This window comes from Pongo abelii, chromosome 15, assembly GCF_028885655.2.
Source record: "Pongo abelii isolate AG06213 chromosome 15, NHGRI_mPonAbe1-v2.0_pri, whole genome shotgun sequence".
Lineage (NCBI taxonomy): Eukaryota > Metazoa > Chordata > Mammalia > Primates > Hominidae > Pongo > Pongo abelii.
Window position 1 is genome coordinate 41270547 of NC_072000.2, and position 288358 is coordinate 41558904.

General features: G+C 37.6%; 1 protein-coding gene, 1 long non-coding RNA gene and 1 other non-coding gene across 3 annotated transcripts; 2 read left to right on the forward strand and 1 right to left on the reverse strand.

The window, feature by feature from the left end:
- The first annotated feature begins 5356 nt into the window (after nucleotides 1-5356).
- TTC6 (tetratricopeptide repeat domain 6) lies at nucleotides 5357-232652 on the forward strand. The gene is made up of 32 exons (XM_054530057.2): nucleotides 5357-5555; nucleotides 16163-17116; nucleotides 74330-74440; nucleotides 76939-77145; nucleotides 91421-91539; nucleotides 96028-96222; nucleotides 109317-109458; nucleotides 121785-121889; nucleotides 132677-132766; nucleotides 134416-134490; nucleotides 135533-135912; nucleotides 145972-146434; nucleotides 146747-146876; nucleotides 148094-148266; nucleotides 150141-150277; nucleotides 178112-178281; nucleotides 181340-181460; nucleotides 182887-183037; nucleotides 191968-192050; nucleotides 192992-193068; nucleotides 193484-193644; nucleotides 195294-195428; nucleotides 196987-197136; nucleotides 197953-198093; nucleotides 199428-199541; nucleotides 203015-203134; nucleotides 208289-208362; nucleotides 214365-214575; nucleotides 216820-216972; nucleotides 217820-217990; nucleotides 231378-231603; nucleotides 232086-232652. The coding sequence occupies exons 2-32, from the start codon at nucleotides 16178-16180 to the stop codon at nucleotides 232220-232222; spliced, it is 5661 nt and encodes a 1886-aa protein (XP_054386032.2). The 5' UTR covers nucleotides 5357-5555; nucleotides 16163-16177; the 3' UTR covers nucleotides 232223-232652.
- On the reverse strand, nucleotides 218429-218535 carry LOC112128979 (U6 spliceosomal RNA). The gene has a single exon (XR_002911409.1). It is a non-coding gene; the product is annotated as a U6 spliceosomal RNA (small nuclear RNA).
- Nucleotides 232653-258585: 25933 nt separating the features above from the next.
- Nucleotides 258586-274994, forward strand: LOC129049755 (uncharacterized). Its single transcript, XR_008513062.2, has 4 exons — nucleotides 258586-258830; nucleotides 259865-259963; nucleotides 264721-264824; nucleotides 274931-274994. It is a non-coding gene; the product is annotated as an uncharacterized LOC129049755 (long non-coding RNA).
- Nucleotides 274995-288358: the final 13364 nt, after the last annotated feature.

A 288358-nucleotide genomic window follows, 5' to 3' on the forward strand; every position in this document is an offset into this window, starting at 1 on the left:
TTCAAATGGATAGTTTTATTCACAGGTTTTTTTTTTTTCTGTCTGCTCAGTGCTTGCTATTTTTATCCTGCCTTAAGAACCCCCGAGGTCATGCCCCAGTGCCAGACTTCCAAGGTGCTCCAAAGAAGAGTGGTAGCTGACTTCCCAGGGGTCCATTCCTGAACTCCATAAGCTTAGATGTTAGAACCCCGTTGGAGTTTGGGATCTGGAGGGAAGCTTGGCAGATGTTAATTAGGTTACCATCGGGAAGGTGGGGTGAGCAGGTGCTTGAAGAAGTCTGGATGTAATCAATGCCAGGGAGGACCCTAAGGCAATGGAAGGTGTCTCAATATGTTCATTTCTGTGGATCAATGGCAGTACAGGCAACTTTTGGTAGGGGACTCTGTGAGTTGTTCTCTGTTATACTCTCCAGCTCCCCCCTTTGCCTACTTCTCTTTAGGCCACATTACTTAGTCTTCCTTGCCTTTGGACTTACAAATGGGTTTGACCAACGGACGACAATGGTGCAGGACTGAAGGGCAGGAGGGTAGAGTGTTAGGAGTACTTAGGCTTCCTGCTTTCTCCCTGCATCACTGTGGTTTTGTCCTTTACTTCCCCTTTCTGTCTCTACAATCCCATCAGCAGCTCCTCCTCCACAGCTTCAGCTCTCACCAGTCTCTGTTAACACCTCCTTTTCCCCTGTTGCCCCTTCAGATCAAAAGTGTCAATACCTTCCTAATATTGCTAGACCTTGAGTGACTCATTTTCTCTTGTTAGTTCCCTTTAATCCCACCTTCAATTTTTTTTCCCCCAGGAAAACCCTTTCCTGTGTGCTATCTGTTTTCTGTGGGGCCCTGACTGATGAGGAGAGGAACAAGGATTCATGGAAGTGAGGTATGATGTCTTCATTTCTTTCCAGTTCATCCTCATCCTGTAAGTCATCAAAAGGCTCTACTCCTTCCCTGTCACCATCTTGGAGTACAGCCATGAAGGCTCCAGGATTTCTGTGGTGGCTGGTTTCTACAGGAAAGGCTGCCTATGGGTCTAGCAGGAAAGCACACGCTGAGTTTATTTGCATTACATTTGCCATTTTAATTTGTTGATTTGCATTTGACATAATTGTTAAAGTAACTGATGCTAAAATAAAATATTGATAGTATCAAGTTTTTTTGACTTAGGCTACAAAGCACATACAACAGTCTTGCATATCTACCTTTAGAAAAGGAATGGCTCTGACCTCAAACTCAGCAAAATCTCTAGTGTATTACCATAGCTGGAGAACATATAAGCAAAGCCCTTTGGAGGTGTAAAGTGTAAATGGAATGCTAAACTGAGCTTCGCGATAAATTAAGGACTGAGACTTTTGCTAGTGGTGAGTTGTGTTAATAGAAGCAAACACTAAACTAGGTCCAGTGACCGAGGGGCTCATGGGAAATGTCCTTGTGTGTTCCCCAAGGCCTCAGCATCTTTGGTTCCTCATCTCTAGAACATTAAGTCTAGAGCTCAGTCCTTTTCAGGTCTGTGTCTGGCAACAACTCAGTCTTGACTAGCGCTAAACCAGTGACATTATTTAGGTGTGAACATCAATGAGAATTCTATGTGCCAACATTGTGCTAGATACTAAAGCTACTAAATTGAAGACAAGATTCTGCCTTCCAAAGATTAAAACAACGTTTCAATATTATTATTTGAAAATTTTGCATACTTCTATGTAGGAAAAGTTCATAAAAGTAGAATTTCTGGGTTAAAATACATGCAAGTATTTAGTCTTTTTTTTTTTTTCTTTTTCTTTTTTTGAGACAGGGTCCTGCTCTGTTTCCCAGGCTGGAGTGCAGTGGTGCAATCATAGCTCACTGCAGCCTTGGACTCCGGGGCTCCAACATTGCTCCCACCTCAGCCCCAAGGTAGCTAGGACTACAGGTGCATGCCACCATGCCCAGCTAATTATTAAAATTTTCTTGTAAAGGTGGAGTCTTGCTATGTTGCTCAGAATGGTATATTTAAGACTTTTGAGACATTTTGCTATATGATATCTAGCAGGATGCCCTCAGAAATCTATGAGTAATCCTGTTTCCTCAATCCCATGGACATACTCTTACTAACTTTGTAATTTGATTGATGAAAATTGCATAACATTGTTTTAATTTGTATTTATGAGATTAGTTGAGTTGAATATCTTTATATCTCTATTGGCCACAATATTTCTTCTTTTTGGAACTGCCATTCACACCTTCATTAGCCAATTGAAAATCTGGAGTGTCTACTTCTCGTCTACAGAATATTGATCCCATGTCTGCTATAAGTGTTGTGAAATTTTTACCAGGTTTTTATTTGCATTTTAATTTTATTTTAAAATGCAGAATGCACATGTTTCAACAATCAGTATTTTTATTTATAGTTTCTGCCTTTTATGGTTTAGCACTTACGAGTTTTTGTTGTTGTTGTTGTTGTTGTTGTTGTTGTTTGAGACAGGATCTCGCTGTGGCACCGAGGCTGGAGTTCGGTGATAAGATCCTGGCTTACTGCAGCCTCGACTTCCTGGGCCTAAGCAATCCTCCTACCTCAGCCTCCTGAGTAGCTGAGACTATAGTTTCATGCCACCACACCTGGCTAATTTTTTTGCCAGGTGAGACAGAGTTTCACTATATTGCTTAGGCTGGTCTTGAACTCCTGGGCTCAAGTGATTCTACTGCCTTGGCCTTCCAAAGTGCTGGAATTATAGGTGTGAGCCACCAGTGCTTACAAGCCTTATCTACACAAAATCAAAATCTTTCATCCAGTTGGAACTTGTTTTGTGCACAATATGAAGTGAAGACATGATTTTAATATTTTATTTCCCAAGTATATAAACCTTTAGGTGGGCCGTAATTGTGGGGAGCCTCAAATTCTCTTTGGAGAACTGTGTTCGGACTTTGTTCTGTGGTGATACATCAAAGGTGTGGGAGCTGGAAACTCACACTGGCCCTGCTTTCACTCATACTGTAGTGAACTACAGGGGGCTTCAAAGCTGGATGGCAAGAGGACTGGTGGGTGGTGGTTGGAAAGTGGCAAAAGCTAGAGGAAATCATAGTGTTTCAATGACTACTTGAATGATTTTATGCTGCTCTTTTGAGTCTAATTCCCCTCTCTTTAAGATGGTACTTGAAGTATTAACATTTCCATATGAAGGCAGTATAATATCAACAAGTTTGAAATACCTTTAAATCAATAACTAACTCCTCCTCCTCCCACTTTTTCTGTCTCCCACTCTCACCTTTTTAAAATGAAACTAGATCTGCCAGGCACAGTGGCTTATGCATGTAACCCAGACATTTTGGGAGGCAGAGGTGAGAGGATTCCTTGAGCCCAAAAGCTCAAGCCTGGACAGCATAGAGACCCCTGTCTCTAAAATATATATACATATATATAATTAGCTGGGCATGCTGGTACACTCCTCTAGTTCCAGCTACTTGGGAGACTGAGGCGGGAGGATTGCTTGAGCCTGGGAAGTCAAGGCTGTAGTGAGCCATGTTTGCCCCACTGCCCACCAGCCTGGGTGACAGAGTGAGAGCCTGTCTCAATCAATCAATCAATCAATCAATCAATCAATCAATAAACTAGACCTAGAACAGAGGTTCCTAGCACAGGATTACTAGCTAGGGGACCTCAGGTGAATTCCTTAATCTCTTTGTACAATCTCTTATCTGTACAATGAAGATGATAATACTGCCTAGCTCATGGATTGTATTATCCTATGATATGGATACCTGAGTCCTTAGTTACTGTTTTTTGATTACATAAAGTATTAATGAACAATATTTATTTGTCATTTAAATTGTTTCCTGACTATATGATAGACACATTTCAAGGTTACATTAATTTGAAATATTTTTTCAGTTTAGGAACATGGCATGTATATTATTTTTGTGCAGCATTCGGGATGGTACCATGAACAATTAGTCACTTCACAAGCACTTTGGCTATTTGCTTATTATTTTAATTAGCAGGGAAAAGTAATTTACTCCTGGCCTGAAGGGGCTACTCCTACACTTAGAGTAAAGCTGCCCATACAGAGTGCTCACAGGGCTGTGAGAGGTGATGTAAATGCAGTAAAATTGCAGGGTTGGCAGATCTTTTTCTGCAGAATGCTTCTCATTTTGAGAGCATTCAGCAACCATTTTTGAACACATTGTATTAGGGAGTGAAATAACAGACCTTAGAGGTTGGATTATGATCTCCATTTTACAGATGAGCATGCAGAAACCCAGAGAGGGGAAGCAACTGGCCCACATGGTAAAGCTTTGTGTCCCAGGCTGGATTTGTCTGTTTCTAGAGCAGGAGCTACCTTCTGGGAGGTCTGAGGATGCCTGAGTGCATGTGTCCAAAGCAAGGCTGTTCAGAGGCCCCGCTCTAGGGAACTGTACAGCACAAGACTTTTATCTTGAACTTCTGAGAAACATGTTGCCCTCTTCCAGCACAGATCTCATGGAGGATCTCTAGAGCATTTATTTCTTATTTTGACTATTCATGGCAACAAACTCCTGTACATTTTATCTGCCATTCTCTCCACCTCATTTTTTAGTTGCCTGAATTTGGAGAGAGAGGGGTTGGTATAGAGGAATATAAAATAAACATGTGTGGGCCTGCTAAGTGTACTGAGCAAAGCACATTCATCTACACTATATTATCTAATTGGTTTTACTTTTTCTTTTTGAGCTTTTAAAAAATGGTGAGATATTACACAAGAAAATGAACACAACAGAAAACAATGGTTTATCACAAAGAGAAAATCTGAGAAGCCATCACCAAGGTTAAAAAGTAGAATGTTGCTAGCATCCCGACTGCCGTAGTACTGCCTGCCCACTCACCATCACCGTCCCACTCCCAAGATGGCTACTCTCTGGACTTTTACGGTTATTACTTTCTTGTGTTTATTTGTAATATACCAGCTGAGTCTACATCCATAAGCACCACAGTTTTTGAACTTTGTGTGATGAAATCATGCAATATGTACCCCTCGGTGTCTGGCTTCTTCGCTCAACATTATGTTTGTGAGACATTCATCTGTGTTGCTCCCCAGAGCTGAAGTTTTAAGTCTCGGGGTCCAGCATTATTCTTTTAAAGGTAGAAAGAGCAAGAGTGTTAAGGAAGCAATTGGTTAAGCTCCGCAAAAGCTGCCAATCCAGGCGGCTTCAGTCCAAGAGGCTCTTCGGGAGCAGCGTCTTTTTAGAGCCGGGAGAAGTGAGGCCTGGGTTTGGGGTCCAAGTCCGAGGCTGCCCCGGAGCCGGTCCCACAAGGCAGGTGCACTTGAGCTGGGCTCCACGGTGCTGGGGGCTCCTACAGGGCAGAGGCGCGGAGAGGCGGGGCGGGGGAGGGCGCGCGGCTCGTTGCTGGGCGACCGAGCGCGTCCTTTCTTCGGTGGAGCCAGTCGAGCCCACCCGGCCCCTAAGCACCGGAAAGGCCTGCTGGGCACTGGCCGAGCGGCGGGGCCAAGCTCACTGCCACCTGAATTGGAGCGGAGGCGCCATCGAGGCCGGGTGAGAGGAGAACGCGGCCTGGGGCGCGGTGACTTCGTGTGGGCGCTTTGTGAAGGAGAGGTGCGTTGTTTGAGCGGAGCAGTTGTCCCCTCTGTTCCGCCTCGCTAATCCACTGTGGCAGGTTCACCCCGGCAGAAAACAGGGTAGAAGAAGGGGCTGGGGCACTGGGGATGGAGTTTGGGCTGCCTTTCGTGGGAGAACGAGCAGGGGTTGAAGAGGAGCTGGGAGGATTGAGAACCTGGTGGAAGGGAGAGGTAGGTGCACGACGCCAGACCGGGCTGTGGGGACAGGAGAAAAAGAGGCTAGGAAGGAGAAAGAGGGGGATTCAAAGAGACTTCAGGAGGTGAAAGGTCACAGTGGAGGGACTTTAATTTCCATCTACCTGACCTCTGCTGTCCCTTTACAGGGCAGCTTGTTTTGAGTAAACTTTAACCACCATTAGGTGGTTGCTCCCACTAGGGTCAATGTGTGTAGTTTCAGAATAGAGACCAGTTTCCTGAGTTTGGCTCCAACTCCTTGGTGGACGGTGAGACACTGTGGGCTTAATGCAAGGATTGTTGGCATTGAAGCCCACGACCCACAATGGAACTATTGCAAACTACTGCTGCAGAAATTTAAAGGAGATCAATAGTTTTCTTTTTAACATGCAAATCTAAAAGTTGAACAAATTGTTTTTTCATATCTACAACTTTATAGAGGCATAATTTATATTCAGTAAGCTGCACAAATGAACAGTTGTGCAATGTACAAGGTACAGGCATACAATTTGATGAGTTTTTACAGATGCATACACCTTTGAAACATTTCCTGCAATCAATATAACCAAACCTTTTCATTCTTCTGCCCTCTTTGCTCTTCATCCCTGCTTTTAGCCCACACCCTGTAACCAATCACGAATCTGCTGTGTGACACTATAGAAGAGGTTGCATTTTCTAGAATTTTATACACAAGAAAACATACAGTATATGCCCTTTTGCGTCTGGCTTCCTTTACTTGGCATAATGATTTGCCATGACCTTTGCCTTGATTACTGTAGCTTACTATAGTAGGTTTTGAAATTGGATAGTGCAAGTCCTCCAGCCTTTTCTTTTTAAAAATCACATTGGTGATTTTAAGTCATTTGAATTTATGTATACATTTTAGATTCAGCTTGTAATTTCTATTTAAAAACCTGCTGTATTTTTTATTGGGATTGCATTGACTCTATAGATCTATTTGGGAGAATCGTGATTTTAAGAATATTGAGTCTTCTAATCTATGGACCTGGTATGTCTCCATTTATGTAGATCTTTAATTTCTGCAAATAAGGTTTTGTAATTTTCAGTGTAGAGATTTTGGACATTTTTTGTTAGATTAATTCCTAAATTTTATGTTTTCTGGAGGCACCAGTGTAAGTGGAATTTTAAAAATATTTTCCAGTTGTTTGCTGCTACTATATAAACATGGAACTGATTCTGTATGTTGTTAACTGTGTATTGTGCAACCTTGATACTTTCACTCTTAGTACATACAGATTTTTGTAGATTCCTCAGGATTTTTATCCTAAAAATTATGTCATCTGCAAATAGGGACGCTTTAACCTTTTCCTTTTCAATCTTTATTACTTTTATTTCTTTATCTTGCCATATTGCAATGGCTAAGACCTTCAGTATGATGTTGGATATGCATGAAAAGAGTGAGACATTTTTTCCTTGCTTCCAACTTTAGGGGGAAAGCATAAATATAATGTTAGCTGTAAATTTTTTGAAGATTCTCTTAATCAGATTGAGGATGTTCCCTATGATTCATAGTTTGCCTAGAGCTACTAATTTATTTTTATCCTGAATGGTTGTTGAATTATGTCAAATGTTTTTTTCTACCAAAATAATCATATTATTTTCATGTACTCTGTTAATATAGTGAATTATATTGATTTTCAAATAAATATAATAAAATCAAGATACTTAAATCAATTTTTCAACCCTTAGATAAACTCTATTTGGTCAAAATGTATTATCCTTTTCAAAAATATATTTTTGGATTTGATTTGCTAATATTTTGTTAATGATTTTTGCATGTATGCTCATAAGGAATATTAGTATGTGATTTTCTTTCTTTAAAAAATGCCTTTGTCAGGTTTAGTATTATGGTTATATAGGTATCATAAAGTAAATTTTCCTTCCTCCTCTATTTGCTGAAAGAAATTTATGTAAGATGGGTGTTATTTCTTTCTTGAATACTTGAGAGAACCATCCAGGGCTGGAATTGTCTTTGTGGTAAGATTTTTTGATAACAGATAAAATTTTTTAAAAATATAGAACTATTCAGATTTCCTGTTTCTTATGTTAATTTTGGTAAGTTGTAATTTTCAGAATTGCCCATTTCATCTAAATTGTTAGATGTTGTTGGTATAGTGTTGTTTATCACATTTTTAAAATTGTCCTTTAGTATCTTTAGATTCTGTAGTGAAATCCTCTCTTTCATTCCTGATATTGGTGATTTTCATTCTCTTAAACAGTCTAGCCAGATGGGTTTTTAAATTTTGTTGAGATTTTAAAAGAACCAACTCTTGACTTAGTTAATTTTCTCAATTCTTTTTCTGTTTTCCATGTGATTGATTTATATCTTTATATTTATTATTTCCTTCCATTAGTTTAAGTATGCATTATTCTTCTTTTCCTAGATTCTTAATATGGAACTTTAGGTTATTGATTTTAGACTTTTCTTCTTTTTGATTTCATCATTTAGGGTATAAGTTTCCTTCTAAACACTGCTTCAGCTACACCCCACACATTCTGATATGTTGTGTTTTCATTATTATTCAGTCTAAAATATTTTTAAGGTTTAATAATATATTTTGTTTTTCATTTCCTTACCTATTGGCTTTTTAGTTGCACCTCTTTGTATTACTTTAAAAATGGTTTCTCCAGTAATTACAATATACATTCTTAACATTTCAAAGTCTAGTTAGAGTTAATATTGAACTAGTTCACATAAAATGCAGAAACTGTACAACCATACAGTTCCTTTACCCATGCCTATCCCAGTCTTTTTGGTTCTTGTTGTCATATGTACTGCACCTACTTACATAAATATCCCGCAACACAATATTATAATTTTCATACATTATTTTTAAACTTCAGAGAAAAAAATAGCTTCATGCACTTACTCAGACATTTGACATTTCTCATCTTCATTCATTTTTAAAGATTTAAATTTCCTTCTGGTATCATTTCTCTTCTGCCTGAAGACCATTCTTTAGCATTTCTTATAATTCCTATTGGCTGGTGAGTAATTCTCTTAGGTTTTTTTTTTAATCTGAATATGTCTTTATTTTGTTTACCTTTTGAAAAAGAATATGCATGCTAGGTATAGAATACTTGGTTGGCAGTTTAAATTAATCAATTAACTTAATTATTTATTGAGACAGAGTCTTGCTGTGTTGCCCAGGCTGGAGTGCAGTGTCACAGTCTTGGCTCATTGCAGCCTCTGCCTCCTGGGTTCAAGAAGTTCTCTTGCTTCAGACTCCCAAGTAACTGGGATTACAGCTGCCCAGCACCATGCCCAGCTAACTTTAGTATTTTTAGTAGAGATGGAGTTTCACCATGTTGGCCAGGCTGGTCTCAAACTCCTGACCTCAAGATATCTGCCTGCCTTGGCCTCCCAAAGTGCTGGGATTACAGGCATGAGCCACTGCACCTGCTCTGGGTTGACAGTTAAAAAAAATCTTTTAGCATGTTACAAATCCTGTTTCCCTGTCTTCTGTTCTTAGGGGTGTCTGATGAGAAGTCCATGGTCTTTGAATTATTGTTTCCCTGTCAATAAAGTGTTGTTTCTCTCTGTCTGCTTTTGAATTTTGTCTTTGTCTTTGTTTTTCATTGCCTTACATATGATTTTCTTTACACTTATTCTGCTTGAGATTCACTGAGCTTCTTGAATTTATAAATTTGTCTTTCTTCAAATTTAGGAAGTTCTCAAACATAATTATTTTTTATTTTTTGAGACAGATTCTCTCTGTCACTCAGGCTGCTGGAGTGCAGTGGAGCAATCATTCTCCTTTTTCCTTGGGATACTAATTATCTGAATGTTAGTGCTTTTTGGTATTATCCTTACAGGGATATCAGGCTTTCTTTTTTCTCCTTTCTTATAATGGATAATTTCTATGCATTTATCTTTAAACTCAGTTACTCTTTTCTCTGACATCTCCATTTTCCTAATCAAATTTTTTGAAAATATATTTTCAGGTATAAAATTTCTATTTTTATTTTTTTAATTTCTCTGCCAAGATTTTCTTTTTATTAATCTCTAGCATATTTTCCTTTACTTCATTGAGAATAGTTATAAGAGTTGCTTTAATGTCCTTTTCTAATAATCTGAACATCTGAGTCATTTCTGGACTGGGATCTGTTCAATTTTCTTTTTCTTTTTATTAATCTCTAGCATATTTTCCTTTACTTGATTGAGCATAGTTATAAGAGTTGCTTTAATGTCCTTTTCTAATAATCTCAACACCTGAGTCATTTCTGGACTGGGATCTGTTTATTATATTTACCTCTGAGAATGAGTCAATTTTCCCAAGTCTTTTCATGCCAAGTATTTTTGGACTATATCCTGGACATTGTGAATGTTTTGTTATGTAGAGTCTAGATTCTGTCATATCCTTTCTGAAGAATATTGTTGTTTTCCATTTAGCAGGCATTTCACCAGTCAGTTAAACTCACTGTAAGACCTGTCTTACTCTGTGGTTCAGTTCAGCTCTTTAAGCCTTTGCTGTGCTACTTTGAGTTTGTCCCACATATACGTGAATCAAAGGTCAGTCGGAGACATGTGGGGTTTAGATAGAATTTGGGGATTATCTTCTCTGGGTCTCTTCCTTCTGGAATTTCTCACTTCTCAGTGATGTTTGTTGTCTGGGCTCCTTTCCCTGATTCTTCTGGCTAGAATGATGAAGAGCTTCCTATCAATGTTTTTGACACTTGCACTATGCCATTTCTGCAGTTATGGACTGTGTTTGAAGAAAAACCACAATAAACCTGGAAACTTCTCTCCAGACCAGTTTACACAAATGTTGACTTTCCTCCACAATCTTCCTGCTTTTGTTTACTCCGAAGAATTCTTAGGTCAATAAAAAAATATTTTCTCCAGACTTTATATGCTGTTGTGAGGAATTGCTCTGTAAAGATGCATCTGTGAATTAGCCAGGCGTGGTGGCGGGTCCCTGTAGTCCCAGCTACTCAGGAGGCTGAGGCAGGAGAGTGGCGTGAACCTGGGAGACGGAGCTTGTGGTGAGCCAAGATCGTGCCACTGCACTCCAGCCTGGGCGACAGAGTGATACTCTGCCTCAACACTGCACTCCAGCCTGGGCAACAGAGTGGTACTCCGTCTCAAAAAAAAAAAAAAAAAAAAAAAAAAAATGCATCTATGGCTCTCCAACAAATTGCTTTTGAAACTGACAGCAGGCAATATTTTAACATGTCAAAAGTACAATGACCATTAAACACACACACACATCATTTTTTTTATTTATTCTTTAAAAAATTTATTTTTATTTAAGACAGAGTCTTTGTCACCCAGGCTGGAGTGCAGTGGCACAATGATGGCTCACTGCAGTCTTGACCTCCTGGGCTCAAGCAATCCTTCTACCTCAGCCTCCTGTCTAGCTGGAACCAGAGGCATGTGCCACCATGCCTGGTTAATTTTTTACTTTTTGTAGAGACAGGGTCTCCCTATGTTGCCTTCATTGGTCTTGAACTCCTGGGCTCAAGTGATTCTCCCTTCTTGGCCTCCCAAAGCGCTGGGATTACAAGATGAGCCACTGCACCTGGCCACATTTTATTTTTAAATTTTGGCTTTTTAAGCAATTAAAGGGAGTCCAAGAAGGGAAGAGAGAAACTGGGGAGAAGAAAAAGGCAGGGGAGTATTTTGTTGTTTCATTAGCTGTTATGTATTTATATATGTATGTGTTTTTGAATGTAAGTGTATATTCACAAGGGATATAGGCATATTCTAGGTGACTGTTATAAAGGGCTGAGTTTTTATAGTTATTGAAATTTCTGTGAGCTTTTGAATAGCTCAGAGGGAAACCTCTTCTGAGCCTGAAAAATAGCTTTTTCTCTATTTTCTATATCCTTTTAAATGAGCACATGTAAGTGGTTTTTACTATTATTGATATTAACAGGATTAAAGGCAGCAAAAGAAGTATAGAAAGTGCAGAAAAATAGAAAAAAAAGACTTTTCCCATTCTCTTAGCAAAATTATTAATATGTTTATATATTTCTTTTGAGGCTTTTTTTTTGTAAATGACAATGAGGGCACAAACAGATCTCATTTCTCCCACTGATATTTCAAAAGCAAATATTGTTTTCAGAATATTTTTGTTTTCCTTGCAAGGCTGAAGATTTTACTAAATGAGATAGATTGTCCTTGGGTTAAGAAGTTTCTTTTGGAACTTTAGCACTGTGCATTGGAAATTGACATTGGCCTGAAGTTTAGGAAGTATGACAGTTGAGATGATATTTGATTATGGACTTAGGAAAACCCAAATCTTGTTCTTAATAGGTTATCCTTCTCAGTGTGGTCCCCTGACTACATATAGGAAGAGGTCAAGGTCAGGTGATCCATATTACTTTCTGGGCCCATTCCTAATGTAATACTCTGATGAGCTAGGCCTAACATATGCAGACTGCTTTCCCTTTTTGAGGTGGGTTTGTGTAGCTTGGAACCAAGTCATGTGGTAATCTGCTCCACTTATTTCGACTTTAGTTACAGTCTAGAGCAAAGTTTTGGATTTTCCGTTCCAATAGGAGAAATAGACACAACTGCAAGAACCAGAGAGCAACCTGCAATGGTCTAGAGAATTCAAGTGTGCAGCCCTGCCTGAGTCTTTAGCCATTTTTGGCTGGAGAACTTTCTTCTGATGGCTGACCTGATCTTGTGAGAGAGAAGAAAAGGCTGACTCTTGACCCTTCTGACTAATTCACTGCTCAGGCCTTGAACCTCCTGGCAGAAGAGAAAGGAAAAGGCGTAGACAGATTTTAAGAGCATTCTGTCCCATTTTAAAGTGTAGGGTAAACATAATCAACCTGGTTTGTGAGCTGCCTATTTGACACATCATGTAGATGAATACTTTTTCCTTTAGAGACAACTACATTATTTTTCCCTTGGTATCTCCAAACCACAACTAGTCTCTCTTAGTAAATTGCTCCTATGAAAAAGAGAACATGCTATTTTCTCATGAGAATGAATGTTTAAAAGTCATTTTATGTATTTTGTGTTGTAGGAGTGGGTGGGGGAATAAAGGCACTTAGCTTTGATGGACTGGCCCATGAAGCACTGGTATACCACTCATCTTGAATGCACAATAGAAGTTCCTGTTGAATTTAGAAGTTCTATTTCCTGTTGGTTTAATTTTAGATAGAAAGAGCAACTTTCCTGTTAAGAACTCATGGGAATGTACTGAGAAGTGTTAAACAATGAACACTTGTTAAACTTCAATAGCAAACCAAAGGCCTAGGAGAAGTGGGAAAGCAGGAACTAAGAAATAAAAGGGAAGTGCAAGTGGGAGAGTCAAGTCAGATTCTCATCAGGTACTAATGTACTTCTGGTTTGTGCTCTGTTCCAGTTACTACCTTTCAACCTTTTGCAGGAAGAAATGCAGATAGTGTTGATATGAACATACTGCCACTTGTGCAAACAATAACAGCCAAAATACTATGCGGGGTGGGGGGGTTATACAGCATTTTTTAAAGTAGGGAAACTTTCTTAAGGGCTTTAGAAATAATTTCTAATGTTCATATCCTATGGCCTGGAAAACTGGCAACAGATTATTTTCACTTTTTAATATGAACCCTTGGTATGGATAAAATTGAATTGTCGAAGGTCTAGTCAGTGGTGGAGCTAGGTAAAGAAAGAAAGCCTATTAATTCCCAGATATGATGAGCTCTTCGTGTAGCAGGGTCTTCAATTAAAAGCAATAAGACTATATTTGGGGGATAAACAGGAGATTTTCTTCATATTATCAAACATCATGATAAATGAATAATTACAATTGTAAAGATAATTATTTCATGAATTGATATAAGTCCAGCTAAGAAATGTAGATAAGTGATAAAAATGCAAAGTAAAATAAAAATATACTTTCCACATTTAAATTTTAAGTCCATATGGATTTATTTGGGTACGTCATGAAATACACCAAAAAATTGCACCAAATAGTTGTCCAGTTGTCTCAGCACAGTTTATTGAAAAATTCTTTTATCATCAATTTAATGCTGCCTTTATAATATAACTAATATTATATTTAATCCTTTTTCTCACTTTCTCGGTGTAGCTATTGATTTTAGCAGCAGTTTTTCAGTTCTAATTCTTATATCTGTAAGCCTTTTATTTATCTGGTTGCTCTTCATTGAGGGACAAGTGCTCCCTTGTCATTTATGTTTTCCATATTTTTTGGCTAATCCAGCCTGTTTATTATTTCAAATGAATTCAGAATTACCTTTCAAAGTTCAAAATATCATTTTCAGAGTTTTGCATTGGCATGAAACCAAATCAGTATTTTGGGAAGACCTGATATAATTAAAACACTTGGTCTTTCCATCAAGGAATGTTAACTTCCTATTTAGTTGATTCTTTCTTCAATGTCTTTCAGTAAAATTTAAAAAATTTAATCATGTAGTTTCAGTACATTTTTTTGTTAGGTTTATGCCTAGATACTTACTTTAAAAAATATTACAAATGAAATTTTACCATTATAGTAAAAAAATTGTTTTAAATAGGGACAGGGTCTCTGTTGCCCAGGCTAGAGTCCATTATGTTTTTGATAGGACCATTTTGGTATAAAGAAATTATTGGGGGATATATATATTTTAAACTCAAATCCCTTGCAGAATCCTATTAGAGTTCTAATGTCTGTGTTTTCAGTAGATAATCATATCTGGAAATAATGATGACATTCCAGAGGTGTTTCTGCCTTATTGTTTTATTTATTTTCAAAGAAACTTGACCTTGGGTATTCTCTAAAGACTTACTATTCTTCTAGTTCATTGTATTTTGTTTTACTTCCATTGTTTTACCCTGATTTCTTGAAATGCTCCTCTTGGTGTGTTCTGTGGAACACTGTCCTCTTCACTTTTCTAACTCTCTGATTGCTCTTGCCCCTCCCGCCTCACACAGGTAAGTGTGCCACAGAACCTGCCATTGGTCCCCTATTTATATTTACTGCTAGCCTGGCTTTGTGTAATGATCTTTCAAGATCTCAAAATCTACTTATGATCATAGCTAGCTGGCCCTGCTGAATAACAGAATTTTTTAAAATTGTAGTTAAAATCCACATAACAAAATTTGTCCTCTTTACCATTTTAAAGTATACAGTTCAGTGAATAACAGAAGTTTTATTATGACTAAGACTTCATTAGGCTGACTCAAAATCCCTATTTTTTGAAGGAGCTTTCATTGCTCCCATTTATTCCTAATCATTGGCCAGGAATTTTTACCTTGCTTTGTCTCTATTTTTACTCTGCTTTATTATCAAGGCCAGACTCAGGCTCCAGCTCCCAGATTCTTACTTGTCCTTCCAGCCTTTATTCTTTCTTCTACTCAATATATCAAGTTACTTTTCTGCTAAAAATTTTGAGTGGTTTCCAGTAGCTCACAGAAAAAGTACAGAGAGTGGCACTGAAGGCCTCATAATCTAGCTGCAGCCCACTCTGAGGCTTCCTGCATTCCCCTCCTACATGCTGCTGTGGCTCAGGTGACACTTTGAGGGAGTGAGCTGGGTAAAGAAGGGGACACCTGGGACCAGCTGGAGAGGGAAAGGGAAACAGCTGTCTAGCTACAAGAGCTGGGATTTAGCCCTTGCACTGACAGACCCTTCATTTTTCTTTTTTTTCAGAGAAACTGCAAATCTGAATTGGTTTATGAAAATCTTCCAATTTAAAATAGTTGGCTATGAATTAAGATTGTGGAAGTAAGCCAGACATGGTTGCTCACGCCTGTAATTCTAACACTTTGGAAGGCTGAGGTGGGAGGATGGCATGAGCCCAGGGAGTTAGAGACCAGCCTGGGCAACACAAGGAGACTGAATCTTTACAAAAAATTAAAGTATTAGCTGGATGTGGTGTACCACATTTGGTCGCAGCTACTCAGGAGGCTTAGGTGGGAGGATCGCTTGAGCCCAGGAGGCCGAGGCTGCACTAAGCCATGATCATGCCACTGCACTCCAGCCACTTGGGCAACAGAGCGGGATCTTGTCTCAAAAAAAGAAAAAAATGTTGAAATACTCTGAACTATATGGGCTGAATGATCCAGGCCTCAGGCCAAGACTGTGGCCTTTATTCTGTGGTAGCAGGGGTCCTGGGGATTTTCTAAGCTATGCTTAGTATGATGCTGCTTGCCTGTAAGTGGAACGTTACTAATTAGAGTCTAAAGAAATGTTAAAAGAAATCCAATAGGGGTTTGGGAAACCTCCATCGAAAAAAATGACTGTTTTAGAGGTTTTTCATGGTTCTTGTGAAAGGGCCAATAGGTGGATATAAAATTACATGATAATTTTACCCGCTTGTGCCTCAGGGAGCACAGTGAGGTTCTATTATGAGAAGCTTTGCTGAGCTGGAATTTTATTCCAGTTTTGTTTTATATTTATGTATATACGCACACCACATATATGATTGTTTTGGGGGCTTACTTTACAGGTCAAATTTGTCAAGATGTCCACGATCTCGAGACACTTTGGCCTGAAATACAAAGAGGAATCGTATATGTTTAAAGAGCTTGAGAAAGTTCGGCAGGAAACTAAAAAGGATTTTCTCCGATTCAAGCAGAAGTTGGCCTCCAAGCCGGCTGTAGATGAAAGCCCAGTCCACAGCCTCCATGCCCCGAGCCCGGCCCGCCCCGCGCGCGTTTCTTGCGCCGCAGCCCGGACATCGAGAGTGTACCCTCCGGCTAAAGGCCCTGCGATGTCCGCGGCCGCCCTCCTGCAGGAGGTGCTCGGAGGCGCGCCGCGTCCCTCGGGCCTGGGTGAGGCGGCGGCTCCAGGCAAGACCCAGTCGTTTCGCCCCCGGGACTTTTACCTGCGGAGCTCCGCGTTCCTACGGCACCAGGCCCTGAAAAAGCCCCCAGTCATCGCCTCGGGGTTCGGCACGGCCCGACCCGTGGTCCTGCTGCCACCGCCCGAGCCGCCCGTGAAGCGCAGAGCGCGCGGGGTCTTGGAGAGCTCGCGGCACGCGGCCCCCAGGCGGGTCCTCGACCTGCGCAGGGGGCGCGAGGAGAGCCAGGAGGTAGCTCCTCTCGCAGGGCCCTGCATGGCCAAAGAGAGGAAGGCCAGCTCCGTCTCCGCAGAGGACCGCTACATGGAGGCCAGCAGCGGGCGGAGGAAAGTGAGGATCTGCACCCACTTCGTGAGCGAGAGCGGGGCCCGCGAGGCGCGGGAAGCGGCGGGGTTAGGAGCCCAGGGAGAACAAGAGAGCTGGCCGCCCAGCGACGCGCGGGAGGCCGCCTGGCAGGCGCTGCTCCCCGCCCGCGTGATCCCCACGTCCATCGAAGAGATCATTGCCTCGCTGCAGTCCGAGGCCCAGCTGGCCTCCGACCAGACCATCAAAGAGCTCATACGGAGCGTCCTTGGCCAGAACTACGACATTAGAATGGAAGTAAGTGAACCAAAACAAGAGTAACATTTGTCCCAAATGCAATGTGGGGTACATTACATATGTAAGAGTACTTTATTATGGATAATATTTCAGTGCATAGGGTGTCATGTATTATAACACAAAAACACTGGGGTGTTATTCAACTTCTTTGCATTTTGTTTGAATTTTCCATTTGAATTTTTGAATTTTCTGACTTATCCTCTTTTCAAAGTGAAGGAAACTGAGCGATGATCCCAAAAACTGGTTCAGAGAACATTAGCTGAAGACTTCAGTAATAACGTCACTAGAAGCCTTCCCCTTCAAAAGTTTCGTGATTATTTAGTAATAAAAGAACAGGCATTTTATGTGAAAAACTCTTTTTTCTGTTACAGTTTAGTATTATTAGTAGTAAATTACAGTAAAAGTGCATTTATATTCTAAGAAGATCAGCATATTACTATTTATAAGAATTCTGTATTTTCAGTGAAAGTCATTCTCTTGAAACATTTTTAAAAACTTTATTTTCTATGTCTTCCCAATCATAGAGATTTGTAAGTGCTTCTTGTGTGCCAGACTCTATGGGACACACTTTACATGCATTTTTGTCCCCATGACAACCCTATCAGGTCAATAGATACTAATAAAAGTCCTGTCTGACGTGGAGGCCTTCTAGCTTTAGTGAAGTTAAAAAAGATTGGCACAGTGTTCTGGAGCTAATGCATGGCAGAGCTGGGATTCCACCCCAGGCAGTCTCATCTGAGACACTGAGCTGAAACCATGCCCAGGACAGCCCATTGATTCACTATGACTTGTCCCTGGCAGGAAGCTAAGCTAGATAGGGTCATATTTAAGTTTAAGATATTTTGTCCATTTTACAGACTTTGCTGTGGCAGGGACATTGACAGCAAAAGCAGTCACAAGGGAACTTGAGCCCCAAACCCAAAGAAAGAAAGAAAGAAAGAATATGAGACACAGTCTTTTTTGAGAATGACAGAAGCAAGAAGATTCTATTACTGTTCTTGGCTGCAGCTACAAATATCTTATTAGTACACAGAATACTGCTACTGCATTATGTCTTTAAAATTGTTTCAGCCCCAGAATACACTCTTGGCTGTGATTTAAGGAATGTGACCATAAAGGGAAGCAAAAACAGGTATGGACAAGAGTCTCTGGTGTTGCCTTTGCCCTAATATTTGTGGGCAGAGTATGACAAATGTTCTTAGTTGAGACTCACACCTCCCCATTGTTACTGAACAAGATCAGGGTGTCTGCTCAGGCCATTTCAAAATGGGTATTTCTAGTTAGATTTTCTGTGAATCTAATAAGAAAAGAAATCAGGGATGCCCAATGAAGAGCCTTAGCAAAGAGAAGAAAGGCCTCGGTGCCCCTGCTTCTGACGTAGGCTCCATGCTCTACGACATAGTTAAGGTACTTGACACAAAAGGATGGGATTAGAAACTGGTCCAGAGGTCCTTACAGTTGAGGAAAGTTATACCTCAGAGCAGGGTCCCATAAGAAAGACTGTATTTTGACAGGCTCAAATGGACTTAGGGATATATGAAGAGAGACTATTAAATTAATGATGCACATTGCAGTGATTTGGCTCTTCTACCAGAAGTGTTAATTCCTCTTGTGTATTCTTTTTTTTTTTTGATGGAGTCTTGCTCTGTCGCTCAGGCTGGAGTGCAGTGGCGTGGTCTCCGCTCACTGCAACCTCCACCTCCCGGGTTCATTCTCCTGCCTCAGCCCCCTGAGTAGCTGGGACTACAGGCGCCCACCACCTTGCCTGGCTAATTTTTTGTATTTTTAGTAGAGACAGGGTTTCACCATGTTAGCCAGGATGGTCTCGATCTCCTGACCTCGTGATCCGCCCGCCTCGGCCTCCCAAAGTGCTGGGATTACAGTCACTGCGCCCAGCCCCTCTTGTGTATTCTTTTTATGGCATTTCTCCTACATATTGTTTTATGTAGGAGAGAGGCATGGATCATGGAGCATTAGAATCAAGTGTATCTTGGACAAGTATCAGGTGTCTCAGTCCCATCCCTGCCTCTCATTATCTTGATTTTTTTGAGTTCAGCCTGGATTTTGTTCTTGGCTTTTAAAATTTTGACACCCCCACCCCACAGCAATTCCAGAAGACAGAGCTTGCATTTCTTAAAGTAAAAGTGGCTTCAGAAGTTTTATTAGGGTGAAAAACGTACAATGGGGAATTTGTTGAAATGGCACTGGGTGGTAGGTGAGAGATAGCAATAAGAATGCAAGTATAGGCTGGGCGCGGTGGCTCACGCTTGTAATCCCAGCACTTTGGGAGGCTGAGGCGGGTGGATCACCTGAGGTCAGGAGTTCGAGACCAGCCTGGCCAACATGGTGAAACCCTATCTCTACTAAAACTACAAAAATTAGCCGGGCGTGGTGGCAGGCGCCTGTAATCCCTGCTACTTGGGAGGCTGAGGCAGGAAAATCGCTTGAACCTGGGAGGCGGAGGTTGCACTGAGCCGAGATCGCACCATAGCACTCCAGCCTGGGGCACAAGAGCGAGACTTCGTCTTAAAAAAAAAAAAAAAAAAAAAAAAAAAAGAATGTAAGTATGCAAGTATAAAAGCAGTGTCCAAATTATGATTTTAAAAATTCTTAAGAAGATTCGAATAAGGATGTTTGTTTTAAACGTTTGGGGCTTATGTAAATGATGTTCTTTCTAGGAAAAACAAGGAACATGATTCTTCCCTTTAGAAGTCATAACTTGCAGCCACATAGCAATCCCTAGAGGGAAGCTGAGAGGTAAGATGATCTCAGCAGGCTGGACTGTCTTTTTTGAGAGCTTGGGAAAGGACATTCCACATGCAGCACTTGGAGGTCCATAGTTACGTGGGCCTGGAGTTGCAAAGAATATGAAGGGTTAAACTTAGCTGTCAAATGTCAGCCATCTAAACCAGGATTTCTCAACATTGGCACTATTGACATTTTGGGCCACTTAATTTTTCATCGAAGGTGGCTGTCCTGTGAATTGTAGGATGTTTCAAGGCATCCGTGGCTTCTATACATTAGATACTAGTAGCACCTCCCGAGTCATAACAATAAAAAATGTCTCTAGATGTTGCCAGATGAGCCCTTGAGGCGGGGGCAAAATTATGCCACCCTCTTTTATCCAATTGAGAACCACTGACCTAAACAGTATGCATATACCATGGCAGGAGAAGTAGAAATGTTACGAATGTTTGTTTTGCTAAGACATTCAATAGTATCAGTCACAAAAATACATTCTAATTACATGTGGCTGGGGTTCACAGACCACTTTCCAGATGTTAATTGAGGATGAAGTATCCAGGTGGTCCTAGCTTCTGTCATGCGTAGTTGTTTTTGATATATAGCTCAAAAGGAAAACGGCTTAACATGACCTAGATAAGAGAAAATTCATAGTCCAAGGTCTCCCATAAGCAAATAACATACAGTCTACAAAAATGTTATGTCATAAAACTTATGTTTGCCTCGGGGAAGATGAAATAGATATCCTTTTTCTCTATTCTTCCTGCTAAGTAAAACTAACTGTAAACCCTGAACATTATATATAAAACAAATATCAGAAGACCCCAAAACGTGAACAGCAGAAGACAGCTCATCTAGGGACTTTGGGACACAAGGAATGAACTGGTGGTGAATTCTCTGACTTTTCTTTTTGCCTAATTTCTCCCAGACTTGTAGCTAAATAAGCTGGTAACATACATAGAAATGCCAATGGTTACAGCTAGAAAAATCTGCAACAAAATCCTGCTCTTTAGCCAAAGGATCGGGAAAGGGGCAGCCTAGCAAGACAAAATATTTTTAGACAATAACTGTGTTACTCCAGCTAAATACTGCAGAAAAACCTGTGGCCCCACTCCCACCCCACCACTCAAGGCTGAATGGGGAGCCTGTGTTTCTGATATAATTTGGGTATTTGTCCACACTCAAATCTCATGTCGAATTGTAATCCTCAGTGCTGCAGGTGGGGCCTGGTGGGAAGTGTTTGGGTCATGGTGGGATCCCTCATGGCTTGGTGCTCTCTTTGCAATAGTGGGAGAGTTCTTGCAAGATCTGGCCATTTAAAAATGTGTGGCCCCTTCCCCCAACTCTCTCTTGCTCCTGCTTTCATCATGTGAAGTGCCTGCTCCCACTTTACCTTCCACCATGATTTTTAGCTTCCTGAGGCCTCCCCAGAAGGTGATGCCAGAGCTGTGCATCCCGTACAGCCTGTAGAACCATGAGCCAATTAAACCTCTTTTCTTTATAAATTACCCAGTCTCTGGTATTTCTTTTTTTTAAAATTGTATTAAATCTTTTATTTTTATTATTATACTTTAAGTTCTGGGATACATGTACAGGTTTGTTACATAGGTATACAAGTGCCATGGTGCCACCATGGTATACACTTGTATGGTATACAAGTGCCATAGGTATACAAGTGCCATGGTGCCATCATCTGCATTAGGTATTTCTTCTAATGCTATCCCTCCCCTAGCCCCTCACCCCCTGACAGGCCCCAGTGTGTGATGTTCCCCTCCCTGTGTCCATGTGTTCTCATTGTTCAACTCCCACTTATGAGTGAGAACATGTGGTGTTTGGTTTTCTGTTCCTGTGTTAGTTTGCTGAGAATGATGGTTTCCAGCTTCATCCATGTCCCTGCAAAGGACATGAACTCATCCTTTTTTTATGGCTGCATAGTATTCCATGGTGTATATGTGCCACATTTTCTTTATCCAGTCTATCACTGATGGGCATTTGGGTTGGTTCCAAGTCTTTGCTATTGTGAATAGTGCTGCAATAAACATATGTGTGCATGTGTCTTTATAGTAGAAGGATTTTGGGTATATACCCAGTAATGGGATCACTGGGTCAAATGGTATTTCTGATTCTAGATCCTTGAGGAATTGCCACACTGTCTTCCACGGTGGTTGAATTAATTTACACGCCCACCAGCAGTGCAAAAGCGTTTGCATTTCTCCACATCCTCTCCAGCATCTGTTGATTCCTGACTTTTTTTTGTTTTGAGATGGAGTTTTGCTCTTGTTGCCCAAGCTGGAGTGCAATGGCATGATCTCAGCTCACAGCAACCTCCACCTCCTGGGTTTAAGCAATTCTCTTGCCTCAGCCTCCTGAGTAGCTAGAATTGCAGGCATGTCCCACCACGCCTGGCTAACTTTGTATTTTTAGTAGAGACGGGATTTTACCATGTTGGTCAGGCTAGTCTCGAACTCCTGAACTCAGGTGATCCGCCCACCTTGGTCTCCTAAAGTGCTGGGATGAAAGGCATGAGCCACTGTGCCTGGCCTGTTTCCTGACTTTTTAATGATTGCCTTTCTAACTGGCATGAGATGGTATCTCATTGTGGTTTTGATTTGTATTTCTCTAATGACCAGTGATGATGAGCTTTTTTCCATATGTTGGCCACATAAATATGTTCTTTTGAGAAGTGTCTGTTCATATCCTTCACCCACTTTTTGATGGGGTTGTTTTTTTCATGTAAATTTATTTAAGTTCCTTGTAGATTCTGGATATTAGCCCTTTGTGAGATGGATAGATTGCAAAAATTTTCTCCCATTCTGTAGGTTGCCTGTTCATTCTGATGATAGTTTTGCTGTGCAGAAGCTCTTTAGTTTAATTAGATTCCAGCTGTCAATTTTGGCATTTGTTGCCATGGCTTTTGCTGTTTCAATCATGAAGTCTTTGCCCATGCCTATGTCCTGAATGGTATTGCCTAGATTTTCTTCTAGGGTTTTTATAGTTTTAGGTTTTATGTTTAAGTCTTTAATCCATCTTGAGTTAATTTTTGTATAAGGTGCAAGGAAGGGGTCCAGTTTCAGTTTTCTGCGTATGGCTAGCCAGTTTTCCCAACACCATTTATTAAATAGGGAATCCTTTCCCACTGCTTGTTTTTGTCAGGTTTGTCAAAGGTCAGATGGTTGTAGATGTGTGGTGTTACTTCTGAGGCCTCTGTTCTGTTCCATTGGTCCATATATCTTTTTGGTACTAGTACCATGCTGTTTTCATTATAGTAGCCATGTAGTATAGTTTGAAGTCAGGTAGCATGATGCCTCCAGCTTTATTCTTTTTGCTTAGGATTGTCTTGGCTATACGGGCTCTTTTTTTGGTTCCATATGAAATTTAAAGTAGTTTTTTCTAGTTCTTTGAAGAAAGTCAATGGTAGTTTGGTGGGGATAGCATTGAATCTATAAATTACTTTGGGCAGTATGGCCATTTTCACGATATTGATTCTTCCTATCCATGAGCATGGACTATTTTTCCATTTGTTTGTGTCCTCTCTTATTTACTTGAGTGGTGGTTTGTAGTTCTCCTTGAAGAGGTCCTTTACATCCCTTGTAAGTTGTATTCCTAGGTATTTTTTTCTCTTTGTAGCATTTGTGAATGGGAGTTCATTCATGATTTGGTTCTCTGTTTGTCTATTATTGGTGTATAGGAATGCTTGTCATTTTTGCACATTGATTTTGTATCCTGAGACTTTGCTGAAATTGCTTATCAACTTAAGGAGATTTTGGGCTGAGAGGATGGGGTTTTCTAAGTATACAATCATGTCATTTGCAAACAGAGACAATTTGACTTCCTCACTTCCTATTTGAATACCCTTTATTTCTTTCTCTTGCCTGATTGCTCTAGACAGAACTTCCAATACTATATTGAATAGGAAGGGTGAGAAAGGGCATCCTTGTGTTTTGCTGGTTTTCAAAGGGAATGCTTCCAGCTTTTGCCCCATTCTGTATGATATTGGCTGTGGGCTTGTCATAAATAGCTCTTATTATTTTGAGATACATTCCATCACTACCTAGTTTATAGAGCATTTTTTAGCATGAAGGACTGTTGAATTTTATTGAAGGCCTTTCTGCATGTATTGAGATAATCATGTGTTTTTTGTCATTGGTTCTGTTTATGTGATGGATTATGTTTATTGATTTGAGTATGTTGAACCAGCCTTGCATCCCAGGGATGAAGCCGACTCGATTGTGGTGGATAAGCTTTTTGATGTGCTGCTGGACTCAGTTTGTTAATCTTTTCAAAAAACTAGTTCCTGGATTCATTGATTTTTTTGGAAGGGTTTTTCGTGTCTCTGCCTCCTTCAGTTCTGATCTCATCTTAGTTATTTCTTGTCTTCTGCTAGCTTTTAAATTTGTTTGTCCTTGCTTCTCTAGTTCTTTTAACCGTCATGTTAGGGTATAGATTTTAGATCTTTCCTGCTTTCTCCTGTGGACATTTAGTGCTATAAATTTCCCTGTAAACACTGCTTTAGCTGTGTCCCAGAGATCCTAGTATGTTGTGTCTTTGTTCTCATTAGTTTTGAAGAACTTATTTATTTCTGCCTTCATTTTGTTATTTACCCAGTAGTCATTCAGGAGCAGGTTGTTGAGTTTCCATGTAGTTGTGCAGTTTTGAGTGAGTTTCTTAATCCTGAGTTCTAATTTGATTGCAGTGTTGTTTGAGAGACTGTTTGTTATGATTTCCATTCTTTTGCATATGCTGAGGAATGCTTTACTTCCAATTATGTGGTCAATTTTAGAATAAGTGCGATGTGGTGCTAAGAAGAATGTATATAGGTTTGATTTGGGGTGGAGAGTTCTGTAGATGTCTATTGGGTTTGCTTGGTCCAGAGCTGAGTTCAAGTCCTGAATATCCTTGGTAATTTTTTATCTTGTTGATGTGTCTAATATGGACAGTGGGGTGTTAAATTCTCCCACTGTTATTGTGTGGGTGTTTAAGTCTTTTTGTAGGTCTCTAAGAACTTGCTTTATGAATCTGGGTGCTCTTGTATTGGGTGCATATATATTTAGAATAGTTAGCTCTTCTTGTTGCATTGATCCCTTTACCATTATGTAATGCCCTTCTTTGTCTTTTTTGATCTTTGTTGGTTTAAAGTCTGTTTTATCAGAGACTAGGATTGCAACCCCTGTTGTTGTTGTTTCTTTTTTTTTTTTTTTGCTTTCATTTGCTTGGTATATATTCCTCCATCCCTTTATTTTGAGCTTATATATGTCTTTGCACATGAGATGGGTTTTCTGAATACAGCATACTGATGGGTCTTGATTTTTTATCCACTTTGCCAGTCTGTGTCTTTTAATTGGGGCATTTAGCCCATTTACATTTAAGGTTAATATTGTTGTGTGTGAATTTGATCCTGTCATTGTGATGCTAGCTGGTTATTTTTCCCATTAGTTGATGCAGTTTCTTCATAGTGTTGATGGTCTTTACAATTTGGTATGTTTTTGCAGTGGCTGGTACTGGCTTTTCCTTTCCATATTTAGTGCTTCCTTCAGGAGCTCTAGTAAGGCAGGCCTGGTGGTGACAAAATCTCTCAGCATTTGCTTGTCTGTAAAGGATTTTATTTCTCCTTCACTTATGAAGCTTAGTTTGGCTGCATATGAAATTCTGGGTTGAAAATTCTTTCCTTTAAGAATGTTGAATATTGGTCCCCACTCTTTTCTGGCTTGTGGGGTTTCTGCCCAGAGATCTGCTGTTAGACTGATGGGCTTCCCTTTGTGGGTAACCCAACCTTTCTGTCTGGCTGCCCTTAACATTTTTTCCTTCATTTCAACCTTGATAAACGTGATGATTATGTGTGTTGGTGTTGCTCTTCTCAAGGAATATCTTTGTGGTGTTCTCTGTATTTTATGAATTTGAATGTTGGCCTGTCTTACTAGGTTGGGGAATTTCTCCTGGATAATATCCTGCATAGTGTTTTCCAACTTAGTTCCATTCTCTCTGTTACTTTCAGGTACACCAATCAAACATAGGTTTGGTCTTTTCACATAGTCCCATATTTCTTGGAGGCTTTGTTCATTCCTTTTCATTATTTTTTCTCTAATCTTGTCTTCACACTTTATTTCAGTAAGTTGATCTTCAATCTCTGATATCGTTTCTTCCACTTGATCAATTTGGGTATTGATACTTGTGTATGCTTCACATAGTTCTCGTGCTGTGTTTTTCAGCTTCATCAGGTCATTTGTGTTTTTCTCTGAACTGGTTATTCTAGTTTCTAACCTTTTTTCAAGGTTCTTAGCTTTCTTACTTTGGGTTAGAACATGTTCCTTTAGCTTGGAGGAGTTTGTTATTACCTACTTTCTGAAGCCTACTTCTGCCAGTTGGTCAAACTCATTCTCCGTCCAGTTTTGTTCCCTTGATGGCAAGGAGTTGTGATCCTTTGGAGAAGAAGCATCCTGGTTTTTGGAATTTCAGCCTTTTGCACTGTTTTTTCCTCATCTTCTTGGATTTATCTACCTTTGGTCTTTGACATTGGTGACCTTCGCATGGGGTTTTTGTGTGGACATCCTTTTGGTTGATGTTGATGCTATTTTTTTTCTGTTTGTTAATTTTCCTTCAAACAGTGAAGCCTCCCTGCTGCAGGTCTGCTGGAGTTTGCTGGAGATCCACTCCAGACCCAGTTTGCCTGGGTATCACCAGTGGAGGCTGCAGAACAGCAGATTGCTGCCTGTTCTTTCCTCTGGCAGCTTTGTCTCAGAGGTGCACCTGCCAAATGCCAGCTGGAGCTCTCCTGTTTGAAGTGTCTGTTTACCCCTGCTGGGAGGTGTCGCTCAGTCAGGAGGCACGGGGCCCACTTGAGGAGGCTGTCTGTCCCTTAGCAGAGCTCTTGTGTTGTACTGGGAGATCTGCTGCTCTCTTCAGAGCCAGCAGGAAGGAAGGTTTAAGTCTGCTCAAGCTGCGCCCACAGCCGCCCCTTCCACCAGGTGCTCTGTCCCAGAGAGATGGGAGTTTTATCTATAAGCCCTGACTGGGGCTGCTGTCTTTTCTTCAGGGATGCCCTGCCCAGAGAGGAGGAATCTAGAGAGGCAGTCTGGCTACAGCCAAGCTGCAGTGGGCTCTGCCCAGTTTGAACTTCCAGGTGGCTTTGTTTACACTGTGAGGGGAAAACCTCCTACTCAATCAGTGCCTCAGTAAGGGCGGACAACCCCCCACTCCTCACCCCCACCAACCTTGAGTGTCCCAGGTTGACTTCAGACTGCTGTGCTGGCAGCGAGAATTTTAAGCCGGTGGATCTTAGCTCGCTGGGCTCTGTAGGGGTGAGATCCACTGAGCAAGACCACTTGGCTCCCTGGCTTTAGCCCTTTTCTAGGGGAGTGAACTGTTCTGTCTTGCTGGTGTTCCAGCTGCCACTGGGGTATGAAATAAAAACTCCTGAAGCTAGCTTGATGTCTGCCCAAATGGCCACCCGGTTTTGTGTGTGAAACCCAGGGCCCTGGTGGTGTAGGCACCAGAGGGAATCTCCTGGTCTGCAGGTTGCAAAGACCATGGGAAAAACGTAGTATCTGGGCTGTAGCGCAACGTTCTTCATGGTGCAGTCCCTCATGCCTTCCCTTGACTAGGGGAGGGAGTTTTCCAACCCCTTGCACTTCCCAGGTGAGGTGATGTCCCACCCAGCTTTGGCTGACCCTTTGTGGGCTGCACCCACTGTCTAACCAGTCCCAATGAGATGAGCTGTGTACCTCAGTTGGAAATACAGAAATCACCTGCCTACTGCATTGATCTTGCTGGGAGCTGCAGACGATAGCTGTTCCTATTCAGCCATCTTGCCAGAAGGTATTTCTTTATAGCAACACAAGAACAGCCTTATACAATTTCCAATATCAATGGGCTGTAACAAGTTCCCCCTACCCCTTCCCAGTGGGATGGAGACAGTGGAGTGTCTAAACTTCCAACATTGTCCAGAAGTAAAGAGTCCACCCTCTCCCTCTACCCTCTGGTGTCAATGGAGGCCATATGGAGAACAGTAATGAGACACTCCTATTCTTTCCAGCTAGGATGGGATCAGCAGAGGCCTAGTGGGGAGCCAAAACTCCTAGTCCCACCATGCAGTAACAAGGAGGCCCCCATCCCTGGTGCCAGTAGAGGCTGAGTGGGAACCTAGATTTCTATGTCCACTTGGTAGTAACAGGGGAAGTGCCTCCCTGCACTGCCTCTTTTAGAGCAGTGTCAGAGAAAGCCAGCTAAAACAGAAAGTCTAAGTAATATCCAGACTCTCATAATATCCAAAATGTCCAGGTTTTAATAGAAAATCACTTATTATGCCAACATCCAGAAACATCTCAATTTGAAAGAAAAAAAAGACAATTAATAGATGCCAAAGTCAAGATGACAGAGATGTTGGAATTATCTAACAAAGATTTTAAAGCAGTTCCTCCACCAAAACACCTCAGTGAGCAATTATGAATGTACTTGAAACAAATGGAAAAGTAGAAATTCTTATCAGAAAAGTAGAAAGTCTCAGTAAAGAAACAAAAAAATCAAAGAAGAACCAAAGGAAATTTTTAGTACTGGAAAATACAATAACTGAAAACTCAACAAATGGGTTCATTAGCTGATTGGAGAAGACAGAGAAAAGAATCAGTGAACTTGGAGAACAATACAATATACTTGAGCTGAAAACAGAGACAGTAGACTGAGGGAAAAAAAATGACAGAGCCTTACAGACCTGTGGGACTAAAACAAAAGATATAACTTGGTGTCATCATAGTCCTGGAAGAAGGGGAAAAAGAGGACAGGACTGAAAAAGTACAAAAAGAAATAATGGCTAGAAACTTCCCAAATGTGGCAAGAGACATAAACCTACATATATTCAAGAAGATGCTGAGTGAACTCCAAACCAAAGAAATCCACGCTAAAACCCATAATAGTAACACTTCTGAAAACTAAAGTCAAAGAAACAAAAATTTAAAACAGTGAGAAACAATATGTTAACCAATATGAAAGAATAATTTGACAGTAGATTTCTCATTGTAAACTATTATAGTCAGAAGGAATTGACACAGCATTTTGAAATGCTGAAAGAAAAGAACTACCAGAATTCTATTTCCAGTGAAATAATTTCCTAAGAATGAAGGGGAAATCAACACATTCTCAGATGAAGTAAAGTAGGATTTTTTTTTCCAGCAGTTCTACCCTAGAAGGATGACTAAAGGAAGTTCTCTAAACAGAAAAGATTAGAAAATAGAATTCTTGGAACACTAGGAAAAAAGAACATAATAAATAAAACTATGGCTACATACAATAGACTTTCCTTCTGCTCTTGAGTTTTCTAGATTGTGTTTGATGAGTGATGCTAGAATTGTAACACTGTCTGATGTGGTTCTAAATGTAGGTAGAGGAAATATTTAAGACAATTACAGATAGAGGAGTTAAAGTGGATATAAAGGGAGGTAAGGTTTTCGTGTATCACTCTAATTGGAACAATTTCCGTTCTAGGAGACCATGCTACTGGTACTGGTATCATGTACTATCTAGAGAAATGACTAAAAAAGGTATACAAAGCGATTCACTCAAAAAACAGTATAGACACATCAAAATAGAATTCTAAAAAATATTGTTACCCATAGGAAGGCAGGTAAAAACAGAAAGAACAAAAAGAAAACGAAAAAATAAAGTGGCAGACTTAAACTTAAATCCTAAGATATCAGTAACTGTAAATGGTCTAAATGTACCAACTGAAAGGCAGAGATTGGCAGGTGGTTTAAAAATATGACTCGATATATTGTCTACAAGAAATGTTTTTCCAATATGATGATATTGGCAGGTTGAAAGTAAAGTATGAAAAATATATATTATGCATATATTAGTTGGGAGGAACCAGGAGTGGCTATATCAATACCAGATAAGGTAGACTTCAGAGCAAAGAAAACTACTAGAGACGGCCGGGTGCAGTGGCTCATGCCTGTAATCCCAGCACTTTGGGAGGCCGAGGCGGATAGATCATCTGAAGTCAGGAGTTTGAGACCAACGTGATCAACATGGTGAAACCGTGTCTCTACCAAAAATACAAAAATTAGCCAGGTGTGGTGGTGCATGCCTGTAATCCCAGCTACTCGGGAGACTGAGATAGGAGAATTGCTTTAACCCAGGAGGTGGAGGTTGCAGTGAGCCGAGATTGCGCCATTGCACTCTAGCCCCTGGCAACAAGAGCAAAATTCCGTTTCAAAAAAGAAGAAAATTACCAGAGACAAAGAGGACTTTATAATATTGTAAAAGGATCAACACACCAGGAAGACAAATCACAGTTTTAGGCATGTATTTACCAAATAACAGAGCTACAAAATATGTGAAGTAAAAACTGGAAGGAGAGATAGACAAATTGAAAATTATAGTTAAAAACGTGTAACACCCTTCTTTCAGCAGTTGGTAGAAAAACTAGACAGAAGATCTCTAAGGATATAGAAGAACTGAAGGACCCTATCAGCCACTAGGCTCTAATCTACATTTTTAGAATACTTTACCCAACAACAGGAGAATACACATTTTTGTCAACTGCCCGCAGATCATATACTAAGATGGACCATATCTTGGGCCATAAAATGAACCTTAATACATCTAAAAGAATTGAAACTATATAGACTGTATTCTCTGACCCTATGGAGTCAAACTAGAAATTGATAACAAAACGATGATAGGAAAATCCTCAAACACTTGGAAACTAAACAATACAATTCTGAATAATCCATGGGTCAAAGAGGAAGTCTCGGGGAAATAAAAAAAACATTGAGCTGCATTTAAAAAAAAAACCATGTCAAAATTTGTATACCACAGCCATAGTAGTGATGAGGGGAAAATTAATAGCACTAAATGTATACATTAGGAAAGAGAAAAAGCATCAGATCAATTATCTAACTTTCCACCTAATGTTATAATGGCTGGTTTACTGAAATAAGTAACATGGTATCCACTTGAAAGAAAATTACATTTAAAGCCATTTGATCCAAGCAAATTTTATTATAGTTACAGAAAAACAGATTTCTAAAATTTAATGAAAAGGCAGAGGAAGTAGAATGGTTGAAATAATTTTGAAAAAGAAGAAAAAAGTGGGAGGTATCAGTTTACTTTATTGCAAGCTTTATTATTTAGGTATAGTAATCAAGACCATGTGATATTGGGGTGGAGGGGAGAGAGAGTGGAATAGAGAACACAGAAGTGGAGCCACACAGATATGCCCAATTGATTTGACAAAGTGCAGAAGCAGTTAACTTCATTTCAACAAATGGTTCTGGAAGTAGTAGACATCTACAGGCAAAACAACAACAACAAACAAAACAAACGAAACCAAAAAAAAAAGAACAAAAAACAAAAACAAAACCATAAGAAAAAAAACCCACCTCAATCTGTGTCATGGACTTAAATGTAAAACAATGAAACTTTCAGACAACAACATAGAAGAAAATCTTCTAAATCTCAGGCTAAGAGTCCTTAGACTTGACCCTAAATGTCTGTTCCAAAGGACAAATTGAGACATTGGACTTTACCCAAATTAAATTTTTTTGTTCTACAAAAGACCCTGTTAAGAGGATGAAATGACAAGCTGTGGACTGGGAGGAAATATTTGCAAACCACACATTCAGTAAAGGACTGGTATCTTGAATTTATAAAGAACGCTCAAAACTCTACAGTAAAAAATCCAATTAGAAAATGGACACCACTGTGGTGGGTCATGCCTGTAGTCCCAGCTACTTACATGGCTGAGGCAGGAGGATCTCTTGAACCAAAGAGTTTCAGGTTACAGTGAGCTATGATCGTGCCACTGCACTCCTACCTGGGTGACAGAGTGAGACCGGGTCTTGAGGAAAAAAAAGAGAAAAAAACAGGCAAAAGACGTGAACAGATATTTCACAAAAGAGGATATACAAATGCCAAATAAGCACATGGAAAAATGTTTAAAATCATTCATCATTAGGAAAATGCAAATTAAAACCACAGTGACATGTCACTGCACAGCTACCAGAATGCCTAAAATAATAATAAAAAAAAGTGACAACACCAGATGCCAGCAAGGAGGCAGAGATGCTGGGTTACTCATACGTTGTTGGTAGGAATATAAGATGACATAGCCACTCTGGAAAACAGTTTGGGAGTTTCTTAAAAAAGTAAGCATGCTACTACTATGTGATCTAACAATTGCACTCCTGGGCATTTATTGCCCAGAATAGAAAATTTATGCTTGCACAAAAATCTGAGACAAATGTTCCTAGCGGCTTTTTTCATAATAACCCCTAACTGTCAACAACCCAGATGTCCTTCAAGGGGTAAATGGATATATAACTTAGGAAGAAAAGGAAATGAAGTATTGATACCTGCAACAACTTGGATGAATCTGCAGATAATTATGCTGAAGCAATAAAAGCCAGTCTCCAAAAGTTAGATACTTTATGATTACATTTATATAATGTTCTTCCTTTTCTTTTTTTATTTTTATTTTTTTGAGATGGATTCTTGCTCTGCCGCCCAGGCTGGAATGCAGTGGTGTGGTTCTGGCTCATTGCAACCTCTGCCTCCTGGGTTCACGAGGTTTTCCTGCCTCAGCCTCCCGAGTATCTGGGACTACAGGCACCCACCACCATGCCTGGCTAATTTTTATGTTTTTAGTAGAGACGGGATTTCGCCATGTTGGCTAGGCTGGTCTTGAACGCCTGACCTCAGGTGATCTACCCGCCTTGGCCTCCCAAAGTGCTGGGATTACAGGCGTGAGCCACTGCCCCCAGCCTATATAATATTCTTGAAATGACAAAATTACAGGAATAGAGAACAAGTTTGTGGTTGCTGGGAGTTAAGGGTGGGTGGGGGTGGGAGGGAAGTGTGTGTGGCTTTAAAAAGGCATTTTGTATCTTGACTGTATCACTGTTGATATCCTGGTTGTGATATTGTATTATAGTTTTGCACAATGGTACCGTTGGCAAAAGCTGGTAAAGAGATCTCTCTGTATTTTTCTTACAACTGAATATGAATCTACAGTCATCTCAAAATAAAAACTTTAATTAAAGATGTTAGCAGATTCTTTATAAAAGTGTGTGCCTGTTTTTATAAGTTATAAGAAGATACGTATGAAAATAATATATTCTCTTTAAACCCCCAACTCCCCAGACTAACCAATACTTGTTGTTTATCCTTCTACACTTCTCATTTCTTAGTACAAATGTGTGTGTACATACATACGTACAAGTACGTTTTTCCTTGAAAAATAAGAACATACTATACATATTATCCTGCAACTAACTTTTTGATACATATCAAAGAACATAATTGCTATGTATAACTTATGATATATTCTTTTAAAGAGCTGCATATTGCAGAATTCATAGTATTTAAATGTTTTCTTGGCCCTTTGCTTTTCAAATTTCATCTTTTCCTATCTTAGGAACATACTTTTGCTCATTGAAGGTATAAATCAAATAACCTACCAGGATTTGGGCAGAGAAAAGCAATCTGTGTTGTTTGAATGACACCAGTACAATTGGAAGGGACTCATTTGGGCAAATCTTTTCTACTCAAAACTACAGACACTTTTATTACACTTTTCTCTTAACATTCCCTTCATGCAGTTTTTTTGTCGTCCTCACAGATGTAACAGCTTATGCTAGTACAAATGATATAATAATTAAGAAGTTTCCTTCTATTGCCAAATTAATTACAGTTTTTCTGTGTAAATGTAAAAGCTCTCACATAACATTTAGATGCTTTCAGTAAATACAAATGCTATGTATTTAATTTTTATTCATTTTTAAAACATTGAAAGTGACTGGGTGCAGTGGCTCATGCCTGTAATCCCAGCACTTTGGGAGGCCGAGGAGGGAGGATCACTGGAGCTCAGGAATTCGAGACCAGCCTGGGCAATATGGCTAAATTTGTCTCTACAAGAAGTACAAAAAACAAAAAAAATCAGCCAGGCGTGGTGGTGTGCACCTGTAATCCAAGCTACTCGGGAGGTTGAGGCGGGAGAATTGCGTAAACCCAGGAGGCGGAGGTTGCAGTGAGCCGATCTTGTGCCACTGCACTCCAACCTGGGTGACAGAGTGAGACCCTGTCTCAAAAAAAAAAAAAAAAAAAAGGAAAGAAAAATAAGATATATATATATATATAAAATCTTCGTGTTCTTTTATATAATAATATATACTAGGTCATATATATGTATATGTATATATTAGGTCTTAAGGAAAATACCTATTTCTTTAGCTGGTGTGATTGTAACAAGGATTTCGAATCAAGCTAGAAGTTGTTTCTTCAAGATAAACTTATTCTTTGTTGGATACAGGTGCAGCTTATTTTCCATGAGAGTTTTTTTTTCAAGATTAGAATATAGAGTTACTTGAAAAATGAAATGCTAATTTATTATAGAATGCATATATATTGTTTTCCATTTCTTAGTACAGATGCTACCCAGCAATGATTTTTTTTTTGCTTGTTTGCATAATTAAGTCCCTTAATTTAAACTCTAAAGGACAATGGCCAGGTGCATTTGAATTTTGGAAGTGATCAATTTCTATGCATACCAGAGTTTAAGATCTGCAGATGAGAAAAAGTGAATAATGTTTAAATGTTGTTAAAAATAATTGCTTTTTCTGGCTATTTCAGGTACAATTACTTAGATATTTAGGGTAAAAGCATCTCCTCCTAGTCCTCCACAGATTTTTTTTTAAATACATAACTCAATTTCACCTTTGATTTTGTAATGTAGAGGTTTTTTTTGTTTGTTTTGTTTTTTGAGACAGAGTTTTGCTTTCGTTGCCCAGGCTGGAGCACAATGGCACAATCTTGGCTCACTGCAACCTCAGCCTCCTGGGTTCAAGCAGTTCTCCTGCCTCAGCCTCCCAAGTAGCTGGGATTATAGGCATGTGCCACCATGCTTGGGTAATTTTTGTATTTTTTGTAGAGATGGGGTTTCGCCATGTTGCCCAGGCTGGTCTCGAACTCCTGACCTCAGGTGATCTACCTGCTTCGGCCTCCCAGAAGTGCTGGAATTACAGGCATGAACCATCACACCTAGCCAATGTAGACATTTTTAATGCTTTTACATTTTAAGGACTTGTCCAAGGCCTTAGAATCTTGCTAAGTGGGAGGTGAGGTGCGCCACAAGCTGACAAGCTGCATAGTTAAAATCCAGCACTAATTGCTGTCTTAACATTGTAGATTGTTAGTCTACTTTAAGGATAATTTTTTGTGATACCGTCAAGTCATGATTTTCATTTATTGAGTGTAAAACTAGAGGAAAGAACTTATACAATTTAAAACAGTTGCTTAACATGTAAAGTTGATATTAGAGCTTAAAATAATATAGTTATCTTGACAGCAAATTGAACCAACTAAATATCCCAGTTAGGTTACACATTGACATATTGTACATGGGAAGCTCTTTATTTTTTATTACTGAAAAGTACAGTATTTGGTTGCGACTGAAGTCAGCCATTCTGTAGCTGTAAACAGCCTGAAGCTAGGCAGCTGTATTCTTTACAGTGTTTGTTTTAAAGCAGAATAGGTAAATATGTGGGTTTTAGGGATGGGTAGATAAACAGTTTGACAGTAAAATCAAAATCTTGAGAGCTAGCCAACCACAATCATGTTTAAGCATCTCTTATCCCAAATGAAAACAGTCTAACAGACTGCACAGCACATTTTCTAGTTGTGTTGGATATGTGTTTCATTTTTGGAGGAATATTCTTTTATAAGTACCTGGTTTTCTCAGTTCATTGTTAAGGATGCTGAATCTTAGTCTCGCCACAGTGAAGAGGGATAGCCTGACAAAATTAGTTGTATTTATTATCTTTGTGAGTTTTTATGAACATAGTAGGAAAAGCTTTAAATTTTTAGTCTATCTTATTGAAACTATAAGTAATGTGTTCTTATTTAATACATTTTCTTTGACATATTTTACTTTGTTTTCTCATTATATGGAAAAAAACTTTCATAGGCCTGGTGATAAATTTCCTCATCGTGTTTCTTTACCCTCATTTTTTACTAAAATAGTGTCTAGAGCTGGAAGGTAACCTGATTCATTTTGTATTATAGATAACAAAACTGAGACCCAGTAAGGAAAGTGACTTTTGCAAGGCCATACAGTTGATTAGCATAGTTGAGACTAGAGCTATTTAGTTCTTCTGACAGCCAGTCCAGAACTGTTTTTATTCGGATTACATCAGATGTATTACATACATGCAGATGGCACTTTGCTTTCTCTGTTTTACTCCATTCCTACCTTCCTTTTTTTCCTTTACTGACTTAAGACCAAGATGCTCAGGTATCCAGAATTCTTTGTCCCTTGACTTCTCTTTCAGATCTCTGCTTTGGTGGGAGGAACATTTCACTTTCCTGTGGGTATGGTCCCATACCCTCCTCTGGTAGCTTCTGAGCCCAGCACACCTGGGCCTGAGAAGGGTCAGCAAGAACCAAGGATTTGCTCATAGTGCCCTGTGGTGTTGGTAGGAGTGGTGGGTGTGGAATGAGACTTGGGCTGAGCACCTAAGGTAGCACATTTTGTCATCAGAGTGAAAGGATACAGGTGGGACAATCCGCAGGTGGTGGTGACATTTGCAATTGGTTATATGGTCACTAGCCAGTTACATTCAGTCAAAACCCACTGATTTTGGTAAGTTAAGTTGCTGTTAATACGAGTAAAAGATAAAATCTTTACATGCTGTCTGTAACAGACTGACCTGCTTTTACTTAATCTTCTTAGCTTTATTATTTTTGAAATCTTTAAACTGTTCTCAAAGTGAATACCTGCAAGTACTTTCTCGTCTTAGCCTGATGGGCATGGGTTATATGAGTCCGTATCTCTTTTTTTGGAAGAAGAGCTACTTTGACTCTAAACAATGGGGATACTTTCTGAGAAATGTGTCATTAGGTGATTTCATCATTGTATGAACATCATAGTGTACTTACACAAACCTAGGCTAGATGGTATAGCCTACTACACACCTAGGCTGTGTGGTATAGCCTGTTGCTCCTAGACTACAAAGCATGTTACTGTCCTGAATATGCTACCCAACTGTAACATAATAGAAAGTATTTGTGCATCTAAACAGTGTAACTAATGTATCTAAACTATGTAAACATAGAAAAGTTAGAGTAAAAATGCAGTATAATCTTATGGAATCACTGTCATATATGGGGTCTGTCATTGACTGAAATGTCACTGTGTGGCACAGAAAATAACATTTGAAATCTCATTATCTGGCCAGGTGTGGTGGCTCACACCTGTAATCCCAGCACTTTGGCAGGCCGAGGCAGGGGAATCACTTGAGGTCAAGAGTTTGTGACCAGCCTGGCCAATATGGCAAAACCTTGTCTTTACTAAAAATACAAAAACTAGCTGGGTGTAGTGGCTCACTCCTGTAATTCCAGCTACTCAGGAGGCTGAGGCAGGAGAATCACTTGAACCGGGAAGGTGGAGGTTGCAGTGAGCCGAGATTGCGCCATTGCACTCCAGCCTGGGTGACACAGTAAGACTCTGTCTCAAAACAAAACCAAACAAAAAACAAAAACCCCCAAACCAAAATAAAACAAAAACAAACAAACAAAAAAGAATTCTTAATATCTGTGGTGAGTTTTAGGGTCTTGTTGAGAATTTTCAACTTGAGACAATGGGGTGTGTCTATGGCCTTACTAGGAATTCCCGAAAGCCAGGAGGAAGAGCTAATGCTTTGGATGTTATTTAAGGAGGGCTACAGGATTGCTCTGATAACATTGCCAGCTGTTAATTAGCATACTCATCATCAAATTTTTTTCAGTCTTGGTAGTAAGTAAAACTCCCTGTACCCTTTACCCTTTCCTCACCTTTTAAAGAGGAAGCCTATCTTTTTTAGACCTCACAGATAATACAATAAATAAAATTCCTGTCATTTTCTTGGCTTACTACACATTTATTAGGCATACAGGAGCAGATTATAATAAAGCCAGACCTCATCATTTCAGCCAAATTTCCCCTCAAGAACATCACTAGTCTCAAGCTCTTCATCTCTTAATCATTGGAAATAGGGTTATGAAGAAAGGAAAGATTGAGACAGCTGAGACACTTTTCATTGTTCTGATTTCATTATGCTGTCGAGACCTGCCTGGTTGTATAGTCTTTGACAATCAATTATTACTCTGGAAAGTGATTATTAAACAGTTTATGGAATTATGGCTTTTTATGCATGACTGTTCTGTTGCTCTTTAGGGTTAAGTGAAAAGGCTTATTAAATATCCATTTACAATGGAATCTTGGAAAACGTTAAATGGAATGCATAATTCATATCGGCTGTCGCTAGGACAAAGCCAAATCGGTTTAACTAAGTATCGAGTTACAATGAAAGAGGGAGTAAGAGGCAGCCCTAATAGAACTAGTTCAGAGTAGCTAATGGGTCCAGATAATCAGAAAACCCAAAGTAATATTAATAGTGGATTAGACAGGATGAAAGTTTATTTCTGTCTTGTAAAAAAAAGGTCTTATAAAAAGGTAATGCAATACCAATGTGGTGTTCCATAGGGCCAGGGATCCAGAATCCTGCCATTTGAGTGCTCCACTGACTCATCTGCATTCCCAGGGCCATTGTAGGGTCCAGCATAGCTGCATCAGTTATCACCTCTGTATTCTGGCCAGCAGGAAGGTTTTACACAAGAAATGCGTGTGTCTGAGATTGCACACCACTTCTGCTTATATTTAATCTGGCAGAATTTAGCCGCATGATAACATCCAGTTACAAAAGAGGATGAAAAATGAAATCACTATCCTTGGCAGCCATATGCCAAGATTCACATTCTATTACTATGGAAAAGGGTAGAAGAAATAATGAGGTAGTTTCTGACATGGTCTCTATGGCGATACACCTTGTGTAGAGACTCTTGTGGCTCAATGTGTTATTCACTCTTCCAGCAAAGTTTTTTTGAGCACCTGCAATATTTAGCCCTGTGCTTGGCACTGAGTATGGAAAAATTTTGTTATGTGACACAGTTTTTAGCTTTAAGGAATTAGGTAACATAACAAGGGAGCTAGCAGACAATGGAAAAGGGTGGAGAAAGCCCTGGGTTTAGAGTTAGATGACCTAGGTTGGGATCCTTGATTTGTGATTTATTTGTTTCTTAAATTATTGGTGCCTACGTTTTCTTATCTGTTCAATAGGGCTAAGAATACTTATCTTAAAATACTGTGAGAATAAAATGTTCTTAAATAAGACAATACATGTTAAATAGGCTGCATTTAAAAAGGCTCTTAGTACGTACTACTATATTGCATCCCCATAAGGTTGAACCAACTACTTTCCAACTAGTAGGGAGTACAAGTCTGTTTCCCCACATCCTCACCAGCTTTGTGCATTATGGTACTTTTCACTCTTTGCTAATTTGAAAGGCCAGTAGCTTTCCAAAACTTTTCAGCTGTGGAAAAATTTTTCAAATGAAATAGTCAGTGAAAGCTCAATATCTCAAACATTTAGTAGCATGTCAGCAGTGTCCCAATTAGAAACGGAGGACCTGGTCCTACCTGCTCAATCCAAACTCTCAACAGCACACTTACTGGTCTTTAAAACAATTATTCATTCTTGCAATGTAATTGGGTGCCTGTTATATCTGGCGCTATACCAGATGCTTGGAAATGTCAGTAAATAAATGAAATCCTTGCTTACAATCTAGAGGGAGGAGGCAGAGAGCAAACAAATCAGTAATGTCTTAGGTGGCAATAAGTAACAAAAGGAAGAATAATTTAGGACAGAGAGATAGAATAATGGGGAAGCGAGAGACATTTAAATAAGATGATCAGAAAAGGACCATAGGAGAACATGACATTTGAGCAGAAGTCTGAAGGAAGTAAGGGAATAAACCATCCAATTCATGTATGAAGGAGAACATTCCAGGCAGAGAGAGGAGACAGTGCAAGGCTCCAAGGTAGAAATGTTCTGTGATGTTTGAGAAACAACAAGGTGGGGATCTTTGAATGGGGAGTATGGTAGGAGATGATGCCACAGAGGTAGCCAAGAGCCAGATCAACTGGGGCAGTGGTTCTCAATACTATCAGACCCAGCACACTTTTCTTACTGGGTATATTTTGCCCTTTTTAATATCCTGAGCAACATTCATAAATAATTATCGTTTACCTATTCATGCAATGTAAAAATTAATATAACACCCTTTTTGTAACATACAGGAACAATGAGAGTAATACGTGGTTAAATCAATTATAAACGACTACACTGGAAGACATATGAAGTTGTTAGCTGCTTTTATCTACCCATAGTGAATCTCTTTGGGTAGGAATATAAGGAACCATAATGTGTATGAAGGACTGGAAAATGAAATAACAGTGCAATTGGCACTATATTACATTAGGATTTATGGTAGCAGACTAGGCGTACGTGTACATGATGAGAAAATGGTAAATAACCTTACATGAAGTTGGAATGTATGCCAAGACCAGTTATAGACTTTTGAAATGGAGAAAATGAGCTAGGCCTCTTAATAAATGTAATGTCAAAATAAATCTCTGTTGTGACATTGGACAAAGTGACAAAGTATCAGAAAACCAAACCAAACCAAACAAAACATCTCTCCCATCTTGAAATCTCAACACATCAGAACATATTCAGTTTCTGGTGCTTAAAAAGACCTTGGAAGACATATCTTTCAAAAGTTCATGACACTATAGGATGGACAGGAAAAAAGAAAGTAATACAAGAAGACATGAAATAGACCTCTGTGGACAATTTCAGGGTAAAACAAAAAAAACAGGCCATTCAAACTTAATAATTTCAATATGTAACCTTCCCAATATAGAGGTATTATTTTGCTAAAATATTAAACATATAGATTGGCAATAACATTTATTTTAAAAACCTCACTAATGCAATATTCCTTATTCCCAAATTTTACTTGTCTCTGCTAATTTAATTATGATTGGTTCTAAGTTTACAAAATGAACTTCATATATTCTCTGTATATATTTGTATATAACTGCTACCAATGCAGAGTGGAATAAGTGTGTTGTTTTGGTGACTAAACTATTAGCATAGTTGCTACAATTTACACAGTAGTTGCATTTCTGGAAAATACAGAATGGGTTAAATGAGGGATATATTTTGTGTTTAAAGATTCTGGCCTCATCTATTTATGAAACTTTTTTTTACCCACATGAAAGTCTTTCAGGACATGTATTTCTTTGTTTTGTAGGACTGCCCTGTGAACTGCAGGATGTCTACTATATCCTTGGCTCCTTCTTGCCCACTAAATGCCAGTAGCACTTTCTCATTCTAGCAAACAAAAATGCTGTCTCTGCCACCCGCTGGCCAGCAATTTCTAAATGTTCTCTAGGGAGTAGTACTGTCCCTTCTGAGAATCACTGATGTGTAGAGTCTTGTAGCCCATGGTAAGAAATGTGGATTTCACTCTGAGTGATGTGGGAAGACACTGGAGGGTTTTGAGCAGGGACATGACATGATCTGATCTTGTTTTAAAGGGATTATCTGACTATTGTGTGGACAATAGATTATAGGTGGAAAATGGTAAAGGAAGGAAGATATGTTAGGCACCTGTTAAAATAATCCAGGTGAGAGATGATGGTGGCTTGGGCCAACCATGGTGACAGTGGGAAGTATGTGAGAAATGGTCACATTCAGCATCTACTTTGAAAGTTGCTTATGGTTTGCATGTGTGTTGCAGGAGTGGAAAGAGAAGAAAAGTCAAGGATGACTTTATGGTTTATGGTGTGTGTAGCTAACTGGTAGAATAGTTTCCATTCTCTGAGATGGTGAAGATCAAGGGTGGGCAGCCCGATTGTGAGGTTGATTTTAGACATTAAGTTTGAGGTGCCTAATACACTTCGAAGTGGAGATATCAAATATGCAGTCAGTTATAATTCTAGGGTTCAGATGGCAGGTTAGGGTTAGAGGGATGGGAAGTCATCAGTGATCAGATGGTATTTGAATTCATGAAACTGGAAGAGATGACCCAGGGGATAAGTGTAGCTAGAAAGCAAAAGAGACCCAAGGGCTCAAGGACATGCCACTGTTAGAGGCAGAGAGAAGTGGAATTAACGAAAGAAGCTGAGGGGAGCCTGGTAGAAGAGAAAAACCAGGAGAATGTGTTTGGTGGAAACCAAGTGAAAAAATATTTCAAGAAGGATGCAATAACTGTGTCAAATACTGTCAAGTCTATTAAGATGAAGACTACAAGGTTTAACCATAGCGTTATAACTGTAATATTACAAACACACACACACACACACACACACACACATTCACACCCCTCCCCATCTTATAGATTTTATTGCTCTTGTACATGGGATGCATTTTCTATTTGCATTTTCAAATTGTTTATTACCATATTGGTTTAAATATGTTGAACTTGCGGAATTTCTTATTTAATACAGTTGGTGTTTAATGAAAGTGGTGATAATAGGAGTTCTTGTTTTATCCTTGACTTTAAACCAAAGGCTTCTAGAGTTTTACTACTGAGCATGTTGTTCACTATAGCTTTATGATAGATATTCATTATTAGGTTCACTTCCTTTCTCAGCTTGCTAAGAATGTTTATCATGAATAAGTGTTGAAATTTGTTGAGTACTTTTTCTCTTTAATCTGTTGCTGTGATTTACTAGTTAATCTGAACTATCCTTGGATTCTGGGAAAAATATTCTAGGTTAGAGTATGTTTCTATACATTGATGATTTCTATTAGAGTTTTTGCATTTGTCTTCATAGGTGAGATTGTGTATTCTTTTTTTTCTTCTACTGCCTTTGTCCACATTTGATATCAAGGTTGTACTATCTATCCTTATATGTTGGATGTCTGATTTCTTTTTCTGTTCTCCAGAAACAGTTCGTATAAGAGAGGGATTATATTTTCCTTGAAAGTTTGGTAATTTTCATCTGTAATGTTGTCTGGGCTTGCATCTTGGGTAAAGAGATTGTAAAAAATTATCTCAGTTTCTTTAATGATTACTAATTTATTCAAGATGTTAATTCCAACAATCCCCCAGCTCAGTTTTGTGACTCATGTATTTCTAGATAGTTATTCTTTTTATTCATGTTTCCCCACATTTATTATCATGAAGTTATTAATGGATTATTTCTTGTTATTCTGTGGCTTGGCCTTTTGATTTTATAGCTGTGGAGTCTGTCTCAGCATGTAGTGGGTTTGAACCTCAGTTTGTAAACAGAGATGTGCAAGAATCATGTTTATTAATCTACAGTCTGGAGATCCATACCTCCCTACCCCCCCAGGATATATAGAGTTTCTTAAGATCACATGCCATGCTGGACACCTCTGTTGAGACATCCATACTTCTATCTGATGGTCCACTTAGGTCTTCCCAACATTGTCAGTCCACACAGGTCCCTTCTAAATTGCCCCTGTTCCAATCTCCCTCTACTCTTGGGTGCACAGAAATCATTTTGCTGTTCTCAGGCTAGTCTGGGGCCTGCTAAACTCTTGTGAGATGATGTAATGCTCCACCTGCCTTGACACTCCACAGGGCTGTTTCTTCTCTGGGATCTTACTGCTTCCTGGATTCTCCATGAGAAGTCCCAGGCCTTTTTTGTTCTTCCTTCCCACAAACACATCTTCTTTTTGTTTCCTTTGAGCTTAGCCCTGGGGAGCTGGATATAAGCCCCTAGCCCAGGGACCCCACAACATTTATGTTTTCTTCACGTCCCTGCCAACTTCCTCTGGGCCAGGAATTTAATTCATTTCTAACTGCAGAGAAATGAAATGATACTTAAACTCATTTTGTTTTCTCCCAAATCACTTGTCATTTATTCTTTCTATTCCACCTGGTTCCCAGGTTTTTTGAAACCCAAAAGCCAGAAAGAGGCTCTTGTCTGTCATTTTATGCTCTGCGGTAGTGCCTTTTACCTGAGGCCATGGACCCTCAGTGGTCTGTGTGGGTAAAGGGAGAATATTGGGTGTGTGAGCTGGAGGGAAACATTGGTGGATACTTCACAACTATCTCTTTAGTCTCTTCATTTGACAGATGGGGAGATGGAGTCTCAGGGAAGTAACTCATTTGCCAAGGCAACGTATAGTTAGTGGTGAAGCAGAGACCAAATTGTAGATACCCTATTACTCCTGTATTCTTTGATGTTATATATTGTCAGTTATTTGAAACCCTATGGAGTTTAGGTCCTACAACCCCATATATATTTCAAATAGATTTTTAATTACATTGTAGCTGCTATCCTTAACAAATGAGTCATCTTTAGATACTGACTTTTCTTGATAATTAGCGATTCAGTATTTTAAGGACAAGTAAGCTTTCTTTCATGCTTAGTCTTTTGGAAGAAACACTTCCTAAAATCTGCTATACTCATTCCTCTTTGTGAAAGCAGGTGTTGCTTGTTCCTTCTTGCATTTCCATTACCTGGCACAGGTGTGCCCCGGCAGAGGCGCTAAGTTGATCTTTTTCTTGAGGACGAAGGGCACCATTTTGGATGTCGATCCTCTATGCTGTACTGTGATATAGTGATGCCCCAAGATCTCACTGGGTGAGTGAAGCGTTTGCCCCCAAACCCTGCATTCAGCTGTGTTTTGAACTCTTTTGTTTCCTTTTTTGTAATTTTTGTTTCCTCCTCCTCATTAGGCTGACAGTTGGCTCTTTTTGCAGTCAGTATTTCGGTTTGCTGTAAGTACCCCTTCTCCCACAGCTCTCATCCTAATATCTTATTCTATTCTGCCCTAGGCTTAGAAACTAGATAAATAAGCTTGGCTATATTGTTTGTAAAGTGAAAGTAAATAGCCTCCAAGGGAGGGCCTCAAAGCTTTCCTATGGGAAAGTGTGTGAGCTTCCTCTGCACTGGCCTTTGCTAACATCTCTTTTGCCTCCTCTAAAGCCTTTTTTGCTTACATCCTGCTTCTTGTCTCTGCTAGATCCGTGAGGTCAGGTCGTTGGATGACTGCACACTGGATAGGTGAAAAATAACAGCTTGTTTTTTTTTCTTATAAATTGACTCAGAGATACTGTAAAAATATTTTTGCATTTGAATAATCCATATTCTTAGCATGGCGCTATTAACTGGATCCTTTGCAAATCAGAATAAAAAATAACAGCCGTAGAACCACAGAATAGCTTTGGGCAATTTGGTTACTTACAATGCAAACTATAACGCTGACCCTGGGGGCTTTTGAACCACAGCTGTCAGTTTAAACAAAACTCCAAACCTAATTAAACATTTGTTGGATGGGATGCTAGTTTGAGAACTGGTTGGGCAGCTTTTAAAACTTAATGATGCAGTTCTTCACCAGAAAACACATAGAAGTATTAATACTTGGTACATATATGATGTAAGGCTAACTATAAGGACTTCATTTCATTACTTTTTAGAAAATGGAGAATTTCCTGAACACAGATTAATTGTAGTGTTTATGAATTTTCTTTAGTTAGTTGTTACATTGTAAAATTGAGGTGAAGCTGTTTTCCCAAACCCCTCTCTGCCCCTCCCTTCCCTGCTCCTTTTCTTTTTCTTTTTCTAATTCTTCTCTGTCAACACAATTCATACATTGTTCTTAGATTCCTGTCACTATCCATTTGAATATTTAAATAACCATAGTCAGGCTTTTTAACTTTCACTTGGCTCTTAGAAATTGAATATGTGCACTGTTTCTGTTATATATATATATATATATATATATATATATATATATATATTTTTTTTTTTTTTCATCCATGATTCATTTTTGGGTCATTAATGGAAACAACGAATTTTCCTTTCATAAATATTTATCAAGTACCTTCAAGGTGCCACATATTAGAGATATTTAATCTCCCATATGTACATTTTAATGTGTGAAAACAAAAGGAACATTTCTGCACGTAAGTTGTTTAGTGTGTCTCAAGTACAGAGGGTGCCAGGCACTGTGGTGCACACCTGTAGTCCCAGCTACTTGGGAGGCTTGAGGCAGGTGGATGCTTGAGGCCAGGAGTTTGAGGCTGCAGTGTGCTGTGATTGCTCCTGTGAGTAGCCACTGCACTTCAGCCCTGGCAACATAGCAAGACCTTGACTCTAAATATAAAAAAAAATATAGAGGGCACAAATGGGGCAAAGCCAGGGTGGGATGCAGAGTCTAGAGGGAGATGAAGCTGGAGAGGCAGGCAGTGGTCAACTTGTGGCCATGGAAGATAGTTTAGGTTTGATTCTGATGGCACTGGGCTGCCATTGGAGGGTTTGAAGCAGGTCAGTGATGTGATAACAACTAAAGTCTTCGACAGATCATTCTGGAGGCAGTGCTAACATGGACTGGTGGGCAAAGGAGTGAGGAGCCGAAGCCTTAATCCAGAAGGAAATGAAGTATGTCTGAATTCAGGCAGGGCAGTAAGGCTGGAGAGCAGGGCGTGGTTAAACAGGATGGCAAGTACTCAGGTGATGGACTCAGCGTTAGGTGGTTGAAATAACAGTAAACTATTAGGTTGAACCATATGAAATTGCTGTTTTTATAGGTAAAAAATGATCAGATCAGCAATTTTATATGGTTCACCTTAATCCATTGCACAGGTTGAGGAGGGATGGTGAACACCCGATCAGAGAATAATTTACAGTAAGACTGGCTGTGATAGAAAGAAATTGGACTACAGCTGAAAGAGGTTAAATAGGGATTTTCTTTTGAATGAATGTTTATATGAGGAGAGGAATGATCTAGCAGAGAGAGAGAGACGGAAGATGCAAGAAGAAGTAGATTTAATTTTTGTTGTTGCTGTTATTACTTTAGTGCTTTATTTTTTGTTATATTTGAACTTTTATTTTGATCAAAGTAATACATGAACATAGTTTTAAAAAATCATATAGTATGACTAGGCTTGTTAAAGCGGTTCCTTGTCAAACCTTTTCACACCTCTCATTTGTACTCCCTAAAGACAACAACTTCCCAGCCTTTTAGTTATTTCATCTTATAAATGCCTTTATATTCTAAATCATATCTTAATGTTACTAGTTTCTGATTTCCCCCCTCCATTAGAGAAGATTTGTTGATTCCTATTATGGAATATAATGATTTATTGCTTTGACTAGCACCCACCCCTACCCATGGCACATGCACTTTCCTAGCTTCCCAACATAGCTAATTATAATTGTTGATGTCTGCAATATTATATTTAGGTAGATACCACAGGTAACATTTCCTTTGTCAAGTAGCTGCTTTTTCCTCCAGTTCATGATTGCAAGGCTTATTTTTTTTCACGAAATAACTTAATTTTCTATGTGTACATCACTAAGTTATCCCTAAACTCTTTATACACGTGTAAATGTCTTCTTAAAATATTCAGACACATCAGGTAATCTCTCCTATTTTTTTTTTTTGAGACATTCCTCTTGGAGCCCTTTGATCTCCTGGTATAATCAAGATTAATGGCCCTCTGGGCTTGCTACTTAGCAGTGGCCCCAGCCTTTGCCTTCATCTGTTGATTGGATCCCATATCTTCCCCTTTCTTAATTTACTAACTCTTCCAACAAAGGATACATGGGAAATATATATGACATGACATGATGTGGCTCCTTTTTCATTTATTTGTGATGGGTTCTGAGTGGTCCTTTCATTCCAACATCCTTCATTTCTGGGAAATTTCCTTTTAAAATATTTTCCCCTTTGTTTTCTCAATTCTCACTTTCCGTAACTTCTATTATTTGGATGTTGGGGGTCTGGACTGATTGTCTTATTTTTATATATCTCTCCTGTTTTCCTTTTTGTTCCCTCCTTTTCTGAGAGGATGTTTTCAATTTTAGCTTCTTACTTTGCATCAAAGTATTAATTCCTGCTAGCATGTTTCATGTTTAACACTTGCTGTCTTCTGCTGTGGCGGGGGAGAAATGTTACTGGACTGTGTGGAGGTGGATCTAGAGAGGCTGTTTTCAGTCCACTTGCACTATCATTTTTGGAATTAGGTGCCTCCAATTCCTAAATCTTTCTGAGGTCTTATGATATGACTTGTTTTGCTTCTGGGCTTTCATTTTAGTAAAATGTAGTTACATTTCTTAGAGAGTTGTTGATAAAATAATAAGAAAATATTTACAAGACATTCTCTTGTCAACTTATTCATATTTGTTGTTGTTTTTAAGGTACACCTTTTTTATTTATTTATACACTGGCAACTTACTACATGCATTACAATAGTCGGTCACAAGAATAAATAACCATATTGTAGAATACATTTTGAGGTTCTTACTGTCTATTGAGTCATGTCCAAAGTAAACTTCCTTTTATATATTTGTCCCCAATTAGAAGACTGTTTATTTAAAGCAATGTCTTCTTATAGTTAGAGCTTGTCTAAGAAAATTGTTTCTATAGATGCTTAATATAGTTTGTATGTGTGTTCATGCCCAAATCTCATATTGAAATGTAATCGCCAATACTGAAGGTGGGGCCTGTTGTGAGGGGACTGGATCATGGGGATGGTTTTCTCATGAATGATTTAGCAACACCCCGCTTGGTACTGTCTTTGAGATAGCGAGTGAGTTATTGTGAGATCTGGTCATTTAAAAGTGAGTAGTTTGTAACTCAAAGGATAAGTGCTGGAGGGGATGAATAACGCATTTTCTATGATGTGGTTATTTCACATTGCCCCATAAATATATACACCTATGTCCCCACAAAAAATTTAAAAATAATTAAAAAAAATTTATGTAGCACCTACCCCCTCACTCTCTTGCTCCTACTTTTGGAATATGGCATGGGCACTTCCCCTTTACCTTCTGCCATGATTGGAAACTTCCCGAAGCCTCCCCAGAAGCAGATGCCGCTATGCTTCCTGTACAGCCTGCAGAACCGTGAGCCAATTAAACTTCTTTTCTTATAAATTACCCAGTCTCAGGTATTTCTTCATAGCAATGCGAGAAAGGACTAATACAATGTGTTTTAGAAATCCTTTCTTTATAGAAAATATATTAAATGTAGCCTTAAGAAAACAGAAGTTAGAACTGACAGAATTATCACTCAGAGGGTAAGCAGCTCAGGGATAAATTTTTCTCCTTTTTAATTTAATCTCATGAATTTAAGAGAAAATATATAGTTGATATCCAGACAAAATTCAAATTATTTTAAATAATAGCACTCCCAGAATATGGCCAAGTCAGTTATTTGAATCTTTGAAAAATGTTGTTTTCTAATGCACAAGGAATGATGTTAGGTTTCATAATCTATTTATGTTAATCGGAAGATTATACTTTCCTGTTTATCAATTTGTTCCTTCCCTGATTTCTAAATTGATACTAAGTGCATGATTTTAGTACCCTGGGAATGGGTTTGGGAATACTGCGAGGGAGTTATTTTGGCTGCTCTTAGCATGCGCATTACAGTTACTGCCATCGACAGCTCTCGTTCCCCCAGCTGTCAAACTACTTGCTTGTCCAGTGTAGCAGACCCAGACATTTTGACACAAAGACTGGAAAAGCAAGAATCATGGCCAAATACCACCCTTGAATTATCATACTCTAAAGATAAATATTTACGATAAAACATAAATTGATAAATATATTTATCTAAATAGAGAAGCTGATCTAGAAAAGCAAAAACAAAAAACCATAAAATTCTAGGAACAAAATGAATAGTTTCTCATATTAATTATTCTATTTTTACTTTAACTTTCTGCATTTTATTTCCAGCAGTTTGAAAATAAAACTTCGTGTTTTGATTTCTGTGTTGCTACTTTGCTACCATGCTATTAATGAGTCATGATATCTTGAATTTATAGGGTATAAGCAGCCAAGCAGTCTTAACCTTTTTCCCAGAACTCCCTTTGTGTTAGTTTGAAGTAACCTTTCTTTCTCGTGAACTTTCTGCCATGTCTATGATAAAGGTATGTGACTTCCCTGTTCTAGATTTTTATTTTCCTAACAGCTCCTCCCAGGCTTACTCAGCATGACTCAGCAGCGTGAAAGGACCCCAGATAATCTGCACAGGGACCAACAGAGGACAATGAAATAAGACTGTGAATTCCCAAGAAATACATGACATTCAGGAACAATTATTTGATACCACTACCCAGTATTTCATTCATGGACATTAATAGGGGTCTTTGTTACAAAGTCAGTCTTTTTTGTAGTCCACAATTGAAGGCTACACATCTTTAGACTTTTAACTATCTCTCTTGATTTCAGCTTTTTTTTTTTTTTAATTTGTAAAGTTGGAATAATAGCAACAACCACATGGGTTTGTTGTGAGGACTAAATGAAATAATGATTGTAAAGTGTTCATCAATGCCTGGCACACTGTAAGTGTTCAGTAATAGTTCTCATCTCCATAGTACCTTCTTTTGCTAATCTCTTGTTAGGTATCTAGCCTTTGGAGCTGGTTAGGATTTTTTTGGAAACAAACAAATGTCACTTAGAGCAATGTCTTGCAAAATAAATGTGTGAACACTTTGATTGGAGTAAAACCATCTTGAGTCAAAAATCCAGGTGTAGCAGTGAAGAAGGAAGACAAATTTTCTTTTGTGAATGGCAAGTGGTCTCTGAAGTCAATTCCAAAATGCATCCCAAAAACCACAGACATGAGTATAGAGCTTCCAAAATAGACTCCTTTAAAGTAGTTGGCAACCTTGAGGATGCAAAGAATTGTTGCTCTGCGTTAACTCACCCATAAAACATCTTTGAACAGCTACTATGTACCAGATATTGTTGTACAGTCCCTGTTTTATGATCTGGTGAGAGAGACAGGCTTCAAACTCTAAACAATTTTGTAAGCTGCCTTGTGCTGTGAGAGTCTATGGGTAGTTAACCTAGTCAGGGGTGTGTGTGTGTGTGTGTGTGTGTGTGTGTGTGTGTGTGTGTGTGTGTGTGTGTGTGTGTGTGTGTGTGTGTGTGTGTGTGTGTGTGTGTGTGTGTGTGTGTGTGTGTGTGTGTGTGCGCGCGCGCGCGCCTGTGTGTGTGTATTGATGGGCATTTGACTTGAGAGGATTGCCTTTACTTTAGTGTGAAGAATGAATAGCTGTGGTGGAAGGAGGTTAGAGGTCTGGGTTATAGTGGTTAAGAGGCTCCAGTGGGGATTCCAGAGACTTTCAGGCAGCAAATTTAAGGTTTGGTGCTGAATTAGATTTAAAAGGTGAGAGAAAGGAGAGACGTCAAGGATGGCTCCTCCTTTCTGGCATTTTCAGCTGGCTCCTTGGAATTCCAGGGATGGGGAACACCAGGAGAGAAGCACCTTCTTGAAATCTGCAAGGAACTAGGAGTGGTTGATCCTAAAAGCACATTCTAGTAGCCTAAATGTATAACAACCTAAATGCCAAATAGAAGTACAAGTAATGTGGCCAGGAGCAGTGGCTCACGCCTGTAATCCCGGCATTTTGGGAGGCCGCGGCGGGTGGATCACCTGAGGTCAGGTGTTCCAGAGCAGCCTGGCCAACATGGCGAAACCCCGTCTCTACTAAAAATACTAAAAAATTAGCCAGGCGTGGTGGCGCATGCCGGTAGCCCTAGCTACTCGGGAGGCTGAGGCAGGAGAATCGCTTGAACCCGGGAGGTGGAGGTTGCAATGAGCCGCGATCGCGATCGCGCCGTTGTACTCCAGCCTGGGCAACATGAGCGAAACTCTGTCTCAAAAAAAAAAAAAAGAAAAAAAAAGTGCAAGTAATGTGTTGTGGGATCAATAAATTCTGAGTGAGTGTTTAAGGAGTGGCATTTTAATAAAAAATAGTTTTCAAAAGATGTGGGAATTTTGGAAGCTTTCTATTTAAAAAGAAAAAAAGACCCCTTCCATCAAATAAAACAAAAAAATCTTTCTTATCTTCCTGTGCTACCTGGGGAACTATCCAGGAGAGTGTTTGGGAGGTGAATTCCTGAGTGGGAGAAAAGCATAAACGAGGACACTGAGCCAAGAAAGGGCTTGGTGTCTTTGGGGGACTGAATATTCTAATGTGAATGGTGTGAACTATCTACAAAAAAAAATGAAAAGCATATTTGTTGGCTTTATGAATTGAAAATTATTTAATACACTATTATTAAGTAGATTTCTTTCAAAGATGATAATGTGGTAAAATAGTATTTTAATAAAAAATCAAGTTAAAGTAGAGAGGAAGAGCAGAGTGGTTGCTTAATTCTTAGGCCTAAATTCTAAATGAAATTAATTTTGGAGGAAGATGCCAATTTATCTTCTTTTTCAAACAACCTGGTATGTAACAGAGTGATAAAATCAGCATAGCCCATGTAACTCTATTACATAAAGGAGAGAGTTTGATTTTTTTAATATGTACCAACCCTTAAAAACGTTTTTGTCTGACATTGCAGGATGAAAAATTCATTCCTTTGGTCCATTTTAGAGATGCATTTGTTCCAAAGAGAGGTACTTTTTTATTAGTTGTCATTTACATCAAGGATGGCCAGACTTTTTCTGTAAAGAGCTAAGTAGTAAATAGTTTAAGCTTTGTTGAACCAGGAGACAAAATCAAGGATAGTATTTAGGCACTTATACAACAAGACAGAAAATAATTTCCACAAATTTTTAATTGATGAAATTCAAAACATTATTAATGGATACCGAAATTTAAATTTCATATAATTATTTTCACTTATGAAATATTCTTCTTTTTAAAAAAACCATTAAAATATAAAAGAACTGTTCTTAGCTTATAGGCCAAACAAAAACAGGTGGTGAGCCAGATTTGGTCTGTGGGCCCTTCCTTTGCCAACACTTATTTACATTACACAGTGAAAGAGTCTGTTAGTCATTTCATGGGATCAGGGTTTTCTCTTTGGAACAAAGGAGAGACTGTGAGGACATTGGCCATTGTTACTTGAAAGTGTATGTGAGGTGGTGGGGGCCTGGTGTGGGCATTTTGGGTTTGTCTGATCTTTTGGTTTTCTACTTTTAGAAAAGCCCTGGGTAGCTGGGAGCTAAATAATGTATACACATGGATGTAGTGTATGGAATGACAGACGGTGGAGACTTGGCAGGGTGAGGGGTTGGCAGGAACTGGAGGATAAGAAATTACTTAATGAGAACATTGGGTTATTTGGGTGAAAGATACCTTAAAAGCCCGGACTTCTACACAATCTATGCATGTAGCAAAAACTACATTTACACACCATACATTTAAACAAGAGAGAAAAGAAAAGTCCTGGATAAGTAAAATGTCTGAAAAAGCCTTTAAAAATTTTTTTATTTTAGGTTCAGGGGTGTGTATGCAGGTTTGTTATATAGATAAACTCACGTCATGGGGATTTGTTGTACAGATTATTTCATCACCCAGGTTCTAAGCCTAGTACTCAATAGTTATTTTTTCTGCTCCTCTCCCTCCTCCCACCCTTCACCCTCAAGTAGGCCCCAGTATCTGTTGCTCCCTTCTTTGTGTCCATGAGTTCCTTCCTTTGTGTAATTTAGCTCCCACTTATAAGTGAGAATATGTGGTATTTGTTTTTCTGTTCCTGTATTCGTTTCCTAAGGATAATGGCCTCCAGCTCCATCCATGTTCCCACAAAAGACATGATCTCGTTTTTTGTTTTTTTTTTTATGGCTGCGTAGTATTTCATGGTATTTACGTACCACATTTTCTTTATTCACTCTACCATTGATGGACATTTAGGTGGATTCCATGTATTTGCTATTGTGAATAGTGCTGTCATGGACATTTGTGTGCATATATCTTCATGGTAGAATGATTTCTATTCCTCTGGGTATGTAACAACCTAAATGGGATTGCTGGGTTGAATGGTAGTTCTGTTTTTAGCTCTTTGAGGAATTGCCACACTGCTTTCCACAATGGTTGAATTAATTTACACTCCTGCCAACAGTGTATATGTGTTCCTTTTTCTCTGCAACCTCTCCGGCATCTGTTATTTTTTCGACTTTTTAAATAATAGCCATTCTGACTGATATGAGATGGTATCTCATTGTCATTTTATTTTATTTTATTTTTGAGATGGAGTTTCACTCTTGTTGCCCAGGCTGGAGTGCAATGGCACAATCTTGGCTCACCACAACCTCCGCCTCCCAGGTTCAAGCGATTTTCCTGCCCAGCCTCCCAAACAACTGGGATTGCAGGCGCATGCTACCATGTCCAGCTAATTTTTGTATTTTAAGTAGAGACAGGGTTTCTCCATGTTGGTCAGGCTGGTCTCGAACTCCTGACCTCAGGTGATCTGCCCACCTTGGCCTCCCAAAGTGTTGGGATTACAGGCGTGAGCCACCGCGCCTGGCCTTCATTGTGGTTTTGATTTGCGTTTCTCTAATGGTTAGTGATAGTAAATTTTTTTTTCATATGCTCATTGGCTGCATCTGTGTCTTCTTTTGAGAAGTGTCTGTTCATGTCATTTGCCCACTTTTTAATAGAGTCATTTGCCTTTTCTTGGAAATTTGTTTAAGTTCCTTATAGATGCTAGATATTAGACCTTTTCCAGATGCATAGTTTGCAAAAATTTTCTCCCATTGTGTAGGTTGTCTGTTCACTCTGTTGATAAATTTCCTTTGCTGTGTAGAAGCTCTTAGGTTTAATAAGATCCTATTTGTCAATTTTTGTTTTGGTTGCAATTGCTTTTGGCATTGTCATCATGAAATCTTTGGCCATTCCTATGTCTAAGATGGTATTGCCTAGGTTGTCTTCCAGGGTTTTTTTTTTTAATTTTAATTTTTAGTTCTGGGGTACGTGTGCAGGATGTGCAGGTTTGTTACATAGGTAAATGCGTGCCACAGTGGTTTGCTGCACCTGTCAACCCATCACTTAGGTATTAAGCCCATCATGCATTAGCTATTTTTCCTAATGCTCTCCCCCACACCTCACCCCCGGACAGGCCCCAGTGTGTGTTGTTCCTCTTTCTGTGTCCATGTGTTCTTATTGTTCAGCTTCCACTTATAACTGAGAACATGTGGTATATTTGGTTTTCTATTACTGCGTTAGTTTGCTGAGGATAATGGCTTCCAGGTTGGCTGCATAGTATTCCATGGTGTATATGTACCACATTTTCTTTATCCAGTCTATCACTGATGAGCATTTAGGTTGATTCCATGTCTTTGCTATTGTGAACAGTGCTGCAGTGAACATTTGGGTGCATGTACCTTTGTAATAGAATGATTTTTATTGCTTTGGGTATATACCTCGTAATGGGATTGCTGGGTCAAATGGTATTTCTCGTTCTAGATCTTTGAGGAATTGCCACACTGTTCAATGGTTGAACTAATTTACACTCCCACCAACGATGTAAAACGTTCCCATTTCTCCACAGCCATGCCAGAATCTGTTGTTTCTTGACTTTTTAATACTGGCCGTTCTGACTGGCACGAGATGGTATCTTGTTGTGGTTCTGATTTGCATTTCTCTAATGATCAGTGATGCTGAGCCTTTTTCATATGTTTGCTGGCTGCATGAATGTCTTCTTTTAAGAAGTGTCTGTTCATGTCCTTTTCCCACTTTTTAATGGGGTTGTTTGTTTCTTGTAAATTTGTTTGAGTTCCTTTGTAGATTCTGGATATTAAACCTTTGTCGGATAGATAGATTGCAGAAATTTTCTCCCACTCTGTAGGTTGCCTGTTCACTCTGATGACAGTTTCTTTTGCTGTGCATAAGCTCTTTAGTTTAATTAGATCCCGTTTGTCAATTTTTGCTTTCGTTGCAATTGCTTTTCGTGTTTTTGCCATATAATCTTTGCCTATGCCTATGTCCTGAATGGTATTGCCTAGATTCTCTACTAGGATCTTTATAGTTTGGGATTTTACATTTGAATCTTTAATCCATCTTTAGTTAATTTTTATATAAGGTTTGAGGAAGGAGTCCAGTTTCAATTTTCTGCAAATGGATAGCCAGTTCTCCCAGCACCATTTATTGAATAGGGAATCCTTTTCTCATTGCTTGTTTTTGTAAGGTTTGTTGAAGATTAGATGGTTGTAGCTGTACTATCTTATTTCTGAGTTCTCTATTCTGTTCCATTGGTCTATGTGTCTGTTTTTGTACCAGTACCATGCTGTTTTGGTTATTGCAGCCTCATAGTATAGTTTGAAGTCTGGTAGCAAGATGCCTCCAGCTTTGTTCTTTTCTCTTAGAATTGTCTTGGCTATGTGGGCTCTTTTTTGGTTCCATATGAACTTTAGAATAGTTTTTTTCTAATTCTGTGAAGAATGTCAATGGTAGTTTAATGGGAATAGCATTAAATCTATAAATTACTTTGGGCAGTATGACCATTTTCACGATATTGATTCTTCCTATGAGCATGGAATATTTTTCCATTTGCTTGTGTCCTCTCTGGTTTCCTTAAGCAGTGGTTTGTAGTTCTCCTTGAAGAGGCCCTTCACTTCCCTTGTTAGCTGTATTCCTAGGTATTTTATTTTCTTTGTAGCAATTGTGAATGGGAGTTCATTCATGATTTGGCTCTCCACTTGCGTGTTGTTGGTGTACAGGAATGCTAGCAATTTTTGCACACTGATTTTGCTGAAGTTGATTATCAGCTTAAGAAGCTTTTGGGCTTAGAGGATGGGGTTTTCTAGATACAGGATCGTGTCATCTGCAAACAAAGACAATTTGACATCCTCCCTTCCTATTTAAATATGCTTTATTTTGTTCTTTTGCCTGATTGATTGTCCTGGCCAGAACTTCCAATACTATGTTAAATAGGAGTGGTGAGAGAGGGCATCCTTGTCATGTGCCAGTTTTCAAAGGAAATGCTTCCAGCTTTGCCCATTCAGTATGATATTGGCTGTGGGTTTGTCATAAATGGCTTTTATTATTTTGAGGTATGTTCCTTCAATACTTTGTTTATTGAGAGTTTTAAACATGAAGATATGTTGACTTTTATTGAAGGCCTTTTCTGCATTTATTGAGATAATCACGTGGTTTTTGTCTTTAGATCTGTTTATATGATGAATTACGTTTATTGATTTGTGTATGTTGAACCAGCCTTGCATCCCGGGACTGAAGCCAACTTGATCGTGGTCTTCTAGGGTTTTCATAGTTTTGGATTTTACATTTAAGTCTTTACTCTGTCTTGAATTGATTTTTGTATATGGTGAAAGGAAGGGGTCCAGCTTCAAGCTTCTCCATATGGCTAGCCAGTTCTCCCAGCACCATTTATTGAATAGGGAGTCCTTTCCCCATTGCTTCTTGTTGTCAGCTTTGTTGAAGATCAGATGGTTGTAGGTGTGTAGCCATATTTCTGGGCTCTCTATTCTGTTTCATTAGTCTATGTGCCTGTTTTCGTATCAGTACTATGCAGTTTTGTTTACTGTAGCCCTGTAGTATAGTTTGAAGTTGGGTAGCATGATGCTTACAGCTTTGTTCTTTTTGCTTAGGATTGCCTTGGCTATTTGGGCTCTTTTATGGTTCCATATGGATTTTAAAATAGTTTTTCCCTAGTTCTGTGCAGAATGTCATTAATAGTTTGATAGACATACCATTGAATCTGTAAATTGTTTTTGGCAGTGTGACCATTTTAATGATATTGATTTTTTTTTTATCCATGAGCATGGAATGTTTTTCCTTTGTTTTTGTCATCTCTGATTTCTTTGAGCAATGTTTTATAATTCTCATTGTAGAGATCTTTCACCTCCCTGGTTAGCTGTATTTCTGTATTCCTAGGTATTGTATTCTTTTTGTGGTAATTGTGAATGGAATTGCATTCCTGGCTTATTTCTTGGCATGGCTGATTTTGGTGATTTTTGTACATTCCTGGTGATTTTTGTACATTGATTGTGTATCCTGAAACTTTGCTGAAGTTGTCAGCTGAAGGAGCTTTTGGATTGAGATTATGGGTTTTTCTAGATATACTGAAAAAGTCTTTATTTCACCTTCACTTTTGAAATGTATACAAAATTAAATGACTATGGAAACTCAAATGATGTTTTTGAGACTATATCTGTGCTTTCACTCTAAAATTTGGGTCTTTTGCCTTACAAAAATGTAATCAATCATTGTATTACACAGTTACTTTTTTTAAAAACATTATTTATTATGATAAGTTATCAAGATTTGTGAGTTAATTTGAAGTGTTCATCCCCAGTTATCCTACTCATACTATCAAATTCAAACTTTTTTACCTTATTAGTTATGCCAGTTACTTCAGACATGCGGTGTAGGGTGTTATCATAGACAAAGATTTTGAGAAAACATTGGTGTTGTGTCACAGTTGACTGTCTTTGAAAAATCAAACACTGCTATGATGAAAGTTAGTATGAGGTTTATGTGACGAAGAGGTCATGTTCCCAAATCAGCACTTACTTTAAAAAACCCCGTTGTCTCAGACCAAAAGCTTCTTATATTGATAAGCAACTTCAGCAAATTCTCAGGATACAAAATCAGTGTGCAAAAATTGCTAGCATTCTTGTACACCAACAACAGGCAAGCAGAGAGCCAAATAATGAATGAACTCCCATTCACAATTGCTACAAAAAGAATAAATACCTAGGAATATAGCTAATAAGGGAAGTGAAGGACCTCTTCAAGGAGAACTATAAACCACTGCTCAAAGAAATCAGAGATGACCCAAACAAATGGAGAAACGTTTCATGCTCATGGATAGGAAGAATCAATATTGTGAAAATGGCCATACTGCCCAAAATAATTTATAGATTTAATGCTATTCCCATTAAACTACCACTGACATTCTTCACAGAATTAGAAAAAACTATTTTAAAGTTCTTGTGGAACAAAAAAAGAGCCCATATAGCCAAGGCAATCCTAAGCAAAAGAATAAGGCTGGAGGCATCACACTATCCAATTTTGAACTGTACTAAAGGCTACAGTAACCACAACAGCATGGTACTGGTACAAGAACAGACACATAGACCAATGGAACAGAATAGAGAACTCAGAAATGAGACATCACACCTACAACTGTCAGATCTTTGACAAAGCTGACAACAAGAAGCAATGGGGGAAAAGACTCCCTATTTAATAAATGGCACCAGGATAGGTGGTTATCCATATGTAGAAAATTGAAACTGGACCCTTTCCTCACACCATATACAAAAATTAACTCAAGATAGATTAAAGACTTAAATGTAAAACCCCAAACTACAAAGACCCTAGAAGAAAATCTAGGCAGTATCATCAGGATATAGGTATGGGCAAAGATTTCATGATGAAAATGCCAAAAGCAATTGCAACAAAAGCAAACATTGACAAATGGTATCTAATTAAACTAAACAGCTATTGCACAGCAAAAGAAACTATAATCAGAGTGAACAGACAACCTGCAAAATTGCGGAAAATTTTTGCAATCTATCCGTCTGACAAAAGTCCAATATCCAGAGCTTACCAGGAACTTAAATTTACAAGAAAAAAACAAACAACCCCATTAAAAAGTGGGTGAAGGACATGAACAGACATTTCTCAAAAGAAGACATACTTGTGGCCAGCAAACTTATGGAAAAGAGCTCAACATTACTGATTATTAGAGAAATGAAAATCAGAACCACAATGAGATATCATCTCATGCCAGTTAGAATGGCTATTATTAAAAAGTCAAAAAACAACAGTTGCTGGAGAGGTTGTGGAGAAAAAGCAATATTTTTACACTGTTGGTGGGAGTGTAAATTAGTTCAACCATTGTGGAAGACAGTGTGGCAATTCCTCAAAGAGCTTGAGGCAGAAATACCATTTGACCCAGCAATCCCATTACGGGGTATATACCCAAAAGAATATAAATCATTCTACCATAAAGATACATGCGTGCAAATGTTCATTGCAGCACTATTCACAATAGCAAAGACATGGAATCAACCTAAATGCCCACCAATGATAGACTGAATAAAGAAAATGTGGTATATATACACCACGGAATACTATGCAGCCATAAAAAGAATGAGATCATTTCCTTTGCAGGGACATGGATAGAGTTGAAAGCCTTTATCCTCAGCAAACTAATGCAGGAACAGAAAACCAAACACCACGTGCTGTCACTTATAAGTGGGAGCTGAATGATGAGAACACATGGACACATTGAGGGAGAACAACACACACTGGGGCTGGTCAGTGGGTATGGCAGGAGGGAGAGCACCAGGAAGAACAGCTAATGGATGCTGGGCTTAATACCTCGGTGATGAGATGATCTGTGCAACAAACCACCATGGCACATTTACCTATGTAAAAAACCTGCACGTCTTGCGCATGTACCCATGAACTTAAAATAAAAGTTGAAGGAAAAAAATGATGAACTGGCAAAATTAACCTTGAGAATCTTGAAAGAAAAGGGCTATGTGAGATGAACACAAGCAAGTTAAGCAGGGCCAAGCTGAACTTGTGATGAACTGGCTGGTTAATATTTAGGGACTGTACCTCTCCTTAAGACCAGAATCACACTCTTTGTGATGAGATACTCAAACTCCAAGGCTGCACCAGGAACTGAGACTGACCTGAAAGCAGCTAAATCAAGCTTGTCCTCTCATGCACACACCAGAGCCTTGATTTAGCATTACTTCTTTCCCCTCTTCTACCTCCAAAATACAGAGTTTACCCTACGGGAGCTAAATGAATATAGGATCACTAAACAACTTAACACATGAAATGATTCTAAGTGTAAATTTGATTTTAGATCATCCATCAATATTATACTGCAACTTGCAAAAGCAGTGATTTCTAGTGTTTCAGAGAGTCCTTGGGTCCTGTGGAGGGGTGAGGGCAGGAATGAGTGGGTGGGCTGTGGTCCTTCCAGCACCCTCCATCGGCCTTCACCTGACTGCAACATTCCCCATTGATCTGCTTTATACACTGGGCCTCCAAGTATGAGTTTGTTTGACAGATAGGTCCTACCATTTAAAAAAGGTGAAAGTGGCCAGGCTCAGTAGCTTACCCTGTAATCCCGGCACTCTGGGTGGCTGAAGTGTGAGGATCACTTGAGCCCAGAAGTTTGAGACCAGCCTGAGCAACACAGTGAGACCCCGTCTCAAAAAAAAAAAAAAAAAAAAAGATGAAAGTCATGGATATAAAGTATAGTTTCAATATTCTTAATTTTCCAGTGTCATAGCAGTTTCCTGAGCAATGCAGGTAGAGTGCCTGGTCAGGCCACCGAGGAGATTTCTTGCTGTTTTGTCAAACTGCCCATTAACTCCCTTAGGAGAGAAAGGGATGGGAAGTAAAGAAAGATACCCTTAAAACTTGTTTGCTCAATCTGTGAAATTTACCCCCTTTTTGTAATTTATTACACATATCCTTTGAGGGGATAGGTGGGGGAAAGACAGTTACCCAGCTCCTGTCCTGGTAAGGTCCACAGCAATTCAGGGCTTTCAGGGTTCCAAAGTTACACTGTGGGCTGGGACCAGGGATGCATTTTGACTTTGGTGGGCCTCAGGCACTTTTGCCTTTGGGGGCACTTCTTACCATAAAAATACTGAAAAAAAATTTTATGACTATGTTGGTATAAAAGTAAATATTATCCAGGCTGATTTTATTATTATATATTCATTATTACTATATCTATTTTTCTTCTGATTTTTTTATTTTTATTTCTTTAACTCATTATTATTGGACATTTATTGTATCTAATTTTTTACTTTTATAAACTATGCTGTTTTCTTTTGATTTTAAAATAAATTAAAAATAAAACATTTTTGTGGGTCCTTAAAATATCACGGGCCCTAGGCACTGTGCCTACTGAGTCTACTGGGTAAGTCAGCCCTGCTTGGGACAGGGAGATTAGGTTGGGGGAGGAGGACTCCTCTTCTTGTCTTAGTAGGACAGTTTTAAGTTAATCAATTATTTCGTATTTCACTTATAGTACCAATGTTCTCATTTTCTGGTTCCCCACCCACTACCCAGCACATTAATACTATGAATCGGACGTGAATGTCATTGGGGTGGAACTGGAGACAGATCAGAGAGATGGAATCGCACCCTTTCCCAGAAGACCAAGGTTTTCGTATGGGGCTCTGCTCATCAAGCTTAACTTCTTCGTTCATTGGGATGTTTTCCCAAGTAACTCTCCATTACTCATGCAAATGAGATTTTGGAAAGTCTGTCCCATCAGACTTTGTCAGACACGCCCAAACATGTTTGAATCCCATTTAGACTCAAGACAGGGCTCCCTATATTTCAAAAACGTTAGGGTTATTTTTATTAATCTTTTCTTTTGATCTGTAAGAATACCTTAAAAGATGAAGAATGAGAATAAGGGGTGTTTATAAGTAGATATTCTTATTTCCACTGTCTGTGCCTTAAGTTAGGCTCTTATCAGCTTTCACTTGGATCTTTACAGTTTCTTCAGGACCAACTTTCAGTTTTTACCTCCACTAAAGTTTATTCACCAGACAGTATTAATTTATTTTAAAATTTGGCTCGGGCCGGGCACAGTAGCTTACGCCTGTAATCCCAGCACTTTGGGAGGCCGAGGCAGGTGGATCACGAGGTCAGGAGTTCAAGACCAGCCTGGTCAACATAGTGAAACCCCGTCTCTACTAAAAATACAAAAATTAGCCAGGCATGGTGGTACACGCCTGTAGTCCAAGCTACTTGGGAGGCTGAGGCAGGAGAATCGCTTGAATCTGGGAGGTGGAGGTTGCAGTGAACTGTGATTGTGCCACTGCACACCAGTCTGGGCGACAGTGTGAGACCTCATCTAAAAAAAAAAATTTGGCTGGATATCTCCTGACTGCAGGATATAGTCGAATTCCAAACCATAGATAGCATAGAGGGTTCTTCATAATTTGACCTTACTAGCATTATTTTTTTCTATTTCCTTCTAGTTTATTCACTAGTTGTATCAGTCAGTTAATGCTATGTAACAAACTCTCAAAACTAATGGCTTAGTACCAAACAATATTATTATAGCTCTCACCTTTGTGGATTGGCTGGAGTCAGCTAATCTAGGCTGGGTTCTATTCTGGCTGGAGACTTTAGCTTGGTCAGCTCTGTTCCATGTGGCATATTTAGACCAGGGACCTCCATGCACTTTTATCCCCCTGGAACTAGTGGATTGACAAGGCATGCACTTCTCATAGTAACAGAAGAAGTTCAAAAGAGCAACCTGCAAGCTCTTGAGTCCTAGGGTAGGAATTGGCGCATCATTACTTTTGGCCCATTTTACTGGCTAAAGCAATAAAATGGATAAATCCAGAGACTGATGGATACATCCAGAGTCAGGAGGCAGAAAAATAAACTTTGCCTCTTGATGGAAAAAAACTGCAAAGTCACATGGCAAAAGGTGTGGACAGAGTGAGAGGTGAAAAATTGAGGCTGTTACTACAAAATTTACCACACCAGTAATCCACTGAATTTTAAAATTTCCTGAACATACCATGTCTGTTTATGAAAGGGATGATAAGGATTCATTCCAGGTCATTGAGTCATGAGGAACCTTGGAAAGTTTATTATTGCTTAAAGACTGTTGTGATGTCTCTTGCTTCTTGGTTCTGTGACTTCTTTGGTCCTTCCCTCACTGATTCTGTTAATCCAGACAGCCTTTCCATACCTCCTACATGATAAGAGTCTGTTTCTGATGCTTCCAACTGAAAACCTTGAGTGAATAGCTTGATAACTTGAATAATCTCATTGCTTCTGCCCAAAGATTGTCTTTTTTGCAAAGTGAGAGAAGGGAAATGAAAGAAGTGAATAATGTGGTAAAAGTTTCCACAGCTTCATATAAATGAAATTAATGGAGTGATTTCCCTTTTGAATTAGAATCTGGCTGTGAGCAAAACCATGTTAGAGAACCAAATAAGCACACAACCATGGGGCTCATCACTACCTCTTGGAAGTGCAGCTGGGGATGGGGAGTGAGGGAGCCAATGTGAAGGTGCTTTCCATCCTAACCCTGTTTGAGTACAGTAAGTGACACATGTGCACCTGCCCCAGGGGAAGAGAAAGGATCTGAAAATCAATCTAAGGAGTGTTTCTCCACTTGCAGTTCTCTTTGTATCCACTGGACACATTTAGTTTCTACTTCTTTCTTAAGAACTATTTTAAGGAAGTGCTGCCTTCTATTCTAAATATAATATTCCCCTTCCTTGCCCGAACTCCTTGGTACAAGTTTACTTTGTGCCTCTCTTACAACATGTATTATTGTTATTTATCTACACATCAATATATATGTTCATCTAAGCTGTGACTACGTAAGTGATCATAATAGACTTTTGTCTTTCTATTTTTAGTAGGATGGATCAAATGAATGCTGAATTTGTTTTATAAGACCATAAACAATCTGGAGGCAAGATTATATATCTTTTGCTTTTTCATCCTTCATATCACCTCATATAATTCCTTGGACTTAGAAGTCACTCTATAAATAAATATTTGTTGAATGATGTAAACAAAAATATGCTTACTCTTGAGGCTCTGAATTTTATTATTGAAGTATTTATTTATGTTATTGAATCCTCTGTGAGATTAGGAGGCTTAAGAGAATATTCTTGTGGATTCTTCTTAAAATTTATCATTTCGTCTCCCAGATCCGTATGAGAAAAATTTGGAGGAGATGGAATTTAGTATGGAGAAGAGATAACTGATGGCTGATTATTAATGCTCTTTCACAGGTGATATGAATCAATCACTCTTCATCTTAATTAGGGAAGGTATATATATTACCTAAAATATAAACATAGGTTAGATGTTATTAAATACAGATTTCTGTTTGTTAGGGGACTTACAGGGTTTCTCTCATTGGCTTTGTTTAATAATAGGATAAAGAACTATGTTCTTGGTGTGGGCTTATGACAAGTCTTGCCTACAGAAAGCTCTTTAGTTTTCTGTAATTCCATGGTTTTCACAAATACTGTAGCAATGACACATGGAATGTGTCTTTCAAAATTACTGACAATATAGTGAAATGTTAGATGATTAAATGCATTTCGTGATATTTGGGATAATTATGTGGGACGAAGGAGGGCATATTAAGTATTACACGGTATGTTTTGTTAACACGTGTACTTTGTGTTTTTCCTAAGGATCTAGCACAAACTACCTCACTTTTTTTTTTTTTTGAGTCTCCCTCTGTTGCCGAGGCTGGAGTGCAGTGGCATAATCTTGGCTCACTGCAACCTCCACCTCCCAGGTTCAAGCAATTCTGGTGCCTCAGCCTTCCGAGTAGCTGGGATTACAGGCGTCCACCATCATGCCCAGCTGATTTTTGTATTTTTAGTAGAGATGGGGTTTCACCATGTTGGCCAGGCTGGTCTCGAACCCCTGACCTCAAGTGATCCGCCTGCCTCAGCCTCCCAAAGTGCTGGGATTACAGGTGTGAGCCACTGTGCTGAGCCAAACCAGCTCACTTTTTAATGGGTTTTGTAAAGCAATATATATCTTTTAAAAAGGCTAAGAAAAATTACGCAATAACAGGTAATAATGAAGAAACACCTACCTAAATAATAAAAATTATGAGATTTTGAGATTTTAGGTTCTTTAGGAAATGCCATGAAATATCTGAAGAGCTAGAGTTTTAGAGACTTTTTAAAGTTGTTTATTTCTGTGCAACAAATCACCCCAAAATATAGCAGCTTAAAACAATGCACATTTAGTTCACACAGTTTTTGTGGGTAGTGAATCTAGGAGCAACTTATCTATGTAATTCTAGCCTGTGGGGTTGTGTCAAGATCTTGTCTGGGGGTGCTATCGTTTGAAGACTTGATTGAGACTGAGGGATCTGCTCCCAGGATGCCTCAGTCATAAGACTGGCAATTTGGTGCTGGTTGTTGGCAGGAGACCTCCCCATAGGACTGCTTAAGTGTTGTTATCACAAGACAGATGGCTTCCCCTAGAACGAGTGATCTAGAGAGGGCAATGTGGAACTTGCCATATATTTTTTTGAAATAGCCACACACTGTAATTTCTGCTGTATCTTATTGATTACATAGGTCTGCCCTATTCATTGAGGAGGTGACCATTCAGGAGGTGGGAATCATTGGGGATCATCTTGGACAATAGTTACTAGAGCCTTTTTGAAATAAGATCTGCAAGTGGTACTACAAATGTTTTTGTTGAACATCAGGATAGGTGAACACATATTAATTTGTTGAATTTTATATTAGTTAATATTAGTTAACATTTTGAACGGTTTTACAATAGAAAACATGTAAGAAAATTACTGGAATTCATTGTTTGATTCAGGAACAGCAAAAACAGTATTTTTGAGATGTAGTGTCATTTGGTAAGACATAGCAAATATGTTTCCATCCTTCCTCAGTGATGTGATTTGGCTCTGTATCTCCACACAAATCTCATCTTTAACTGTAATCTCACATGTCTAGGGAGTGTCCAGTAATCCCTATGTGTTGAGGAAGGGAAATGATTGGATTATGGGGGCAGTTCCTCATTCTGTTTGTGATAGTGAGTGAATTCTTATGAGATCTGATGGTTTTATCAATGGTATTTTTTCCTTTGTGCTCACACTGTCCTGCTGCCTTGTGAAGAAGGTGCCTGCTTCACCTTCCACCATGATTGTAAGTTTCCTGAGGGCTCCAGCCATGCAGAACTGTGAGTCAATTAAACCTCTTTACTTTGAAAATTACCTGTCTCGGGCAGTTCTTTATAGGAGTGTGAAAACAGACTAATACACTCAGTTTGTGTCTTGGGAATTTTAGTTTTATGGAATACTGTTAACTAAATAAACAAAAGAGGCATATTAACTTTCAAAATTCATTGATATAGATGCATAATTATTTTCATGTGGTCTTATATTAAAATATGAGATAAGAACTGCATTTCCCCTCCCTCCATCCCTTGACCCAGAACCCAGCTCTTCTTCACATTTATTTTTCACTAGCATAACTAAAACTGGTACATCCTCTGATATTTATACTCTTATCCTCATCTCTCTAAATAAATTAGATTCCTATTGAACTTGGAGCCTGTGCATAATAATTATGCTTGATTAAATTTACCGCTTTGCATTTTGAAAAACATTATTCTTCGTCCGTTGTTTTCATCTCTCTAACTAACTGAAACTTCTTGAGTGAAAGAATCTTGACTTATATTTCTCTTGGATTCCTAGCCCTGGAGTGCTGTGGCACAGTGCTGCTTGCATAGCTCGTCATAAGTCACTCAACAGTTGGTACGTAATTCAAAGGGATGTCATACCTGAAATATCAGATGCTATAACCTAGAATCAGGCATATTAACTTAGATTTCACCATAGCCTTCTGAAACAAAAAGTCTGGATTTTTTGTTGTCTTTTCTAGTATGAATGTCAAGGAATAAAGAATAGTGCATTACCCAACCATAGGCATTATCATATTCTGGAAATATTTTTTTCTATTGCATTGCATCTGTTTTAGATGACTTGATTTAAACAAGCTTTTCATGAATGCCTCTTTTTTTTTTTACTAAAAGCACTGTAGTTTTCTTGTATAGGGTAGCTATCAGAGAAGTGATATGATAAAAAGTAGAATTTACTTGAAACCCAATAATGTTATGTTTCTGGAACTGCTGTAGTTTTTGAACAGGTTTAAGTAATGGACTATGTTCTGTTAGGACTTTGCGTAAAAGATGCTATACACATTTAGTTATAGATAGTGCCTGTAGCAATTTTGATGTTTAAATTTATATGGCAGCTGTTCAAATTCCATTTTTTTTCTTTATCAAATCACATTTTTAGAGCCAACAGGTCTATGGAATACAGGGTCCAGTCACCCAGAGCAATCATATAAATGTTTAATTTAAAGAGTCACAAGGGGTAAGAACGGATGTCAAGCAGCCCTGATACATTCTTGTGCCTGTAAGGACGATTCCACAGGCCAGTGCCATCAGGATTTTGCCGCAGGAAGCAAGAGAAAGTTAATGCAGATCAGGACAGTTTCTCAAGAAAGTAATCTGTGTGGACAAATATTGTTTAGGGCCATACAATGCCTTTTCTTTCCTTCTTTCTAAACCTTGAGCTTTACAGTAAGTTATCTAAAGGCAGTGCAGCTTGACTAAGTGCTGATGAAATCATAAAAGGGTATATTTTAGAAACACTCTTTTGGCCTATGCTATTTGGGCCAGTGTCATTTGAGGAGAACCTGGATTGCATGACGAAGAGTAGAGGGCAGCTGCTCTCTCTACTCCTTCTTTTAATGATGATTGAGAAAATACTGGGCCTGCCTAACAGGCCACAGGAACACTGCTGCTTCTGTTGCTGTCCATCTGCTTGAAGCAGTTTAGGGGAAAGACCATGTGGTCTGTTTGTTTTGAATACTAAACAGCACCCTTTAAGCCTCAAAGCTTTGGTTTCAGTGTCTGTGAAATTTGGGTGTCCTTCGGGTTTTACTGATCCTGCAAGGTCCTTCCAGCTTGGACATTTTGGATTCTGTTACATGCCATAGGTGGAAACTGCTCTATGAAACACATTAAAAAAATGTATCCAGAATTGTGAAGCTGGACTGCTTACAGATTTATAAATTTTCAATTGTGTACGGAGTTAAAAAAATTTGTTTAACACTTTGGCAGACTCTGTGGAGAATGTAGAAATAAACGACTAGTTACAGTTTATAACTCAGGGAGACAAGGTAGAATTAATACACGTTAAACAAAATACTAATTGTGCTACTTAAAATTTTTCTTTTTGATTTTTTTTAGTCCAAAATCCAAATTTTCTGATTCAAGTCAATTTTTATGTCTCAGTCATTTTTTTTTGTTTGTTTTCCTGACATTTCCTAAGGCACTGTTTTGGTAGTTTATAATTTTTGTTACTTTCATGATTTTGTTCCTTTTCTCATTTTCTAAATTTCTGAATTTGGTTTTGGTGAATTGATTTTCTGTCTGAATAACTCTACAGATTATTTTGGGAATTTTAGGTATATAGTAGTAGCCTCTTCAAGTAACAGTTATGTGGTTAGTTCATTTCTTATAATTATGTTCTTTTCTGTTTCATATCTAGAATTTCCAGTATAATGTCAAATTATGGTGGTACCAATAGGCGTCCTTATTTTGCTTTTTATTTTAATGTGAACAATAACTATTATTATTTATGACACTTTCTGTTTGCATGTATTCTATCATTTAATCCTCATAATAAGCATATGAGGTATGTGCTATTATTATTCCCATTTTACAAACTTGAGAGGTTGAATAATTTGCTTGAGAATGTCCTAAAGTGACTGAGTCAAGATTTGAAGCCAAAAGCAGAGCATGTGTGTTCAACCACTTTATCATTCCACCTTCCATGTGATTTACACTTGAGAGTACCATGAAGATCATTGTATGTTTTTACATTTGACTTATAAATTAATGGATTTCCTAATGTTGAATAAAGCGCATTATTTTTACTCTCACCTGTTACCTCTATATCGATTTGGGTTTCTTTGCTATTAAACTTTAGATCGAACACTAACAAAATTATTGTTGTCAATAAAATATTTTTTTACATTACATGTCTTTTTTTTTATTTCTCTGGCTTTACTAGACTATAGACAAACAAAAATTAATCCTTGTGTCACTGGGCAATGTAGTAACTGTCACGTATAAATTTTACTGCTATGTTAGTTAAAAATGTCTAAGGAGCAGGGAAATGACATTTGTTGTGTACCTACTATTTTCAAGTGCTCATCACATCCAATTACTTTTTTTTTACACCGAGGTGAATTCACATAATGTAAAATTAACCATCTTACAGTACACAATTCAGTGGCATCAACATTTGCAATGTTGAGCAGCCATCACCTTCATTTAGTTTCAAAACCATTTCATCCTTCCAAAAGGATACACTATACACATTAAACAGTCATTTGCCATTCCCCATACCCTACAGGCCCTGGCAACAACAAGTTGGGTTTGTTCTCTATAGATTTACCTATTCTGGATGTTTCATATAAATGGAGTCATACAATTTATGACCTGTGGTGTCTGGCTTCTTTCCATTAGTGTAATGTTTTCAAGATTCATCCAACATCGTGGCATACATCAGTACTTCATTACTTTTGTTGGTTGAATGGTATTCCATTGTATGGATATACCAAATTTTGTTTATTCATTCATCCATGAATGGACAGTTGGCTTGTTTACACTTTTTGTCTATTGTGAATAGTGCTGCTATAGCATCAGTGTACAAATATCTATTGAAATACCTGCCTTCAGTTTTTTTTGGGCATATTCCTAAAAGGGGAATTGCTGGGTCAATTGGTAATAATATGCAAGTTTTTGAGGAACCATCAAACCTTTCCACAGTGGCTGTGCCATTTTACATTCCCGGTAGCAGCATACGAGGATTCCAGTTTCTCTGCATCCTAGTCAAGTCTTGTTATTTTCTTCCTTTTTTTTTTTTTTTTTTGTTATAGCCATCCTAGTGAGTATAAAGTGGTATCTCATTGTGATTTTGATTTGTGTTTCCCTGATCATTTGTGTTGGTCATCTTTTCATGTGCTTGTTGGCTTTTGTATATCTTCTTTGGAGAAATTTCAAAAATACTTTGCCCAATTTTTGACTATATAGAAACGAAAATTTGTTGTCTGTCTCCTATGATTATATTCTCACTTTCGCCAAACAATTCACAGAGTTTTATAATTCACAGCAGAGAGTTAGTGCTATGACTTCCAGAATATTCTTGTTGTATGTTAGTGTCAAAACTCTTTCAAAGGAAAGAGTACTAGACAATTTTCTGTTGCGTGGTGATATTAATGACAGTGATTCTGAGAGGAAAAAACTTGCTTTTCTTGTATGGGAAATGCTTAATTGAGAAATGCAAAAGTTGTTGACACTAGAGAATGATTAGTTAGAGGATCATGGTCAGAGATAGTGGGGTGGCCAGGACACTTACAACTGGTAGGAAGAGGAAGGGAGTGAAATTCTTAAGCTGAATAATCAGGATATTTCCTTTGAAGCTTCTTTCTGCTGTTTTTTTCTACCTTAAAAACTACTTGTGTTATTGCCAAAGAGTATTATTAACTTCAAAGCCAGGAGTCCATTGCCCATTTTTAATTTCTTTTGGTCTTTTTGTTAACTTCTAAGACTTCCTTATATATTCCTAATACTAGACCCTTGTCAGGCAAATGATTTACAAATATTTTCTCCCATTCAGTGGGTTGCATTTTTACTTTCTTCATAGTGTCCTCAATGCACAGAAATTTTAAATTTGGTAAAATCCAATTTGTCTATTTTTTCTTTGGTTGCTTATGCTTTTGTTGTTATATCTAAGAAGCTATTGTCAAATCCAAGGTAGTGAAGATTTATTCATATGTTTTCTTCTAAGAATCTTACAGTTTATAGGTCTTACATTCAGGTATTTGACCCATTTTGAGTTAGTTTTTGTATATCATATGAGATAGGGGTCCAACTTTATTTTTTTGCATGTTGATATTCAGTTGCCCCAGGACCATTTGAAGAGTATATTTGTTTCCCATTGAATGTTTTTGGCACCTTTGTCAAAAGTCGATTGAGCATGGGTTGGATGAGTTTATTTTTGGACTTACATTTATTCCATTGATCTAGATGTCTATCCTTATGCTAGTATCACACTGTTTTGATTATTACAGTTTGAGAGTAAATTTTGAAATAGGGAAGTGTAAGTCCTCCAGCTTTATTTTTCTTTTTCAATATTGTTTTGCCTATTCAGGGGAACTTTCAATTCCATATGAATTTTAGGATCAGTTTTTCTATTTCTGAAAAAAAGGCCCTTGGGTTTTTGATAGGGATTGCAAAGAATCTGTAGATAGCTTTGGGGAGTCTTGCCATCTTAACAATATTAAGTCTTTTAATCCATGGACATAGGATGCCTTTTCTTTCATTTAGGACTTCTTTAATTTCTTTCACCAATATTTTATACAAGTCTTGTGCTTTTTTGGTTAAATTTATTTCTAAGTATTTTATTCTAATTTATGGCATTTTAAATGGAATTGTTTTCTTAATTTTGTTTGTAGATTGTTCGTTGTTTGGAAATAAAACTTATTTTTACGTATTCACCCTGTACCCTACAACTTTAGTGAATTAGTTTATTAGCTCTAGTAGGTTTTTTTGTATTCTTTATGATTTTCTGTATATGTGTAATCATATTCATTTGCAAATAAAGAGATTTTTTAGAATTACTGATTTTTATTACTCTGATGACAGTGAACTTGGGGCAGTGTTCTTTGTGTGTTTCTGCTCTGAGGTCATTGAACTTAGGGGGTTTGTAGCTGTTACGATATTTGGAAAATTTTTGGCCATTTGTGTGTGAATATTTTCAGTCACTCCCCATATCCCTTTCTGGAACCTCAATTAAATATATGTTTGACTGAGTATTTGTTCATTTTATTTCAGTTTTATTTCTCTCTGTGGTTCATTTGGCATGGTTCCTGTTGATATGCCTTAAAGTTAACTGACATTTTCTTCTACAATGTCTTTCTCTTCTGTTAATTCCACTCAGTGAGAATTTTATTTTAGATGATGTATGTTCTATCTATAGATGTCACATTTCATTCTGTTTCTTACATTTGCTCCTCTTTATGCTTACATTTTTATTTAATGTTGAACTCTGAAAATATTTATATTAGAAGTTTAAGATCCTTATTTGTTAATTCCAAAATGTATGTCATTTCTGGGTCTTTTTGTATGATTTTCTTCCTGGTTATGTATCACATATTTGTGCTTCTTCATGTGACCAGAAACTTCTGATTGGATGTTGGACATTATGAATTTTACATTGGGTTTTATTGACTTCCTTTAAAGAGTGTTGGAGTTTGTTCTAATAGGCAGTTAAGTTACTTGAAGAGCAGCTTGATTTTTTCAAGAATTATTTTAAAGCATTGTTAACGTCCACAGAAGACTTTACTCAAGGGTTAATTTAGCATTACTACTAACAGATGATCCTTCTGGCCTTTATAATGAATGTACCACGTATCTTGCATGTCTGGTGGGAGACCTAATGAATCCCAACCTTGTGTGAGCTCTGGGAATTGTGACTTACAGCTCTTTCCTAATTGTTTTCTTCCCTGGCAGGGTTTCTTTGTCTAGCCTCATGGGTTTCCCCATTGCATGGGCAGACTTTCAGCCAAAGACTCAAGGACCCTATGCCGATTTCTGGAGCTCTTTCTCTATGCAGTGCCCTCATCTCCACACTGTTCCTTACAAATTCTAGCCCCTTTGTCCTCCTCTCATCTGATTTCTGTCTCTTCAATTTAGTAAGATACTTGGGCTTTGTTTGGCTTTTGCCTTTTTGTGCCATGTTCTGGAAATTGTGTCAGGCAGAAATCAGGTAATTGTAGCTCTTACCTTATTTGTTTCCATTCTCTGTCATCACAGTTCTGCACTGCCTGTTGTCAAATCCTAAAAGAGTTGCTGTAATATTTTGTCCAGTTTTATAGTTATTTATAACAAGAGGACAGAAGTAGAAGCCAATGGCCTGAATTAGATCCTTTTAATAAAGCAAATAAAAAGCAGAAAAATAAGAGTTTTAAGGTACAATGGGAGTTTGAATCTTGCCATTGACATTACTAAAAGGCTAGAAGAAAAAGGGACCTTAAAAGTTCATGTAGGCCAGGCACAGTGTCTCATGCCTGTGTAATCCCAGCACTTTGGGAGGCCAAGGAGGAAGGATTCCTTAAGGCCAGAAGCTCAAGATCAGCCTAGGCAATGTAGAGATACCCCATCTCTACAAAAAACAAAAACATTAGTTGAGTGTTATGGTATGCATTTGTAGTCCATGCCACTCAGGAGGCTGAGGTGAAAGGAACGCTTGAACCCAGGAGTTTGAGGTTATAGGGAGCTATGATTGCACCACTGCATTCCAGCATGGGTGACAGAGCAAGTCTCTGTTTCAAAAAAAAAGTCATGTAGTTGAATGCCTATTTAAAAAGTAATAAGACTGAGGTGAAGGAAAGCAAAATAATGTGCCTGTTGATGCCTGATTTGTGGCTTCACAGTTTGGATGAACAGAACCTGGGTCTCTTTATTCCTAGACCATTGTTAGTAATTGGAGTGTACTGTCTTCTTGCCATCTCAACTGAGTAGAGAGTGTATCATTGCAATTGTCATTAGCTATGGTAAAAATGATACTAACAGTCCATCCAGTGAGGTTTTAAGCATATTCCCTCTTGCCCTTGGTTGCATTAAATTTTAGTTTTGATTTTATCTTTCTTGTGCAGTGTTTTATAGCATCTGACTTAATAGCATTTTTTATAGCATCTGACTTAATATTACCTAATTATCTTGTTAAATCTAAAAATATATTTATAGAGATCAGCAAAAAGCCATGAAATTGAAAACATAGACAAAAATATTTTTATTTTTATGTATGTATTTATTTATTTTTTAAACAGAGTTTCCCTCTTGTTGTCCAGGCTGTAGTGCAATGGCATGATCTCAGCTCACTGCAACCTCTTCCTCCTGGGTTCAAGTGATTCTCCTGCCTTAGCCTCCCAAGTAGCTGGGATTACAGACATGTGCCATCATGCCTGGCTAATTTTGTATTTTTACTAGAGTTGGGGTTTCACTATGTTGGTCAGGCTCGTCTCAAATTCCTCACCTCAGGTGATCCACCCATCTTGGCCTCCCAAAGTGCTGGGATTTCAGGCATGAGCCACCACACCCTTACTTTATTGTTTTTTCTTTATTCATTTACCATGTATTATTGACTAGTTTATATGTCTCTATTTTTCATTTACTACACAAATTGACTAGCATTTTAGTATAATGAATAATGTGCCTCAATGATTTTAAAAATTGGCATCACTTTGTTTCCTTTTCTCGTTCAAGGATATTTCTTTAATGGGAAAAATGTACCTCAAAACATCACCTATGCAAGTAGAAACACCTGAGATACAAGCAGAGTATAAATTCCAGATGGGTGCTGAGGAATCGCAAATGGTAAAGTCTTTAATAAAAATCCTCCTTGCCTCTGTTAAAGTAACAGCATGCTTCCTGTTGCTTGAATGTTTATATAGAGAGTTAAAAAAATTTCTCTGATATATTTTAGAAGTGTGTTTACCTGTGAGAACATCTAACTTGATACCACACTGGGAGTCTTGGCCATTTTGGCTCACTGTTGCTGGCTACCAGGGACCTTCTGAGCTAAGGTCCCAAACTCTTTTTAGAAGGGGAAGATTTTAACAATTCTGATTTAGAGACATTTAGATCTAGAAGGTAGTTGGATAATTAATTAAAAATTGTTAGCTTCTAAGAAAGCATTACTTTTGTCTGTATTCATCTAGAAGAATTGTTAAAAGCATTGTAAGGGGAGAATTTGGTTGAGAAATATGGACAGTTGGTGACAGAAATTTGTTTTGGAAATAAAGCTTTCTTTTTATCTGTCATTGGTAAAATAACCATTGAATTCAAAGTAATCTGGAACATATTCCTTGTGAATGGAAAGTATCTCCTTGTGTATAGAAACTCACATTTACATAGAAAAGTGATAGCCTGAAGGCCAGTTCCTCTACAAAGAGTTCATAAAATGTTACCATTAAATAACAAGCTCCTTTGGTTCCTGAAAATATGACCCCCACATACATAAAATTGTGATCATATTTCATTTTTAGGTTAGCATATCATGTTCAGAAAGTGCATGGAATTTTTTCTTTTCACAAAAACTACGGGTCCTGTAATGTTAGAGTTACCACAAATGGTAGAACTACTAGAGTTTGAGATGCTTTGGGGCCATATCTCTTTCTCCTTTCTATTCTTATCACCAGCCTCATGATCCAGCATGAAATGGTACTAGTATCCCTTTGTAATAGAATGTGGATATATCAATTAGGAAGCCTTACCACATATGCTATGGACTTAAGACTGACATCTAGGGTAGCTGCCTCTGGTTGCCACCGTTTGCAAATAGATATCAAAACTTCTGACCTCGACGCCTCTAACAGGTATAGTAAACTGAAAATACAATATCAGTTAGGTTTAGCAAAATAGAAATCTTCATTAATAGAATAAACTTAATGCCATTCACTACATTCATGTAAAGTATAAGGAAAGATACCATTTTGAAGGAAACTGTGAAAAAGGCAACAGTCAGATATCTAGCTTAGATATCATCTTGATTATTTAAAATAAAGAGTTAAACAAAAATATTAATGTATTTTTAATTCTGCTGGAACTATTCCCTAAGCATTGACATTTACAGGCAATCACTGGACCTCTTCTGGCTTCTGGCTTTTTATAAGGAAGCTGACCCACTTCTTTAGAGGTAAAATACCTTTCGACTTGGTACCAGGTCATGGATGCTTCCATCCATCCCTCTTGCCCTCAGACATCAGACTCCAGCTTCTTTGGCCTTTGGACTCTTGGACTTACACTAGTGGTTTGCCGGGGGCTTTTGGGCCTTTGGCCACAGACTGAAGGCTGCATTGTCAGATTCCCTACCTTTGAAAATTTTGGACTTGGACTGAGTCACTATTGGCTTCTTTCTTCCTCAGCTTGCAGAGGACACACACAGAAACTAAGTACAAAAAAGATATATCCCTTGTAAAGATGTGATTCAAGCGAGTGGAGCAGCTGAATGGCTCCCTGCTAAATATTCAAATGTGCCCCACCCTCTTGCAGTTAGATGGGGTCATGTAGCTGTTTGTGGCCATGGGGTGTGAAGGAAAGTGATATGGTCCCTGTTCTGTGGTGACCATAGAAGCTGTGTTCTGGTGTGAAGGAACTACAACCTGGAAGCAGCCTAGATGGCTGAGCTACCATGAGAAATATACCTGCCCTAAAGAGCCACTTTGATTTGTAGTGAACACACTGCCCCAGTGTGTTGAACCACTAATTTTTTTTTTTTTAGTTGGGCATAGCCTATCCTGATGACCAGTGACAAAAATGAGGCTAAAAAAGTTTAAGTAACTTGGCTAAGGTCAAACATCTATTAATTAACAGATCCAGGATTTGAATTCAGTCCCATCTGGTTAAAAACATTTTCTTAATCTTACCATAACACTATCCAGTAGCTTTATAAAAACATGAGCTCCTGCTTGATGACTTGTGATATGGAAAAAAAAAGAACCAACATGAGCTCAAGATTAAAGTTCTATTTTACAAAATTAAATTTATTGGTCTAGCTATACCTTCTTGCATAATAAAGAAAATTTCATAGTATTTGGTATTGTATGCCATCTTTTACCCATAACAACTGTGGGGTGGCTGTAGTTTCTGAGACAAGGGCTGAGGAAAATAATTTGCCAGCCTTCACATTTTTCTTAAGTCAATTTGAGCTTCTCTTTCTAAATCTTCAGAGGAAACTTATCACCTATGCTTAGTTTCAAGCGTGCGTTTTCATATTCATCTTGTTGTCAGATAGAAACTGTTGCATCACTGAAAAGCCTAGAAGGACCAATTAAGAAAAAAAAGCATTCTTGCACATTTACTTTTTCCAACAGAGTGTGCATAAGGAACTTCCTGAAACCATGTCAAGTATTCTCCAGATTGAACAAGAGGATATAGAATGGGGACCCTCAGAAGCAGAAAGCATAGTATTTAAACCTCAGGAAATTTCGCAAGTTCAGCCAGCAGAGGAATTAAGTAAACCTTTGGAAGATGGACAGCCCACAAGTGATTCAAAAGAAGCCAAGCGGGTGTCTTTAACGGTAAGAAACTATTTATGTTGGAAACACTTAAGAGTTGTGAGAATTGAGGATGTGCAGGTGTGAAGAATTGGCCCAGGCAAGGACCAAGGTATGGGGCTGGGGGCGGGGGTGATGGTGTGTTCACTCTGAAAAGGGGGCCTCGGAAGTGCAAGATGCCCACTTAGGAAAAGAAAACATGTTTTTTGAGGGTTTCTAGTGTCAACTCTAATTGCAACTCTGGGGAGAGAAAACAGGTTTTCAAGGAGGGAAGGAATGTTTAGGTCTTTCAGAAATTGGCCAAGAATCTTCTAGTTACCATCTCGAAGAAGTCAGGAATTGTAGTCCAGGAAATAGAACTTGGTGAATTTTATAGCTTTTATAACTTTACCTCATTTAGGTTCATACTAACCCCTGAGTCTTTTTCTACTGTGAGAATGTTTACAAGATTCATTTTATCCATTGTTTACATAATTTTTATCATATTTGCATATCACCCTGCCTTTACTGTAGGGTTTAAGTTTCCTCTTATCCATGGCTTTACTTTCTGAGGCTTTAGTTAGTTGTGGTCAACTGCAGTGTGGAAATAGATGAATACACATAGGACAATAAGATATTTAGAGAGAGAGAGAGAGAGAGAGAGAGACCATATTCACATAACTTTTATTACAGTATGTTATAATTGTTCTATTGTATTATTAGTTATTGTTGTTAATCTTATACTGTGCTTAACTTATAAATTAAGCTTTATCATCAATATGTATGTATGGGAAAGAGCATAATGTATATAAGGTTCAGTACTATCCAAGGTTTCAAGCATCCACTGGGGTTTGGAACATATGCCTCACAGATAAGGGAGGATTGTTGTATTAATTCTTTTCATTAATTTGAGTCACTTTTTTACTTAAATAAATTTATTTAAAAATAGATATATTATTAGTATTAAAAAAAACAGCCCCTTTTCCTTGAACCACAGCATATCATCTTGATTATCACCAGAAATCCTCTCCCAGACTGATTCAGATGGATGCCCCTTCTTGGGTAAACAGCTTTTCTGGGTAATTCCTCTACTTCTGGGTCATTCCTCTACTTCTGGGTCTCCCCTCCCCACCAATGACTATGTTCCCAATACGCTTCACTGAGGTCAACTGGCCATTACTCATTCTTCAATTTTTGCTGGAGACTCCCAACTCTGAAACCTGGGATTTGTCTGTGGCCTTCCTCTTCCCTTGCTGTTTACATATAAATCAGTCTCCAAGGCTTGGAATTTCCCAAATATTATTCCCAAATGTTATTTTTCTTCTCTTTTCTAGTTACCCCATCCTAGTCTGGGTCCTGGTGACCTTATGTCTGAATTAATGCAGTAGTTATTCTTCATTTCTCAAGCCCTGTTTTATCAGGTTTATCCTACATGACACTAGCCTATTGATCTTCCATGAATAACAGGTAATAAAGAAGATCCACAAGTAATAGTTGACCAGAGGAAATCCACCACTGCTTCCAGGGACAAGGGTCTTATCCTGTGGTTGGTGACTGACCCCATCAGTCATGCTCTTTACAAAGCATGCATTTGGATGTTTCTAAGAAGCATTCTAGGAAGAATGTTTTGATCAGAGTGACTTGGTGAACGGATTAAAAAGACTTTGAAATGAGAAATGTTTCAAGGGGAGGAGAAGAGAATGTCTAATAAAATATTATGCCTTATTGTTGTGGGATATTGTGGAACCCTTCAGAAATGCCATAAAATAGCACTGAACTATTCCCACCAAGTCTTCTCCAAGAATCGCATATTTATTTATTTGTGTTAACATCTCAAGATCAGTTGTTATCCATGAACTTTACACTGTATGTGGACATTTGAGTCCATAAGGTTAGTTTCTAGCATTTCTGCTCAAAATGTTAGCAAAATGACGAACAATATACTCCAGCAAGCCTGGCCAGGTTGAGGATTAAGGGGACAAGAAGACCTTTTCTGACATGATTAAACAGAAGTAGCACAGAGGTGTGATAAAGGAACAATGCAGGACTTTAATTGCTCAGATATATGTTGGAAGGTCTTGTTCAGCAGAAAAAGCAGAGACTTTGATCAATCCTTATCTAATTGGCCATTTCTACTCCTACAAGCTCGTTAGTATAATGAAGGTGATTAGTATTTTTGTCTAAATCATGACGAACAAAAGAAAGTTAGATAGAAATAATAGTGATTCTGTGAAGAAATAACTGACCCAAAGCCAATAATCGGATGGTTGAACATTTTAGAAAATGTCAGTGAAAGTCTATAAAAAATATAGATATGATCACATGACCTGATATTATAAATGGAAGAAAGTTTAACAGGTATGGGAATGCCCTAAATCTCCCAAATTCTCACAAAACATGTATGAGTAATCTATTGCATTTAGAGTTTTAAAAATATCCATAGAAATGCATATCCATAGAAAAATATAAAGGTGGCATGTTGTTATAAAATTGTACCAAGAAAGCCGAGATCCAGAATGGGTTTAGTCCTAGGAATAATGTTAAGAACAAAAACAAGTATTTTTGATGTTAGTTTTGGAGCAAAGAGAGGCGGAATAAAAAGAAAGATAACTCTGTCATATAGATGAATAGTGTGATGACAAGAGATGACAGCTGCCTTAATTTATTTTTGGAAAAAGGTTAAGGTTTTAAATAAACATAAGTATAACAAAGAGAAAAGGAAGCTGATAAACTTATGCTTTGTGTCTTTTGAATCTGACAGGGAGAATGATGTTTAGAAAGAAGAATTCATAATAGAAACTTAAAGTCCAAGATTTCTAAAAGATTTTAAGAGTTAACTTGGATATCTGAGCCTGTTGGATGACTCAGATAGATGGGTTTAAGCTTGTTGCACCTTTCAGCAGCAGCTTTGGGGAGCTGCTACAGTGGGAGAGGTGCCAATGCCTGGAGACTGGCAACTGCAAATATGACTTTTATTTTTTTTAAGTGTAAGGGTTGAGATTTCTGCAATCTATGCATTGATCTTGGACAAAACTCTAGAATTATTAAATGACTCATTAAAAGAATTGTGTTTGAACCCTTCTTAAAGGAAGTGGTAGTCACTTGGAGTATGAGTCCCTTAAGGATAAGCCATGGAAGACTAACCTCATTTATTTTCCTAGAATTCCTGGACTGAATATCATGAAAATGTTAGACCTGGTGTTCAACATGAGTATCGTGGGAAGAGCACAGGCTCTGCAACTAGATGTCCAAGGACCGAATCCTGTCTTTACCCTTTACTAGTAGTGTGACCTTAGGCAAAGTACTGAACTCTACTATATGTCTGTATTGTAAAATGAGGATAATGACAATACCCACCTCATATTGTTTTTGTGAGGATCATATGTAGATGCTACAACATAAAGCACTTAGAACAATGCCTGACACACAGAAAACTCAATAAACATTAGTTATTGCTATTATCATTGGAATCTCAGCAACCTGCTTATGAAAGCCTCCCAGTGATGGTTTTGTAGAGGAGATTGTGATCAGGTGGACTACTAAATGGATTTGTAACTACTTATGCAAAGGATGCACAACTAGTACATGGAAGTCTTGTGGACTGCTACAGGGCTGTGTCCAATTCAATATATTTCCTAATGGTTTAGATGATGTATTAGTCTGTTTTCATGCTGCTGATAAAGACATATCCAAAACTGGGAAATTTACAAAAGAAAGAGGTTTAATGGGCTCACAGTTCCACATGGCTGGGGAGGCCTCACAATCATGGTGGAAGGTGAAACGTGTGTCTCACATGGTGGCAGACAAGAGAAGAGAATGAGAGCCAAGAGAAAGGAGTTTCCCCTTATAAAACCATCAGATGTTGTGAGACTTATTAACTACCATGAGAACAGTATGGAGGAAACTGCCCCCATGATTCACTTATCTCCCACTGGGTCCCTCACATAACATGAGGGAATTATGGGAGCTACAATTCGAGATGAGATTTGGGTGGGGACAAAGTCAGACCATATCAGATGAGAAAATGGAAAACTTGCTGATTGAATTTGTAGATAGCATCAAAAATGCTACTGGTAAGATTTGTCTGGAGGAGGTGGAGCAAGATGGTGGAATAGAAGGCTCCATTGATTGTCCCCTCCACTCCACAGTACACCAGGACACAGAACCTGACTGTAACTTCGTTATCACTGAAAGAGGCATTGAAGACGTAGGGAAAATAGTCTTGCATTGCTGACACCACCCCTCCCCGACCCGTTGGCAGCAGAGGGGTGGTGCAGAGAGTGTTTCTGTGCCCTGGGGAGAGGGAGAGCCGGCAAGTGTGAAGTATTGAACTCAGTGCTGTCTTGTTACAGCAGAACCCAAAACTTAACCAAACTCAGCTGGTGCCTGCCCACAGAGGGTGCATTTAAATGAGCCCTAGCCAGAGAGGAATAGCTGATCTCAGTGGTCAGAGCTTGATTTCTTAAAAGCCTTGCCACCACAGGCTAACATGCTCGGAGGCCCCAAATAAATTTGAAGGGCAATGTAGGCCACAAGTACTGCAACAAGTAGGTAAGTCCTAGGGTTGAACTGGGCTCAGAGATAGTGGACTAGGGAGGCATGCAACCTACTGAGACATCAGCCAGGGCAGCTAAGGAGTGCTGGCATAACTCCTCCCCTAACCCCAGGCTGCAAAGCTCATGGCTCCAAAAGCGACTCCTTCCTTTTGCTTTAGAAGAGGAGATGGAAGAGTGGGGAAGACTTTGTTTTGCGTCTTACATACCAAACTCAGCCACAGCAGGATAGGGCACTGGTCAGTGTCATGAGGCCCTAGCTCCCAGACATTTCTAGACATGCCCTGGGCTGCCTTGAAGAGAAGGACTCAGTTGTGGTAAGATTCATCACCTCCTAACTGAAAAGTCCTTGGGCTCTGAATAACTAGAAAGGATACCAGTTGAGGGCCTTGGGTGAGACCCTGAGACTTGCTAGTCTCAGGCGAGACTCGGCGCATTCCCAGCTGTGGTGGCTACAGGGTGAGACCCCTGCTTGGGAAAAGTGGATGGAAAAGTAAAGAAGACTTTGTATTGCACCTTAGGAACCAGCTTGGCTATAGGGGAGTAGAGCACCAAGTGGGCTCTTGGGGTCCTTGAGTCCAGGAATTGGCTCTTGTACACCATTTCTGGACCTGCCCTAGGCCAGAGGGAAGCCCACTCCCCTGAAGGATGAGTTCCAGGCCAAGCAGCATTTACCACAAGCTGACTGAAGAGCCCTTAGGCCTTGAGGAAACATTGGCAGGAGTCTGGCAATACTCCTCGTGGGCCTCAGGTGGCAGTGGCCACAGAGAGAGGCTCCTCTGCTTTTGAAAAGTGGGGAGAAGAGTGGGAAGGATTTCATTTTGTGGTTTGAGTGCCAGTTCAGCTGTAGTACAATAGGATGTCAGATGGACGTCTAAGGTTTTTGACTCTAGTCCCTGGCTCCTGGATGGCACCCGGGGCCTGAGCGAATTTGCTGCAAATGACATAGGCCTGGCTGGTTTTGCCACCTGCTGATCGTAGAGCTCTGGGTCTTTGAGCAAACGTAGGTAGTGGCCAGGGAGTGGTTATAGCAGGCCTTGAGCGAGACCCAGAGCTGTGCTGGCTTCAGGTCTGACCCAGTGCAGTTCTAGGAATAGAGGCCACAGGGGTGCTTGTGTCACTTCATCCCCAGCTCCAGTTGGCTCAGGGGAGAGAGAAAGAGAGAGAGACTTTGTTTGTTTAGGACAAAGTAAAGGAAGAGAACAAGAGTTTCTGCCTAGTAATTCAGAGAATTCTTCCAGATCTTGTTCAAGACCATCAAGGTGGTACCTCTATGAGTCTGCAAGTACAACAGCATTACTGGGCTTGGGGTCCCCCACCCTAAAGCAGATACAGCTGAGATCACAACACCCAACTCCTTTTGAATATCTGGAAAGCCTTCCCCAAAAGGATGGGTACAAACAAGCCCAGACTGCAAAGTCTGCAATAAATGCCTAACTCTTCAATGCTGAGACACAGACAGATATCTACAAGTATCACAATGATCCAGGAAAACATGACTTCACCAAATGAACTAAATAAGGCACCAAGGGCCAACCCTGAGATAAATAGAGATACATTCAAAATATATAGAGACATCAAAATACCTGTTTTGAAGAAACTCAAAGAAATTCAAGATAACACAGAGAATCAATTCAGAATTCTATCTTAGAAATTTAACAAAGAAATTGAAATAATTAGAAAGAATCAAGCAGAAATTCTGGAGTTGAAAAATGCAGTTGGCATACTGAAGAATGCATCGGAGTCTTTTAGTGACAGAATTGATCAAGCAGAAGGAATAATTAATTAGCTTAAAGACAGGCTATTTGAAAATACGCAGAGGAGACAGAAAAAAGAATAAAACACAATGAAGCATACCTACACAATCTATAAAATAATCTCAAAAGGGCAAATCTAAGTGTTATTGGCCTTAAAGAGGATGTACAGAAAGACATAGAGGTAGAAAGTTTACTCAAAGGGATAATAACAGAGAACTTCCCCAACCTGGAGAAAGATATCACTATCCAAGTACAAGAAGGCTATGGAACACCAAGAAGATTTAACCCAAAGAAGCCTACTTCAAAGCATTTAATAATTAAATTCCCAAAGGTCAAGGATAAAGAAAGGATTTCAAAAACAGCAAGAGAAAAGAAACAACATACAATAGAGCTCCAATATGCCCAGCAGCAGACTTTTCAGTGGAAACCTTACAGGCCACAAGAGAGTAGCATGACATACTTAAAGTGCTGAATAAAAACAACTTTAACCCTAGAATAATGTATCTGGTGAAATTATCCTTCAAACATGAAGGAGAAATAAAGACTTTCCCAGACAAACAAAAGCTGAGGCATTTTATCAACACCAGACCTGTCCTACAAGAAATACTAAAAGGAGTACTTCAACCAGAGAGAAAAGCATGATAATGAGGAATAAATAATAATATGAAGGTACAAATCTCACTGGTAATAGTAAGTACACAGAAAAACAGAATATTATACCACCATAAATGTGGTGTGTAAACTTATCTTAAGTAGAGAGACTAAATGATTAACCAACAAAAAATAATAACTATAACAACTTTTCAAGATATAGACAGTACCATAGATATAAATAGAAACAAGAAGATAAAAAGCAGGAGAATAAAGTTAAAGTGTAGAGGCTTTATTAGTTTTTTTTCTTTTCTACTTGCTTGTTTGTGTGTTTATGAAAACAGTGTTAGGTTGTTCTCAGTTTAAAATAATGGACTATAAGACAGTATTTGGAGGCCTCATGATAACCTCAAAACAAAAGTCATTCAACAGATACACAAAAACAGATACACAAAAAATAAAAAGCAAGAAACTAGATCATATCACCAAAGAAAGCCACCTTTACTAAAAGGAAGACAGGAAAGAAAGAAGGAAGAGAAGACCACAAAATAACCAGAAAACAAATAACAAAATGGCAAGAAAAAGTCCTTACTCATCCATCATAACATTGAATGTGAATGGACTAAACTCTCCAATCAATAGACACAGAGTGGCTGAATGGATTAAAAAAATAAGACTGATTGATCTGTTGCCTATAAGTAATGCACTTCATCTATAAAGACACACATAGACTGAAAATACAGGGATGGAAAAAGATATTCCATGCCAATGGAAACCAGAAAAGAGCAGGAATCTCTATACTTATATCAGACAAAATAGATTTCAGGAAAAAAACTATAAGAAGAGAAAAAGAAGGTCACTAAACAATCATAAAGGGGTCAATTCAGCAAGAGGATATAACGGTTTTAATTTTATATGCACCCAACACTGGAGTGCCCAGATTTATGAAGCAAATATTAGGGAGTCAAAGAGGGAGACTCCAGTACAATAGTTGAAAACTTCAACATCCCACCTACAGCATTGGACAGGTCTTATAGACAGAAATTCAACAAAGAAACATCAGACTTAATCTGCACTATAGAGCAATGGATCTAATGGATATTTATAGAACATTTCATCCAATGGCTGCAGAATACACATTCTTTTCCTTAGCATGTGGGTCATTCTTGAGGATAGACCATATGTTAGGTCACAAAACAAGTCTTAAAACATTAAAAAAAACACCAATATTAAACATTTTCTCTGACCACAATAGAGTAAAACTGATCAGGTGTGGTGGCTCACATCTGCCATCCTAGCACTTTGGGAGGCCAAGGTGGGTGGATCACTTGAGGTCAGGATTTCAAGATCAGCCTTGCCAACATGCTGAAAACTCATCTGCACTAAAAATACAAAAATTAGCCAGGTGTGGTGGTGCATGCCTGTAATCCCAGCTACTTGGGAGGCTGAGGCATGAGAATTGTTTGAACCCGGCAGCTGGAGGTTGCAGTGAGCCGAGATTGTGCCACTGCACTACAGCCTGCATGACAGAGCAATACTCCGTCAAACAAACAAACAACAAACAAACAAAAAAACACAATAGAATAAAACTAGAAATCAATAACAAGAATAATTCTGGAAACTATACACATTGAAATTAAACAATGTGCTTCTGGATGACCAGCAAGTCAATGAAGAAATAAAGAAGGAAATTGAAAAATTTTTTGAAACAAATGATAATGGAAACATAACATACCAAAACCTGTGGGATACAACAAAAGTAGTACTAAGAGGGAAGTTCATAGCTATAAGTGCTTACATCAAAAAAGAGGAAAAACTTCAAATGAACAATCTAATGATGGATCTTAAAGAACTAGAAAAGAAAGAGCAAACCAAACCAAAAATTAGTGGAAGCAAAGAATAAAGGTCAGAGCAGAAATAAATTGAACTGAAATGAAGAAAACAATACAAAAGGTCAATGAAATAAGAAAGTTGGTTTTTTGAAAAGCTAAACAAAATTAATAAACCTTTAGCCAGACTAAGAAAAAAAGACAGAAGATCCAAATAAATAAACTCAGAGATGAAAAAGGAGACATTACTACAGAAATTCAGAGGATTATTAGTAGCTACTATGAGCAACATATGCCAATAAATTGGAAAATTTAGAAGAAATGGACAAATTCCTAGACACATACAATCTACCAAGATTGAACCAGGAAGAAATCCAAAACCTGAACAGACCCATAACAAGTAATAAGATCAAATCCATAATAAAAATTCTCCCAGTAAAGAAAAGCCTGGGACCCAATGGCTTCACTGCTGAATTGAAAGCACTAACACCAGTTCTACTCAAGCTATTCTGAAAAATAAACTAGAAGGGAATGCTTCCAAACTCATTCTATGAGGCAGGTATTATCCTGATATCAAAAGCAGACAAAGACACACCAAAAAAAAAGAAAAGAAAAAAAAGAAAAAGAAAACTACAAGCCAATATCCCTGATGAATATTGATGCAAAAATTCTCAACAAAGTATTAGCAAACTGCATTCAACAGTGCATTAAAAAGATCATTCATGACAGAGTGGGATAAATCCCACTTTGGGATGCAAGGATGGTTTAACATATGCAAATCAATTAACGTGACACATCCTATCAACAGAATGAAAGACAAAAACCTTATGATCCTTTCAATTAATGCTGAAAAACCATTTGATAAAATTCAACGTCCCTTCATGAGCAACAACAACAAAAAATTTCAAAAACTGGGTATAGAAGGAACATAGCTCAACATAATAAAAACCACATATGGTTTTTACCAGTGTGGTGGCTCACACCTGTAATCTCAGCACTTTGGGAGGCTGAGGCAGGTGGATCACCTGAGGCCAGGAGTTTGAGACCAGCCTGGCCAACATGGAGAAACCCCGTCTCCACTAAAAATACAAAAATTAGCCAGATATGGTGGTGCGTTCCTGTAAGCCCAGCTACTCGGGAGGCTGAGGCTGGAGAGTTGCTTGAACCTGGGAGGTGGAGGTTGCAGTGAGCTGAGATCACGCCACTGCACTCCAGCCTCAGCAACAGAGCAAGACCCCATCTCAAAAATAAATAAATAAATAAATAAATAAATAAATAAATAAATAAATCCCAAAACCACATATGACAGACCCACAGCTAGTATCATACTGAATGGGGAAAACTGAAATCCTTTCCTCTAAGATCTGAAGCACCTGAAAGATGCCCACTCTCACCACTGTTATTCAACATCATACTGGCAGTTCTAGCTACAGCCATCAGACAACAGGAAGAAATAAAAGGCATCCAAATTGGAAAGGAAGAAGTCAAATTATTCTTGTTTGCAGATGGTATGATATTATATCTGGAAAAACCAAAAGACTCCACAAAAAACCATTAGAACTGATAAACAAATTTAGTAAAGTTGCAGGACAAAAAGTTGACATGCAAAAATCAGTAGCATTTCTATGCCAACAGTGAACAACCTGAAAAGGAAGTAAAAAGTAGTCCCATTTACAAAATACCTAGGAATTAACCAAAGAAATGAAGGATCTGTGTAATAAAAACTATAAAACACTGATGAAAGAAATTGAAGAGGACCAAAAAATGGAAAGATATTCCATGTTCATGGATTGGAAGAACCAATGTTATTAAAATGTGTATACTATCCAAAGCATTCTACAGATTCAATGCAGTCTGTATCAAAATATCAATGACATTCTTCACAGAAATATAAAAAACAATCCTAAAATTTATATGGAACCAAAAAAGGCCCAGAATAACCAAAGTATCCTAAGCAAACAACAAAAACCATACAAAACAAAACAAACAAACAATAACAACAACAAAAAACAAACCCCAAACAATAAAAACAAAAACAAAAAACCTGGAGGAAAATCACATTACCTGACTTCAAATTATACTACAGAGCTATAGAAACCAAAACAGCATGGTACTGGCATAAAAACAGACACATATACCAATGGAACAGAATACAGTACACACCTACAGTAAAGTCATTTTCAACAAAGGTGTCAAGAACATATGCTGGGGAAAAGAGAGCCTCTTCAACAAATGATGCTGGGAAAACGATATCCATATTCAGAAGAATGAATCTAGACCCCTATGTCTCACCATAGACAAAATCAAATCAAAATGGATTAAATAATTAAATCTAAGGCCTCAAACTATAAAACTACCACAAAAACAAACTAACAAACAAACACTGGGGAAACTCTCCAGGACATTGTTTTCGGCAAATATTTCTTGAGACATACCCCACAAGCACAGGCAACCAAAGCAATAATGAACAAATGGGTTCATGTCAAGTTAAAAAGCTTTTGCACACCAAAGGATACAATCAGTAAAGTGAAGAGACAACCCAAAGAATGGGAGAAATATTAGCAAACTACCCATCTTGCAAAGAATTAATAACCAGAATATATGAGGAGCTCAAACAACTCTGTAGGAAAAAATCTAACAATTTATTTAAAAATATGAAAAAGATTTGAATATACGTTTCTCAAAAGAAGGCATACAAATGGCAAACAGACATATGAAAAGTGCTCAAAACTACAATGAGATATTATCTCAGCCCAGTTAAAATGGCTTATATCCAAAAGACAGGCAATAACAAATGCTGGCAGGGATGTGGAGAAAAGGGAAGCCTCATACATTGTTGATGGGAATGTAAATTAGTACAACCACTATGGAGAAGAGGTTGGAGGTTCCTCAAAAAACTAAAAATAGAACTACCATATGATACAGCAATCCCACTGCTGGGTACATATCCCAAAGAAAGGAAATCAGTATGTCAAAGGGATATCTGTGCTTCCATGTTTGTTGCAGCACTGGTCACACAACAGCCAAGATTTGGAAGCAACATAAGTGTCCATCAACAGAAGAATGGGTAAAGAAAATGTGGTACATACACATGATGGAATACTATTCAGCCATGAAAAGGAATGAGGCTGGGCACAGTGGTTCATTCCTGTAATCCCAATACTTTGGGAGGCCTAGCCATGTAGATTGCTTGAGCTCAGGAGTTTGAGACCAGACTGGAAAACATGGCAAAACTCTATCTCTACAAATATACAAAACTTAACCAGGCTTGATGGTGCATGCCTGTAGCCCCAGTTACTTGGGATGCTGAGGTAAGAGGATCAATGTAGCCCAAGAGGTTGAGGCTGCAGTGCATTGTGATCATTCCACTGCACTCCAGCCTGGGCTACAGATTGAGGCCCTGTCTCAAAAAAAAAAAAAAAAAAAAAAAAAAAAAGACAGATTCAGTCATTTACAACAACATGGAAGGAACTGGAGATCATTATGTTAAGTGAAATAATCCAGGCACAGAAAGACAAACATCACAGATTCTCACTTATTTGTGGGATCTAAAAATCAAAACAATTGAACCCATGGAGATAGAGAGTATAAGGATGGTTACCAGAGGCTGGGAAGGGAGGCTTGATGGGCATGAAGTGGGGGTGGTTAATGGGTACAAAAAATAGAATTAATGAATAAGGCATAATACTTGATAGCACAACAGTGTGACTATAGTCAGTAATTATTTATTCATTTATTTATTTGAGATGGAATTTCACTCTTGTTGCCCAGGCTAGAATGCAATGGCGCAATCTTGGCTCACCACAACCTGTGCCTTCCGGGTTTGAATGATTCTCCTGCCTCAGTCTCCTGAGTAGCTGGGATTACAGGCATGCACCACCACACCTAGCTAATTTTGTAGTTTTAGTAGAGACGGGTTTCTCCATGTTGGTCAGGCTGGTCTTGAACTCCCGACCTCGGGTGATCTGCCCGCCTTGGCCTCCCAAAGTGCTGGGATTACAGGTGTGAGCCACTGCACCCGGCCAGTCAGTAATAATTTAATTGTACATTTAAAAATAACTAAAAGAGTATAATTGGATTGTTTGTAACACAAAGGAAAAATGCTCAAGGGAATGGATACTCCATTTTCCATGATGTAATTATTACACATTGCATGCCTGTATGAAAACATTTTATGTACCCCATGAATATATATACCTTCTATATACCCACAAAAATTAAGAATTAAAAAAAGATTTGATTAGTCAGATCTCAGATGAAATTTAATTAGGATAGCCTTAGGATCCACAAAGTAAGTGCATAGATATGGGATGACAAGATTTAATAGCAAATGTGAAAAACTTCAGTGTTTTAGGCTGTGATGTAGTTTTGTGATGAAGCCACATGCAATCATAGTTTGCATTGTTTGACAAATACCATCTCTTTTTCTGGCTGATCTGATTATATCACACCTCAGATATTATATTCACATCCGGGTGCAACCCCAGGAGGAGTTCTGACAAATTAGAGACTATTTGGAAGAAAGCAGTGAAGATGACTAAGCATAGTACTTCAAAACCATGTCATATAAGGTAGAGTTGAAAGGACTGGGGATGTGTATCTGAGGGGAAAGCAGGCCCAGGGGAGTAAACTGTATTCTAATATTTGTCTGTCTCTCAAACAATTGAGAGCTAGATTGTGCTTGTATGGTTCCTGAGGTTTGAATTGAGACTGGTGGATGAAAGTTGTTAGATTCAATAATAAAGAAACAAGCAAAAATTCCAGGACTGGAAGACTTTCAAAGAGAAAGTGGCTGAGTTTATATGTATTCAAGTTGTCCACTCCTGACCATGTTCCAGCCAGGTGATGACCACTTTCTGGAAACACTGTACAGGAAATTCAGATTACCAAGATGGTTAGGTGGAATGCTCTGTATTCATTGAACTTTCTTTATTCTTCATTACTTCATCACCCAAGAAGTTGCAATAGCTCCTTCTTTACTACTGTATCAAACCTAAACCCTACCTAACATAAAAAAATTAACTTCCTTTTATCTGGCTACCTTCTACTTATTCAACCATAGCTTTTCACAAGGAGGGCCTCCCTGATTTCTTCCTTAAATCTAATCTCAAAAAAATATAGAGAAACCCACAGAGAAAATATCTTTACATGAATGATTACCATGAATTCTGCATAAGTTTATTCTGATAAACTGATCAAAACAAAAATATAAAGCACTAAAGTTCTTTTTAGCTTGTGGTTGTTACCAGCAGTCATGCCAAACTTTAAGGAAAAAAGAGTAAATTTTATTACAAATACCAATAAAGAAGAGTGCACTTATGGAGGGAAAATATATTTATTCTTCAATAATTTTAAGGTAATAAAAATGTTGTAAATAAACATGATACTAATATTTTTATTGTTATATAGGTATATATGTAAAATTTAGGAATGGATTTAGAGGAAACTATCAATTTACTTTTAGCATTCTGTTATAACATATGCATAGAAATCTGGAGTTTAAATATTAGATGACTCACTAAATATGAGAGAAAGATCTAACTCTCATGTTACATCTTCCCTTAACAGCACACTTTATATTTTCTTAAAGGCAAAATCACCAGAATTCTTGCAAATCGAAGGAAAAGAAATTAAGCGAATGCGGAAACGTAAATCACTGAGACCAAGAAAGTCTTCAAAACCTCTCTGTGATAAAAAACTACATAAAAAGTAATTTTCTGAAATTTATAATTTTTCTATTGGAAGAGGAGTTATTCAGTAGCATTGACACATGAAAATATATTTTTAGAAAAGAAAACGAAATGTTTTAGAAATTCATATGTGAGAGCTAAGTTAAACCTTCTCACAGGAAAAGTTGGTGGCAGATTTTACAGTTAGTGCTATACTTTATGCTTTTTTCTTTTTCTGTTTTTGACAAATGTACTTACTTTCATGATGTAACAATAGCTGGAAAAAAATAACTTTGTGAGACTAAAGAAAATTAAATGTTAGCATGTTAGATTTGATATTTTTGGTCACTGTAATGCCTGATTTGGATCAATTGCTTATTATATTGGTTAATTTTGTTATGATAAAATAAAAAAACAAGCCAACACAAAATGTGCATAAGCCATCTGTTTGGTAATTTAGATGGCATTATTTTTCTCTACTGTTAATATCATGCTTCATCCTCACATCCATAATTTTAATGGAGTTTCTCGTTACACAGGAATACAACCACAATTTTAAATAATAGCGTGGAAATGCAATTTAGATTATGAGTTACATTTTGCTAGTCGCCTTGTTGAAACTCTGATTTTCTCCTTATTTCACCACTAAGTTTTTATGGGTTAGTTTCTTCTAGATTCTTCTTCATTTAACTCTTAATGGGGGTTTGAAGAAACTTTAATTATTAGCTTTTGTTGTTGCTTAGGGAACTGAAAGGTATGCTGGACATGGAAGACAACCTTTTTATGGCCAGCTCAGACTTTGTAAATGGATATTACTCACAATTTAGTAGCTGAGAATAGACTCATGGGAAAAGAATTCCAAAGTTTATGAAACAGTCAAATTGGCATTTAAGTGACCCTGTACATACCATTGCTTATCTGCATTGCTTTAAGCTCATTTAGTTAGCAAGATTATGTATTAAAACAAATAGTGACAGCAGACAACAAGTATTTTACCTTCAATAAATAGTTACTGTCAGATTATCAATGAAGCAGAAACTTCTTGATTTTTTTTTTCTAAAAAACCTTGCATTTAGTGCATTAAGCAGAGTAGTATGGCCACACACAGAGTCAGAGTCTTTTCTTTTTTACGTCTTAGTGTTTCAAAGAATGACAAATAGTCCTGTTTAAGAAGAGTGTGCTATAAAAACACACAGCCTTTCCTGAGCATGCCAAAAATATTTGTAGATCTTATTGATATATATATATATAATACTGCTTTAACTCATTAAAACAAAAATTAGAAATTTTCATTAGTGAGAAATAGAATGAGATGCAGAGGAATAAAAGTCTGATATTTTAAAAAATTATATAGTAAAAGAGAATCTTGGGAAAATGTTTCTGAAAGTCTTTTATTTACTGTTCCTTTTTCTTTAATCAATTTTCAACCGAAATTTTCTCACTAGCCCTCAAATTAAATTGTATTCTTGAGAATTCAAACATCTATTGCAGCATATTGTTATTTAGGTAAATAACCAAGGGGAATTTATTTGCTTAATGTTAATAGACTATAATGGGTGCATAGGAATTCAGATTGGTTGTGATGCTTTTTAAAGAAAATATAAAAATCAGTAATGTAATCTCAAACACATTCCACTAGCCAGGACCTGTCCCAGGTAGAATGATGGTGTAGGTGAGCTTGACATCAGAGCACACCTTTTTTCCCCTCTATTTTAAAAGCCCTTTGTTAGGAGCTCAGAGTACCTGGGAGTCCTGGCTTTCTGGACACCCTCTTTCACTCCTCCAGTTAGGCGTCTTTGTCTCAGGCATTTCCAAATGTTTAGACTTACCTCTCTTTTCCTCTTTCACATGAACACATTTCATATCCTATTTTTGTTAGGCCCTATGCACTTTTGGAAATGCCATAGACCACTCTCTGTTAATGATTCAATAGTGTACATATGGGGCCTGGCAATGGGTCAGGTGCTGTGTAGTGCAAAATAATAGTAGCAACCTTAAAAATAAACCATTTCTTGAGACATTTCTACAGACTGGGAATTACACATCTTCTATTTTTATCAGTTCTTATAAAGGCAAGGGTTAGGGATTTTATCCTCATTTATCAGAAGACTTTTAAAGAAGTCAGTAATACAGTTGGCAAGTGTTAGAACCAAGATCCTGATCCAGGCCCAGCCAACTCCAAAGTCTATATTCTTTACACCATGCTAATCTCTGAATCAGTGCCAGCCATATCGAGTGGTCAGTGGACAGACCAGCATTTACCCTCTAGATAAAGGTTAAAATGGGTGACACAAGAGTACAGCAACTTACAAAAAAAGACTGTAAAAAAGAAAAAAAGATAAACTTGGCCGAGAAGTCTGTGCTTGAGATCTTGTTTGAAGAATATTTAGACATGGACAAAAGAGTAGACAGCACTGTATCCATAACTGAAGGGACTGACAGGTGTAGCCCTGTGATTTGTCCTGGAAACTGATGAGAATAGCTAACTTCTGCCATGTGAGAGACACTGTTCTAAATGCATTCACTCTTCTTTCTTAAAGCAACTGTATCCAGGACAAGGTATAAAGAAATTAATTGACTTGCTTATGACCAAGTGAGAATTGTAAACAATGTTTGAACCCAGGCAGTCTGACTCCAGAGTCTGTACTCTTAGTCATTATGCTAGAAGTAAGTCCAAAGTCTAGGAGCCTTGAAACATAGAGAAAGGAAGTTAGACAAATGCAGTAAGCAACAACCAATCAATGTGCTGGGTAAGGGAGCACTTAAAGGAGATCAATCTGGTAGAATTTTGCAGAGGGAAATAGACAGAGGCTGCAGTGCTCAACCCAACTGGTGAATGACTGCCTGTGCAGGCTGAGGTGATGAAGGGTATGCTGGCAGTGAGGATGGAGAAGGAATAAACCTGAGCAACCCTCTGCAGGGGAGAAACTCGGTTTTGCATTGGATGTGCAGGTGAAAGAGAGAGGGGTCAAAGATGTTTTCTGTCTTCAAAAGAGGGAATCTAGTTGAGGTAGTGATATTGGAGGTAAGATTTGGGGGCTCTCAGCACAGAGGTAATAGCTGAAACCCTAAAGATGATTTTTCCAATGTACAAAGAAAAGTTCAAACCTCAGAAGCCACACCCAGTTTGGAAACTGGAGAAGGAAAACCAATGACTAAGTCAGATTATGGTGAATTTGAGAGGTAGATGGAAATCTGGGATATTGCAGCTTTAAAGGCCCATGAAGGAAGAGCAATTTCAACAAGTTATTCATATTCTCAGCTGTGTTTTGGGGGTCAGAAGAGAACATGACCTAAAGATCTAAAGCTGATTGGGTTGGATTTGATTTGATGAAAAGAAGGTCATTTGGTTGTGTAAGCTTTAATAAGAAGGTAGGGATGGAGTACTTCTGGAGAAGGGTCACTTCCACCCAGAAGTCACTAATAGGCAAGAAATGTGGCCAATAGCCAGTAATGTTGTGTTTGGATCCCAGTGGTTACCCACTAATTTTGTGACCTACCCAAAATAAGGATAATTATACCTCCAATACAGCTTCATTGTGGGAATTAGAGAAAATGCGTGTAGAGGACCTAGCACAGAATCTGGCATATAGTAGGTGCTCAATAATTATTTGTTGATTGGATGACAGGTGGCACTGGGGATTAAGAAAGCAGATTTTTGGCTGGGCGCAGTGGCTCATGCCTATAATCCCAGCACTTTGGGAGGCCAAGGCAGGCAGATCACTTGAGGTCAGGAGTCCGAGACCAGCCTTGCCAACATGGGGAAACCCCATCTCTACTAAAACCACAAACATTAGCTGGGCGTGGTGGCACAGGCCTGTAGTCCCAGCTACTCAGGAGGCTGAGGCAGGAGAATCACTTGAACCTGGGAGGTGGCGGTTGCAGTGAGCCAAGATTGTGCCACTGCATCCCAGCCTGAGACTGGGTGACAGAGTAGACTCCATCTCAAAAAAAAAAAAAAAAAAAAAAAAGCAGATTTTCATGTCATCTTCTCTACTTAGGAAAGACAGAAGAGAGATACAAGTCCAAGCAGAGTGGGAAAGGAGATGCCACACTGACTTAGAGAGACCCACAGTTCTATCAATGCTAGTTAATGGATAATGCCCTACCTATATTGTTCCACTTCTTTAGGGACATTAGCATTTGAGCAGAGTAGCAAAGGAGTAATACATGATGGCTGGATATGGTGTCCACAGACTGAGTTTCAGAATTCAGGAGAGAAGAGGTTGGGGTGGGATGATAAAGAGTTTGTTTTTAGACTTCTTGATCCTGAGATGCCTGTAGACTGTAGTCTGTAGAGGTTTAGGTTGAGCTATTCAGCAGGCAGTTGGATACAAGTTTAAAGCTCTGGACAATGGCCTGAGATTGTGATATTAAATTTGTTATATATCATTATTATAGTTTTAAATCAGATCTCCTTCATTTGTGTATGTCTTTAGAACCTGAACTAAATTGTCAGTATAAATGTACTTTATATCTAAAGGCCACAAAATGATGAAAGAAGCTAACTTTATTTTCTCTGTTGCAGAATTACACAAGACTACTCCATGCCGCACCTTCATGATCTGTGCACCACCATCCCAGCCCAGGAGCTGCCTATTGACTTGCGCCTGGCTTCTCGAGTGTATCACACTGCTAACAGGAAAGGCCACGATACCCTGCTTGGAAAATTTGGAACCTCTTTCTTAGATGATCGCTTTACAGATGAGGAACAAACAGATAGGTAAGAGTTCCACTGGTAATTTGATTTTAAGCTAAATGTAAACTGTCATGTAAATCTTGCCTTTGAGTTCTAGATTTTAAAGACTTGATTCTGTTCTTGGACACTAAAGAGGAGGGAGCAGTTTTTGTTTTTTTCTGCTGCTTCCTCAGGTATACAGTCTAGGTCTGTGTCTCCATTTCCTGACAATATTAACATGAACCCATTCCCAATTGTAAGGTAACTTTAGTATTTCCAGAGTGTTACATACATTATCTCATTTGTTTGTCATCACAACCCTGGAGTACAAATGTGGAAATTGAGAGTAATAAAATTTAAGCAATTAGCTACACATAGACAATTAAAAAAAATCACAGATTTGACACTTGGACCCAGTCTTTTGAACTAGATTTCACCATCATTGGGCATACTTGGGTCCAGGGATCACATACAAAAGTCATTGCTCTTGGAGTTCGTTCTCCTTCTCCTTGGGTCTCACCTTCCTTTGGAATCTGCATATTCTTTTGTGGAGAGTATATAATTTATAGCATCCTCAAAAGACAGGAGAAAAGGGAAGGAACCTAATGTTTATGCAGCAGTAACTATATTCCGAGCACTGTGCTGTGTGCTTTGCATATGTTTCCTATTTAAATCTTCAACTGTAAGGGAGAAGTTGTAATTTCCATTTTATTCATGAAGAAATTTGGGGTTCGTGATATCAGGTTACTTGCTGAAGTTCTTATCTCTTGATAGTGATAGAATCCAGGTTTGTCTAACTCAGTTTTTCTCAGCCTTTTCATTATCACCCACTTAAAGAGAATTTTAAGGCTTTTTTTTTTTTTCGAATCACCTGTCCTGATTAAATTTTAATATGCCAGATATACTGTATATCTGTTTATATACTATATGAATGTATGTGCTTTATAAATAAAAAGAGCAAGCTTTAATCACACTGTGCTCCCCCGACCCAAAGCACCAATTTTTACCTCCTGGGAGGGATATTACCTGCCCACTGAGAATGCTTGCTCTACAGTCTCTCGCCTTTCAGAAGCCATGGTAAAAATACTGAAAAATGTACTACATGTTTTAAGACTATTACAAATATTAAATATTAAGTTAAATGGAAACTTTTTGGTATTATAATTTAACTATCCTAGGTATATGAGAATACTATTCTAAAAGATCACTTTTAATGACACTATCACAAAATTATTAGTACCCTTACTTTTCATGGTATATTTTGAATGCATTTTCTCAAACTTGACTTCTAGTAAAAATTGCAATGCTACTGCATCCTTTCATGAATTAAAAATTACCTGGTTTCCCAGTGATTAGCAATCACAATTAGTTTCTATTTGAATCCCTAAAAGAAGGTCATTTTTATGTTTGTTTTCTATGTAGGCAAAAAAAAATTTTAGGATTTATTTGTCAATCATAATTTTATACATCTAAAGTCTTTTAGTTTCACTTTATCAAATTAAATTTTTGAAAAAAATTGTATATGAAGAATTTTTGAAATTTCAGAACTGCTCCAGTATCTCCAATAGAAAACAGCAGTTCAGCATGCCATTCTTTGGAATATATGTTAAAGCCTAAAGCTGGGAGTATAAAATAAATACATAAACATAATCTAGTAGTCATGAAACTCTACTATTTTGAGTCATTCCCATTAGCACTACGCAAGCCAAGCATCATTTGGAGGACTTACAGCTTTAATTATTCATGCAAAGTGTTAGAAATGCTAGTTTCTTTCGAATTCTGAAAATGTTTTTCTTCAAGTAGACCTCACTTTCTTTTTCCAAGAGTCAATAAACGTTCTATTTGATAAGGATAATTCTTGGCAATTTGTTCCTAAGTACCAAATAAGAAGTTAATTTAAGTACTGAATATTTAATTCTCCAGCATCTATCTCTTGAGGATTACCTTGCTAAACATAGCTTAACCTTTTCAAAATATATCTGTCTGCTGAGCCTACAAGTTCGGAGAAATGTATAATTTTTTTCTGCACTACCAAGTGTTCTCAAGAAAGGTAACTGTAAACAAAATGAATACCTTTTCATTTGATGGCTTTTTGCATTTTTTTGTGCAATGATCAGTTAACTTCAAAGGTAATAATAGTTGTGGTTGTATAGTTTTAATGTTTCCCAATTTTGTTAATCATTATTTATGGCAAACACCAAGAATATTTTAATGGAATTGGAAGGATATATACTTAAGTTTATTTGAACAGCGGTGTAGTGTTCAAACTTACGCTTATTTTGCTAAACAGTAATTATGATGAGAACTATACAAATATCTTGTATTGGCCTTATTTTTGCTTTAAAAATGATTTTTGTATTATAGAGAGAAGTTTATAGACATTTAGTTCAAATTTTTGGTATGGAATTTTATATTTGAGGCTTTAAAATAGGGGAAATGATTAAAGGTATTTAAAGACTTAGATTAATGTTAACAACTTGGTGAATAGCCTTTCAGACATCTCTTGTATATGTACGTGTTTAAACCACCCATGACATTCTATAGCCCGAGTTTCTTCATTCAAGATTGTTTGTGAACATTTAAATTATTTCATGATATTTATTACTTTATACAAAAATTTTTTAATAGAGATAGGGTCTTGCTCTGTTTCCTCGGCTGGTGCGCAATGGTATAATAATAGCTTACTGTAACCCTGAACTCCCGGGCTCCTCCCACTTCAGCCTCCTGAGTAGCACTAGGCTAATTATTATTTTTTTTTGTAGACATAGAGTCTCACTATGTTGACCAGGCTGGTCTCAAACTCCTAGCCTTAAGTGATCCTCCTGCACCAGCCTCCTAAAATAATAGGATTACAGGTGTGAGCCATTGTGCCTGGCCAGATAGTTACTACTATAACCAAGCTATGGTGACACTGTTTATGCCAATTTATGACACTGTTCTTTTCCTTACACCCTTGCCAAACTATGATTGTTACTCTTTTTGAATTTTTTCTAATCTTTTATTATTTTTATCCATTTCTTGTAAGGTTGAACATATTTTTAGATGTCTCTTGGTTATTTGCTTTTTTCCTTTTGAGAATTACCAGATCTGGAGTTGTCATTTATCTCTTTTGTATTGTTTTATAAATGATCTTTTTATATTAAAATTTTAGTTATTTGCCGTATATATTATAGATATATTTTCAATTTTTTGTTTGCTTTTCAGTTTTGTTTATGGTGTTTTATGCTATCAGAAATTTTTTAATGTAGCAATTTTTTTATGTGTTCTAGTCTTGATGCTAATCTTAGAAAGGGTGTTTATGTGTTTACATTTTGATGTATTCTCTCATATTTTCTTCTAGTAACTTTGTGGTTTCCTTTGGAAAAAATTAAATATTTAATCCATTTGTAATTTATTTTGATAAGAAGAACAATTTTAAAATATAATTTATTCAATGAATCTTCTTTTCCTTACTGATATGAAATGCTAACTTTCAAATACCTTAAATTCTAATATGTTATTGAGTCTATTTATGGATTTCTCTTCCATTTCACTGATTTGTCTATCTAAAACTGCTTGTGTATTTCCTTGATCCACAATCAATACAGAGTTGGTGGCAAAAATGCTGTCATATAAACATTGGCTGACCTTTTCAAATCAGGCACCCTTTATAGCCAGCTCCTGGGCGGTGAGCAATGCCAGGCTATAAATCCCAGACTTAACCCTCTAGTTGGCTTCAAATTAAAAAAGAAATTCCCAGTCAATTTTTGGAAAATATGTGGACAGATCATTAGTTTTATACATTAGAACAGCAGCAACAATGGAAAAACCAAAGGTTAAGTGTCAAAATTCAATGTTTAATTCCATTTTTGATTATTTTATTACAAAAAACAATAAAAACATTTTAACAAATATGGAAAAACATGCAAGCAAATGCGAAAATGAAAAACAATTACTCAAAATCTTGCCATTTATAGATAACACTGTTAACATTCTTAAATATGGGATTCCAGACTTTTCCTTTTGCAAATAATTCATATAGAACAAAACTAGATTAATACTATATGCATAATGTTTTGTAATCTAACTTTTAAAAACTTATGTGTAAACATCTTTCCATGTCAATAAATATTGATCCGAGTAATCAAATGATATGCCTAACTCTGTGGTAGGCACTAGAGAGGCATCTGCAAACAGGAGAAGCATAATCACTGCCCTCAGGGAACCTGGAGACCAGTGAAAAGAAAGGTGAATTAATTACTGTGAATGCGACAATTAATATAGAGTTGTGCAGAGTGCTACGGAAACATGTAAGAGGAGTCCTTGAGTGTTTGGGGAGGTTTGAGGATTGATACCTAAATTGAAACCTGAAAGATGGATAGAAGATAGGAAGGAGGAGGGGAAAGAATGTTTTAGGTCTTTGGTACTCAAAGTATAGTTCACAAACTAGCGGCATCACCATCACCTGGGAACTTGTTAGAAATGAAGGAAATTTGTATACACTTTGAAGTTTGAGTTCATGCTGTGGACAATTGGAATCCATCTGATAACTGGAAGTAAGTCCAGTATTAGAGAACAGGAAGAGCAGTGATACCTTTGAAGCTAGAGTTAAGGCAGGATTTTATGGTTACCCCGTATGTGTGTGTGAGGGCACGTGTGAGTGCTTGGGGGTGGGATTCTTAGTCACAGTGAACTGGGAAAGCATTGATAGGTTTTGTGAGGAAGAATGACATGATCAGGTTTGCTTTAAGATATCACAGTCCTTGTCTTCTCAGTTGTGTTTGACACAGTTGATCACTTACTTTTCCAGAAGTAACCTTTATCCCTGGCCTTAGGGACCACTCCTTTCTTGGCTATCTTCCTGCTTCCCTGGGGATGGCTTCTCAGTCCCTCCTCCTGGTGTCTCCTCATCTCTTCTCAACATTGGCGTGCCCAGGCTTACCAAGGTGATCTTATCCAGGACCATGGCTTTAAATGCCATTTATATGCTGATGACTATCAATTGGTAAGAGAAATGCACAAGGATGTTCATCATATCACTTTTTATAATAACTAAAAACTGGAAACAACCTAAGTGTCCATCATGGAAGAATTTTAATTGTGCATTCAATAATGAGATGCATTGCAACCATAATAAAGAATGAGGTAGAATTCTGTATTCTGAAAGGGTTAGAACTAAATTCAGAAACAGCATGTGTATTATATAAAACAATTTTTTCTGTGTGTGTGGGAGAAAATTCAAGAAACTGTTAATTGTGATCCTTTTGTTTTCATTGTACACGTAACCCATAAAAGTGAAAACTACTTTATTTTTTGCTTTATTTATATGGCATATATTTCCATTTTCATTTTAGTCTGTCTTAGTTGTGTCCCTTGTAGATTGCATAGACTTAAATATTTTTTGAGCTTATCAGAATTTTTTTTCTGATGGGTTTTTTTCTAATAGGTTGGGTCACCCCATATTCATTTATTGTTCTATCAGATGTACTTGGTATTATTTTTATCATTTTATATTCTCTTTTTCCTTTTTTGCTTCTTTGCTATTTCCTATGATCTGTTTTATCTGTCAGCATTTGCCTATGTGTTTTTTGTTTGTATCATTATCTGATATCTAATCTTGTGAGACAGAAATCTGAAGCCAACCTGTTTTTCATTTATTTGCATGTAATATTTTTCTCCTACTCATTTTGATGCTTACAGAATTTTATGTTTTGCTTTAAAATGAACAATTTCCCTAGCGTATGTTTGAGAGTGGATTGCTTTCTAATTAATTTTTGGGGGTACATGGAAAGCCCTTCTTATATGCAAATATAGTTCACTATATTTCAGTATAAGACTTTTTTGTTTTATGTTGAGTAATGTTTCTATTCTACTTATTTTGTGCATTTCTTCAGGAATATCAATTAGCTGTAGGTTGGATCTTCACTGTCTTTCCTCTATATTTATCATTGTTTTGCTTAGATTTGTCTCTCAAACCTCTGTACTTCAGTGGTTTCATTTTCTGTGGTATAAATTTTAAGAAGTCCTTCTAATTTCCATTGTGAGACTGCTATGGCATTTACAGATTTTTTTCTAAATTCTATCAGTCTCTTAAGAAAATTGCTTTTGTTTATCTGAATTTTATTACCTCAAGAACACAAAGCAGAATCTTTCTAAAATATTTTTGTTTCCTATAATAAATCTTTCCCAAAAGGATGTGCTTTCTGTCACTTTTTGAATGCTATATTTCATTTTTGTAGTCTGGAGACTGTGTTCACAGAAATCATTTTGGGTTTTTCTGTGTACTCAACTTTGAATGAAGACAAGTTATTTCTGGCTACCCAAAGTTAATATTGGATAGATTTACCAAGCATTTTTTGACTGTTTATCTTGGAGGTATTAGAATAGTACTTTTAGATCTTAAGTAGGAGAACCAGAGATGCAGGTTTATGTTAGCAGTTGAGTCACTCAGAATCCTGAAAGGCATTGGGGGTGGGATGGGACAGGATCTGAAAAATTTGCCTCTATAGTTTCTCTCTGTGATAGTTAAAAATATTGTAATAAGAGTGACCTTTTCCTACCAGGTTTTCTATATGGTAGATTACTATAAGCTTTTCTTCTGTGCATACACATATATTATGTATACATACATTTTATGAAAATGACATTAGAGATGTTATTTTGATAACATATTCCTTTGAGGATATATATCTATATATATAAATACAAATGTAGAGACACATATATGAGTAATTATTTTGACTTACTATCTCTACTAATTATAGCTTACAAATCAAATATATAAGGAGTGCTTTTATTTGAAAGATTTTATCCAAATCCTTCAAATAAGGTAGTAATATTTGTTAAGAAAATGGAAAATTATCTAACAGAAAAATGCATTGAGTACACTACATTTATTATATAATTTTGTATTAATAACAACTCTACATAGTAGATAAAATCATTTTATTTCCCAAATAAAAAATACAGCGTAATGATTGACTAGTCCATGTTTATGTAGCTAGTAATGGCTGGGATTCAAACCCAGGTCTTTATAATTTTAAATGTGGGTTTTATTATATTCTACTGCTTTGTGTATTTGTGAAAGGCCCTTTTATTTTTTCTCTTTATGCTTAATTCTATATACTCGCTCTCATTCTGTTTTTAGGACCAATTTGACCTAATCTAGGAAGAATGTGAGGAGCCTTAGTTGGATAATCTGTGTGAAGCATGTTTTACTTGCCCTTGGTGGTTTGTATTTGACCAATTGTGAACCAATTTTGGGTGAGGATTTTATCTTACTATTGCTTGTTCCCTCCTAGGAACTGAAAATCCTGTTTTGATTCTAGGCCAAGGATGTGGCCTTGGTCATTGTGGGAGACTTCTCTGATGTCAATTACTGAAAGCTTTGCAGTCTCTGAATATTGCCTGGTTTTATACTTCCTATCACTGGTTGCCCCCCACCCAAATGTGCCATCATCTCATGCTAGACCTTTCTAATTACAGTACACCCAGGACCTGTGGTCTGTTACACTTCATTTGTAATACTCTGTTCTGTCTCATATGCTTTTTATTTCCTACCAGTATAGGTATCTGCGACTGACCTTCCCCTACCATCTGCCATTTCTCAATGATCAGGTCTAATCCTGGCCCCGCCCCTACCCCTCACATCGCCTTGTTTCTTGCCGCATAATCCAAGCAGTGACCTAAGGTATTACACCGAAGAACATAAGCGTCACTGTGTGAGTTAGTGATACATAGCACAGAAGTATACTGAACAGAGTTATCAGAGATCTTAGTAGTTCCCTAGCCTAAGCCTCTCATATTGTGGATGAGGAGACTGAGGCAAAGCTTTGCACTCTATATCACAGTTGGTGGCAGAGATAGAACTGGAATTAATAGTAACCTCATTTTAAATTTCTGTTATATCCACTTTGAACAAATAGCCCCGTCAGTATGACAGTTTGGGATGACAAAAAATCATTTCAGTATGCACTATCAATGTCTGGTAAGAGTTTACACTTGTATATTTCTGTTTTTACTTGGAAATACCCAAAAAGGAATTATTTGAAAATTTGTCTGTTTCCATAACTGCCAATATGTGAAAGCTGGATTTTTAAAAAAGTAAAGCAGTATCATTCCACCAGATGTCACTGTTTGCATGTAGCAATGAAGTTACGATGATTAAAAATACAATTTCCCCCTCCCCAATCATGTTTTGTAAAAAAAAAAAAAAAAGAAATTTATATAGTTATATACTTTTCTACAGACTTGTTATTTTATCAAGACTGTATTTTCTGATCTTTTTAAAACATACGAAGTATTCATATGCCTCTGCTGCAGATTTCAAAGAAAAAAATTATAAAAGACTAAAGAAAGCTATTTGTAGATTAACATTTTGAAGAAGATGAAAACCTAAAGCTTTTTCCAGACCTTGGCGTCTGCTTTTTAAACAACATTCTCTGTAAGTTAATGTTTTTCAAATTGTGGATTGTGACCCAGTGAGTGGGTTGTGAAATCAGTTTAGTGGTTCGCTATGAGCACTTTAAAGACTGGTATCTAGAATAGAACCATTGCATGTGAGATGGACTTTGATGAAACTTTTGTATGTGAGCACTTTTCAAATTTCCCTGTATACATCTTCTATGAGTTACCTAAGAGCGACTGTGAGCAACATCCTGCGAAGCCTCTCTCAGGCTTTTGTATACCAAAGAGCAAGATAAATTTGTTAAGGAAGAGATAGTAAAGCTGTAATGGAGAACCTCTCTGCTAGGGTCATACCAAGGTAGGGGAGGATTGCTGGAGGGAGATCCCTTCTCCATGCTTCACAAGATGTAGCTCACAGTCACTTTTATGTAACTCATAGAAGATGTGTGCAGAGATTTTTTCAGAGTACTCACAGCTTAGAACAAATGTTTTCCAAACTTCTTTAACAGCATCATACAATCAGAAATACATTTCTCTCTCTGGCCTCATGGGAGACCAATATTGACCCAAAAGGAGGTTTAACTTTCACTCTGAGAGAGGTGGGCTTGTTTCCTTCATTCAACTCCCTCAATGATCATAAACAATAATGGTTGTAATATCAATCACTTTTTTAGCATATTCTGTGCGCAAGTCTCTTCACATACATGATTTCTAAGACATTTGACTCTGAAAAACTCAATCACTGTTGCCATTTATAAATGAGGAAACAGACTGAAGAAGGAAACATAGCACAGTGAGGGGCCCAAAATCTGTTTTTTAACCTCATTCCAAAGGCTCACTCTTTCCACTGTATCAGTGATTTTTAGTCTTCCTTGAGGATAAGGGTCATCTGGGTTGTTTGATAAGTGTATCAATTCCCAGGCTCTATCTCAAACCTACTGAATTAGAATCTTCAGAGAAGGGGTCTGGGAAGGTGTAGATTTGATTTCATCCCAGGATATTCTTATGATTAGGCTGTTTTAGGAAAGATTGAGTATCTTAGTGGTTCTCCACCTTCAGAGTGCACAGAATCACCTTCAGGGCTGGTTATAACACAGATGGCTAGGCCTCAGCTCCTGAGTTTCTGACTCATTAGGTCTGTAGTGGGGCTCAATAACTTCCATTCCTAACAAGCTCTTATATGATACTAATGCTGCTCGATAGGGAATACACTTTGAGAACTACCCAGCGTATCATGCCTTACCAATGATTCTGTTTCCCAGGCCAGAGTCTGGGGCTGGTTTTGGCTGTGAGACTTTTCTTACTCAGCCAAAATTCAACAATATTTATTTAGTACCTACTCCATTCAAATTTCTGGGAGACAGAAAATGAGTAAGTCTCACTTTTCTCCCAAACAAGCCTATGCTCTACTGTGAAAAAGGCACACAGAATAGAATGCAGTATATTGTATAACGAAAAAGCAGATCAAATGCAACAGGGAAACCAGGGAGTCAGACATGAATCTGGGCTGGGTAGAGAAGGATTTGTAAAGGTCTCGTGGAGGAGCTGAGATCTGGCCTTGCTCCCATCATTCTCCATTTCCACAGCCACTCAGTACTATAATGGCCTGTTGATTTTGCCTGTTTCTCCTATTGCTCCTGGAGTAATCCTAGCACATAAGGCATTTTTTTTGCATTGCAAATGTAGCTTGGGTGGAAGGTTGGGGGAAGGAAGCAGAGTTGGCAAAGTAGATGGTGCCCAGACTGTGAAGGATCCTGACTGCCAGGGTCAGGAGCTTGTAACAGGGTTATATATACTGTGTGTGTAGTCAGTGAGATGTTTGGAGAGGGGGTGACTGATAACAACAGTTGCAGGGATATGTGGCTTGGATTGGAGGAGGGAGAGTCTGGAGGTAAGGGACCAGTAAAGATGGTATCACAGGACTCAGTTGAGAGAAGATGCAGTGAACAGGAGAGACATCATGGAGGGAGAATGAACAGAAATAGTCATTACTGTTGGGAGTGAGGAAGAGATTGGTGATGAAGAGATTTTCAGTCTGAACCACTGAGATAGTGGTGTTTTTCAAAGAGAACTCTAGAAAGGGTTGGTTCTTTTCTCTGGACAAAAAGAAGGAAGCAGGGAAAATCCGGATAAAAATTTCCAGGTAAGTGCTTCATCTTTGTCATACAGGAGCATAAAGGCTAACCTTAGGTATGCCTTTCCACCAAGGCCCCCATTCATGTCTACCAGAGCTATGCACTCTAGAATGTCCAACGACCTTCACTTTCTTCCAACCAATCCATATTTCTGTTTATTTAGCGTTTTTGGAATGTGAAAGAGCAAAAGACAATAAATTGTAAATGACTTTTACTATCCTGTTTCTGGCGTAGAGCCAGAGAAAAGTACAGCAGTGCTTCTAGGTAACTTCTTAGTCACTGCTCTCCTCATCACCATCTCCCTCTCCTCCCAACCTATCTTAGAAATACTTATTGATCCTGATGTCTGTATTCACTTGGCTCATTTTCTTAGTCCCTAGACCTTCCCCTGTTCTTTTATTTTCCTGGATACACTGGGATTCAGCTTTGGAAAACAGAAACATCTTGTATTTGTCTGTTCATATGCTGCTAATCAAGACAGACCCAAGACTGGGTAATTTATAAAAGAAAGAGGCTTAATTGACTCACAGTTCTGCAGGGCTGAGGAGGCCTCAGGAAACTTACAATCGTGGTGGAAGGAGAAGCAAACATGTCCTTCTTCACATGGTGGCAGCAAGGAGAAATGATGAAGAAAAGGGGGAAAAGCCCCTTATGAAACCATCAGCTCTTGTGATAAATCACTCACATCACGAGAACAGCACTATGGGGTAACCACTCCTGTAATTCAATTACCTCCCACCAGGTCCCTCCCGCAACACATGGGGATTATGGGAACTACAATTCAAGATGAGATTTGGGTGGGGACACGCCAAACCATATCACGGCTTTAGCTATTTTAAGCAAAAAGGGACTTAGTAATGGGAATTTGGTGTTTTAAAATCAATGAGAGGGTTAGAAAAATGGGGCATTAGGTAGGGAGATCTCCCAGGGATGACTCACAGAGCATGTTTAACTGGCGGCCTAGGGTGCTGCTGCTCCTGACACAGGAAGGCGGCAAATCTGGAAGCCAGCACTGGCAACGTATCGCCTTAACTGAGATTCAGGGATTAAGTAGCCTTTACTGTCACAGCTTTGGACTCTGGAGCCACACTGTGTCTGTTTGACATGCTCACTGGCAAAAAACAAACAAGTAAAAAACACAACTCACAAAGTCGTAACTGGAACACTGCTACAGAAGAACTCAACATTGTCATGACTGTACTTGCCAACAGAAACATCAGAACCTTCTGCCTTCTAATTGCATTTGGTTAGTGGATTCTAACTAATATCTAGAACACTGGCTTCTGGAACCTCCGCCCCGAGTTAAAACAATAGTGCCTCAGCCTCCTGAGTAGCTGGGACTACAGATGTGTGCCACTGCACCCAGCTAATTTTTGTATTTTAGTAGAGACGAAATTTCCCTATGTTGGCTAGGCTGGTCTTGAACTCCTGGCCTCAAGTGATCTGCCTGCCTCGGCCTCCCAAAGTGCTGGGATTACAGGCATGAACCACCATGCCTGGCCAAGAGAGTTTTGCCTCTCCATCCTTGGCAGTTCAGGAAAGCACATTAGAAGGAGGATGGAATGGGTGTTAAGTGGCAGTGGTATTCACCTTGCTGGGAGTAGAGTTTTAACCTCTCTTTGAATTCAGGTATTTTAGTAGGTAAGATAGGAAGCTTTTATTCATGACTCTACTCTGACAAAGCCATATCTTCTTCAGCCGGGCTCTGAGTGGGTCTACTTCTTAACAGCAGGTATCATGGGATTTGAGGATTTCAGTATATTATTAAGCAACTGAAATCAGTTGGGTTTTTGTATGCTTAGTTTTCACATTTGGTAACTCATAAAGTGTTTCTTCCTATAATAGTATATCAGTAAGTTAGAGGGAACAGTAGCTTTAAATGCTTCAATGTGAAATTGATATATCTATATTATGTATGTAGCACATGACTATATATATATTCTTAGATATTTTGTCTTTATGTTCATTTTATATTTATTTTACAGTTAGGTGGTTACAATACAAAAGTTAATATATTTTTAAGCCAGTCTGTAGGTCAGTAATTAATGACACATTTTACCTTCAACTTTTGATTTATCTCATCTGTTTAGCTTAATCTTTTATTGATAAGTTTTGTTCCATATATATTCTTATGTATATGTAGCTTGTAGCCTAGAAGAAAGACTTGATGCCTACACAGTTTTCTGTTCATCTCAGCAAGAAGGGAAAACCATAATGTGAGAAGGTACTTCTGCTTAGGCTGATGTTTTGCCCCACCCAAGAAATGAAACTTTGTGTGTATGTGTGAGCTCAGAATGGGGAGTAGGTGAGAGATCAGAAGGCAGAGAAGTTTTTTTTTTTTTTTAACCTCTTTTGCAACTAGACTTTCATAGGGTGAATTTATTATTCCAGTATAATGAAACAAAACCATCATAAATATTACTACTAAAATGTATTAAGAACCAGATATTAGCATTTTTGGATTATTCCTTATTTTGGATTATCTGACTTCTACACAATTTCTACTTAGTGCAGATGTCAAATGTCCATGTGTTTATTTCAGTGGAGTTATGAAATGAGGGCAAACATCTTATACTTTGTCAATTACTTAAAAAACTTATTGTTCTTATCACATTGTAGAATATTGTATGGAATTCCTGTTATGGATGACAACCAAGAATATGTCCATATTCCTCCTACACTGCAAGGGATACCACCTGAATCGGCACAAGGAACTAGAGAGCATGCTCACAAACCACACTTGCAAGTCTTGGGAGAGGAAGTAAGAACTTTCTTTAATATTAGTTTTTTTGTACTTCACAGGTCCTCAAACTTTTTGGTTTCAGGAGACTTTTTTCACTCTTAAAAATTATTGAGGGCTGGCCAGGTGTGGTAGCTCACGCCTGTAATCCTAGAACTTTGGGAGGACATGGCGAGAGGATTGCTTGAGCCTAGGAATTTGAGACCAGTCTGGCCAACATAACGAGACCTCGTTATCTAAAAATAATAACCCAGCCTGGTGGCACATGTTTGTGGTCACAGCTTCTTGGGAGACTAAGATGAAGGAGTCACTTGAGCCCAGGCAATTGAGGCCTCCAGTGAGCCATGATTGCGCCACTGCACTCCAGCCTGGGCAACAGAGAGAGACCCTGTCTCAAAAAAAATTATTGAAGACCTCAATAATTTTTTATGTGAGTTATATGTATTAACATGCTAGGAGGCCAATAGAGCCTTGGGGAATCTGAGGGACTATAACAAAAGATCTAGTATTTGTGTTATCACAAAAGATGGGGAGAGACTGAAAAGTATTGAAATAAATAATGTCTGAAAAGTTACCAGTTTGGCAAAAGGCAGAAAGCTATAGATTCAGGAGCCTGAGCAAATCCCAAACTGGAAAAATCCAAAGGCATATAGACCAAACCACATAATATTCAAACTTCTGAAAATGAAAGATAAAGAAAAACCAAATATCAATCTAAGAAAAGTGGGAATGGCTATATTAATATCAGATAAGATAGACTTCCAAGCAAAGAAAGTTCTTAGGACACAGAGGGGCATTATATTAAGATAAAGAAAGCAACGAAAAAGAAACGACATGCTACCTGTAGGGGAAAAACAATTTGAACGGAAATGGGTTTCTCATGAGAAGTGATGGAGGCCAGAAGTAAGTGACAGAACATTTTTCAAGTGCTGGAAGAAAACAACTGTGTTCCCAGAATTCTACATCCAGAACAATATCCTTTAGGAATAAAGGAATCAAGACATTCTCAGATAGAAGGAAACGAAGAGAATTTGTTGCCAGCATACCTAACCTAAAAGAATGGCTAGGAAAAGTTCTCTAAATAGAGAGAAATGATAAGAGAAAAAATCCAGGAATATGTAGAAGGAACAAAGCACATGTAAAGCAAAAATATGGGTAAGTACAATAAAATTTCCTTCTCCTTTTGAGTTTTCTAAGTTATGTTTGTCCACTGAAGCAAAATTTGTCATGCTGATGTGGTTGTAACAGAATATAGACAAAGTATTTAAGACATACTATAAATGGGAAAGGGTAAAGAGACATAAAGGGAGGTGAGTTTTCTACATATCACCTGAACTAGTAAAATAATACCCTCAGTCAATTGTGGTAAGCTATATTTATAAAATGGAATACTTAGAGTAACAATTAAAAAGCTATACAAAGAGATATACTAAAAACACTATAAATAAATAAAAGTAGAATTCTAAAATATGTTCAAGTAATGTACAGGAAGACAGGAAAAAGAAAACAGGAGAAACAAAAGAAACCAGACAGAGCAGACAGGAAACAAAATCTAAAATGACAGACTTAAGCCCTAACTTAAATGTAAATGGTTTGAATTTAGCAATTAAATGACAGAGTGGTAAAATGGATTAAAACACATGACCCAGATATATAATATTTACAAGAAACAAATTTAAAACATAATGATATAGCCAATTTGAAAATAAAAGGGTTAAAAATACACAAACGCCATTCAAAGAAAAGTGGGAATGGCTATATTAATATCAGATAAGATAGACTTCCAAGCAAAGAAAGTTCTCAGAGACACAGAGGGGCATTGTATTATGACAAAAGTGTCAGCACATCAAGAAGACATGCCAGTCTTAAAAAATATATGCATCAGACAATAGAACTGCAAAACATGCAAAGCAAAATCTAAGAACTGAGAGGAGAAATAGACAATTCCACAATTATAGTTGGAGAGTTCAGCGTTTCTCTCTCAAAAATTCATAGAACACTTAGAAAATCAGCAACAACCCCATCAACCAGTAGGTTCCAGTTGAAATTTATAGAACACTGTACCCAACAAAAACAGAATGCATATTGTTTTCAGATGCCATGAAACATATACCAGTATAGAGCAAATCCATAATGGACTAAAACTAGAAATCAGTAAGAGGAAGATAAGAAAAATCTCCAAACACTTGGAATCTAAACAGTACAGCTATAAATAATCTATGGGTTAAAGAAGAAGTTTCAAGGGATTTAAAAAATACATTGAACTGAATGAAAATGAAAATACAACATATCAAAATTTGTGGGACATAGCTAAGCAGAATTTCTAGCACTAAATGTTTTCAATAGAAAAGAGAAAGTCTCAAATTAATAATTTAAGCTTCCACCTAAGAACCAAAAAAAAAAAAAAAAGAGCTAAATGAACCCAAAACAAGCAGAAGGAAGGAATAAAAGCAGAAATCAATGAAATTGAAAACAGAAAAACAGTAACGAAACTTAATGAAAGAAAGAGCTAGTCATTTGAAAAGATCATTGAAATTAATCTCTGGCAAGACTGACAAGAAAAAAAGAAAAGCCATAAATTACCAATATTATAAATGAAATGAGATGTTACTACAGACCCTGCAGATATAAAAATATTAATATAGGAATACTATGAACAACTCTACACATGCATACATTTGATTACTTAGATGACATGAAGAAATTCTTGAAAAACACAAACTACTACAACTCACCCAGTATGAAATAGATTATTTGAATAGCCCTATAAATATTAAGGAAATTGAATTATTGATTTATAGAACATTCCTCTTCTCCCAAATATGTAAGCCCAGGTGATTTTACTAGAGAGAATTCTACCACACATTTAAGGAACAATTAACACCGATTCTATACAATCTCTTTCAGAAAATAAGAGGAGGGAAGACTTCTCAATTCATTTTTTGAAGGTAGTAATACCCTAGTATCTAAACTAGACAAAGACAGTTAAAAAAAAACAAAACCAAAAAAAACAAAAAAAAAAAAGAAAGAAAGAAAAATGTAGACCAATATCCTTGCTATGGTTCAAATGTTTGTCTCCTCCAAAACTCATGTTGAAATTTAATTGTTGTTGTAACAGTATTGAGAGGTGGGACCTTTAAGAGGTGATTAGGCCCTTATGGGTGGGAAGAATCCTATTAGAAATGGGCAAGTTCAACTCTCTTTTTCCCTTTTGGCCTTTCTGCCTTCCACCATGTGAGGACACAGTAAGAAGGCCTACATCAGATGCTAGTGCCTCGATCTTGGACTTCTTTCCAGCCTCCAGAACGTGAGAGAATAAATTTTTATTCTTTATAAATTACCCAGTCTCAGGTATTCTCTTATAGCAGTGCAAAACAGATTAAGACAACTCCTTATAAATATTGGTTATAAAAATCCTTAACAAATGTTAGGTCATAGAATTAAAAATATATAAAAAGAATTATCCACCAGGACTTTAGGGAATTATTCCAGAGATTTGAGGCTGTCTCAGTATTGGAAAGTCAATCTACTATAATTCATCATTTTAACAGAATAAAGAAGAAAAATTGCATGATCATATTAATCAATGAAGAGAAAGCATTTGACAGATTTCATCACCCATTTTCATGATAAAAATTTTCAGAAAAATAGGAATAGAGAGAAACTTCTACAGCTTGATAAAGAGCAGCTGCAAAAACCTACAGCTAACATAGTATTTAATGGTGAAAGCCTGATTGTTTCCCCACACCACTCTTATTCAACATAGTGCTGGAAATTCTAGGCAGTGCATTAAGGCAAGAAGTGGAAAAAAAAGCTTGCAGACCAGAAAAGAAGCAATACAGCTGCCCGTATGTGCGGATGACGTGACTGTCTACATAGAAAATTCTGAGGAATCAGCTGGGTGCAGTGGCTCATGCCTGTAAGCGCAGTGCTTTGGGAGGCCAAGGCGGGCAGCTTGCTTGAGCCCAAGAGTTTGAGACCAGCTGGGGCAACATGACAAAATCCCATCCCTACAAAAAATACAAAAATTAGCTGGGCGTGGTGGTGTGTGCCTGTAGTCCCATGGCCTTAGGGCTTTCTGGGAGGATGAGGTGGGAAGATAACCTGAGCCTGGGAGGTTGAGGCTGCAGTGAGCCATGATCATGCACTCCAGCCTAGACAACAGTGAGATCCCCATGTCAATAAATAAATAAATAAATAAATAAATAAATAAATAAGTTCTGAGGAATCTGTACAAGAAAAATCTCACAGAACTAATAACTGAGCCCAGTAAAGTGACAGGATACAAAAAAAAACCATGAATAATTCATTATATTTCTATGTATCTATAGATGAACATGTACTGAAATATATACTGATATTAAAACGGTATCATTTATAATTGCTAAAAACTGAAATAATTAAGTGTAAATCTAACAAAACATGTATAAGAGTTAGATGCTGAGGACTACAAAATGCTGATAAAAGAAATGAAAGTGATCTAAGTAAATAGAGAGATTCCCTATTTATAGATTGGAAGAATCAGGATAGTAAACATGTCATTTCTCTTCAAATTGATATACAGATTTAAGCAATTCCTGTCAAATTTCCAGCAAGGCTTTTTTTTTTTGTACATGTAAACAAGAGTATTCTAAAATTTGTATGGAAATGCAAAGAAAGTAGAGCTAAAATAATTTTGGATAAGAAGAATAAAATGGGAGAAATCAGTTTAGCTGACTTCCTTACTTACTATATCATAGTCATTAAGATGGTGTGGTCTTGGTGGATGGACAGGCCTATAGATCAATGGGACAGAGTAGAAAACCCACAAATGGACTCCTACAGATATGCACAACTGATTTTTTTATAAAAATGCAGAAATTATTCAATGGTGTAGGATGGCCTTTTCAAACAATTGCTGCTCAATCAATTGTACATCCCTTAGCCAAAAAAAGAACCCTGACCTAAGTCTTGCATCCTGTAAAAAATGTACTTAAAATAATAATTCATAGACACGTGTAAAATATAAAACTATTAAACTTGTAGAAAAAACATAGGAGATCTTTGGGATTTAGGGCTAGGGAAAGCATTCTTACACTTGACACCAAAAGCACTATTTGTAAAAGGAAAAATAAATTGGACTTCATCAGAATTAATTTTTTTTCTCTACAAAAGACCCTGTTAAGAGGATTAAATACAAGCCATTGACTCGGAGAAAATATTTTGCAAAACATGTATCCAGCAAAGAATTAGTATCTACAATACATAATGAATTTTCAAAACTCAATATAAAAATATCTAACTAGAAAGTGGGCAAAACCATTAATAAACATTTCACCAAATAGGATATGTAGATGGAAAATAAGCATATGAAAAGATGTGCAACATCATTAGCTATTAGGGAAATGCAAATTAAAACCACCGTAAGATATTACTACAGAATGGTTAAAATAAAATAATAGTGATAACACCAAATGCCAATAAGGAAGTGGAGGAGAAATAGGATCATTGATATATTGTTTTTGGGAAGGTAAAATGGTACAGCCCTCTAGAAAGCAGTTTGGTAATTAGAAAAAAACCCAAAGTATGCATGCAGTTCTGTAAGATAAAGGGTCCGTCCAGGCATGCATACGACCCAGCAATTGCATGCCTGGGCGCTTACCTTACAGAAATGAAAATTTATAATTACATTATAATTTGTACACAAAATTCATCACAGCTTTATTAATAGAAGCCAAACTCTCTGTGGGCTTCTCACAGTGTACCCATGCCAGAGTAAACTGCGGCCTTGAACCATTGCTCAGCCTCCTTACCCATAAGTGATGAACACTGAAGCAGGTTGCACAGTGAAAAAAAAAAAAAAAAAAACTCAAACAGGAAACACTCTGGATAACCTTCAGTGGGTTAAGAAAACTGTGGTACATCCATAGATGGAATACTAATCACCAATAAAAAGGAATTAACTATTCATACGTGCGATAACAATGAATCTTAAGAGAATTGGGCTGAAAAATCCAATTCTAAAAGATTACGTCTTGTGTAATTTCGTTATATAACTTCCTCGAAATGACAAAATTATACAAATAAAGAACAGAATAGTGGTTTCCAGGTTTTCAGGATGGGGGTTAGGATGAGTATGACTTTAAAGGACAAGATGGATCCCCTGTGATGATGGAAGTGTTTTGTAGCTTGACTGTTTCATGTCAACATGTTGTTTATGATATGGTACTATGGTTTTGCATGATGTTGTCTTTGGGCTAAACTGGGTAAAGGGAAGATGGGATATCTTTGTATTATTTCTTAAAACTGCCTGTGAATCTACAATTATCTCAAAATAAAAAGCCTAATAAAGAAATTGTGGTCAGTGAAACAGAAAAAAAAAAAAAGAAAAATAAGAAAAAAAATGTAGCCTCGGTTAAAAAGATAATTGTTACATGATGATTTGTACAATAAAAAAGCTTGTTGCAATTGAAATCTGAAACTGTATTGATGACTTTATTATGTTAAAATCTATTGTTTTATCGTGTACTTTGAATGGATCTTTTACTCATGGATTAATTCAAATAACATCACACATTGGTTTTTTGGAAAATACTGTTCAGTTATTTAACTCTTCAAATGTTGACACATTTCAGTATAATACACAATATCAAAGTAGCTTATTTTTAAAATTGTCAGAAAAGTTCTTTAGCATTGGGAACCTTGCAAACTCATGGTAAGGGACACATGTTTTCCAAAATTCTAATTTTTGTTCAAAAGCTTAATTTTTTTCATTGTCCCAAATACACTCGGGTATTTTATTTGAAGTGACAAGTTTGCTTCATTCCTTTTCAAGAAAAATCTTGCCATATACCCAACTCTCAATAAACATGGTTTGATGTTTGTTTTCTTAAATGAAAATGGAGGCTAGTTCAGTTCACAACTCAAACAATAGCACACATGCATTTCCTCCAAACCACCATCATACTTCACCATGGCCACAGATATATTTTGTTTGTATTTCTCATTTAATCACATTAAATATTAAGATGTGTGGACATTTAATAAAACTAAAATTTTTCCTCCTTTCTGGTGGGCATTTTTAAGGTGCTGCTGTCTTGACTCATGCTTTGGCACTGTGAGTTTCACCATATATATGTGTGTGTGTGTGTGTGTGTATATATATATATACACACACACACATATATACACACACATATATATACACACATATATATGTGTGTGTATATATATTTTTCCCCATCAGTGCAAATATTAACATAGTGAAAAATGCAAATAATCTTCCCCAGGGTCTCAGACTACATTTTGAAAACTGATATTCTGTCTTAGGTTTCATTTAAATGAAACTTAACTTGACCCTGAAACTAATTTGCCTGTCTCTTTCCCTTAGTGAATAGGATACTCTGACCTTGGGTCATCAGTATGAACAAGAGTTATTGCATCAGCTTGTAATATGCATCATGGCCTTAGGAGGTATGCAGGAACTGTTAAACAAGTTAACCCAGGATGCTTCAGAGTTAGTCATTCAGTTTGCTATGCAACAGCCATTGTCCTTTAAAGTTCTGGCAGCCACTAACCCTGTTGCTTCTAATATTTTCCTAGGACTCTTCTTAGAAAGTTCTGAGCATTGCTGGGGGAACCAATTTACCATGGTTAGTCTTATTTACTAGTTTAATTTAATAAATTCTCTCCTGAAGGTGCATCTGTACTTTCCCTTGAGAGCAAATTACTGTTGTTTAGTGATAGCTTTCCTACCGTTCCCACTTAGGGACTTGTATCTTACTTCTAGGGCAGTAGTTTTATTCTGGTTGCTTAAGCTGCTGGAAGTGTACTCCATGGGAAAAATTACTGTGCTATATGTGACATAACATTTGAATACCTGAAATCCTCTTAATTTGTAGGTGATCCTTAGAAGATTTGCCAGCTGATTTTGGAAGAGTTTATTCATATTTTAGTAAGGACTTCCTGGCTGTAGGTCTGTACAGCATAAAGTGATGCACTATGCCCAGCATAACAGGACAAGTGAGACCAAAAACTTAATTTTGAAGTCTTATGCAGGAAAAATTACCTGGCAACTGCAAAATCTGCCTTTCTCAAAATACTGTACTCTTCTGGGAGACAGGAAACATGTGATCAAGTATATGGAAGAGTTGAGGATTATATCTCTGACTAGAAATAAAAGCACTCCAGATGCAGTGACAATTTATGATAGTGAATCTTTATTTACTGGGTTTGGGTTTTCATGTATTGCTCTGGAAAGTCTGTGTATCATCCACACTCTAGATGTCATTGTTAAGTGTTCATTTTTAAAGCTAGAGTTATGTTTTTTTGCAGTTGATGCTTTAAAATTGAGCTCGTTTTCCTAGTGAAAGACAGATCATTTTGGGGGAAACGGCATAGTCCAATTAAATATTATTAAAAGTAAATAAAAATATTAAAGAAAACATAATTATCAATAATATTGTGGCAAAACATAATTATCAATAATATTGTGGCTTCATAAAGCTATTTTAAAATCTTACCACATTTTCTTCAAGATCTTGTCATGAATACCTGATTATTATTTTTTGCATGTAACTATTAAAAATTTTTTTCTTTTTACTGTTTTATTATTATTTTGTTTTATTTTTTGTTTTTTGAGATGGAGCCTTACTGCAGTGCCCAGGCTTGAGTGCAATGGTGTGATCTCAGCTCACTGCAACCTCCGCCTCCCAAGTTCAAGCAATTCTCCTGCCTCAACTTCCCAAGTAGCTGGGACTACAGGCATGTGCCAACATGCCCAGCTAATTTTTGTACTTTTAGTAGAGATGGGGTTTCATGATATTGGCCAGGCTGGTCTCAAACTCCTGACATTAAGTGATCCATCTTGCCTGGGCCTCCCAAAGTGCTGGGATTACAGGCGTGAGCCACTGTGCCCGGCTTATTATTTTATTTATAATAGTTTTATTTTTAAAAAATAGTTTTAGACTTACAGAAAACCTACAAAGACAGTATGGCAGTTTTCCATATATACTGCACTGTGTTTCTCCTATTATTAACATAGTAATAGCGGGTTGAATAGTTGTCTTCAAAAGATATGTCCAAGTCCTAACCCATGGTACCTGTGAGTGTGACCTTATTTAGAAATAGGATCTTTGCAGATGTAGTTAAGGATCTTGAGATGAGATCATCCCTCATCTGGATACAAGGGTGGGCCTTGAATCTGATATGACTGGTATCCTTCTAAAAGGAGAATGCCATGTGAACACACACAGAGACACTCAGAGAAGAAGGCCATGTGCTGGTGGAGACAGAAATTGGAGTGATGCTGCTGCAGGCAAAAGAATGCCAAGGATTGCCAGCAACCGCTGAAGCTGGGAAGAGCAAGGAGGAATTCCTCCCTAAAGTCTTCAGAGGGAGCATGGCCTTCCCTTCACCTTGAATCCTGAACTGTGAGAGAATAAATGTTTGTTGTTTTAAGCCATCCAGTGGTAATTTGTTATGGCTGCCCTGGGAAATTTATATGACATATTATAGTAGTATGGTGCATTTGTTAAAATTAATGAACCAATGTTGATACATTATTGTTAACTAAGATCCACATTTCATTCAGATTTCCTTAGTTTTTATCTAATGTCCTCTTTGTATGTCAGGATCTCATCCAGGATACCATATTTACATTTAGTTGTCAAGTCTGCCTTAGGCTCCTCTTGGCTGTGATAGTTTCTCAGACTTTCCTTGTTTTTGATGGCTTTGACAATTTTGAGGAGTTCTGGTCAGGTATTTTGTAGAATGTCTCCCATTTGGGATTTGCTCGATTCCCTCCCCTCCCCTCCCCTCCCTTCCTTTCCTTTGAGACAGGGTCTTGCTCTGTTGCCCAGGCTGGAGTGCAGTGGTGTGATCATGGCTGACTGCAGCCTTGACCTCCAGGGCTCAAGTGATCCTCCCACTTCAGCCTCCTGAGTAGCTAGGACTACAGTCACATGCCACTACACCTGGCTAATTTTTAAATTTTTTTGTAGGGTCTTACTATGTTGCTCAAGCTGGTCTTGAACTCCTGGTCTCAAATCGTCCTCCAGCCTTGGCCTCCCAAAGTTCTGGGACAGGTGTGAGCCACCACACCCAGCCATGATGTTTCTCTGATTTGATTCGATTATGTGATTTTTGGAGGAAGACCACTGAGTTAAAAAGTGCCATTTTCTTCAGGTGTCAGGGGTATGTACTATCGACATGATTTATTAATGTTGCTGTTAACCTCGATCACCTGGCTAGGTAGTGTTTACCAGGTTTCTTCATTTAAAGTCTGTCTTTTTTTCCCCTTCCCATATTATTCAGAAGAAAGTCACCATACACAGCCACACCTAAGAAGTGGGGGGTTATGCTCCACATCTTTGAGGATAGAGTGTCTATAACAATTTATTAGAACTCTTCTATATAGGAAGTGTGTCTGTTCTTTTCATTCATTTATTTACTCAGTCATTTATTTATATCAGTATAATTTGTGAATATTTACATTATACTTTGAGTTGTAATCCAGTACTACATTATTATTATTAGTTTTGATAAAATTATTTGATCTTTGGCCATTGGGAACTCCTTCAGATGGTTTATATGTCTCTTTTGACACCCTATCATTGTGGGATTTTTTTTAGAACACTTTCTTAATTTTTGGCAGTATTAGATATTCTAGGTTCATCTTGTATGTTTCCTGCCCCAGTCCTAGACTCAGCCATTTCAACAAGGAGCCCTGGGTCTCTTTATTGGGGAATATAATTAAAAACTAAGATCCAGGCAGTAGGTGTGCTTGTTTCTACTGGGCATTCTTGCTTCTAGGTCTTGTCAGCTGTCAAAGCAAGGAAATATATGTGTGTACACAAACTTGTATAAATAAATACATGTGTCTATACATATTTCTATATGTAAACATCTGTATCTATAGTAAGCTAAATATGAGTTCTTACTGATGCATCCAACTCTAATCCATTACCTCATGGGTCATTCTAGTTTCCTTCCATTTTTTCTACTCCACTTCTACTCCAGCAGTGACAAACCAGGCTTCCATAATTCTCCCTCAATTTGTTAAATTTTTCAGTTCCAGTACACGTGCATAGAAGTATCAGAATTGTTAATTCATAATCACGTGGGATACAACTTTATTACCTAATGTATAACGCTATGTGCACAGTTCCTTTTGCCTTTAGTTTTATGTACACATTTCCAAAGTAACTAAGGTCAACAACTTTTCCCCCCACCCCCTTGGGTGAGATTGTTTCATATGTTTGTAATACAGTTAGACTGTTTTATTACATTCTGCATTCCATCCTGGGATTCCTCCTGACCTCCTAAATGATTTTAAAAAATTCATATTAAAGGAGAGATCACGCATATTTAGGGTGGTATGGCTGTAGGCATAAATTTGCATTACATTAAAATTCACCCCTTGTGCTTCAAAGTTCAATAGGTTTTTAAAAATGTGCAATGTCATGTAGCCACAATTCTGGATCCTACAGAATAGTTTCACATCCCTAAAAAAAATCCCCTAGGCCTGATTAATTTTTATTTGGAAAAGAAATACAGAAACCAAACTAGCAAACACCTGATAATATGTTAGTAAGATTTTGGAAATGTTAACATTTTGTCATACTTGTTTCATATTTTTTAAAATAAAAATTTAAAAATTATTAAATTAAGGCCTTTTGTACTTCTTAATTCCATTTCTCTTCCTCCCTACCCAGCAGTTACTGGTACAATTTTAGTAGTTTTTCCAGTCCATGAGTTTGTACTTTACTAGATGTATTCGTGAGCCTAACCCATAAATAATACATTTTTTGTGTTTTCAAATGTCATAGTTTTATATGACTCTTTCTAAAACTTGCTTATTTTCTTCTCAATACCATGCTTCTAAGAGCCATCTCTAGATCATAATTTTTGTGTTTTAGTGTGTTTTATAGTGTTTTATGAGTATACCACATTTTATTTATGTTACTCTATTAATGGACATTTAGATTGGGTTTAATTTTTTATTTCATATGCTCTGTGAATATCCCATACTCATCTCCCCATGCATGTGTGAAAGAATTTGCCTAGACTATATAGCTGGAAGTTAAATTCCAGGAAGATGTGGCACGTACACTTTCTACTCTACTAGATGTGGCCAATTGGCCTCCAGTGTGTTCTACAAATTTCCCCAAGTCCTTAGCATCAGTTGGTAATGCAGACTTTTACATTTTTGCTAACCTGATGGCTGTAAAAAAATTATTTCCCATATTTTCAGAAGCTGTGGAACCAAAAATTCTCAGCAACTAAAAATAATTTTGACTGGAGATTGAATTTTTACTCTCAGGGCCATTTCTTACCATTTCTAATAACCTTTTATGTTATTTTCAAAGATGTGTGCTTATCCAGAATTCACGAAGTTGTTTTGGAATGCAGCTGCACCTAAATTCTCTGTTCCAGAATCTGTCATGAAGGAAACTCTATATCCAAAATATGAGGTAACATTCTGAATGGGTTTTCTTTATTATTGTTGTTATTATTTAATAATTAAATTGTATAATTGGCTATGACATTAAATTTTACTGGACATTTATGTAAATTACCAGACAGTTATTGCCATAATTAGGATTAATTGGATGTCACTACAGAAGTTATTTATATATGTAAATAATAATTATATGTATGTATACAAATATATACCTACATATAAATTTATAATTTTATATGTTCATATATATATATATATATATGTATATATACTTTTTTTGAGATGGAGTTTTGTTCTTGTTGCCCAGGCTGGAGGGCAATGGTGCGATCTTGGCTCACCACAACCTCCGCCCCCCAGGTTCAAGCAATTCTCCTGCCTCAGCTTCCTGAGTAGCTAGGATTACAGGCATGTGCCACCACACCTGGCTAATTTTGTATTTTTAGTGGAGGCGGGGTTTCTCCATGTTGGTGAGGCTGGTCTCGAACTCCTGACCTCAGGTGATCCACCCAGCTTGGTCTTCCAAAGTGCTGGGATTACAGGGATGAGCTACCACGCCCGGCCATAATTTTATATATTATGTATGTGTATTTAAAAATGTTATACTTATCCATGTGACTTTAGCTAGTTAAGAAGAATATTCTGTTTTCTTTTTGAAAGAATGTTTTATTTGATTGAGAGTTCAAGATATAAAGCTACTTGAGTTGTTTAGAGATCTTCATGGTATTTTCATTTGTTTTTAAAATCACATTTTAAATTAACTTAATGTTAAAAACATTTAATAATACCCAAATGTGGTAATCTTTTTCCTTCCCTTAAAGAAGAATGATTACTCTCATTTTATGTTATACTGATCATTCTAAAAATTAGAAAAATGAGGAGAAATAAAACAAAATAACCTATTATTCTTCTCCCACAGAGAGTTGCTGCCCACTTTTTGGTTCATTTTCTTTGGTTTGTAAAAATTCTTCTCCTTCTTCCTCCTCCTCTTTTCTGCTTTTTCCTTTTTTTTTCTTTTACAATATTTCAGTGATGAGCATCATTGTACATAAATTTTTAGTGGCATTCAGGATTATTTTATTTGCACAGCGTTGTAGGCAGCTTACGAAAACACATATATCAGAAAAGGATAAAACAAAAAAGTTAAAGAAATTGTGGGGAAAACATAACGTGAGTAATAGCATAATAAAGCCAGAGGTAAGATTAGTATGAAGAAATTCAGTTCATGTATGCTGTTGCTTGAAATGGGGTCATCAATTTATCTCCTAGCTTTCCTGCAACCAAGGCATGGATGGAGTCTTGTTCATATTTAACCTGTTGATACTACATGTTTAGAATGTTAATATTGAAATATCCTCGCATTTCTTGGATTACTTGTTCATAGTGTATTATTGTTAAATATTATGTTGAATTCTGTTAGGCCATATTTTATTTTTAATTTTAAATATATACTCATGGGTGAAATATCTGTGTAGTGTATTTTTTTTTCCTCTGTCGGACTTTGCTATCAGAGCTATTCTTGCTTTATAAGGTTAACTGGATAGCATTTCATCATTTTTAATATTCTGAAATTGATATGGCTTAGGAATAATCTTGAAAAGTTGGAAGAACTCACTGTTTGGACTCATCTGAGCCATTTGGTAAGGTAATTGTTTGATAATTAAAAATTTTTCTTTTCTAATTCTTAGCTTATTCATATTTACTATTTTTCTTGTCAATTGGCAACATATTCCTACAGTAAGCTATGTATTTAGTTGAGATTTATAAGTTATGTACATAGAGTTGCATATATTTTGTCAGTTTTAATATTCATTTCTAATATTGCATCATTTTCTTTTTCCTTTCTGATGGTGTTTCTGATATTTTTTTCTTAGAATAGAATTTTTAGAAAGTAGTTTTTTTCTTTTTTCATTTGTTTTTAAATTAAATGCTTTCCCTATATTTGTCAGACTACTATACTCATACCAATATAACACCATCCCTTTTATTTTTTTAGAAAGATATATAATACATAGTTCCCTGGCTATTAGATATCATGGCCAGTCAACCAGAAAAACACATGAGTTTAACCCACCATCTTTGACCAAAAACCTTTTGTATTAATTATTAATTCAATGTTGTTACTTCTCCCTTTTAACATATTTTTGATTATTGGCTTTCTGCTCTCCATAGAATGTTGACATTCTATGTTGGTATTTTTCTAATTTTTTTTTTTTTTTTTTTTGAGACAGAGTCTTACTCTATCACCAGGCTGGAGTGCAGTGGTGCGATCTTGGCTCACTGCAACCTCTGCCTCTCAGGTTCAAGCAATTCCCCTGCCTCAGCCTCCCAAGTAGCTGGGACTACAGGCACGCACCACCATGCCTGGCTAATTTTTTGTATTTTTAGTAGAGATGGGGTTTCACCGTTTTAGCTAGGATGGTCTCGATCTCCTGACCTTGTGATCCGCCCACCTTGGCCTCCCAAAGTTCTGGGATTACAGGCGTGAGCCACCACGCCCAGACTCTAATTTCTTTTGCTGAAAACTTAATTAATTTCTTAATGTTTCTTCTTTTTTAAAAATAATATAAGTAATTTATGAGTTTTCTTCTGTGTACTTGACCTTATTTCAAACCTTTCCATTTGCAGTGTCTTTATTTATTTTCAAAGTAATTTCTATTGCAATTTTCCTTTTCTTTTTGATACACCACAGTGTTTAAACATTTTTTAAAAACTTGTTGGAATTATTTTGTTTAAATTTTATTCTTAATCTTTATTAGTGTAAGAAAATATATTCTTCAAAATACCAGTTTCTTGGAATTTATGGATATTTGCTTTGGGTTGTGCTAGATATCCCAATATCTCTCAGTTAATTCAGTGGTATTATTTGTTATCACTTTGATATTGTGGCCAGACTAAGCAGATCACACCTTAGGAATCAGACAGTCTTGAATCTGAATTCCACTTACTTCCTGGGTAACCTCGTACTATTATTTTAACCTCATGAAGTCTCATTTTTTTTTGTTTGCAAAGTGGGTCTTTTGAGGATTTAATGAGAGACTATATGGTGCATTGCTCAATAAGTAGTAGGTGCTCAAATAATAATAGACTTAACTATTATACTGTAATATTGTTACATTTTATGTGGCATATTTATTTCATTTGATCTCATAAAGACTTTAATTAAATACGGATTTTCACTGAAGTTATGCTTTGTCAGTTTTTCCATGTGTTAGCTGGGCATGGTGGCTCACACCTGTAATCCCAGCACTTTGGGAGGCTGAGATGGGTGGATCACTTGACGCCAGGAGTTGGAGACCAACCTGGCCAACATGATGAAACCCTATCACTACCAAAAATACAAAAAAAAAAAAAATTTCCACATGTTACTAACAGTTTTACTTTCTGCGATTAAAAGATGTTTTGTCTTTATTATGAATTTTGTCTCTTATTGATTTGAAATGATCCAGTTTGGCCTATTCAGTGCTTGAATTCTACTCTAGTATATCTAGCCCTGTGTTCTTTTGTCTGTGTTCAGAAATATTTTTAGGTTAATACTTTTTATTGTTTTTATTTTGTTTTGTTTTAGAGGTGCCATATAAGTAACATATGGTGTTTTGGTCCTACTGTTATTATTTTATTTTGTGGTTTCTGTTTATTTAAAATTTCTGTTCTCTTTTGTTAACTCCCTACTGTCTGTGCTGTTTTCAGAGTGGCAAGGGCTATTACAATTACTTCAGAAATCACACTAGCGGTATGTGAATGCTTACTTGTAGTAAAAATTCAAACAATAAAGATGAATATGACATAAAGAGCATTCCCCCTCCTTAATGCTGTCCTTCTCCAGTTCTCTTCTCCCTGAAGTTGGCCATTGTTAAATGCATTTTGTGTATCCATTCAGACATTTTCATTGTCATTTATGTCATGCAGGTGTGTGCAAATTAATACTTTTACATATGTGGAGTTGTAATTTATATTATTCTACATCTTGGTTTTTTTCACTTAAAATACTTGAATATATATCTTTGCACACGTATGTGTATTTTTCTGTTTGGAATTCCTAGTCAAAGTGTATGTATATTTCAAATCTTAGAAGATTATCACATATATTTACATTTTTTAATAATGCAGTCTAACCTTTTCATTTACTTAAGAAAATACTTACATATTGTTTTTGAAAAATATGTCATGAGCTAGAAAGAGAAAGTTAATGATATAAAGTGTATTAAAAGATTGCCTTCATGCAAAAGATTGGTGAATATTAATTTGCATAAGTCAATGTGGCATCTGTGAAAATATGATGCTCACATCTGCTTCAAGAAAATCTGCTGAGGGGGCGTACTTGACTGGTGGCCTCCAGCTGCTGTCCTGCAGACCTAACATGGCATTTGCTCCAAGGCCGTGCTTCCTTGGGGCTGCTCCCAGCCAGGGACTGAGCACAAGGTGGTTGCTAGAGCAGATGCATTCCTGCTTGATTGTGATTGCTTTTATGGGCAATTTTGGCTCAGGGACTTTTCATCTGCCTGGTTGAATCTTTCTTAGAACTGCTCCATGGTCTGAGGCTCTTTCTACCTAATCCTTCCTCTCTCATCCCCTTTCAGAGATGTCAAATCTGCATAATGTTCTGAAGGTTCCCCCTGCCTACTCCTGCACCTTCTCATTTTATCCTATACTGTTGGTGTCTACTTCTACTTGAGCTGACACAGTAGGGAGTCTGTAATATGAGTGCAATGTTTTTTAAACTATATATTTGTTTACAAAGTATGGGCATATATTTTTCTATCTATGGTTATAGGAAAGTGTCAATGTAGGGAGTTGAGGGTAGGCAAAATTGTTTTAAAAGAAGTGAAATTGTAGCAGGAATAGGAAGAATTAGTGAGAACTGGTGACCATGGAGTAACCCATTAGAAAAGTAGTCCGAAAGAAAATCAGTACTGGTGATTGTCCACTCCCAATGACCAGGAGAAAAAGGATCCAACAGCACTTTCTGGCACAAAAAGATAGCTCAAGCTCACCTGACATTTTCATTTTACCAGAACTGGCATTGACTCTTCAAAGACTCCTGGTTGTGATGAATGGGAAATGATATTTAGATGCACAGATCTATGTGCTCTTATTTTTAAAAAGCAAATTTAACTTATTTTTTGTTTGATGCTGTCTTTTTTATTTTCACCTGTTATTCCTTTTCTTAAACTTATATTTTTAAGTTTTCCTTTTTAAAAAATAAAATTCAGTAGTCTGGATATAATATATTCATGATTTTACATTTTCATGGTTATTTAAAAATATCTGGCATGTATTTAAGCACATCAAGAGTCAATCAAAATTTATATCCTCTCCATGAAGGATTGACTTTAAAATGTTTCCCTTTACTCTCATCTGCCATCTGCCACATTGGAGACCATTAAATATTTTTGTTCCTGATAATTTCAATGTTCACTCTGTGCATCAATAATTACATAGATTTAACTATGTTTTTCTGACTTTCTTTCCACAATTTCTTCTGTCTTACATCATTTCCTTTCTAATCATTTTTGTTTTCCTTATTATATTTTTGACTAATTCTTTCTGGAAAGGTTTGTGTGGTAAATTTTGGAGTACTTGTATTTGTGGATGTATATTTATTTTCCTCTGCCTCTTGCATTCCAATTTGATGTGGCATAAAATTCTATTTTTCTAATTACTTGCCAGGCAGCATCCAGTCATGTTGATAGTAAGTATTCGGACACTGTAGTTCTCATTCATCCCACTTGGAACTTCTTTGTCTTGTTTAAAATGAAGACTTAAGTCTTTTTACATGTCATTTTTCCATTCATTCATCAGATAAATACATGCCAGTCACCTCTATGTGTGAGCCACTCTTCTAGAGGCTGGAGCTGCAGCAATGAAAATTCAAGGTCATTAATTTCATGGAACTTACATTTTAGTATGAGGTACAGATACAATAAACATGTACAGTGGATTCTTGTCATTTGTGGTAGTTACGTTCCATAAAGTCACCTCAAGCACTGAATTAGTTGATATTGAACTGTTGCTCTTAGGGGAAGTAGAAGGTGAGGGTCCTGTGAGGCTCTGGTTTTCATCAGCTGATCAATACATAACCTTGCTTTATGGGGTTTTCTATTTAAAGACACCTTACTTAATATATATTGTTGATTAATTACTACTGAAGTCATAGCTGACAGCGCTATAACTCATGCCCGAAAGAAGCTATGTAACACATTTGTGTTCTCTGTAATGCACATTGCAGCCTTCTTGCACGTAGGTACACTAGCCAACACTTCAGCACTATACTGGGGACCATTTTAAAGAGCAAAATCACAAACCAAAAGCACAAAAATGTGAAAAACACGACACTAAATAGGCCTTGAAAAGGAAACTTCTTTACAATACGACAGCTGAAACAAGAAGGCAGAATGACATTTTGCTCAACCTCAGCTGGGTGTTTAAATCTGCCACTGTGGTGTAGATTTGTCTATATTTTCCTGTAATATTGTCAATTTTTACTTTATATATTTTGGGGCCACGTTATTAGATGCATACAAATGAAGGATTGTTAAACATTGTTTATGAGTCAAAACTTTCAGTAATGAACTGAGCTACTTTATTTTAGTAAACACTTTTACCATAGAGTCTATCTTTATTATTAATGCATTGATAACAATTTTCCTTCATTAAATATTTGTTCCCTTACACATAACCTTTCTGTATTCTTATATTTTAGATGTGTCTTTTATAAACAACATGTGATTAGATGAAAACAAATACATTTGGATTTTTTTTAATTGGACCTATTTAAAATTTACATCTATTTTTTATTGTTATTTTTATTTTCTTACCCATTGTATGCTTAATTTTTTGCCAATTATTTGGGTGTATTGTGTTTTATCATTTCTGTTGTAAAAGTTATATATAATTGATCCTTGAACAATGTGAGGGTTGGGGGTGCCAATCCCTGCACAGTTGAAAATTCATGTGTAGCTTTCAACTTTCCAAAAACTTAACTACAAATAGCTTATTGTTGACTGGAAGCATTACTGATAAACAGTCAATTAACACATATTTTATATGTTATATGTATTATGTATTGCATTCTTTTTTTTTTTTCTTTTTTTGAGACGGAGTCTCGCTCTGTCACCCAGGCTGGAGTGCAGTGGCGCGATCTAGGCTCACTGCAAGTTCTGCCTCCTGGGTTCACGCCGTTCTCCTGCCTCAGCCTCCCGAGTAGCTGGGACTACAGGCGCCTGCCACCACGCCTGGCTAATTTTTCGTATTTTTTAGTACAGATGGGGTTTCACCGTGTTAGCCAGGATGGTGTCGATCTTCTCACCTCGTGATCTGCCCGCCTTGGCCTCCCAAAGTGCTGGGATTACAGGCATGAGCCACCGCGCCCGGCCTTGTGTACTGTATTCTTACAATGAAGTAAGCTAGAAAAAAGAAAATGGTATTAAGAAGATTATAAGGAAGAGAAAATATACTTACTATTAACTAAGTGGAAGTAGACGATCATAAAGATCTTCACTTTGTTGTCTTTTTTTTTTTTTTGAGACGGAGTCTTGCTCTGTCGCCCAGACTAGAGTGTAGTGGCGCGATCTCGGCTCACTGCAAGCTCCGCCTCCTGGGTTCACGCCATTCTCTGCCTCAGTCTCCCGTGTAACTGGGACTACAGGCACCCGCCACCACGCCCAGCTAATTTTTTTGTATTTTTAGTAGAGACGGGGTTTCACCATGGCTTCAATCTCCTGACCTCGTGATCCGCCCGCCTCGGCCTCCCAAAGTGCTGGGCTTACAAGCGTGAGCCACCGGGCCTGGCCTGTTGTCTTTACACTGGTTAGGCTGAGGCAGAGGAAGAAGAGGGGTTGGTTTTGCTGTTACAGGGGTGGCAGAGGTGGAAGAAAATCTGTAAATAAGTAGATTTTCTGAACCCATGAAGTTCAAACCCATGTTATTCAAGGATCAACGGTATGTTTTACTAATTCCTGTGGCAGTTTCCCTAGAATATGCATCTTTAACTTACCGATATCTAATATACATTAATACCTTTATTTATACTTCTCCAGGAAAATACAGTGACTTCAGAATCCTTTGATTCCATTTACCCCTTCTTGACTTATGCTTTTACTTTGATAGATCCTTAGCTCTTAAAGTCCATACTAAACTTTCATTTTATGTAATATACCTTAAATTTTACCCATATATTTATCTCTTTTTTTTTTGCTTTCCTTTTTTTTCCTCGCATCTCAGACACTTATATCTGGAATCATTTTACCCTCTGCCTAAATTGTATCCTATAGAATTTCTTTTAAGAGGAGGGGTAGAAGGTCTGCAGTTGGTGAAAACCCTGGTTTTTCTTAGTTTCAAAGTGTCTTCATATTATTTCATTCTTGAGGAATATTTTATCTGAGTATAATATATTGGCAGATGTTTTAACACAATAATGATGTTCCATTATTTTCTGGCATTCATTATTGCTGTTGAGAAGTAAGTCTTAAATGTAAAGACTTTGAAGCTAATACATCTTCTGCTTCTCCTAAACCTGGCTGGTTTTAAGTTTTTCATTTGCATTTCCTATAGTTTCACTATGATGTGTCTAGGTGTGTATTTCTTTTTATTTATCACATATTGAAATCCTTTGAGTTTGTAGTTGACATCTTCCATTAGCTATGGAAAATTTTTAGTAATCTCTATCTATTCTCTATTTCATTTTCTGGGACTTTAATCACATGTATTAGTTACCTTTTTTTCTCTTGTGCTTGGTATTGGATTCTGGACAATTTCTTCTAACCTATATTATAGGTGAGGTCCACGAATTCTCTCTTTAGTTGTGTATAATGTACTGTCAAACTTGTTTTTTATATGGTTCTTCTTAGTATTTCTATTTTTCCCTAAATCTGTTAAGTTATGGTGTTTTGTTTCTTTGTATACCTGTCTGTCTTTAAATGTTTGCTTATCATTGTATTTAAAACATGATTTTAAGGAAACATTTGAGACTTAGAATGGCATTATGGCCTTTTCTTCCTCCAAAGGACATTTTTGTTAGGAACTGGGGTCTTTACTTTACAGCTTTAATCTAGAGTTGAGGCTTGAGTTTCTGTGACTACTCTCGGGATAGAGCCCAGACTAAAAGTCTGCATGAAAGTTGATTCCTTCCACCCACTTTTAATCTGAGGGTGTACCCCTGTGGTATTCCAGTTTATATATAATTGGGATGTATTATCAGGCTCCACATCTCAGGTAGATTCTGGGCTTTGATTTTTGTCACCCTTGCCCCAAGAAATTGCCAAATCTGCAACTCAGAGTTGTAGTTGTTTTGGCAGACATTCTGAGAACAAAACATCTTTGAGTAATAGGCTTACGTTTTCTGGTACCTTGTCTTTTCTCAGATTTTGGCTCATCTTTTCATCTTGTTAGCTCTCTGATGTTTTGACCATTGTTTTTCAAATTATATGTAGCTCTCAGTTGTCCTCAGCAAAGTTCCTAATGTTACATAATTAGAAGCAGAAGTCATTATTGGCTTTGAAGGAAACTGTTTCCATTTCTGTTTGCATCCCAGCTTTTATTGCATGCATACCAATTTCAACAATATCTTTGGGATAGAGTAGGAGGATTTTTTTTTCCATTGGATATCATATAAGTAACACCGCAAGTGCCCTCTCAAGACACCTTAGTTTGGGCATTATTTTGACAGTTTCCAAGGCTCCAGCGTATATGTTCTTTTTTTAAAATAAGCAACCATTGATTGTTAATAAGTTCTGCAGTTTTGATATCTATGAAGCACGGTACTAAGATTTTTGTCCTTATTGTTGTTAAAAGCATTCTTTTAAACATATAATATCTGCTATTCCATCATATTTCAATATCTTGTGTAAGCATATGACAAAATGGTTTGAAAATCCCTGGTATACCATGTAGTTTGTTTTTAAAGAATAATGATGAAAATGACCAAGTATCTTTCTATTATGTCCAGTAATTATCTCACCATACATTGTGCTATCACTACTTTCTGAAAATATAACTTGAGAGGATTTTTAGCAAAAACTCAATGCTTGGTGATTCCTAAGTTACCCATAGCCTTCTCCATCGTCAGTAATAATTACATAATATTTTTAAAATCTGACTTTTTATTCAATAAATATTTTTAAAATTTGTAATGTTAGTGTTCGAGACCTAACAATTTAAAAAAGCAAAGTAGTAGTATGATTTAATTAATCATTAATCTACCCAGGTGTCAAATTTAGGTCTTCTAGGTTTCTGCATATCCAAACCACTGATTACAAGATAGAGAAGTAGCACATTTAATAATAACCTTAATCATTGTGGCAGTTTACTCTTACAACAATAAATATATCTACATACTTAACCGATAGAATTCAAAGTATAAAGCACTTAAGGCAAATTTCATTCCAGTTTACATTTAGAATGATTGCTTGTATTTAAAAATGAGTATTCATGTGTTGACAGAAAACTAGATAATATGTCTTGTTCATAATCCTGATATTAATATGCTACATAAATTCAATGTTAACCTGTGAGGTCATAGGATCATTGATCACTCCTAAGATTAAGGATGCCAGAAATAATGTGGAAGTAACCATTTGCTAAATGCCAACACTGAAGCCAAATTGCAGGTTTTGGCCAGATACTAAGGCTGTAGCTGGACTTTGATGCATCTCTGGTAAGTGTTTTCTAGAATTATACTACTTTCATATGTTTTCTCTTTGGTTCTTTTGTTAATAATGTTGTACTATAAAGTAACAGTCATCATAGGCTTTTAAAAAGTATTCCAAAACATAATTTAAAATTGTTATCTTTTTATCACAGAGTGTTCAAGCAAGCAGACTTTTAACTGATAAATTTTCATGTAAAAGCAGTGTCATTACTTTACATCAGCATAGCAGAACAAATTTTTGGGTATGTACAATTTTTGTTCTTAATTAGGATTGTTTATTTGCTTACAGTCCAGATATTAATTATGGTAATTCCAGAAATTATTTCTTGGGGCCAGGCATGGTGGCTCATGCCTGTAATTCCGGCATTTTGGGAGTCTGAGGTGGGCAGATCACTTGAGGCCAGGAGTTTGAGACCAGCCTGGCCAATATGGTGAAACCCCATCTCTAGTAAAAAAACAAAAAAATTAGCTGGATGTGGTGGCATGTGCCTGTATCTCATCTACTTAGGGGGCTGAGGTGGGAGGATGGCTTGAACCCAGGAGATCGAGGGCAACAGGGGGAGACTGTCTCAAAAAAAAAATTTTTTTTTTCCTTGGTACTTCCTCATTTTGGAAAATGGGTCAGACCATTCAGTGCTATCCTTGCTGAAGATACATTTCTACTTTCTCAAATATGCTGTTTTTATGACTGTTAGAAGATGTTATTCACTAATCAACAGCAGGATATTTGTTGTGAGTTTTTCTAACATTTCTAGTTTTTTCACTCATTCCTGTGTAGGTCTTCAACATCAAAGGAACATGTTTATGAGTCTTTGACTAAATGGAGAAACTGTTTGTGGCCATGAAGCAGAGTAAGACTAATTGCTTTAAACGGTGATCAGATGCGTAGTCATGACTTTTAGTATAACTAACTACAGTGTATCCAATGACCTGAACTTTATGGGGTACAATTAGGACATGGTTTTATTTTTCTCTCACTGGTGCCTAATATAGTCTTTTCTTTTTGAGACAAAATCTCACTCCATCTACCAGGCTGGAGTACAGTGGTAAAATCATGGCTTACTGCAGCGTGGACCTCCCGGGCTCAAGTGATTCTCCCACCTCAGCCTCTTGAGTATCTGGGACTACAAGTGCGCACTACTATACACAGCTAGTTTTTTTAAATTTTTTTTTTAGAAATGGGGTCTCACTGTGTTGCCCAGACTGGTCTCAAAACTCCTAGGCTTAAGTGATCCTCCTGCCTCAGCCTCCCAAACTGTTGGGATTGCAGGTGTAAGCCACTGGATCTGGCCTAGATGTTTCTTTATTGCTGCTTGCATCATTATTATGCTTAAGGACATGGAACGTAACATTTTCTTTGTAGTTTGCACTCTAGTTTAGTAGAGCTTTCCAACTCTTAATATAATAACACCAGTCTGGGTGTTATTATAGTAAGTGGTAATACTTGTGTGGTTTCCTGAACTAAAAGGTTGAGATTGCTCATGATTAGAGGTGACTGTCCAGGGGCTCCCATTAATGCAGCCACAGGGTTAAGGGGATTCATGGCTCAGCATATCTGTCATACATTCACACACACCAGTGCCACCTACACCAGCTGGGTAGCTTTGCACTATACTACCTTGTACATAGCAGGTACTTGGTGTTTGTTATATGAAGTTGAATTTTAAAAAAACAAGGTAGTTTTTATTATTATACACTTTTCTACATTAATTCATAGATTTTAAGTTCTCTTCCTCTAAAGTCAGTGACTTCAAACTCAGTATCTGTATTTTAATTAGTATTTCTGAATTTCATTAATTTACCTAAACAGTTATTAGCCAAGTGTTATATATTTTAGCTTATCAAATAGTATCCGTGGCTAATGTATATTTTTTATTTGATTATTTCACAGTGTTTCTTACCAAGAAAATCTGCATCATTTGAAAGTATCCAAAAACGGTTTAGTGCACAACCTACACAACTAAGGGTATTATAATTTTACAGTTTTTACTCTCTAGAAGAAACATTTGTATTCCTAGGAATAATAATCACCTTATGTTTTTTTTAAAAAGCATATACTTCTGTATTATATTCTCTAGTCTAATTACATATTGAGTTTTATATAGTTTCTTGAGATGGGGGATTACAGTAAGTTGCGGATGGTCAATATCTCTATTGTACTTTAGTACATATCTTAAAGTACATAACTGGCTTGTATGAAATTATTATGTTTGAAATTTGGGCCAAAATTCACTATAAAGAACTACATCTCTATAACAAATTATTTATTAGCAAATGAAATGCATTTAACTTATTGACGATGGCTCAATAGGCAGGAAATACTATATCAAATGATTTAAAGTAATTTATCTTGTGTAAGTAATGAGTATTAGAGTTTCAAGTATTAATGCATAATTATTAAAATTATATAATTATTAATGTTATATTAAATAATAGTGTTATTAAAAATTAAGCTGATTCTCTAATGATTAGATAAAATAAATACTGTAATAGGTTGGGATTCTGTTACTTCCTATTATAAATATTGAATTGAAAGTTATTATGGAGAATATTTGAATGGTATTGTGTAGAAATTCAGTGTTGTTAAAGCGCTTTTGAAAGAAAACCCAAATTGATTTTTACGGAATAAGGCATTTTAACAGCTTTTGCCCATTCTACCAGTTTTTTTGCATTAAATATAAAAGTACAGCATGTAATTTATTTGGATATGTAGAGAGCATTCTATTTCAATTAAAATATAGAAAATCATAATACATATCTAATTTATAGTGCTGTTTACATATACCTAATCAAATGTCATATGACCAACCAAATTATTGTACTTTGCTTGAACTAACCCACTATTAACTTTATCAGCTGACATTTGAATAATTTTAAGAATACTGATTTTTAAACTTTTAAATTAAGTGACCAAACCACATTAATAGTAATTGTAAAAGAATTAATTAATTTTGAATGCATAGCAACTGAATTGATTTTACGCTTTTTCTGCCTCTTTGCTTACTAAGCGAGTAAAATCTTCTGTAGACTTGAGGAAGGAGGAGATCATAGCTCCTTTGGAAATCAAGAATGATATGCAAAGCAGTATAAAAGAGGTTATGTTTCAGAAAGCAAAGGAATTGAAACGTCAGCTCCAGCTCAGTAAGCTAAATAAAACTGAGGAGCCCAAGTATGTGAAAGAAAATATAGATGATATCTTTGATAACATGTGCGAAAAACACAGTTTGAGAAATCTCTCTTTGACTCTCATTGAAGCGTCTAAAAAAGCTGGCATTAGTTACATTGTTTATCCCAAGAAAAAGAAGATGAAATGGAAGAAAAGATTGAAACAACAAAAACTTATATTCGTGTATGAAGAATTATCCAAGCCTCCAAAATCTCTTGAAAGGTCTTGTTTAAGTGATTTTTTTTTATAGTTTAAGAAATATATTGTGGTTTTGACCTTAATTTTATAATCTCACCCCATGAAGTTATTATTTTATTCTGCACTGAAAATGTGAACCTTTCACTCTTTGAAAGACAAACCTCTGGCTGGGCGCCGTGGCTGACGCCTGTAATCCCAACACTTTGGGAGCTGGAGGCGGGCGGATCATCTGAAGTCAGAAGTTTAAGACCAGCCTGGCCAACATGGTGAAACCCCTCTCTACTAGAAACACAAAAATTAGCTGGGCGTGGTGGTGTGTGCCTGTAGTCCCAGCTACTCAGGAGGCTGAGAAGAGGTTGAACCCGGGAGGTGGAGGTTGCAGTGAGCCGAGATCAGGCCACTGCACTCCAGCATGGATGACAGAGTGAAACTCCGTCTAAAAAAAAAAAAAAAAAAAGAAAGACAAACCCTCATTTAAAAATATGTGGATATTTCATAGTCATAGTCGAATTATGTGAATGATTCAAATGATAATTTAAATAGGGGACTGATTTAAGGACATGAGGTAAGACTAAATCAATTTGATGGCTAACTGAAATCTTCCAGAAAGTAAAAAACCCAAACAAGTTATTTGAAGTGATTTAGTAACAAAAAACAACTCCTGCTCCATACAAATTCTACCCACTCTAATTAGATATTTAAGTATTTTTAAATTTTAAATTATTGAATTGAGTTATAAATCTAGATAATTTTGGGCCCGGTGCAGTGACTCACCCTTGCAATCCCAGCACTTTGGGAGGCTGAGGCGGACAGATCACAAGGTCAGGAGATCGAGACCATCCTGGCTAACACGGTGAAACCCTGTCTCTACTAAAAATACAAAAAATTAGCTGGGCATGGTGGCGTGCGCCTATAGTCTCAGCTACTTGGGAGGCTCAGGCAGGAGAATTGCTTGAATCTGGGAGGCAGAGGTTGCAGTGAGCTGAGATCGTACCACTGCACTCCAGCCTGGGTGACAGAGTGAGACTCCATCTCTTAAAAAAAAAAAAAAAATGGCCAGACGCAGTGGCTCACACCTGCAATCCCAGCACTTTGGGAGGCTGAGGCAGGCAGATCATGAGGTCAGGAGATCGAGACCATCGTGGCTAGTGCAGTGAAACCCCGTCTCTACTAAAAATACAAAAAAAATAGCCAGGTGTGGTGGCGGGCATTTGTAGTCCCAGCTATTCATTCGGGAGGCTGAGGTAGGAGAATGGCATGAACCCGGGAGGTGGAGCTTTCGGTGACCTGAGATTGAGCCACTGCACTCCAGCCTGGGCGACAGAACGAGACTCTGTCTCAAAAAAAAAATGTAAATAATTTTTTTAATATTGTAAGCTCTTATTTAGGAATCAACACAGAAATTTTTTTTCCTTACTTGGAAGTAATAATAGCCAGTATATTTAAAATTATGTAGGGACCTGAAATAATAACCACTGAAATTCCAAATGTGTTCATTATTAAGTATTCAGGACATAACTTTCTTATAACAAAAGTATTGTGCAAAATAGTTTCCAAAAAGCTCTGAGGTTTCTGTTTAGATATCCCCAGACATCACAGAATTTATTAAACTTGTGTCCTTTTGAAAAGTGAAGACTTTCCTGATGATAAGAGAATTAAAAAAAATTGTTCACTTTATAGTTATAAAGACTTGCTGTCTGCAAAAGAGTTAATTATTTCTTGAAATGGTGACTTATTGTCCTTGAGAAGACTGGGGCATAGTACTTCATAAGTGTGAGTGACAGAGTGGAACAGAGGCCAACCATAGTGGAGAATGCCATTCAAGTCTCTTGTTCTCTGTATACTACGTATGCTTAAGTTTCACTTGCAACAAATATAATATCTGGAAATTTTTTTGTTAGTTCATCTGTAGGAGACTTCAAGTAGGTTTTCTAAGTTGATAAATGTTTTAGATCAGAACCAGAAGTTTGCTTATATATTTTCAATACATTTACTGATTTTAAAGTATTATGAATCTTCACCATCCTGGAAAGGGTAATACACACCACACCATTTTGGCCACAACCTAAATGACTTGTATCTAAAAAAAGTATATAAACTGATCAAATGCTGCTTCTGTGGGATGTGGTCTTCTTACTGACCTTTTATCATTCTGAATATTATAAAGTTTTACCATTTAAAAAGATTTCTTTGCCTTCTAATAACTGACTTTGAAATTTGTATGTGCTGCCAATGGGTGTAACAGGAACCATAGGATGAACCTTTTGGTGGAGGCAGTAAAACAAACTGTGGGAGTATTGTTAGTACAGCTTTCCTACCTTTTTAAAAAAATCTTAATTCAAACTAATTTACCACATATAAATGTAGATACGAATTGTTAGTTCAAAACTAACAACTATGGAGCAACTTGAAAAATAATTTTGTTCCTATAGTTTGAGACTTTTTTCCCACTATTTTTTTTTTTTTTTGAGACAGAGTCTCGCTCTGTTGCCCAGGCTGGAGTGCAGTAGCACCTTGGCTCACTGCAACCTCTGCCTCCCAGGTTCAAGTGATTCCCATGTCTTAGCCACCCAAGTAGCTGGGAGTACAGGCGTGCAGCACCACACCTGGCTAATTTTTCATATTTTTAGTAGAGACAGGGTTTTGCCATGTTGGCCAGGCTGGTCTTGAACTCCTGACCTCAGGTGATCCACCTGCCTCAGCCTCCCAAAGTGCTGGGATTACAGGCATGAGGCACCGCCCCTGGCCTTTTGTCACTAATCTTAATTTGATAATTCACAGATTTACTTCTTAGCATTTTGTGTCCAACCATAAAGATTATTTAATCACACCCATTCTTGGCTGGCCTCCCTTAATGGTGGGAAGCAGACTGCATATGTTCTCATACATCAAGTCGAATTATGGCTGTGGAAAGTCACCCCTGCAGAAAGCCACTGGAGCCACCTCACCCAGATTCATGCATTTCTTTTTATCCCCTTAGCCCTGTTGCTTCCCTCCTCAGCTAGGTCATGGCAGGTTGCCAAAGTTTGCAATAACTTTGCAGCTTCATTGTTTCTCTAGAAGTTTCCCTCTGCTTTGGTCTCTGATCTCAGTGTTGACAGAGCAGCCTGAGGGAGTAGAGGAGACCTTCCTCAGTAGCTGGCTGACCCACAGTGAGCTCTTCCTATCGATGAATAGTGGCTGCCTTGACTCCCTTGTACCCACTGCCTTACCTCCTATGTGGGCTTTTGTGAATTGCTAGCCTCTTGATCTCTGCCAATGTTCTGTCTTCCGGGACTGAGTAACATTCTTCATCTGAGATCCAGGCTACCAGCCTGTTTGCCAATGGCGTTCCTATCCCTCTGAATGCATCTTCTTGTGCCCCTTTCTAGAATAATTGTCCTTAGTCTTAACTCACTTGACCTGCTCCTGCAAATGACCCTGTGGTCTCAGACCTGGTTTTCTTGGCCCATCTTGTGCTGCTGCATTCCTCAGAGAAGCAGAATTTATTTTCCCCCAAGCAGGAGTTGTTATATTTTCCTTAGTTGTTTTGCCCTTCCACTTTTTGTTTTTTGTTTTTTTTTTTTTGAGACATGGTTTCATTTCCATTGCCCAGACTGGAGTGCAATGGTGTGATCTTGGCTCACTGCAACCTCTGCCTCCAGGGCTCAAGGGATTCTCCCACTTCATCGTCTCAAGTAGCTGGGCCTACAGGTGGGTGCCACCACATGTGGCTAATTTTTGTATTTTTTTTTTGGTAGAGGCAGGGTTTCGCCATGTTGCCCAGGCTGGTCTTGAATTTCCGGTCTCAAGCAATCCACCCGCCTTGTGCTCGCAAAGTGCTGAGATTACAGGCATGAACCACTGCGCCTGGCCATCAGGCCTATTTTGACTTTCATTTATCACTCTGCTTCTCTAAGAGCTGGCAGCAGTGATGTTCTAGGAGCAAGAACTCTGGATCAGGAATTTGTATACATCCATATCCCAACCTTCATTCACTAGATCCTCAGTGATTAGGCTGAGCTACTTGATTTCCTTGAATATTTGTTTCCCCATCTAGAAGATGAATAGCCTATCCACATGATTTCTGAAGTAACGTCCAGCTCAAATATCCCTTGATTTGGGTAGTAAAATCGTCCTTATTTTTATACCAACGATATTTTGAGCAAAATGTTTAAACTGTTCAAAATTTCTGTTTCCTTAAATTGTCTTACATCTCATCTCAGATTAACTGTATGTGTACATATTCCAACCCAAAGGCTTGACTTTCTCAGGCTGGAGTGATAGCTAGCAGGTTAATTTACTCTGGTTCCTCCAAATGAAAAACCATGAACCATATTCATGGCTATGAAAACATGATTTAAACTTGCAGTACAGGAAGAAATATTTACCTTTTGGGGTATATGTAAACAGCCAGTCCCCTCTTTTATCATGTTCCTTTTATTTGTATTATTTAATTTCAGTGATCTAGGACTATAATTCTTCCTCATAAAAGTTCATCCACTGTCTGCATTTCCTTTCCTTTTTACATCCTTCTAGAAAGTTATATAGCAAGATCTTGTTTCCTTAAAAATATTTTACTTATTTTATTAATATTTGATAGTAAAAATACTACATGCTCATTGTAAAAACTTAGAAAATACAGCAATGCTACCATTGAGAAATAAGTCACAATTAACATATTTTTGGATGTTTATGTGGGAATATATTTTAACAAAGCTGTATGTATATGCGTGTATGTGTGTATAATAGTGCTTGTATATCTATAAAGAAACCTTGAAATTATATACATCAAACTATGGCAGTGATTATTTTTGGAATAATGAGAAGGGATTGATGGGTGGTTCAGGAGTTAGCCTGGGATATGTATAGGTTCAAACTTATGTTTAGAGGATCCCCTCATTCAACTCTCTTTTATCTGGAATTTCCTCCTCATTCTTGCCTCTTTAGTATCCTTTCTGCAGTTTCTCTGCCTAGTAAAATTTCAGAGTACTGATCACAATTTTAGATGATACAGAAAAGTCAGGATATTGAAAGAGTGAAGGCTCTGAGTAGGCAAATGTGGATGGGACATAGACCACAAGTGATACAACTGAACTCCCAGGGAAGAAGTATTGTGCATCATATGAAGAAAGCATCTTCCTTCCCTGGGAATGTATATTTTGTTTAAGAAAATAAGGTAAGTATTCAAGTCAGATAGCTCCTATATTTTCAATGAAGGCAAAGTTTATCAGCTTGAAGTCAGGAGTTGGAGGGACTATAGTTAAATGCGATTTCTCTTATTAAATCATGGCACATAGTAGAAATTCAGCAACAATTTGTTGAATGAATGAGTTCAGCCATTCATTTCTGCAACATGCATTTATTGAGCACTACTCAGCAGTACTACATTAGACAAGGAGCACAGGGCAAGGAACAAGACTGGCAAACTCCGTGTCCTCATAGAGCTTATATTGTAGTGGGAGAGAGTGGAGAGGTAAACAAATAACATTAGGAAGTGACAAATGTAATGAAGAAAATAAAGCAGTGTAACAAAGGTTACTATTTTAGACAGAGTGGTCAGAAGCCTCTATAAGGTAGTGATATTTGAGCGTAGAACTGAATGGAATGAGGGAGTGAAGTGTTTCAATATCTGAAGTGGTCATAACAAGTGCAAAGGCCTTGAGTTGGAGACATGCTTGTTGCTTTTGAGGGACAGCATAGAAGTCAGTGTGGCTGGAACAGAGTGAGTGCAGGATGGAAAGAAGCGAGGTTGAGGAAGTGGTCAGAGATAATACCACGGGGTGCCTTGTAGGCCAGAGTAAATTTGGAATTATTCTTAAGAGTGCCAAGAAATCACTGTGGACTTGAGAATGGGGTAGTGATGTTTATAGGTTATGGCAAAGACTTTGGATTTTTAATAGAAAAGGAAACACTGGGATTTGGGAGCAGTGAGTTGATATGATCTAGTTTATGTTCCAGAAGGTTCACTCTGGTTACTTGTGAAAAATAGATTGTAGTGGAGCAGGGAGACCAGTTAGAAAGCTATTGAAATAATCCAGGTGAGAAATAGTTTCTTGGTTTAGGGTGACAGCAACCAAAGTAGTGGAAAGTGGTTAGATTCTAGATAGATTTTAGAAATAGGGACAACAGGATTTGCTTATGGGTTGGATATGGGATACACACACACACACACACATACACATATATATACACATACACATATATATGTACGTACATATATGTGTGTGTGTGTGTGTGTGTATATATATATATGGAGAGAGTTGTCCCTGCCATGTAAATGTAAACTTCATCAGATTCTCCTAAACTAGGGGAATGGCAAAGAAAACATGTCAGGTCAACAGCTGCAAACCAGGTGCCAGGAGGTGTGTTCATTGCTTCAGTAAATATACCACATCTGGAACTAAAGCTGTAATTGTTATCACCACCTGATTAAATTTGTGATAACTTATAGTCACTTTCTGCACGCTATCTTGGTTTTGCACTGGTGAAACAGGAAAGTAAAATGGAGATATGGTAGGAATTGCCACCTATATCCTTCAAGTCTCTGATGGTTCCACTAATATGTAATTTCCCTGGAATCTGGTATTGCTTTTTGTTTGCTATCTTGGTGGATAGTGGTGTGAGATGGGATGAGGGCAGTTTCCGAGATTTTCACTTGGCCATTACTATCATTATCTTCCTCAGTCTACAGTTTATTCAGTTATTACATGTATTTACTCCCACTATACATTCTGGGACTAGGGAAATTATCAACAAATGGGTCCATGTCTAACTAGATCCACTGTTAAATGGTCTCAGACCAAGATTCTATCACTTGACTTTCGTAATTCTTTAATTTGATTGATAAACGTCAGTGGGATTTGTAGTGGGTATCTGTGGATTAGCATAAGGTCAGAGCCAGTATCTAATTACCCCTGGAAGGTTTGAGTATTCTCCTTTCTCATCCCTTTAGAAGATTTCAGGGAAAATTCACTGTGTATACCTGAGCCACATTGCAGGATTTTTCCTCAGTGGGACTTTGCCCGACCTTCCTGTTAAGAGAGGTTTTGGACTATGAACTGGCTGGGGTCTGAGAGCTGGGTAAAAGATTGTAAACCCCCACTATAGCTGGTTAGGTTTGTACCAGAAGACCTATAAGTTTTCCCCTATGTAAGCCAAAGAACACCCAAGCAAGCTGCCCATTTATTTCATCTCTAAGCACCTTTAGTCATTTAGCTATTGCCAAGGATCCTTGAGAGTTAAAATCCTGTTACTACTATTCTGTCTCTATTGCTTATTGTGGTCATTGTATCTACCATATCTGTAGTGGTAAACGGGATTTTACCACTCCAGGGTTCTATTATTCCCTTTGGAATCAGTGAAATAAATTTCTTTGCTCCCGTTCCCCCCCGTCATTCTTTTCCAGCTCTGAGGTCAGCACCCACAAGGCTTTTCAAGGGTATTGTGCCCCCTCACTTATGCATTCTCTGGTCTTTCCAAGGGTTAGGACTTGACTAAGCACATTCCATATTGCAGACAAATTCCTATTTCTTGAACCTTAGAACTCATTCCTCTATAGCAATGGCTCTTATAGTGTAATCCATGCATGAGTGTTACCTGGGAACTTGTTAGAGGTGCAAGTTCTAGAACTCCACGCTAGGTCTACCGAATAAGAGACCCTGAGGGTGGAGCCTCAAAATCTGTATTTTTAACAAGTCTTTGGGTAATTCTGATGCATGCTGAAGTTTGAGAACCCTTCACTTAGAGTATTTCTGTGTGTTCTAGCTAAGGCTGTGTGTAGTGAGGCCAGCAGCCACCAACCCAAGGTCACCTCCATGGAAGAGGTGTGTGGGAGGCTGAGGGACTGTAATGGCTGTGGCTCCATGAGAGGGTTTGGGAGTCACAGCTGAGTGATTTCAGGGCATGCTTGAGGTAGGTGCATTACAGCGTATGAGGCAACATCACAGTATAGTCATTGAAAGAAACTTATGCAGGAGAGGACTGAGAGTCTCAGATGGGGGATCTGACAATTCCTCAGCCAGTCTCCTCAGTAAAGGGAAGATAAGTGGAATTTGGAGATTTAAAATTCTCACTCTCGTTCATACCTCCTTGCCTGTTAACATCCCATATTTCAGTTTTCTGCTTCTTGCCTACTAGCTTTATTACCTTGGTGCACAAAGTTTAGAGGGTACTTAATAGGTACTGCAACTACTCTTTGGTCTGAAAGAAGTAGTCAACTGAACATACAATTTTTATAATAATTATTGTTGTCCTAATGACTTAAAGCTCCTTGATCTCCCAATGCCTTGTCTTCCACCTGAACATCATTCCCTGCTAACACTGGTGATATTTGACAAATTTTTATACCACCACATGTCATGGATTACCCATGTCCTATTTCAACCTGGCAAGTAAGTTATCCTAGAATCCTTTATATCTGTGTGTGCTTCCTGAGTCCATCTCTGGTACTAATTACTTTGTAAGTGAACATCCCAATCACAAACACCACTCAGCTTAGGATAATATTTGGAGGTTATGATAAAGGAGAAATTTACAAAAATGTCAAAGTACAAGGAAACCAGAAATGATAATGCAGTATCCTGGGGTTAAAAATGTAAAGCCATTTTCTACTCCTAAGTTTGAGAGGACAAAAAGAGGGAGTGATGACTAGAAGCTGAAAGAAAAGAGTTGTATGGAAATGGTTTTCTTGAAAGCAGTAGTGATCTTTGTTCAAGGATCCTAGGTAGTTTGAGGAGACCCTTCATGAGGAAGCCAGAGTAATAAACACTGACTTCACTCTCCTCCTTCCCTCTGTTGGGGTTCCTAATCGGATAAACTTTATGAGAAGACAGAGACCAAGGGATCTTAAGGCTATAGTCTGTGCAGATCAGTTTCCTGGGACAGGGAGCAAGATGGAGAAGGGTAGAGATGAATATGGAGGTGCAAACAAAACATATCTGGCACAGAAGACCTTTCTAAAGTGACATTTGATCAGAAATATGAATTGAGAAGGAGCCAGCCAATCAGAAGGGCTGAAAAGGGCAATGGCCTTGAGGCTTGCTCAAGGATGATATGGCTGGAAAATAGGGAATGAGGGAGAGAGTAGTGGTGTCAAATATTTATGCGGCACTTGATCATGTGGGGTCTTATGGACCATGGTGAAGAGCTCGATTTGCATACTAGGGGAAGCTCTTGGAGGAGTGATGTGATCTTATTTACATTTGTAAAACAAGAAATGAAAACTATGCCTGGCTGCCATGCAGAGAATGAATTAGACAAAGAGCAAAAGTAGAAGCAGGGAATTAAGAAATTATTCTGCTCTAAGAAGAACAGATGATGGTGGCTTGCACTAGAATGTGGAAAGGAATAGATAACTTATGAAAGTAAGGAAAGGGAAGGAAACTAACTTTTCTTACTTTTGTGCTCCTAGTGTTCAGCACTAGGTATTTCTCATAGTACATACTCAGTAAATATGAAGTGATAGGGTAATTTTTTTTTATTCCAATAGACTGAGTTTATTCTTATTTCCTGCGGCTAGTACAGTACCAGCCCTACGGCACATGTTACTCAATGAAGACTATATTGCAAAGGAAGAATTTGCGAAGGCTAATCCTAGACTTGTAGCATTTGAAAGCATATTGGGTATTATTTAATTTGATAGCCTACTAGGAGAAGGGTAAAACTGGGATGTTCAGTTGATAGCCTGGGGTGTAGTCAACTCCTGCCTTCTTCTCACTGCCTCAAGTTCATGTCCTCTTTAACCTCTTGCATGGCATTTTTTTTCTCACATTATGTTTACTTCCTTAATTCTCCATTGTAATTCCTCTGGTGGCTGGTATTGTAGAGGGTGTAAATTAAACTTGAAAGGCACATTGACCTCATTTTTTTAGTACTGTAAGGAGGCTACATCTTTAAAAACAGTCTTTTGCTTTCCTAAACTTGAGGGAGATTCTTCATACAGTGTTACCATTTTATTAAATGAAAAGGAGAACTTGCGCATAAAATTAGCATGTAATTTTGTTTTGATAACAAATAGTAGTTTTGTATGTGGCTGAGTTGATTTACTGATTAGAAAGATGATTGTATTTCTGTAATTAAAAAAATCACTCTTTTAAAAACTAGATCAGCATCTCATGGAATACTTCCGGGACAGAAGAAATATTTGTTCAAAGTTCCATTATATGAACGTCAAATACGGAGTCCCAGTTTACCTTTGTATTTAAATTTTGAAAAATTCGTCCAAGCTAAGGGAGGAATTCCAGAAAATATTGATCCTCGGACATGGGCTCTTGATAGGCTCCTTGAGTACAAAGATGCGTGCACACCTGTAAAAGAGAAAGATGATAAAATATCAGTTCCTAAAGACCCACCTGAAAGAGTGAAAGAACCACCAAAACTAAAATTAAATAATTATGTGGAGTCTGATCTTCCACAAGAGGTCGTTAAATATTATGAATCTGAAGTGAAGATTTTGACTGAAGAAATAAATGATAAGACAAAATATCCTGCATTTGCATATTGTAGGCGTGGAGCTATTTATAGGAAACTGGGAAAGTTGCAGAGTGCCATGAATGATCTGCAGAGAGTAAGTTTTATTTAACCAAAATAGTAATATTCACCATTTACACTTGCTTTTAATTGTATAGTAATTTTTGCTGAAATTTTGAACAATGAATGTTTATAGTATAGCATGTGGAATTATTATAACAGTATAATTATTTGCATTTTCAAATAATTAATATTGAAAACATGGTTTTTGTTTGTCAGATTGGAAGGTTTTATTTTATGTTACGTACATACAAAGCCACTGGGGTCAATCGTGTTTTAAAAATTTATTTGATAGGATATCCTCCTTTAACAAATCAACTTTAACTGAATTTTTACATATATTTTCTAGGTAATGCTCTTGGAACCATTGTTTCTCAATGCCTATTGGCACCGACATTTAATTTATCTTTTCCAAGACAAAATTAATGAAGCTTTGGATGACTTGAATTATATACATAAATATAATAAAAATAATACAGGTGGGTTGTCTGTAGAGACAGTTATATTACCTACATTTTGACCTCAGCCTTTGTCATTTATTGGTACTATAAGGATACATAAATCAGTAGATATATGTCCTGAAAATGACTTTCCTCAATTAAATTTTTTTACTCTTGTTATTGTAAATCCAGGGCTCATACAATCCAATAGTGTTTTAAAAATACTTACCCTGGTTTGAAAGGTTATTGTCCTTGGTATATATTGCAGTAAGTTGGTTCCTTACTGCTCATCTCACAACGAAAGAATATGAATTTAAAATAGTTATAGAAGTAATTTACAAATCACTCTTTGATTTGTGTGATTTGATCACATCTCTCTGAGTTAGAGTTATTGTGTGCCTAGGATTACTTGGTTGTATGAAATCTATATCTTTGCTCTTATGTACTATCCTCCAACCAACTTGAAGCACTAGACATGGAACTTTCTAGGAATGTGAAAATGTGATATTCACCTTTGTATCCCCAGCACCTACAACATACCCATAAAATAAAACATGAGCTTAATAAATGATTTTTGACCTGTGTTGATCTCTGCTAAAAGTCCATTAAGTTTTGTGTGATCACAACCTAACTTTTTACTATGATGATTAAAGGATTATGAAAAAACATTTTAAACATATGGAAAGGTAAAAGGTAATTTTTGTTACTTCAAATTGAAAGTACCTTTAACCACAAATGAACATTTATCCAGCCTTTGAGAACAAATTTGGCATTGTCAAAATAAAAATTAAATGAAATGGGCCCAGGCATAGTGGCTTACGCCTATAATCCCAGCACTTTGGGAGGCTGAGGTGGGCAGATGACATGAGCCCAGAAGTTTGAGACCAGCCTGGGCAACATGGTGAACCCCTGTGTCTATAAAAAAAAAAATACAAAAATTAGCTGGGTGTGGTGGCATGCATCTGTAGTCCCAGCTATTTAGGAGGCTGATGTGGGAGGATTGCTTGAGCCCTGGAGGTCGAGGCTGCAGTGAGCCATGATTGTACCACTGCACTCCAGCCTTGGTGAGAGAAGGAGATCCTGCCTAAAAAAATAAAATAAAATAGAATAAAATAAGCTAAACTAATAGTTAAGAAAGTGTAATAGAGAAAAATTATTTTGACTACATTTGTGGAGGGAGAGGGATTAATCTTTTAAAATTTTCCTAGGAATGAAAGGATTATAACTCCAAATTTTATCTTTTTAATTTTCTTTAGAGGCATATTTGTCAAAGGCAGAAATTTACAGGGGAAAAAAAGACATAACTTTGGCAATTCTAAACTATACCCAGGCAATTAAATGCAGGCCCACAGATGCTGATATCTATTTCAGGAGGGGTGAGATGTATGAAATAGCAAACAAAGTACTGGCCATTGATGACTTTTCGAAAGTAAGCTTTATCACATATAATTCTACCATTTATATAGTTTAGATTGCGATATCCTCATGCAAATAGTACAGCAAGTTTTTGAAGGTCTTTTTGTGTATATTATATAATCAAAATTGATTCATTACAGGTTTGGAGCTAGAGTTTTCATTACTGGAATTAATATTAACACTATGTTAATTATTATTTTTTAAATGGTGAATGAACGAATTTACATCAGAATTGAGTGTGGAGGCATGAGATAACGTGTAGCGGGCCCAGCTTTTCCAGCTGCCTCCTCTGGAGCCATGCTACGGTGGTTAAAGAAGCCTTTGAAAATTGCTTCTTACCTTTAAACATTAAAGAAAAGTATTTTCTACTTTTTAACTCTTGAATAGCTGATTCTTTTCTGCAGGGAACCTATCTGCTCTCAAAGAAGCTGTGCTTACTGGTTCGTTCATACGTTCATTCATTCATTCCCTTGCTTGAAAATATTTATTTACTATTATAAATTATGATATTAAGGCATTGTTACAAATTATGGTAAGTACTATGAAGGAAATGAGGATGGTGAGAGAGTAACTTATGTTTAGGAGATACCAGAGAATTGAGGAAATGAACTTTTTTTTTTTTTTTTTTTTTTTTTTTAATGAGGCGGAGTCTCGCTCTGTCGCCCAGGCTGGAGTGCAGTGGCGCGATCTCGGCTCACTGCATGCTCCGCCTCCCGGGTTCACGCCATTCTCCTGCCTCAGCCTCCCAAGCAGCTGGGGATACAGGCCCCCGCCACTACGCCCGGCTAATTTTTTTTGTATTTTTAGTAGAGACGGGGTTTCACTGTGTTAGCCAGTATGGTCTCGATCTCCTGACCTCGTGATCCGCCCACCTTGGCCTCCCAAAGTGGTGGGATTACAGGCGTGAGCCACTGCGCCCGGCCAGGGAATGAACTTTTAACTGAACCATAGTCAAGGCAAAATATTCCCCTGATGGCAGTACAATTCTAACTCTCATCTCCTGACTTTAAACTCCAAATTCTTACTCCTTACTGCAATTAAGAATTTAGAAGCAATTATTCAAATTATTTAAATAATTTAACTTTCCGTTTTCCCAACTGCCCTATTTATGAATCCATGACATCCACTTGACATTTTTTTGCTTGAGAATATTATATATTTTGTTAACTTCTGGTCTAGAAATGACCAAAAAGCTCTTTTGAAGATGCTGAAATTGTTAGATTATCTATTCTCTTCGTTTCCCCTATCCTGCACCAATAGTTTAGAAATAGATTAATGCAGTACATTGAGGTCAAATTTTGAAATCTTTAGGATTTTTTTTTATTTTAAAAATATTTGGTCACCTCCTTTGTGCTTCAGTTCTTTTCTACTAACAATAGTGAAGAGCTTTATGATTGATATATGATTTAGTCTGTTCCCTCTATTGCTTTGTATGTCAATGTAAAATGAATGAGCCATACCAATAATAATTCAATTCTCTTCCCCATTTTAATGGCTAGATTAATCTATATTTTATGTGATTTAATCAGCCTTGATGTAGTCTCATATGTTACATCTTTAATTAGGATAAAATGCTGAGATAGATCCAATGAACTCCACTGTAGTTGAACAATTCACTTATGAATTTTTATCAGCAAATTTTCAGTGGGCAGAAGCCTGCGCTTCCTGTATATGCCGGGTTTTTTTTCTCTTAAAAAATACTCCCTCTCTAGAATTTGATGATGGAAAAAATCTAAAGATAGCTACAACTCTGAAAATTTTGACATCTTCAGATGGTTTGCTTTTATTAACCCGACGTTAAAAACATAGTTTTAGATCACTTATGTGATTATATACTTCATTTTTTTTCATTTTGTGATGTTTATGTACCTCCCCCTGTCCCTGTAGTGTATTTTTTATGATCCCAAAAGAACAGATGCATTATTGAAACGTGGGCTGTTTTATTATGAAAATGAAAACTGGTTTGCAGCCATAGAGGATTTTACAGCCTTGTTAAATATAGATCACCAAAATTCTCAAGCAAGGTAAGAATGATTTTAGATGTCGTTTTTAAAATTATTACTATTATTTGAAATACATTTTCAGAACAAAAAATTGCTTGAAATATATTAGACAGCTCTTTAAAAACAATGAATCAATTTTTAGTGCCATCAGTAAATGAAAAATCCTTGCCTACACCCTAATGGTGTCGGTAATTTAACAGGCGTAAATGACAATTTAAAATTGTTTCATTTGCATTTCCTAAATACTAGTTACATTATCAATTTCTAAAGCATTGCCTACCACCTTGCATCTCTTCTTCATATCCTTTGTACTTTGAGCACAGAAAACTATTCATACAGTTTCTTGCAGTATCTTTTGTTTACTTTTAGAGACGGAGTCTCACACTATCACCCTGTCTACGGTGCAGTGACGCAGTCATGGCTCACTGCAGCCTCAACCTCCTGGGCTCATGCGATCCTCCCACCTCTTCCTCACAAGTAGCTAAGACTACAAGGCTGTGCTGCCACAGCCAGTTAATTTTTCAATTTTTTTTCAATTTTTTTTTTTTTTGTAGAAATGGGATCTTGCTTTGTTGTCTAGGTTGTTTTTGAACTCCTGGCTTCAAGGGATATACTATCTTATTGTATTGTATATTAAACTTTGTGCATTGTACAGTTTTCATTTGTACATAGCATAGTTTTCATTTTGTTGCTTTTCTTTTAATCTAAATTTTGTTTTGAAGTGGTTTAAAATATGTATATAATCACGTCTACTGATCTTTTCACTTGCAGTTTTTAATTGTAAATCATTTTTTAAAATATTATTTTATTTTAGTTTAAGTTCTGGGATACACGTGCAGAACGTCCAGGTTTGTTAGATACATATGTGCCATGGTGGTTTGCTGTACCCATCAACCTGTCATCTAGGTTTTAAGGCCTGCATGCATTAGGAATTTGTCCTGATGCTCTCCCTCCCCTTGCCCCCGACCCCCGACAGGCCCTGGTGTGTGATGTTCCCCTCCCTGTGTCCATGTATTCTCATAGTTCAGTTCCCACTTATGAGTGAGAACATCCGGTGTTTGGTTTTCTGTTCCTGTGTTAATTTGCTGAGAATGATGGTTTCCAGCTTCATCCATGTGCAAAGGACATGAACTCATTCTTATCTTTTTCTTTCTTTTTTTTTTTTTTTTTTGAGACAGAGTTTTGCTCTTGTCACCCAGGCTGGAGTGCGATGGCATAGTCTCGGCTCACTGCAACCTCTGCCTCCTGGGTTCAAGCGATTTTCCTGCCTCAGCTTCCCGAGTAGTTGGGATTACAGGCATCTGCCACCACACCTGGCTAATTCTTGTATTTTTAGTAGAGACAGAGTTTTACCATGTTGGCCAGGCTGGTCTCAAACTTCTGACCTTAGGTGATCCACCCACCTTGGTCTCCCAAAGTGCTGGGATTACAGGCATGAGCCACCATGCCCGGCCTGGACTCCTTCTTTTTTATGGCTGCATAGTATTCCATGGTGTATATGTGCCACATTTTCTTTATAAGTCTATAATTGATGGGCATTTGGGTTGGTTCCAAGTCTTTGCTATTGTAAATATTGCTGCAGTAAACATACATGTGCATGTGTCATTATAGTAGAAAGATTTATAATCCTTTGGGTATATACCCTGTAATGGGATTGCTGTATCAAATTGTATTTCTGGTTCTAGATCCTTGAGGAATTGCCACACTATCTTCCACAATGGTTGAACTAATTTACACTCCCACCAACAGTGTAAAAGCGTTCCTACTTCTCCACACCCTCTCCAGCATCTGTTGTTACCTGACTTTTTATCAACATTCTAACTGGCATGAGATGATATCTCATTGTGGTTTTGATTTGCATTGATGAGCTTTTTTTCATATGTTTGTTGGCTTCATAAATGTCTTTTGAAAAGTGTATGTTCACATTCTTTGCCCACTTTTTGATGGTTTTTTTTTCTTGTAAATTGGTTTAAGTTCCTTGTAGATTCTGGATATTAGACCTTTGTCAGATGAATAGATTGCAAAAATTTTCTTCCATTCTGCAGGTTGCCTGTTCATTCTGATGATAGTTTTGTTTGCTGCACAGAAGCTCTTTAGTTTAATTAGATCCCATTTATCTATTTTAGCTTTTGTTGCCATTGCTTTTGGTGTTTTAGACATGAAGTCTTTGCCCATGCCTATGTGCTGAATGGCATTGCCTAAGTTTTTTTTATAGGTTTTTATGGTTTTAGGTTTTATGTTTAAATCTTTATTCCATCTTGAGTTAATTTTTGTATAAGGTGTAAGGAAGGGGTCCAGTTTCTGTTTTCTTCATATGGCTAGCCAGTTTCCCCAGCACCATTTATTAAATAGGGAATCCTTTCCCTGTTGCTTTTTATGTATATATGTGTGGTGTTATTTCTGAGGCCTCTGTTCTGTTCCATTGGTCTGTATATCTGTTTTGATACCAGAACCATGCTGTTTTGGTTACTGTAGCCTTGTAGTATAGTTTGAAGTTAGGTAGTGTGATGCTTCCAGTTTTGTTCTTTTTGCTTAGGATTGTCTTGGCTATATGGGCTCTTCTGTGGTTCCATATGAACTTTGAAGTAGTTGTTTCTAATTCTGTGAAGAAAGTCAGTGGTAGCTCAATGGGAATAACATTGAATCTACAAATTACTTTGGGCAGTATGGCCATTTTCACGATAATGATTCTTCCTATCCGTGAGCATGGAATGTTTTGCCATTTGTTTGTCTCCTTTCTTATTTCCTTGAGCAGTGGTTTGTACTCCTTGAAGAGGTCCTTCATGTCCCTTGTAAGTTGTATTCTTAGATATTTTATTCTCTTTGTAGCAATTGTGAATGGGAGTTCACTCATGATTTGGCTCTCTGTTCGTCTATTATTGGTGTATAGGAATGCTTGTGATTTTTGCACATTGATTTTGTATCCTAAGACTGCTGAAGTTGCTTATCAGCTTAAGGAGATTTGGGGCTGAGATGATGGGGTTTTCTAAATATACAATCATGTCATCTGCAAACAGAGATAATTTGACTTCTTCTCTTCCTATTTGAATACGCTTTATTTCTTTCTCTTGCCTGATTTCACTGGCCAGAACTTCCAATACTATGTTGAATAGGAGTGGTGAGAGAGGCATCCTTGTCTTGTGCCAGTTTTCAAAGGGAATGCTTCCAGCATTTGGCCATTCTGTGTGATGTATATTATGGGTTTGTCATAAATAGCTCTTATTATTTTGAGATACATTCCATCAATACCTAGTTTATTGACAGTTTCTAGCATGAAAGGGTGTTGAATTTTATTGAAGGCTTTTTCTGCATCTATTGAGATAATCATATGATTTTTGTTATTGGTTCTATTTATGTGATGGATTATGTTTATTTATTTGTGTATGTTGAACCAGCCTTGCATCCCAGGGATGAAGCCGACTCAGTCATGGTGGATAAGCTTTCTGATGTGCTGTTGGATTTGGTTTGCCAGTATTTTATTGAGGATTTTCACATCGATGTTCATCAGTGATATTGGCCTGAAATTTTTTTGTTGTTGTTGTGTCTCTGCCAGGTTTTGGTATCAGCACGATACCATCCTCATAAAATGAGTTACAGAGGAGTCCCTCTTTTTCTATTGTTTGGAACAGTTTCAGAAGGAATGGTACTAGCTTCTCTTTGTACCTCTGGTAGAATTCATCTGTGAATCTGCCTGGTCCTTGACGTTTTTTGGTTGGCAGGCTATTAATTACTGCCTCAATTTCAGAACTTGTTATTGGTCTATTCAGGGATTCAACTTCTTCCTAGTTTAGTCTTGGGAGGGTGTATGTGTCCAGGAATTTATCCATTTCTTCTAGATTTTCTAGTTTATTTGTGCGGAGGTGTTTGTAGTATTCTCTGATGGTAGTTTGTATTTCTGTGGGATCAGTGGTCATATCCCCTTTATCATTTTTTATTGTGTCTATTTGATTCTTCTCTCTTTTCTTCTTTATTTTAATTAATTAATTTATTTATTTATTTATTTATTTTTCTTGAGACGGAATCTTGCTCTATCACCCAGGCTGGAGTGCGGTGGCTCAATCTTGGCTCACTGCAAGCTCTGCCTCCCAGGTTCACGCCATTCTCCTGCTTCAGCCTCCTGAGTAGCTGGGACTACAGGTGTCTGCCACCACACCTGGCTAATTTTTTATTTTTATTTTTTGTATTTTTAATAGAGACGGGGTTTCACCGTGTTAGTCAGGATGGTCTCGATCTCCTGACCTTGTGATCTACCCACCTTGGCCTCCCAAAGTGCTGGGATTACAGGCATGAGCCACTGTGCCTGGCCTTCTTCTTTATTAATCTAGCTAGAGATCCATCTATTAGTTAATCTTAAAAAAAACAACTCCTGGATTCATTGATTATTTGAAGAGTTTTTCATGTCTCTACCTCCTTCAGTTCTGCTCTGATCTTATTTATTTCTTGTCTTCTGCTAGCTTTTGAATTTGTTTGCTCTTGCTTCTCCAGTTCTTTTAATTGTGATATTAGGGTATCGATTTTAGATCGTTCCTGCTTTCTCTTGTGGGCATTTAGTGCTATAAATTTCCCTCTTAACACTGCTTTAGCTGTGTCCCAGAGATTCTGGTATGTTGCGTCTTTGTTCTCATTGCTTTCAAAGAACTTATTTATTTCTGTCTTAATTTCGTTATTTACCCAGTAGTCATTCAGGAGCTGGTTGTTCAGTTTCCATGTAATTATGCGGTTTTAACTGAGTTTCTTAATCCTGAGTTCTAATTTGATTGCACTGTGGCCTGAGAGACTGTTTGTTATGATTTCCATTATTTTGCATTTGCTGAGGAGTGTTTTACTTCCAATTATGTGGTCAATTTTAGAATAAGTGCGATGTGGTGCTGAGAATAATGTATATTCTGTTGATTTGGGGTGGAGAGTTCTGTAGGTGTCTATTAGGTCCACTTGGCCCAGAGATGAGTTCAAGTCCTGAATATCCTTGTCAATTTTCTGTCTCATTGATGTGTCTAATATTGACAATGGAATGACAAAGTCTCCCACTATTATTGTATAGGAGTCTAAGTCACTTTGTAGGTCTCTAAGAACTTGCTTTATGAATCTGGGTGCTCCTGTATTGTATTGGGTGCATATATATTTAGGATAGTTAGTTCTTCTTGTTGAAGTGATCCCTTTACCATTATGTAACGGCCTTCTTTGTCTTTTTTGATCTTTGTTTATTTAAAGTCTGTTCTATCAGAGACTAAGATTGTAACCCCTGCTTTTTTTTCGCTTTCCATTTGCTTGGTAGTTCTTTCTCCATCCCTTTATTTTGAGCCTATGTGTATCTTTGCAAGAGAGATCAGTCTCCTGAATGTAGCACACCGATGGGTCTTGACTCTTTATCCAATTTGCATGTCTGTATCTTTTAATTTGGGCATTTAGTCCATTTACATTTAAGGTTAATATTGTTTTGTGTGAATTTTAACCTGTCATGATGCTGGCTGGTTATTTTATACATTAGTTGATGCAGTTTCTTCATAGCGTCATTGGTCTTTATATTTTGGTGTGTTTTTGCAGTGGTTGGTACCAGTTTTTCCTTTCCATATTTAGTGCTTCCTTCAGGAGCTCTTGTAAGGCAGGCCTGGTGGTGACAAAATCCATCACCATTTGTTTGTCTGGAAAGGATTTTATTTCTCCTTCACTTATGAAGCTTAGTTTGGCTGGATATGAAATTCTGGGTTGAAAATTCTTTTCTGCTGGGTGCTCACGCCTGTAATCCCAGCACTTTGGGAGGCCAAGGTGGGCAGATCATGAGATCAGGAGATTGAGACCATCCTGGCTAACACGGTGAAACTCTGTCTCTACTAAAAATTAGCCAGGCGTGGTAGCATATGCCTATAGTCCCAGGTACTCAGGAGGCTGAGGCAGGAGAATCGCTTGTACCTGGGAGGTGGAGGTTGCAATGAGCTGAGATCGCACCACTATACTACAGCCTGAGCGAAAGAGCCAGACTCCATCTTAAAAAAAAAAAGAAAAAAAAGAAAGTTCTTTTCTTTAAGAATGTTGAATATTGCCTCCCCAGTGTCTTCTGGCTTGTAGGGTTTCTGCAGAGAAATCCACTGTTAGTCTGATGGGCTTCCCTTTGTGGGTAACCTGACCTTTCTCTTTGGCTGCCCTTAACATTTTTTCCTTTGTTTCAGCTTTGGAGAATCTGACCATTATGTGTCTTGGGATTGCTCTTCTCGAGGAGTATCTTAGTGGTGTTCTCTGTATTTCCCGAATTTGAATGTTGGCCTGTTTCGCTAGGTTGCGGTTCTCCTGGATAACATCCTGAAGTGTGTTTTCCAACTTGGTTCCATTCTCCCTGTCACTTTCAGGTATACCAATCAATCGTAGGTTTCGTCATTTCACATAGTCCCATATTTCTTGGAGGCTTTGTTCATTCCTTTTCATTCTTTCTTCTCTAATCTTGTCTTCACACCTTACTTCATTAAGTTTATCTTCAATGTCTGATATCCTTTTTTCTACTTGATTGATTTGGCTATTGATACTTGTGTATGCTTCACGAAGTTCTTCTCCTGTGTTTTTCAGCTCCATCAGGTCATTTATCTTCTTCTCGAAATTGGTTATTCTAGTTAGCAGTTCCTGTTAACTTGTTATCAAGGTGTTTAGCTTCCTTGCATTGGGTTAGAATATGCTCCTTTAGCTCAGAGGAGCTTGTTATTACCCACCTTCCAAAGCCGACTTCTGTCAATTCATCAATCTCATTCTCTATCCAGTTTTGTGCCCTCGCTGGAGAGGAGTTGCAATCATTTGGAGAAGAGGCATTCTGGTTTTTGGAATTTTCAGCTTTTTTGCACTGGTTCTTCCTCATGTTCGTGGATTTATCTATCTTTGATCTCTGAGGCTGATGACCTTTGGATGGGGTTTTTGTGTGGGTGTCCTTTTTGTTGATGTTGATGTTGTTGCTTTCTGTTTGTTAGTTTTTCTTCTAAGAGTCAGGCCCCTGTTCTGTAGATCTGCTGCAGTTTGCTAGAGGTTCACTTCAGACCCTGTTTGCCTGGGTATCACCAGTGGAGGCTGCTGAAAAGCGAAGTTTGCTTCCTGCTCCTTCCTCAGGAAGCTTTGTCCCAGAGGGGCACCGGCCTGATTCCAGCCAGAGCTCTCCTGTATGAGGTGTCTGTCGACCCCTGTTGGGAGGTCTCTCCCAGACAGGAGGCACAGGGGTCAGGGACCCACTTGAGGAGGCAGTCTGTCCCTTAGCAGAGCTCGAGTGCTGTGCTGTTAGAATATTCCTTGTCAGGATCAGCTGCTCTCTTCAGAGCCAGCAGGCAGGAACGTTTAAGTCCACTGAAGCTGCACCCACAGCTGCCCCTTTCCTCAGGTGCTCTGTCCCAGGGAGATGGGAGTTTTATCTATAAGCCCCTAACTGGGACTGCTGCCTTTCTTTCAGAGATGCCCTGCCCAGTAAGGAGGAATCTAGAGAGGCAGTCTGGCCACAGCCGCTTTGCCGTACTGTGGTGAATTCCCCCCAGTCCAAACCTCCCTGGCCTCCTTAGCACTATCAGGGGAAAACCACCTACTCAAGCCTCTGTAATGATGGATGCCCCTCCCCACACCAAGTTAGATCATCCCAGGTCGACTTCAGACTGCTGCCCTGGCAGCTTGAATTTCAAGCCAGTGGTTCTTAGCTTGCTGGGCTCTGTGGGAGTGGGACCTGCTGAGTGAGACCACTTGGCTTCCTGGCTTCAGCCCCCTTTCCAGGGGAGTAAACAGTTCTGTCTCACTGGAGTTCCAGGTGCCACTGGGGTACAAAAAATAACTCCTGCAGCTAGCTCGGTGTCTGCCCAAACAGCCACCCAGTTTTGTGCTTGAAACCCAGGGTCCTGGTGGTGTAGGCACACAGGGAATCTCCTGATCTGCAGATTGCAATAACCATGGGAAAAGTGTAGTATCTAGGCTGGATAGCATAGTCCCTCATGGCTTCCCTTGGTTGGGGAGGGAGGTCCCTGGCTCCTTGCACTTCCCAGGTGAGACAGCACCCCACCCTCCTTCTGCTTGTCTTCTGTTGGCTGCACCCACTGCCTAACCAGTCCCAATGAGATGAACTGGTACCTCAGTGGGAAATGCAGAAATCACCCACCTTCTGCGTGGGTCTTGCTGGGAGCTACAGACCAGAACTCTTCCTATGCGGCCATCTTGCTGGATCTCCTTAAATCATTTTTAAAGTAAAATAAAGCTTATATCCAGAAAAGTGTACAAAATGGAAATGTATAGCATAATGACTTATCATAATGTCAATACCCACATAACCATCATCAGGTCATTTCCAACAATCTAGAAACCCCCTCATGCCTTTGTCTTTCCTGGGGGAAGACAACCACTGTCTATTTTAATCACTTCCTTATAGTTCTTTATAGTTGCCTCAAATAAGTATGTGTTCGTAAACATTCTTAGTTTAATTTTGCCTATTTTTTGAACTTTATATAAATTGAATTATATGATAGTATTCTTTTATGTCTAGCTTCTTTCTGTGAGTATTATGTGCTATTGCATGTGGCTCTAGATTCCTCACTTCATATTTATGGGATACAAAGTGATGTTATGATACATGTATACAATCTGTGATGATTTAATTGAGCTTATTAACATATCCATCACCTCAAATACTTACCATTTTTTCCTCCTGTCTAACTGAAACATTGTACTCTTTGACCAACAATTCCCCATTTTTCGTAACACCCAACCTCTAATAACCAGTATTATGCTACTCTCTGCCTCTATATATTTGTTTTAGATTCCACATATAAAGAAGAACATTTGGTATTTTTCTCTGCCTGGCTTATTTCGCTTAACATAATGTCTTCCAAGTTAATTCGTATTGTTGTAAGTGGTGGGATTTCCCTTTTTTTTAAGAAAAGGCTGAATAGTATTTAATTGTGTATATAAAACACATTTTCTTTGCTTATTCATCTGTTGATAGACACTTAGCTTGATTTCTTATCTTGGCTATTGTGAATAATGCTATAAGAAATGTGGAGTACAGATGTCTCTTTGACATACTGATTTAAAATACTTTGGATATATACCCAGAAGTGGATTGCTGGACCATATGGTGACTCTATTTTTAGTTTTTAAGGCACCGCCATACTGTTTTTCATAATGGCTGTATTAACTTAAAATCCCACCAACAGTGTACAAGAGTTCCCTTTTCTCAAAATCCTCGCCAAATTTATCTTTCATCTTTTGATAATAGTGTGAAGTGATAGCTCATTGTGGTTTTAATTTTTCATTTCCCTAATGATGTTGAGCATTTTTTCATATACCTGTTGGTCATTTATATGTCTTCTTTTGAGAAATATGTACTCAGGTCCTTTGCCCATTTTTTAATTGGGTTGTTTTCTCCCATTCTGAAGGTTGCTTCTTCGCTTTAATTGTTTCCTTTGCTGTGCAGAAGCTTTTTAGTTTGATGTAATGCCACTTGTGTATTTTTGCTTTTGTTTTCATTCAATTTATGTGGTATATTACATTGATTTATTTACATATGTTGAGCCACCCTTGTGTTTCTAGGATAAACCCCCTTGATCATAGTGTGTCTTTCTTTTTCTTTTTCTTTTCTTTTCTTTTTTTTTTTTTTTTTTGAGACGGAGTCTCGCTCGTCGCCCAGGCAGGCTGGAGTGCAGCGGTGCCATCTCGGCTCACTGCAAGCTCCGCCTCCTGGATTCACGCCATTCTCCTGCCTCAGCCTCCCGAGTAGCTGGGACTACAGACGCCCACCACCACGCCTGCCTAATTTTTTTCTATGTTTTTAGAAGAGATGGGGTTTCACTGTGTAAGCCAGGATGGTCTCGATCTCCTGACTTCATGATCCACCTGCCTCGGCCTTCCAAAGTGCTGGGATTACAGACGTGAGCCACCGCACCCGGCCCTGTATCTTTCTTTTAATATACTGTTGCATTCAATTTGCTCATATTTATTGATGATTTTTGCATCTATATTGGTAAGGGACATTGGTGTGTGTTTGTGCTGTCTTTGTCTGGCTTTAATAACAGGGTAATGCTGCTTTAATAAAGTGAATGAGAAAGTATTTTCTCTTTATTTGTAGGGAGATTTTGAGAATGCTTGGTGTTAATTTTTCAGACACTTGGTAGAATTTACTGTTGACATGTTCTTGTCCTTGGCTTTTCTATGTTTTTTGATACTTCTTCACTTGATATGGTCTATTCAGGCTTTCTGTTTCTTCTTGAGTTGGTTTTGGAAGTTTGGGTATTTCTAGGAATTTCTTCGTTTCTTCTAAGTTCTTCCAATTTGTTAGCATGCAATTGTTCATAGTATTCTTTTACATAATACTACTTTTTATTTCTTCAACGGTAGTAGCAATGTTCCCACTTTCATTTCTTATTTTAGTAATTTGAGTCATCTTTTCTTCTCAGTCGGTCTAGCTAAGAAATTGTCAATTTTGTTAATATTTAAAAACACCAACATTTGGCTTTGTTGATTCTATTGTTTTCATATTCTCTATTTCATTTATCTTTGCTCTAATCTTTATTATTTCCTTCCTTCTGCTTGCTTTAGGTTTAGTTTTCTCTTATTTTTCTAGGCCTATTAAGGCAGAAAGTAAGATTACTGGCTTGAGATCTTTCTTCTTATTTAATGTATGCATTTATAGCCATACATTTCTCATTGCTTTGCTGCATCTCCTAAGTTTTGGTATGAAAAGTAATACAACTTTTTCATTTGTCTCAAAGTATTTTTTAATTTCCTTTGTAATTTTCCCTTTGACCTATCTGCCATTTAATTTCCACATACTTGTGAATTTCCCAAATTTTCTTCTGTTATTGTTTTCTAGTTTTATCCATTGTAGTTAGAAAATATACTTTGTATGATCCATCTTTAAAATTTACTGGGACTTGCGTTATGGCCTAACATATGGTGTGTCCTAAGAATGTTCCAAGTTTGCTTGAGAAGAATTTGTACTCAGCTGTTGTTAGATGAAGTGTTCTATATATATTTGTTAGGTCTAGTTAGTTTATGCTATTGTTCAAGTCCTCTGTTTCATTGTTGAACTTCTGTCTAGTTGTTCTATTCATAATTGAAAGTGAGGTATTGAAGTCTCCAACTATTATTATAGAATTATTTATTTCTCCCTTCAATTCTGTTAGTCTTTGCTGCATATATTTTGGGGCTCTGTTTTTGACTGTGTTTATAATTGTCATATCTTCCTGATTGATTGACTCTTTCATCAATATGTAATGGTCTTCTTTGTCCCTTGTAATAATTATTGCCTTAAAATCTATTTTGTCTGATATTAGCAAAGCTACTCCCACTCTCTTTTGGTTAATATTTGTGTGGAATACCTTTTCCCATCCTTTCACTTTCAACCGATTTGTATCTTTGATCTGAATTGAATTTTTTTCCTAGATATCATGTAGCTATATTATGGTTTGTAAAAATTCATTTTCCCAATATCTTCCTTTAGATTAGACAATTTAACCTATTTACATTTAATGCAATTAATGCTAAGGAAGAGCTAACTCTGCCATTTTGCTATTTGTTTTTCATATGTATATTTTTATATAGTATTTTGTATATTTTATGTATTATATTGTATATTGTATTTATATTTTTTATATTGTATATTTTTTGTTTTTCAATTTCTCCATAATTGCTTTACTTTTTAATTGATTTTTTCTACCATTTTGATTTCCTTCTCATTTCTTCTACTGTATAATTTTTAGTTATTGTCTTTGTGATTACCTTTGAATAATGATGTTAATTTATAATAATGTAGTTTGAATTAATATCAACTTAGTTTCAACAGTCTACAAAAATTTTGTGCCTGTATAAGTTTGTCCCCAACTTGATGTTGTTATTGTTGCAAATTACGTCTTTATAAACATTTAAAAAAATTTTTTTAGAGACAGGATCTCACTCTGTGCCCCAGGCTGGAATATAGTGGTGCAATCACAGCTCACTACAGTCTTGAACTCCTAGGCTCAAGTGATCCTCCCACCTCAGACTCCCAGGTAGCTAGGACTATAGGTGCACACCACCACACCTAATTTTTTTTTTTTTTTTTTTTAGAGAGGCACAAAATTTAAATAAAAAAAAATTTGTAGCCCAGGTTAGTTTCAAACGCTTTGCCTCAAGCAATCCCCCCACTTTGTGATCCTAAAGTGCTGGGATTACAGACATGAGCCACTGCACCCTGCCACAAATTACATCCTTATACATTGTATGCCCAGTGACATAGACTTATTATTGTTTTATGCATTTGTCTTTTATGTCACATAGAACAAAAAGAGTAATTAGAAACCAAAAGTACTATGCTACTGGCTTTTAAATTTACCTATTCATTACTTTTGTTGGTGTTCTTTACCTTGTTGTATGGTTTCAAGTTTCCATCTAGTGTCTTTCATGTCAGCCTTAGGGACTCCTTTCAGCCTTTTTTGTAAAATAGGTTTACTAGCAATGGACTTCTTCAGGTTTCATTTACTCGGAAATGCTTTGATTTCTCCTTAATTTTTGAAGGCTAGTTTGCCAGGTATGGAATTCTTGCTTGATTTTTTCTTAAAGCAATTTAAATATGTTACCTACTGCCTTCTGATCTCTGTGATTTCTAATAAGAAATTGGATTAGTCTTATTGAAGATCCTTTGTATATGATGAGTCACATCTCTCTTGGTGTTTTCTATATTCTCTCCCACACCATCCCCCAAGATTTTCCTTGTCTTTGGTTGTTGACAGATTGATCATAGTGTGTCTCTATGTGAATCTCTTTGAGTTCATCCTAATTGGAGTCCTTGAACTTCTTGGATTAATACATTCATTTCTTTCATCAAATTTGGGAAGTTTTCAACCATCCATTTTAAAAATGTTATTTCTGCTCCTTTCTTTTTCTCTTCCTTCTGGAACTCACAACATATGCATATGTTGGTTGTTTCTTTTTTTAACTTTTATTTTAGGTTCAGAGGTACATATGCACACTTATGATATAGGTAAATTTGTGTCACAGGGGTTTGGTTTACAAATTATTTCATCACCAAGGTGATAAGCACAGTAACCAATAGGTAGTTTTTTGTTCCTTAGCCTCCCTCTCTCTACTCTCAAGTAGGACCCCGTGTCTGTTGTTCCCTTATTTGTGTCCATGTGTTCTCAATATCTAGCTCCTACTTATAAGTGAGAACATGCAGTATTTGGTTTTCTGTTCCTGCATTAGTTTGCTTCGGATAATATCCTCCAGTTTTATTCATGTCACTGCAAAGGACATGATCTTGTTCTTTTTTATGGCTGCATAGTGTTCCATGGTGTATATGTACCACATTTTCTTTACTCAATCTGTCATTGATGGGCATTTAGATTGATTCCATGTCTTTGTTATTGTGAGAAGTGCTTCAGTGAACATACACATGCATGTGTCTTTATGGTACAATGATTTATATTTCTTTGGGTATATACCCAGTAATGTGATTGCTGGGTTGAATGCTAATTCTGCTTTGAGTTCCTTGAGAAATCATCAAACTACTTTCCACAATGGCTTAACTAGTTTACATCCCCACTAGCAGTGTATAAGCATTCCCTTTTCTTGGCAGCCTCACCAAGAAAATGTCATTTTAATAATAGCCATTCTGACTGGTGTGAAACAGTATATCATTGTGGTTTTGATTTGCATTTCTCTAATGATTAGTGATATTGAGCATTTTTTCATATGCTTATTGGCTGCATGTATGTCTTCTATTGAAAAGTGTCTGTTCATGTCCTTGGCCCACTTTTTAATGCTATTGTGTGTGGGGTTTTTTTGTTTGTTTGTTTGTTCATTAGTTTTTAAGTTCCTTATAGATTCTGGATATTAGACCTTTGTCAGATACATAGTTTGCAAATATTTTCTCCCATTCAGTAGGTTGTCTGTTTATTCTGTTGATAGTTCCTTTTGATGTGCAGAAGCTCTTTAGTTTCATTAGGTCCCATTTGTCAACTTTGTTTTTGTTGCAATTTGCTTCTGGCATTTTCATCATGAAATCCTTGCTAGGTCCTGTGTCCAGAATGGTATTTACTAGGTTATCATGCAGAGGTTTTATAGTTTCAGATTTTGCATTTAAGTTTTTATCTTGAGTTAATTCTTGTATATACTGTAAGGTAGGGGTTTCAATCTTCTACATATGGCTAGCCAGTCATCCCAGCACCATTTATTAAACAGGGAGTCCTTTTCCCATTGCTTGTTTTTGTCAACTTTGTCCAACATCAGATGGTTGTAGGTGTGTGGTATTATTTCTGGGCTTTTTATTCTGTTCCATTGGTTTATGTGTCTGTTTTTGTACCAGTACCGTGCTGTTTTGGTTGCTGTAGCCTTGTAGTATAGTTTGAAAATGGGTAATGTAATGCCTCCAGCTTTGTTCCTTTTGCTTAGAATTGCCTTGGCTTTTTGGGCTCTTTTTTGGTTCCATATGAATTTTAAAATGGCTTTTTCTGATTCTGTGAAGAATCTCATTGGTAATTTGATAGGAATATTATTGAATGTGTAAATTGCGTTGGGCAGTATGACCATTTTAACAATGTTGATTCTTTCTATCCATGAGCATGGAATGTTTTTTTCATTTGTTTGTGGTCATCTCTGATTCCTTTGAGCAGTGTTTTGTAATTCTCATTGTAGAGATCTTTCACCTCCCTAAGTTAGCTATATTCCTAGGTGTTGTATTCTTATTGTGGCTATTGTGAATGGGATTGCATTCTTGATTTGGCTTTCAGTTTGGATATTCTTGGTATAGAGGAATGTTACTGCTTTTGTGTACATTGATTTTGTATCCTGAAACTTTTCTGAAGTTGTTTATTAGATCAATGAAATTTTGGGCAGAAACTATGGGGGTTTTCTAGGTATATGATCATATCATCTGGAAATAGGGATAGTTTGACTTCTTCTCATCCTATTTGGATTCCTACTTTTTTTTTCTCTTGCCTGATTACTGTGGCCAGGACTTCCAGTACTATGGTCAATAGGAGTGGTGAGAGAGGGCATACTTGTCTTTTTCTGGCTTTCAAGGGGAATGCTACCAGCTTCTGCCCATCCAATTTGATGTTGGGTATAGGTTTGTCATCAATGGCTCTTGTGATTTTTAAGCATGTTCTTTCAATTTCAAATTTTTAAAGGGTTTTTAACATGAAGGTTTCTGCATCTATTGAGTTAATCATCTGGTTTTTGTTTTTAGCTCCGTTTATGTGATGAATCACATTTATCGATTTGCACGTGTGTAAACAACCTTGCATCTCAGGGATAAAGCCTACTTGCTCATGGTGGATTAGCTTTTTGACTTGCTGCTGGATTTGGTTTGGTAGTATTTTGCTGAGGATTTTTGCATCTATGTTCATCAAGGGTGTTGGCCTGAAGTTTTCATTTTTGTGTTTGTCTGTCACAGGTTTTGACATCAGGATAATGCTGGCCACGTAAAATGAGTTAGGAAGAGGCTCCTCCTGTTCAATATCTTTGTAATAGTTTCAGTAGAAATGGTACCAGCTCTTCTTTACACATCTGGTAGAATTTGGCTCTGAATCTCTCTGGTTCTGGGCTTTTTCTTGTTTGTAGGCTTTTTATTACTGATTCAATTTTGGAATTTGTTATTGGACTATTCAGGGTCAATTTATTCCTATTTCAGTTTAGGGAGGGTATATGTTTCCAGGAATTTATTCATTTCCTTTATGTTTTCTAGCTTGTGTGCATAGTGTTCATAGTAGTCTCAGAGGGTTTTTGTTTTTCTGTGAGGTCAGTGATGACACCCCTTTGTCATTTTTGATTGTGTCTGTTTGGATCTTCTTTTTTTGTAATTTATTAGCCTAGCTAGTGGTCTATCTTATTAATTCAAAAACATTAATGTTCAAAAACATAACTACTGGATTTGTTGATCTTTTATATGGCTTTTCACATCTCAATTCCCTTCAGTTCAGCTCTGATTTTGGTTATTTCTTGTCTTCTGCTATCTTTCAGGTTGGTTTGCTCTTGATTCTTTAGTTCCTCTAGTTGTGATGGTAGGTTGTTAATTTGGCATCTTCCTAAGTTTCTAATGTGGGCATTTAGTGCTATAAACTTTCCTCTTAACACTGCTTTAGCTGTATCCCAGAGATTCTGGTATGTCGTATCTCCGTTTCCATTAGTTGCATAGAATTGTTTGATTTCTGTCTTAATTTCATTATTTATCCAAAAGTCATTCAGGAGTAGGTTCTTAAATTTCCATATAATTTTGTGGCTTTTGAGCAATTTTCTTAGTATTGATTTATATTTTTACTGTGCTGTGGTCCAAGAGTGTGGTTGGTATGGTGGAGAGTTCTGTAGATATCTGTTAGGTCTATTTGGTCAAATGTCAGGTCCAATTCCTGAATATCTTTGTTAGTTTTCTACCTCAGTGACTTGTTAATACTGTCAGTGGGGTGTTGAAATCTCCCACTATTATCTTGTGGTTATCTAAGTCTCTTCATAGGTCTCTAAGAACTTGCTTTATGAATCTACGTCTCCTGTGTTGGATGCATATATATTTAGGATAGTTAGATCTTCTTGTTGGATTGAACCCTTTACCATTATGTAATGCCCTTCTTTGTCTTTTTTGATGTTTGTTGGTTTAAAGTCTGTTTTGTTTTAAATTAAAATAGCATCTCCACCTTTTTTTCTGATTTTGATTGGCTTGGTAGGTTTTTCTCCATACCTTTACTTTGAGCTGATGGATGTCATTGCATTTGGTGTACCACTGGATCTTGATTCTTTATTCATCTTGCCACTGTATGCCTTTTCATTGGGGCATTTAGCCCGTTTACATTCAAGGTTAGTGTTGATATGTGTGTATTTGATCCTGTTATAATGTTGCCAGGTGGTTATTAAGCATACTTGTTTGTGTGGTTGCTTTATAGTGTCATTGGTCTGTGTACTTAAGTGTGTTTTTGTAGTGGCTTGTAATGGTCTTTCCTTTCCATATTTAGCATTCCCTTCAGGACCTCTTTCTTGTAAGACAGGTCTGGTGGTAATGAATTCCCTTATCATTTGCTTGTTTGAAAAGGATCTTATTTCTCCTTTACTTATGAATGTTAGTTTGATTTGATATGAAATTCTGGGTTGGAAATTCTTTTCTTTAAGAATGCTGAATATGGGCTGAGGATGGATCACCTGAGGTGATCACCAGAGGTCAGGAGTTCGAGACCAGCCTGGCCAATGTGGTGAAACCCCGTCTCTACCAAAAAATACACAACTTAGCCGGACGGGGTGACTATAATGTCAGCTACTGGGGAGGCTGAGGCAGGAGAATCACTTAAACCTGGGTTGGGGGGGCGGGCGGAGGTTGCAGTGAGCCGAGATGGCGCCATTTAACTCTAGCCTGGGCGGAAGAGCGAAACTCCATCTCAAAAAAAAAAAATTGCTGAATATGGGCTCTCAATCTCTTCTGGCTTCTAGGGTTTATGCTAAAAGGTCTGCTGTTAGCCTAATGAGTTTCCCTTTGTAGGTGACCTGTCCTTTCTCATTAGCTACCTTTAGCATTTTTTTCTGTCATTTAGACCTGGGAGAATCTGATGACTATGTGTCTTGGGGATGGTCTTTTTGTGTAGTATTTTGCAGGGGTTCTCTGCATTTCTTGAATTTGAATGTTGGCCTTTCTAGCAAAGTTGGGGAGATTTTCATGGATGATACACTGAAATAAATTTTCCAAGTTCCTTGCTTTCTCTCCCTTTCTTTCAGGAATGCCAATGAATCATAGATTTGGTTTATGTACATAATCCCATATTTCTTGGAAGTTTTGTTCATTCTTCTTTATTGTTTTTTCTTTATTTTTGTCTGACTGAGTTATTTCAGGGAACTGGTCTTTGAACTCTGAGATTTTTTTACTCAGCTTGGTCTATTCTGCTGTTAATACTTGCAATTGTATTCTGAAATTCTTAAAGTGATTTTTTTCAGCTCCATCAGTTCAGTTTGGTTCATTATTAAAATGACCATTTCATCTTTTATCTGCTGTATCATTTTATTGTATTCCTTAGAATCCTTGGTTTGGGTTTCAACTTTCACCTGAATCTCAATGATCTTTGTTCCTATTCATTTTCTGAATTCTGTTTCTGTGATTTCAGCCATTTCAGCCTGGTTAAGAACCATTGCTGGGGAGTGAATGCAGTAATTTGGAGGTAAGAAGACACTGGGTTTTTGAGTTGCCAGAGTCCTTGTGCTGGTTCTTTCTCATCTTTTTGGGCTGAAGTTCCTTCAGTCTTTGAAATTTGTCTCCTTCGTGTAGGTTTTTTTTTTTTTGATGCTTTTATCTTCTTTGAAGTTTTTGGGGGTTTGATTGTGGTATAAGGTGGGTGCAGTTGACTGGTTTTGTTTCTGGAAGATTACAGGGGCCTAAGTCTTAGCTCAGCACTCCTGGGCTGCATGTTCTAACTCTGGGGGAGTGGTATTAGGTTTCTTTGTTCTCTGGCCCCTTAAGTTGGGAACCTGCTGTGCTGGAGGGGCCAAGGTGTTCCCAGACCACTGGCTACAACACTATGATGGGTGGTGCCAGCCAATGTGCTTCATTGGGTGGTGGCAGCAGGATCTGTGCTCCTTTGCACATGCCAGCAGCAGTGGCAGTACAGTGGGGTGCATGCTTATCAGCTGGGGTGGTTTGCTGGTGGGCATAGGATGTCAGTCTCTGTGTGGGTGTTCACAGTGACTGCGGTGGCAGCATTGGGGGTGACAGGGACACTGGTATCCATTCATGTGTTTGTGGCAGGGTTGGGTAGGAGTTCAGGTCCTGGTGGATGTTGGGCTCATGGCCTTCATGTGCGTGTTCTTATGGTGGCAGTGGCAGGTGTAGGGCTGGTGGTCTCTGTGTGTGCATTTGCACTGGCAGCAATGGCAGTGCAGGGCTGGGGGTGGTGCTGCTGATCTCCATGTGTGTGTCTGCACCAGCAATGGTGGCCCAGCAGTGAGAGTGGCAGAGTGTGCTCATGCCAGCAGCTAGTGGCATGGTGGGGTGCACATGCAATTGCACATCATTGAGGAAGGGATGGTGAAATCTGCCCACACGTGTGTGCACCTGCAAAGTGATGAGGGAGTGGCCACTGATGACTGTGGGCCAGCAAAGCAGTGTTGGGGAGGCCCTGGTGGAGGGAGGTTGCAGGTGGGCTGGTGCCTGTCATCTGGAACTGCTCTGCCGGACCCCTCCAATAGTCAAGGGTGGTCTGCCAGTGCAAGAGGTATGACGTGGACCCCTGGGAGGCACCCTGGTTGGGCATCTGAGGCTGCACCATGAGCAGGTGTGGCCACCCTGGGGTCCTGGGAGAGGCCAGCAGACGTGGGAGGGCACTCAAGTTGGACTGGCATCGTCTCCAGGGCAAGGTTGCCCTGCTTTATTGAGGCCCAACAACTCCCCTAAGGCTAAAGTCTCCAAGGGGAGCATGGCAGACCTTGGGGGATGGGCATCCCTGACTGTGCTTCATTGCAGGCTTTCCTGCTCCAAACCCTCTGGGCTTTGCACAAGCTGGAATTTTGCCCCACCACCTTTCTAAGAAGCTCTTGCTGCCAGCTTAAGTGTCTGTGGGGGTCATGAGGTCTCCTGCTGCCAGGATTCCAGAAGTCTGTGGTGAGAGCAGGTTGCTGCTTTCCTGTTCAACTCATCCTTTCCCAGGAGTCACTGGGAGCCAGAAATGAGTCCCAGTTCATGGTAGCCCCATGCAGGGTTCCCAAGTTCCTCCCCATTCAGTGCTTCATCTTTGTCCTCCTTCTGTTCATTCTCAATGCATTCCCTGTGAAGATCTGCTTTTTGGCTTCCTTATTTTGAAGGATAAATGCCCCTTGGCCATTATATACTTTTAGTGGATCATTTAAAAATAGTACTGCATTTTCTTTGTCTTTAATATTTTAAATCTATATCCATGGTAAAATTGGTCACTATAGTGACCAAAATCTGACTATAGTCAGATTTTGATTTCAGCATTTGACTACTTTTTAAAAAATTGATTAAGTGTTCCATCTTTTCTTAGAAACATGTCCTTTATTATTAGATATTTTTTTCTCTTTGAAAGTTTGGAATAACTTGCCTCTAAAATTATCCCAACTTACAGCCATTTGCTGAGAGGGCAAAATTTTTCGAAACTCTTTACAAATTATTCCCTTGTTATTGGTCTATTCTGGTTGTCTACTTCTTGAATTGAAGGGACATTACTTGCAGGAAGGGATCAAATTAGTTGGAGGAGAACAAAAAGGTTAATTGAAGGTATTATTAGGTGGTGCTGTCTCAGGGGGCCTCATATGCCATTTTTAAAGAATTGGCCTTATCCCATTACCAATATGGGCCATGGAAAGAAAGTTTTTGAGAAAGTAGGTCTTTATTATATTATAGTCAAATCTTATCACTCTGGCTCTAGGAATAGAGTAAAATAAGAGCCCAGGTGTGAGCTGATGAAGGTCTGAATTACTGACGAAGTTGAAACAAAAGAAGAAACAAATGCAAAAGTCAGTCTGTTTGAATGAATGAATTAATTAATTAATGGCATGCTACACAGAATATTACAAAAGGTTTATTCTGTAAAATTTTAAGTTCAGAAACATATATATGCTCAAAATTAATTAGTAATATTTTTTAGCAGTGAATACTAATTACAAATAAATACAAAGCTCTTCTACTTATTAGAAAATTAGTGAAACTTTTTTTCCTCAACTTTTAAGTTCAGGGGTACATATGCCAGATGTGCACATAGGCACATTTTTGTTACATAGGTAAATGTGTGCCTTGGTGGTTTGATACACAGATCATCCCATCACCTAGGTGTTAAGCCCAGTATCCATTAGCGATTCTTCCTGATGCTATCCCTCCCCTCACCCCTCTTCTGACAGGCCCCAGTGTGTGTTGTTCCCTTTCATGCATTCATGTGTTGTCATCATTCAGCTCCCATTTATAAGTGAGAACATGCAGTGTTTGGTTTTCTGTTCCTGTGTTAGTTTGCTGAGGATAATGGCTTCTAACTCCATACATGTCCCTGCGAAAGACATGTTCTCATTTCCTTTTATGGCTGTGTAGTATTCCATGGTATATATGTACCACATTTTCTTTTTTTAAATTATACTTTAAGTTCTGGGTTACATGTGCAGAATGTGCAGCTTTGTTACATAGGTATACATGTGCCATGGCGGTTTGCTGCACCCATCAGCCCATCACCTACATTAGATATTTCTCCTAATGTTATCCCATCCCTAGCCTCCCACCCACTACGGACCCCGGTGTGTGATGATCCCCTCCCTGTGTCCATGTGTTCTCATTGTTCATCTCCCACTTATGAGTGAGAATATGTAGTGTTTGGTTTTCTGATCTTGTGATAGTTTGCCAAGAATGATGATTTCCAGCTTCATCCATGTCCCTGCAAAGGATGTGAACTCATCCTTTTGTATGGCTGCATAGTATTCCATGGTGTATATGTGCCACATTTTCTTAATCCATTCTATCATTGATAGACATTTGAGTCAGTTCCAAGTCTTTGCTATTTTGAATAATGCCGTCATAAACATATGTGTGCATATGTCTTTATCATAAAATGATTTATAATCCTTTGTGTATATGCCCAGTAATGGGATTGCTGGATCAAATGGTATTTCTAGTTCTAGATCCTTGAGGAATCGCCACACTGTCTTCCACAATGGTTGAACTAATTTACACTCCCACCAACAGTGTAAAAGTGTTCCTATTTTTCCACAACCTCCCCAGCATCTGTTGTTTCCTGACTTTTTAATGATTGCCATTCTAACTGGAGTAAGATGGTATCTCATTGTGATTTTGATTTGCATTTCTCTAATGACCAGTGATGATGAGCATTTTTTCATATATCTGTTGGCTGCATAAATGTCTTTTTTTGAAAAGTGTCTGTTCATATCCTTTGCCCATTTTTTGATGGAGTTGTTTGATTTTTCCTTGTAAATTTGTTTACATTCTTTGTAGATTCTGGTTATTAGCTGTTTGTCAGATGGGTAGATTACAAAAATTTTCTCCATTCTGTAGGTTGCCTGTTCACTCTGATGGTAGTTTCTTTTGCTGTGCAGAAGCTTTTTAGTTTAATTAGATCCCAGTTGTCAATTTTGGCTTTTGTTGCCATTACTTTTGGTGTTTTAGACATGAAGTCCTTGCCCATGCCTATGTCCTGAATGGTAATGCATAGGTTTTCTTCTAGGCTTTTTATGCTTTTAGGTCTGACATTTAAGTCTTTAATCCATCTTGTGTTAATTTTTGTATAAGGTGTAAGGAAGGGATCCAGTTTCAGCTTTCTACATATGGCTAGCCAGTTTTCCCAGCACCATTTATTAAATAGGGAATCCTTTCCCCATTGCTTGTTTTTGACAGATTTGTCAAAGATCAGATAGTTGTAGATGTGCGGTGTTATTTCTGAGGCCTCTGTTCTGTTCCATTGGTCTACATATATGTTTTGGTACCAGAACCATGCTGTTTTGGTTATAGTAGCCTAGTACTATTGTTTGAAGTCAGGTAGTGTGATGCCTACAGCTTTGTTCTTTTGGCTTAGGATTGTCTTGGCGATGCGGGCTCTTTTTTGGTTCCATATGAACTTTAAAGTAGTTTTTTCTAGTTCTTTGAAGAAAGTCATTGGTAGCTTGATGGGGATGGCATTGAATCTATAAATTGCCTTGGGCAGTATGACCATTTTCACGATATTGATTCTTCCTATCCATGACCATGGAATGTTCTTCCATTTGTTTGTGTCTTCTTTTATTTCATTGAACAGTGGTTTGTAATTCTCCTTGAAGAGGTCCTTCACATCTCTTGTAAGTTGGATTCCTAGGTATTTTATTCTCTTTGAAGCAATTGTGAATGGGAGTTCACTCATGATTTGGCTCTCTGTTTATCTGTTATTGGTGTATAGGAATGCATGTGATTTTTGCACATTGATTTTGTATCCTGAGACTTTGCTGAAGTTGCTTATCAGCTTAAGGAGATTTGGGGCTGAGACAATGGGGTTTTCTGAATATACAATCATGTCATCTGCAAACAGGGACAATTTGACTTCCTCTTTTCCTAGTTGAATGCCCTTTATTTCTTTCTCCTGCCTGATTGCCCTGGCCAGAACTTCCAACACTATGTTGAATAGGAGTGGTGAGAGAGGGCATCCCTGTCTTGTGCCAGTTTTCAAAGGGAATGCTTCCAGTTTTTGCCCATTCAGTATGATATTGGCTGTGGGTTTGTCGTAAATAGCTCTTATTATTTTGAGATACGTCCCATCAATATCTAATTTATTTAGCGTTTTTAGCATGAAGGGCTGTTGAATTTTGTCAAAGGCCTTTTCTGCATCTATTGAGATAATCATGTGTTTTTTGTCTTTGGTTCTGTTTATATGCTGGATTACATTTATTGATTTGCATATGTTGAATCAGCCTTGCATCCCAGGGATGAAGCCCATTTGAACATGGTGGATAAGCTTTTCGATGTGCTGCTGGATTTGGTTTGCCAGTATTTTATTGGGGATTTTTGCATTGATGTTCATCAGGGATATTGGTCTAAAATTCTCTTTTTTTGTTGTGTCTCTGCCAGGATTTGGTATGATGTTGGCCTCATAAAATGAGTTAGGGAGGATTCCCTCTTTTTCTATTGATTGGAATAGTTGTAGAAGGAATGGTACCAGCTCCTTTTTGTACCTCTGGTAGAATTCGACTGTGAATCCGTCTGGTCCTAGAGTTTTTTGGTTTGGTAGGTTCTTAATTATTGCCTCAATTTCAGAGCCTGTTATTGGTCTATTCAGGGATTCAGTTTCTCCCTGGTTTAGTCTTGGGAGGGTGGGTGTGTCCAGGAATTTATCCATTTCTTCTAGATTTTCTAGTTTATTTGCATTGAGGTGTTTATAGTATTCTCTGATGGTAGTTTGTATCTCTGTGGGATCGGTGGTGATATCTCCTTTATAATTTTTTATTGCGTCTATTTGATTCTTCTTCCTTTTTTTCTTTATTAGACTTGCTAGTGGTCTATCAATTTTGTTATTGTTTTCAGAAAACCAGCTCCTGGATTCATTGATTTTTTGAAGGGTTTTTTGTGTCTCTATCTCCCTCAGTTCTGCTCTGATCTTAGTTATTTCTTGCCTTCTGCTAGCTTTTGAATGTGTTTGCTCTTGCTTTTCTAGTTATTTTAATTGTGATGTTAGGGTGCTAATTTTAGATCTTTCCTGCTTTCTCTTGTGGGCATTTAGTGCTATAAATTTCCCTCTGCACACTGCTTGAAATGTGTCCCAGAGATTCTGGGATGTTGTGTCTTTGTTCTCATTGGTTTCAAAGAACATCTTTATTTCTGCCTTCATTTTGTTGTGTACCCAGTAGTCATTCAGAAGCAGGTTGTTGAGCTTCCATGTAGTTGAGCAGTTTTGAGTGAGTTTCTTAATCCTGAGTTCTAGTTTGATTGCACTGTGGTCTGAGAGACAGTTTGTTATAATTTCTGTTTCTTTACATTTGCTGAGGAATGCTTTACTTCCAACTCTGTGGTCAATTTTGGAATAAGTGCAATGTGGTGCTGAGAAGAATGTATATTCTGTTGATTTGGTGTGGAGAGTTCTGTAGATGTCTATTATGTCCACTTGGTGCAGAGCTGAGTTCAATTCTTGTTAACTTTCTGTCTTGTGAATCTGTCTAATGTTGACAGTGGGGTGTTAAAGTCTCCCATTATTATTGTGTGGGAGTCTAAGTCTCTTTGTAGGTCTCTAAGAACTTGCTTTATGAATCTGGGTGCTCCTGTATTGGGTGCATATATATTTAGGATAGTTAGCTCTTCTTGTTGAATTGATCCCTTTACCATTATATAATGGCCTCCTTGTCTCTTTTGATCTTTGTTGGTTTAAAGATCTGTTTTAAGATCTGTTTTATCAGAGACCAGGATTACAACCCCTGCTTTTTTTGTTTTACATGTGCTTGGTAGAGCTTCCTCCATCCCTTTATTTTGAGCCTATGTGTGTCTCTGCATGTGAGATGGGTCTCCCGAATACAGCACGTTGATGACTCTTGACTCTTTATCCAATTTGCCAGTCTTTGACTTTTAATTGGAGCATTTAGCCCATTTACATTTAAGGTTAATATTGTTATATGTGAATTTGATCCTGTCATTATGATGTTAGCTGGTTATTTTGCTCGTTAGTTGATGCAGTTTTTTCCTAGCATCAATGGTCTTCACAATTTGTCATGTTTTTGCAGTGGCTGGTACCGGTTGTTCATATCCATGTTTAGTGCTTCCTTCAGGAGCTCTTGTAAGGCAGGCCTGGTGGTGGCAAAATCTCTCAGCATTTGCTTGTCTTTAAAGGATTTTATTTCTCCTTCACCTTTGAAGCTTAGTTTGGCTGGATATGAAATTCTGGGTTGAAAATTCTTTTCTTGAAGAATGTTGAATATTGGCCCCCACTGTCTTCTGGCTTGTGGGGTTTCTGCCGAGAGATCTGCTGTTAGTCTGATGGGCTTCCCTTTGTGGGTAACCTGAACTTTCTCTTTGGCTGCACTTAATATTTTTTCCTTTATTTCAACTTTGGTGAATCTGACAATTATGTGTCTTGGAGTTGCTCTTCTCAAGGATTATCTTTGTGGCATTCTCTGTGTTTCCTGAATTTGATGGTAGCCTGCCTTGCTAGGTTGGGGAAGTTCTCCTGGATAATATCCTGAAGAGTGTTTTCCAACTTGCTTTCATTCTCCCCATCACTTTCAGGTACACCAATCAGACATAGATTTGGTCTTTTCACATAGTCCCATATTTCTTGGAGGCTTTGTTCATTTCTTTTTACTCTTTTTTTCTCTAAACTTCTCACTTTATTTCATTCATTTGATCTTCAATCACTGATACCCTTTCTTCCAGTTGATCGAATTGGCTACTGAAGCTTGTGCATGCATCACGTAGCTCTTGTGCCATTGTTTTGAGCTCCATCAGGTCATTTAAGGTCTTCTCTATGTTGTTTATTCTAGTTAGCCATTCGTCTAAACTTTTCTCAAGGTTTTTAGCTGCTTTGCGATGGGTTCGAATATCCTCCTTTAGCTCGGAGAAGTTTGTTATTACCGATCGTCTGAAGCCTTTTTCTCTCAACTCGTCGAAATCATTCCTCATCCAGCTTTGTTCTGTTGCTGGCGAGGAGCTGCGTCCCTTTGGAGGAGAAGAGGTGCTCTAATTTTTAGAATTTTCAGCTTTTCTGCTCTGGTTTCTCCCTATCTTTTTGGTTTTATCTATCTTTGGTCTTTGGTGATGGTGACCTACAGATGAGGTTTTGGTGTGGATGTCCTTTCTGTTTGTTAGTTTTCCTTCTAACAGTCAGGACCCTCAGCTGCAGGTCTGTTGGAGTTTGCTGGAGGTCCACTCCAGATGCTGTTTGCCTGGGTATCACCAGCGGAGGCTGCAGAACTACAAATATTGCAGAACGGCAAATGTTGCTGCCTGATCGTTCCTCTGGAAGCTTTGTCTCAGAGGGGCACCCAGCTGTATGAGGTGTCAGTTGGCCCCTACTGGGAGGTGCCTCCCAGTTAGGCTACTTGGGGGTCAGGGACTCACTTGAGGAGGCAGTCGGTCCATTCTCAGATCTCAAACTCCATGCTGGGAGAACCACTACTCTCTTCAAAGCTGTCAGACAGGGACGTTTAAGTCTGCAGAAGTTTCTGCTGCCTTTTGTTCAGCTATGCCCTGCCCACAGAGGTGGAGTCTACAGAGGCAGGCAGGCCTCCTTGAGCTGTGGTGGGCTCCACCCAGTTCGAGTTTCCCAGCCGCTTTGTTTACCTACTTAAGTGTCAGCAATGGCGGGCGCCCCTCCCCCAGCCTCGTTGCCACCTTGCAGTTTGATCTCAGACTGCTGTGCTAGCAGTGAGCAAGGCTCCATGGGCGTGGGACCCTCCTAGCCAGGTGCAGGATATAATCTCCTGGTGTGCCATTTGCTAAGACTGTTGGAAAAGCGCAGTATTAGGGTTGGAGTGACTCAATTTTCCAGGTGCCATCTGTCATGGCTTCCCTTGGCTAAGAAAGGGAATTCCTGGACCCCTTGCACTTCTTGGGTGAGGCCATGCCTGGCCCTGCTTTGGCTCACCGTCCGTGGGCTGCACCCACTGTCCTGCACCAACTGTCCGACAAGCCCCAGTGAGATGAACCCATTACCTCAGTTGGAAATGCAGAAATCACCCATCTTCTGCATCGCCCATGCTGGGAGCTGTAGACTGGAGCTGTTCCTATTTGGCCATCTTGGAACCTCCCACTATTTTTATTTCTTCTAAGTACGCAACCTAGTAGCTTCTTTCTTCTGTTTTTCCTCGTCATCTTTATTTTATTTCTAAAAATGGATATGTTTCACGTTATAAACTAATTGAAGATGAGTTTTTCGGCATTGATCTAAGTCAGTGATAATTTCAAAATTGGAGTCAGAAGTTAATGATAAAGGAATCCAGTTTACACAGCTAATGCAATAGCTTTCATCTGTGAAAGAGCAGACTCTCATGTATTTGGATGTATCTTCAAGCGCCAGAGAAAAACCTCCTACAACTTCTACTCACTAGGGCCCATGTTCTGCAAAATGGATTATTTTGTTTTTCTAGGGAGCAATTTTGTATAAATTAGTGCTTAATACATTTTGGGGAATCAATAAAGAATAAATGTCATACTTATTTTATTGACATACCTCCTTGATAAATGTAAGAAATAAAATTAGTAAGCATATAATTAATATGTAGAATGTACCCAATAAGCATATAGTTATGTATACAATAAAGTATACTTCAATTTATAAAAAGTTTGTATCATTTTTGCTGTTAACATCATGACTAAACTCTCTTGTGAAGCAAGGAGAAACATTTACAAATTGTTATTCAAATATAAAATTAGTTGTACAGATTTACCAAAAAGAGAAAATATATACTTTACAGTACTTGTTACAACAAACTTTTTTTTCCTAGGACATACCGAGGGATTGCCTATGTTAAACGGAAATTTTATAAAGAAGCAACCCAAGATTTTTCTGCTGCAATTCACTTAGATCCTAATAACTGGTTAGCGTTGTATTATCGAGGTTGCTTATTCAGAAAGAGTAACCCTTTTAGAGCGCTACAGGATTATAGTGTTTCAGGTACTTTGCCTTCAATTACATGTATATAGCAATCTGATCTGGGATTCAACAGCTCAGTTTCATAGTGGTGAATGGTAATGTGGGGTCACTAATGTAATATGTATACTACTATATACTAATATACATTATAAGTATATATTACATGAGCTTACACATTTTAATATTCTTATATAGGTATACAATATATGAATATATAGCTATAATGGTTTAGCTATAAGTGTTTCTAATATGCCCTTTGTGTGTGTGTGTGTGTGTGTGTGTGTGTGTGTGTGTTAACTGTGGCAAGGGGAGAATGTGACAGCAAAGAAATCTCTTTCTATAATATACTGGGTTCTGAAGATTTTTCTGGAAACCCAGTCCTGTTTCCTAGTCAGCTTGCTAAAATGGCAGTAAATTGTCCTGGTGGGCTGTGTCCTGCTCCATAGGCTCAGCCCAAGGGATTTGTCAAATTCAGAGTTTTTAACCCCTAAACTAAAAATGGGTTTTGAGAATCCTTAGTAGCTAAGGACACCAACAGCTAAAAATCACCATTTCTGTGTTACTCTCAATCAGCACACTCCTGGTTTATGCATGTGCCCAGCACAATTGTGAGCATAGAGTCAGTGCTCAGTAAACAGCCTCCAACAGAATGAATGAGTCCATCCTGACTGATGAAATGCAGCCTGAGTCTAACACTCCAGATATACCTGTGTTCACCTGGGTGCCAAGTTCTAGAATCCCATCATCCTAGATTAGACAGTGTCTAGAGATGAAGAGACAACTAGATTTCCACAGGGAAGAAGAGCTAAGGTGATAGTTACTTGATCGTCTTCAGTCCATTTGCCTTCTGAGGTCACCCTTCTAATTAATATTAAAAAAAATAACTCAAATTTCATTCTGTGTGTTGAGAGGAGTCTAGTGTCCTCCCCTCTATTTCCAGTGATTCTTGGGAAAGGGGACTGAGGATTTCTGTCTAATTCTTCCGTCATCTTTGAGTCCAATTTCAGCTTTTGGCTGGATTTCCCGTCTTTGCCCACCCTCACTTCTGTGGCTACTGTTCTCTCGGCTTTGCTTTTTCTCAGGTCTGTCCTTCATTCCCCAGTGTAACATCAACACAAACCTGTTATGTCTACTAATCTGTTACTGACTGCTTTAGGGTTCAGAGGATACATTTAGCACAGATAACTTAAATTTGAAGATCAAACCACCCCATTTCTAGAATTTTATCTGGCTCTATCAGCCCTATCCATCTGCCACTGGCCACATCCCTTTCTCTCTGATCTTCCTCTAAAGGCGTCTTTCTCATATTTCCCTCTTATACATAAGTTTTGGGCTTCTCATGCCCTCCTCTCCCCACTTCTAGGCTATCACAATAATTGAACACAATTCCTATTATTTAATTATCCAGAGCAGACAAACTTGATTTCAGCCTCAATCCTTTCCTACCAGACAGCCCAAGGGGTTTTATCACCCGCAACAAAAAAGGACTCTCAAGATATTTTGCTAAGCTAATAATAATAATAATGATATCTAACATTTATTGGGCATTTTGCTACTTGCAAAGTGCTGTTTAAAGTGCCAAATAAGAAGTATCTCAATATTCAGAGTAATGCTAGGAGCTCGGTACTATTTTCATTCGCATTTTACTGATGAGAAAGCCATAGCACAGAGAGGTTAAATAATATTTTTTTCCTTTTTCCTTAAGAAGAGTTTTTTTTTTATTGTTTGTTAAGAGCAGCCACCCAAACTGCAGCTGATTTTTTAATTGCTAGCCAATCATACTGTGAACTGGGCAGTTAGATTTTCTTCAAGTGATAACAGTCATGCGCCACATAATGATGTTTCAGTCAAAAACGGACTGTATATACTATGGTTAAACCTGATATATGGCACTTGACACTGGCATTGTGGATCAAGTAGGGGAAACAATTGATATTCATTAATGGTGTTGGGACATTTGGTTTTCTCTATTTTATATATATATATATTCTATATATATATTCTCTATGTATATTCTATATTCTCTATATATGTGTATATATAGAAATATAACATATACCATCTGGGTTTGTGAAAGTACACTCTATGATGTTTGCACAATAAAGAAATCCCCTAATAATGCATTTCTCAGAACATATCCCTACCATTAAGTGGTGCATGACTGTATTTATTTAATGTGTATGATCATTGCTGACACTGGCTATAGTTCCCTAAATCCAGTACTGTGAATATTTTTGTCCTAGACAGTAAACATTATGCATATTTTGGCAAAACTTTCCACCTTAAGGCAGAATGGCATGAGAAGCTTTAAAGATATCTGTCAAAACTTGTGGAAACCCCATCTAATTCACTAACATGTTTTGAAAGTGAAGGGGCAATCAGTAGGCGAGAGACATGAGATGACCTCTAGACTGGTTACTGATGAGAGTCACACACGTGGATTCTAAGAGGAGGTTATTTTTCTCCCTTCCATTATTAGGGATGTGCATCCCGGATAGCTGTCATTTGGGATGTGCATAGTCAAGCCATCCGCCTTACCTCCAAGCTCTGCTTGCCTTGCTGTAGCCTCTTTGCTTGTCCATCCCGGTTTGTGTGTAAGCCTGACCTCTGCTTTCTGCCTTCAGGACTAGTACCCAAGCCTGTTCCTTGGCCAGTAATGATGGCTTCCTGATAAAATCAGGCCATCAAGGCTGATGGCACCCTTCTGACTGGAGTTGGATTCTAGGCCAGTCTTTGCCATTGACTGGCATATCATGACCATGGTCAATGTACTTACCCCCTTTGGACTTTAATCTCCTCACCTATACGGTGAGTGGACTATGCTAGATTCCAATCAGGATTTAGTTCAGCTCTAATGAGTTTGTGAACCACAATTGCCACATTGTTACTAATAAATACATTTTAATGTACAATACTATTATTTAACTTACCAAACAAGTACACTCATCATAGATATGTTTCTATTTTATGTAATGTTAAAAAATGAGAATAAGCAATAGGAAGGTTACAGACTAAAATATAATTTATATATGGTTATTTTAGAACCTGAATGAAATACATTTTTTTTAAAATTTTTAAGCACTCATAAATGATGGCTATGAGAATCTTGGTTGTTTTCTACATCGGGGAATAGTCTACGCACATCTAAAACTTTGGCTGCTGGCAATTTGTGACTTTGAAACTGTCATTTCTCTAGAAAGGTATGTTTTCCTTTTCATATTTATTGATTTCACTTTTGTAAAAAATTGAAAACCTGAAATGGGAGAAAAAGTTTCTTTCCTCTCATCATTGATAACCTAAAAAAAAGAGACACTTGTAAAGTCATCCTAGAATTAGAATACTACTTCTAAAAACAAGATTACTTCAAAAATAAAACCTGTTCTCAACATGTTTGCCTCGGGTGTTTTTGCAAATTTTAGCAGTTAAATGGGTTTGACAGGAGTTAAATCTATGGATAAGGAATCAATACTATTGAGGATTTTGGAGATGCCAAGGCTAGAGCTTTTTGAAATTAACTTCGTGGAAAACTGTCATTAAGTTTTAAAATAATGAAAAAATATTCTGCTTGGTATATGATTGTTATGGACAGCATACAACTCAATGGAAGGCAACCTTCTATTTAGAAATTCTGGCTTCATTTTGTTTAGTAAAGCAAAATAAAAACGCTAATACCATGTAGACCATATGTTCAGGAAGAAATACAGACTGAAAGTTAAATGTACTAGTCAGAAAGTCAAACTGTAAATCACAGAATTTAATTAAAAATTCCCCTTTTTTTTCCAATGAAGCATTTATGAAAAGGGAAGGTGTCAGAAAGAGTAACTAATCATGCCAATTCCTTGCCAACCAGCAGACTGTTTACTTAATCTATCCAAGGTAAACTTTGAACTTGACACAGGAAATTCATGGAGCATGGCTCCATAATGACCACAGTGGTTTTCCTTTGGACATTTTTGAGCCAGAAAGAAAAATAAAAGAGTGTCAGTTTCAAAGAGACAGAAAACAGGAAGTAGGAACTTTGGTGTCTAGGAAAGGGGTCAGGGATTCTGTGAGGTTGGATTATTGGATGGGTGGTTTTCTCATTTTGAAATAGAGGCATCAAACATGATAATTTCTAAGGTTATTTCTCTACTGAAAATCACTTGATTCTAAGAGAGATAAATAACATTTATTTGATACAGAAAAGCTGTGTTAATATGTATGTGGAGAGGATTTTAACCCCAAGCCACCAAATCCTTGAATATGACTGTTTCTCACTGTCACTTGTGGCCAATAGAACATAACCTGAGGTAAAGACTTTTTAGCTGAGAAAAACTAAGCTTGTGACTCAAGACAACGGAAAGGTAAATCAAAGAAGAGTAAAGTTTTGCTAAAAGTCTAGGAGACTTCAGGAATTCTGTTCCTAGCTCAGACCCTAAAAACATTAATTCCCTACTAAGGGTTTCATAAAGGTGTTTATAGTTTTTCATAGAGAGCAGCTAACTAATTTACTTTCCTTTGTAAAACATTAAAAAATACTCTGATGAATACTGATGCATCTGTTTCATTCAGTTTATTCCTAATTGGAGAACATTTGGAATAATTAAAAATGTTTAACAAGATTTCACTTTCTCGTTTTTTTTTTAGAACTATTACTTTGGCTTATGTAAATATTGGCCTCATACATCTGCTACACCTGGATAACTACACGGAAGCCATTTGGCAATTTTCTGAGGCTATTAGAATTGATCCTTTATGTATTCAAAGCTATCTTTGTCGAGCAGAAACCTATTTTAAGGTATTTAAGGCTTGAGAACCTTGATTTTTTTAAAAAAACTTTAATTTTCTGAATATTTGTTCAACATAATTTTAATATATATACATATTTTAGCTAATTGTAGGGGCTAATGCATTTATAAACAATGTGTTAAGCTGATAGTTAACTCTAATTACTCATTTATAAAGACTCTACTTTCAAGGTGTGCATTTTTATGTCTTTCACTTTTGAAAATAATACCTTTTTTTCTTAATTACAAAAGCATTATATACTTATTGCAGGTAATATATGCATGCGATAAGAATAAACTAAAAACTATTATCTGTAATTTTATTCTCTAGGGATAGCTGCTATTAACAATTTGAGTCTATGGTCCAATGTTTTGTGTATGTGTGTGTGTGTGTGTGTGTGTGTGTGTACAGGTGAGTAAGTAGGTTCATACAATGGGATCCAGCCATAGAATGGGATACTGACTATTCATGCTTACCTTTAATTTTGTTTAAGTTTTATAAGTTGTTTATATTAAAAATAAATGTTATATGCCCCTGCTGTGACAAATTAAAACAGCACAATAAATACGAAAAATCCTCTCCAATTCTAGCCGGATCTGATTTTCAGAGATAACGCTGTTAACTCTTGTCTCTATCCTTCAAAGTAGACACCCATTTCCACCACTTCACCTCTAACTGCCCCGTCCAAATACTAGTTTCTCACCAGGATGGATTTTCAAATAGCAGCCACAGTGATCTTGCCAAAACATGTCAGATTATTTCACTTCTTTGCTCAAGCCCTTCAATAGCGTCCCTTGTGTTTAGAATAAAAGCTTAATTCTACAAAAGCCAAAGGTCTACAAGACCCCACAGGAGCTAGCTCCTAATTGCTTTTCTACCTTTGTCTCCTGTCTATGCTGGTTTCAGCCAGGATAAGCTAGGCTATGCTGAGGTAAAAAAAAAAACCCAAAAACCAAACCTTCAAAATTACTGTATTAAAACAAAGGTTTATTCCTTGCTCACACTGTATGTCCACGGAGGATTGCCTGGAGGCTCTGCCCTCCATTGTCTACATGTCAGGACCCAGTGTGACTAGAGTCCCATTCAAAGTCCTTACTCTGCTGACAGTGGAGGTAGGGACCCAGGGCAGGTTCAGTGTTGCCACTAGGTCATGTTAGTTCTTGACTCTGTCGGGGAAAGGGTGGACATTCTCATAGTGTGTGGTTCTTTTGCTTAACCTAACCCTGGATGAAGCTGATGAACCTAATCCTGATGAAGCTAAGACCATCTGCGGAAGTTGGAGTTTCCCCTGAGCACATAGAGAAATGAAAACATTAGCATGATAGCAAGGTGTAAGGATATAGTCAAAGGCTGTTCTGAGAGACAAAAATCTCTATGCAGTAATGATTGAATAATTTGTGGTGCATTCACATCATAGAATGTAACAGAGATGGTGACAAGAATGAATAGAACTATGCTAGCTGACTTGAAAGGTTTTCCATGAGATATTTTTAAGTAAGAAATGTAGGGCTCGGGGGAGGAGGAGCCAAGATGGCCGAATAGGAACAGCTCCGGTCTACAGCTCCCAGCACGAGCGACGCAGAAGACGGGTGATTTCTGCATTTCCATCTGAGGTACCGTGTTCATCTCACTAGGGAGTGCCAGACAGTGGGCGCAGGTCAGTGGGTGAGTGCACCGTGCACCAGCCGAAGCAGGGGCGAGGCATTGCCTCACTCGGGAAGCACAAGGGGTCAGGGAGTTCCCCTTCCAGGGGTGACAGACGGCACCTGGAAAATCGGGCCACTCCCACCCGAATACTGTGCTTTTCCGACGGGCTTAGGAAACGGTGCCCCAGGAGAGTATAGCCCGCACCTGGCTCAGAGGGTCCTACGCCCACGGAGTCTCGCTGATTGCTAGCACAGCAGTCTGAGATCAAACAGCAAGTCGGCAGCGAGGCTGGGGGAGGGGCGCCCGCCATTGCCCAGGCTCGCTTAGGTAAACAAAGCAGCCTGGAAGCTTGAACTGGGTGGAGCCCACCACAGCTCAAGGAGGCCTGCCTGCCTCTGTAGGCTCCACCTCTGGGGGCAGGACACAGACAAACAAAAAGACAGCAGTAACCTCTGCAGACTTAAATGTCCCTGTCTGACAGCTGTGAGGAGAGCAGTGGTTCTCCCAGCACGCAGCTGGAGATCTGAGAACGGGCTGACTGCCTCCTCAAGTGGGTCCCTGACCCCTGACCCCCGAGCAGCCTAACTGGGAGGCACCCCCCAGCAGGGGCAGACTGACATCTCACACGGCCGGCCAGGTACTCCAACACACCTGCAGCTGAGGGTTCTGTCTGTTAGAAGGAAAACTAACAGAAAGGACATCCACACCAAAAACCCATCTGTACATCACCATCATCAAAGACCAAAAGTAGATAAAACCACAAAGATGGGGAAAAAACAGAGCAGAAAAACTGGAAACTCTAAAAACCAGAGTACCTCTCCTCCTCCAAAGGAACGCAGTTCCTCACCAGCAACGGAACAAAGCTGGACGGAGAATGACTTTGACGAGCTGAGAGAAGAAGGCTTCAGACGATCAAATTACTCCGAGCTACGGGAGGATATTCAAACCAAAGGCAAAGAAGTTGAAAACTTTGAAAAAAATTTAGAAGAATGTATAACTAGAATAACCAATACAGAGAAGTGCTTAAAGGAGCTGATGGAGCTGAAAACCAAGGCTCGAGAACTACGTGAAGAATGCAGAAGCCTCAGGAGCCGATGCGATCAAATGGAAGAAAGGGTATCAGCCCTGGAAGATGAAATGAATGAAATGAAGCGAGAAGGGAAGTTTAGAGAAAAAAGAATAAAAAGAAACGAGCAAAGCCTCCAAGAAATGTGGGACTATGTGAAAAGACCAAATCTACGTCTGATTGGTGTACCTGAAAGTGACGGGGAGAATGGAACCAAGTTGGAAAACACTCTGCAGGATATTATCCAGGAGAACTTCCCCAATCTAGCAAGGCAGGCCAACATTCAGATTCAGGAAATACAGAGAACGCCACAAAGATACTCCTCGAGAAGAGCAACTCCAAGACACATAATTGTCAGATTCACCAAAGTTGAAATGAAGGAAAAAATGTTAAGGGCAGCCAGAGAGAAAGGTCGGGTTACCATCAAAGGGAAGCCCATCAGACTCACAGCGGATCTCTCGGCAGAAACCCTACAAGCCAGAAGAGAGTGGGGGCCAATATTCAACATTCTTAAAGAAAAGAATTTTCAACCCAGAATTTCATATCCTGCCAAACTAAGCTTCATAAGTGAAGGAGAAATAAAATACTTTACAGACAAGCAAATGCTGAGAGATTTTGTCACCACCAGGCCTGCCCTAAAAGAGCTCCTGAAGGAAGCGCTAAACATGGAAAGGCACAACCGGTACCAGCCACTGCAAAATCATACCGAAATGTAAAGAACATCGAGACTAGGAAGAGACTGCATCAACTAACGAGAAAAATATCCAGCTAACATCATAATGACAGGATCAAATTCACACATAACAATATTAACTTTAAATGTAAATGGACTAAATGCTCCAATTAAAAGACACAGACTGGCAAACTGGATTAAGACTCAAGACCCATCAGTGTGCTGTATTCAGGAAACCCATCTCACGTGCAGAGACACACATAGGCTCAAAATAAAAGGATGGAGGAAGATCTACCAAGCAAATGGAAAACACAAAAAGGCAGGGGTTGCAATCCTAGTCTCTGATAAAACAGACTTTAAACCAACAAAGATCAAAAGAGACAAAGAAGGCCATTACATAATGGTAAAGGGATTAATTCAACAAGAAGAGCTAACTATCCTAAATATATATGCACCCAATACAGGAGCACCCAGATTCATAAAGCAAGTCCTGAGTGACCTACAAAGAGACTTAGACTCCCACACATTAATAATGGGAGACTTTAACACCCCACTATCAACATTAGACAGATCAACGAGACAGAAAGTCAACAAGGATACCCAGGAATTGAACTTAGCTCTGCACCAAGCGGACCTAGTAGACATCTACAGAACTCTCCACCGCAAATCAACAGAATATACATTTTTTTCAGCACCACACCACACCTATTCCAAAATTGACCATATACTTGGAAGTAAAGCTCTCCTCAATAAATGTAAAAGAACAGAAATTGTAACAAACTGTCTCTCAGATCACAGTGCAATCAAGCTAGAACTCAGGATTAAGAATCTCACTCAAAACCGCTCAACTACGTGGAAACTGAACAACCTGCTCCTGAACGACTACTGGGTACATAACGAAATGAAGGCAGAAATAAAGATGTTCTTTGAAACCAACGAGAACCAAGACACAACATACCAGAATCTCTGGGATGCATTCAAAGCAGTGTGTAGAGGGAAATTTATAGCACTAAATGCCCACAAGAGAAAGCAGGAAAGATCCAAAATTGACACCCTAACATCACAATTAAAAGAACTAGAAAAGCAAGAGCAAACACATTCAAAAGCTAGCAGAAGGCAAGAAATAACTAAAATCAGAGCAGAACTGAAGGAAATAGAGACACAAAAAACCCTTCAAAAAATAAATGAATCCAGGAGCTGGTTTTTTGAAAGGATCAACAAAATTGATAGACCGCTAGCAAGATTAATAAAGAAAAAAAGAGAGAAGAATCAAATAGATGCAATAAAAAATGATAAAGGGGAAATCACCACCGATCCCACAGAAATACAAACTACCATCAGAGAATATTACAAACACCTCTATGCAAATAAACTAGAAAATCTAGAAGAAATGGATAAATTCCTCAACACATACACCCTCCCAAGACTAAACCAGGAAGAAGTTGAATCTCTGAATAGACCAATAACAGGAGCTGAAATTGTGGCAATAATCAATAGCTTACCAACCAAAAAAAGTCCAGGTCCAGATGGATTCACAGCCGAATTCTACCAGAGGTACAAGGAGGAGCTGGTACCATTCCTTCTGAAACTATTCCAATCAATAGAAAAAGAGGGAATCCTCCCTAACTCATTTTATGAGGCCAGCATCATCCTGATACCAAAGCCTGGCAGAGACACAACAAAAAAAGAGAATTTTAGACCAATATCCTTGATGAACATTGATGCAAAAATCCTCAATAAAATACTGGCAAACAGAATCCAGCAACACATCAAAAAGCTTATCCACCATGATCAAGTGGGCTTCATCCCTGGGATGCAAGGCTGGTTCAATATACACAAATCAATAAATGTAATCCAGCATATAAACAGAACGAAAGACAAAAACCACATGATTATCTCAATAGATGCAGAAAAGGCCTTTGACAAAATTCAACAACCCTTCATGCTAAAAACTCTCAATAAATTAGGAATTGATGGGACGTATCTCAAAATAATAAGAGCTATTTATGACAAACCCACAGCCAATATCATACTGAATGGGCAAAAACTGGAAGCATTCCCTTTGAAAACTGGCACAAGACAGGGATGCCCTCTCTCACCACTTCTATTCAACATAGTGTTGGAAGTTCTGGCCAGGGCAATTAGGCAGGAGAAGGAAATCAAGGGTATTCAATTAGGAAAAGAGGAAGTCAAATTGTCCCTGTTTGCAGATGACATGATAGTATATCTAGAAAACCCCATTGTCTCAGCCCAAAATCTCCTTAAGCTGATAAGCAACTTCAGCAAAGTCTCAGGATACAAAATCAATGTGCAAAAATCACAAGCATTCTTATACATCAATAACAGAGAAACAGAGAGCCAAATCATGAGTGAACTCCCATTCACAATTGCTTCAAAGAGAATAAAATACCTAGGAATCCAACTTACAAGGGATGTGAAAGACCTCTTCAAGGAGAACTACAAACCACTGCTCAAGGAAATAAAAGAGGATACAAACAAATGGAAGAACATTCCATGCTCATGGGTAGGAAGAATCAACATCGTGAAAATGGCCATCCTTCCCAAGGTAATTTACAGATTCAATGCCATCCCCATCAAGCTACCAATGACTTTCTTCACAGAATTGGAAAAAACTACTTTAAAGTTCATATGGAACCAAAAAAAAGCCCGCATCGCCAAGTCAATCCTAAGCCAAAAGAACAAAGCTGGAGGCATCACACTACCTGACTTCAAACTATACTACAAGGCTACAGTAACCAAAACAGCATGGTACTGGTACCAAAACAGAGATATAGATCAATGGAACAGAACAGAGCCGTCAGAAATAATGCCACATATCTACAACTATCTGATCTTTGACAAACCTGACAAAAACAAGAAATGGGGAAAGGATTCCCTATTTAATAAATGGTGCTGGGAAAACTGGCTAGCCATATGTAGAAAGCTGAAACTGGATCCCTTCCTTACACCTTATACAAAAATCAATTCAAGATGGATTAAAGACTTAAATGTTAGACCTAAAACCATAAAAACCCTAGAAGAAAACCTAGGAATTACCATTCAGGACATAGGCATGGGCAAGGACTTCATGTCTAAAACACCAAAAGCAATGGCAACAAAAGCCAAAATTGACAAATGGGATCTAATTAAACTCAAGAGCTTCTGCACAGCAAAAGAAACTACCATCAGAGTGAACAGGCAACCTACAAAATGGGAGAAAATTTTCGCAACCTACTCATCTGACAAAGGGCTAATATCTAGAATCTACAATGAACTCCAACAAATTTACAAGAAAAAAACAAACAACCCCATCAAAAAGTGGGCGAAGGACATGAACAGACACTTCTCAAAAGAAGACATTTATGCAGCCAAAAAACACATGAAAAAATGCTCACCATCACTGGCCATCAGAGAAATGCAAATCAAAACCACAATGAGATACCATCTCACACCAGTTAGAATGGCAATCATTAAAAAGTCAGGAAACAACAGGTGCTGGAGAGGATGTGGAGAAACAGGAACACTTTTACACTGTTGGTGGGACTGTAAACTAGTTCAGCCCTTGTGGAAGTCAGTGTGGCGATTCCTCAGGGATCTAGAACTAAAAATTCCATTCGACCCAGCCATCCCATTACTGGGTATATACCCAAAGGACTATAAATCATGCTGCTATAAAGACACATGCACACGTATGTTTATTGCGGCATTATTCACAATAGCAAAGACTTGGAACCAACCCAAATGTCCAACAATGATAGACTGGATTAAGAAAATGTGGCACATATACACCATGGAATACTATGCAGCCATAAAAAATGATGAGTTCACGTCCTTTGTAGGGACATGGATGAAATTGGAAATCATCATTCTCAGTAAACTATCGCAAGAACAAAAAACCAAACACCGCATATTCTCACTCATAGGTGGGAATTGAACAATGAGAACACACGGACACAGGAAGGGGAACATCACACTCTGGGGACTGTTGTGGGGTGGGGGGAGGGGGGAGGGATAGCATTGGAAGATATACCTAATGCTAGATGACGAGTTGGTGGGTGCAGCGCACCAGCATGGCACATGTATACATATGTAACTTACCTGCACATTGCGCACATGTACCATAAAACCTAAAGTATAATAATAATAATAATAAAAAAAAAAATAAAAAAAAAAAAAAAAAAGAAATGTAGGGCTCACAAAAGAGTGTGAAGTGTGTACAATACGATTCCATGTAAATAAAACAATTGTAAATAAACCCTTGTGTATGTATGTACAAGAATATATACTCCCATTATGTGTGTTCAGCCTCCAGGGTAAATCTAATCTAAGGCTACCTGGTAGTGGTCTAATGTCAGGGAAGCTTGTGAGATCTGCGAATGAGCCTCCATTTGTCTTAAGTCAGGATTTCCTCAATGCATAGACATGTATGGTTGGTAGAACAGGCGTAGCAATGTGAACATATGACTATATGATTTATTAATTACACCATCCTGAATAGGGTTAGCTTAGGAAGCAGCAGGCATGAAGTTCCACAGAAATTTTCCAATTTATTTAAACAAATCTCAAACTTCCTCCTTTTTTGTTTCCTCTTTTGAGTCCATCCACCATTTCCTCCAAACATTTATACCATCTCTACAGGTACTGCCTGCTTCCATGCACAAATTAGTTTTGTACATTTGCTTCTTTGCATCATTGTGGTGTAACAATGAAAGGATTGGTTGGTTGTCACAGGTTAATTTTGCTCTGGTCTGTAGAGTGCTCTTTTGGTAATATTTTCAATGATAGTTGATTTTGTCCCCAAATTTGTACAAATTCAGTTTCTGTGACCAGTATTAAGGGAATAATTAATGTTTACTTTTCATTACTTATTGATGGTAAGCAGATTAGTTTTTCATCTTTTTTTATTTTGTTATATTCATTCATTCATTTACTTAATTTTTGTGCAGGCCTGTTTTTCCTCCCTTATTTTTAAGTGGGATAGAGTTTTAGTTTTTATATTACCCTCCTTTGCATGCTACTTTATTTCTTAGTCTTTATTCCTATTACTGTTTTTGTCTAGATGGGGTCTCACTATGTTGACCAGGCTGGTCTTGACCTGGCCTCATCAAGCGATTCTCCTATCTCAGCCTCCCAAAGCGCTTGAATTAGAGGCCTGAGACCGCCCTGCATGCTACTTGATTAAGATGGATCAGGTTTGCTGAAAAAGTTGTTAAGGGTTGAGGGAGAAAAACTGAAATCTAAATGATAAAAGAGAACACAAACACGTACACAATCCAGAATGTGTTATATAATCACATTTATGTGAAATTGTATATGTAGATATGTATAATTATTATTTAAAATTAAAGATAGATGATTTTTAAAAACAAAGAATATATCATAAATTTTTCTTTTTACTTCTCTGTATCCCATTTGCTTTGTTGATTCTTAAGAAAAACATGTATGTTAGGAGATGTCCCTGCAAAATTTCTGTAGAAAGGGTGGGAGAGGATAAATATCAGAAAGGAAGCAATCGATGTTATTAGGAGCTAAGTTTCTGTTTCTCACTCAACAGTTGCATAAATTGAAAAAGGCAGTAAATGAATTGTCTCGTGCTATCCACCTTCAGCCAGATGGGATCCAATTATACATAAGAAGGTATGAGCATAGAAACTGAATTCTTCTTGGGATAACTTAGCATCAGAGAAACTGAATGGGGATCTTCAGTTCCCTCTTGAACCTTTCAGGCTCCCCATTTTACATTTAATCTCCCAGCAATTGCCATTTCCCCACCAGCAAGCCAGTTTGTTAAACTTAAAGATAGTTTATTATGTAAGATAACCAGATTTTTCCCTTTGCTCTACCCTTGCATCAAAATATACCTGTTTAGTGTTTATGTTCTTTGAGACCTTTTTAAGCGACTAGTCATATAGTTATCACATATCTCATAAGAGTAAGGTAACATATTTTGAACAGTTGTTTTGATTATGTCCACAGTCAAACATAAGCATGTGTACTAAACATAAACCTCTGCTAATTCAGTGAAAAGAAGTGACATATTGAATTGTATACCATTTCTACAGGTACTGCCTACTTCCATGCAGTATTTCAAATGCAGTAGAACTTTCTATAAAGATATCCTTTGCAAGTTATGAGTTATCACTATCAAAAATATAATCTTTTGAGGATTTATAGACCTGGGAAATAGAATGTGACAATGCTTTACTGATAAGGGCTTGCTTTGTCCCTGAACCACATTTTAGCAATTTATGTAGATACCTCCTTCCTTTTATATGCCTTGAACTTTATCTTTTAATAATTTCTCAGCAAAAAGTATAACATTTTAAATACAGATAATTGGAAAAAGAGATTTGTGTACTTTTCTTTCAGTGTTACATTTCCTAAGTTTTCTCATCACATCACTACGCTAATTGATATATTTAGATTATATAAAATATCTATAATTTTCACTTTTTTATGCATACATAAGTAAATAAGAATGAATATATTGTAAAATTGTAAGTAACTGATTGTAAGAAACTTTATTTTAGAAAGTTTATTTTTAGCTGCTTAGAGTCAAAATCGATTATTTCTTCCAGAGGACAATATCTTCTTATGATGAAATGTTATGATCTTGCAAAGTTTACTATTTATCAAATAGCAGAAATGGACAAAGGTAAGTATAATTAATTATAACTTTTAAGAAATACCTCTTTAAAATTTTTATGCTATTTTGCAATAGTTATGTATAAATAGCATGAAGGATCCAATTGAAAGTCAAATTAGATTTTCAAACTTTAGTTTTATATGTACATTGCCAATTAGTAAAATGATTCATAGCAGTGAATTTTGTGAGAGAGATTTTTATGGAAAATATTAAGCTTACAATTTTTCTATTTTTTGTTTGTAATTGGAATGTCTTGTTGGTTACTGGTAGTAAATAGATCTTAGTATAATTTGTTAATTTTATAATTTATTGATTTGTTAATTCATATTATAAAGACAAATTATTGAATTACTCCCTTAGAATAATTATATTCAAAATCCTTGATACTTGGCAAAGATATTGATAAACTTTCCTTCCCTTTTAGGTCTCATCGAGTTGAGTCCTATGCAGCAAGCCCTCATTTATTCATTTTGTGAAAACCATGACAAGGCCATTGAGGTCTTGGACGGAATCAGCTGGAATAGAGCTGAGATGACCGTGTGTGCTGTATTAGCAAAAGTTCAAATGAAGGCCAAGAGAACCAAGGTGAAAAGTCCTCTGAGTAATGTTTACTAAACCTATTAATGAAGCGTATATATTGTGCTTAGTATACCACTTTACATATTTTTCACAAAATTAAGTCATACTATTTATTTATTTTTCTGTGAATTAACATTTGGGTTATTTTCACTCTTTTTTTATTGCCCCCTCTTAAGAATAGGGCTGCCCTAAATATTCTTTTTCATGTATTCAGTCAGCATGTGGAGTAGTTGTCCAGGATATATTTCAAGGAGTGCAATTGGTGGTATGTAGAGAATGTGAATGTTTAACTTTCAGGGAAATGACGTGTTGTTTCATAGGGTGGTACCAATTTATTCTCCTACCTGAAGTGTAGGTGTATTCCTGTTCCTGTTGATCTGCATCTTTTACAATAATTGATATTGTTAGGCTTTATTTTTGCCAATTTGGTGGATAAAAATTGATGTCTCATGGTCTTAATTCACACTTCTCAGTTTGAGCATCAGGTTGAGAATCTTTTTATGTTTATCAGCCACTCATATTTCCTGTTCTATCAATTTGCTATACACATTTTTCATTTCCCTTGTTCTTACTGATTTTAGGCATTTAAGATGTAAATGCTGTATACTAATCCTTGATTGTATGCTGAGTATCTTCTTACAGTTTGTGCCATGTCTTTTGTCTCTATGGTGTCTTCAAAGACAGGAGAGAAAAAGGTGAAAGTGAATGAAGATATAGATTCATTGAAAAGTAGAAAGGGGGGAACTTGAGACAGTAATACACTTTTTCTAGGCAAGGTCGTGTGCTGAGAGTGAGGACAGAAGGAGGGATGTTGGGTGGCTTGCAAACATATAGCGCTAATGCTCAGTAGAAGCCATAAAGGACACTTAGGGTATCCAAGTGAAATCTTATTGTTTCTTTAGCAATTTAATACAATTAAGAAGATAGTATAAGCAGTAACAAGTATTTGTCTTTCTGTATACAGATATACAATGTGTAGTTAAGTATTAAATGGCCTTTCTATCTTTTTCATTAATGAGACTTTTGACTTTTTCATTTAATGAGACTTTTTCATTAATGAAACTCTTGACTATTTTGAACTTTTTCATTAATGAGAGTTTCAAACTTTTACATTAATGAGACTTTTGACTCCTTTGAATAAATAAATGAGTGAGTTTTGGAGGTAGTTTATTTTTTTGGTGCCAATAAAACCCTATTAGGAGGACCGCAGAACATGATAAAAATTGATTAAAATTATGTCAGATATTATCAGTGGAGATCTTTTACTACCTAGTAGCTTCCCAGTATTCCATTCAGAGAAATTATTAGGAAATTGTCAATAAATTTGTTCATAAATTTAAGCCTGACTTAAGCTTGAGTATAGCCTTCAGAATTTAGAAATTTTAGTTCCAAAAATCCATGTCCATAAGCCTGCCTAAGTACTGGCTTGTAGGATAGGCACCTGGGTGGGACTCATGAGGGTAAGGCTTCTGAACTGGGTTCTCTTCTTGTAGTGTACTGACAAGACCTGTAACTTCACCAGGTCTGTTTGTCCTCAGATAAAGTAAGAGTAGAGGTGTGTGCTCTGTGCTCCGTTTAACATATAAGGCTGTAATGTTAAATCAATAGTGGAAAGAAACATTTATTGCCCCCTCCCTGCTTTTTTATCATTATAGGAAGCTGTGAAAATGCTTAAGAAGGTTTTGGATGCCATTTCTCATTTCGATAAAGGACCAAATGCCACAGCAATTTCAGCAGACTGTCTGTATAACTTGGGTCTTTGTTACATGGAGGAAGGCAATTTACAAATGGTATTTCGTGTATTTAGGAGTATAGATTATTTGTGATTTTAGAGACTGGTTGCTTGTATGCAATTCTGTTTCTGAAGGCCACCTATACAGTGGGCAACTGGTCTAAAGCTGCTTATGAAGCTTGGCTCATTATAGTCAGTCTGCACCCTGCAGCACCTAGGATGTTGTTTTATTTAATCAACATGTTTTATTTGATGCTTGTTTGTCAACAATATTCTAAAGATTAATGTGCGTTTCCCGCCAGAACAATAAATCTAACTGCAGGAAATTATTACAGTAAAATAATTTTATCACATTAGTATGATTCACTTATTAAATTTTAAGTACTTTAAGTGCTTTAACATAATGTAGAATAAATGGAAAAGATTAGGGCATTTCTGGCTTTTCTTATTGATCATTGAACAATTCAAATCAGATTGAAACTGGTTGTTAAGATGGCCAGATTCACTGAAAAACAGTTGATTCAACTACTACATATTTATCCAGTCTTTGGTGATTTTAGGCAATTCTTTACTTCAAACTTGTCACTGATATGACAAATATGTAAAATAATTGATACTATCCAATGGCTAATGTTGGATATTCTACAACTCTATCTCAAGACACACACAGACACACACACACACACACACAGACACACACACACACACGCACAGACACACACACAAACACATACACATCATTCTAATTCTTATGTTCATGGGGTGGACAGTGTTTTAAACTGGTATTGGTATAAACAAAAAAGAGGTGCACTTGATTAGTTGTTCTATTAAGAAATGCCAGTAAATATGAGACAAATTATAAATATTTTACATGTTGTTAGTCCTTTTGAACAACCAGAGCAAACTCAGCTTTGCTTTAAAATGTGGGGAAAAATTTTAGAGTTCCTTTGTTCTGAAGTGTTTTTTTTTTTTGAGATGGAGTCTCACTTTGTCTCCAGGCTGGAGTGCAGTGGCGCAATCTCAGCTCACTGCAACCTCTGCCTCCCGGGTTCAAGTGATTCTCCTGCCTCAGCCTCCCGAGTAGCTGGGATTACAGGCTCACGCCACCACACCTGGCTAATTTTTGTGGTATTTAGTAGAGATGGAGTTTCACCGTGTTGGCCAGGATGGTCTTCATCTTTTCACCCTGTGATCTGCCCGCCTTGGCCTCCCAAAGTGCTGGGATTACAGGAATGAGCCGCCGCGCCTAGCGTGTTCTGAAGTTTTATAATGATGCATTTGCTGGATCCTAATGAAAAATAAATGTTCTGGTTGTGATTTCTTTGAAGAAATGAAATCTGAAGAATAATTAAAATTATACCACCTGAAATATTGTAATCTAACAATATGGATTATGTATACGTTAGTCTGCCTTTAATTATAATAACCAACCCTACTTGTTTCTAAATATTAGTTTTGTTTGTTCCATGAGGTCCATTAGGAGAAATGTATTTAAAATAATCCAAAAATAGAGTGAAACTTTTTAACAATAGTTATATACTGTAATTCGTTAACATTTTAAAACAATATACTATATATCACTAAATGGTTTGCATTTTGACAATATGCTCCTGTAGGCTTTTGATTCTTTTACAAAAGCTGTGAAAGCAAATCCAGATTTTGCAGAAAGCTTTTATCAGCGAGGGCTTTGTAAAGTGAAACTCCATAAGGATAGCTCGATTCTGGATTTTAATCGTGCAATTACCCTCAATCCAAAACATTACCAGGTATTTAAACAGATGTTTTTAGTGAGTTGGAAAGCGTTAATTTTGGTAAAACTATTAAATCTTTTATTTGCCATTGTTATTAATTAGCAACAATCAGTTTCTTATACCTACTTTTCACTTAACTCTATTTTGATAATCCAAATAGCTGTATTTCTCCTTAAACTAAAAGTATTATTTCCATCAGTGATATTATGATATATATATAAACATATCTGTGAATGTGATATATGTAAATATTAATGTGGCTATTAATAATTTAAAGTTTGTATACTCATTAATTTTACTTACTTTTTGTTTTGATGTTACATAGATTCCTGCCTTTTAATAGACTGTAGAGGCAACACAAAATTCAATAGGTGAAGCTTGATTGCATCTTGATTTTAGGAATCTATGAAATTTGAATCAGGTCTAAATATTAAATTATTTTAGGAAATTTCTATAAATTATCTTGGGTATGTAATGGCAGTGTGGTTATGTAGGAGAATGTCTTTTTTTCACAGGAGATGCATACTGGAGGACTTGGGGTAAAGTATTACCATATCTACAACTTGTTTTCCAATAGTGCAGAAAAAAAATAGATAAATATGGCAAAATGTTAATATTATTAACTCCAGGTGATAGGTATTTATCATTCTTTCAATTATTCTGTGTCCTTTGAAATTTTTTTTCTAATAAAAGAAAAATTTTAAAAAGACTATATTTTATTACCCTCTTTGGGAGGCATAGATTTGTTCCAAGTATCATATATTTTGGTAGAATTGGTGCTTTTACTAAAGCATCCATTCCTGCTTTCTTTTTCTCTCTCTCTCTGAATAGGCATATTTAAGCCGAGTAGCATTCTATGGTTTAAAAGGCAGGTATTCCAAAGCAATCTTGAATTGTAACAAGGCTATTAAAATTTACCCTGAAAGCGTACGTGCCTATCTCTACAGAGGAGTTCTGAAATACTACAACAAGGTAGGGCCATTTCCTGCCTGGTTTACTGAAATTTTAGGGTGGGCAGATTCTTTTATGCTAGGCAGGGGACTCACTTACTTTTTTTCTTTGTGGTTTCTATGATATGAAGGGCAGAACTACATAGAAAACTTTACACTTTCCCAATTCACATTTTTTTCACAAAATAATGGTATTTATTTTTGACATTTACATTTTAAATAACATTTATTTATTTTTATTTATTTTATTAAATAAATATTTAATAAAAATAAATAATTATTTTTATTTATTTTAGTTATTTATTTTTATTAAGAATGTAGCATATATTCATTGTAGACAATTTAGAAAAATACGGACGGGAATAAGGATTATTGTCTCGCCATCAATGATAATTCCTGGGTGCATTTGGCATATTTGTATTTAGTCTTCTATTTTCCTTATAATATATGATGTATATTTTCCAAAATTTGGACTATGCTGCTTATATAACTTGTGTGGTGCCCTGCTTTTTACACTTAATCTTTGAAGATAATATTTTGCTGACTGCATAATATTCCACTGTAATTTATTTTAAATTACTTTATTGTTGAACTTTTTGATTGTTTTTAAAATTTTTACTATTGTACTATTTAAAATAATATAGTTATATACAACTGAGAACAAAATTGCTGCTTGGGTTTATGATTGGTTCTTAAACAGAAGTTACTGGGTTAAAAGGTGTGAGCAGCACCATTGATATGTGATATTGCACTGAATACTTTATTTCTCTCTACTTTTCTTTTCTGATCTTTCTTTGTAGCTATTTTATATAAAATATTTCACAAATAATACCTTAAAGCAAAGGTAAGACCTTGCATTATGTGTTAATTCTATGAAAATTACTATCTATAGAAATGGATGATATAAGGTATCAGAAGAATCAAAGAGGAAGCAAAAGAGAACGTGGGTAGAAAACATGACGATTATGTGATACGACAGTCAGAGTGACAGAAGCAAGCAAGCACTGGTGAATGTTTGCTGCATTAATATGGGTGGCTTTATTTTATTTTACCTAGAAGTATGGTTTTCTCCTTGCCATATACCAACATTGGTAATAAGATATTTGCCTAAATTAAAGTTGTTGATATGTTTAATTTTGTTTGCAGGTAAGACAAGCTATAATGATAATTTCTACCAGGAGATTTTCTTAATTAACTCTGTGAAAGATTAGCTTCAATGTCTTAATTTCACAGATGATACAAAGAATGGTTAAATGAGTGTTTCAAAAACTCTGATAGAAACAAGAATTTGTTTTATGATTAAATTTCAGTCCATTATGATTTTCCTTTCTCACGTAATTACTTTTTTCTTTTTAGACTTATAAGCTAGCAATTACAGATTTAACTACAGCTATCAGCATGGACAAAAATAGTTATATAGCATTTTATAACAGAGCATTATGTTACACCAAGATAAGGGAACTTCAAATGGTAAGATGACCATTTTAGTAAACAGTGTGTTTAAAGTGTTTAATAAATAACATGCATTTAATAGCTTGTTGATTTCAATCAATAAACATTTAATAAACAATACGTTAAAGCATTTGTAAACTCGTTTAAGGCATTTATAAAGTATTTTCTTATTACTTCTGCTAGAATTTTCAAAAGGAATTCCTAGCAAATACACACATATAAAACTTGAGAAACCAAAGAACTATTTCAAAGAATATTTAATTTCTTTGTTGGTGCTTACCAAATTTTCTTATATAATTTCTGAAAGAAGTCAAATGAAAAATTAAGTTGTAATGCTTATAGAAGCATTTAAAGGCATTTATAAATTAAATGCATTACATAATTATCATTCGAATAAATGTTTCTACCATATGCAGAATTTTTTTTTTTTTTGAGACGGAGTCTCGCTCTGTTGCCCAGGCTGGAGTGCAGTGGCGTGATCTCGGCTCACTGCAACCTCCGCCTCCCGGGTTCATGCCATTCTCCTGCCTCAGCCTCCTGAGTAGCTGGGACTACAGGCATCCCCACCACGCCTTGCTAATTTTTTGTATTTTTAGTAGAGACAGCGTTTCACCATGTTAGCCAGAAGGGTCTCAATCTCCTGACCTCGTGATCCGCCTGCCTCGGCCTCCCAAAGTGCAGAATTTTTAAAGCAGTAGCAATCACTAGCAATATTGTGGTTTCAAAATTTTAATATTAGCTAGAGCAGTTTGTTTAGGCATTCTTTTGTTTGATCCTCAGACCACACATGTAGCAGGGAGGATGGAGTGATGGTTTTCAACTCTAGGGACCAGTGACCAGGTTTGGCCCATATTTTGAAGGCCTGTGGGCTGCAGCAAACCTTTTTTTCCATTTGTCTTGATCCAGCGTCTACCTGTGCAAACTCTTGTTTGTATTTTGTAATCTTACCTACTCTCTTCTCTCTTGTCGGTTTGGTCCCTTTTCAGTGAGGATTCCTCACTGGGGAGCGGCTCTAGTCTTGTGGTCTTTCAGTACAGTGTCCCATCCTCTTTCTCTGTTACTTGTTTCCCTCTCCTTATTCCTGCCCATGTCCACAGTAAATGACACATTCTTTTAAAAGGCTAGGTCACATTCCCGCTGTTCTGTGTTCACACACTCTCCATTCTGTGAAACGGGGACAGTGAAGTCTGTTTAAAACATTTAGTAATTTAGAAATGTGCAAGCTTCAGAAGAGAAGTTGAGAAACATTGTCTCTACCTAAGAGGATGTAAAATTCCTGGTAACCAGATTATCAGGTTTCCTCCAGAAATGTTGATAAATGAATAGCTAATTTTTAACAAGGGGATTGTTAAGATGCTAGGAGCTGATTGAAAGATCATTTATTAGAGTGACCTGCACAACAGGGGCCTTTGAGGATTCCCTCCCCAACCCCATTCCTGCCAGAAAGGTAACCCTGAATAGGAAAACAACGGGCTGGGGTGAGGAGGGAACACCCATTGTTTTGTTATCTCAGGTATGCGAAAGAGCCAGTGCCCTGTTAATAAAGAAAATGCGAAACTACCTAAATCAAGTAAAACTGAATTACGATAATAAAATATTGGTGATTTCGGAGCTGCCAGGACTCTGAAGCATTTCATCCAATCTGCTCACTTTACAGATGAGGAGATGGAAGTAGGGAGAGGTTTGAAAACCCATCCAAGTCACGCAGAGAGAGTTAGTGACCTGTATTGGTGTCCACAAATTTGTTTGCTTCTGGGTTAACAGTGTTTAGGTGGCTTTGTAAAACCGTCTGACCTCCAGCATGTGGACTGGATGTCATTAAGCAGTGTGTCCTCCTCCCTTGCTGTTTCCCTCCACCTGTTTCTCAGCATTTCTGCCATCCCTAGCCTGAGAAAAAGCAAGTAACTTTCTGCAGAAAATTCACTTAGACATTCTCCAAAGATATAGTTTCATAAAAACTAAGGAAAGATGAATTCTAGTTCTAACACTTTATATTAATAAAAATACTGAACAGTTACCACTTATTTAGGGCTTATTGTGTGACAGGAACTGAGCTAAATGCTTCGCTGACATACAATCAAAATATTTTTAAGTAGATCCTTACAATAATATGATGAATTTTTAACACCCCAATTTTGCAGATGAGGAAGCTAAGGCTTAGTGTTAAGTAATTTTCTCCAAATCGAGGAGCTAGTAATGATAACAGAGGCATGGCACAAATCCAGGAGAGGCCAAGGCCCTGACCCCTCCTCTTAATCAAAACCTATGTGCTCCCATCCCTACCCCTTACCCTTGTTGATCTTTACGAAATCTTGTTTCCCAGTTTTTATTTCCTCTTGTGTTGCAGACTCAGCTGCTTAGTGGATCTCCAAGGCATCATACTGGTTTCACATAATGTGACTTGGTAAAAGAAAAATGTTAGACAATTTGTGGATAATATTCTAGGTTTGGTTTTTTCTTTTTTGACAAATACTACTGATTATTTTTTATAGTCCTGGCAATTTTTATTTTTAATTATGCCACAACATACCTATAGGATCTTTAATTGCGCATTTTTTAAAGACACTTGAGCACGCAACATTAGGAAACACCAGAGGAGGGCAAATGAGCAAATATAAAATGCTGTTTGTGATTTTCAGTTGGCAGATGCTACAGGCATAATAAGATTTAGCCCTTTTCTGATCAGACCATATGGCTCTTTTGGACAGAATGTTCAGTAGGAAAATGATTTAAGAGATTCAGCTCCAGCCCAAGTTTAGGATGCTTCTAGTACCTGGTACAGAGTAGAAACCAGTAAAATCTTGTTTAGTCAGTGAATGTAAAAAAAAAACCAAAAAGGTAAAAGTAATGGAGAAGGGTCTGAGTTGATTCTCAGATTACACTATATGTCTTTTAAAAAATGAATATATTTATCAAAATATTTTGAGGTAGCTTTCCTACAAGTGCTTATTTGTTAGTTTTAAGATCTATTTTCATTGATTCATGATTTTTTCATTGGATACAAATTTATTGAATGCATGCTATGTGCAGGCTTGATTCTTGTTACTGGGCTTAAAACAGTGAACAAAACGGATAAGCTCTGGCCTCACAGAGCTTAGATTTCAGCAAGGAAAACAATACAACACTAAAAAGAAATAACATTTTTAGTGGTAATCACAGCAACAGTCATTTGATGAAACTACCGAGTCGAGGCAGAATGCTAAGTCCCTCCCTTCCAGCCTGTACACCAATGAAAATGTATAGGGTGACTTGCTGGTGAAACATGAAATACAAGCACAGTGTGCACTGCTTATTGGAAAGTATCAATGTCCATCATACTTTTTACCTAAGGGTACCCTTTAAATCTAACATATGATTATTTTGGCCATAAATTATAAAACAAATAGAAGAACTAACCACTGGGTCCTAGTATCGACATAAATACATTTGTCCATAGCCAATGAATTCAGGCTCTAAATAGTTGAATCTATGTTACAAATGATTATTTTTAGGCATTAACAGATTATGGAATTGTGCTGCTTCTTGATGCTACAGAAACTGTAAAACTAAACACCTTCCTTAATCGTGGACTCATCTACGTAGAACTAGACCAGTATGGCTTTGCACTAGAGGTAAGCCTTCCTGTTGTGTGACCCACTTGATTTTGCACATTGACTTCTGAGAACTAGTGAACAAGATTTTATTATTATCAACTGGCAATATTAATGAGTGGTAGCTCAACTTTAGCAAGAATTCTATTAAAATACTTGAAATGACTAATAGACTCTTTGAAAAAAAATGTATATTTTTGCTTTGTTTGGATTACAGATAAACAGCCAATACATTTTTAAACATTTCTAATTTGATCAAGACCATCACTTCTCTTAAGGGAGTACAGACAAAAGTCAAGTTACTTAGTAAATAAAATGATTCCTGTAATGTGTACTCTGCTGTTTAGTGGTAACTTTCTCAAAATTTTCGTCTTTTCCCTTTGCAAATATAGCAAAATAAATCTGTTTCAAACAGGGCAGGAAATAGTTACTCAGAATGAGTTACTGGTAACAGGCTTTAAAGTGAGTGGTGACAGGCATTCAGAATTATACTAGAAAAAAGTATAGACAAGGTTTTCAAAAGAAACAGGTAGTTTAAAATGTATTTCATTAAAGAATAATTAAATAAAATTCATCATTCTCATTTTAACTTTTTATTTTTATTGTCTGTTTGTAACTCTTGGATTAAGAAACAGAAGGTAAAAATTAAATAGCAATTTGAGATATATAGTTAAATAACAGTTTTGCTTCTTTGTTTCTAAGGAACTGCAACGTAACATTATGGAGTGGAGTGCATCCTGTTCTTTTCACCTCCCAAGATGATTATTTTTCTATTTCTGGAGTCATTTTTTTGAGATTCTGTCCAAATAATCATTTACCTTTGAGGAAGTTTACACTATGAATAGATGTAATCCCAATGTTTGAATACCTTTAAGCTTTTTGATATATTAAAAATATTTTTGAGCTGTATCACTAGGTATACCCTCAGGTAGATGGAGTAAAGAACCTCCCTGTTTGTAGTAGGCAAGAAAACGATGGGCAACAGTGTTGAGGAGGAGAAAGTGAGATAATGGAGGTGGGGAACAAGGGACTGCAGCTGTTAGAGAATTAAATGCAAGGCCCATGTTATTCTCTGAATAAAGATTTATTTAGTACTAAGCAACCACTAAACAACTATTGCACAGTTGCTACACACCGGGTCCTCAACAATGCTGCCCAATTTATAATTGTAACTTACAGAGGAAGAAACTGGTATTCAAAAGAGGTTAAATAAGGTCTTTCCACAGTAAGTACTGGGGTAAGATCTGAACTCAGAACTCACTCGATTCCAAATTCTGTCTTCTTTCAGGCAAGGCGCTGGCATTAATATATGGAGATAAATAAGACAGAGTTCCAGTCTTTGAGGAGCTGATGGTCTAGGGAGAGTCATTCTTGTCCCCTCTTTCCTCACACCCTACATCTGACCCATTAGCAAGTCCAGTCAGCTCTACCACTAAAGTATATTTTGAATTAAATCATTTCTTATAATTGCCACTGCTATCTTCCTTTCAACCAGTAAGTACTGGGGCAAGAGCAGAACTCAGGTTTCAGAACCGAACCATCTCTCTCCTGGACTACTGTAGTAACTTCCCAACTGGCTTAAGGTTCTACTCTTGCCCCTCTACATGCTATTCTCTAAACAGATGCTAGAGAAATCTCTTAAAAATATAAAGTAGATCAAGTTATTCCTTGCTCAAAACCCTCTGATGGCTTCCCATCACACTTAGAATAAAATCTGAACCCTTGACTGTGACCGAGCAAGACCTTACTTGATATGACTGCTGCTCACCTCTGATCTCATTGTCAAACATTCTCTTCTCTCCACTAGTCATGCCACCCTGGCCTTTTCTTACTCCTTGGAAATGCTGGGCTCCCTTGCTGCCCCAGGACCTTTACACGAGCGAGTCCCCATGCATATAGCACTCTTCCTCGTGATCTGTGTATGATCCATGCCCTTGTTTCATTTAGGTTTCTGCTGAAATGTGACCTCTTCAGTCAAAAAGGTAGAAAATAAACTAAAATGGAATATAAAAAAATGTTAAAAGAATCCCAAATAAGTCTAGGAAGAGGAAGCAGAGGAACAGAAATGGAGGAAACCAGCAGAAAAGAAATAATAAAATAGTAGACCAAAATCCAGCCACACCAGTGGTTATATTAAATGGAAATAGTCAAAATACAACAATGAAAGTCATGAAAATGTCCGATTGGAATTTTGTAAAAGTGCCAACTATATTTTGGCAACCAAAAACACATTTTAGATATAGTGTTATAGATAGGTAACAACAAAAAGCTGGAAAAGATATACAACAGAAACGCAAATTGAAAGCAAAAAATTCAATTTTTCTCTATGTGAAGTTAAAAAATTAAAACAACTAAAAAAAGATGTGGGCAGGGGAAGAAGCAATGAAATATATAAGACTGAGTAATTAGAGGTCTGCATGAAAAACCAAGAGAAAGCAGAATCTTTAAAAACAGTTTTAGTGGGAAAGATTGATTAACAGAGAAGCTGACTAGCTTGAGTGCTGAAAACATTAGTTATTTGAGAGCTGTATGCCCTTCATAGGAACACTTTGTTCAGGAAGCATTTTGACTGGGCTTGTTTGTGAAGTTAATGGCTAAGTTAACCAGAAGTGAATGGGTTAAGAACACTTGTTTTCCTCTTTTCCCTCTGAAAACCTACCAAGATAATAGTAAAGGAATAAAAAAAGATATAATGCTGCAAGTTTACAGATAGTAGAGAAGAGATGTTCAGGCACCTCAAACTGCCATTCTCAATCTAAATGCCTCAAACTTAAATATAAATGGGTAGCCAAGGATCAAAGCTTAAGGGAAATGAAATAGAGACTAAAACAAACAAACAAGTTATCATAAGTGTATAGCAGTGGTCCCCAACCTTTTTGGTACCAGGGACCAGTTTCATGGAAGATAATTTTTTCAGGGGATTCAGGCGGCAGGGTGGCGGAGTAATGGTTTCGGGATGAAACTGTTCCATCTCAGATCATGGGGCATTAGATTCTCATAAGGGGCACACAACCTAGATCCTCACATGCAGAGTTCACAATAAGGTTTGCACTCCTATGAGAATCCAGTGCTGCTGCTGATCTGACAGGAGGCAGAGCTCAGGCAATAATGCTTACCTGTGGCTCACCTCCTACTGTGATTGAGATGTAAGATTGAGATGTAGATTGAGACTGAGATGTAGATCTACATCTCATATACCAGGGGTCCCCAACCCCTGGTATACAGAGCTGATGGGAGAAGAGGAGGCATGTGAAGTGGTAGTATGAGACAGCTAAATTCTATTCTATGTGGTACACATTAGTGGCTGTGTGGTTTGTTATTTATCATCCTTATATTAGAGAGAGAATTAATGCAGAAGAGAAAAATTATAATATTAAATAACAGTGGCTAACTTTATTCTAAGTAATGCTAATAGTCATCTTTTATGTCTATCGTTGATAATTACTGCCTAATTACCATGTAGTATAATAATGATTATATAGAGAGAGTCAAGTTCACTTTTGTAAGTTTCATCTGATTACAAAACTAAATTTATTTTAGCCTTTTAAGTTACATGGTCATCCTTGAAACTTCCCAAAATTAATGGGAATGTTTGTAATAAAGCTCACTTACACTTGTAAGTTTGCCTTAATTTTAGCAAAAAAAAAAAAAAAAAAAATCCTCCTAGAGAGATGTCTGGAAGCATTTTATTAGATTATATTTGATCAGACAATAATTAAAAAAATTTTCTTCCAAATAGTTCCATTTGGAAGCATAGTATCAAATATGCTTCTTGAATCAATGTGGGGTGTCCACATCTACAGATTGAACTGTGACTAATACTGCGTCCTCCAGCAGGATCTCTGAGTGCTCAGATTAACCTTAATACTCCCTCTTCCACCCCCAATAACAGCAGAAAATTTATCCTACCCTTCAAAGACAGCCTCTTCCCTTTGACATAGCCAGGGAGGGTTTGTGGAAGGGAGGAGGAGGGGGAGGGAAAGGGAGAGTGTGGGCTTTGATTAGCTCCTTTCTGGCTGGGTAGTGTCCTTTGGGGCTGCAGATTTCTGATGTCTGGCTTCCAGGAAGGAAGCCTGGAGGGATTTCCTTTTGCCACTCCACAGAAGAGTGTAATATTCCCCACTGCTCTGCTTGATCAAGTGAAATCACAACAAATACTGTCCGGGAAGATTCCTGCTGAAGCAGTCTTCTGGGGAAAAAGCAGTGCTATTTTCATTCCTTCATAGATTCAGGACTCTTTCAGAAGCCCTTCCTATATTATAGCAATCAGTAAAATCAATCTACATCTCATATATAAAGCATAGGTAAATATCATGCAGTTGACATGATATAATATTTTGTTTTGCTGTTATATATTTAAATATTTTCTTAATTTAAATGTAGCGATGTTCTTATTTTACTTTAGGCCTCAAATATTTCTGTAGGACTTTGAAAAGCCATGAGCTTCAGACACTGTCCCTGGGGCCTGATAAAGGAAAGAGCTCTGGGCTACCGTGGCAGGATCTCTTGTGGACTTAGCCCTTCCAGTGCTTTGAAACAGCCTCTTTCTAGGGGCCACTGGGATCCTTCCCAGCTGACTTCCCTAACTTCAGATCTGGGGATTAGAGTTTCCATTTCTCCCTTGCAGGAGAGCTTATGGATCCTTGACAAGAGACAATTTCTCACCAGAAGTGTGGATTCCAAAGGCAGGAGCAGCCCCAGCTCATCCACACAGACCCTTTCCCCAACCTGGATGCCTGTTTGTCCTATAGTCATATAACATCAAAGGTTCTCTCCCGGTGCATTTCCTTTTCTGTCTAGATAGAGAAGTCTCCAGAGGAGTTCACTGGGAATAGACAATAGAAAGAAAGTAAATGAGATAGATACCTCATTACCCATTGCAGGTCAAAACCATAGGAAAAAATCCCCATTCTTGAGTAGAGACCAGTAGTACAAGATTCTGAGTGAGTCTACAATAATAGGTTTCCTTTGTTTCATCTGTTCTTATTTGATGTGCTACTACAAGGAAAATATAAAGTTTTAGAAAGATGTGTATTTTAATGCTTGTGTCACATGTATTTAGGAAGATGTATATCTTAATGCTTGTGTCATTGTGGAATCACAGTTAGAAGGAAGTTTAAGATAGCACATAAAATAATGTTGCAAAATTAACAAAAGCTTATAACATTATTTCAGGATTTTAAACAAGCTGCACTGATAAGCCAGACTAACGGGAGCCTTTGTCACGCCACTGCCATGTGCCATCACAGGTATGGAGTGCAATTGATGTCAAAGTGGAATCAAGCAGGACCATCAGACTTATCTAATTATCACCCCATAAACAAGCCAGGAGAGAATGGAAGAAACTGGGAGAAACTGTGAATGCGATAGAGTACAAAAATGGGGAGGGACACAGAGAGTTCCCTGTGTAGACGCGGGGACCACACTTAGTGTTCCTCAGCACCCTTCTGCCTTCCAATAGACTGTTTTACACAAATTAGCAGGCAAATGCTTCCATCATGGCACTGGGCAGAGTTCATCTGATCCAAGCGTAGGTGCTGGGAAAGGATCATGGCAATATATGGAATAAAATTATGCATAGCTCAAAATATCTAAGCATAAAATAATTTATTTTGTTTGTAAAGTGGGGCTGACTTTTATAAAGTCTCTTTCCTGGAAGAAAGGGTGATTTTTAAAAATTATTCATTTTTAAGATAATTTTGCATTTAAAAACATAACTGAATCTAATACTAAGTAAAAAACGCCGGCAAATATCTATAAAAAACACAATACTTAAAGCAAAATTACTTCTTCCTGGGTTTATTATAAAAATAAGTTATAGAAGAAGAGATGAAAACACTTACATAAGGTTAAAATATAGAAGATAATCAGCTTAAAATATACTCTGAAATAATATTATAGTATATAGACTTTGCTAGCCATAATGTTTATGTTTCTACATATACATTTTACATCATAAAATTAACTTTTGGTAATTTTGCTTTTACAATTATAGAGATTCAGCCTGCGAGGATTTTAATATGTGATGAAATGTATTTGGTTAAATAATAGTTTATAGCTTTTTTTCCCCTAAGAAACAAATAATACCAGTTAATTTGGAGGATTAAGTTAGAATAGTTCCAAATTATGTAGACTAGGCTGTATAAATACCCAGTTTAGAGAGTAAACATAGTTTGAATTATTTAGGAAATTGACATCCTTTTCTCTTTGAGGACATATATAGTACAGCTACATTTTCCTATGAAAGTTTTTTTTTTTAATTTTATGAGCAGAGTAATACCATAACTGGAACTTCTGAAGGTGTCTTTGTGTTAAAAGGCCAAACTGGTCTTAGACCTTTCATTTTGTACAGACAGCAAAACCCGGTCATACCATTGTCTATTTTAATCCAGCAACTTTTGTACAATCTATCTCCTTAAGTAATTGTCATTCTTAAGAAGAGATGGAATAACGATGACTGATGTGTTTGTTTTGGTGTGTGGGTGAAGACCAAAAGTGTCCGAGCTCGTTGCATTCTGTTAAAACTGAAAACAGGCTCCAAAACTACTCTCTACCTCACTCCTATGTTTAGCAACCATTAGAGCCAGTAAATTTCTCTGTATGTCAGTTCGCAATCTCTTTTATGAAATGTAATCACTGGGTATATATGGGAGAGCCTCCTTAAGCTGATACTGCTTTGCAATTCCAAATAACCAACTTTCATAACCCAACTAGAATCTCTATTGTTCTTTAATAAAAGTAGAATTTAAATCAACTGTAAACCTCTGAAAACTCAGAGTCCCAGTTCCACGTGTTTTGAGTTCTAAGTTTTGCTGAATTTAACAATATGGAGTGTTTAGTGATTGGTTATATTTATTTCAGGAAAAATATTTTTTGCTTTTCTAGGTGAGATATAACAACCTTATACCACAGATGCATGGACTGTAACTATGGGGATTCATTCCTGATGTGTCTTACAGTAGGGAAAGTAAACATTTTCTCATTAGGAAAAATTCTTTAAATAAATAAATTTTTAAATTTTAAGGCTTTGATCTTTGATCTCGTGGGGTTGCAGACTTTTGAAGTATCCTTTGTATATCTCTGGTTCTCACTCTTGTGGTTGCTAGGAGACAACATTCCTTAGGCTTGAATATCCTACTTGTTGCCCAATTTAGTCACCACGAGTGTTACGGTAGAATTAATTTTTAGAACTGAGAATGCCACTTTCATATTTCAAAAAATAATACCATAGAGGGAGATTACTCAGAGTCATATATCCTATCTACTTTTTACTTCAGCACATTTATTTTACTATTCTTACATATTGGGGCATAAAATATTTTTGAGTCTTTAACTCTTCAAGCCAGATTCTTTAGTTTGGGGAGGGATTTGTGATTTATTTATACAACTCAGTAGGGCACATCTGGTCACGTATGTGATTCATTTGGAAAATGCAGTGGGCCTTTGTGTCTGTGGCCTAGTGGACAAGCTCAGCACACGGTCTCTTGTTCACAGAATGCTGTAAGTAGAATCATGCACCTCCAGTAAGTGATCACATTGCTCTAGGTTTATGTGAACACATTTTATTTTAGAAAAACTCATTTAACATACCTTTACACTTGTGGTAACTGATGCTTAACAATTTATATCTCATTGAACGTGTAACCTGACAAGAACATAGATATTCTGCCACATTTTCCCATTGGCTAACTGCCATGCAGTTACTTAACAAGGGCTTCAACCTTTAGGACACTGTGACAGACACATATTCAGAGATGTAATTACAGTGGCATCTGCTGATTTTTTTTTTCCTGGTCTATTGGTGCAGGAGGCTGGGAATCCTCTGATTTTCAGCACTTTCACCTCCCTGGACTTGATTTTAGTTACTCTCGGCTTTGAGGAGCTTGCTAGATGTCTTTCAAGATCTCTTTTCAGCTTTAAGATTTAATGATTATTTACTTGGTCTGAACAGACTAGCTGCTCATTAAACATTTGTGCTGATAACTTGATGGGTACAGAAAAATAGCTTCAATCACTGCCATTTGGTAATTCACAACTTATATGACATGGTGGTGAGCTTCAGTTTGCTGCCTCATTTTTCTAATTGGTTAGGCTATACAGGAGGGAAGATTGTATTTCATAAACCATATATTAGAATATGTACTCACAAAGGATTCTTAATTTCACTGGGTAAGAGGGGCCAGGGTGTATGATGCAATTTGGATGTCAATATTACATTGAAATATTCATTTCAATGAATTTGGTGGAGAATATGAGAGAAGGGGATTTCCCTGGAAATGTCCATTGACATGGTCACCATAGATATGCATCATAAGTAAATGCTTCACTACCCACAGATAGAAATACTAAACACAACAAAACCTGTCAACTAAATGCATTTTACACAGAATGACTATTATTCCTGATAAGGAATTTGTTATGCTATGTTTAGAATTATTGTTATACTAGAGTGAGAAGGCACTTGGAAAGGCAAAGTGGGCTTCTCCTTCTTCTTCTTCTTCTTCTTCTTCTTCTTCTTCTTCTTCCTCTTCCTCTTCTTCTTCTTCCTCTTCTTCCTCTTCTTTCTTCTTCTTTTTTCTTTTCTTTTTTTTTTTGAGATGGAGTCTTACTCTGTTGCCCCGGCTGGAGTGCAATGGTATGACCTCGGCTCACTGCAACCTCTGCCTCCCGGGTTCAAGCAATTCTCATGACTCAGCCTTCTAAGTAGTTGGGACTAGAGGTGCATACCACCATGCCTGGCTAGTTTTTTGTACTTTTAGTAGAGAGGGGGTTTCACCATGTTGGCCAAGCTGGTCTTGAACTCCTGACCCCAGATGATCCACCTGTCCCGGCCTCCCAAAGTGCTGGGATGACAGACATGAGCTACCGTGCCTGGCCCAACTTTTACTTCTTAAATAGTGCCAATTATCAGGAAAGAGAGCACAATTTCATTGTATACTACTTGAGGAAAGTGACCTTGTGTTTTCTGAGTAACTCAAAAGGCAGCATCTGATTCCCATATGTGGACGTTAACCTTTGCTTGCTTGTAACATCATAAGCAAGCTTTCTTAAAGCTTCACTGTGGATTGTTGTGTGATCTTCTAGAAGAACACCTGTTGCACCACATTTGGGAAACATGGAGCAAGTATCGCAAGTACCTGTTATTTTTCATGGCCTGGACAAGCATTAAAAAAATACTGTATCACATTGTGAGAAACTGAATTGCCTTTCAGTTTCAAAATGAATTCTTTATCAAACCTTCTGAACACATCAAGGAGAATGTGTCAGCTAAGAGCTAGCCTTTTTTTTTTTTTTTTTTTTTGAGACGGAGTTTCGCTTTTGTTGCCCGGGCTGGAGTGCAGTGGCACGATCTCGGCTCACTGCAACCTTTGCCTTCCAGTTTCAAGCGATTCTCCTGTCTTAGCCTCCCGAGTAGCTGGGACTACAGGGGCCTGCCACCACACTTGGCTAATTTTTGTATCTTTAGTAGAGACGGGGTGTCACCATGTTGGCCAGGCTGGTTTCGAACTCCTGACCTCGTGATCCACCCACCTCGGCCTCCCAAAGTGCTGTGATTACAGGCGTGAGCCACCGCGCCCGGCCAGAGCTAGTCTTTAAAAACTTTGTTTGTAATCGATGGTGCAGCACTCAGGCTGTTTTCTGCAGAGTAAAGTATCCAGCTCCAAGCTTATTATTTTTGCTTATTATTTTATTTATGGCATGAGATAATTTTTCAACTTACGGTATTTAAATTAATTTGCTTTTAAAAATAAATTTAGTTAAGTAAAAAAAGTGAGTTGACTTAAAAGAAAATATTTAGTAAACGATAGTGTAGGTGGAACCTGGGGCAACTTTCATGAAGGAAGGGGCAGTTTGGGAATCACTGGTTTAAGAGATACTCTTGAGTAACCTCTAGAAGATGATAATTTCTGGAACAGTTTATCCTGGGTTCCATGTATTTTATAAAGGAAAAATTGGCAAAGTAGTGATACATCTTATTAAAATTTGAAACCTGTTTGAGAAGTAATGAAGAGAATGGAAGGGAGATATAATCTTTATTGGGTGAAGGTTTCTGTGCTAGGTGTTCTTCACATGTTGTCATCTGATCCTTGTAACAACCTTGAAAAATTAATATTAATTTGCATGTTCAGGCTCAAATCTAAACTCCAAGACTTTCTTCTGGCTACCTTGTTGAGATACCAGCTCACTGGTTCTTGTGCACCAACCACAGGTATATAATAGGTGCAGAATGTGTGGTAGAGGTGGCTGTGTGGAAAAGCATGGATTTTGGAGTAAGGCTTACCTGAATCTCAGATATTTTCTCTGTGCAAACATAGTATGTTAGTTACTATGCTGTTACCTGTGTGCAAACTTTTCTGTGCCATAATTTTCCTTTCATCTGTAAAATGTAGATAATTATAACTAGCTTACAGAATTGTTGGAAGTATTAAAGGAAATACCATATGTTAAGTACTTAGCACAGTACCTGGTAAGTAAACAGTGCTAGTTACTAGTTTCCTTATTCCATTCCATTTTCAAAAATCCTAGACTCTCTCCATGTTAATTGAAACTAAATATTATTATTAGATATGCATATGAAATGGAGAAGTGACTTTATATGCCCATGAACAAATATTTGATGCCTTTAACAGCCTTAACCTCCACCACAAGAGAGTAATTAGGGAGGACAGAGAGAGTTATCATTTAGCCAAATACATTCACAAGTTGATAAATAAAATGCATTTTACTTTTTTCTCTCCCCTCGTCTCCTGGTGTCCACAGTGAAATGGCCTGCCTTTATAGGAGATCTGATGTAAGGACTCCCATGTGATGAAAATCTGGCTGTTTTCATTGTATAAGGAAATATTAAATACATATAAATAAGTTTAATCTAATTTTGAAAGTACATTTCATCAATAGTAGCATATGTTTTTCTATACTAGTAATTGATACCTGTTAAAAACAGATATAAGAATGCCATGTGGACTTTGATAACTTGAAAAAGATCCAGAATATCATCCCATCACATTCTGCTATGAAAATGACCCTTTCTTGCTGTCTTTCCTTTTGCCAAAATCTTCAAAGGACCTGTCACACTTCCTTAGGTCATATGGACTTATGTGCCTACCTCCTACAATGGATAATAGAAATGGAGATTTTTTAATGAGTCAATTCAAATCTTTATGGAAAAGTCAGTTACAGGAAAACATTGTATATGTCACCAGAATGCATCAGTTCACCAGAAGGCATCAATATTTTTATTTATCTGCAGAATTAATGAATTTGAAGAAGCTGTCAATTTCTTTACCTGGGCTCTTAAAATTAACCCATGTTTTCTGGATGCTTATGTTGGACGGGGAAATTCTTACATGGAATACGGTCATGATGAAGCCACCAAGCAAGCACAGAAAGACTTTCTGAAAGCACTGCATATTAATCCAGCATACATGAAAGCCAGAATTAGTTTTGGCTATAATTTGCAGGTAATATAGCAACATTTTGAGCATTAAAAGCATCTTTTGGGGAGAAAGAATATATTTGGCTCTTTCCTGGCAATGGGAGTATATGTTATTTCTTTGGTTATGAACATTTACCTTTTCCTTACTTTTAGGTTACAGAGTAGCAGTGGGAGCAGGGGTTTAGTTAGTTATAGAGAGACTGCCTGGATCTGGATCAGCCTGGGGAGCTGGTAGGCTGGTTAGATGAAAATCTTTTGAACCTGAGCTTTGTTTATGTCTGCACCCCTCCCTACCTTCCTTCTCACTTACAAACAACTTTTAAAATTTGCCTGATGAAGTTCATCTATAAAAACCTGGGTAACATTTATTTTACTAGCTTATATACCTAGGCCCCACAGGTTTTGTCCTATTGCATTAGTGGAAAGCTAAAGGGAAGAAAATTAGCCATTACTGGATCACAGTAGAAATTTGCAAAGTCCATTTAAAGAGAGGGATTTCCAAGGCAGCTAGAGCTGACTGCAATCCAGTGAAATGTGTTAAGATCATCATCATTCATTGCATTCGACAGACATTAACCGAGCACTACATATAGAACGGAAACTGCTCTAGGCCTAGGGGTATAGCAATGAACAAGATTATACTTCCTTCTTCTTGCAGAGTTTACTACCCAGTGGAGAGATAGGCATCAAACAATTAATCGTATGAATAATTGATTATAATCATGATAAGTGCAACAAAGGAAAAGGATGAGTTTTAGTATAACTTGTAGAAAAATAACCTAGCTTTGTTTGAGAGGTGAGAGAAAGCTTTTTGAGAAATTAACAATGTTGAGGTGTGAAAGCAGGGGCTGTGGCTAGGATACAGTGTTCCGTAGAGTGAAACCCGCCCATCAGAAAGTCTTGTAAGAAGGAGACAAGAGGGCCCAAGTGAATGGAATGTTATGGGCAAAGGGAGCAGGGCATGAGATGAGATGAAGCTGGAGTTAAAGGCCTTATGGTCCAGTTAAAAATGTGAATTGCATTAATAGGAGAAGTGACATCAAATTTGCATTTTATGATGATCTCACTGGGTGTATAGCAACCTGAAAAAGAATTGAAAAGCACAGCAGTGTAAAGAATTGAGTCAGGAAGGAGGACTGCAAAAGGAGAGTTAGTCCCATCTGAGTTCTGTCTGGGGAAAGAGCAACAGTTTGTTCAACAAATACTTACAGATTCCTTTACTATTTGCCTAGCACTAGAAATATAGAAATGAGCACAACAGATGTGGTCTGGAGCAGATGACAGAGATCTTACTGTGAGGCAGTTTGCTATTTAATATCCTAATAATCTAATCTCAATTTGCCTGATTCCTTGTTTATTAAATGAGCTTGTGTTGACAGTGTGGATTTACAAATGGTTTACCCAGAGAGAGAAGATTTGATGATCAGGAAACAGGGTCTTGTTCCCTTAACAGTTGTATTTCTTTTTACTTTTATATGAGAGTCCCTAGGCTCAGCTTGGTTAAAGTGAGTCAGCTTCCGAGATCCTGGCAAGATGGGTTTTTTTAGCCCATCAGAAAAAAAGACAGACTCCAGACTGTACTGAATTTATTAACTCACTGCCTTCCTGTGGAGGCATTTAGTTGCCAGCTGGTCTTCTCTAGAAAGCACTCTGACATCGTTCTGTTAACAATGCCCCTCTCCTGACCTTTTTCTTTCTTTTCCATTTGATATAAACAGAAGCTTGGTAGATTTACATGTATTTTCCATGGAATACGTATAATGATTCTAAAACTCCAGATGCTGGCGTGATTTATCAGAATATGTTTTACACCATTAGTTTATTAATTTATTATTCAATACATATTGATTTTATTATGTATATTATGTATATATTATCTATAACTGGAGATTCAGTGCCTACCAGATAAATACAATCCCTCCTTATGTGTGTGCAGCTCAATGCAAATTTTTCTGTGTTGGTAAAAACCACTGGCGTTTCACATGGTGGCTATGATTTTATGTTGTCCAGGATTAGTACGGGAGATGACTCTGAAGTTAAATTTATTTTAATTAATTAAAATTTCATCATAAATACTCAGAGGTAATGAGTCAACTGAATGCAGCCACAGTATGCATTCAGTATGCCTACTTTCTGGTTTGAAAGAACTTAGATTTAGCATGGCATAAATATACCCTTAGTAAAGGTTTTATTTGATTGAGTCAGAATCATAAACGTTTGTGATGTTATGGACTATTTCCTACTTCGTGTAATTGGAAAATTATTTTAGGCCCAAGGAAAATTCCAGAAAGCTTGGAACCACTTTACCATTGCCATAGATATTGATCCAAAGAACTACCTAGCCTATGAAGGAAGAGCTGTGGTCTGTCTTCAGATGGGTAATAATTTTGCTGCAATGCAGGATATTAATGCTGCCATGAAGGTAAAACCATCTTAGATTATATTATTATTAGCATAAATTAACACTGTCAATGAATAGGTTCAAGTAAGAAGTTCTCTGTTAGCTTTTTAAAGCGACTTATGGAGAAAATAATGTTTTGTATTTTTTTTTAACCCAAGTGATCCCTAGGGTAAAGAGTTATGGCTTGCCAATTTTATAATCTAAATGCACTAAAACCCCAAAGTCCTGATAAATGTTGGTCGCTTTCAGTAAATACGCTTTATACTTTCATGGGACATCAATATTATTTTGTAATACAGAGTGAATGCATAACATAAAATAGTGTTCTAGGTTTGAAGGGACTAAAGAGAGAACAATGTAAATCCCCAGAATCTTCCTGTAGTGAAATGACAAGTAAAAATCTTATGTTGAATGCACTGACAGAAACTCTTCTTTACTTCTAGCTTTTGGGTTTTGATTCTGTAGATTTGGGCAGATGTTGTAGTGTTTGAGATGAGAAAAAGGAAAGAACTGAAAGATAATTACTACTACATAGGACAAATAAGCCTGTTAACTATTCAATTTAATTTCTTCTCTAGCTTAACAGCTAAGCAGATAAACTTTTCCACTTTGTCTATTCCTTGGAAAGGAACTGAGTGAAAAAACGCTAAGATTATTTGTTTTATTGCAACCAAATCAACAAAGTGTTGACACTAAACCAACTTCATACCAACTCCTTTCTCAAAATATTTGTTCTACTGGGGTTTTACATGCACTATAAAATTACTCATTTCCCACAAGTAGATTCCCTAATGTTCATTTTGGCAGACATGACATCAGAGGTAAATACTATTCCCCCATGTTAAATAATCATAATATTATACTGCAGATCAACACTACAGCAGAATTCTTAACAAATCGTGGGGTGATTCATGAGTTTATGGGCCACAAACAGAATGCAATGAAAGACTATCAAGATGCAATTTCTCTAAACCCCAAGTACTCGCTGGCTTACTTTAATGCAGGAAATATCTACTTTCACCACAGGCAGTTTTCCCAGGTAATGTGAGTTTTACTTAATGCTTTCTTTTTGACATGAAATGCTTTCTTTATTATATATAGCTTCAAAATGTAATTCATACAATCTCAGGCTAATAATGCATTGGCTATTAGCTCTTTTATTTAAAATGCTATCTTTCATAAGAATGTTTATAATTTATCCATTAAATATGTATGCCTCTATGGATTTATTCTCCTCATTATCATCAACAACACTTGTAAACACTTTTTTCTTTTATATTTTATCATAATAAATGTCTTGCTAGAATCTTATTGAGACATAATTGACGTACAACAAATTGCACATATTTAAAATGTACAATTTGATGTCTTGACATGTGTAAACCTGCAAAATCATCACTACAATAAAGATAATAAACATATCTATCAGCACCAAAAGTTTTCTCATGCTCCTTGATATTTTATCCTTCTTTCCCTGAAACATATGAAATGCTTCATGAATTTGCATGTCATCCTTGCACAGGGGGCATGCTAATCCTCTCTGTATTTTTCCAATTTTAGTGTATATGTTGCCGAAGTGAGCATCCAGTAAACATTCTTTTGGACTTCCCCAAGTGTGAGGACTTGCCTTGGGATATCTATTGTCACTAGCTTCCAGCCTGGAATCCTCTGTTCTTTCCCCCACTTAGACTTCCTTGAAGACGCTCCTTATGATTATCTAACTCACCTTAATTTATACTTTTTCCAAATTTCTGCCATGGGAACACTGGACTGGGAGTAAGAAGACTTGGATTTTAGTTCTGGTTTTGTGTGACACCTTAATCTCTTTGAACTTCAATTCATAATATCTGAAACAAAAATGTTGGGTCATTAGATGATGATATTTTCTATTTTTTGAATTTATTTCATTTGAATCATAATGCATTTACATGATTCAAACTCTTAATTTTGAAATTTTTGCTTTTTATTTATAATCACTCTTTTTTCTGCTTTCCTTCAATTTATCTTGTTATTCTTTATCTTTTTGAGTTGGAAGCTTAATTAATTTATTTTCACCCTTTTCATGAGGGTGAAACTTTATGAGGATAAACTTTTTTAAAAAAATTACTAAAATTGAATAATGAATGAGAGAGAGGAGGAGTTTACAGGGTAATTTTATTGTTGTTCATAGTAGAGAAACTAAACTAAGAGTATTAACGTTAATACTACAGCAAAACTGTAAACCTTCCTAAATATCACAAAAACTGAAAAAAGCCAAAAAATAACCAGAGAGTTAAATACTTTCAAAATACCTTTAACATAAACACACTTGCATTACATAAAATAACAGAACTAAGATCAAATGTATTGATCATGCCAAAATTAAATGGGCTTAACTTGCCTATTAAAAGAAAAATATTTTCAAATTAGCTCTCAAAGTAAAATCCGATTCTATACAGTATAAAAGAGACATACCAAAAACAAAGGATTTTAAAAGTTGAAAATAAAGGAAAAGCAAAGGAATACCAGGCAAAGCAAATCAGAAGGCCTCAGAGGTCATGATCCTCATATCACACAAAGGAGAATTTGTTCCACAGAGTATTAAAAGAAACAAAGGAGGAAATCTGTAGTGCTGAAGGCTATAATTCATAATGCATATATAATAGGTATAAATATCTATACATGAAATAGTGTAGCAGCAATTTTCACAAAGCAGACATTACAAGAGATGTAAAAAGAAATATATAGGAACCCCCTAATAACAGGATACTTGAATAAATCTCTCAGTCCAAGATAAACCATAGTTACTGTGGGTTCACTTGGGCAACACATAAATTAATTCTCCCATTTTGTTGTAAGTTTTATTATTTCTACACTACCTGAAGATTTAATATTTATGTATTGTTTTTTTACCCTTATTGCACACTTTAGTCTTAGTTCTTCGGTTAAATATATTCATTCAGTTCTCATCACCAGACTATTTGCCAAACTCCCCTTCCCGCAATAATTTCTTGGTTGTCTGAAATTAGTCCTTTGGTAGAGTTCTAAGGAGGGGCTCCTGAGAACAATATTCCTTGGAGTTTTGCATGTTGATAGCTGTTTGCCTGTAGCCTATTTTATACCTTAAGACATCATGGCTCCTTGACTCATTTTTCTTTCCTTGAGTGTCTTGTAAGTGCTGCTTTCTTTTCTGGTGGTATATGTTGGTGTCAAGAAGCATGATGCAAACCAGATTTTCTTTTTCTTAAAAGCAATTTAATCTTTTTTGTCAAGATAACCACATTTTTTTTTTAAGGGAAAAGTTTTACCAAGGTATGCCTTAGAGTTGACCACTGCAGGTTAAATTTATCGAGTACACAGTATATGTTTTCAGTACATAGATTTCAGATAAGTGTTGTTGAATTCAGTTAACGTGTTTTTTTTCTGTTTCATTGTTCTGATTTTCTTCACAGGGGATACCAATTATATAGATGTCATATATTCCTTAATTTTGATTTATTCTAAATTTTTTTTATTTCTTAATGTCTGTTTCATTTTCTTTGTCTTTCTTTTGCATTTTTTCTAAATCTTCATACTGTTTCCTGAGATACCTGTTATCCCTGCGGACCTCATAAGTCAGGTTTCCTTTTTATTTTATTTTTCTAGTTCTATCCTATTTCCATGCCATCCTTTCCTGGTCACCTCTTTTCTGGGTTCCTGTATTTCTGATTCATTTTTTCTTGACAGCAATTGCTTCCTTAAAAATTTTTTTCTAAAATAAATTTTTTAAATGAATTTTTAAAAAATCACTTTATTTCAGAATGTTATATTTTTTATTGATACATACTAATTGTACATATTTATGGGGCACATGTGATATTTTGATACGTGCATACAATGTGTAATGATGAAATCAAAGTAATCGGAATATGCATCACCTCAAACATTTATCATTTCTTTATGATGAGAATATTTCAAATCTTCTAGCCATTTTGAAATATACAATAAATTATAACTATAGTCACCCTGCTGTGCTATCAAATACTAGAACTTATTTCTTCCATATAACTGTATTTTTGTTCCCATTAACCAACCTGTCTTCATCCCCGCATCCACCCGTCCCAGCCAATTGTAACCATCATTCTACTCTCTCTGTTTATGAGACGAAGTTGTGTTTTTTAAGCCTCCAAATATGAGCAAGAACATATGTTGTCTTTCTGTACCTGGCTTATTTCGCTTAACATAATGTCCCCTATGCTCACCCATGTTGCTGCAGATAATAGGATTTTATTCTTTTTAATGACATAATAGTATTCCATTGCATATATGTAACACATTTTCTTTATTCATCCGCTGATGGACACTTAGGGTGATTCCATATCTTGGCTGTTGTGAATACTTCTGGGACAAACCTGGGAGTGCAAATATTTCTTCAATATACTGATTTCCTTTGTTTTAGATATATACCCAGCAATGGAATTGCTGGATCATATGATAGTTCTATTGTTTTGAGGAACCTTCATACAGTTTTCCATAATAGCTCTACTAATTTACATTCTCACCATTAGTGTACTAGAGCTCCCATTGTCTGTATTCTTGCCAGATGTATTTTTTTTGTGTGTGTTTTTCTTTGTTTGCTTTTTTCTGGACAATAGCCATTTTAACTAAGGTGAGATAATATCTTATTGTGGTTTTAATTTGTACTTCTCTGATGGTTAGTGATGTTCAACTTTTTTTTATAGATCTGTTGGCTGTATGTCTTTTCAGATCATTTGCCCACTTTTTAATGGGAATGAGATTTTTTTTGTTGCTGTTGTTTGAGTTCTTTATATATTCTGGTTATTAATTCCTCATTGGATGAATAATTTGCAAATACTTTCTCCTATTCTGTAGGTTTTCTCTACACCCTGTTGATTATTGCCATTCCTATGCAGAAGCTTTTTTAGCTTGATATAAACCCACTTGTCTGTTTTTGCTTTGTTGCCTGTGCTTTTGTGGTCTTAACTCTCGAAAAATCTGTGCCATATTAATCAATGTCTTGAACCATCTCCACAATGTTTTCTTCTAGTAGTTTTATAATTTCAGGTTTTACAGTTAAGTCTAATCCATTTTGATTTGATTTTTGTACATAGGGAGAGACGGGTCTAGTTTCTTTCTTCTGCAAATGGATACCCAGTTTTCTCAGTTTTGTTTATTTGGGTCTTTTCTCTCATTTTTTAGTTAGTCTAGCTATCAGTTTTGTTTATCTTTACCAAAATATAACTTCATTTTATTGATGTTTTGTATTTTTTAAGTCTTTATTTCTGCTCTGATATTTATTATTTCTTTTCTTTTTTTTCTTTCTTTTTTTTTTTTTTTTTTTTTTACTAATTTTGGGCTTGGCTTGTTCTTACTTTTCCAGTTTTATGAGGTGCATTATTACATTGTTTACTTGAAATCATTCTACTTTTTTGATGTAGGCATTCAACTCTATAAACGTCCCTCTTAGGTTTGCTGCATTTTGTAGGTTTTGGTATGTTGTGTTTCCATTTTCATTTGTTTCAAGAATTGTTTTGATTTCCTTCTGAATTTCTTTATTGACCCAATGGTTGTTCAGGAGCATATTATTTAATTTTCATTTGCTTACTTAATTTCCAAAGCTTCTCTTGTTGTTAATGTTTTATTCCCTTGTGGTCTGAGAAGATACTTGATATGATTTTGATTTTTAATATTTGTTGAGTCTTGTTTTTTGTTTTAACATGTGGCCTATCCTGGAGAATATTCCATGTACTGATAAGAATGGGTATTCTGGCCAGGCACGGTGGCTTATACCTATAATCCCAGCACTTTGGGAGGCCAAGGTGGGCAGATCATGAGGTCAAGAGATCAAGACCATCCTGGCCAATATGGTGAAACCCCGCCTCTACTAAAAATACAAAAATTAGCTGTGTGTGGTGGTGCGTACCTGTAGTCCCAGCTACTCAGGAGGCTGAGGCAGAAGAATCACTTGAACCTGGGAGGCAGAGGTTGCAGTGAGCTGAGACTGTGTCACTGCACTCTGGCCTGGTGATAGAGTGAGACTCCATCAAAAAAAAAAAAAAAAAAAAAAAAAAGAATGAGTATTCTGCAGCTGTTGGATGAAGTGTACCGTAAATGTCTGTAAGGTTCATTTGGTCTATAGTGCAGTTTAAGTCTGCTGTCTCTTTGTTGATTTTCTGTCGAGATAATCTGTCCAATGCTGAGTGAGGTGTTCAAGTCCCCAACTATTGTTTTATTATTAATGGGTCTAGCTCTCTCTTTTTACCTATAATAATTGCTTTATATATCTGGGTGTTCAAGTGTTTGATGCATATATATTTACAATTGTTATATTTCTTGCTGAACTGATCTCTATTATTATATAATGACATTGTTTGTCTCTTCTTATGTTTTTTGACTTGAAGTCTATTTTGTCTGATATAACTCCTTCTTTTGGGTTCTGTTTTGTAGGAAATATCTTTTTACATCTCTTAACTTTCAGTCATGTGTGTCCTTAATGGGTGAAATGTGTTTCTTGTAGCCAGCATATAGCTGGGTCTTGTTTTATTATCCATTCAGTCAGTCTATATCTTTTAATTGGGAAATTTAAACTGGTTACATTCTGAGTTCTTTCGATAGGTAAGGACTTATTTCTGTCATTTTGTTGTTTTCTTATTGTTTTCTATATTTGTTCCTTTTTTTCTTTCTTATTGCTTATCTTTGATAATAAAATTTCGCAGCTTTCTATAATGATACCATTTGATTCCTTTCACCTTCTCCTTTGTGTGTCTGTTGTTTCAGTAAGTTTTATATTTTAGTGTATTTTTTATGATGGTGGATATTGTCTTTTGGCTGCCAGATGTAAAAATCTCTTAAGCAGTTCATGTAGGACTGGTCTCATGGTGATGAATTTCCTCAGTCTTTGTCTGGGAAACACTATTTCTCCATCATTTTTGAACAATAACTTTGATGGGTATAGTATTCTTGCCTAAGAGTTCTTCTCCCCCACCCCCCAGAACTTTGAATATATCATCTAATTCTCTCCTGGTTTATAGGATTTCTGTGGAGAAATCAGCTATTAGTCTGACAGAAATTCCTTCATATGTGACTTGATGCTTTTGGTGTTTTTAAAACTCTCTCTTTGTCTTAGACTTTTGACAGCTTGATGATAATGTGCCTTGGAGAGGGCCTTTTTGGGTTGAATCTGTCTGGGGACATTTGAGCTTCCTGTATCTATATGTATATCTCTTCCAATATTTGAGAACTTTTCAGTTATTATTTTACTGAATAGGTTTTCTATGACTTTTTCTTTTCTTTTGAACTCCCAAAATTGAATATTTGTTCACTCAATGGTATCCTATATATGATGTAAGCTTTCTTCATTCGTTTTTATTCTTTTTATTATTGTTGTCTGACTAGGTCATTTCTAAAGACCTGTCTTCAAGTTTAGGAATTATTTCTCCTATTTTACCTAGTCTATTGTTGAATGTCTTGATTGTATTTTTTTATTGCATTCGTTGAATTCTTCAGTTCCAGGATTTCTCTTTGGTTATTTTCTTATGATATGTATCTTTGTTCGATTTCTCATCTAAATCATGAATTTTTTTTATTTCTTTGTATTGTTTATCTGTGTTCTTTTGTTTTAAATTTCTTTAAGGTCAATATTTTGAATTCTTTTTCAAACATTTCACAAAATTTCTTTTCTTTGGGGTCTGCTATTGGAGATTTATTGCACTCCTTTTGAGGTGTATTTCTTTGCTTTTTCATGTTTCTTGTGTCCTTACATTGATACCTGCTCATCTGGTGTAACCATCACTTCTTCCAATTTTATTAAGTAGCTTCCATAGGGAAAGACTTTTTTCTGTAGATATATCTATAAAGTGAGTTGAATAGGGTATTTTGGCTTTGGTTATGGGTGGGCACCATAGAGTACTATAGTCTCCATATGATTACTTCATCTGTAATCAACATCAGTGATGTCTGTGAGTTCCTTGGTGGCTTAGGCTGTGGTTGTTTGTGGACACTGTGGTGAAGCTTCGCTGGAGATAGTGATGCCAGGCATTCCAGTCCTCAGGCCCTGAGGTAGCACATGGGGGCCATTGCAGGCAGTGGTTTTCCCTGGGTGGCCAGTCTTTGCACTCCTAGCAGGGCACATAGGCACTGGCAGTTAGGGCAGTAGGCTGGGAAGGTCAATCTTTGGGCCCCTGGGCTGGGTGTGTAAGCACCAGTGGTGTCCGTGGCAGGGTGAGTGTGGTGTGAAATGTTATAATTTTACTTTTCATTGTAGAAATACTATTTTTTCCTGGTGATTTTTTTTTTATTGTCTTTGAGACTTTGAGGGTAAGAGGTTTTTGTGTGTGTGTGTGTCTTTAAGATGAGAGATACCAATTTATGCTCCAATGTTAATAAGAATAAACTAGTAAATTGTTGGTAAATGAGAGTGTCAGGGATAATTAGCATCAAAATCTTTGAGAATTTGATGAAGTTAAGAGTTTGGAAGTTGCAGATATGGCCCTTGATGGGAGCAGAACACACTACCCATTATGTCATTAGGGAAGGCAGAGGGTTTGGGCACAGTTGAATGTAGATTTTGATAGTATGTAATCCTATCTATTGATTTTACCTTCTCCATGGATACAAGTATTAGTCACCAGTTAACAGTGGGAGTGAACAGTTAAGAAAGAAAGACAAGGTGGCTAGAAGTTTTAAAGAGAAGAGAGAAAATGTTAAATAATTGTGTTAGAAAGTGGTAAGATGAACATATTAGAGTGTAACAACATTAAGTCCTCATTTGAGGTTTGTAGTTTTAAATTTCAAAATGAGATCTTGAGTCTTTCTTGGTTTGTATATAATTCTCTCTATACAGATTCAATATTGCTTTATGTCATGCAGTTGTTTCTGTGTTGATCTCTATCTCCTTACTCTGTAAGATTCTTGTTAAGGGGCAGGAATCACACCCTGCCCTCTTATCTCTACATTTCTCTGCTCAGAAAGTCCATTTATTCTCATGACTTACACTACTTGAAACCCTCCTTTCTTCTGAGCTCCTAACCCATATTTAAGAGTTGCTAAAACTGGATATTTTACAAGTTCATTAAAGCCCATTCTGAATTGATCTCTCCATCCATTATCCTCAGCCGAGCTTTCTTCATATAAATCCTCTCTCAATTTGAGTTGTCATCTTCCATAAAGTCACTTGAATAGAAATGTCAGAGTCAACCATAACTTTCTCTTTCTTACGTCCTTAAGCTAATGTCATCTAATCCTGTCAGTTTTACATCTATCCTGTCAGCAAAGACAATTGCTCAAAGATCAATTGTCTCTAACTTAACCAAACTCAGATCAGTCTCTGGCTGGATCCTAGAAATATTTATGTGCATTGTAGTTAGTTAATGTGATTACGGCAAATAAAATTCCCAGGGAAATTTTCTATTTCCATAGATGTTTAAGATCTGCATGAAAGGGAGATCTCCACCTTTTTCACTCATTTGTCTTTGATTACTATATGGGCATCATGTAGGAGTATTTGGTTAGATCTAAAGTGTAGTTAAAATTTTTTTTTAAAGTATAACTCTATTCCCTCCAAAGTATAGACAAATTATCTGGGCATATATTTCATATAAAATATGTCCCATCCTTTGACTTGATATACTGTATGCCTGAGCTTTACAGTGCACACTCCCTCCAGAGACTAGCAGACTTTGGGAACAGGTATTCAGCTATTCTAGTATGCTTTGAGCCTCCTTTGTAGAGAAAATGGCTTCTATTCCCTGTCACCCTCTACCCTCATCCCCTTATTTCTGACTATAATGGAGGTAAGACTTAGGCTAGGAGGAAGGGTCCCTCAGTTGATCTAATACACTCTAGAGGGTTAAAAAATGTATGTGATCTGGCTTCTTTTATCTTTAGTGACTTAATGATAACCACTTAATGTGATTTAATGATCTTAAACCACAGTTGGATGTACTACTTGCATACATTATGAACTACAGGTGACATTAAAAAATAACTGGATCTGCTTTTTAATTAATTACAACATAAGGGCATTAGACCAATTATTAAAAAATCAAGACCATCTGTTGTGGTAGATACCTTTAGCCTCGAATTGCTTCATAGTTAATATTCTGATACTTCAAGTAACCTCATTAAGTTTATAGGTTTCATTTTCTAAGTAATATATTTGGAAGCTATAGTAGAAAGTTGCACAGTTCAAAGTTCTTTTCTCTTACCTGAGAAAAAGAATTTGCTTTTACATGATTGAAGGTATGCCTTGTGATGTATAATTGTGTCTTCTTTATTGATAATTTATTGGTGAATTAAAATGAAGTCTAAATTACTTCAGGAAGAAAGTCTTGGCCTGGCTTGGAGTTTTTCCCTTGACTCATTTCTGAGAACTGGGGGTGCAGCCTTCTCTTCAGGAGTGAATCCTCTTCAAGCTCTTCACAGAAGGATGTCAGTTCTCTTCTCCCTCCCCCCAACCTGTCCCAGGGATGAGATGGATTTTACATCTTGAGCTAATTACCTAATTAAGAGGAAGCAAAGTTCATGGAGTATTGCCTAAAGGTGATGTTCCCTCTCCATGTATAGACACTGGGAAAAACATGATATATAAGTAATAATTGACTGAGTCCTTACTACTTTCTGCATATTGTTCTCAGTACGTTACATATTAGTTCACTTAACCCTCACATCAACACTGGAAGTGGAGTTTTATTTGTTACCTTTGTTTTATAGATGAGGAAACTGATGCAAATAGAGTTTTAGTAACTCACCCAAAGAAGAGGCAGGATGTAAACCCAGCAATCTGACTCTATGGTCTGGGCTCCCAGCCACTTGCAATCAGTGTTCCATATTATCCATGATGGAAGTGAATAGAGGACAGATCTTCGGGAAACATAGAGGAAAATAGTTCAGTGACAGAGAGAATTTTAAGAAGGAAGGAGAGACCAAAGGTGTCCATGCCACAGAAATGTCATGGAAGACAAGAACTAGAATGTGTCCATTAGGCTTGAGGACATCTGCAACTTTAGCAACAACAGAATTCATGGAATAAGGGGAAATATAAGCCAGATTGTGTTTGGTTGGGAAAAAGTTGAGTGTTAAGTAATTGGCGAGTGGCAAGCTATACTGTGAAAAGTGACTCTGTCTTTAAGGTAGGTTTTAAAGTAGGAGCCAGGTTTTCATCCATCACAGAGTTAGAGATTTCTAAGTTGACTGGCAGGATGTCTAATCAGCATCTCAACTATTTGTGGCGAAAGGCCAGTTAAAAAAATTCTAGTATATTGTAAATCAATATACATTGCTAAAACCCAATAAAAACGAATTACTAGAAATGTGATCAAGTGCTGGGATGTCATAGCCATGTCAAAATGCTATAAAAGTTACTTATTGTTTATTCTCAATTTTGGTACTTGCAGAGCTCTAGCAAATGGTTCTTGGACCAGGACTCCAATGCTGTTTTGCAGACTAACTTGAGGGTCCCTTTCAGATTGATGATGAGTTGTGAATAATCTTGAGTCTTTGGTCTTTTCAACAAGCTGATATTTCCTCTCTCTTTCTTATACCTTTTTATGGTGTAACTGAGTTTTTATCTCTCTTTGTATGTCTTAGAACCTTATTTTGAAAATTCCCTTGTGGTTGAGCTCTTACTTTGTTTTTGTACACAAAATGTTACTTTTCTTTCTTCTTTTTTTTCTTGTTTACTTTTTTTTAAAATTATACTTTAAGTTCTGGGGTACATGTGCACAACGTGCAGGTTTGTTACATAGGTGTAAATGTGCCATGTCGGTTTGCTACACCCATCAACTCATCATTTACATATCCTTCCCCCACCCACTGACAAGCCCTGGTGTGTGATGTTCCTCTCCCTGTGTCCATGTATTCTCATTGTTCAACTCCCACTTATGAGTGAGAACATGCAGTGCTTGGTTTTCTCTTCTTGTGTTACTTTGCTGAGAATGATGGTTTCCAGCTTCATCCATGTCCCTGCAAAAGGACATGAACCCATCATTTTTCATGGCTGCATAGTATTCCATGGTATATATGTGCCACATTTTCTTTACCCAATCTATTATTGTTGGGCATTTGGGTTGGTCTTTGCTATTGTGAACAGTGCTGCAATAAACATATGTGCGCATGTGTCTTTGTAGTAGAATGATTTATAATCCTTTGGGTATATACCCAGTAATGGGATTGCTGGGTCACATGGTATTTCTGGTTCTAGATCCTTGAGGAATCACCACACTGTCTTCCACAATGGTTGAACTAATTTATACTCCCACCAACAGTGTAAAAGCATTCCTGTTTCTCCACATCCTCTCCAGCATCTGTTGTTTCCTGACTTTTTAATGATCACCATTCTAACTGACATTAGATAGTATCTCATTGTGGTTTTGATTTGCATTTCTCTAAAGACCAGTGATGATGAGCAGTTTTTCATAAGTTTGTTGGCTGCATAAATGTCTTCTTTTGAGAAGTGTCTGTTCATATCCTTCACCAATTTTTTGATGGGGTTGTTTGTTTTTTTCTTGTAAATTTGTTTAAGTTCTTTGTAGATTCTGGATATTAGCCGTTTGTCAGATGGATAGATTGCAAAAATTTTCTCCCGTTCTATAAGTTGCCTGTTCACTCTGATGATAGTTTCTTTTGCTGTGCAGACACTCTTTAGTTTAATTAGGTCCCATTTATCTATTTTGGCTTTTGTTGCCATTGCTTTTGGTGTTTTAGTCATGAAGTCTTTGCCCATGTCTATGTCCTGTATGGTATTGCCCAGGTTTTCTTCTAGGGTGTTTATGGTTTTAGGTCTTATGATTAAGTCTTTAATCCATCTTGAGTTAATTTTTGTATAAGGTGTAAGGAAGGGATCCAGTCTCAGCTTTCTACATATGGCTAGCCAGTTTTCCCAGCACCACTTATTAAATAGGGAATCCTTTCCCCATTTCTTGTTTTTGTCAGGTTTGTCAAAGATCAGATGGTTGTAACATGTGTGGTGTTATTTCTGAGGCCTCTGTTCTGTTCCATTGGTCTATATATCTGTTTTGGTACCAGTACCATGCCTGGTTACTGTAGCCTTGGAATATAGTTTGAAGTCAGGTAGCGTGATGCCTCCAGCTAGCCAGACTAATAAACAAGAAAAGAGAGAAGAATCAAATAGACGCAGTAAAAAAAATGATAAAGGGGATAACACCACCGATCCCACAGAAATGCAAACTACCATCAGAGAATACTATAAACACCTCTATGTAAATAAACTAGAAAATCTAGAAGAAATGGATAAATTCCTGGACACATACACCCTCCCAAGACTAAACCAGGAAGAAGCTGAATCTCTGAATAGACCAAGAACAAGTTCTGAAATTGAGGCAGTAATTAATAGCCTACCAACCAAAAAAAATCCAGGACCAGATAGATTCACAGCTGAATTCTACCAGAGGTACAAAGAGGAGCTGGTACCATTCCTTCTGAAACTGTTCCAATCAATAGAAAGAGAGGGAATCCTCCCTAACTCATCTTATGAGGCCAGCATCATCCTGATATCAAAACCTGGCAGAGACACAACAGAAAAAAAAAAAAGGAAATTTTAAGGCCAATATCCCTGATGTACATCGATGAGACAATCCTCAATAAAATACTGGCAAACTGAATCCAGTAGCACATCAAAAAACTTATCCACCATGATCAAGTTGGCTTCATTCTTGGGATGCAAGGCTGGTTCAACATATGCAAATCAATAAATGTAATCCATCACATAAACAGAACCAATGACAAAAACCAAAGTGTTACTTTTCTAATTTGTATTTTATCCTGTTGTTGTGGCCTTCTTTTCTATTTTATGCTTTAACATTTTTTAGCTCTATACAGGGATCTGGGATTTGGGGTAACAGGCAGTGGGAGGATTTTTTTTTTTTTTTTTTGAGATGGAGTCTTGCTCTGTCACCCAGGCTGGAGTGCATTGGTGCGACCTCCACTCACTGCAACTTCCACCTCCCAGGTTCAAGCAATTCTCCTGCTTCAGCCTCCCGAGTAGCTGGGATTACAGGCGCCTGCCACCATGCCCAGCTAGTTTTTGTATTTTTAGTAGAGATGGGGTTTCCCCTTGTTGGCTAGGCTGGTCTCGAACTCCTGACCTCAGGTGATTCACCCGCCTCGGCCTCCCAAAGTGCTGGGATTACAGACGTGAGCCACCGCACCTGGCCAGTGGGAGCATTTTAACCCAGCCAGCAGGAGTATTATGTTGTTGACATTGTCTAGAATTGCTGACACATGGTAATAACAAAAAGCAGATCAACTTTTGGTTGGGTTTAGCTTTTTACATTCTCTGCAGACAATGCACCTCTGTACCTGGGATGAAATGCTTCTATTGCCCCCTTGGTATGCCACTGGCCTTAATTTAAAATTAAGAGTAAAAGTGCTTCAAATTTCTGTATAGTAAGTTGCCAATTAAAATATATCATTATCTTCATATTTTGTAGGCCAGTGACTACTTCTCAAAAGCTTTAAAATTTGATCCAGAAAATGAATATGTTCTCATGAATCGAGCTATTACAAATACAATATTAAAGAAATATGAAGAAGCCAAAGAAGATTTTGCAAATGTAATTGAAAGCTGTCCCCTTTGGGCTGCAGTATATTTTAATAGAGCACATTTCTACTACTGCTTAAAGCAGTATGAACTAGCTGAGGAAGACCTTAATAAAGGTACACTTTTGGTAATTATTTTGTTAAGATTACAGTGGTTGAAGTGATTATTTTTAGGCTACAAAAGAAGAAAATCATTAGGTCTATTTATTTAGATAAACTTACATAAGAATTAGTGTTTTAGATATCATGTGCTTAATATAATCGATATAGGTTCCTTTATGTAATGTCTTAAAACTTAAATGCAGGTAAACTGAGATATAGGGAATTATTATAAAACTATACACAAACAATGCCAACCTTTCAAAGAAAGACATTGTACTGTGTTTCCCCAAGTTAGTTTGCTTAGAAAAATTCAATATTTTTAATTTAACTAAATAGTTCTGTTTGAAGAAAAATGTTTTCAAATTAAAAGTACTAAAGTTCTTGATTTCATCCATTGAGTTAATTTTTAAAAGTTCTTATCCAATTTTTTTTTGTAAAAAAAGAGACTATTTTTTGAGTGCTGACTTAAACATATCTTGATTTTTTTTCTTTTGCAGCCCTGTCTTTGAAACCTAATGATGCTCTAGTATATAATTTTAGAGCAAAAGTTCGTGGTAAAATAGGTCTGATTGAGGAAGCTATGGCTGACTATAACCAAGCACTTGATCTTGAAGACTATGCCTCAGTTATATGATTACATAGACTGTGGTTGCTATAGTAGTTTACACAGCTGTTCTCTCTGAAACGGAAACATATTTGTTGTCTAAAAGGTTTTACCGTTTTCATTATTGTATTCATTATGCTTAGTCTTCCATATAACCTTCTATGCATTTTAATAAAATGTTTGTTATACATTAATTATAAGACATATATCATTTTCTGCATATTTGGAATACCTCGATAATTGAATTTTTCCAAGGTTGCAGAATCTAAAGGAAAATGTTTCTTAAGGAATTAAATAGGAATGTTTCTTAACATTTAAAATATTTTCTTTAATTCTTTTTGAAATAATACTATGCATTGTAGAAAAAGTGCCATCGACCTTTTCATCAGTCCTTGCTGACAATGTATTAAACAGTATACAGATTAAAAAATAAACAAACTGATGACTATAAAAAACTGAATTCAAGTACAACCCTTCTCTTTTCCTTTAAATAATGTCTATACTGGTCAATATTCTTCCTGATACCTATATTCTTCCAACAGACAAACGTGTTTCTCTTTTACATGTGGCCTGCCTTCTAGGACAGTACCTATAAAAATTTTGGACATCGTGTTTCCTTGAGATAGTTCCCTCTGCCTCTTTAATGCAGCTATCATAAACACATGTAAAATTTGTATATATTTATAATTCATGCATTGCAGGAGTTGATGAGTGAAAATAAAACAACTAAAAATTATTTATAGAGTGTCTCTGAGGAATCTTTGAATTAACCAGAGAACTCTTTCCCTTTGCCTCACTGATAACAGAAAGGCTTACTTTTTTTTTTTTGGAGACGGAATCTCACTCTTGCCCAGACTGGAGTGCAGTGGTGCTATCCTGGCTCACTGCAACCTCCACCTCCTGGGTTCAAGTGATTCTCCTGCCTCAGCCTCATGAGTAGCTGGGATTACAGGCGTGTGCCACCACACCCAGCTAACTTTGTATATTTAGTAGAGATGGGGTTTCACCATTTTAGCCAGGCTGATCTCGAACTCCCGACCTAGGGCGATTGGCCCGCCTCCGCCTCCCAAAGTGCTGGGATTACAGGCATGAGACACTGCACCAGGCCCGGCTTCCTAACTTTTAATTTACTCATATTTGCCTCATTTGGTTTGTTTTCCTTCTTGGTTTTATTCTTCTAGTACATCTCCATCTCCTCAGAGACCTGTGTTCACTGTGAGCAGGCGTTTGGAAAGAATACTTCTCTCCACTCAGCTTTCTTTGTTTTTAGTTTGATGTACCAGATTTTCACAATAGAATGTTGATTTTTATTTAATTAGTTAATTAAGTAATTCTTTTTAAGAGGCAGGATCTTTCTCTGTCGCCCAGGCTGGAATGCAGTGGCATGACCATAGCTCACTGTAGCCTGGATCTCCTCGGCTCAAGTGATCACCCTGCTTCAGCCTCCCAAGTAGCTAGGACTACAGGCATGCAATACCATGCTTGGCTAAATTTTTATTTTTTGTAGAGGCGGGGTCTTGCTGTATTGCCAGGCTTGTTTCGAACTCCCGGGCTTAAGTGATTCTCCCATCTTGGCTTCCTAAAATGTTGGGATTACAGGCGTGAGCCACTGTGCTTAGCCAGAATGTTGATTGTCATTTGTAAACCACTGTGGGATGCTTCACACTATTTCAGGAAAATTTTCTTGGTATGGTGTGTGGGTCCATGTGAGGATTAGGTCATCCCTGGTGAGTTATTTCACTTGGTAAATCAGATTAATTTAATAAGCTGCTTCATATCCTCTTGCTCTCACTTATTTTCAGGCCCTTTCATCTCTGCCCCAGCCACAGATGAGATTCAGACAAACCACATGCAGCCACAGACAGCCCCTCGCCTCCCGCCTGTGCCACACATCACTCGCCGACTGCCCTGGGGCTTCTCTGTTGAATGAGGTGATGAGGCTGTGGGATTCTCAATGCCTGCCCCTATGCACTGTGGATGTGCAGGGGACAGTACCTGTCCAATGAACCTTTTTGGTGATCGGAGAAAGGAACTGGTAGATAAATTCTAACCCCTACCATCTCTTCTTGGTGGAGTGTCCCAAGACACTGAGTGTACACATCTCCTTGGAGGATAGTCCTGAGTGATTATGCAATCAGTTGCACTTACTGGTGACCACTTTCAAAACACACCTCATGCTGGTGCTTCTGTCTTCCCTGCCTCACCCTCCCTTCTCAGTGACTCTGCTTTCCTGGGATAGAACTTCTCGATAAAGTAGTAACACAGAAGCATTTGCCTCGGGGTCTACTTTCTGGGGGGAGCCCAGGCTAAGACAGTTAGTAATTTAATATTTTCTTCTAATTGTACACAAATACCTGTAACATGAGGCAGGATGTGATAACTATTGGGGAAATGATACAGTCCAAGGGTCATGAGAGCAGAGTGGGACAAAACATGTCTAACTTTTCAAAATGCCATATGTCCCCTGGCTCATATCCCCTTGGCACCCACAGTTTCTGCATGCACTGACAGAATCCTATTGCAAGCACCTGTGATTTTCCATGGGAGGCATTTCTTTCTCTCAGTCCATGCCCAGGCCAGGCCTTCTGAAGAGGAGCTAATGACACTAGGAGGAACCTTCAGCTAATGACAGAGGGGAATTAAAGGATAAACTCTCAGCTCCCTTGTCGTTTGAAGGGATAGCTCTCCCTGACTTCCCCAGTGGGATTAAACCCCAGTGGCCCACTGTATAATTTTCTCTATAGCCACACCTTTTGTTGGCTTTTTCCCTTCCCTGTCTTACCTCCCTCTCCCCTGGCAAAGGCAAAAGCATGCTAGGATCTCCTCCCAAGTAAACTACTTGCACTTAAATAAATAAAACCTGTCTCAGGATCTAAGATGGTGGCACTGAGGAAGAGGCATTTCAGCTGGTCCTGAGCAGGGGTAAATGCCCATGGGCAGAGGTGTTGAATAGTAAGACCCTCCATACAGACTGAACGTCAGGACAGAGATACAGCAGTGAGAAAATAAGAAGCATATTTTGGAGAGGGGCTGGAGCAGAGTTTTTATGAGTAAATGATAGTAGGAAAATAAAGCTACGTAGTCAGAAGGAGATAGAGAAAGAGGGGTTTTTTTCTTAGTCATTTTTTCTCCCTCTGTCTTCACATTAGTAGACTGCGGATATTTTAGCATCACCGATAAAATTGGACTTATGAAAATTGATCAGTACTCTATGGAAAAAGGTTTACCTTGACCCATATGTGCTCCACTCTGACAGTTGGAAGATCCAGGGCAGATAAAGGGAAGGATAGCAGGATGAAGGAAGACAAGGAAGAAAGTAACTTCAGGAGATCACAGGATCTAAATGAGGCACTCATACCCTAAGGGAAAAGGAAAAAGATGCCTAGATTTCATCTTTTCTAATTAGCTTTGCTTGGGTTTGATCCCTTCAGCAGGTTCCCTGAGTCTACATGCTTCTCACTTTTGTAGGACTTACTGGTTGGGTTTCATTTATTTACAATAAGTACACAAACACACAGGACTTCGACTGATGATTATCTCTGGGAGGTAAAATTGGAGGGAGAATGGAGAAAGGGAGCAGAAGATTTTTTACTTTGTTTTATTAAAATTTTTTTACACATCAAGATGAAAGAGGAGTGGTGGAATTATAGATGACTTTTTCAATTGTATGCACTTCTGTAATTTTTAGTGTTTTTTTTTTTTGGTTGTGTTTTTTTTTTTTTTTTTTTTACTGGAATATAAGCTTTATAAACACAGGAATTTTGTCTGTTTTGTTAAGTGCTGTATCTCCCATGCCTGTAGTGCCTGGCAGCTAATTTATGCTCACCAAATATTTGTTAAATAATACACAAATTACAAATACCAGGGATCACCATTATTGTATAGATATTGTGGTGTGAATTATTTGCTTGTCATATGCCCTTCGGACTTCTTGCATGCCTTCCATAAGACAGAGACTGAAAGCTAAAAGTTTTGTCTCCCAAATCTCATTGCAGCCAGCAGAGTTCCTGATGTGATTTAGTTTCTGCCAGTTTGATGCAGTCTGATGAGGCTGAATTGAGGCAGTATCATCCAAAGCACCGTTCTGCTCATGCTAAAACAATTGGCTAGAGTTGAGTTGTCAGATTTAGCAAATAGAAATATAGAATGCCTGTAGTATGGTTTGGATTTGTCCCCTCCAAATCTTATGTTGAAATGTGATCCCCAATGTTGGAGGTGGGACCTGGTGGGAGGTAATTGGGTCATGGGTACAGATCCCTCACGAAGGGTTTGGCACCACCTTTTTGGTGATGAGTGAGTTCTACCTCAGTTAGTTTGCTGGAGAGTTGATTGTTTAAAAGAAACTGGCTCCTCCTCCTCCCTTTCCTGTTCCTGCTCTCACCGTGTGCCTGCTTGCACTTCACCTTCCCTGATGATTGTAAAGTTTCCTAAGGCCCTCACTAGAAGCTGAGCAAATGTTGGCACCCTGCTTGTAAAGCCTGCAGAACTGTGGGCTGATTAAATCTCTTTGTAAGTTATCCAGTATCAGGCATTCTTTGTAATAACACAAAAAACTGACTAATACAATCTAGTTAAATTAGAATTTCAGACAAATTATGAATAATTCAGGGCTCCCAGTTAAACACAGAGCACTCAGTTAAATTTGAATTTCAAATCAACAAGATTTTTTTTGTATAAGTATATCGTATTATATGGGACATACTTATACTAAAACTTATTCTGAAATTTAGTTTCAGAAAAACATTTCCAAAAGAAAATGTTGTTGATCAGAAATTCAAATTCAAATGGGTATCCTGTGTCTTATCTGGCAATCCTGCTCTGGAGCCAGCCATCTGGCCGTAGCTTCTGACCCTAGATGGATCCTATGTTTCCCTGGAGCCTACAGTTGCTGTGCCCATTTCTTTATTTTCAAGCTTCCTCTCTGGCAGAGCAGCAGCTCCCCCAGTTTGGCCAGTCTTGTGTTGCTCTTCTGGGGGCCAAGCCTAGACCCTGCTTCTCTAGATTTTCCAAAGATGTGAGCACCCATGGCCTTGCAGGAAACCCCTTTCTTTGTAAAAGAACTAGATTGCCTTTTGTTATCTATAGCTGAACTCCCACTGATACTTTTCTGTTTCCAAGATGTTTTTTTTTTTTTTTCTAATTTAGAGCTTTATTTTTCATTTGACATGGATGAGAGTCTCTTTTCTGCAATTTGGCATTTCTATAGTTTGGTCATGGGCAGAAGAATATATTAGAACTAAAAACTTATAATCACAATATTTAGCACTTAGAGGTATAGCATTCCATGCCTCACCTATGTTGCCTCTACTTTCTCTGTAGCCTTGTAAGGTAGGTAGGTATCATTTGATGAGGAGACTAAGGCTCAGAAAGATTGAGTTGTATGGTTGGGGTCACATAGCTAGTGAGTGGTGGGGTTGAGGTTGAAATCCTGTTCTAGTGCCTGCTCTGCACTTCCTGCTCCTGTTCACCTGGAAAAAAACCAAGGCAAGATAAATGCATGTTCTATTAAACAATCTTTATTATAATGATATTAAAGCTCTTTGGCTTCCTAATGATTTTTTTGTGAAGAAAAAGGATTTCCAGTCTTTCACACTTTTTTTTTGTACTGGCTTATATTCATATATTTATGCCTATGTCTGTCTATCTATCTCTTCATTTATCCATACATCCTAAAATTAGATAAATGCACAATAGTAATAAGGTTATCTCAAGCTTTTAATGTGAAATACAGTCAATGTGCAATGTCTTATATTTCATCTTTAACAATGAAGGCAAGATAGGAATTGACACCATAAAGTTCAACATGCAGGCAGTAAGAAAGGGAGAAAGAGGAAACCATTATTTGTTAAAAAACAACTATATACCAAACGCCCAACTGTGGCTTAAGGTTCATTTTGCCCTTACCAGTGAGTCAGTATTATTATTCCCATTTGACAGAGGGAAAAAAATGAAGCCCCACAATGGTTGAATCAGTTTCGAGTACCCATAGTATAACAATGCTACCCAAACTTCATTTCACTTTTATTTACTCTCTTTCTCTCTCTCATATATATATATATATATATATATGTATGTATATATGTATGTGTGTGTATATATCTATATCTCTCTCTCTCTCTCTATTTTTTTTTTTTTGAGACAGAGTTTCACTCTTGTTGCCCAGGCTGGAGTGCAATGGTGCGATCTCAGCTCACCACAACCTCCACCTCCTGGGTTCAAGCGATTATTCTGCCTCAGCCTCCTGAGTAGCTGGGATTACTGGCATGTGCCACCATGCCTGGCTAATTTTGTATTTTTAGTAGAGATAGGGTTTCTCCATGTTGGTCAGGCTGGTCTCGAACTCCCAACCTCAGGTAATCCGCCTGCCTTGGCCTCCCAAAGTGCTGGGATTACAGGCATGAGCCACCATGCCCAGCCAATGTATTTTCTTAAATTGACTTGCTAGTATTAATTGAAGTTATTTTCAAAGAAGGAATTTATAAAAGTAAATGCATGACTATTAAAAATTTGTCATTCTACCTAAAATCATCTCATTTTATTCCAGTCATATTATATTTTGGGAAACATTGTACTTCACAGTATTATTGTTTGATGGGTATAGCTAGAAGAGTAATCAGAGTGCGGGAGGGAAGAACATCAAATGCCAGCTGAGATGGGTGAGGGAAAGAGAACGAACAAGAAACATAAGGTGACTGCCAGGGCAGACAGGTCAGAGTCAGAAGCAATAATAGCCTTTAAATTTGAGAGTCCCAGTCTACTACATTCTTAGTGTGTTGTAATAGTAAGATCTTACTCCCAGAGCTTCTCCAATGTCACAAAAAAGTTTTGTTAGTCAAAGCCTTAGACTCATTGATTTCCAAAAATAACAGGAATCTTAATGACCATTCACAATGAGGTACCAGACTTTGTTCAAAATCTCTTCCTCTTTTCACTCATCTTTGCCTGGCTAATTTATTCTCAAGAAGGGTCTTATTTCCTCATCTAGGAGGGTGGCTTAGATCTTTTGTTATATATTCCCACAGCACTGTCACCTTCTCTTTCGGAATGCCCTTCACATCTGTGTATCCTTGTTTAATGGTTGTCTTCCTCACCAGACTGGAAACTCTTTCTCACCAGATTGGAAACTCACATTATGTATATCTGTTCACCACTGCATCACCAATGCTTATCACAGTTCCTGGCATATAGCAGGTGCTTCATAAATATTTGATGTGTTTATTTAAGGAAAAGACAGGTATGGACACTCACACAGGACTTTGTGACCCAATACACTACAGATATATGTTTTACTATTCATTTATACAGTAAAGTGAGCATCCTGCGAGATTTCAGGCAAGCCTTGACAAAGCAGTGACTGCCTGCATCCTCAGTACTTTTATTTAACATTTCATCCTTAGTGTCCACATAGCTTTAACTGTGCCTAACTTACACACACACACACACACACACACACACACACACACGGCATCCTTAGGATCAGAAGATAAGATTAACCTTGAAAAATGAAGTTTCAAGGAAAATCAAGACGTAATGCGTGAGATCAACCTGCTATAAAAACACTCAAAGGATTAGTCAACCAGTAGTAGCTGAAAACAAAACTCTGTCAAGGTGACAAGGTTGTAATGTCTGAAACATGATGTATCAGCATCTCAACCTAATCATTGTACTCTTTATAATTGGATGATGACATAACATAATCAAGTTGTAACCCAATAAAGTCAAGTGCATATGAGACCATGCAAATTTTTAATTTCTATGCTTTCTTAAGAAAGGTTGTACTAATCAAAGGGGCATGGTGGGTGTGGAACTTAGAATAGGAGGAGGAGGTAATGATCAGAGTGTAAACATTTATATGCACATTTCTGGCTCTGTCTGCTGAACAGATTCTCTAAACAGTGCACAGGAACATTCTGATATTTTGACCTCTTCCCAGTTGGTAAATTTCCATCAAGTATATGGAACATACCATTGTCATAGCTTTAATTCACTAAACAAATAAGGCAATTCAACAACTTCTTTTCCTGATTCTGTTCTATCCAACAAGTCTCCCAATGATAATTTGGTTTTCCATATGGATATGCAGAACAGTATGTATAGTGTAGTAAGCTTCCATTTTATTGTAAAATAAAATCATACATATGCAGAATATATTACATTTTCATATAAAGCCTTAAATGAGTTTCATACATCAGACTTTAACAATGAGTGCCTGTCGAGAATGGGATTGAAGGTGTAGAGTTCATTGGTAGAAGCTGCATGAGAATTTTAAGAAATCCTCAGTTTGATTTTTTTTTAAACTTTTGACACTTCTGCATTCTCTGATTTATGTATTTTTAAATCATTGAGCACAACTTAGTTTTATAATAGGAAAAATATAAAATTATCCCCCTCCCAAGTTAAAATAGCTTATTTGAGGCAATATATCAGACTCTAGAAGTCCCGCATTGCCTTTTTCCATGTATGCCTGCAGTAGACTGAGCTAGAGCTGGCAGAGCAGGAGTCGTTCAGAGGTCCCACTGGTCTAGGAAGGTTCTATCCACAAAGCATCTCAGGTCCATGTTTGCATGATGACCATCTCTTGGGAAGAACCTAGCCTTAAAAATATTTTTCTAAAACACATAGGGTAATGACCATAGTCACTTGCGTTTCTAAGGAAAATATGAAACTTACTACCTAAACCTGTGAGTCAATTGAGGTCTTTTATCTTCCCAGGACTACAATTTTAATTTATCTGCAAAATGATCTGTTCATTTGCATGTGCTCATGTGATGATTTTGCTTTGCTTTAGAGCTGTTACTTCTCTGAAAATAAAAAGATCTACAAAAAAAAAAAAAAAAAGATCTCCAAAGCCTCTGATAAAAAGAAAAAAGGATAATCACTGAAAACTTTGTCTTAACGTATCTATCAACTTTATGACACAAATTTTAAAAGAGAAAAGAATCTTGGGAGGCCGGTGGTTTATGCTGATAATACCTGTAATTTTTCAACGTGACTTAAAAGCAATAAATCACTAAGTGGAAAAAGCATCATTTACATTTCAAATACAAATATACTCCTTAATCTTACTTCCATTGGTTAATAGGTTAGACAATTCAATTTATTGCATATATATAAAGTTAAACATTTATCATTCTTACTCATATGTGGAAGCTAAGAAAAGTTGATCTCATAGAAGTAAAAAGTATAACAGAGGATACGAGAGGCTGAGGAAGGTAATGAAAAAGAAGAGAGAGGTGGAGATTTGTTAAAAGATACAAAATTACAACGATAGGAACACTTTTTAGTGTTCTGTGCCACAGTAATATATCATATAATTTCAAATTGCTAGAAGAAGGATATTGAACATTCCCAATAAAAATAAATGACAAATGTTTTAGATGATGGATACACCAGTTATCCAGATATGGTCATCATACATTGTACATACCAAAAACATCACTATATACCCCATGGACATAGGTAAACATTATTTGTCAATAAAATAAAATAATAAATTTTAAAAATATTTAAAAAAATAAAGTATCATATTATTTTATATATAAAGTATGTGATTTTATGTATATGTTATATAAAACCACATGACACTTTAAAGTACAATTTGTACTTATATGGTTGTAAGACTTAAGGGAAAGATTCCTTATTGTTTTGTATGAAGCATTGCTTTTTTTCTGTAACCTTCCCATAGAAGACCTATGTAAGTCTACAAATCAACTTGACTTATATTTAAAGAAAGAAAAAGTGGGAATTTAACTTAATATTTATGTCATTCTTGCATTTATGTCATTCTTCTGTTATTAGTATTGATGTCATTATTACTCTTACCCAGTAGTAATTTTGTTAAAAAGCTTGTTATAAACCACTAAATGCTGAATTTATTAGACTGGGAGAGCATCATTTAGGAATGTTTGCTTTATAAGTCAGGAACAAATCTCTCTTTTGAATGTGAAGACCAAGATAAGAATTTTAGCATCTAAGTTAAGGTGTTTTATTCTGCAAAAAATAGAGATGAGGTCTTCTTTCCCTAAAAATGATAGAGCAATGATTTTTATTAAAGTCTTGGAGTCCTGTTCAGAAAATTGACAAATTCTGTAGTAGAACTCTGTGCCTTTGAAACGTGGGAGACATCTCACCACAACTTCTCCGTGTATAATTTATCCTGAATAATGTATGAGTTGTGTAATAGCCCTGCAGTGTGTTCTCATCTTCACAGAATACTGACTTCTCTAGTATTGCATCTTCTGCTTTCCATTCCTATGCTGTGTGTTTACTATATTAAGTCTTTGATGGCGAGCAGAAAAGGTGGGAGAAGAATATTTGAGAACTGAAAATCCTTGGCAATCCAGGAAATAGTTTAATATACTAGACTTCTCATTGTAGCTTGGTTATGAAAATGTGATTTTTGCATAGAACTTGCCTCTAGAGTTTTGGAAACTGGATTTCTTTACAACTCAGGAAATAAGTGAGTAGACAAAGAGTATCAACTTTACTTCAGGAATGTTAAAGGGGGAATTGGCATAGGGCACTGGGAGGGTTGAGAGGGAAGAGAAATTTAAGTTATTTAACTGGAAAGTAATTTAAAATATTTTTACATCAAAAGATACAGCTATGTCGTGGGATAGAATTTTAAAAATTCACATGAATCTTAGTGGTAAAGCACAGGACTTTGTAGACATTTCTCCTTTTTGGGTGGCTGCTTTGGGATATGCCACAGACCCACAGGCTGGCATTCACTCCGAATGCCATGAGACAACAGCATGAGACCATGAGACAACAGCAGCCTCTGCCACCCCAGTCCCACATCAGCACTGTTTTCTGAAGCCCCTTCAACAGCAAGTGCCCACCGGATCCTCCCAACGAGCTGTTAGCCCATTTTGCAGATGAGAAAAACTTGAGTACAGAAAGATTAGGTGGCTTGTTGAGGTCCCGCATGTAAGGACAGAGCCACAATACAATCCAGGCTACCTGCAAAACACCATTTCAGGAAAGCTTTGGAATGGAAAATACCAATAAAGCAAGATTAAAAAACTCTGAAGCCCTCTCTTGCAAGTTTTTATTTAAACGATTCTAATAGAATGCATTCTTGACTAGATGTAGAGTAATTCATTTCTCAAAGTACTTTCAATGATACATGTATTTTTTAATTAGTATTTTAAGTGCCATCTTCATATCTACTTAGATTCATTCTATGCTGTATAAAATATGGGAAATAATAAAACCATTTAGGCACTTATTAAATGTCAAGACCTTTTCTAAATGCTGTATGTGTACTATCTCTTTAATTACTGCAACCACTCCATGAAGTTGTCATGATTAATATCCCCATTTCATAGATGAGAAAATGGCAGTGGAGAGAGACGGGTTTATTTGCCTCAAGTAAAATGTGTAGTAAGAGGTGAGGTGGAACAGTTTGACTCCAGGACCTCTGCTTTACCACGATCCTAAACGGCATAAGGAGAAAAAGGACCGAGGCCCCCGTCCTGTACAAAGGAGGTGACTGTCAGTGGCCTCCAGGCCTCAAGGAAATCTGTGCCCTGGAAATTCTATCTCTTGGCACCTCAGAAATTTTATGTCTCCTTGAGGACTTCAGGAACTTTATGTTTTATCCTATGTTTGAAATAGCCTAAACCCAAAGTGGCCGATTCAATTTTGCTTTAAAATGAGGAAAATTAGAGGATAAAACACAACCTTAAAACCTAATAATTAATTTCACAATGCTGTAGGGTTATAGTTACTGCTAAGCCAGAACTTTATTTTCTAGATGCTAAGTCACTCTGAGATTTGTCCCTGAAAGTTTATAGGAAAAAGAAAGGAATCTCTGAGAGGAAATAGCTAATGCTGACTGGGTGCTCAAACAGGACAGGGGTTTAAGAATAATTTTTGCCATTAAGCTCTCCTGTAACGCACAAGCAATAAATGACAGTCTTTTAAGAATGACAACGGCTTATCTAATTCTTGGGCACCACACAGGAAAGAACTCGATCAATTTCTCTACACTTATAATGTCAAGAGGAGTCATACTCTAGACCTCTGTTATAAAAGAGGAATTGTTTATGGCTATTGAAAAATCCTTGTGGAACTGTCCATCAAACTTTATGAAATATGTGAGTTACTTAGGAATCAGCTTTCTGGATCTAATTTTCTTTCCAGAGCATTTGGAATCAAACCTTTTTCTTACTGGCTGGTTTCACACTGATAAACATTGAGCAGTTTTACTCTTTTCTCTCCTCTCCTACCTGTTTTTATTGACTCTCTTCCTATCCTTTTTTCTTCATCTCCTATTCTGAGATGAAGAAACTCTTAGTTTTTCTCAAAATGGAGTCTGTGGTCCACCTGTGTCAGAGAAGGCTGGGATGCTTACTAAAATTTCAAATTTCAGGCCTTACCTCAACTGTACTAACTCAGATTTTTTGGGAGTGGTACCCAAGAAACTGAATTTCAGTAAGCTCCCAAGGAGATTCCTATTCACATTGGAATAGAGAAGGTCTGGTTTAGTGGTTTTCAAACTTAATTGTTGTGGAGGGCTTGTTAAAAACACAGATGTCTAGGCCTTGCCCCAGAGTTTCTGATTCAGGAGGTCCTGGGTAGACCTGGGACTTGCATTTCTATCGGGTTCCTGGGTGATGCTAATGCCGCTGCTGTTTTGAAAACCCCACTTTAAGAACTCTAGAACTTTGAGAACCTCTAGTCTAAACTTTGAAGTTCTGAAAAAACTTTTAAATAAAACATACCCTAAAATGTTGAATGTTAATTATTTTAGTTGTAAAAATAAAAACATTACAAAAACACCTACATTTCTATCTGTACCTCTGTGTGTATCATTCCTCACTCTCCATCTCTACATACTGAACCCTACTCATCTCAGAAGGTGATGGTCCTTGATATGGGTTGGCTCTGTGTCCCCACCTGAATGTTATCACGAATAGTAATCCCCACGTGCTGAGGGAGGGAGGTGATTGGATTGTGGGTGTGGTTTCCCCCATGCTGTTCTCCTGATAGTGAGTGAATTCTTATGAGATCTGATGGTTTAAAAGTGGCAGTCCTCTCCTTTCACGCTGTCTCTCCTGCTGCCTTGTGAAGAAGGTGCTTGCTTCCCCTTCATCTTCCAGCATGATTGTAAGTTTCCTGAGGCTTCCCCAGCCATGTGGAATTGTGGGCCAATTAAAACTCTTTCCTTTATAAATTACCTTGTCTCAGGCAGTTCTTTATAGCGGTGTGAAAGTGGACTAATAGAGTCCTCCTCCAGGAGACCATCCTTGATTCGTACAACAAATGTGTGTCATCTCTCTCCTCAGCCCCAACCCCTACACTGGCTTTCTACTTCTTTGTGGACACTGATTCCCTTCTACATGGGTGTGCAGTTGTTTGTGTTTGGGAGAAGATGTTTCATCTTTCCTACCATATTGCAAGCTCCTAAACACAAGGTTTGTGCCTTTTTAATTCTGTTTTGCCCTGCAGTATATAGAGTAGTCCTAGGCACTTTGGTGATGCTCAACAGATGTTTGAGTAATAATAAATGAATGCTTTAGTGGGTGAAAGATGCATTTAATTCCTTTAAATTAGAGCTAGACTATTAAGGTTTCATATCTTCCACCTGAAGGATCCTTCCACCTGCAGGATCTTTCTTCACAAGAGTGATGGCCATTCTTTTCTTCCATTTGACTGAGAAGGTAGGTAGTGTTTGGGATGAGCCCCTTTGTAGAAAAACTTATTAAACTCCAAGGAACTCTCCAATAAGGTGTTGAGGCCTTGTTCTGGTATCTTAGAAAGATTTTCCTACTCTCTATGTAAAGTGTGTTTCCTGCCTCACCTGAGAGCATGTTACAAATGCAGCATCCGAGGTCCTACCCCAGACCTCCTGAATGAGAATCTGCATGTGACGTGTATGTGCATTCATGTTTGAGAAGCGGTGCACTAAGAAGTTTCCTTCTTTGATTGAAAAAAGTACTTAAATAGTACTCAAGTCAGTACTTGACATTTTTGGTGATTATAAGTTTGTTAATTTTTTTTTGTTTGTTTTACAAGACACTCTGTGGTAACTGGGAGTTCTGCCGAGGGTTTGTAACCATCATCAAAGATTCTTATTAAATGGGCATCATTTTATGTTAGACATATTAAAGAAACATAATTAATCTGAGCTTTGCCACAAAACCAGATATCATTGATGTGGGCAAGCATATATTAAGACATAATTAAACATACGAAGCATATAGATGCAGCATCAATACAACATGGGTGGATTTGTTTTTCAAATTTTTGTTATTCATCCTCTGTAATCTGTATTTCTTTGATTTCAGAGTTTTCAAAACAATATATTTTTAGCTACTTGTCTATAAAAATTTGGTATTAAACTAAACAGAAATTTAGTAACCTGGGCTGGTTTTATAAAGATTGATATTCCTGAGTACCTTTTGAATCTATCTCAATTTGTAATGAAAAAGAATAAAAATTCTGTCATATGGAAAACTAGTTATGCTATGTGGTACCCATTTTTGACTTTAATTTATAGTATAACTCATGTATAATGGATCGGGCATCAAAGGCATAATTAACAATTTGAAGTAAATTCTCAAAAATAATGAAAAGTGCTTATATGCTTTGTATTAAAATGTTTACTCATAATTTAGAGTTCAGAGTATGCCATTATTATACAAATATAAAAACATTCATTTAAGCTTATTTGATATTCCTGTGCTTAGAATATTGATCCTTCCTGCTTTTCAGTGCATGGATTATGCAATATTTAATGTGTGAGGCTTACGTGGGATATAAACTTCCTTGGTTAATAAGATCTCTTTCCTTTTATGACAGTTGTGATTCTGGTAATATGCTCATTAGAAAGGTCAGAGTGGCTGCTTTGAAAATGTGTTCAGTACTGGAATGAATATATTGGCAAGTCTTTTGAATGAGTTTGGGAACTTTATATGTCTTGTTCATAACTGTGCTCTTTTTCATTTCTCTGGGAGGTTTTATGTGACATAATTTAGCCAAAGAAGAGCAGTGTCATTAAAAAGCCATTTAAGATATGGATAGTATTACCAGCTGTAAACATTCTGCTCTGATAGGCCCAAAAGCTTTAGAATAAGTGAGCATAGCAGTTAATTATAAGCATATCTTTTTCCATTTTACATAATATTATAGGATTTGGATGAGTTATTTCTTTACTGTTGAAGACTGTACTTTTAGATGTCCTACTTCCTAGCTATATCATTGCTGTTAAACTTCCAGCACATAATAATCAATATATTATTCACATTAATAATAATTTTGTTTCACTGAAACTGTCTTTGAGATTGAAAACAACCAATGCATGCTATAATTTAAGAATACAATAAAATGACCATGTTCATTATAAACAGATACAAAACAATACCCATCTCTTCTTAATGGGAGCATAAAATCCTTTTCAAATTTGATATGTACTTTTCTAAGTTATATGAAGATTAGCATTGTAAACAGTCAAGTTTCTTATAAGCTTTATTTCCCCTTGGGGAATTTCACTTTCTTTTTCTTCTTCCTTTCCTCGACAAAAATCCCAGTAATTTCTAAATCAATAATGGAGTGGCCAGCTCATAGTAGGCATTTGATGTGTGTTTGTTGAAATTTATATTTGGGGAAAAATTTTGATCCTTTAAAAGAGAAAGGTTTTAAAATGCAGACATGGGTTTCAGCAAATCGCAACAAAAAGTCAATGCTAACAGCCAGGATATGGAAGGTAGTTATGTATGTTTTATATCAGTAATAACTAACATGCCTTTTAGCTTTGTATTATTGTGCTTTAATGTTTAGAATAATAAACTTCTACATAAATGCATATAAGTATGTAAGTTCCTTGATCTCCTTGTATGTCAGTTTTCTGAATCGAAGCAAATTAGCAGTAAAATAACGCTGTTTCCAGAGATGAAATAGTTCAAAAGACTAAGGCACTTATTTATTATTATTTTTTTTTGTAAAGTGCGTATCTGGACTTAGGTTTAGAATTGCATGTCTGGAAAAACTATTCATAATCTGCTTTTCTCTCCTTTTCTTTTATTTTTGCCTGTATTTATTTTGGCCAGCTGGTGAGACAGATCTTTTTCAGGGCTCAGCCTTCCAGTCTGAGCGTGGTTCTCCAAAACCAATCTTTGGATTAAATTCCTGTTTTATTCTCTCTGGTGTCTGAACAGTGTTGATGTCAGGGGGCCACGGTGACCCAGTTGTCTGTCCCAAGTGGCTGGTGGCTTGCCAAGTAAAGAGCTTAGCTAGGCGGCCACACACTGTTGCATAGTATTGCACCTTAGCTAAGCGGCGGCCACACACTCTTGCACCTGGGGAAGGAGGTTGGGGTAGAATCCTTGGGCAATCTGTCTTACCTTTGTGTCTCTCATGTCAGTTGTCTCATATGAAGGTAGACACAGAGGTCTCCTGATAAAATAAATGGTCCTTTACTCCCTTCCTAGTGTGGCTTTCACCTTGTCTGTAGTCTTGTCAGTACATCTGATGGGCTTACACAAAGATTGATCTGAGGAGCCTGGGGCTTAAAAGTTATCCTTGTCCTGAAAATATTCCATGTCTTTGATTCTGGGGGAAAATGGTAAAATTTGGTTCCATTCTACGTATAATTTGTTCTAATATGGTTTTAAGATTTTTAGTTAAGTTTGGGCTGTAAGCATCACAGTCAGCCTGAGAAATGACCTTTCTTCTCAGAGGTTCTGGAATTCCAGACCTAGGCATCCCCTGACAAAATCAGATGGGGTGTATTGACTGGGAACCAATTTTCATTTGGGATTGGGCAGGCTTAACAAGTGGCTAGTTCACTTCTCTGTCAGCTGTAACACTGGCACATGAACACAGAAGATTTAAAGGGGTCTATACCTCACAGTCCTATAACCTTGAATGTGATGGTCTCAGCTGATGTTGTCACAAAACAGAGACATGCTACAGTTGAAATCCTTGAGCACCTCTCCTCTTCCTCTTATCCTCCCTCCCTCCGCCTCCTTCCTCCCTCCCTTCCTCCCTTTTACCCTTACTCTCTTCCTCCCTTCCTCCTTTCCCTTCTCCCTTCCTCCTTTCTTTCCTTCTTCCCTGCCTCCCTTCTTCCCTTCCTCCCTTCCTTCCTCCCATGTGCTCACTACACACAAAATGGCCACTTTCAGCTTCCCCTACTTGGGATCAGTGAGGCAACCTGGTATGGTAGAAAGGCAACAGAAAGGTCTGGGTGTCAGAATGAGGCTTCGTAGTCATGTCTCTACTAGCTACGTGACTTCAGTTAACTGCTCTGAACCTATTTTCTTATCTGCAGAATAGGCCTTCTAGCCTTAAGGTCTATGGGTTTGATGGGAATAATATTACCTGCCTACCCAGCTGAGTTGTTGTGGGAATTAAAGGAGATCGTATTTATGAAACTACTCTTTAAACCCTCTACAAAAGATTAAGCAATATGATACTACTAATTCCCTCTGAAGAATCAAAATAGCTTGCAATTTACTTTTAATCTTCAAGACTGTGTATATATATCTTTTGTATTTAGACCTTTAATGATGTACCATAATGCAGGACAAATGAACAGACTAATCTCTCTCTCACTAGATGTTACTCCAAGTCACATTCTAAAGCAGTGGGTTGGAGGGAGGAACGATTTTTATTTTTTTGAAACCAGAGATAAAATTAATCCCAGGTACACAGGGTTCTGGACTTTTTTTCCTACTCCTTTCAAAGTTCTGAGAAGCAGTTTACTGTTTCACACTAGAGATTGTTTAAATAGAGCTGGGGACTCAACATTGTTGGGGAGGAATATGCTGTAGTCCAGAACTGCCCACAGCCAGGGAACCCAGTTAGAAGTGAGGGACGGTGAGTGGTGGCTGCAGGCAAGACACACTCAGAGCCCAAAGGGAAGTAATGGTAACCTTTGTACCTGGCTGTCACTGTTGAGACACAGCAGCAGCATCATATTAGGTCCTCTATCCTCTTGTGATAGTAAAAGAGTATTTTTTATAGTTCCAGTTCAAAGAGTGACAAAGAAACTAAAATGTCCCAAATATTTTAAATCTATCTCTATCTATCTATCTATCTATCTATCTATCTATCTATCTATCTATCTATCTAATCTATCGTATGTATGTATCTATCTAGTCTGTCCATCTATCTAGTCTGTCTGTCTACCTACCTACCTATTTGTCTACCTACCTAATTTGGATGTAGCTGAGAGTAGCATAGAAAAAAATAAGACTACTCGAGGCTCTGAATTTTTCCATAATTCCGCATGCTTCCGAGTCATCTTTCCATCTAGATTGTATGTTCCTTGAGGGCAGGAACTATGTCTTAGGCTCTGTTCATGTCCCTCCCTTACCCTAATAGCATTGGACTCAGTCCTCAGCTCATCACAGGTGTTTGATAACTCCTATTGATGAAGAAGAGGTGGCTGGCAGACAGAAAGAGAGGGGAAGTGGGAACTCCCATTCTTCCTCTCGTTCTCTGTGTCCTTGAGTTTTGAGCTCATGGTTAAAGCTGAGGGTTAAGCACTGCCCTTACAACTGCTAGGTAAGCTCAGTAAGGTGTTGCAAGGTGGTGCAAAGGGCCGTGGGAGGAGGGTCCCAGTTGCCCACCCTTTGTCCACTGCTTTGTGATGAATTCTAGATCACCTTGTGGTTACCTGCCTATTAGGAGGTGCTGTTGAAAAGTGACTTTAAAAAAATAGGACTTTGGGAGAGTGGGGCAGATCAAATGAAGGGGACCAGCAGTGTTCATAATGGTGCTGAAATTTAATTTCAGTGCTGACCTTTTATTTGACATTTTAGATAATGCTATGGATGTGCTCAGCTATTTGTTCTTAACATATTTTCCATCTTTTGGGGGCACTAATCTACTTAAATTCAAAGTCAACAAAAGAATAGAGTAAATTTTTTGGCTTTAAAAATCACCCTTTTGAAAAAAGAGTTCATTCACAATAGCAACAAAATATGCAACGTGTATGAATTAACTTAAATGTTCACAAGTATGAAAGAGTGCAAAACTATGAAGGGGCAAAAAAATTAGAAAGATCATATTCTGAGGTGGGAACAGTGCTAATTATTATATGATTAATATATAGGTGCTAATTATTCCACATTAATATGTGGAGTTTAAAATTCTATTAAAAATCTTAATGAGTTACATTTTTTAGAACTTGACAACAGAATTCAAAAGTCTGCCTAGACGAATAAATTGATCAGATTGAAAAATGCTTAAAAGCTTGAAAACACTAAAAACTGATGAGGCCGTGGAGTGATAGAAACCCTGCTTATAGGAAGGTAAATGTACAAGCACTTTGGAGAACAACTGGGCAACACCTACTATGGAGTTGAAGATGTATACATCCGACAGCCCAGCGAGTTACTCAAGAGATCTTTCTACATGTTTATGGAGATAGGAACAAGAATGTTTTACAGCAAAAGAAATCACATAAAACCTTTTATACAAGGCTATGGGCAAATAATTTAAACAATACATTCCATTCATACAATGGAATATTATAAAGCAGTGAAAATGAAGGAACTGGAGCTACATATATAAATTGCACAAACATTGAACAACAACATAAAATAGGAAACAGGATATTTTCATTCACTTATAAGAAGTTTTTAAAAATGCTAAACAAGTGTATATATTGTTTAGAAATATGTATGTAGTCAGGGTATAAATAAACTCGAGAATGATAAATGTCAAGGACAGTGACAGGATAGTAAGAAGCTCTTTTTTACTGGGGGAAGTGATTTGTTAAGTGTACACAAAGACATCAACTGTACTGCTAATGCTGAGGAATGGAATTCTGATTAACAGAAAAAATAGAAAATCTTCGATCTGATTCATATCATCTATAAATTTTGGTATACAATTAAATGGAGGAAACAGTAAAAAGGGATGGAATTTTTGCTAAGTAGTGTGGGGACAACTGGATAGCTATTTGCAAAACACATAGGGAAAAACCATTACTTTATCATCACATAACAAAATAAATTTCAAGTGGATTAAAGAAATTTACATGCCAAATTCATAAGAACAGTATTAAAAACTTTGAGAATATTTATATAATCTTGAGCATGCTAGATTTTAAAAACTTGACACCAAATCCAGAAATTAAAAAAGATAAAGGTGGATTGATTTGACCATGTACAAATTTATTTTTTTGTATCAAAATGCTACAAAAATAGTAAAAACAGATATTAGAAAGTATACATTTGCAGCATATGTATAAAGAGTTGTCAAGAATGAAAAAGCCCAAATATCAAATACATGAATTTTATGGTGAAGGCTGTAACTCACAAAGGAAGAAATCACATGAATAATATGCATTATAAAAATTTTAAAATCAGTGATTAAAGACAAATTAAACCATAACTTTCACCTAGCAAATTAGCAAATAATAAAACATAATCATAATATCCAGTGTTCAAGAAAATCACCTCCCGATCGTTGCAGAAAGGATATTAAATTGGTCTTAGGATTTTCACAAGCTTTGTCAGTATTCATCAAAAACCTTTAAAATATGCCTCCTGTTTGACCTAAGAATTATACTTCTATAAATTTGTCCTAAGAAAATTAAAAATTTAAGCAAATATTTAGATCTTGTCATGCTCATCAAGTTCTGTTTTTAAAATTGAAACATTGGGAGCCATCTAAAGGTACAAAAGCATACAGGTTAAATGAATTATAGAATATTTATCAAATGAAATGTTATTTTTCTAGTAAAAAGTACATTATCTCTGAATGGTGGAATTAAGACGTTTATTTTTCTTAATTTTTTTTTATATATTTTAAAAAATAATATGCTAAAATAAAGATGTTTTCTATAATTTTGAAAAGACAAAAAGCCTTACACTTAATTTTTAAGTCCCTCTTTTTATTGTTAAACTATAAAGCAATTCTGAAGCTAAAAGCAAATATTCATGAACTGCTGTAAGAGCCATAGAAGCATTTTCTATAGATAGAGATTATTATGTTACAGTACAACTAATATATGTTGGCTAGATTTCATGGAGTAGTGACTACCATTACCATTTCATATTCTTAAGAAGCATGTGAAATATAGTATATTGAGTTTATTGCATGTTTAATGCCTCAAAATAAGACTCACAGTGTCTGTGTGCTACTATTATTAGTTTTACATAATTAACAAGGAAAATAGCCCTATAGAAGAAAAAGATATTTTGATGATGTCATAAGTTATTTGAGTAAATTAAGAATATACAGCTGGAGTTGTAGGCTATGAAAGATGGCCCCTACCCAGTGCATCTGAGATGAGAAGAGATTGTGGGGCCATCAGAAAGGCTCCCTGGAGGTCATTCTCCTTGGTAAGAGTGTTTGGGAGGCATTTTATTCTGCCCCGCCCCTCCCTCTAGCAGGAAGACTTTCTTAATTATGATTGATGTAGGTGTTATTTATGTGAACTTTTACTCTCTGAGCACACAACACAGCTGGTAGGCTGAGAGAGTATTCTGGGCAGTGGGAAGAATTACCTTTGGGATTAAAAACCAGATTTTCTTCCTTGTTCATGCTACTGAATATTACTGTTGATAAGAGTTACTATAAAGTGTGATTGTGAACTCGGCCCTGCTGACAAGAGTTTTCTTGGCCATTAAGCAAGGATTAATCTTCCTGAAGTAACTATCTGATCAAGTCACCCTTCTGCTAAGGAATTTTTCATGATTTCCATTACTTTATGATCTGAAAGTCAGATTCCTTGATCTGGCACCCTTGGCCCTCCATTTCCTGACCATCCCACTTTCTGACCACATTTTCCACTATTTCCTATACACCATTGCTCAGGCACATGGAACCATCTACTTTCTTTAAAATGTAGGTCCAGTGTTTTTTTCCTCCTCAATATCATTACTCACACTGTTTCTCCTTGAAAATACCTTCTGCACCATCTTTGCGTGTACTAGTTTTATCTCAATCCTGAGCTCCTACCCAAAATCTTTTTAATTCCGCAATTTGGAGATCATCTCTCTTCCTCACCAAGAACCAAATGAAGGTTTGATCTTTAACTACATGATGAAACTTTTTTTAACCTGTATTATAGATACCGTGTATTAATACTTAGTGATTACGGTAAGCTTTTCAGTGGAAGGACCTGGTTTATTTTTGTTTTGCAAAGCATTTAACCCAGTGCTTTGGAGTATAAATATCTGTTGAGTGAGTGAATGAATGAAATGCCTGACTACAACCCTAGCCACCAAATCTTTGAGTTCATCTACTAATGCTTGTTCCCTGGGCTATACAAGCCAGAGGTAAGGGCTGGAAGTCCTGTTTACAATATAGGCATTTACTTTTGGTTCTTGCCTTCATCATGGCTGTGAGGCTTTAAAGTCTCACAGTAAGCTCAGGGGGGTCACTGGGTACCATGTCAGTGGGCTTCATGAACAAACCCTGGCTGCCGTTATGTCAGCAGCTGCCATCTGTTCCTCTCAAGCTCTGCCTTCCTTTGGTGACTTCTGTGTTGCTGATTAAAGCCACTTGGGGGACCTCACTAATGCTCACCCCTCCTATGGGTCTCCTCTACTGATCTCATCATGGGGCTGACTCCACAGGTAAGCAGTACTTGCTACTTGTTCCTAGGAAGTTAGGGAAGAGGGGAAGGAGGCGCCGGATTGCCGCTTTTCGCCTCATCAACTATGGGATCCCGCCTATTGGCTGCTTTCATTGATCCTTTTATTCTCTATGGATTTTTCTTATGAGATCTTTGTGTTCACAATGAGGAGTCCTAAAAATAAAAAAAGAAGTTGATGTCATCCATTTAAGTAATCTGTACAGCATTTTAGAAGCAACCAAAATATTCTGCAACAAGCATTTTCATTAAAAAACATCCAATGTGAGAGGCTTACTATAAACTATGCAAAGTGTTGTGGTCTTCTAACGGGTGCAAACATGGCATCCTCATAATCACTCTCTTTTGCAGTTTGAGCCTATTGTTTTTTGTCCTTCCTGCACTGGATAGGAGCCACCTTTGTCACCTCTGGAAACTTTGGCTTTAGGGCAGCCCCAAGACTGACTGAGGTGAATATGGAACACGTCCCTCCAGTATCTGGATTGAGCAAGTGAAAGATCTCTCTGGGGGCAGAGGAGTGCCTGCCTGCAGGGACAGGGTAGGACGGGGGACAGAGGAAGGGTATCCACATCTGCAGCCAGGCCAGCACAACAAGGCCTTGTTTCTCCTCCACTGCAAAAAGACTGGATGCTTCACTGTTTTGTACTTCATTTCCTTTGAGCTGCTGCTCTCTCTCCTCCTCTGCCAAGTGCATGAGTTTGGCAGGGAGGTTGGCAAGCATTTCACAAGACAGTAAAGGTTAAGGTACAGTGGAGATTGTTTAGTGCAGAATTGTAAATATTTGTTAAAAGGTTTGTGGAGCTGCTTCTTTTGATACCTCTAATCCACCGAGACAGAAATAACTTCAAAGCCATGCCTAGTCTGACTTGGTCTTCAACCAAAGGAAAAAATCAGCTACTGCTAAAATATGTTTTCACTCACAGTCAGGCAGCCTGCCTTAGCAGGCGTCCTGAAGGATGAATCATAGTGTAATTGTCTTTGGGCACTTGCACATCTGCTTAGGAACGTCAACAGGGCAGGAGCTGAGCTGCATGAATAAATGTGAAGAAGCCTTTAGTTTACTCGGTTCCATGCTGTCAACAGCAGAACGAGAAGTCTGTTCAGAAGGATGGGCTGAGCCAGCTCGCCTGCCCACATAGAAGGAAGACTTCCGAATGTGCTACTTGGAATGTAGGGAGAACAACATTTCTCTACAATTTGGGGCTTCTCCAGGGATTTCAGAGTAAGGATTTCCAAATCATCTCATGAGACCTGAGTATCTGAGTTCTTAGGTGGAAAACAGGAGAGGGAATTGGAAGTTATTGCACAATTGCAGGGGGGTTTTAAGAATTTTGGTAGTTTTAAAAATTACTGTAAACTTCTGTGAATAATTACTGTTGAATCCAATTCCTTTATTTTCTTCCATTTCCAAAGTATACTCTTATTTTTATCTCATAGGATTTCATTTGTTCCCCAAAGCAATAAAGAACAGACAAGAGTGAGTAGTATTCTGGGTATCATCTACAGAGAGAAAATTGATTACATAAACTTGATTTAACAGTTGAAGAGGCTTTAGAACTTTGCAAGGCCTCTGGACTGAGGTTGGCTTATTTCTCAGTCAGTGCTTCGTGGCTTTGAGGTTGAGATTTGAGGCCTGACCACAGTCTCCCTACTACTCTTAACTAGAAGATTGTAGTATGCATTTTCATGCAAGCAAGAGCTGACTCTACTGCTTAAAGTGAACATTGTTGGTTGCATCCAAATCCTTGGATCATTTTCTGATAGATAATGGGCCTTACTTGCTCACTGCAAGAACTCCTACAGCAGTGGATCATGGCTTGCCACATTTTAGAATCACTGAGAGCAGTACAGAGGCAGGAATGTCTTTGCCTGCCACCAGAACTTCCGATTCTATTGGTCTGGGATGGCTCACAGGCAGGAAATAATGTTTAATGCTCCCACATGATTCTAATGTAAAGCTAGGGTTGAGGATCTGTGTTCTGTGTTAGGTGACTGCCCAGAACAAAGAGATAAAACAATGCCCCATCCTCTCCGTATTTTCTGATTTGTTTCCTATTTTGGCAAAGAGTGAAGATGGTCGAGGAGAGAAAATATTGTCATGATCTTTGGCCTGAGACTTCATTTTTTTCCCCAGACAATAATTTTGTGTGCCTATTCCTAGCCCTATGAAGATACCAAAAAAATACAAAAATTGATAAGGAAACAGTGTTTGCTGAGTGAAATAAGTCGGGGCATTTAGAGACCTGGGTTAAGAATCCTGACTCTTAAACTCTCAAACTTTGTGATACAGGGCCAGGAATTTGAATTTTCTTCAACCTTGGTTTGTTCCTCTTATAAAAAGTGAATAATGATGTATATATCTCATAGTGTTATTACGAGAGTTAAAATGATGATAAATATAACATCTAGCACCTATGCACTCAGTAACAACTATTCTAATATGGTTGAGTTGGCAACAAAAACTGTTACTGAGAATCCATGAAGTTTTATTAAGAAATGAATTTTATGGTTCAGTAATAATTTCCAAAATAATTCGTTCAGTAATTTATTTACAAAATCTTTATTGAGTCAGTATTATGTACTAACAAATGTGCTGGGGATATGGGACCAGGCACAGTCTCTAGACTGATGGGACTTACAGTCTAGTGGGTAAGTTAGAATAGAGAAGAAGGAAAGGGAAATAATGGTGTCAAGACTTTTACCTGAAAAGGTTGAATTCTTTTCTATTTGACTAAGAAACGCATCTACTGAGAACACCTATTTTGTAGGCAAGCTGAACAGTTAGATACCCAAGTTATGTTATTACTGTGTAACTAACCATCCCAAAACTTAGTGGCTTATAACAAACATTTTGCATTATCTCTCATGGTTCTAGGGGTCGATGGGGACTCACTCAGCTGGGCTGTCCTCAGGATTTCTCACACACTTGCAGGCAAGTGGTGGCTGGGGCTAGAGTCATTGGAAGTCTCTGCTGGGTTCACTGACATGGCTTGCATGTGCTGCTTGCTGCTGGCTGGGAGCATGGGTGGGGCTGTCAACCAAGATGCCCCCATGAATCTTGGGCTTCTCACAACACAATGAGTGTTCCAAGAATGGGCGTTCAGAGAGACCTCGGTGGAAGCATCATGGATTATTACTACCCTCAGCTTTGGAAACCACAGCATCTCACTTCTCACTTAACACATAAACAGGCGGCCCCAGATTGAAGGGGTAAGGGATACCCAGGGCGTGGATTCAAAGAGGGGTAGTTCACTGGGGAGGGAGTGATAGGTATCCTTGGATCTGTGGAGATGAGCTACCACAGAAATCCTGCAGATAGCTGGAATCGTGGCTGTGGAGTAGGGATGAGTGATTGTGAGACAGGATTCAGATTTGGAAGACATCAGTGTAGAGGTTACAGTTAGAGCAAATGGAAGACCATTTTTAGAGGAGTGGAGACTTAAAGTTATTCAATGGAAGAAAAAACTGAACCAAAAATAGGTCTCGTAGGGGAAGAATGAAGAAAGTCTAAACTCAGGGGTGTTAATGTAGGGAAGTGTTTCATCAAGAAGCATGCTATCAAATTTAAATATCTCAGAGTCTGAGAAGAAAGAGATCTAGAAATGTATGTGATTTAACAAAAAGGAGATCAATGAGTCAGAGCATAGTATAATAAATACGTGCCAGGAGTTTGAGTTTATAGTAAAAGATTATCAGTTAGATTGCTCCAGAAGGACTTCATGAATGGAACGAGGCCTTAGCTGGCATTTGAAGGGTGTATCTGGGAATACATCCTGGAAAATACATTCTGGTTGTGTGTTTGGGCTGGTTGCATAGGGAGCCAACTGTTCACCAAACCCATCCTCATCTTGCTGGATATTCCACTGGACTACATTAGATGTTATATGACTCTGAGCTCTGATATGTGCCTATAACAACCGTCCGTGTGTGATTCTCCATGTTCTCTCTCCTTTTGAAGTAACCCTGGAAGTCATATGTTAAGGATGGCAGAGCTGAAAGATGGAAGAATCCTGAATCCCTGAACCACCCACTGTAGGAGAGTCACCTGCCAAGTAGGAACACCTGTTTTGGTTTTAAGTAAGCAATAAATAAACTTTTGTATTAAGTCACTGACAGTTTGGTTAATCTATTCCAATGACTAGCAATAGCTAGAAGTGAAAGCCTCCTTTAAAGGGCAAGAAACAGACTGATGAGGCTAGGGAGGAGGGCTGGGAATGGGAATAATTGGAGAAAAAATTGAAAAAGTTGGTGGTGGCCAGATTATGGAGGACTTCTTACAACATTGCGTCTTACATTTGTATTTTCAAATTTGAAAAACATGTCATATTATCTTTTTCTTACATAGCCTTATGAGGCAGATATTAATATTACATTTTAAAGATGATGAAATTTAGGCTTAAAGCCAGTGATTGTATCCTAAAGTTATGCAAGCACAGAGCTAAGGTTTGAATGCAGATTGACAGAGTTGGAGGCTACTACTCTCTCCAGTAAATGACAACTAACTCGTATGGCCAATTGAAAGTTGGAAACTATTACAAACAGTCTATGTGTTCAAGGCAGAGTCTAAGGATTATTATTTTGGTAGCAGCTTTTAGGATGAATGAGCAGTGATTCTAATTAATGGGCTTTGGAGGCAGCAAGGAGCAAAGTGATAAGCTTGAATTAAGGTGGTGGCAGATGAGAAGGAAAGGAAGGGTCAAAGTAAAGTTTTATGAAGAAAAAATTTACGGGGCCTGGATCCTGCATGTGAGATACAAGAGTGAGGCAGGATTAGATGCTACCTACTGTTAAGGTTCAAGTATGTCTGGGCATGTTTAGCAAAATGGTAGGGAAGGCCCCAGAAGAGTTAATTTGCATGGGGACTTCAATTTATCTTGAAAAGAGAACTTTTGTACCTGTCTGGGGGAATGGAAGAGAGGTGCTTATTCAATTCCCAGGGCCCTGGTCTAGATCTGAGACAGGCAGAGAGAGGCACAGAAGGCAAAAGCAGATGAAGATGGTTTCATAAAAGATTTGTGAAATGTGGGGCAAAAGACTGTTTCGGAGCTCAAGGAACAAACATGTTATGACATGGTGCTGGAATAACAGGTCCTCTTGCCTTTTTCTCATAGGACCTGCATGGCTCTGACCTGATGCGGCTTGAAGGGGATGTGCATTTTTTTGGAATTGAGTGCACTCTGCACATTTGGGAGCCTGGGGATAGCACAGGGGTAAGAATGGCATTTGGGAATTGTATCCCCTCAGAAGGTGCCAGTGGGGCAGCAGCACCTGTGCTCCTGTGGAGTAAGCAGGCAAGGGCTTCTCATCTGCATAAGTGGGACACTCACAGGGGGCTCAGGAACACCTGGTTGGGGTGAGGGGAGGGCCTTGTAGCACATGGGGACAATGGGTGAGCAAAATTTGAATTATTGCTATTGATGTAGTTATTTGCCTCTAACAATTGGTGAGCCCTGGGGAAATTCTGGATCCCACTGGGACCCATGCTGAGAATATTAATGTATAATTTAATGAGGAGACACCTTCCACACACAAGTTGGGATCATTTAAGGATTGAGACCTGAACAACAAAAACCGGCTTACTTATACAAATGTAACCTAATCCTAACCATTTTTAAGCTTCTTATTGTGCTCTTTTACTTGATGAGACTTGGTCTGGCAGCATCCTTGGTGTTTAAGAGGTTATATTTTCAGAAAAAAAGAATTTTTTTTTTTTACTTGAATGTTTCAAAATGCTTTCATGGTATGTGAAGAAAGCCACTTGATTAAAGCATCTGTAGTTTACATTAAATCCCTTTCTTCTTTCCAAAGAATGTAAAGTTCTGGCACATACTAAAAGGGTTAAACTACACCTGGCCCTTTCACTGTGTCATTGTGAATATTGTGAGTAAAGTCCAAAATATGAGTCTTCATGTGAATATTTGGTAATTTCTCCCTGCCCCGCCCCCGCACCCGGAGCCCCGCCCCATGCATCTCACGCTGTAAATATGTTACTCATTTATCAAGTATTGTGTGGTGAGCAAGCAAATTGGCACTTTTGACACCCCCTCCAGTAGTAAGGGGAGAAAACCTGTAGAGACTAAACCTTTGCTCATTCATCTGTTCATTGTACCACCCTTCTCTTACAGAACCCACTAACTAGAAGCCTCCTGGTACTGGTTCTGCATCTGTTTGCTCCTTCTTCCGTGTTTTTGAGATGCAGAGCTGCTTGTTTAAACACACAAAACCCATCTACACGTTGAGTTTAGATGAGACCATCCTAAGCCACAGGCTATTATTTTTCCTGCTTTGAGTATCACTACCTCACTCGCATTTGTTATCCTCCAAGAAATGGCTCCCAAGGGCGAGGGAGCAGCCGTGTACCTTCCTTCTCCCCTTCTCAGCGGCCCTGCTTATTTGATAGATTGCTCCATTAAAACAAATCTATTTACTTAAAGACGGACTGCCAGACTTCCATAAACACTTGTGAGAGTAAGACAGTCCAGTTCGTTGTTCTCTGCCCAGCCATTATCCACGTTGTTTCAAGCCTTCTGTATTTTGGCCTGGAGGACAGAGACTTGGAGGTCGGTGTGGCCACATTTTCTGCAGGAGCTGTTTCTGGCACTCCGGGTGTTGCTCATTCCCTTAGCTGCAGCAGGGGAGCCAGTGTCACTTGTAGGCAAGAATACAAAGCAAACTGAAATGCTAAAGAAATAAGTTGGCAGCGCATGTTCCACAGGCCCAATCCAACAACAACCTAGTACCCATTTAACTTTTGCCCATTTGTTTTATTTGTTGCATAATATGCTTTAAGTCAAAGTTAGCACAAACAACTCATTCATCCAGTATTTATTGAATGTCTGTGATGTGGCAGGTACATCATAGGCATTGAGGCAATGAGGATATAGCATCGAACTAAATCAGACAATAATCACTGCTCTTCTGAAGCAAACATTCTGGTGGGAAAAGAAAACAATTATTAATATTGCATATTAAGTGAAAATTATGCAGTTAAACATAAAATTACAGGGCTTCACATATTTCATAAATCTATTTGAAATAACATACAATGTCTTATCACTTTACAGTTTGTAAATAGTTTTTTATATATCAGGTGAAATCAAGGAGGTACTTTCATATGTTTCAACTTTATTATCGTTTCAGTAGCTCTGTGAGGTGGGCATTATTTACCCTGTTTACTAATGGTGAAGCTAAGCTCAGAGTTGGTTGTATAAGCCCAGCTTTGCAGAGTCACCTCAAGCTCAGACACTCTGACAGAGCAACTAGAACAAAACCTCAAACCATGGGTCCAATGAGTTGTATGTTTTTGAAATAATACTGGTAAAAATGTAAACACTCAAGGTTGATAGTGGTCTGACAGTGGTGGGAGACTCAAGGAGATTCATAAATTATGCTACTGTCACTTGCATCCGTCCATACTTTGCCTCTTAGGGTGTTAAATACTCAAGAAATCTCCAGGAGGGGTGTGTGGTACAAGCAGTGGGAAACTAAGCACCACACTCTTCTGCCTTGCAGTGAGATGCTGGAAAAAGACTACTGCATTTAGAGTTTCCATACCTGAGTCTCAGTTGAATCTGTGATGTGGGCTGAAGATTCCAATTATTGGGAATGTGTCTGGGACATTCTGGGGTCCATGAACTCCAGAAACAAAAAACCCCAAACTCCCTTCAGAGGCAAAGTCCTGCACTGAAGAGAAACTGCTGGGAGTAGAATCCAACCTGACAGTAGGAATAACAACACCAACAGAATGAGAAATTCCAGTAAGAATGGGAGAGGGAGCAGAGAAGGAACATCTCAGAAAGCCAGGTTGTATTTATCTCCTTAAAAACAACAAAAGAGGTAATTCTAGAGCTATGGGCCTAGACAAGTGATCTAGACACATCCTTCTCTCCTAAAAGTGGAGAAAAACTCATCTGTCTGAAAAATGAGCAACAGAAAAAGGATCGTGGGTGAATCACATACAACGTTATGCAAAAAGGAAAATAAAAAGCAGAAAATGTCTCTATTCAATGAAGAATTTAGAAAAATATGCCAAAATAGATGACAGTTATAACCAGATGTTTCAAAATAAGCTAAAAAATTTAAGAAAGTGATAGAAACTATGAAAGAACAACAGAAATAAGAATTAGAAAAAACTCGGAAATGAGAATTGGGCAAAAGGATCATTTCAATGACAACAGAATTTATAAAAAAAAAACTTTTTTAAAAATTAGAAATGATAAAACTGGGAAGAAAATAAAATTTAATTAACACAATGAATATTGTCTTAAGAGAAATAGAGGAGGGAAAAAGAAAAAAATTTAAAAATCAAGAAATGAAGGAAAGAAAAAGTGAGAGAAAGTGATATATAAAAGAACAAAGAACATCCAATATACATACTATAGGAACCCCCAAAGAAGAAAAGCAAATAAATGAAGCACAAGAAGTACTAAAATCTGTAATATGAGGAAACTTTCCTGAAATAAAAAAATGAAGTCAGGTCTCATATTAAAAGGAATGACTTGGGAAAACTGGTCCCCAGAAAACCAACACCAAGACATATTCTAGTAAACTATTGGACCTGAAAGAGACAGAGAAAAAAGATACTTTGGTTATCCAGGCAAGAGGACAATTCACGTGTTAGGGAAAATAAATAAAATTTTCATCAGACCACCCAAGAGCAGTATGTTAGCCAGAGAACAACAGAATAACAATTACAATACTTAAGAAAATGTCAGCTAAGGAGTTTATATTCAGCCAACCTTACCTTCACACGTACAGTTCAGACACGCTTTATGACCATGCCCAAACTTAGGAAGTGGCAATCCTATGAGTTCTTCCTGAGGAATCTACAAGAGCCTGTGACTTAGACAACCCTGATTACTGTCAAGGTGTTGGTGGAAGGGCTGGTGGGCCTTGCTGGTGGAAATGTTCCATTAAAAGGAGGAAGCAAACTAGGAGAAGGAAGGATGGTATTCAGGATGTGTGGGATCCAATGCAAAACGGGTGAAAGCAAGAATAATCTGACAGATGCCTCTACAGAAAACTGTCTTCAATAGAAGCATGTTGGAGGGTATGGGAAACTTAGTCAGATGTTTAAACAAAGCACATGAAAAAAATAAGACAATTATTAATTCCAGGACAGACAAAAAGTTGTATGAGAAATTAAATATAATCATAGTATATTACCTGACTTAATGAATAATATGTACATAGTCAAAATACAGAAACTGAATATAGATATGACTCAAGATATATTAATAAGACAAATTATATTTAGAGAATAATGAAGGGGAAAAGATGGTATAATTGAACTATTATCCTAATCCACTATAGTAAAAAGTCAATAGCTAATGAATCAAGTAATAGGATTATATTGTATATATTATTCAGAAATATGGAGGCAAAAAATGGAGGAGAAACAGTAAAAGAGTTTGAAGACATTGTTTCTGGGGGAAAAAGATAAGGAATGTAAGAGGGATAAGGGACTGTTGTTTTGGTTATAAGCCTTTTAGTCCAATCTGATGTTTTTAGACAGGGTCTAGCTCTGTCGCCCAGGCTAGAGTGCAGTGGCATGATCTTGGCTCACTGCAACCTCCGCCTCCTGGGTTCAAGTGATTCTCCTGACTCAGCCTTCCGAGTAGCTGGGATTACAGGCACTCACCACCACGCCTGGCTAATTTTTGTACTTTTAGTAGAGATGGGGTTTCACCATATTGGCCAGGCTGGTCTTGAACTTCTGGCCTCAAGTGATCCACCCACCTCGTCCTCCCAAAGTGCTGGTATTACAGGCGTGAGCCACCGCACCAGGCCCCTATCTGACTTTTTGTCCAAAGTGCACGTAATCTTTGATAACAAATGAAAATGATAATTAAAATAGAAAAGCCTCCACTGAGCCCTGACTTTCAGACAAAACCAACTCCCTGCCCGTCACATTCCCAAGGGCCTCACCCTGGCAGGTGACCAGCCGTCTCTCCATGGTCTCTTCCAGACTCCTTGAGGTCTGAACAAGAACCACTGATGCAGAACGTGAAGACTGGAAGTGTTCATTAGCGACCACCCTTTGTTTGACTGATGAGGAAATCAAGGCTGATGGTGAGTGGCTGGCCCCAATGTACTGCTCTCTTGTTGTGTCTGACTTAGATCTTTGGTCTCCTGCCCGTGATTGGTGTTCTTTCTGCTGTCACAAAGTGCTCCCTCCAGTGAGTTTATTCAGTCCATGTGAACATCTCCCTTCAGGCCGCTGGTGGTCTCAGCGCCTGCTTTTCCCCTATCCTCTTAGGCATGCTCTGATATGAACTATTTTGGAGCTGCCTTTGGGCTGTTTGGCCTGTGAGTCCAGTGCACTTTAACCTGCCCTCTGCTGCCCTCTGCTGGCGACATCTGGGCTTTGCTGTTCACCCTTTTGGGCGTGGCCCCACCACTTCCTTTCTGTGAAGAACATTCTTTGCGTCTGGGCATGATTGTGCCCTCTGACTTGTGCCAATCCATGTTGACTAGTCCCGTCTGTTACCTGGGAGCTTGTTAGGAATGCAGAACCCTAGGCCCCACTCTGTATTTATTGAATCAGAATCTGCATTTTAACTAGATCCCAAGTGATTCATATGCACATTAAAGTTTGAAAAGCACTGTTTTGGGTCAAACTCAGCTACATTCAGGAAACAGTCGAGATCAATCTTTTCCACTCAGTAATTATCTTGGATCACTCTAGTACCTGTTCCAGTTCTGTCACTTGGTAATGATGATTTCTGGTCCAGATGCTTTTTTCTGCCCGCACGGCTGTCTGCAGTAACAGAGAGCAGGAAGTGCCATACTTCGAATTCTAAATTTTAAAAATCCACTAAATTAAAACCTGAGATGGCAGGAAGGCATAGCACATGAATTGTGCTACAATATTTCAATCCTCTTGCATCTTTTCCCCTTTACCTCCCACAATTAATAGAAATGTCATTTTGGCTTTGAAGATAGACTAAACTTGTCCTGTGAGTTTAAAAAAGGTCTGTTTTGGTTTTGGAGGGTTTTGTTTTATTTTGTTGTGACATGGTCTTGCTCTGTCACCCAGGCATGTGCCACCACACCCAGATAAATTTTAAATTTTTAGTAGAGACATGGTCTCTTCTCCCAATGTTGCCCAGGCTGACCTTGAACTCCTGAGCTCAAGTGATCCTCCCGCTTCAGCCTCCCAAAGTGTTGGGATTCCAGGTGTGTGCCACGGCACCCAGTCTCTATTTTGTTTATAAATTATAAAATCTTTTTATATAATTGCACTGGGTATTTGGGAGACATTAGTCTGTGGGGTTTTCAGAATGCTAGAAATACAGCATGTTACTTAATGAAGTATTCCCCCCATGTTCTCTTGCACAACTTCATTCATTCTCAGGCATTTGACTCTCAAAGGTTTACTAAACACCCACCGTAGACCAGACATGTGTTAGGTTCTGAGAATTCAGGGCAGATGTGGCTCCTACTTTCATTGATATTCCAGTCTAATGTGGAAGACAGCGATTAAACAAATTATGATTTCATAACAATTGTATCAAGAGAAACTGATGAAAGTTCAAATTGACTTCCACGAAAAAATGACATTTAAATGGAGACTTAAAGGATATTGGAGTTGGTGAGAGGTGAATGGGAAAGAGCAATTTAAGCCAAGAAAGTCCTGAGAGGAGCAGGAGCTGAGTGGGAGCACCAGAAAAAGGAGTGTGGCCGAGCACAAGCTGGAGACGGTCTGTGAGGGACATTGAGGCCAAACGGGGCAGGGTTTAGTAGTACCTGGAAGTTAGCTGGTGGTTGATCTTATTGTAAGAACAATGGGAGCCACTGGAGAGTTAAACACAGGGAAAATGCTGTGATATAATTTTTTCATTCTCACCAAACATGCTATTGTTCATGCAGGTTGAAGCTCACCCTAAATCTCTGGGCCATGGTATCACTTATGGGCATGCCAGACTTTGGGTTGAGTGTAGGCTCTGAAACCATATCCCCCTGTTCCCAGCCGACCAGAAAAGACAACTAGTTCTCTTCCTTCTGCATGCCCCAAGAACACAGAACTGTAGACTGGGGCTACCCATGTTCCATCTACTTCCTGAAAGAGGTCCTCCCCTCCACTCTCTGCCATCCAGCCCCCACTTGCTCCAAAACTTTAGTAAATGGGTTTAATGTAGTCTGAAGTTTTTCTACAGAGTATATTTATCGCCATAGCAAATGATGCTCATTCTTTGAAAACAAGCCTCTGGTGTATAAACTATAAGGATAGTTTTATCCAGGCATAAAGCAAAGAGAGTGATACCAGTTCATGCCTGGATAGAATTACTGGAAAGGGGAGTTCAAAGAGAGAATTCTGCTTTGACAAGAAGAATTTCAAAATATGACTTTGCCCCCAAAAAATTTTACTTCAGAAGGGGGGACTCACACTATTCGAGAAGGAGTAGGCAGGTTGTTTAGAAACTGAAAATTGATTAAGCGGGCATGTTTGCTTTTATGGCTTACAGCAGAGTAGAAGAAAAATAACACTAATCTATTATTAGAAATGCAATTTGCTTTTAAATCAATTATACAGAGACTGTGAGAAAGTGGAGTCAAAATAAACTTAGTATAAGTCGGGAAGATTTTACTCTGTAACTAGGTTTTGTTTTTTTTTGGTTCTATATTTTGCTATTACTAAAAAATTGTTTATTTAGTGAAATACATTAAAGTTTTCTTACCACGCATAACTACTTTTTACATAATTAGCCCTTCCGTAGCAGTATTTCACATCTGTCTTTGCCATAAGTCCCAAGGGCAGCTGAACGCAGGCTGCAATGGGCCACATTGATTGGCCACCTGAGCTTGTGGCTCGGTCTAGCAAACAGGGTCCCCAGAGATATCCCAAGAAGTCTAGAGGACCAGTCTCAGAAAATAAACCAATGTTGGTGTGTGTTTTGTAAAAAAGTTTCTCCAAACTCACATTTAGCACTTCTGTGATCACAGCACTACCTATTGCTTTGGGTTGAAGCCAAGAATCTGCTTTTGCAATTTTAGTCTTCTTCCAATATGTCAAAAGATGGTGTAAAATTCTCAGACCCGGCTGATCATATATTGATTTATACATTTCTATTTCCACCTACATAAGCACACGCCATATAACTCACCAGGGCCTTCAGGAATAAAATCACACAATGACAGGTAGTAACTCTAAGAATCCTGCACAATCAGTGAGTGTCCGAGCTCTTCTAGAACTCTCTGTGAGCCATCAATAGAGCAGGTGCAGTTTGAGGATGATTTATTCTTCAACTGAAGTTGATTCAAGTCACTTTCTAGGGAAAAAAGTGTTGCTTCTTAGGGAGCTATTTCTCTCCACATTTCCTTTTCACTCACCAATCTTGCTTAAACCAGGCTCCCTTTTAACAGGGAATGTGGAAGTAAGAATGCAGAACCCCATTCTGAGGAACAAACAGCATTTAACAGGTGAACTTGTAGAAAGAAGACCAGTATTTGCGCACCATCAAACTTAGTAGGGCATTTCTAGTTGAACAGAAATGTTTTCTTTGCGGACAGATATCTAAGGGCTCTCACACTTTCATTTCTTGGGAAGATAATAAATGCAGTAAAATATGTTGTTTGCTTTAGATATTCTGGATGCCTTTTCCTGTGGGATTTCTTCATGCGCCTTTTTTGTGCTGTTTTTTGTTTCTGTGTACAAGAGAGAAATGTGTTTCTCTTATGGCTAGTGGCAAAAGTAAGCCAGGCTGGAGGTTTTTTCATTTACTGTAAACTGTAACTTCCTTATAGCAAGGTGCTTAGTATTGGGGGATGGAGTTTACAGAATGAATACAGTTGAGTGAGGTTAGAAAGAAAATCAGAGACAAAGAAAGTGGCTATATTGAGGATGTTTAAAATGTTCTATTTTCTGCAGAGCCACGTATAACAAACTGACCTCTGGGAGCCGTATTCACAAGCTCATTAAAAGCCCAGAGCTAGAAAAAGCCTCCAGATGTATGGCCTATTTCTCACTCCATCCTTGCCATGGTTGGGCTTAGGAACTTTGACTACCCTGGTGAAGAAGGAGAGAAAAAGAAGTGGGAGGGAGAGAATCATTTCAAATGAAAGGTTTAAATTTGAAGTGACTGGGTAAACTTAAGTGAAAATAAAGACTCTAAAGCTAAGCTAACATCGGTTTTGGAAACATAAAGCAGTGTAAATTTTTGCACATCCCACTCTCAGTACAGAATCTCTGAAACTTAAATCTGTTCAGGCACCAAGCAGAGCCCAGAGCAGTATTGTACGGTAGTTCTTCCCAAGAGCACTTCCGTGCATAGAACTTACAAGCCGTCCTACTGAGTTTCCCAAAACGAAATCATCACTGGATGTTCCTTTGATACCAAAAAAAAAAATAATAATAATAAAAAAAGAAGAAAGAGGAGGAGGAGGAGGAGGAGGAGGAGGAGGAAAAGAAGTTGTCATTCTTTTTCTGGCATTGGCCAGTTTTGTAATGTTAAAATTTGATATTTGTTAAATGTATACAACATGCCTGGTCCTGTGTGCCTCTGGGGTAAAGATGAAAATATGGTACAGTCTTGCCCATGAAGACGTGACATTCTAGTCAGAGACATTAGATATATGCATGTTGAATACATGGTTAAGGAATAGGACAGCATATCATGAAGTGATCATTGGGTAAAACTGAATAACAATGACATTTATTGCACACCTGCTATGCAACAGCTTCTGTATTAATCACTCTATGTCTATTAACTCTTTTACCCTGACAACAATCCTACAGGGTAGGGGCAATTATTTATTTATTTATTTTATTATTATTATACTTTAAGTTTTAGGGTACATGTGCACAATATGCAGATTAGTTACATATGTATACATGTGCCATGCTGGTGTGCTGCACCCATTAACTCGTCATTTAGCATTTGGTATATCTCCTAATGCTATCCCTCCCCTCTCCCCCCACCCCACAACAGTCCCCAGAGTGTGATGTTCCCCTTCCTGTGTCCATGTGTTCTCATTGTTCAATTCCCATCTGTGAGTGAGAACATGCGGTGTTTGGTTTTTTGTCCTTGCGATAGTTTACTGAGAATGATGATTTCCAATTTCATCCATGTCCCTAAAAAGGACATGAACTCATCATTTTTTTGTAGCTGCATAGTATTCCATGGTGTATATGTGCCACATTTTCTTAATCCAGTCTATCATTGTTGGACATTTGGGTTGGTTCCAAGTCTTTGCTATTGGGAATAGTGCCTCAATAAACATACGAGTGCATGTGTCTTTATAGCAGCATGATTTATAGTCCTTTGGGTATATACCCAGTAATGGGATGGCTGGGTCAAATGGTATTTCTAGTTCTAGATCCCTGAGGAATCGCCACACTGACTTCCACAATGGTTGAACTAGTTTACAGTCCCACCAACAGTGTAAAAGTGTTCCTATTTCTCCACATGCTCTCCAGCACCTGTTGTTTCCTGACTTTTTAATGATCGCCATTCTAACTGGTGTGAGATGGTATCTCATTGTGGTTTTTATTTGCATTTCTCTGACGGCCAGTGATGATGAGCGTTTTTTCATGTGTGTTTTGGCTGCATAAATGTCTTCTTTTGAGAAGTGTCTGTTCATATCCTTTGCCCACTTTTTGATGGGGTTGTTTGTTTTTTTCTTGTCAATTTGTTGGAGTTCATGGTAGATTCTGGATATTAGCCCTTTGTCAGATGAGTAGGTTGTGAAAATTTTCTCCCATTTTGTAGGTTGCCTGTTCACTCTGATGGTAGTTTCTTTTGCTGTGCAGAAGCTCTTGAGTTCAATGAGATCCCATTTGTCAATTTTGGCTTTTGTTGCCATGCTTTTGGTGTTTTAGACATGAAGTCCTTGCCCATGCCTATGTCCTGAATGGTAATGCCTATGTTTTCTTCTAGGGTTTTTATGGTTTTAGGTCTAACGTTTAAGTCTTTAATCCATCTTGAATTAATTTTTGTGTAAGGTGTAAGGAAGGGATCCAGTTTCAGCTTTCTCCATATGGCTAGCCAGTTTTCCCAGCACCATTCATTAAATAGGGAGTCCTTTCCCCATTGCTTGTTTTTCTCAGGTTTGTCAAAGATCAGATAGTTGTAGATATGTGGCGTTATTTCTGAGGGCTCTGTTCTGTTCTATTGATCTATATCTCTGTTTTGGTACCAGTACCATCCTGTTTTGGTTACTGTAGCCTTGTAGTATAGTTTGAAGTCAGGTAGCGTGATGCCTCCAGCTTTGTTGTTTTGGCTTAGGATTGACTTGGTGATGTGGGCTCCTTTTTGGTTCCATATGAACTTTAAAGTAGTTTTTCCAATGCTGTGAAGAAAGTCATTGGTAGCTTGATGGGGATGGCGTTGAATCTATAAATTATCTTGGGCAGTATGGCCATTTTCACGATATTGATTCTTCCTACCCATGAGCATGGAATGTTCTTCCATTTGTTTGTATCCTCTTTTATTTCATCGAGCAGTGGTTTGTAGTTCTCCTTGAAGAGTTCCTTCACGTCCCTTGTAAGTTGGATTCCTAAGTATTTTATTCCCTTTGAAGCAATTGTGAATGGGAGTTCACTCATGATTTGGCTCTCTGTTTGTCTGTTATTGGTGTATAAGAATGCTTGTGATTTTTGTACATTGATTTTGTATCCTGAGACTTTGCTGAAGTTGCTTATCAGCTTAAGGAGATTTTGGGCTGAGACAATGGGGTTTTCTAGATATACAATCATGTCGTCTGCAAACAGGGACAGTTTGACTTCCTCTTTTCCTAATTGAATACCCTTGATTTCCTTCTCCTGCCTAATTGCCCTGGCCAGAACTTCCAACACTATGTTGAATAGGACTGGTGAGAGAGGGCATCCCTGTCTTGTGCCAGTTTTCAAAGGGAATGCTTCCAGTTTTTGCCCATTCAGTATGATATTGGCTGTAGGTTTGTCATAGATAGCTCTTATTATTTTGAGATACGTCGCATCAATACCTAATTTATTGAGAGTTTTTAGCATGAAGGGTTGTTGAATTTTGTCAAAGGCCTTTTCTGCATCTATTGAGATAATCATGTGGTTTTTGTCTTTGGTTCTGTTTATATGCTGGATTACATTTATTGATTTGCATATATTGAACCAGCCTTGCATCCCAGGGATGAAGCCCACTTGATCATGGTGGATAAGCTTTTTGGTGTGCTGCTGGATTCGGTTTGCCAGTATTTTATTGAGGATTTTTGCATCAATGTTCATCAAGGATATTGGTCTAAAATTATCTTTTTTTGTTGTGTCTCTGCCCGGCTTTGGTATGAGGATGATGCTGGCCTCATAAAATGAGTTAGGGAGGATTCCCTCTTTTTCTATTGATTGGAATAGTTTCAGAAGGAATGGTACCAGTTCCTCCTTGTACCTCTGGTAGAATTCGGCTGTGAATCCATCTGGTCCTGGACTCTTTTTGGTTGGTAAGCTATTGATTATTGCCACAATTTCAGCTCTTGTTATTGGTCTATTCAGAGATTCAACTTCTTCCTGATTTAGTCTTGGGAAAGTGTATGTGTTGAGGAATTTATCCATTTCTTCTAGATTTTCTAGTTTATTTGCGTGAGGTGTTTGTAGTATTCTCTGATGGTAGTTTGTATTTCTGTGGGATTGGTGGTGATATCCCCTTTATCATTTTTTATTGTGTCTATTTGATTCTTCTCTCTTTTTTTCTTTATTAGTCTTGCTAGTGGTCTATCAATTTTGTTGATCTTTTCAAAAAACCAGCTCCTGGATTCATTAATTTTTTGAAGGGTTTTTTGTGTCTCTATTTCCTTCAGTTCTGCTCTGATTTTAGTTATTTCTTGCCTTCTGCTAGCTTTTGAATGTGTTTGCTCTTGCTTTTCTAGTTCTTTTAATTGTGACATTAGGGTGTCAATTTTGGATCTTTCCTGCTTTCTCTTGTGGGCATTTAGTGCTATAAATTTCCCTCTACACACTGCTTTGAATGTGTCCCAGAGATTCTGGTATGTTGTGTTTTTGTTCTCGTTGGTTTCAAAGAACATCTTTATTTCTGCCTTCATTTTGTTATGTACCCAGTAGTCATTCAGGAGCAGGTTGTTCAGTTTCCATGTAGTTGAGCAGTTTTGAGTGAGTTTCTTAATCCTGAGTTCTAGTTTGATTGCACTGTGGTCTGAGAGACAGTTTGTTATAATTTCTGTTCTTTTACATTTGCTGAGGAGAGCTTTACTTCCAAGTATGTGGTCAATTTTGGAATAGGTGTGGTGTGGTGCTGAAAAGAATGTATATTCTGTTGATTTGGTGTGGAGAGTTCTGTAGATGTCTATTAGGTCTGCCTGGTGCAGAGCTGAGATCAATTCCTGGGTATCCTTGTGACTTTCTGTCTCGTTGATCTGTCTAATGTTGACAGTGGGGTATTAAAGTCTCCCATTATTATTGTGTGGGAGTCTAAGTCTCTTTGTAGGTCACTCAGGACTTGCTTTATGAACCTGGGTGCTCCTGTATTGGGTGCATATATATATAGGATAGTTAGCTCTTCTTGTTGAATTGATCCCTTTACCATTATGTAATGTCCTTCTTTGTCTCTTTTGATCTTTGTTGGTTTTAAGTCTGTTTTATCAGAGACTAGGATTGCAACCCCTGCCTTTTTTTGTTTTCCATTTGCTTGATAGATCTTCCTCCATCCTTTTATTTTGAGCCTATGTGTCTCTGCACGTGAGATGGGTTTCCTGAATACAGCACACTGATGGGTCTTGACTCTTTATCCAATTTGCCAGTCTGTGTCTTTTAATTGGAGCATTTAGTCCATTTACATTTAAAGTTAATATTGTTATGTGTGAATTTGATCCTGTCATTATGATGATAGCTAGTTATTTTGCTCGTTAGTTGATGCAGTCTCTTCCTAGTCTCGATGGTCTTTACATTTTGGCGTGATTTTGCAGCGGCTGATACCGGTTGTTCCTTTCCATGTTTAGCGCTTCCTTCAGGAGCTCTTTTACGGCAGGCCTGGTGGTGACAAAATCTCTCAGCATTTGCTTCTCTGTAAAGTATTTTATTTCTCCTTCACTTATGAAACTTAGTTTGGCTGGATATGAAATTCTGGGTTGAAAACTGTTTTCTTTAAGAGTGTTGAATATTGGCCCCCACTCTCTTCTGGCTTGTAGAGTTTCTGCCGAGAGATCCGCTGTTAGTCTGGTGGGCTTCCCTTTGTGGGTAACCCAACCTTTCTCTCTGGCTGCGGTAGGGGCAATTATTATCCCCATTTTACAGAAGAGAAAGTGGAGATACAGAAAGTGAGTGCCATCTTTGGGCACTGTGTCGTTGGACTAGCATTCAAACCTGGCCTGAGCTTTGCTGCCTCCCAGAGTTAAAAGGAGGGAGGAGAGCATGGGCCAAAGTTATTCGAGTGACTTCTTAGGAGAAGCAGAGTTGAGCTGGGTCCAGCAATAAGAGTAGGCAGTTGTGAATTGCTAGAAGTGGAGGTTGGAAGGCCTTCCAGGTAGGAGAACAGCATGAACACAGGAGGGCTCCAGGCAGGATGAGTGGAAGGGTACTAAAGAGAAACTCTGACATGGAGGCCAGTGTGTTCCAGTGGAAAGAGAACAGTCTCCAGGGTTACGCCCATCTTAGGTTCCAGCCCAGTCACTTACTTGCTTCAACTTCCCTGAGCTTAAGTTTCTTCATCTATATATTGGAAGCAAATTAATAACCTCATCACAGAGTTGTGAGTAGTCAAGATATGATTCATATAATCTCTTAGCACAGAAACTATCACATTGTCGGTGCCCAATGAAAGGAAGCTATTATATTATTCTGAAAGATATGTTAGGAGAAGTGGGAAACTCATGCTGAACAGGGAGATGTGACCAGATTGTGGAAGGTCTTGTAAATCAGGTGGCAGTGAATAGGCATGTCATGGTAGCCACTTGGGAAAAGAAGTCACAAACTTCAGGCCTTATATGACTTATAAATGAACAATGATCAATATGGTGGGCTGTGACAAGGGCTTTTTTTTTTAATAAAATAGAGCTAGAATTGAAATTTCATGGTGCTTCAGGGATAATACATTATTGTTTTATGATTTTCTTGATTCAGTTTGTATGTATTTTTGTATGTGTATTTTATACATGTATGTGCAGGGTAACTATAAAAATTACTTCTTACTGTAGGTTGAGGTGAAAAAGGTTGAAAAACCACTGATTTAGATTTTGTCCTCCTCTACCAATTCCAGATGTCCTGATAAATAACAACTTGCCTACAAGAGCCAGAGAAATTTTGAAATGCCTGACATTGTAGTAAGTACCGATTTTAAACCACAGCAAAGTGAGTGAGACTGCATAGAAAGTTTTTCTTGACTTTATCCTGTGGGGCTGCAGTGGCACAAAATGGTGCCCTGACATAGTTTTGATGTTTGTCCCCCTCAAATCTCATGTTGAGATGTGATTCCCAATGTTGGAGGTGGCGCCCGGTGGAAGGTGTTTGGATCATGGGAGCAGTTACCTCATGAATGGCTTGGTGCCCTCCACATGGTAATGAGTTCACACAAGAGCTGGTTGTTAAAAAAAAAAAAAAGAGACTGGGACCTGCTCCTCTCTCTCTTGCTTGTTCTCTTGCCATGTGACACACCTGCTCCCCTTTTGCCTTCTGCTATGAGTAAAAGCTCCCTGACACTTCGCCAGAAGCCGAGGAGATGCTGGTGCTATGCTTGTGCAGCCTGCAGAACTGTGAGCCAAATAAACTTCCTTTCTTTAGAAATTAGCCAGTCTCAGGTATTCCTTTATAGCAATGCAAAATAGGCTAATACATGCTCCATACCAAACAACATGAGGCAAGTGGAGTTCCTTTCGAAGAGGCACTCTTTACTGCTTTTGATCTCCAGAAGCCATGTAGTGAAAGTTGTTCCAGATCTGGCTAATAGCTTTTATAAATCTTCCAGAAAATTCGTGTCAGTTCCCCTCCCTAAAGAAAATAAACAAACATGTAGAAAATAATCATTGTTAAAGAAACACTATTTTAAATTTTGCTAAATGAACGGAATTTCCCCCAGTCAAATTGCCCTTTTTCCCCCATAGCAACAATACCCTCTCAGCTAATCATTTGATATGTTGGGTCTGTAGAATTTCCTCATTCTTAGGAGGCAAGAGCTGGTTCTTCTTGAATTGTTACCAATGGCAATGATTAAAAAAAGGTACAATGTGGGAAGTTGGAAGGGGGCACATAAAAGGTGTTTAGTAATTACTGGTTAACAATGTCAAACCTAAAAATAATCCTGTCCTAAATTGTTCCATAAGTAAGATTCCTCCTTGTTCCTAACCAGGGAGAATATAATTCTGTGCCCTCCGTCCCCAGTATCCTCCAAGCCCTTCTTTCTCACTCCATATGGAAGCAGGTACAATTCACAACTGATCTCTCTAAGGAATGCAGTAATTTTGACCCAGTTTCTTACTGGTGCATCCCCAAAGTTGTATTTCTATTCCTAAAGGCTGTCTTCTAACTCGTCTTTCCCTCCAGGAAGATGTTGTGGTGTCTTTTCCTCATTTCATATTCTTACCTTCCTGCTCTGCTTATTCATTGAAAACCGTCCACTCTTTCCTTCAGCGCAGTGATTTGAGAAATTGCCCCCATACAATCTATTTTTGTTTCATAACATGTTCTTCCCCAAGCTTTCTGGTAATTATTTTGACCTTGGATCTTTCTGGAGGACTATGAATTCCTATATTTCCCATACCTCACTTCCACCTACCAAGTTGATTCTATTCTTCTTTTGCTGCAGGCCAGGAAATTATCTCTTGACAATCTTTCTTCTTTGCATTACAACCTGTGTAAAGCATCCCTACTTCTAGAAAACCTTTCTACGTTCTGAATGCCAAATCTTGTTTCCCTTTCTTTTGAGATATTTTTCAATGCTATTTTTCAATACAGACAAAATATGGACTGGATTCCCAAGACCCCAACTACACCCAACAATAGAAGGAGAGAAAAGGACAATAGGACATGAGATGCTAAATTCATTACTGACCTGGACCCCAAGAAGTTTGAACATTTTCAACTATTCTATTTAGCTATTTGACAGTACTTGTGTGTTTCTTTTTTTTTTATTTTTTAATTTTTATTACACTTTAAGTTTTAGGGTACATGTGGACAATGTTCAGGTTTGTTACATATGTATACATGTGCCATGTTGGTGTGCTGCACCCATTAACTCATCATTTAACATTAGGTATATCTCCTAATGCTATCCCTCCCCCCTCCCCCAACCCCACAACAGGCCCCGGACTGTGATGTTCCCCTTCCTGTGTCCATGTGTTCTCATTGTTCATTTCCCACCTATGAGTGAGAACATGCTGTGTTTGGTTTTCTGTCCTTGCGATAGTTTGCTGAGAATGATGGTTTCCAGTTTCATCCATGTCCCTACAAAGGACATGAACTCATCATTTTTTATGGCTGCATAGTATTCCATGGTGTATATGTGCCACATTTTCTTAATCCAATCTATCGTTATGTGAGTTTCTTGATTATGAAATTATTTTGTGTGAGTGCTGGTATAAGGTGAAATGTTATTTGGTGAACTAATCTTCTAACTTCTCTAAACATTGATTTGTTGCATATTCAAAATATGCTTTATTAACAAATTTTATATTTAGAGCAGTTTTCAGAGGAAAACAGAGTTTTCTATAATATCCCCCCTCACTTTCCTCATTATTAACATCCTGCATAAGAGTAAGATGTTTGTTATAATCTATGAACCTACATCAACACATCCTTATCATCTAAAATCTCTAGTTTACATTAGGTCCCACTCTTGGGTTGCACATTCTATGGGTTTTGACAAATATATAATGACATCTATCCACCATTGTAGTATTGTACAGAATAGCTTTACCGCCCTGAAAATCTTTTGTGCTCCACTTACTCATCCCCTGTCCCACCTGCCTAGCAACCACTAATCTTTTTCCTTCTCCGTAGTTTTGTTTTTCCCAGAATGTTATAATAGTTAAAATTGTACCATATGTAGTCTTTTCAGATTGGCTTCTTTAACTTAGCAACATGCATTTAAGTTTCTTCTTTGTCTTTTCATGGCTTGGTAGCTCATGTTTTTAACACTGAATAATATTCCTTTGTCTTGATGTACCACAATTTATTTATCCATTCACCCACTGAAAAACATCTTGGTTGCTTCCAAGTTTTAGCAATTTATGAATACAGCTGCTATAAACATCCATATGCATTTTTTTTTGTGTGTATGGACGTAAGTTTTCAATTTATTTGAGAAAATACCAGGGAGCGTGATTGCTGGATCATGTGCTAAAAGTATGCTTCGTTTTGTAAGAAACTGCCAAGTAATCTTTCAAAGCAGCCATACCATTTTGTATCCTCACCAGTAATGAATAAGAGTTTCTGTTTTTCCACATGATTGCCAGCATTTTGTGTTGTCAGTGTTTTGGATTTTGGCAGTTATAACAGGTGCACAGTGGTACCTCATTGTTTTAATTTGCAGTTCCTTAATAATATATGATGTTGAGCATCTTTTCATTTGCTTACTAACCATTTGTGTATCTTTTTTGGTGAATTGTCTGTAAAAGTCTTTTGTCGATTTTTAAATTGAGTTGTTCATTTTGTTATTGGTGAGTTTTAAGAGTTCTTTGTATATTTTGGATAACACTCCTTTATCAAATGTGTCTTTCGCAAATATTTTCTCTCAGCCTGTGGCTTGTTTTTTCATTCTCTTGACAGTGTCTTTTGCAGAGTAGAATTTTTAATTTTAATGAATTCTAGCTATCAATTATTTCATGGATTGTGCCTTTGGTATTGCATCTAAAATGACATCTCCATACACAAAGGTCATCTAGATTTTCTCCTATGTTATCTTCCAGAAGTGTTATAATTTTGCATTTTGCATGTGAATGTCCAGTTGTCCCAGCCATTTGTTGAAAATGCTATCTTTGCTCTATTGTATTGCCTTTGCTCTTTTCTCAAAGATCAATTGACAAACTGATCTTTATGTGGGCCAATTTCTTGGCTTTTGGGGTCATTTTCTTGGCTTTATGTGGGCCTATATGCCAGCTTTCTATTCTGTTCCACTTATCTACCTGTGTATTATTTCATCGGTAACACATTGTCATGATTTCTGTAGTAATATAAACATGAAATATAAAGATATTAAGTCTGATGTTGGGCAGTGTCAATCCTCTTACTTTGTTCTCCTTCAATATTGAGTTGGTTATTGTAGGTCTTTCTCCTTTTCATACAAACTTTAGAATTAGTGTGTTAATATCCACAAAATAATTTGCTGAAATTTTGATTGGGATTGTGTTGAATTTATGGGTCAAGTTGAGAAGAATTAAAATTTTGACAATATGGAGTCTTCTTATACTTGAAGATGAAATATCTCTTTTAAATTTTGTCTTGGGTATCTTTCATCAGAGTTTTTTGGTTTTCCTCACATACATTTTGTATATATTTTGTTATATTTATACCTAAATATTTCATTTTTGGGGGTGCTAATGTGAATGGTAATGTATTTTTAATGTCAAATTCCACTCGTTTATTGCTGGTATATCGGAAGGTGATTGACTTTTATATATTAGTCTTGTATCCTGCGATTTTGCTATAATCACTTATTAGTTCTAGGATTTTTTGTCAATTCATTTAGATTTTCTACATAGAACATTATATCGTCTATAAATAAAGCCAATTTATTTCTTCCTTCCTAAATTTGTATGCCATTCTTTCCTTTTCTTGTCTTATTGAATTATCCAGAACTTTCAACACAATGTTGAAAAGCAGTGGTGAGAGGGGACATTTTTGCTTGTTCTTGATCTTAGTGGGAAAGCTTTGAATTTCTTACTACTAGGTGTGATGATATCTATAGACATTTTGTAGATGCTTTCAATCAAGTTGAGAAAATTCCTCTCTATTCCAAGTTTGCTGACAGTTTTTATCATGAATGTTTGATTTTGTCAAATTATTTTTCTGTATCTAATAATATGATCACGTGATTTTTATTTTTTAGACTATTGATGTGCTAGATTATATTAAATGATTTTTGAATGTTGAACCAATCTTGTGTACCTAGGATAAAACTTATGTGGTTGTGGTATAGAAGTATTTTTATACATTATTGGATTTCATTTGCAAATATTTTGTTGAGGATTGTTGCTTCTATGTTCATCAGAGATATTGGTCTATAGTTTTCTTTGCTTGTAATATCTTTGTTTGGTTTTGGTATTAGGGTAATTCTGGCCCCATCAAATGAGTTAGAAGGTATCTGCTTCTATCTTCTGAAAGAGATTTTTTTTTCAGTTGGAGCTGGTATTTATGTTTGTTTTTCCCCCACTCCCAAATCCCTCCTGGATATCCGGTTTTATGTTGATTTTTTTTGTTGTTGAGATTTTAAAGAATTAGTGTAATTTCTTCCTTAAATTTTTGTTACAATTTACCAGTGAACCCACCTGGGCCTGGTGCTCTCTGTGTTGAAAGGTTATTAATTATTCATACAATTTTTTAAATAGATATAGACTTATTCAGATGTTCTATTTCTTCTTGTGTGAATTTTAACAGATTGTATTTTTCAATAAATTGGTCCATTTTATTTAGGTTGTAACATTTATGGGCATAGTAATTATTTTATTATCCTTTTAATGTCCATGGGATATTTACTGAGGTCCCTAATTTCATTTTCATTTATTGATTTGTGTGTTCTCTCTCTTTCTTTTTTTTGCTTAGCCTGGCTAGAGGCTTATTGATTTTTATTGATCTTTTCAAAGAACCAGCTTTTGGTTTTACTGATATTTTTCTATTGATTTCCTGCTTTCAATTTTATTGATTTCTAGTAATAATAATAATAATAATTTTCTTCTGCTTATTTTGGATTTAGTTTGTTCTTCTTTTTCTAGTGTTCTAATGTGGAGACTTAGATCATTGATTTTACATATTTCTTCTTTTCTAATATAATCATTCAATGCTAATATAATCATTCAATGCTACAAATTTCTCTCTACACAGTGCTTTCACCGAATCCCCCAAATTTTTTAAATTGTATTTTCTATTTTATTTCGCTTAAAATATTTTGTTTATTTTTTCTTTTTTTGACAGAGTCTCACTCTGTTGTCCAGGCTGGAGTGCAGTGGCGTGATCTTGGCTCACTGCAACCTTTACCTCCTGGGGTTAAGCAATTCTCTTGCCTCAGCCTTCTGAGTAGCTGGGACTACAGGCATGCGCCACTACACCTGGCTAATTTTTGTATTTTTGGTAGGGACAGAGTTTCATCATGTTCGCCAGGCTGGTCTTGAACTTCTGGCCTCAAGTAATCCACCTGCCTTGGCCTCCCAAAGTGTTGGGATTACAGGTGTGAGCCACTGTGCCCAGCCAAAATATTTTAAAATTTTTATTAAGATTTTTTCTTTGACCCATATTATTTAGAAGTGTGTTGTTTAATCTTCAAGTATTTTTAGATTTTCTAGACATTTTTCTGTTATTGATTTCTAGTTTAATTGCATTGTGGTTTGAGGTATTATATGATTCTATTATTTTAAATTTGCTAAGGTTTGTTTTATGGCCCCAAATGTAATCTATCTTTTGGATGCTTCTCATGAACTTGCAGAATGTATATTCTGCTACTGTTGGATGAAATAGTATATAGATGTCTGCTATATCCAGTTAATTGATGATGCTAGTGAGTTCAACTATGTTCTTACTGGCTTTCTGCCTGTTGGACCTATCCATTTTTGATAGAGGGATATTAAAGTCTGCAACTATGATAGTGGGTTAATCTATTTATCCTTGCAGTTCTGTGAGTTTTTGCCTCATGTATTTTGATGCTTTGTTGTTGGGTGCATACACATTAAAGATTGTTACGTCTTCTTGAGGGTATTGACCCTTTTTTTTATCATTATATAATGTTCTTCTTTATCCCTGATAACTTGTTTGCTCTGAAATCTGCTCTGTCTGAAATAAATATCATTACTACATTTTTCTTTTTCTTAGTAAGATCATGGTATATCTTTTTCCATTCATTTAATCTATACGTGTCTTTATATTTAAAGGGGATTTCAGCTGGACAACATATAGTTCATATAGTTGGTCCTTGTTTTTTGATTCCTCTGACAATTTTCTTTCTTTCTTTTTTTTTTTTTTTTTTTTGTTAAGAGTCTCTTTCTGCCTCTCAGGCTGGAGTGCAGTAGTATAATCACAGCTCACTGTAACCTCTAATTCCTGGGCTCAAGCCATCCTCCTGCCTCAACCTCCCAAGTAGCTAGGACTTCAGGCATGTACTACTATGCTCAGCCAATTTTTAAAGTTTTTTGTAGAGACAGGGCTTTGGTATGTTACCCAGGCTAGTCTTGAACTCCTGGTTTCAAGTGATTCTCCTGCCACAGCCTCCCAAAGTGCTGGAATTACTGGCATGAGCCATTGCACCTAGCCAAAAATCTGTATCTTTTAATTTGTGCATTAGGCCACTGACGTTTAAGGTGATTATTGATATAGTTGAATTAACACCTACTACATTTGTTACTGTTTTCTATTTGTTGCCCTTATTCTTTCTTCCCATTTTTTCCACTTCTTTTATGCATTTTGTGGTTTTAAAGGAGCATTTTATATGATTCAATCTTCTCTCCTTTCTTATCAATTATACTCATTTTTTAAAAGCTTTTTTTCTTTTTAAAGTGGGTGCTCTAGAGTCTGCAATACATGTTTACAACTAATTCTAGTTTACTTTCAGATAACACTATACCACTTCATGGGTACTGTGAGTACCTTACAATAACAAAGTATTCCTAATTCCTTCCTCAGCCCTGTTTCTTGTGTCTTCACTGACATTCACTTACACACACACACACACACACACACAATCAAATACATTGTTACTGTTATTTTGAACATGCTATTATCTGTTAGATCTATTAAGAATAAAAAAAGTAAGTGTTTTTATTTTACCTTTATTTCTTCAGGTACTGGTTGCTGTGAAGGTTTCTGCTCTGCTAAGTTGTGATTCCCTGTATCTGCCTGTCTGTCTCCAGTTTTTGGGGTGGTGGTTTTCCCTGTGACCTCCCTTCTCTGACAGATCTAGGAAGAGTTGTTGATGTTCCTGTTTGTTTAGCTCTTTACTTTTTGGGTTGGAGTGAAGACTTGTTAGCTGCTTACATGCCAGATTAGAACCTGGAAGTCTGTGTATTTTCATAAAAGGGATACAATACATAAAGAGATACAATCTATTGGAATATTATACTGAAAAGTTAGAAAACAGCTAGAATGAAGCTACCGCTTTCTCTTCTATTTTTGTGATTTTAAGCCAGGAAAAATGAGAGGATCTAATTCCCTTCAGAGAGATTTCTTACTCTCACTGTGGGTAGCTCTGGAGCCCTTCTATATGAATATGTTATCAGTATATTGTAATGTATTCAGTGTCCTCTGGGGGCCTGGCAGTGTGCTGGTACTCTGCACACATTCATGCCAACAAACTTGAAAGGTAGAGATTATTTATCAACATTTTTTTCTGATGGGGGGAGGCTCAGGTTAAATGGCCTCTCTAGTACCAAAAAAACTATAACCAAGGAGTAAAAATATAAGCTAGATAGCTTAATCTACAAAGCCAGAACCTTTTCTATTATTTATAGATAATTTACTACTTTTGTATTTTCAGTATTTAAAGTCTGCACTGTCCAATATTGTAGCCATCAGACACATGTGGCTACTGAGCACTAGAAATATGGCTAGTCCAAATTGAGATGTCGATTTCAAAGACTTAAAATGGATATATCTTGTTAATAATTTTAAATATTGACTAAGTGTTGAAATGATAATAGTTTAGATATATTGGGTTAAAGAAAGTATATTATTAAAATTAATTTTACTTGTTTCTATGTTTTTAATGTGTCTACTACAAAATTTAAAATTACATTTTTAGCTTGCACTATATTTCTGACAGCTCAAATCTCAAGAGAAGATGAGAGAATTGGTGAATTTTATTGTCCTGCACATGCCCTAATTAACAAAGGTGACTTTGTTAATTTGTGCTCTGTGTCCTAGGCTGCTGAATGTGGCATGGACCACTCCCTTGCAGTTTTATGTAATGTTCACTCTCTGCTTAGGGAATCTGAGCCTTTTAATTGTGCCTGCCAGAGGCTCATCCCTTCAGCTCAAGGTCAGCGAGATGTTTTGGCTCGCACCCAGATGTCCCACTTTCTTAGCTGGTTGTGTGCCAGGCTGTCTGTCTGCTGCTGTGTTGCACTGTCTCTAAGCCACCAAAGTCAGTGTTACCTTGTTCCCCTGCAGATCTTGTGAGACAGTCCATGGGGAGCTTTGGCCCTGAAAGACTTGGCTAAAGGCCTGTGAGTCTTTAGAAATGGTGCCAGAAGCCCTGTGGAGAGCAGCGTGATTCTGGCGAAAATGCAAATATCTTCTATACATAGACGTCTCATACACCTTACCCCACATTCCAACACCTCGTTGGCTTTACTTAAAGGGCACATCATAATTCTTGTTGTCTTACAAATTTTGAGTAAACTTTTCAGATGCCCAACCAAATCCTGGGTTATGAGCTCCTTTGAATGATGAATGAAGCAGAAAAGTAAAAATAATAGGTTATTTTACTTACCATATTGGTTGTCTGTTTCAAATCTGTTTTTATTAAGCTGAAACCAAATGAAATTCTCATCATATGTACTTAATACACTTTCATTCATTCATTAATAGAGCATCATCTGGGCAATAGGCACTGCAGGTGACCCAAATAATACATACTCCCTTCCCTCAAAGTACTTTTGAAAGCCACATATGTAAATGGACACAATATAAGCTAAATGCCAAATTGCATTTAAGGGTCTCAACAGAGTGCTTTTTGTAGGTAAGAGGGGAAAGAACCTTTGACCAGGATGATCAGGGCAAACCATCAAGGAGAAGGTATAATTTGGGCTGAACTTTGAGGGATTAAGAGAGCCTACTCCAACAAAAGAAAGGATGTTAGGGTAATGGAAAGGGGTCAATAGTTACATGAGAATATGATGTTCTTGTCTGGGAGGAACAGGAGATGAGGTCAGGAAGGTGGGAGATCACATTGAATATAATTATTCAAAGCCAGGCTGAGGAGTGTCAATCTATTTTTCTCCCTATAATAATGTTAGGGTAAACAAAATAAAATTATTTCAAGAAACATATACAATGAAATAATAAAATATAAGTGAAAACTATCAGACAAGGGGAAATACAAATTAAAATAAGAAGACAAGAACAGATGACATTGCTAAGGAAAAACTATTTATGAGCCTCCTAATGACCAAAGCAAAAAGGAAGGTAAGATTGATAAAATTATTACTGTCCATGAGAAAAAAACTTTAATTCTATGAGAAAAGTGAGACCAAATTTAAAAGAAATTTCTTATGTGGGCTTAATAATGTATAGAAAATTCTTTAATCATATAGATTTATTTAAATGTCCTTTTATAAAATAAGAGAGAAAATACTGTGTATATTGGTGCTTTCTAAGTAGAATGTGCATACAGTCACCTGGGATCTCATTAAAATACAGATCTTCTTTTGATTACTATAGCCTTATAGTATGTATCAAGTTGGGTAATGTGATGCCTCCAGCTTTGTTCTTTTTGCTTAGGATTGCTTTGGCAATTCAAGCTCTTTTCGGGTTCCACATGAATTTTAAAGTAGTGATATGGTTTGGCTGTGTACCCACCCAAATCTCATCTTGAGTTGTAACTCCCATAATCCCCATGTTTTGTGGGAGGGACCCAGTGGGTGATAATTTAATCATGGGGGCAGTTTCCCCCATACTGTTCTCATGGTAATGAATAAGATCTGATGGTTTAGTAAGGTGAAACCCCTTTCACTTCACTTTCATTCTTTCTTGTCTGCTACTGTATAAGACATGCCTTTGTTTCTCCTTCACTTCTTCCATGATTGTGAAGCCTCCCCAGCAATGTGGAACTGTGAGTTCATTAAACCTTTTTTTCTTTACAAATCACCCAGTCTCGGGTATGTTTTAACAGCAGCATGAAATTGGACTAATACAGTAAATTGGTACTATTGGAATGGGTCGCTGCTGTAAAGATACCCAAAAATGTGGAAGCAACTTTGGAACGGGGTAACAGGCAGAGGTTGGAACAGTTTGGAGGTCTCAGAAGAAGACAGGAAGATGTGGGAACATTTGGAACTTCCTAAAGACTTGTTGAATAGCTTTGATGAAAATGCTGATAATAATATGGACAATGAAATCCAGGCTGAGGTGGTCTCAGATGGAGATGAGGAACTTGTTGGGAACTGGAGTAAAGGTGACTCTTGCTATGTTTTAACAAAGAGACTGGCAGCATTTTGCCTCTGCCCTAGAGATTTGTGGAACTTTGAACTTCAGTGAGATGATTTAAGGTATCTGGCAGAAGAAATTTCTAAGCAGCGAAGCATTCAAGAGGTGATTTGGGTGTTGTTAAAAGCATTCAGTTTTAAAAGAGAAACAGCATAAAAATTTGGGAAATTGCAGCCTGACAGTGAGATAGAAGAGAAAAACCAATTTTCAGAGGAGAAATTCAAGCCACCTGCAGAAATTTGCATAAGTAACAAGAAGCCATATGTCAGTCAACAGGAAAATGGGAAAAATGTCTCCAGGGCATGTCAGAGACCTTTGTGGCAGCCCCACCCATCACAGGCCCAGAGGTCTAGGAGGAAAAAATGGTTTCATGGGCCAGGCCCAGGGCCCCCTGCTGTGTGCAGCCTAGGAACTTGGTGCCGTGTGTCCCAGCTGCTGTAGTCATGGCTAAAAGAGGCCAAGGTACAGCTTGGACCATGGCTTCAGAGGGTGCAAACCCCAAGCCTTGGCAGCTTCCAGGTAGTGTTGAGTCTGTGGGTGCACAGAAGTCAAGAATTGAAGTTTGGGAACCTCTGCCTAGATTTCAGAGGATGTATGGAAATGCTTGGATGTCCAGGCAGAAGTTTGGTGAAGGGGTAGGGCCCTTATGGAGAACCTCTGCTAGGGGAGTGTGGAAGGGAAATGTGGGGTTGAAGGCCTCACACAGTCTCCACTGGGGCACTGCCTAGCAGAGCCGTGATAAGAGGGCCATCATCCTCCAGACACCGGAATGGTAGATCCACTGACAGCTTGCACCATGCTCCTGGAAAAGCCGCAGACACTCAACAACAGCTCAGGAAACCAGGTGGGAGGGAGGATGTACCATGCCAAGCCACAGGGGTAGAGCTGCCCAAGACCATGGGAACCCACCTCTTGTATCATTGTGACCTGGATGTGAGACATGGAGTCAAAGGAGATCACTTTGGAACTTTAAGATTTGAATGACCCGTTGGATTTTGGACTTGCATGAGGCCTTTAGCCCCTTTGTTTTGGCCAACTTTTCCCATTTGGAATGGGTGTATTTACCCAATGCCTGTAACTCTATTGTATCTAGGAAGTAACTAACTTGCTTTTGATTTTACAGGCTCATAGGTGGAAGGGACTTGCTTTGACGAGGATGAGACTTTGGACTGCAGACTTCTGAGTTAATGCTGAAATGAGTTAAGCCTTTGGGGGACTGTTGGGAAGGCATGATTGGTTTTGAAATGTGAGGACAGGAGATTTGGGAGGGGCCAGGGTGGAATGATATGATTTGGCTGTATTCTCACCCAAATCTCATCTTGAATTGTAGCTCCCACAATTCTCACGTTTTGTGGGAGCGACCTGGTAGGAGAATTGAATCATGGGGGCAGTTTCCCCCATACTGTTCTCATGGTAGTGAAGAAGTCTCAGTGCACTTCCAGAGGGACTATGTTAACTAGCATGTTGGGTAAGTGGAGATCAAGAGAACCAAGGCCAGGAATTAGGCTTTCAGAGAATTAGGCTGTATAGAATATATGAAGGTCTGGGTAGGCAGTGTTCCTGCAACAGTATTCCTTAACTGTCTTATCTTGGCTTTTGAAGAAAGCTGGACAACAGCTAATTCTCCATTGTGTTATCTTGCCAGGCTTTAGAGGAAGCACAGCCCTGGGAATCTCCTGGGAATCTTCCTTATTCTGAGTAGGGTTCAGTGCATAGTAGCTGTAGACTGGGATAGTTCTGCATGGTCCAGTTCATTTGGAACAAGACAGTTTGAGGTGATGTTAAATCCATAGAACTTCTGGTCATTACCAAGGAGCAAGGCTCACTGAGGATCAACCTGAACTTCTATGCCTAACCAGTGACACGCAAGTGACGGAATAGGACAAAATATTTTCAGCATGTAAGATACAAAAGAATCAGTGCCCTGAACATATAAAGAATTCTTACAAATAGTTAAGAAGAAAACAAACCCAATTGCCAAAGGGATAAGGTATCTGGACAGGTAATTTACTCAAGAAGTTCTCAGGGAATGAAATACTGGATTAACAAAAAAATTAACGTACTTATAATATTCAAAGTTAACAAGGATCCAGGTCAACAGGCACACACACACTATGTGATTATGTAAATTGATAGTCTTTTTAAGGGTAATCTCACAAAAAATATGTCTCAAGTGCCCCCAGGTGCCAGCATTGCTTTGTGGGCCGGAAATGTAGGAGTAAAAAAAATTCTTATTCTCATAAAGGTTACCTTTTAGTGGAGGGAGATAGACAATAAACAGGTATGCTCTGGTTGATAAAAGCTGAGAATAAAATAAAGCAAGGTAAGAGATGAGAATGGGTGGGGT

Excerpts from the sequence above, each read along its gene's own strand:
- TTC6 (XM_054530057.2), top strand. The coding sequence starts at position 16,178 with ATGTCCACGATCTCGAGACACTTTGGCCTGAAATACAAAGAGGAATCG. Across the intron at positions 150,278-178,111 it reads CACCAAAATTCTCAAGCAAG|GACATACCGAGGGATTGCCT; the intron begins GTAAGAATGATT and ends TTTTTTTCCTAG. Across the intron at positions 197,137-197,952 it reads TCAATCCAAAACATTACCAG|GCATATTTAAGCCGAGTAGC; the intron begins GTATTTAAACAG and ends CTCTCTGAATAG.